Source organism: Sciurus vulgaris (genome assembly GCF_902686455.1).
Source record: "Sciurus vulgaris genome assembly, chromosome: 10".
Lineage (NCBI taxonomy): Eukaryota > Metazoa > Chordata > Mammalia > Rodentia > Sciuridae > Sciurus > Sciurus vulgaris.
The window spans coordinates 125156666-125385232 of NC_136470.1; the positions used below are offsets into that span (position 1 = coordinate 125156666).

At 38.7% G+C, this 228567-nt stretch overlaps 5 protein-coding genes across 16 annotated transcripts; 2 read left to right on the forward strand and 3 right to left on the reverse strand.

The window, feature by feature from the left end:
- Window positions 1-1600: 1600 nt before the first annotated feature.
- Window positions 1601-8324, reverse strand: A4GNT (alpha-1,4-N-acetylglucosaminyltransferase; the record flags this gene model as incomplete). The annotated part of the gene is made up of 3 exons (XM_079155828.1): window positions 8262-8324; window positions 6999-7446; window positions 1601-2167 (listed from the first exon to the last, which is right to left on the reverse strand). The coding sequence occupies exons 1-3, from the start codon at window positions 8276-8278 to the stop codon at window positions 1601-1603; spliced, it is 1032 nt and encodes a 343-aa protein (XP_079011954.1). The 5' UTR covers window positions 8279-8324.
- Window positions 8325-34954: 26630 nt separating this feature from the next.
- On the forward strand, window positions 34955-35833 carry LOC306671016 (superoxide dismutase [Mn], mitochondrial). The gene is made up of 2 exons (XM_079156080.1): window positions 34955-35050; window positions 35180-35833. The coding sequence occupies exons 1-2, from the start codon at window positions 35028-35030 to the stop codon at window positions 35823-35825; spliced, it is 669 nt and encodes a 222-aa protein (XP_079012206.1). The 5' UTR covers window positions 34955-35027; the 3' UTR covers window positions 35826-35833.
- Window positions 35834-41301: 5468 nt separating this feature from the next.
- Window positions 41302-51621, reverse strand: DBR1 (debranching RNA lariats 1). Its single transcript, XM_079155810.1, has 8 exons — window positions 51277-51621; window positions 50594-50718; window positions 48720-48800; window positions 47784-47869; window positions 45983-46207; window positions 43628-43708; window positions 43018-43163; window positions 41302-42186 (listed from the first exon to the last, which is right to left on the reverse strand). The coding sequence occupies exons 1-8, from the start codon at window positions 51471-51473 to the stop codon at window positions 41484-41486; spliced, it is 1644 nt and encodes a 547-aa protein (XP_079011936.1). The 5' UTR covers window positions 51474-51621; the 3' UTR covers window positions 41302-41483.
- A 12732-nt stretch (window positions 51622-64353) lies between these two features.
- Window positions 64354-173428, forward strand: ARMC8 (armadillo repeat containing 8). Of its 5 annotated transcripts, none has more exons than XM_079155015.1 (22): window positions 64354-64644; window positions 93276-93352; window positions 104463-104534; window positions 107303-107445; window positions 107547-107644; window positions 111087-111179; window positions 116576-116656; window positions 118496-118571; window positions 118664-118754; window positions 120110-120170; window positions 122357-122557; window positions 129782-129877; window positions 145777-145859; window positions 146168-146249; window positions 148848-148934; window positions 152600-152692; window positions 155352-155501; window positions 156470-156565; window positions 163877-163972; window positions 167227-167299; window positions 168592-168685; window positions 172747-173428. In XM_079155015.1, exons 1-22 carry the CDS (start codon window positions 64600-64602, stop codon window positions 172778-172780), a joined length of 2022 nt encoding a protein of 673 aa, XP_079011141.1. In that variant the 5' UTR covers window positions 64354-64599; the 3' UTR covers window positions 172781-173428. The 5 variants fall into 5 exon arrangements, with proteins under 5 accessions (XP_079011141.1, XP_079011142.1, XP_079011143.1 ...); XM_079155018.1 differs by lacking the exon at window positions 64354-64644 and adding an exon at window positions 99520-99564 and having other exon boundaries at window positions 93280-93352; XM_079155016.1 differs by lacking the exon at window positions 111087-111179.
- Window positions 156574-197686, reverse strand: NME9 (NME/NM23 family member 9). Of its 8 annotated transcripts, none has more exons than XM_079155026.1 (12): window positions 197178-197686; window positions 194669-194726; window positions 189624-189727; window positions 188607-188678; window positions 186555-186671; window positions 185007-185082; window positions 182365-182447; window positions 181985-182077; window positions 180949-181103; window positions 179794-179930; window positions 168376-168470; window positions 156574-156738 (listed from the first exon to the last, which is right to left on the reverse strand). In XM_079155026.1, the coding sequence occupies exons 1-11, from the start codon at window positions 197208-197210 to the stop codon at window positions 168445-168447; spliced, it is 954 nt and encodes a 317-aa protein (XP_079011152.1). In that variant the 5' UTR covers window positions 197211-197686; the 3' UTR covers window positions 156574-156738; window positions 168376-168444. The 8 variants fall into 8 exon arrangements, with proteins under 8 accessions (XP_079011152.1, XP_079011153.1, XP_079011154.1 ...); XM_079155028.1 differs by lacking the exons at window positions 156574-156738; window positions 168376-168470 and adding exons at window positions 177262-178005; window positions 178094-178146 and having other exon boundaries at window positions 197178-197685; XM_079155024.1 differs by lacking the exons at window positions 156574-156738; window positions 168376-168470 and adding exons at window positions 177262-178005; window positions 178094-178146 and having other exon boundaries at window positions 178710-179930; window positions 197178-197685.
- Between the last annotated feature and the right edge of the window lie 30881 nt (window positions 197687-228567).

Consider the following 228567-nt stretch of genomic DNA (forward strand, 5'->3'; position numbering starts at 1 on the left):
CTTGATTCTGGGTTTGTTATCTTCTGCCCCTGAATTAGTGTTTGGTGCACAGAAAGGACTCAATCAATATTTCTTGACGATATTCATTAATGAGTGTCATGGTGGTTTGAATATTTTCGAGTGTGTCTTCCAAAGTTTCATGTGCTGGAAAAGCTTGGTCCCCACTGTGGCAATGTTGAAAGTTGACAGAATCTAAGAAGTGGGGCCTGGAGGACAGTGGTTAGGTTATTGGGGGTCATTATGTCTTAGATTGGAGGTGTCCTCCAAAAGCGCCTGTGTTCATGCACAGGTGAAATGATTGGAATTTGAGGGCTGTAACCCAATCAGTCCACTCTAGTTTGAATGGACTGACTGGTGGGTAACTGGGGCACGGCTGGAGGAGATGGGTCACTGAGGGCATGCCGTGGAAGGGTGTGTCTTTCCTGCTGTCCCTTTCCCGTTCCCTTCTTGGCTTTTTTACTGCCATGAATGGAGCAGCTTCCCTCTGCCATAGCATTCCACCGGGATATTCTATCTCACCTTGAGCCCAGAGCAATGGACTCAGCCAACTGTGGACTGAGACCTCTGAAATCATGAGCCAAAATAAACTTTCCCTCCTCTAAGTTGTCCTGGTCAAGTATTCTGGTCATAGCAATGAAAAGTTGACTAAAACATGGGTAGTACCCTGGCAGAGATTAATACAGTTCTCATGGGACCCTGGTTAGTTCCTGCAAGAACGAATTGTTATGAAAAGAGGAAGCCTGACTCCCGAGTCTCTCTGGCTTCCTGTATCACCACACGATTGCTTCTGAAAGTGCTATTACTGCTATTGTAAGGCCATTCTCCATTAGGCCCTCAGATGGGGCAACCAGATCTTGGACTTTCAGCTTCAAAAACTGTGAGCTAAGCAAGTCTCTCATTTCTCTATAAGTGGTCCAGTTTCAGGTATTTTGTTACAGTAACAGACAATGGACTAATACACCAATGTTAAAATCAGGACCAGAAATCAAGTCTCTTTTTCCCCTCGTCAAGGGTCTAACAGGTCCTAGAATTAATTTTACAGTATTAACTAGAACATGTGGCAAAACTATTAGCTGCCTACCCCAGAACTCAGACTCTCTTGCAGCTATATTCTTGCCAGGGAGATGCAAGGGGAAGTGGTGATTGCACTCAATGGTATTTGCAGGAAGTCTTCCTAAAATAGATAAGTACACCTCTTTTCCTTCATCTACTGCCTGAAGTGCAGACATGATGGGATGGAGGCCCAGCAGGCACATGGGCCATGGTCTACAGTCCCTGAGGATGACAAGCAAAGAGACGTAAACTGACTCCCTGACAACCACCATCAGCATCATTCTTGCCCTGGATTGCCTGACTCCAGACTTCATTTCATGAGAGAAAAATGAATTTCTATGTCTCATAGCCACTGTTCTGTGGATTGTTTTAGTATAGAACAGAGGAAGCTAATCCTGAGATGTGGCTAAGACCCACCCCTGGAGAAAGTAGAAATCAAGTGAAAGTGTAGCAGTCAGGTAGTGTCCAGTTTCATGTAGCCACAGCAACTCGTTTTTGGCTGTTTGTTACCCGGCCCCAGCTCCCTGCTCACTGACCCTCCTGGGCCTTAGACCAGTTCCCTGTAGGTCCTGGGACAGTACTTACGATAGAGATTTTCCACCAGGGTGTTGCTTTCTCTAACCACGGTTTTCCCCTCATGGTTCATGAAGTTCCACAAATGCAGGGCATAAGAGTTATTGAAGTTCGGGTCTATGTCCCAGACGTCATAGTAGCGTCTCCACTCTGGATAAGAGATTGGGTAAAATCTCTGGGGATGTAGGAAGGACAAGTTCAGACACCTGAGGTCATTCAACCCTTGGAAGTCTTCGAGTTTGCACCATAATCTCAACATCCTCGTCATCAAATTAGGACCTTGGTGGCCCCAAATGTATGAGTTGTAGTGTTCAACAAAATTTTCCATGCATCCCCACAAGAAGGGGTGGTGGGGCAGGAACCCAAACACTCCATTACTAGAGTACCGAGAGGACTGAGCAGCCAGAAAGTTCTCCTCGGGGATAGGCCTGATGGAGATGACATCAGTGTCCATGTAGACACCACCGTATTTCCAGATGATGGCCAGACGGGATGCATCTGAGCTGACGTGGAGCCAATGCCTCTCTGCACTGGAGTTGATCTGTGGGAGCAGGTGCAAATCAGTCCCAAGCAGAGAAAAGAGGGAGGGGTGCACAGTAGGAAGCTGAGCCCAGAGTAGCTGGGGAGGGGTGCAGTAAGCCACCTTCCCCAAATTGGATTTGGTCACAAGCTAAATTTCACAACTCTTCTAAATTTACCTCCACACCTCTAGATTTTCCTTTAAGTAAAAATTTGCAGCAATTACTATCAATGAAAAGATTTTTAGCAGCTTTTAAAGATTTTGTGAAAAAAAATTAAAGCAGTGGAAAGAGAAGGAAAAGATCCAGCAGTCATTTCACAGTGAAATATGAGTCATTCTTCAGCGTGGGTGTACATTAACCACATATATGAAGCAGTGAAGGAAGAATCAAAAAAAGCTCTCGGAATGCTCATTGGTTCGACAAAGGGGAATGAAGGGGGAAGGGGGATGAGAATAGGAAAGACAGTAGAATGAATCGGACACGACTTTCCTATGCTCGTATATGAATGCACGACTAGTGTAACTCCACATCATGTACGACCCAAGAATGGGAAGTTATACTCCATGTATGTATGATATATCAAAACATACTCTACTGTCAAGTATATCTAAAAAGTACATATAAATTTTTTTAAAAGAATGCTACAAATTAATAAAGAAGAAAATAAACTAGGAAACTAGGGGAAAAGTCAATATGTATGCTTGATGTGAACTTGGTAAAAGAATCTTCAAATGTGTACATTTGTTTGCTTCTTAATTGCTTTAATAATATTCATGGAGGGTCTGTTTATTTTGTGCCCACTTCTGTTAGAACTGCTAAGGATATAGCAGGGAACAGACAGGCAAACATTCCTACTGGGAGGCGAGGGACAATAAACAAATAAATATATACTCTGTTGGGTGTTGATAAGAACTATGAAGAGAAAAAAGCTGGGTGAAGGAGCTTTGAAAGAGACGGAGTGGAGCACAGTATATCAGATCCCAACAAAACATGAATGATGTGGTGGTGAACCATCACCATATCTGGAAGAAGAGGGTTCTGGGTGGCGGGGACCGCAAGGGCCCCGATGCAGGTACACCCTGGCCCTGTGGCAGAAGCAGAGTAGAGAAGGGAACCCGGCAGGTGATAAGAATAGAAAGGGTAGGAACAGAGAGCAGATTTGGAAGTGACTAAGAAGGTTTGGAAGACAGGAGAGATATGATCTGAATTAGTTGTCAAGGGGTCACTTTGGCTGCTATATAGAAAAGACCCTGATAAATGGGTGAGAGATGATGAGGGAAAATTTGGAGGCCATTGAAATGATGCAGGCAAGAGATGATAGTGGCGGCATGGGCCTAGGTGATAATCTGGTTGAGGGCGAGAGAAGTGGTGGGGTTCTGGACACACGTTGCAGATAAAACTGCTCAGGTTTCTCACCAACGAATTGGATGTGGGGTGGCACAGAGAGGAACCACAGATGACTGCAAATGTGAAAATGTGAACAAAACAGAAAAACAACTTGAAAAGAAGAACAAACAAATCAGCATAAATAGTAGTGTTCCCACATGGAATGCTAAGATTTTGAATACCAAAAACAATATATACTTTTTTTTTTTTTTTTTTTTTTTTTTTTTTGGTACCAGGGATTGAACCCAGGGTGCTTAACCACTTAGCCATATCCCCAGTCTTTTAAAAAATATTTTACTTAGAGACAGGGTCTTATACATTTTTTTCTAAACAAATATGTTAACTAAAAGATGAAATAACCACCTTGACTTTTGTTAAAAATAAACATTCTTTAAAATTCTGTCATCAAATCAAATCCAAGCAGGCCAACTAAAACTGCAGAAATCTTCACAAGTTGCTAGAAATCATCACCTTGTTTACAATTGCTGAAGACCTCTTAAATAATAATAGATAACACTTGACAATTATTGGCCAAAATCTAGACAAATCCTCAAAGATAAGGTTCTAGCATCATTCTTATTTAAAAAATAAAAAATTAGAAGGATCAGAAAGTTTAGTCATCTGTGCAAAGAGGAAAAGGGTGTATTTCAACCAAGACAGTCTGACTTTAGACATCTACTCATTCAGAAGAAACAAAGTTTTGATAAAAATAAGGATGTATAATTTTTGGTAAATTGTGATTGTTAGTGAACAGACAATGAGATATAAGATATTAAAAACTGTACAGAACCAGAAGAAGAGAAAATCTGCCTTTATATGAGTATTAGAGTAGTGTCACCCGAAGCATAAGAGCCCCAACAGAGGTTTCAGAAAGAGGTTTGAGGTCTGGCTGCTTAGATGACAGTTGCCCACCCTGATCCTATGCCTACAGTACTCATTCCTAGGCATCCTCAAGGGCTAAGAATGCCCAGAACAGTGTAGCACACCCAGTGGTCACTAGTAAGTGATAGAAAATTGAGTCCTCTCAACAGGTGGCCCCCAGTTATCCTGTGATGGACTATCTGGGGCAGAACATGCCATAGCACACACCCTATGGGAATCACAGTATGAATGCTTTAGATAACACAGCCAACTGTAGCACCCTGCAGGCTCAAGGGGAGCAGATACTTGAGGGTTTTGAATCTCAGGGTCCACCTTGCTTCTAAAACCCAACACACAGGTACAGCTCAGAGAATCCAAGCTCTGCTCCACGTGATCAGAGATTTCTTTTTCCAAGGAGCAAAACACAATTTAGGTTGTGTTAGTCTAGCCCTGGTGTGGGAGCACCCTCTAGCAGGCCAGCTCTGACAGCTGCAGGGAACAAGCCTGCTGTCCCCTCCACTCTCAGTGCCTGCCTCCTGGCTTGCTGCATGCCTGGCAGCTGCCCAGAGTAGAACCAGCTACTTGCCAGGAACCCTGCTGTTGTCAACTGCCAGGACCAATGTGACATTTCTGGGCTCTTCAGGAGGAGAGATGGGGACTTTGGAAACTAGAAGTCACTAGGGCTAAGGATGGAACTGATCCCAGGGGCTGTTCCAGCCCTATCCCCTACCTGCCTGGCCCACCAGACCCCTCCCCCTCAGGCCTAGGACACCGTCCAGAGTGCCTCCTGTTGACAGCAACAAAACACATGCACACCTACCATCCATGACAGCCCACCCAGAGCAGAAGCTAACGTGGAAGAGTGGGGCAAGGTTTTTCTCTTTTTATATAGAGAATGTAGTAGGCTGAATAATGGCCACCCAAAGATATAGATCCTAATTTATGGAAACTGTAGATATTGCCTCATATGGGGAAAGTATCAGATGTGATTAAGCTAAGGACCTTGAGATGGAGAGATTTTTCTGCATTATCCTGATGAGGTCTAAAAAATTACCAACATGCTTTAATAGAGGAATAGAGGGAGGTTTTACACCCAGAGAGGAAAGGGGAATTTGAAGATGCAGACAGAGCTTGGAATAATGGGCGCCAGGCCAATGGATGCTGGCAGCCATCAGGCGCTGGTAAGAAATGAAGAACAATTCTTCCCCAAGTCTCCACAGGGAATGTGGCCCTGCCAATGTCTTGATATTAGCCCAGTGAAGCTGATTCAGGACTTCTGCCTCCAAAGTAAGAAAATTAATTTCTGTTGTTTTATGTCACCACACTTGTGATAATTTGTTAGAGCACCCACTGGAAAATAACTCAAGAATATAATATCCTCAATATTTCTGCTTGGCCCATTAAGCCTAAAATATTTACTGTCTTGCCATTTGTAGAAAAAAGTTTGCTGATATTTGGTCAAGGACTTTGCGCAGCAAGCAAATAGTATTCTTTTGATGTCAATTTTTAAATCACCTTTTGTTTTTTTAAAATAATTGAATTTATAAAACCAACATTTCTTAGTACTAAATTCACTTCTAATCAAATCATATTCAAGCAACTACTATAATTGTGTGTCCCTTGGTTTCTTTGGAACTTTTCTTTTTCCAATAGATGGGGGGGATGATTGCAAAGCCAAAATCATTATAATCACATTAGAACATAAAGGAATTTCACTCCATATGTTCATAGTCTTCAGAAAACATCAGTTTTTAAAAAATCATAGTTAAAACAGAATCATTGAGTGGCTGTATTATCATTTCTTTAAGTATTACCTGACCTTTGGCCCTCTGTAAGAGAAACATTAAATTGAAATATTAATTCCTTATTATGTTATGCTGCTAAGATATGGTTATAAAATTCCTAAGAGCTCTGGGAGTTTCTCAATCAGATTTTTTCCCCTCAGTGTTGATGGGAAATTTTATTGTTTCCAATTTGTTTTGTTGCTGGTGGTGGGGTTTTGTTGTTGTTGTTGTTGTTGTTACTATTTTATCAGTGATTAAGAAAATGGGACATGATTGTTATCAATCCAATCTTAATACAGCTCAACCTCATACAGCAGCATTCCACTGATCCTTCGTGAATTTTCTACTTACATCATTCTCACGTTAAATATTGCCTAGTCTCTGCCTCGGGTGCATAAAAGATTTAACATGTAGGTTTTAAACTAGGATTAAAAATAAGTGTTTCATATGCATAGAAAAGATACAAAGATTTCACTCAGATAAGAATAGCCTCCAAAGTTAACTATATCCTCAAAGAAATAAGGGCAGAAACAAAAGACACCAGTCCAAATGTAAACTTGACTTAAGACTCTCTTGAGAGAAACAACATGTATAAAAAAAAAAAAAAAAAAAAAAAAGACTCTCTTGTTTAGTTGAACTGGTTCTTAATGCAGTAGAAAAAGGACCAGCAATACTCAAAGGATCTGGTTGCTAGTCCCCTCTGGCCCTGATTCCTTACTCAGTTGACCCTTCTATATAGTGAGAAGGTTGCACTCATTTTCTGTGAGTTTTCTGTTGGTCCCTCCCAACACTTATTTTCTAAGTTTCCCCAAACACTTACTCGAGTGTACCATGAATACAAGGGTGTGTCTTCAAACAGCTTTTTCATATCCAAAGGGAGGAGGAAAACATTGTCCATGGCTGAGAGGAGGGAAAAGGCTGGGTAACTGGAGTTTAAGGGCAGCTGAGCGGAAGTGTTGAGACCTTTCATAAAGAAGACCACGGGCTGCTCAGGGTAAATCTTGGCAGCAGACTCCACCGCACAGCACACCAGTGAGGGTGGCTCCATTCGCTCCGAGGTCTCTACAAATATAATGCCACGTCTATGGCTCAGAAGGGCTTCAGGGTCCTGCTGGAACTTAAAGGAAGACAGGCAGGAGAAGAGGCAGCGGGGCCTCAGGGTGAGCTGGTAGAGGAATCCACAGGAAAACAGCAGGATGACGGACAGGGAGAACTGGAACTCCTTCAGCATGTCCACTGTTCTCTCCGGATCTGTTCCTTTAACAACACTGTTCATTAAAAATTGCATTTGCAACTGAATAGAGATAGCACACAAGAACACACTATGAGGGCTGGGAGATAGTTCAGTTGGTAGAGTGCTTGCCTCACAGGCACAAGGCCCTGAGTTCAATCCCCGGCACCGCAAAAAAAAAAAAAAAAAAAAAAAAAAAAAAAAAACACTATTAGAATCTCTCTTATAAACCTACATGAAAGAAATATGTTCAAGGCATGTCAGGAATAAAAAGAAAAATTTGACATAACCAGTTTGGGTTGTTATAGATTTAAGGATGATTCTGCATAGAAGAATAATTAGTTAATAGAAAAACTATTAATGAATGCATTATCTTAAGAGAGTAAAGAAGAAAAGTCATATAATCATTTCAGCTCAATAGATGTCAAGATTGTGATAAAATTGGACATTCATTCATGAATTTTTAAGAAGCATAAAAACTTTCTTAACTGAATAATTATGTCTATCATAACTTATAGAAATTAACATATTTAATATGAAACATTTGAAACATCCTGTTAATATCAGGAAAGTGATATAGATATAGCCACTGTTGCTGTTGCTATTCAACATCATTCTGATCATTCTAACCAACACAATAAAGTGAAAGAAACATTCTCTACTATGAATGTTAGAAGAAGCAAAAGTATCACCAGTTTTAGAAAATATGACTGCAGACCTAGAAAACCCAAGCTCATTTACCAAAAAATGAATCAAACTAAGAAGGAAATTATCCAAGGAAGAAAATTGAAAGAGAGATAAATAAGTTGCCAAGATCACACAGTTTGCAAGTAATGAAATTGCAACTCCCACCTGGGTCTGTCCAGCATGAAAGCCCAGGCTCTGAACTGTCAAGGTAGTATCTACCCCTCTGTAGATGTTAGCTCCAACTCCAGGGAACAGAGATCTCAATTCTTGGGAGGTCTATTTTCACATACTATATAACTCTTGGACAGAATGCAAAACCAGTAAGTTGGAGCTTATCTTCTAGCCAGAAACTTGCAGTTAGCCAGTATTTGAAGTCTTAGAAATGAGGACAAGTTTTTTCCTGGTATGCTTTCTGATAAATCGCCACCCAATCTTCCAATCAACTACCCACAGTTAAGTAAATCATTGGCAGAGAATTAAGGCTAAACACAGGCTAAGTTCCCTGGAAACTCCTCCCTTTACTAAATGGCCCCCCAAAACAGAGACCTGAGATAATAGGGGCTTCAGAGGATTTTTCAGGTGACCCACACACTAATCCAGTCTGACTGTGGATCTGTCATGAGAGCTTTAATGGGTTCATTTCAGGTAGAAGAAACTACTGTATCATAACATAAGCCTGAAGCCAACAGATCCTACGCCTGATCAGATTAGCTTGAATCAAATTCACAGAGACTAGGGAAAGCTTCTTTGCCAGACAATCCTATAAGTTGATCTAAACTGCTTCTTTGCAAACATAGGCTTGATTAAAAGAAAAGGAAGCCCATCACCACAAAACAGCAATAGACTAACCCCAGTAGTCCAAAGGCCTGGTGGTCTTTAATGAGAATGGATTCCCCAGTATAAATTACAGTACAGAAAGGCTACTTTTGCCATTGTCCCCCTTGTGGAATATGAACCTCTTCTTACTCTCACAAAGTCAGCTTTGTCACCTGACAGCTTTGTCAACTGATGTGGCAATCCCCACGTCCCAAAGCATTTTCACTCTCCTGTGGTCTATTCCCATCACTCCTGAAATGAGCACTGAATATGCTCTTTGGAGCTATCCTCTGCTCAGAGAATTACCTGTTCTCATTCCAGAGCCTTCTCTCAGCTATGAACATGTGTCCATAATTTCCCTTGGATGCTCTGGTATGAACAGCGAGATCCCCTCCTGAGAAGACTGTGGATTCAAACATAGCATATACTGAACAAGTTAAATCTGTTCCAATTGTTGATGGCTCTGAGTTTTTTTCTGTGTCAATGAGGCCCCAAAACAGTTCTTGGATCTCCTTGTGACTCTTCCTTTTGAAGCCGAATTTCTTCTCTGAATCTCCTCAGTTCTGAACTCAGTGTGTTTTGGCATCTTTCCAAAGTTCTCTGGAAAGAGAACTGAAAATAGATTGAGAGAATACATTGAATAGATTGGTTGCTCTTTACCACAAAGAGGAAGAGAGATAAGTGTTCCTGCTCCCTGTCTGGGGGTAATCAGAGATCTCCATTTCTGGAAACGATGCACTCCTTGTGCCTGAGTCTCAGAAAGGTCACATATCTTAGTGCCTTCCAAATGTTTGCACAATGGCCCAGACCAATGAATACATTTTCAGAAAGCAGTGAACTGGTTAGTGGTCCTGGTCAGGAAGGGGTGATGAGAGCAGAAGTGACAGTGAAAACCTGAACACAACAGATAGGTCCTGTCTGAGCAAGAACCGCCCAGAAAGCACCATGGAAATAGCAGTGGGCTTGGAGTTGTGCCTGTCTGTCACAGGCTGAGGACCCAGGACACATTTCAGGTCCCTTGTAAAGAGCAGAAGTTAACCACACTCAGGCTCATTGGCAGGATGAAAGGACTCTGAAAACCAAAGCAGCAACTCTCACTTTCCACTAGGGAAGAGGGGAGAGAAGGAGAAGAATACTAATGAAGTTGGTATTTGTGCTCTTGATAAAAACATGAAGTTATGTTGCTTTATGTTTTCAGATTAATGAATGTCCTAATTAATGGAAATCCTCAATCCCAAGTGAGAGTTGATGTGATGTGTTCAGAAGCCAGGTCACAAGTACCCGGGGCCTCTTGTCCTTCCCAAGTCTTTATTGAGGAAGCCTCCTGTCATTTCAACCACTCCACTCAGAACATCCAGGGGCCCTCAGACACATCCATCAACCTTCCCTCTAGTGAGAAGAGCCGGGCAGCCTTTCCTTCCTGCCATATCTGGTCTGTTCCACACTAACTTTATGTCTATTCAGTCAGGTACCTAACAGCAGCTCTTAATTTGATCTTCACAGATCCCCTTAGAGGCTTCATGGATGGACTTCAGGAAACCCTGAACCCTAGAGCCATTTCAGGTAGAAGAAAATATCTTAAACCTGGATGCCAGTTACCCACAGCTTCTCCTTCGTATTGACTTTCTATGACGCTCTGCTCAGATTCCTTTGAATTTCTTTACCAAATCTCAGGCCTTCTCCAACCGGTCAAGCAACTCCCAGGAACCCTGACATAGGTACCTGAGTAGAGATATACAAAAAACTCCTTGCCTTTGAGCAATGGATAGGGCTGAATAATCTGGTAGGAGTCACATCTGCTTCTAGGTATTGTGTATTTTCCTAGGAATTTTTGCTTTGTGTGAGAATTCTTTCTCCAACATAATCCTGACTTGGTCAATCCAAAAGATTGCAGAGTCTGGGTAATTATCACTGACCGATGAGACCTTAGGAAATGTGAATTGGTGTAGCACCCCAAAACTAAACAGGACAAGAAAAAAAATCCAAAGTTATTTCTATTTTACAATGTTGGTCTTTGGATGTTTAGAGATAGTGAAAATAAAAGGCAGACCGGAGAGGAAAACGACAGAACTGTAGAAGAAATTTCTTCAACTCTGAAATCCTATACATAACCTCTGATAACCTCAATTCCAAATAGTTCAGTGTTTGAGCTTAGCTCCCTCTTCTATAAAGGACCCACTGTATCAGGCAGGAAAAGTTAATTTTTATCAATAAATGTTTGTTAAATTGAACCGCACATGAAAAGTACACCTTGCAATTCTGTAGCTTCTTTGGACTCAGATTTACTGCAAGAAGGAAATGTTCCAGCAACTTGTCCTATTTGCTTTGGAGCCTTTGGAACCATAGTTCCGGTTTTTAACATTTGTTAAGCAAGTGGGACTGATAAATTTGTTAAAGCATTCAGCTATTAACAGGGAAAAAACTATACAAGAAGTGATACCTTATCAGCATTGCCAATTCGTTTCCCCTGCTGTCCTGCAGTTGGAACAAAGACTGAGGGGTTGGATTTTCATGAATGGAGGGGAGATGGTTGGATGGAGGCATTTTACTGCAGAGTAAGAAACAATCCATAGCATAGCACTTGGAAACCCATGGAGGAATAATATAATCAATTCACCCTGAGGAATGACATTATCTACGTTAAATCCTAAAAAATATAAAATAAAATAAAAACATCGATTTACTAAAATCAGTGACTCAATGCCAGAGTAAAATCTCCTTGCCTTGTAGAAATATATTAAATTATTTTACATTCCACATAAAACAGTCATAACCTTGTGTTTCTGACTTTTTTTTTTCTCCACTCAGCCATACCAGTCACACATGCCCCTGTTAACAAACCTTACATAGCTATCAAGAATATGTTCCTCGGTTTGTTCTGGAAATTATTGTATTCACACATGTAATCCCCCCCCCTTTTTAAATTTACTTGCAGATAAAAGTGTTGGTGGGGGATAAGGGCAGGGAGATAAGGAAAAGTAATTATTCTCAGTGAACATGACACCATTTTCTAAGGCTGAAGCACAGTGTCTGCAAATAGCCTACAGAAAACAGTGGCACCTTTTTGAGAGTGGAGGACTGAAGGGACTTTGTTGTTAAGCTCTATGGGACATAATGTAGCTTCTTCTTCTTGTAAGGAATTGGGGACATCTTAAAGCCACCTACACTAAATGTCCACATGGCACAGGACCTTTATAAAAACTGTAAGAGAGAGCGCGTCTCAATATGGAGGAAAGAAACCATTATAGACTGAATATTTCCCCCAAAATTCATATCTTAAAGCCCTAAACATCAATATAATGATATTTGGAGGCAGTGCCCTTGATTATGTTTAGATTAGGTTCCTTATAGGAACATCTCTCTCTCCACACACATTTACACCAAAGAAAGACCATGTAAGCACACAGTGAGAAAGTGACTGTCTAACTGGGCACAGTGGCACATGCCTGTAATCCCAGCAGCTCAGGAGGCTGAGGCAGGAGGATCCAGAGTTCAAAGCCAGCCTTAGCAAAGGCGAGATGCTAAGCAACTCAGCAAGACCCTGTATCTAAATAAAATACAAAACAGGACTGGGGATGTGGCTCAGTGGTCAAGTGCCCCTGAGTTCAATTCCTGGTACCCCTCCGGCCAAAAAAAAGAAAAGAAAGTGGCTATCTATGAGTCATAAGTTGAATCTACTAGCACCTTGATCTTGAACTTGTAGCCTCTAAAACTGTAAGAAATAAACAGTTAAGCAGCCCAGTCTGTGGTGTTTTGTTATAGCAACTTGGGCTGACCAAGACAGAAACTCCATGGCAAGCTTACACATGTTTTCACAAAACCTGTTTTTGAGCCATACGTAATGTTGAAGCTACTCTTAACAACTGGGGCCAGACCTCAGTGGGGAAGGGGCAACCAGCGACAACATAAACCTGTAGGGGGTAGAACTCCTCTCCTTACCTGAGGCCCCTTGACCTTCTTTCCTTTTGTCCTTCCATACCACTCCCCCTGCCCGCCCCCACACACTGTCCTCTTGTGTCTTTTCTTCAAATGGAGATCTCTGGTCTCTCTTATCTCAACATCACCATGCACCCAATTACCTAAACCAGAAACCACTGAGTCATTTCTAACTCTTCTCTCTCTTTACCCCTCACATGCAAGCTATGTGAGTTCAGATCCTCTGAGAAGCAGACACGGAGGTTAACTGTGTAAGAACTTTATTAGGGGAAATGCTTGTGGTAAATAGGAAAGAAGCTGTGTACGGCTAGAACAGTGTTCAGATCACAATGGAAGTCTTAAAGAATCTTGGGGAAAATCCTGAGCCGCCTTACCTTGTCTAAGGCTGTCCTTGTCTAAGGAAGTTTCAGCCAAGTCTTCATGCAGTCCTCAAGCCAAACTCAAGTCTTTAGAGAAGAACTGCATCTCCCAGGAATGGGTCCACCTCAGTATTCTTGCTACACAGGTCACTGCTGTGAGCAGCCTGTTGGAAGTATGTCATCAGCACAAACTCAGAGCTGTTTCATAGGCAGCCGCTGGGGCTTTGGGTCAGTCATGCTCTCTAGTGGGAGTCCTAGAAAGGGACACATTCTCATCCCTGCCACATTGCACCATTCTGGGCTGCACTGATCTACTTCCCCACAGAAGTTCAAGGAGCAGCGATTCTGTGGTTCCCACTGGTCTTTTTTTCTAAGGGGAAACTAACAAGAAGGGGTGAGTGGATGAACCACAGCAACTCATCTCTGTAGTTGTCCTCAGGGCTCCAACTCATCCTCTCCCTCCTCCAGTACCCATTCTAAATCCCTCACCCTCAGCGGTCCCGCTAACAGGTGTCAGTAGTTTAGATGATTGTGCCACTCACTTCCTTGAGGTGCCTGAAAGCTTGACAGTTGCACCTTTCTCATTCAGGGTTGCTGCACCAGGAGATGCCAAAACGGATATCCTAGGTTCCACACATATTCCTTTTTATTGCTATTATGGGAAAGCAGCCTCTCACCTCCTCCTGCTGATCAAGGTTAATCACTTTCACCAATGTAACTGCTCTTTCTACTTGCTGTTCCACAAGCCCAAGAAAACCAAGATGCTCTGTAGTTGTTTGTAATTCATTGGGACTCTTGCAGAATCACCTGGCAAGAGTTTTCTCTATTTGGGACTAGAACTTCCAACAGTGAAGAGCTCAGGTTTGCTGTGACAAGAATCCCAAAATCCCCCAATAAATCAGTGGGGCAGCTCCTATTTATAGCTGCTAATTTCCTGGATCCTTCTTATCAGGAACAGAGCATCAAATACAGACCGCTGAATCAACGTATGTTGTGTGCTGAAGGATGGCACCCCATCCTTCAGTTTCCTCCAAGCTAACACTTCAGCTGTACCTTTATAAAGCCATTACAGAAAGTTGCCTCTGTGTGGTGTGATTTGTGATACAACCAGCAGATCCCATGGTCATGGGCCACTCCCTTACCTCCATCACTGTAAAGTGATGGACACAGGCCTTGGAATCAGTAGAGTGAGCCAGGAAGATCTGCCCTCACCAATGTGGTGGGCATCATCCTCTCTGCTGAGGGCCTGAGTATAACAAAATACCTGAGAAAGGGTAAAACATATGACAGGATGGAACATATTCTCAGAAGCAATAAAGAAAAAGGAAGAAGAGGAAGGGAAGGAGAAGGAGATTCAAGAAATGAGCATCAGCAGCAACTTTGTTGGAAAAGAATTTGAAGAATTTTAAATTATTTAGGAGGACATAAGACAAATATCTGTGAAAACAATAGTCCAAGACAAGTACATGATGTGATACAGGTACAGATTTTTATATTGAGAGATGGCAGCAGGATTTAGGGGAAATGGCAACAGCAGCAGTATGATTTTTTTTTAATCTCTCCAAGTTATCATATAAAAACAGGCCAGGGGCTGGGGTTGTGGCTCAGTGGTAGAGTACTTGCCTAGCATGTGTGAGGCACTGAGTTTGATTCTCAGCACCACATATGAATGAATGAATAAAATAAAGGTCTATCAACATCTGAAAAAATATTTTAAAAAATAAACAGGCCATACCACCATATTGTAAGTCAAAATCCAAGAGGCAATATTTTTGACAAAAACTAGGGGACAAATTATCCCCATAAATTCTAAAATACAAGCAGGTGGCAACTAACCACCAATATCCCCAAGAACTCCATGATAATAGCTCTGTACTGGAAAGGGAAGAGAGGGGACCAGATGGTGGAGAGAGAAGTCAAGAGCTATTCATGGGAAAGTGTAGCAAGGTAATGGGAGAGGAGCTACAAGGGCAAAGGGCCTGTAGTAAATTCTGAAGGGGTAGATGATCCTGAACCTCATCAGATTCTGAAGATTGAATAGCCAGGCCTCCTCCCCAATACAGAGCCCCAGGCCAAGGAGAAATGTATAGAAACAGAACCAAACTGTATAAGGTAAGGAATTTTATTCCAGAAGGAGAGTAGAGACCAGGTATTTTTTCACCTGAAACAAATATTTGTTCTGATTCTGTTATTTTATTTTATAATTTCAGTTTATAAAAAGACATAAACATTCAGTGATTAAAAACTCCTCAAGAATAAATTAGAGGGTTGAGGTGTAACTCAGTAGTAGAGTATTTGCCTAGCATGTGTGAAGCACTGGGTTTGATTCTCAGTACCATATATAAATAAGTAAAATAAAGGTCCATTGACTACTAAAAAAATTTTTTTTAAAAAAAGAGTAAATAAGAGACTGTGAAAGAGTAAAATTTTGCTGGGTGTGGTGGTGCAGGACTATAGTCCCAACTTCTTGAGAGGCAAAGACGGGAGGGTCACTTGAGCTCACAAGTTCCAACTGAGCCTGGGCAACATCATGAGATTCACAATTAAAAAAAAAAAAAAAGTGAAAGTTACAGTCTCTTTTATAAGATAGTATAAATTAGTAAGAAACTAAACTACAGTCCAATAAAAAACTAGGCAAAATTATGACTTTATCAAAATTATAAAGCCACATAGCCTGTGACCAGCAATTCTATTATCAGAAATTTATCCTAGAAACCTACTTATGCATGAGCAAAATTAAATATATATAACATACACATATATATGTTCATTTTCATTGTTTTTGTTATCAAAGGATTAGAAACAACCTAATGTCTATTACTAAGGACTAGTTGAATAGGTTAAGACACACCCATACAATGGAATAATGTGCATCTGTAAAAAAAAAGGAAAGCTTTCATATTTGGACATGGAATCATCTCCAAGACATATTTCTAAGAGAGAAAAAAACAAAGTAAAGAAGAGAATGTAATGCTATTTTTCTTAAAAGGGAGGATAAAAAGAGAAAACCAAGAGGAAATGTTGGATGTTTCTTGAACAGGAAGTGGGAGAATAGGAGACAGAAATGAGAAATTTTTATGGTACATATCCTGCACTACCAGAATTCTGAATTGTATGAATATATAAGCAAAAATTTAAAACAAAATTTAAGGAGAAACAATTGAGTATCCCAACAATGACTGATGAACATAGACTTAAAAAGAGAATTCAGAGATTTGATACAACTTCTAATGAAAATTCAGAAAATCACCAGGACTTTTCCATTTTGGTTTCAACAAGTCGATTGATAGAGAAGCCCAAATTGAACAGGAAGAACTGAAATGCTTTGGAATCCTTTGATAATCTCCCCCAGCCTTCCTTCTGTACATTTTAATTATTAATAAAGATAGTAGTTACATCAATATTTCAGTGTTCTTTCTCGTACCAATACTTTTACATACTTTTAAGATTTTGCTTTGAATCTTGGTCATCTCACTTCTATAATTTATATTAATATGTTAGCATTCCATATGCCTGAAGCCCTGGATTCAACTCCCAATACCAAAAAAAAAAAAAAAATTCCAGATTTGTTAAGTGACCAGAATGGGTCAGTGCTTTCTCCTATGTGGTTTAGGATAATAGGTAGTAGTTACTTTGGCAAAAATTGTCAATTTTTACATTGTTAAGCTACTGAATTAGGAATTATTGACTATTTTCTAATTTAATCCTTTAAGACAATTTCTTTTTTTTGGTTTATTACAGTCTTACACATTTTTGATCTATTAATTTCCAGAAGTGCCATCCTTATTGTCACTTTGTCATTCTCTGCCATCCTTTCTTACTAGTTATTGCTGTTGTAGAAAAGTGTTATTAATTTATAAAGTTATCTTTGTTCTGGCAAACTTGTTGACATTTTTATTTGTACGAATCTTTGTTTTTGGCCTTTCTATATAGAAGTTCTGCAAATAGTGATGTTTCTGTTCCAGCTCTTAAATCTCTTATTTCCTTTTTTTACATTATAGCTTTAACTAAGACCTTTAATTAGTATTACATTAAACAATACCTGTGAATCAAATGCCCTTTGATTTTCCCTTACGGTATTTTATTTCTCTGATTTGTCACACTATTATAGTTGGAATTTCATAATTTACCATGTGATCATTTTGTTAATATTAATTTCCCTCATTGTACCATGAAGTCAGGAGTAACCTAGTATTTCACATTGTATCTGTGGTAAAGTGCCTGGGACATACTCAACAAATATTTCTTGAAGGAATAAATGAGGGAGCTAGAGCAACAAGTGAGAATAGAAGGAAATCATAATAGGCAAGGGCATCATTTTTTTATCTTGCTTTTTTTCTCTCTATTCCAATGACAAGATCATTAGCACTCAGGAATATATGTATGAATTGGAGTATTTTGGATGTGAACACCAATACTTGGCAATAACTAAATTAAACAAGAGGATAATTTACTGGCAAAAGATAAGGAGATGTTGAAAGAGTAAGTTGAAGACTAAGATGAAAGAAAATCTGGAAACAGGTCTGAGAAAAGAGCAACTCTGAAGGTATAGACTAGATAGTAAAACTATTCAACAGTGTTGTGGGGGTACTGCCTCTGGAACCAATGAGCACCCACCATTTTCATCTTTTTCTCTCAATGATTAAAATACAAGGAAAGGAGCATATAACTGGTACAACTTGAGTCACATGACTGCCCGTGAACAGGTGAGAACTGGTGTCCAGTCTGGACACCAGTGCAATAGAGGTGATTTTCACACACACACACACACACACACACAAATGACAATAACAATAATAAGAAGAAGGACAACAGCATCAACAACAAGAACTCCTAGCAGAAAGAGACATGGAGGCTTGTAGTCCACCCAAAATCAATGCCCTCTACAACTTCTTAGTTTTGGGTTTCCACCACTTTAAAAGTTCACCTTAGATATTATCATTTCAAATATAGTATAAACTGGAAATGAGTGAAAGTGATGTAGTGTGATTAAAAGGATGAAGTGTTCAAAATGGAACCAAGATATCTCTTGAGTATACTTTTATATAGTATAGGTTTGACTTTAAAACATGTAAATGTGTTATAAATTCAAAACCATAAATAAAAGCAAGATAAAGAGATGAAATCTTCTTTCTTACACAGAAAATATACACTCCTCTTAACCTTCCTTTTTTTTTCACTTAATATGACTTAGCAGTCACTCCATATCAGTTCATGGGACTCTCCCACCTACATATATATTTTATATATGGAGTATAATGTCTCATTTTTTCTCATTGTACGTGATGTCAAGTGTACAATTCAATGGTTATTAGTATATTCACAGAGTTGTGTAACCATCACCATACTCTAAGTTTAAAACATTTCATCACTCCAAAAAGAAACTTTGTATCAATTAGCAATCACTCCTTCTTATCTCCCATTCCTTTCCCCAGCTCTAAGCAACCAAAAATCTACTTTCTTTCTCAATGAATTTGCTTATTTTGAACATTTCATATAAATGGAATTATACAATATGGGTTTGTGGTGTGTGTGTGTGTGTGTGTGTATGTGTCTGTGTGTGTTCCCCAGACTCCTTTAATTAAGCATGTTTTCAAAGTTCTTCCACATTGTAGTATTTATTCACTCTTCTTTCCTTTTTAACAGAATAAATAATAGTCTGATGTATGGATATGCCACATTATATTTACCTATCAGGAGACATTCAAAATGGTGAATTAGAGGAAGGCTGTATTTCCAGTTCTGTGGCTTGGGATTCAAGCAGTAGGAGCTCTCAGTGAGATTCTGGGAATCTACTGGGCACTAAACATTAATAGGGCAGAGACACTGCTGCTGAGCTAAACCCAACCAAGACATAGAGAAATTTGCTCCACACACAAATTTCAGTGATGCATCAATATATAAAATAAATGAGACAATAATTTCAACTAAGTAAAAAGCCCCTTGTGGGAATAGCTAGGTGTTCCCACAGATTCCATTCTTGAACATCCACTTCTACTGCAAATGGAAAATTAACACAAAGATTGGGGGTACCACATCTATGAGGATCTCAACCTAGTCACTCTTCTATCCCATTAGAATACATAGAATAGTTAAGTGAAAAGAGTAATCATAAACGGTGTACCCCACGTGCTCTGTTGTACATAAAGCAATTGCCAGATCTAAAAGGAGGACTCCAAGCTTTTGACACCTACAGTAAAAGTGGAATCCTCAAGTTCTAGCACAATAGACACTGTCTTAAAATACAGTAATTATCACTGGAGAACTAGCATGGAAAATGTACCAAACCCACTTGGGGATATATTTAAAAATTCACAATGAAATGATATCCCAGAACATTCTGACAAGAGAAGGTTGTGCTCTAAAATGGTCCACATATGAGCAGAAGAGAAATCCACAACAACACATGCATAAAACTTACCACAAGAATGCAAGAAATTTAAAATAATAAGGTAATATGACACCTCCTAAAATTTATAATTCACCAGTAACTGACTCCAAAGATAATGAAGTGAAATATCAGATGAAGAATAAAGAATGTTTATTTTCAAATCAAATAATTCCAAGAGAGCACATAAAAACAACAGAATGAATTCAGAAAGTCAGCATAGAATATAAATTTTAAATTCAATAAGGAGACAGAAAAAGACCCAAATGTAAATCTTAGCAATGAAAGACACAATAAGTCAAACAAAATATTCAGACCACACTGAAGACCAAACAAGAACTCAGGAATAATATTAACCAAAATTTTAAAATCACTAGAATTGAAGAGGGTTGTGAGATTAAGGCTAATGCCATGGATAAACTCTTCAGGGAAATAATAACAGAAAAATTTCAAAACTTTGAGAATGGGATAGACATCCAGTTACAGGAGGAATTCAGAATAAAAAATAGAAAAATCAAAAAAGAATCTCTCCATGATGCATTGTAATTAAAATGCCTAACATACAGAACAAGGATTGAATTTTAAAAGCCTCAAGAGAATAACATCAGATCACATCTAAAGGCAAGCAATCACAATTACTTTGAATTTATCAGCACAAATTCTAAGATCCAGGAAGCCTTGGAATGATATGTTCCAAGTCCTGAAAGAAAATAACTATTATAACAAAATAACAAAATAACTATTAATAAGGATTGTTATAACCAGCAAAACTACCCTTCAGAATAGAAGTAAAAACGAAAACCATCTAAAATAAGCACAAAGTCATGACTTTTAAGCCAGCACTACAGAAAATAGTTAAAGAAATACTACACATAGGAGAACTCGAAAACAAACTCAGGCTCACAAATAGACAAATCTCATTTGAGGAGGAGCTAAACAAATGAGAAGTAGGACCAACTTAAACATTATAAATAAATCAAAATGTCAGAAATCAATAAACATCTCTTTATAATGACATTGAATGTAAACAGTCTCAACTCTTCAAGTGAGATAAGGCTGGCAGAATGGACTGAAGAACAAGACCTAACTACTTGTTGCTTTCAAGAAATTTGCCTTGCAGGCAAAGATGGTCACAGGCAGAAAGTGAAAGGATGGAAATGTACATACCATGCAAATGGAGCCCCACAACATGCAGGAGTAGCTACTGTTATATCCAACAAAGTAGATACCAACTCAAAATTAATCAAGAGATAAAGAATGTCACTTCATACTGGCAAAGCGGACAAGCCAACAAGAAGATATAAGAATAATAAATATACCCAAATGCTGGAATACCTAATTACATAAAAAGACACTACTCAGATTAAAGGCTTAGATAGACCTCAGTACAATGATATTGGGAGATTTCAAAACATTTCTCTCACCAACAGATAGGTCATCCAGACATAAACACAGTAAAAATTCTTCAGACCTAAAAAATATTATAAATCAAAAGAACTTAACATTTATATAATATTCATTCAACAACAGCTGAATTCACTTTCTTCTCAGCTGCTCATAAACCTCCATATTACACCATTTTTAGAACACAAAGCAACCTTAGAAAATATAAAAAAGAAAAATTGATATATTTCCTTGCATTTTATCTGATCATAATGGAATGTAATTAGAAGTTAGCACAAAAAAACTTCAGAAACTATATAAATATATGGAGATTAAACAATATACTTTTTGAATGATGAATGACTGATAGATGTAATCAGGGGAGGAATTTTAAAATTTTTAGAATAAAACAAGAATAGTGATACAACATACTAGAATCTCTGTTACACCATTAAAATGTTTCTAAGAGAAAGACATAGCTATGAGTGCCTACAGAAGAAAACCAAAAAGATCCCCAATGAAAAACCTAGTGATGCATTTCAAGGCCCTTAAAAAACAAGAAAAAAAATTCCAATGCCAGAAGAAAGAAGTAATTAAAACCAGAGCCAAAGTCAATGAAATAGAGAAAAAAGTAATACAAAGGGTTGATGAAATAGTTAGTTCTTTGAAAAGATAAATAAGATCGATAAAGCCTTAGTCAAATTAGCCAAAATAAAAAAAAAAGAGAAGATCCAAATTAGTAAGATTAAAGATAAAAAGAGAAATCACCACAAGCATCACAGAAATCCAAAGGATCACTAAGGGACTATTTTGAAAATTTATACTCCAATAAATTGTAAAACCTAGAAAAAAGTTATAGATTTCTAGACACATGTAACCTGCCAAAACTGAAGTAAGAGGACATGAAAAATCTAAGTAGACCAATAACTTGCAATGAGATTGAAGCAGTAGTAAAAAGCCTTCCAAAAAATGAAAAGCCCAGGAACAGATGGATTCTCAGCTAAATTCTAACAGAACTTTAATGAAGAACTAATGCCAATGCTCTTCAAATTGTTCCATGAAATAGAAAAGGATGGAACACTTCTGAATTCATTATATGAAGCCAATATCACTCTCATACCAAAAACAGATAATGACACATTAAGGAAAGAAAACTATAGACCAATATCTCTGATGAACATAGATGAAAAAAACTTCATATTCATCAACATAGTAATATATTCAACAACATATTAAGCAGTTGTACATTATGACCAAGTTGGTTTTATTCCAGGGTTGCAAGTGATTTAATATACAGAAATCAACAAATGCAATTCACCACATAAATGGAATTAAGAGGAAAATTTGCAGTCATCTCAATAGATGCCTTTGGACAAAATTAAGCACCCATTCATGATAAAAACACTGAAGAAACTAGGGATGGAAGGAACTTACCTTAATATCATAAAGGCTATATATGACAACCCAATGCCAACATCATAGTGAATGGGGGAAAACTTATAGCATTTCCTTTAAAAACTAGAACAAGAGAAGGATATTCGCTCTCACCAGTCCTATTCAATATAGTACAAGAAATTCTAGCCAGACAATTAGACAATAGAAGGAACTATAAAGGATTTGAAATAAAAAAGGAAGAAGTTAAATTATCACTGTTTTCAGATGATATTAAAGCTCCAAAAATTCCACAAGAAGACTGCTCAAGATAATAAATTCAGCAAAGTAGCAAGTTTACAAAATCAACATACAAAAATCAGCTGCTTTCCTATAAGCCAATCATGAATCTGCTGCAAAAGAAATCAGGAAGACAATCTCATTCAAAATAGCCTTTTTTAAAAAAATCTAGGAATAAGTCTAACCAGGGAGGTGAAATACATCTACAATGAAAACTACAGAATACTGAAGAAAGAAATTGCAAAAGATTTTGAAAGATGGAAAGACCTTCTAAGTTCATGGATAGGTAGAATTCATATTGTTAATAAGGCCATATTACCAAAAGCATTACATAGATTAAATTCAATCCCCCGTCAAACTACCAATAATATTCTTCATAGAACTATGGAAATAGTATTAAAATTCATTTGGCAAAATAAAAGATCCAGAATAGCCAAAGCAATTCTGTGTCAAAAAAGCAATGCTGGCTGGGCAGGGTGATGTATGCCTGTACTTCCAATGGCTTGGGAGGCTAAAGCAGGAGGATCACAAGTTCAAAGTCAGCCTCAGCAATTTAGCAAGGCCCTAATCAACTTAGTGAGTCACTGAGGGCTGAGGATGTGGCTCAGTGTTAAACATACCTGGGTTCAATTCCCAGTACCCAAAAAAACAAAAAAGCAATGTTGGAGGGATCACAACACTACAACATTATAACAAAAACGGCACGGTACTGGCATAAAAACAGACACATAGACCATCAGGACAGGAGAGAAGACAAAGAGACAAACTCACAGAGACATCGTCATCTGATCCCTAACAAAGGTGCCAAAACACTGGAGAAAAGATAGTCTTTTTAATAAATGGTGCTGGAAAAACTGGCTATCCAGATAGAAGAATGAAACTAGATCCTTATCTCTCACCTACACAAAAGTGATCACAGACCTAAGAATTAGACCAGAAACTATGCAACTCCTAGGAGAAAAAGTAGGGACATCACACCAACATGTAGGCACAGGCAATAACTTTCTCAATAGGACCCCTGCAGCTTAGGAAAGAATATCAAGAATTAATAAATGGGATGCATCAAATTTAAATCTTCTGAATAGCAAAACATGTTAAAAATGTGAAGAGAGAACCCACAGAATGTAGGAAATCTTTGCTAGCTACTCTTTTGGCAGAAGATTACTATTCAGAATAAATAAATAATTTTCTTAAAAATACCACCACCAGGTGCTGCAAATTAGTGCAGCCACTCTGGAAAGCAGTGTGGAGATTCCTCAGAAAACTTGGAATGGACCCATCATTTGATCCAGCTATCCCACTCCTCGGCCTATACCCAAAGGACTTAAAATCAGCATACTACAGAGATACAGCCACATCAATGTTCATAGCTGCTCAACTCACAATATCCAGACTGTGGAACCAACCGAGATGTCCTTCAATTGATGAATGGATAAAGAAACTGTGGTATATACATACAATGGAATATTACTCAGCTATAAAGAATAATAAAATTATGGCATTTGCAGGCAAATGGATGAAATTGGAGAATATAATGCTAAGTGAGATAAGCCAATCTCAAAAAACCAGAGGACAAATGATCTTGCTGATAAGCAGATGATGACACATAATGGGGGATAGGAGGGGGGCAAGAATGGAGGAAGGAGGGACTGTATAGAGGGAAAAGAGAGGTGGGAGGGGTGGGGGGGATGTAAAAAATAACAGAATGAATCAAACATCATTACCCTATGTAAATGTATGATTACGCAAATGGTATGCTGTTACTCCATGTACAAACAGAACAACATAAATAAATAAAATAAAATTTAAAAATTAAATAAGTTTAATAAATTTGAATAAATTAAAATTTAAATTTAAAAAAATACCACCACCAAAAAAATTATTAAAATTATTAAATGTTCAAATGAACTAAACAGACACTTCTCAAAAGAAATACATATAGCCAAAATATATATGAAAAATATTCAACATCTTTAGCAATTAGTGAAATGCAAATCAAAACTACAGACTTAATTTCACTCTAGTAAGAATTAAAATAACACTAAATGTTACCAAGGATGTGGAGAAAAAGGAACTTTTACATTGTTGGTAGGATTATAAATGAGGACAACCACTATAGAAATTAGTATAGATGTTCCTCAAAAGATTAGACATGGAACTACTGTACAATCCAGGTATTCCATTCCATAGCATTTATCCTAAGAATTAGTCATCATACTATGGTGATATATTCATATTCAAGTTTATAGCAGCACAATTCACAATAGCCAAACTATGGAACCAGTCTAGATTTCCATCAATAGATGAATGGAAAAAGAAAATGTGACATATATGCCCAATCGAGTTTTATTCAGCTGTAAATAAAGATAAAAATATATCAGCTGCAGGAAAATGGATAGAGTTCAATACTATTTAAATGAAATAAGATAAACTCAGAGGATCAAGCATCATATGTTTTCCTCCCATATGTGGAAGCTAAAGAGGAACAAGGAAAAGAAATATGTGAGGGATCTCATGAAAATCAAAGGAATAGTGTACAGTAGAGGAAAGGGTTCATGGAGAAGAAGGAGAAGAGGGAAAGGGAAAATACTGAGGACATTGACCAAATTGTATCATTATATTGTATGCATGTATAAATATGTAACAATGAATCCCTCCATTATCTATAATTACAAAGTATCAATAAAAGAATGGAAAAAATATTTAGCTATCAGTTCATCAGGTGAACATTTGCATTTTTCCTACTCTTTGGCTATCATGAATAATGGTACTATGAAAGTTTATGTGTCCCATATTCTTTTTAAAAAGGTTTTATATTATAGTGCACCATGATCAAGTGGGTTTCATCCCAGGGATGCAAGGTTGGTTCAACATCAGGAAATCAATAAACGTAATTCACCATATTAATAGACTTAAAGTCAAGAATCACATGATTATTTCAATAGATGCAGAAAAAGCATTTGATAAAATACAGCACCCCTTCATGCTCAAAACACTAGAAAAAATAGGGATAGTGGGAACATTCCTTAATATTGTAAAGGCCATTTATGCTAAGCCCATGGCTAATATCATTCTAAATGGTGAAAAACTGAAAGCATTCCCCCTAAAAACTGGAACAAGGCAGGGATGCCCTCTTTCACCACTTCTATTCAACATCGTTCTTGAGACTCTGGCCAGAGCAATTAGACAAACCAAAGAGATTAAAGGGATACGAATTGGGAAAGAAGAACTCAAACTATCCCTGTTCGCTGATGACATGATTATATATTTAGAGGAACCTGGAAATTCCACCAGAAAACTCTTAGAACTCATAAGTGATTTCAGTAAAGTAGCAGGTTACAAGATCAATGCCCATAAATCCAACGCATTTTTATACATAAGTGATGAATCTTCAGAAAGAGAAATTAGGAAAACTACCCCATTCACAATAGCCTCGAAAAAAATAAAATACTTGGGAATCAATCTCACAAAAGAGGTGAAAGACCTCTACAATGAGAACTATACAACACTAAAGAAAGAAATTAAAGAACACCTTAGAAGATGGAAAGATCTCCCATGTTCTTGGATAGGAAGAATTAATATTGTCAAAATGGCCATACTACCTAAAGTGCTATACAAATTCAATGCAATTCCAATTAAAATCCCAATGACGTACCTTACAGAAATAGAGCAGGCAATTATGAAATTCATCTGGAAGAATAAGAAACCCAGAATAGCTAAAGCAATCCTTAGCAGGAAGAGTGAAACAGGGGGTATTGCAATACCAGATCTTCAACTCTACTACAAAGCAATAGTAACAAAAACGGCATGGTATTGGTACCAAAATAGAAAGGTAGATCAATGGTACAGAATAGAGGACACGGACACAAACCCAAATAAATACAATTTTCTCATACTAGACAAAGGGGCCAAAAATATGCAATGGAGAAAAGATAGCCTCTTTAACAAATGGTGCTGGGAGAATTGGAAATCCATATGCAACAGAATGAAACTAAACCCATATCTCTCACCATGCACGAAACTAAACTCAAAATGGATTAAGGACCTCGGAATCAGACCAGAGACCCTGCAGATTATAGAAGAAAAAGTAGGTCCAAATCTTCACCTTGTTGGTCTAGGACCAGACTTCCTTAACAGGACTCCCATAGCACAAGAAATAAAAGCTAGAATCAACCACTGGGATAGATTCAAACTAAAAAGCTTTCTCTCAGCAAAGGAAACTATCAGCAATGCGAAGAAAGAGCCTACAGAGTGGGAGAATATCTTTGCCAATCATACTTCAGATAGAGCACTAATCTCCAGAATCTATAAAGAACTCAAAAAACTCTACTCCAAGAATTCAAACAGTCCAGTCAACAAATGGGCTAAGGAAATGAATAGACACTTCACAGAAGAAGATCTACAAGCAATCAACAAACATATGGAAAAATGTTCAACATCTCTAGTAATAAGAGAAATGCAAATCAAAACCACCCTAAGATTCCATCTCACCCCAATTAGAATGGCGATTATCAAGAATACGAGCAACAACAGGTGTTGGCGAGGATGTGGGGAGAAAGGTACACTCATACACTGCTGGTGGGGCTGCAAATTAGTGCAGCCACTCTGGAAAGCAGTGTGGAGATTCCTTAGAAAACTTGGAATGGAACCACCATTTGACCCAGCTATCCCACTCCTTGGCCTATACCCAAAGGACTTAAAATCTGCATACTACAGAAATACAGCCACATCAATGTTCATAGCTGCTCAATTCACAATAGCCAGACTGTGGAACCAACCTAGATGCCCTTCAATTGATGAGTGGATAAAGAAACTGTGGTATATATATACTATGGAATATTACTCAGCCATAAAGAATGATAAAATTATGACATTTGCAGGCAAATGGATGAAATTGGAGAATATCATGCTAAGTGAGATAAGCCAATCTCAAAAAGCCAAAGGACGAATGATATCGCTAATAAGTGGAGGTTGACACGTAATGGGGGGGAGGGAAGGGTTAGAGTTAGGGTTAGGGAGGGGGGCAAGTATGGAGGAAGGAACTACTCTATAGAGGGTAAAGAGGGGTGGGAGGGGTGGGGGGAAGGGAAAAAATAACAGAATGAATCAAACAACATTGCTCTATGTAAATTTATGATTACACAAATGGTATGCCTTTACGCCATGTACAAACAGAGAAACAACATGTATCCCATTTGTTTACAATAAAAAAAAAAAAAAAGAAACACAGAATCCATTAAAATAAAAGGATTTCTAAAAAAAAAAAAAAAAAAAAAAAAAAAAAAGGTTTTATATTATTCTTTGGTTTGTCCAATCCTTTTCTTGGTGAACATTTAGATTGTTTCCAGTCTTTTGCTATTACACAGAATGCTACAATAAATAATTTTTTTGAGTATGTGAAGAGTTGTTTGGTTTGTGTGTGTGTGTGTGTGTGTATGTGGGCGTGATTTTTTGGACTGGGTATTGAACCCAGGAGGGTTCGACCACTCACATCAGCAGCCTTTTTCAAAAATTTGAGACAGTGTTTTGATAAATTACTAGTCTGGCCTTGAACTTGGGCCTTCCTACCTCAGCCTTCTAAGTAACTGGGATTATAGGAGTGAGCTACTGCACCTAACTCATAGAGATGTACCTATAGGGCCTATTACAAGTGCAATAATACAGTTCAAACTAAAAGTTTGTATTTTGCAAAAATGAGCTTTAGTCCGTCATGTAAGTTGCAAATATATTCTTCCAGTTTATCGTTTATCTTTGTTCATGGTGTTTTATTTGCCAGTCAAAGGTTATCTACTTTATATAATGAAAATTTATTGGTTTTTTTTTTTTTTTTTTACTCTGTTTGGAATATAGTTTCAATGATATTCCTCAGTCCCAGGTTAGAAGGAAATACAGCCATATTTTCATCTGGTATTTCTTCAAACTTAGAACCCCAATCTATTTGGAGTTTACTTAGAAATATAAAGTACAAGCTGAAGTTTTTCTTTCCAAATGGATAGATAGATAGACATCCAACCCTGTATACTTAAAAGGTCATCTTTTTCTGAGTAATTCAAGATGCCATTACTTCTGATCTTTTTATTCTATTGATAATGTTCATTCACATACAAACATTACCTTGTTTTAACTATAGAGGCTTTATAGTTTCTTTTGATATCTAACATGTCCAATATGCCTCCATTTTTCCCCTGTGCCTTCTTCTCTACACAAACACTAAGATCAACTTATCTACCTACAGAAAAGCAAACCAACCATGTATTGGTAAATTGATTTAGATCATGTTAAAATTATTTGCTAATTTGGGATGATGTCTTTAGAATTTGGGGTCTATTTGTACAGGAACAGAAGATGTTTTTCCATAGTCTACTTTTATATTTTTCAGGTGTGTTCAAAGGCTTTCTCCAGGATAGCTTTTGCATGTGTATTGTTAAGTATTTTTTGTTGAGTTTTTCAAGGTGGTAGAATAGAGAAGGTCACTCTCCTGACTGTTTCATGGCATGAAACATGAAAGCAGATAGGAAGCTTCTCAGCAAGTGTGGTGCGGGGGGGGGGGACTTTACTGGGAATTAATACTAGACGTTCAAAGCAGATCAGGGACTCAGGAAGTTGGATATAATAAAATAAGAAAGAATTCCCCAGCGCTACTCCTGCTGCTGCTGCCACCAGTAGTACCAACCAGAGAGGTCCCCCCATGAGCAAAATGGAGGGATAAGGGAATTCAAGGAACTCGCATTTTTAGGAGGCCCATGGCATGTCTGGGTTTGGAAATATCAAAGATCAAGACACTGCTGGACTAATTTTAAAGGTGTGCTACACAATATATTTACATTGGAAAGAAGCTGGATCTCTCCCAGATGCCCATGGAGGACAGAAGAAGAAGGCATTTTTTCAGCTGTGGTAGAGGTTGGCAGCTGGGGGTAGCTGATTCCTGGCAATCCAAAGCTGGGCCTAAAATACAGGCCTGGCAAACATACACCACATGACACTGAGTGCCTAAGTGACCAGAAGAAAACCAAACATGGAGAGGGGCTTACACAGGAGAACACAGGTCATAGAAATCCACCCAGTGCCCACTTTCCCCTTGATTCCAGTGGCTTGCAGTCCTGGCTGGGTGAGATATGCCCAGCTGGGAATTTGAAAGGGCAGAGGTGGGAGTGATTGAGTTTGGAGACTGAACACAAGAGACCAGGAAACATGGGATCCATGGGTGATGGAGGGGACTAGGGATTGGCTCCTCTGCCACACAAGGGAGATCTCTGGGGTACATTCTCCCAGCATGGACCATGGAAGTGCACTGATTTAAAAGTTTCAGACTAATTGCCATTCAATGAAAACCATGGACCCTACCTAAGCCTAAACCTTCCAGGAGCTATGCCTATGGGATCTCCTCACACATTCCAATGACTCCACACTGAAGGTGGAACAGATGCCACACTCCAGGACACAACTAACACTGCTGAGAAGGGAAACCAAGAATTTTTTTAACTCCCATGGAAACAATTCTTTAAATTTTCAAGGAGATCTTTTTTTCTTTTGTCTTTTTTCTGCTTCAATGTGACCTAAATGGTTAATGGACACTTCTATATACACATATGAGTTTCTTTTTCTCATTTCTAGCAATTTTGAAGGCAGTTTTTAATGACTCACTATTTTGAGGACTTATATGTTTGGCTAGTATATTATGGTTTGGCTTTGTATTCTTCTACTTTTACTTTTTACATTTTTTATTTTCTATTATGTTCTCTCACTTATGGTTCCCTTGATTTTCTTTCTCATTTTTCTTCTGCTAGCAGCCAAACTTTATTGTTCTCTCTTTCACTCTTTGTAATTTTTTACTTCTAATTTCTCTCCTCCTCTCCCATAACAATCACATCCTACATCATTTCCATTCTCTCCTTATCCACCATTTGAAATTGTAAACCCTTTTGCAAACTTTTTGGTTTTACTGTGGGCAATAACTGATCACATAATTTCTGTTTATTGGGACAAGTAACATTGTAGATATCGTAGCAGAAACTTATTTAGTTTAATCCTGTGTATTGTTTGCCTTGGTTGTGGTTATTATTTTTCTCCCCCTAAATAGTGAGGTACTGGAAACCTTCATGGACACTATCAGTCAACAAGATAGAAACTCTACTGCCTTAGATTCATACTGTTAGGTGGGCAGACAAACAAACAACAGGAAAAAGCAAGGAAACACATCACTCCAAACAAACCAAAATACTTCTATAACAGAATCCATCAACACCACAGTGGAAGAAGTGTCAGAGAAGGACTTTAGAATGTTCATAGTTAAACTGATTGGTGAGGTAAAAGACAATATAAGGAGCAATATCAGAGAGAAAATACAGGAAGTGAAAGATCACTTCAATAAAGGATAGAGATTCTGGGGGGGAAATCAAGCAGAAAATCCCAAAATGAAGGAATCAATAAATCAAATTTAAAAATTCAATGGAAAGAATTACCAACAGAATAAACCACTTGGAAGACAGAGTTTCAGTCAATGAAGAGCAAAATTAAGACTTTGTTTTGTTTGAAAACAAAGTAGACTGTGGAGAAAAGATGTTAAGAGACCATGAACAGAACTTGCAAGAAATTTGGGATAAAATGAAAATTTAAGATTTATCAGGATGGATGAAGGCTTGGAGATACAAACCAAAAAACGCAGAATATTTTCAATGAAATATTATCAATACAGAGGCTTACAGCAACTGAAATATACAAAATTACATCGAACACCGAAGCACATTATTATGAAAGTGCCTAACATACAGAATAAGGATAGAATTTTTAAAACTGCCAGAGAAAAGCAACAAGTCATATTTAGAGGGAAACCAACCCAGATCTCAACTGATTTCTCAACCCAGACCCTCAAAGTTCGCAGGTCTTAGAATAATATATACCAAGCTCTTAAAAAAAATGGATGCCTCCCAGAATACTATACCCAGCAAAATTAAGCTTTAGAATTGAAAATGAAATAAAACCCTCCTATGATAAACAAAAGTTAAAGAATTCACAAATAGAAAGCCTGCATTACAAAAGATACTGAATAAAATATTTCATTAAGGAGAAATACAAATTAAAATTTAAAACCAGCAAAGGGACAAACTACACAAGATGAATAGTCAATTGAATAAGAAACTAATTCAAATTAAAATCCAGAAATAAATCAAAATGACAGGAAATAAAAATCATTTCTCAATAGTAACATGGAATATAAATGGCCTAAACTCATCAATCAAAAGACATAGACATGCAGATTGGAATAAAAACCAAGACCCAATAAAAACTCTTGCTGTCTTCAAGAGACTCGCAGCATAGGCAAAGACATCCACAGACTGACAGTGAAGTGATGGGAAAAAACATAACATTCACGTGGATCTCATAAACAAGCCGGAGTTTCCATCCTCAGATAAAGTGGATGTCAAGCCAAGGTTAATCAGAAGGGACAAAGAAGGTAATTTCATACTGCTAAAGGGAATTATACACCAATAAAACATAAAATTTAAATATTTATGCCCCCCAAACAGTGGAGCATCTATGTACATCAAACAAACCCTTTTCAATTTCAAGAATCAAATAGACCACAACACAATAATACTGTGTGACTTTAACATGCCTCTCTACTCACTGGATAGATCTTCCAAACAAAAAGTAAATAAAGAAGCTATAGAACTAAAAAATATAATTAATAATTTAGACTTAATAGACATATATAGAATATTTCATCCATGAATACACTTTCTTCTCAGCAGCACATGAATCCTTCTCTAAAATAGACCATATCTAAGGCCAGAAAGCAACTCTTACAAAATACAAAAAAAAAAAAAAAAAAAAAAAGGAGAGAGAGATAATACCTTGTATTTGATCAGATCATATAATGGGATGAAATTAGAAATCAATGATAAAATAAAAAATGGAAGCTACACTAACACCTCAGACTAAATATATGCTACTGAATGACCAAAGGATAGTAGAAGAAAATTGTATGAAATAAAAAATATTTAGAGGTAAATGAGAATATGACACAACATATCAAAATCTTTGGGAGGCTATGAAGGCAATTCTAAGAAGTAAGTTCATTGCATTGAACTCATTCATTAAAAGAATAGAAAGTCACCAAACAAATACCCTAACATTACATCTCAGAACCCTAGAAAAAGAACAAATCAACACCAAAAGCAGTAGAAGACAGGAAAGAAGACATATGACCTACCCAAATTGAATCAGGAGGACATAGAAAATTTAAACAGATCAATTTCAAGCAATGAAATAGAAGACACTAACCATCAAAAGCCTACCAACTAAGAAAATCCCAAGACTACAAAGATTCTCAGCTGAGTTCTACCAGACTTTTGAAGAAGAACTAACACCAATACTTCTCAAATTATTCCATGAAATAGAAAAGAAGGGAACCCTTCCAAACTTGTTCTATGAAACTAGTATCACGCTGATGCCAAAACCAAATAAAGACACATCAATGAAAGAAGACTTCACACCAGTATCCCTGATGAATATAGATGTGAGAATTCTTAATAAAATACTGGCAAATTGCATACAAAAACATATTAAAAACATACTGCACTATGGTCAAGTGGGGTTCATCCCAGGAATGTAAGGTTGGTTCAATATATAGAAACCAATAAACCTAATTGAACATATAAATAGACTTAAAGATAAAAACCACATGATTATCTCAATAGATAGAGAAAAAGCATTTGACAAAATATAGCACCCATTCATATTCAAAACACTAGAAAAATCAGAGATAGTAGGGACATTTTAACCACTATGTATATTAAACTCCAAACCCAATTTCATTCTAAACAGAAAAAAAAATTGAAAGCATTCCCTTTAAAAACTGTAACAAAACAGGGATACCCTCTTTTACCTTTTTTTTTTCTTTTTGTGGGGCTGGGGATTTGAACCCTGGGCCTTGTGCTTGCAAGGGAAGCACTCTACCAACTGAGCTATATCCCCAGCCCCTCTTTCACCTTTTCTATTCAATGCAATCCTTGAAACTCTAGTCAGAGCAATTAGAAGAAAGAAATTAAATGGATACAAATAGAAAAACAAGAGCTCAAACTATCCCTGTTTCATGATTCCATAATTAGAAGACCCAAAAAGCTTCACCACAAAACTTCTAGATCTCATAAACCAATTTAGCAAAGTACTAGGATATAAAATTAACATCTATAAATCAATTGCATTCCTATAAACCAAGGATGAACCAGCTGAAAGAAAATTTAAGAAAACTATTCTATACACAATAGCCTCAAAAAGATAAAATAAAATACTTAGGAATCAATCTAACAAAAGAGGTGAAAGACCTCTATAATGAAAACTACAGAAACTAAAGAAAGGTCTTCCATGATTTTGGATAGGCAGAATTAATATTGTCAAAATGACCATACAACCAAAAGTGATATACAGATTTAATGCAATTCCTATTAAAATTCCAATGACATTCTTCCTAGAAATAGAAAAAGCAGTCATGAAATTCATTTGGAAAAATAAGAGAGCCAGAATAGCCAAAGAATTGCTTTGAGAAAAGCAAAGCAGGAGCCATCGTGATACCAGACGTTAAATTATACTACAGAGCTATAGTAACAAAAATAGCATGATATTGACATCAAAATTGACATGAAAACTGATGGAATGGAATAGAGAGAAACCCACATAAATACTGTTATCTCATACTAGAAGGTGCCAAAAGCTTACATTGGAGAAAAAAATTGTCTCTTCAACAAATCCATATGTAGCAGAATAAAATTTAATCCCTACCTCTCATCCTTCATAAAACTCAACTCAAGTGGATCAAGGACATAAGCATTAGGTCAGAGACCTCATGCCTAGTAGAAGAAAATCTAGGTTCATCTGTCCATCATGCCATTTCAGGAATGGATTCCTCAAAAAGCCTCTTAAAGCGTTTAAGAAGTAAAATCAAGAGTCAATAAGCAGAATGGTATCCAACTAAAAAGCTTCTTCACAGCAAAGAAAACAATCAAGAACATGAAGAGAGAGCCTACAGAATGGGAGAAAATCTGCCACCTGCACCTCAAATAGAGCATTAAACTCCAGGATATAAAAAGAACTCAAAAACCTTAACACCAAAAAAAAAACCCACAAATAACTGAATCAATAAATGGGCCAAGGAACTGAACAGATACTTCACTGAAAAGAAATAGTCAACAAATATATGAAAAAATGTTCAACATCTCTAGCAATTAGATAAATGCAAATCAAAACTATACCAAGATTCCATCTCATAATAGTCTGAATGGCAATCATCAAGAATGCAAGTAACGGCAGACGCTTGCTCGCCGGGGTCTGCGCCGGGATTGAGAGGCTCTGAGGCCGCGGTCGCGGGTAGCGAGCGCTATGTTGTGCCGGGCTGTGTGCAGGTGAGGCGCGGGCGCCGGTGCCCCGGGCGAGCACCGCAGGGGGCGGCAGGCGTCCGGTGCGTGCGTCCGGACGCGGGCGGGCGGGCGCAGGCGGGCTGCGCGTGACCGGCGGTGCCCTCTGCCTTCCAGCGCGGGTGCGAGGCTGGCCCCGGCCCTGGGGGCTCTGGGCTGCCGGCAGAAGCACAGCCTCCCCGACCTGCCCTACGACTACGGCGCCCTGGAGCCGCACATCAACGCCCAGATCATGCAGCTGCACCACAGCAAGCACCACGCGGCCTACGTGAACAACCTGAACGCCACCGAGGAGCAGTACCGCGAGGCGCTGGCCAAGGGAGATGTTACAACTCAGGTAGCCCTTCAGCCTGCCCTGAAGTTCAATGGAGGAGGTCACATCAATCACACCATTTTCTGGACAAATTTGAGTCCTAATGGTGGTGGAGAACCCAAAGGAGAGTTGCTGGAAGCCATCAAACGTGACTTTGGTTCCTTCGACAAGTTTAAGGAGAAACTGACAGCTGTCTCTGTTGGTGTCCAGGGCTCAGGTTGGGGTTGGCTCGGTTTCAATAAGGAGCAGCGACGCTTGCAAATAGCTGCCTGTTCTAATCAGGATCCATTGCAAGGAACAACAGGTCTTATTCCACTGCTGGGGATTGATGTATGGGAGCATGCTTATTACCTTCAGTATAAAAATGTCAGACCTGATTATCTAAAAGCTATTTGGAATGTAATCAACTGGGACAATGTAACTGAAAGATACATGGCCTGCAAAAAGTAAAACATTATCTTTATGTTGAGTATGTTAAACTTTGACTATTTTTCTAGTAGAGTACTGCATTATTAATAAGCCACTTGATTACAGCACTTACTGATGTTAATATATGACATATGATGGTATACTGATGTTCACATATTTGATAACAATTAGTGTCGTGAATAATTTCCGACTTTAGAATTTTGTTATTAGGGAGGATCATTATGTTGGAGGATCATCACTGCTCTGTGATTCAGTCTTAATTTCTTCAGACAGCTGAACCTGCTAGTTTATAATTGTCATCATAAAACAATAAAAAATATTCTATCCCTGTTTAAAAAAAAAAAAAGAATGCAAGTAACAATAATTTTTGGCAAGGATCTGAGAAAGAAAGATTGCTGAGGCTGGCTTTGTACTTGTGATCCTCTGGCCTCAGCCTCCCAAATTGCTGGGATTATATGTTTGTGCCACCACACCCAGCACTTGTCTGGTACTTGACTGCACCTCTTTCATTGCAGTTTACCATGAGTTCTTGAGGATAAGAATTACTTCTTACCTTCCTCCTCTCCTGGAGTCTCATATCCAACAGAGAATAAGAAATAAGTATTCATGTTTCAGAAGAGTGAACTTGGTGAAATGGAAAGGAAGCTAATGTCTTGGCACACACTAAAGACACCTTGCTTGACCAGACTCAAACTTGCTTGCTGCTTTTCTGAGTGCTCTTCAGCCTGAGTTTTAATGCCCTTCATGTTCTGTCCCCAAACCACCAATCTGTGTTTCCCGGGCGTTCTTCAATCTGACAGAGCTGTTTTCCATGCTCTTAGCTCCTACAGGTGCTTATGAATTCTGTTCCAGGTCCAGCAATGCCTTTCTTTTTACCTGACGATGAAACTTGCACAAAATTCAAGGTCATATTGGTTCTAGAGTCCATGTGGGTTTTCACCTTCTTCACTATGTTCCATTCTCTCAACTTTTATACCACTTGTATAGATAGCACCTTACTATTTTCAGCAGTCTTCTCCCATAACTGATGTTTATTCAGCTAATTTTGATACTTGAAGTTCAGATGCAAGATCCTATATTTATGCATCTGGTTATATTTATTCAACTACTGTTTATAGAAACTCACTATGGCAATCTACTCTAATGGTTACTGGAGATGTAGCCATAATTAAGACAGAGTCTTAATTTATCCTTTTTTTTTTTTTTTTTTTTTTGAAGTGTCCCCACACAAGGCTAGTTAGAACCTTAAAGCTTGGCTGACTCTTGGAAGTTGATTCTCCCTTTAGATCTTCTTCATATTTGTCAAGCATTCATAGAACCACAGAGATGCTGGCTCACGATTGTGTATTCAGTTTTATTTTATACTCTATCAATCTTGCTCAAAAGAAACTGACTGTAGAGAAACCTAGCTTCAGCTCTTGGCTATTACGATCGTCGCTAATAAGTTTTGATTATTTGGGGTAAGAAAAACAGTGACAAGAAGATGCAACTAAATTGACCTAAAATATAAAAGACTTTATGAGACTTTGCTGGCAGGTATGAGGAGGAGAGAGGTGGAAAGGACAGGGGCAGTAAGCAGGACAAGCAAAGACTGAGTTGACTTCAAGTAAAGTGGCTAAGTGTCCATGGCAATTGTCCATGGGCTGGGTGGGGTGGGGAGGGCGTCAGCATTCTTCAGCAAGCAGTGATGGTCCACAGGGCTGCTTTTTTGTTTTTTGGGGTTTTGTTTTGTTTTGTTTTGTTTTTTGTTACCAGCAATTGAACCCAGGGGTGCTCCACCACTGAGCCATATCCCCAACCCTATTTTGTATTTTATTTAGAGACAGGGTCTCACTGAATTGCTTAGGGCCTTGCTAAGTTGCTGAGGCTGGCTTCCAACTTGTGATCCTCCTGCCTCAGTCTCTCTAGCTGCCGGGATTACAGGCATGTGCTACAGTGCCCGGCTGCACAGGGCTGTTTTGTAGGCGTCTTTAGGTGGTGGAAATCCTTGAAGTAAATAGATGGTTGGAACAGAGCTCCCGGGTCTGTCTTCTGTGAGACAGTGTCTGATACTACAGATGCAGATTCTGACCCCTGAGGGAACAGGATCGGCAAAGGCGGGAGGAGGGCTGCTGGGTTCATTGCTGGCAATCTGCCCACGTGAGAGAGTGATCAAAGGAGATGAGATCCTCCAGAGAAGACAGAGTACTATCAGGAAGAGAAGGCACAGTCACATTCTTCAGAAGAAATCAAGGTGGAGGGAACGGAGGACGTGCTCATTTGCAGGCTGTGGGACCAGGAGCAGGCTGCACTGTCACCACAGGCACAGGCAGGTGTGGCAAAATCAGCTCCACCCTGAGTGGGGCAGGGGTAGAGCTGTGGGTCAGAGGTTTTTCATAGCAAGGGGCGAGCGGGAGGTGACTGGCAGAACCCAGATCCACTGGAGTTGACATTCAGAGCAACGGTTTAATGCTTTACCATTTCCCCCCCTTTGACGCAACCAGAACAGCTTACATTATTTTTTCGTTCTTCTCACTTGGAGGGTAGAGAAATTAATTAGCTGTGAAATGACTCAAGGCAGAAAGAAAGATCAAATATGATGGAAAATCAAGGAGAATAAATACAAATGCATTGGGTAGCCAATTCCTGAATCTTCATAGCAGAAACAAACCACAGGAGTAATTCTGAAAATGAGAGTGCATTCCGACGGAAGGCCAGGTGGTTTTCCAGAATTTGGATTAGGCTTCCTGTGACTGTCTCCCTCCCCCAATTTATAAATGGAGTGTTTAATTTGTAGAAAAATAATACACAGAGAAGACCAACATGCAATCATTGAAGCAGAAATTATTGGAGGAAAATAGTGCAAATTGGAAAATTCGAAAGAAAATCTGTGTTACAGTTCCTTTATCATTGTATATGAGCCTATTAAAACACAATTTACAACTTTCATCTTTCTCTCATAAACAGGTATTGGATCAACTCAGACACATTTTTTAAAAAAGATAAATGAATAAAGATAATGTATATCTACACAATGGAATATTATTCAGTCATAAAAAAGAATGACTTTATGACTTTTGCTGGTAAATGAATGGATCTGGAGACAACCATGCTAAGTGAAATAAGATAATCCCTAAAAAACAAACGTTGAATATTCTCTCTGATATGCAGATGCTTACATGCAATGGGGGTTGGAAGAGAGAGGATTAGACAAAAGGGAATGAAGGGAAGGGAGGGATGATGGGAATAAGACAATTTATTGGTCATAACTTTCCTATGTTCATATATGAATACACCACCAGTGAAACTCCACATCATGTACAACCACAAGAATGGGATCCTAATAAGTTACAGTCCATGTATGTATGTCAAAATATACTCTACTGTCATGTATACCTATAGTATATTAATTTTATATTACTGCTTGTCTGAGGTATTGCTTTTCATTGGTTTTGATTTCATGGTTTTCTGAAATATCAGGTCATCTGCATTTGAATGCCTTGCCCTTTTTAAGTTTGATTTTCTTCATTGTGTTCTTCTATCTGATTGTTCGGCTCTTCCAAAGACAGTGTTAAAACATAATGGAGATAGTGGGTATTGTTTTCTTGTTCCTTGGTTTTCAAAGAAATGTTTAGCTTAAGATTAAGATGTTGGATTTTGTTTGGATTTCTTTCCACCCACGAAACCAGAAATGAAACGCCTGAATTTTGTTGAAGGTATTTTCATCATTTGTAGGGATTATCATTGTCTGTCCTTAGTGCTATTAATATGTCCATTCTATGAACAGATTTCCTAATATTAAACTCACCATTTTATTAGTCAGATCAAATCATCTTAAAATTTACTATTGATTATTTACTAATTTTTTTTTTTTTTTTTTTTTTTTGCGGTGCTGGGGATTGAACCTGTGGCCCTGCAAGCACTCTACCAACTGAACTATCTCTCCAGCCTATTTACTAATTTTTAAAGAACTTTTTCATCAATACTCTCAAGATTGATTTGTGGCTTTTTTACATAATCTTTTGGATTTGGCATTAATGGCATATTTGCCTCATAAAAATAAATTGTAAAACTTTCATTTTTTATATTTGCCAACAGCTCATATAACATTAGGGATTATTTGAACTTTTAAAGATTTAGTAATTTCCTCCTGAGACCTTCTATACCAGGTGTTTTTTAATGGGGGTATTATCTAATAGCTTTCTGTGTCTTCTATGGAGATTTTGTTTCCCTCCACTTCTACTACGGTAAATATCTGTAAACTCCATTTTCCTTGGAATTAATCATTCATTTATCAAATTTATAACATTATACAGAATAATATTATTCATTCTGATAGTTTGAGTATTTCTTTTCTTGCTTTTTTCATATTTGCATTTACTTGCTTTCCTGATTGGGTAAGCTAGAGGATTACTATTTTTTTTTTGTTTTTTTATTTTTAGAACTAACATTTACTAATTCTAACGTCTGTTTTATATCTAGCTACCTTTTGCTTTTAAGAATTTCTGGGGGAGTCTAGTATTCCCAATGCATTGGGCATGTAATAAATTTTGGGTTTTCTTGCTAAAAAATGTTTTCTGGGAAAACCCACTAAGTATCAGTGTAACAGGATTAAATCAGTGACTGAGGGAAATTTAAACCTTAAAATACTTTATATAAATAAGAATCAAAACATGGGAATTAATAGTCAACTCTGGTGGGGGACGGTGGCAAAGGAAATAAAGATAAAATCCCCAAAGTCCCAGACCTTTATCAAATCAAATGCTGACAAGATCAAAGTCAAATGCTGCATTATTCTCTCAAGTATTCTCCTGGATTTGGACTGCAGGAGAACAATGAGATCCTGCAACGATTTTTGTATCCCAAGATTCTTTATCCAAAGGCTAGGGTGACAATCTCCTCATATGGCCCAGGCATTATATCCAGAGAGGTGTAGATTTTCCACATGGATCTTCAAAAAATACTTTAACACTAGCAATCTGTCACACAGCATGAAGGGCAGCATTTGTGAACTTAGCTCTTATTTATAATCAACACTAAGCTGAACTATGCCAAAAATGACCATAGAGTTACTATAGTTACATGAAAATTAAAGCTAAAGATAAAATATAAGCATCAATAGGATATTAATTTCAGCAATTACGTGTAATATTTTGTTTACCAATGTTCAGTATTTATGATTTATTTTCTGAAATCTTACCTACCATCTTCAATTTCAATTTATATTTAATAGACACTAAGAGCTGACCATGAGGGAAAATTATAATAATTGAAAAGCATATATAATCATATATACAATAATGACATAACTTTGTAAAACAAAATATCAATACATATGCCACAATTTACACACCAAAACATTTATAGTATTAACTCCTTGAAGGCCAAAATTCCTATATTATTCATCTTAATAGCTCCATCTTGTAGAAGAATATTTGGCACAAAGTACATGTATAATAAGTGTTTGATAGAAAAATGGAAGTGAATGACATGTCTTCAAAATAAGGTAGTCAATCAAGTGAATATATGAAACTTTAATATGTTTATATTTGAAACATACAAAGGCCTTAAGACAAAGTCGATATCTAACTAAAATTCTCTTATGTAACTTCATTATTACAAAGTCTTGAGTCAAAAATCCAACTCTAAAAATAGGGTCTCAAAAATTACATATCTACATGTAATACTAAGTAAACTGTCTTATGCCACATCATCATCATCATCATCATCTACTGCAGCATAGATTGCTTGATTCCTCCTCTTAATTTTCTTTCTTTGTTCAGGTTCATGTTCATCACTCAGTCTCTTCGATGGCACCTCAGTTAAGTCCTTCTCATTCTCCACCTCCACAGCCTCACCAAGTTTCCCTTCTCTACTAGTTGGTGAACCTGATGTATCATCAGAAGATACAATCATGGAACCCGGCAAGATCCTGACATCAGAGAAGCTTGCAGAAAAGTCAGAAGCTTGATTCAAAGAGGGTTCTATGGATGGTGTGTTCGTGTCACTATGTGCAGTTACAATATTATCTTCATCCTCCTCCTCTTCATCTAACATTATTTCATCTGGATTGATAGACGATAGAGCAGATGTGTCTGTATTGTATTCACTCCGGTCCTCTCCAGAGTTATTACTCTCCACATCGTCCTGTTCTTCATATTCACCGCACAAATGATGCTCTTCCTTGGACTTCTGAAGGCTGACATTAATGTCTGTGATGCCAAGCTGCGCACAAAACTCAGTAGTCTGAGGGTTGATCCTATGAACCAGCTGCATTTGAGTCTGTGGCTTGGTAGGGTCATAACAAGCAGCTGTTACACTAAAGTTACATGGAACTCTGAGGTCATGATTCAGTTTTTCCAATACTTCCTTCATAGCTTCTTCTGTTGCACTATAATCCCACCTATAAAAGTCAGAACAACAGACTTTTATATTTTATCAACTTCACTCAACAAATGATGAACCTAACTATGGACTTCAACTACAAGAATAAAAAGTGAAAATCTATCAAATTCCATGTAGTAAAATTATAGTTTAGTTAGCAAAGGACCACTTAGAAATAACAAACAGCTCACAGCTCCTAGGGGAAAAAAATCCTTAATTTGTACTTCAAAAGTTATTATTTTAATGTGTGAACCAAATTTTCACTTCATTATAGTTCTATCCACACTTTCCACTTACAAATTTACTTGGATTGATGTTCAATGGTTCATTTGCTCGTCTTCCTTTTCTTTTTTTTTTTTTTTTTTTTTTTTTTGTGGTACTGGGGATCGAACTCAAGGCCTTGTGCTTGCAAGGCAAGCATTCTACCAGCTGAGCTATCTCCCCAGCCCTGCTCGTCTTCCTTAGATGGAAAACTTGTAGTTTTCTAGACTATAACAGTCAGTCGTCAATCTTGGATTGTTTTTACACTCAATCAACAAAAATTCCCTTGACTAAAAACAAAGGTGGGGCCTCATCACCAGTGTCTGCTGGAGCCAAAGGCTGCAGTCATCCAGTCAGTCCCAAGTTGGGAACCTCGGGCAAGTGTTGTGCCCGAAAAGATGTGTCAAGTCACTGGGCAGGCAATTGATAGGTTTGCCAAATGCCCAGATTATAGGAAACACTCTTACCCTGCCCCCCTCCTTCTTTCTATAGACCAAACTCACTCCCCGAAACACTAAACAAAAAAACAGAGTTGGGAGAGACAAAATTGTACACACGGGGAAGAAAGTCCTAAAGAGGTTAGACTTACTTTGTATGCAAGCCATTATTCTCAGGCATATTCCACAGGCTCCCAGTCACGTTAATAAGATCATTAGTAGCCTTGAGAATAGTGAGCCATTCAATATCATACTCCAAGTAATCAGGAGCACTGGGGTCATGTTCTATTTCTAATACCTACAGGAAGAAATTGATAACTTTAGGTAATATCATATATTTCTAATAGTCTTAAGAATTTATTATTACTTAAGAAAATTAAAAGGGAATTTAAAACAATTGTAAATCAATCATTTAAATTTAAAACATCAATGTAACTTAAATAGCCTCAAAGATTCTTAGAATATGCCAGGGTTGGTGGTGCACAATTGGGATGCTGAGGCAGAGTACTACAAGTTTGAGGCCAGCCTGTGCATCTTAGGCATACCCTTCTCGAAATTTTAAAAAGATGGGATGGGGGAAAGTGCTGGGGATGTAGTTCAGTGGTAAAGCACCCCTGGGTTCAATCCCTAATACTATTAAGAATTCTCTGATTCTCTAAATTACAAAGAGCACAAATAAATCCTGAAAGGAAAATTAAAAATATGTTTTTAACTACTCGAAGAGTAAAATTATATCGTAAAGTTATTTCATTTTCTTTTTACCTGAAGAAAGTCTCTGTGTGGTAAGCATTTGTCCAAGGCTAAAAATTTGGTTGCTTTGGCTGTCTGTCCTTTATCCGCAGCCTAGACAATATGAACCATGATTTAAGAAAAAATGTCAAAACATCACAAGTCATTCATACATTGAACAGAAGAAATAATCTTTATTGCACAGGCCACATGCCTTAGTTGTATGTCAAAAGAATGACTGTTACTTTTCCAAAAAAAGTTCTATATCTACTTGTGCAAAGGCACCTTGCCCAAGGTGCTTAATTCTCTGGGATTTACTTTCCTTACAAATTTCAAAGCAAAAATTGATGATGATATTCATGTCAAATGAAAGCTTACAAGACATAAATCAAAGATAAACTACAAAGATAAAAGATAACTGAAGAGTGTGAAGTAAATTGGCAGAACTAAAACTACCAAAGGTAGATGTAATATATCCACAAAATAAAATACTGAGCACTAAAAAGGAATTCAATATTAATACATGCTACGTGAATGACTCAAAAAAACAAGCCAGGGGGAAAAGCAGATGCTGAAGTGTATTTATTCTAGGTTTCATTTATTTGAACAGTCTAGAAGAGGCAATTGAATTGGTGGTTGCCTGGGGCTGAGGATAAGAATAAGGATTGACTACAAATAGGCACAGAGTCTTTGGGGGCAATGGACAGGTTCTAAAACTTTGTTATATGATATCTGCAGAACTCTGGAAATTTACTTAAAATCACTAAATTATGCATTTAAAAGTGTTACTATTTCATATGTAAATTATACTCCAATAAAGCTATTATTTTCAAAAGTGAACTAATAAAAGGAAACGGGACAGAAACCACAATCATGAATGTCATACTGGAAGCAGTACAGAAGTGACTCACTGAAACAAGGGACTTGGAGGTTAAAAAAAAGGAAAAAAGAAAGTAAGTTATTGTATATCCTGCTGAGGACCAAGTACCAATTCTTTTCTAAGGAGGTACTGAAAAGGGTGGAGAAGCAGAGATTACAGGCAGATCTTGGCCGTAAAGAAGTTCTAAGGAAAAGCAATCTTTGGTGTTGGTGAAGGGACTAAAACAGAAAAGCAAAGTCAGAGGAGGCTGAGGAACAAATAAAAAGGGATCTAACGTAGCATTAATGCAGAGATGTACATCCTGAAGCAGACAACAGAAGATGGAGTGGGGAAAGCAGCACATCAGATGCTTCAATAAAAATCCAAGAGCCAAGAGTGCTGCGAGCCCTAAGAGGCAGAAGAGAGTAGCACAATGTGGAAAAGGAAAGAGACATAAATGGGTGACTTGAACTTTAAATAACTGTGATCACTGAGAGGCAGTGGCACAAATGAAAGTGGAAGAATTAACCTTTGCCCTTCTCCCAGTGAAATCGGGAGGTAATATTATATATTTCTAGAAGTCTAAGAATTTTAGTATTACTTAAGAAAATTATTGTGAGAACAGTAAGTCCACAAGAGAAGCGGCCTTACAAATGTTTTCAGACGAAACCACATTTTAGGAACATTGTGAAAGTATACTTCTAACACAAAAAAGTGTTTGACAAAGTAAGTTTGGGAACCACTACACATCGCATTCCACTCTTGAGAAAGGCAATGCCCATTAGTGCATTAAAGATTCCTGAAAATTCCATACTAGACTTAAAAGACTAATTGTAAGTATTCATTCTCTACTTTCCATCAAACATCATCTATGTAATTACCCAAAGAGAACTCAAGGAATCATCTTAGACTCTCTCCTCTCTGTCACCATACCCTGGTGATTCTGCTTCCAAAGTCTCTCTAGACCCTGCTTCAATCTCTGTACTCTCTGTCTTTAGGCAGAACCCTCTCTTTTGCTATAAGAGACTACTGTACTTCCCATTTCATATGACTCCAATCCATATACAAAACTGCTGCCAAAGAAATCTGTCTAAAACGCATGCGGTTTCATTGCTTCCACATCAACTTCTGCTTTAAACCCCAACTCAGGAGCCTGGCCCAGAAGGCAGTTAAGATTTTTTTGTTCCAGTTTCATCTGTCCCTATGCCTCAGCCACAGGGGCTAGCTGCAGTTCCCCAAATGCCATACCCTTAGAACTTCCAAGACTCAGCTCAGCCTTTGGAAACCTTCTCTCTCTTCAGCTCTGCCACGTCCCCATACCATCACTCCCACAGCATGTTAGCACTCTGTAACCAAACTTACACTGTTTTGTAATTGCTTGCTTTTCTCTTCCCCACATTTTGTATTGAGCTACTCCCGAGAGATGAATTACCTTTCATTTCTTTGTCTAACGACAATTGTGCCAACAGTGCCTATTTCATATTCAATAAGTATTTGCTAAAGGAAGGAATACATATTTGGATTTCTACCTGATGCTGCATCAAGGCTGCAAATTTCACATGAAGGTGTGCAGAAAACCAGTAAGTAGGTTTCAGGTGCTCTAAAAGCTCCGAAGCAGCAGGACTTCCTAATGTGTTATTTTCCACTTCTTGTCGAAAAAAAGATTTCATCTTAAGAAGTTGCTTCTTATTTCCATAATGATAAATACTTCTTGGCCAGTCATGAGATAAGAATATATCTATAGGCTGCTTCAGCTTTAAAAACAGAAAGAAAAAAAGAAAACTCTTAAAGACAGATTAACTAAAAATAATCTCCTCCTCCCTTCTCTCCAGCAGCACACAACCACTCATGCACTTAAATATCTAGAGTTCTGTGTAATTCATTCTAGAGACAGTTTATTTAAGGAAATAAAAAAAAAAAAAAATGAGGCTCCTCATTCATCTAGGCAAAGTGGAGCAGTTTTTTCTCTGCCTCTGAAATTACCCTATTTTCTGTGGTAAGGCAGAGCAACAGAGACACACTTTGATTAGACTGTCAATCAGCTGAAGTCTGCGTCTAAAATATATAATAACCATAGTTCTTTTCTCCTTGGTAAAGAAATGATGATTCTGAAGACCCAGAACACACTAACATAACTGATATAGCAAACCCAAAGATTTACCAGAAGCAGGAATATGGAAGTAGCTCAGTAGTAGAGCACTTCTCTAGCATGCAGGATCCCAGGATCACAGAGGGCGGGGGGATCTAATGAGTTCATATAGCATCACAAAAACTCTCTATTGACTATATAAATTAATATTTAATATACAAAGTGGCCAGCTGGTATCTTCATGAGGAGGACACAAAACACAATGCATACTTAACTTATCCCAGCACCTTCAAGTAATCTGTAACAAATTCTTGGAAAACTAAATTAAAACAACCTAAATAACGGGCCAAAACAATATAAAATGTAAGCCAGACATGACTACCCACTGAATAACTAGTATGGACAAGAGGCACAGTGAAACTTCAGAGAAGGGTAATGACTCTAAACTACAAGTCACAATTGGGAAATGATATCTAAGTTGAGTCTTAAAGGACTGATAGGTTTTGGACAGGTGGAAGGGAAAAGCCACCCAAGGGAACTGTATTGAATACCTCATAAAAGAAAGGCCAGCAAGCGATCTTATGACCCTGTGGAGGCTCTAGGAAAGGGGAAGGGGCCTGAGCAGTCAGGCAGGTGCTTCCACTGGACCACCTGGGAGGTTCTGGCAGGTACTCACCTTTCTGAGCCCTGGCTTCTCATCCTTAAAGTGAGGGAGTTACAATAAGATCTGCCTCACAGGATTTGAGCTGAGATTACACAAAATACCATATATGAAAACTGCTCAGCCCAGCCTCAACCACATAGTAGGTTCTCAAACAAAAACCTAGTTTCATGCACTTTCCCATTAAACCAATGTTTTGATACATCTTCACAACTTCCCCATATTCTCATCATTTTTCCCATTATTTTCTCTTTGATACCATTATTTAATTACTAGCATATAAAATGTTTTAACTTTTTCTTCAAAGTATCACTTGAGTTCAATATATATTCTTAGGGTTATCCTAAGTATAACATCTGAAATCAGGAATTAAATGTTTTATAACATTTACCTACCAAAATAAATTCTAAAGCATTATAAAAAACTGTTCATCTATGAACCTCCTGAAAGCAATTTGAAAATCACATTTTTAAAATGTGATTGTTCTCAGAAGCAGTATACCAATATAATCAAAATACATTTTGGAACAAAATTACTTTAAATTTTTTTCAATCTTTTCAATGTTATACTTCCGACATACCTGTTTTAATTTATAGACTTCAATATTTCTCACGTGATATATACTTCTTATTGTAGATGGGTTGTAAGGGGGGTACTCAAAATGACCTTGAAGTAAAGAGAAATAAGTTTTATTACAGTTGTATTCCCAAAACTGGTTTCAATTCATGCTCGAATGTGCCACAAGCAGACCAGCCTATTTCTGTACATCCATACCAATGGTTCAGAATCATGGATAAGAGAGGGGTAGGGAACAGATTTGTGATTTGACATCTACACCAAGGATATAAGTTTTAACTGACAACTGAATTCAAGAAATTTGTGAAATCAATATGAATCCAAGCTATTTCTCTAACTTTAAAAATCAAGGTCTAACTCATTCAAACACAGTGGAATGAGTGGTAACTTGTGGTATATTTACACAATGAGATATAATATACCAATGAACAGATTAGTTACATGTATCAATATGGACTTCAAAAACTTGTTAAACAAAGAACGCTGCAGAAGTTACTAGCAATAAGATACATTTATACAAAGTTTAAAACACACTATATAATTCATTGTTTAAAATTCTTATATGTGCAGCAATGATATAAAAGGATAAAGTGAATGATAAATTACCAAATTGAGAATAGTAACTTACTGGCAAGGAGAGGAAGGAAGGAAAGGAGTAAAAACAGAGGATGGGAAAACAATGAACTTTAGTTCTATCTGTACTGTTTTATTTTTAAAAAATCAAAGTTAAAAATGGCAAATACATGTCAAACTAGATGGTGGATACACAGATATGCTAGGGTTGTCTATATCTTCATGTGTATAAAACATTTTATAATAAAAAGAATAAAGTCACTCACAGAAAAAATTGTTATGAATAAGTCAAACTATATATTTTGCTTGTTACTCTGGGGCACGTGAGTTTTAAAACTTAAAAATAATTTCCCCAAAACAGCAATACCTTTTCGATAGTCATGAGATTTAAATATACCGGAGATTCCACCAATCCTTACACCTCGGTATTTTACCACGCCAGCCAAACCTGAAAAATGACACAATTAAAAAGTTACTATAGACAAAAACAATCTCTTTACTAAGAATAAATAAGTTAGAGGCCTGGAATTCCACACAGTCCTAAAATTATTTGATATAAAGTGCCATGATGAGGTTACTTTTCTTACATGGTCAACAATATATAAGGTAAAACTAGGGTGAGAAGGCCTAGAAGTAAAGTAGCCAAGAGACTAAGTTGATTCTGGACAGGATAAACGTAGAGTGTTAAAAGGAAACTGACATAATTTGGTATCTAACTGAACATAAGTGTGAGGTGGTGGGGAAACATAAGGAAAAATGTTGTATAATGGATTTATACATTATACATCTGCAAGTCAACAGGTAAAAGAACCTGCAGTTTTACATTTCATTTCTGATTGATCATCATCTAACAATTTCACCTTTTTGCAATATTGCAGTTGTCAAAAGACAGTCAATCAGTAATGATGTAGAGAAATTAAATTTCTGAAGTTCTTAATTTATCATTGGAAAACCAGTAAACAGTACTAGGAAAAAACATGCACTTAAAGAGAAGAAAAGACTGAAAAGTTTAAAGGAACTAAAACTGAAACTGAATCTAATCAAGTCGATAAATCTAAATGCGGATTACAGAAAACACAGGGTTATCGAAAAAATTTAAATGATATCACAAGGAATCCAGTCAGCTGAATCTAGAATGCAGGAAATGCTATAAAACAAATGTGCCCTTTTATTCAACAAATAAATGGCTTCATGAAAAGGGGGGGATAGGGAGAGAAAGAAAGGAGGAACATCATAGTCTAACAGACTTCTGAGTTAAGAAAACCAAATGAAATGTGTGGAACTTGTTTGGATCCTGCTTGAACAAACCAATGGTAAAGCAGACCTCTTTGAGATATGCAAGGAGATCTGAGCGTGAACAAGGGAATAATAAGGAATTAGTGTTACTTTAGTTACGTAAAATAATGGACCTAGTTGTGGTGTTTTTTAAAAATCCTTATATATCAAGAATATAATATGTACTTAAGTATTTACATATGAAATAATCTAATAGCTGCAATTTGCTCTAAAATATTCCAATCTTACTGCACAAAAAATTTTAGAGAAATGCAGGTTGAAGACAAGGATAGCAGCATAATAGTGTGTGGTTTTTTTGGGGGGGCGGTGCTGGGGATTGAACCCAGGGCCTTGTGCTTGCAAGGCAAGCACTCTATCCACTGAGCTATATGCCCAGCTCCATAGTAGTTGTTGAAGATGATTAACAAGAACAGAGATCAATATACTACTCTCTATTTTTGTGTATGTTTAACAACTTCCATTACAAAAAGTTTATGATTTTTTAAACATTTAATAAGAAGAGTAAGCCTGGCATGGTGGCATATGCCTGTAATCTCAGCTACTCAGGAAGCTGAGGCATGAGGACTGTTAGCTCAAGGCCAGGCTAGGCAACTTGTGGAGACCCTGTGTTAAAATAAAAAATAAAATGGGCTGGGATTTAGCTCAGTGGTAGAGCACCACTGGCTGGGTTCAATCCCCAGTTCTACAAACAGTAATAATAATAATAATAATAACAACAACAAGGATATTAATAGTGTAAGGTATCTGCAGTCTTATTAACTATCTCTTAAAACATTAGATGAAGCAAGGGCATATTTTTATGATGTAACCATTTAGTAATTATTTTAATTGAATTTTCATGATTAACTATTTAAATTCACAATATACCCCCAAACACTATACACCTCAAAATCCTGACAGGGTCTTCCAATTCATCAAACTAAAAACTTATACACGAACACATACCTAAATAATAAATGTTTGGTGCCACCCAGCCACCATAGGGTAACTCTTGCAAATGATTTGAGGCTTCATGGTTTCCCCCAATGAAGACTGTAAGAACTGGGGCCTTTTTCTCTCCAGAGTAATACCTAGAACAGAAAAGTAGAGCTGTCAATTACCAAAGCAGGCATAACAGAAAAGCAAAATAGCGTTGGAAGGAAAAAGTTGAGCTCATCAAAAAAAGTCCTTCGTAAAGGACCCCAGATATCCATCCTTGTCCTTAGGAATGAAGAGCGAATTTCAAGCCAGCGCAGAACCAATGAGGTCAAGAACTAGGTCGGGTTCATGACTATAACTCAAGCTTCTAAAACCGGTACTAGCACATAGCAGCGTACAGTAAAAACTCCTGGATCATTAAACGAACTTATTCCAGAGTCCTATCAAGTACAAGATATCTAAACCTGTTGACTTCTTCCTCCAGGTTTCCCCCTCAAGCACGATCCCTGTGAAACAGATCAGACAGATGTGTAGAAAAAAGGAAAGTGACATTTCCTAAGCGCCAAGTCCTGCGGTGAACAAAGATGGGTACGACAGGAGACAGCTAGTCACGACCGCAGGGGATTCGAACCCAGTCCTGGTCTCTGCCCACTGCAGGCGGGTCACGCGCTCCGCCCCGCGGGGTCGGAGGCCCGGGCCGCGCCCCTCACCTGTAGAAGGTCTGCATGTGGCGGTACTTGGGCGGCACAGCCATGCAGCGCAGATCGGCCTCGTTGCGCACCGCCTGGAAGTCGCCACAGCACAGAAGAAGGTCCACGGGCCCCGGGCCACGCCGCTCGGCCAGCGCCAGCGTCTCATAGATCTTGTCCAGCTCGCCGTGGCAGCAGCCGGCCACGGCCACCCGCATCCTGCCGGCCAGGGACGCTGAGCACCGGGGACACAGTCCGAGACCACCTGCGGCCCGCGTCGGACTGCGCGCAACTCCGAGCCGCGCTCCGCTCCCGCCAACAAGAACAGAGCCGCCGCCGCGTTTGACTCTGGCAGTAAGATCAGCTTCCGGTTCCCAGGTCTCGCGAGAGCGGGATCGGGACGGGGCAGGGCTGACAGCAGGATCCCGGGCAACTTCCAAGTCCAATGGGGCTTTGACAGTTTTCGCGGGTCCTTGAGTCCCAGCAATTTGACCAATGACACAATTCAAAAACTAGAAGAGTCGATATAATCCTTTGAGGTAGGAATTTAGTTTGGTAAAATTAAACCCAAGGCAAACGAGCAGAAGCGACTGGCGAATTCTCTAGGACGAAACCTCTCCCAGCAATGACAGTTTTCTGATGGTGAATTAGAAATTAAACAAGAGATTTTAAAAGGACATTCAAAAAATGATAATTTGAAGTGAAATTTTAAAACTGAAGATTTAAAAATTACCCCCAAAGAATTTCTAAAATTATGGGGTAGTTGGGTGTATAAGAGGACTGAGAATTTTGCCTTTTGCTTCCAAATAGTTGTTTGCCTAACTAGGATGCAAGCTCAATGAAAGCAAATCAACGTCTTGAAAACTTGAGGAGAGAAAAGGACCAAACTGGTCAATGAAAAATGAGTGGCCAAGATAGAAACAAGGGAGACACCTCTGGAAAGCTTACTCAAGAAAATGTAATCTTTTCAAGGAAATACAGGGAATGATAAGACCATCTCTGATCGACTTTATAAACAAAATTCTAGGAACAAAGATACCAAAGTTGATTCAAAATGAAGTAGGACAACCAGGCTCAGTGGCATACACCTAATATTCCAGAGACTGGGAAGGCTGTGGCAGGAGAATTCTAAATTCCAGGCCAGCCTATCTCCAAGTAAAAACTAGAATAAGTAATTAGAAAATAAAAGGATGGGGAATGTAGCTCAGTGGTATAGTGGCACCAAGTTCAATCCCTAGCACTTCAAAATTAAAAATAAATAAAAAACAGAACATGTAAATATAATGACAATAGAGGACACTGGAAAAATTATCAAAGATGAACTATAAAGGCATAGTTCCAGAGTGATTTGAGGCCAATTGAAATTTACAGGAAAGATATAATTTTGTGATATTTAAATTAATATTTCTGATTAATTTTTAACATTTTATATTCCTTCTGTATACATGCTTTGTACAATACTGTTAAATTAACTTTTTTTTTTTTTTTTTTTTTTGAGATGAGGGCTTCACTCTATTGCCCAGGCTGGCCTCAAACTTCTGGGTTTAAACTGTCTTAACCTCACAAATGGCTCAAACTTCAGGTGTACATTTATGGAGCCCAGCTTATCTCATTTCTTATTTACCAGACTCGTTTTCTTCCAGATTTTTTCTTCATGTAAAAAAACCTTTTTTTCATCTTATGTATATGCTTGATCTACTGTAGTACAGCCTATACCTTTAAAGATATTAATTATCATTTAAAAATGAAAATTTGCATAATTTATATCAGTGTATCTTGAAAAAGTTGAACTGGCAATAACAGACTTATTAAAAGCTAAGACACATATGTAACCTGTAAGGCTTATATTTTTATGCCATGGTCATGTGACTACTGGAAAAAAATATTGGATTACTAGAATTCATCTCGGCAAAGTTTTCCAATACAAATTAGAAGAACTTTGATTTCTAAATCTTTTGAAAGGACACTATTAAAGCAATTCAAATCAGAACATCTAATTAAATAGAAGTAACAAACCAAGGCAATTTTGTAACCTAAATTAACACACTTACCATTGGCTAGTACTCAAATGCACTCAAATGGTGCAGTTTCTACAGGTCTTTCAATCCCTTCATTATTAAAAAAATAAAAAAAAAAAAACTTTTTTGGACTAAGGATTGAACCCAGCGTGCTCTAGTACTGAGCTACATCCCTAGACCTATTTATTTATTTATTTATTTATTTAAATAGTTTTTAGATGTTGATAGATCTTTATTTTTTTTTTCTTTTATTTATATGTGGTGCTGAGAATCGAACCCAGTGCCTCACACATGCTAGGCAAGCGCTCTACTCCAGCCCCCTTTTTATTTTTTATTTTATTTATTTATTTATTTATTTATTTATTTATTTATTTATTTATTTATTTATTGGTGCTGGGGATTGAACCCTGGCCTTGTGCATGTGAGGCAAGGACTCTACCAACTGAACCATATCCCCAGCCCCTCAATGCCGTCATTTTTGTTGGCAAACTTGTCTGTGATGGTGGCAGTGAGGTTGTAGGTCCAGGCACCACTAGCTATACTTTCCATGCAGCAACCACAGTGCCAGATCCCCATAGCTCCTCTCTTCTCTTTGACAGGGAAGTAGTGAGTGTATTTGGTGGGTTGACTGATTTCAATTTTCTTCGTCGTTTTCTGGAGGGAGGCACCACAGTGGCTCCAGGATTTACCTGTAATTCCAACCTACAATTAGCCACGTTGTACCTCTTGGGCAGAGAAGACTCCATGTTAAAAAAAATTGAGATATAACTTACTTAGAGTACATATATCAAAACTTAAGTGTACAGTCTGATTAATTTTCACATAGACAATCACCCAAAATACTACCAGCCATATTAAGGTACATTAATATACATCATGCTCCTAAAAGATTCCCTTGTGCTTCCTCCCAAGTCCCTTCTTTCAGAAGCACCATAGATCTATCATAGATCTGTCACCACAGATCAGCTTGAAGAAAAGCACTATTCTGACCTCTGTCGCCATAGATCATCAGTTCTGCCGATTTCTTTTATAGAATACTTCTATTTTATTTATTTTTATGTGTTGCTGCTGCTGAACAAACCCAATGCTTCACATGTGCAGGCAAGCTCTCTGCCACAAGCTCTCTGAGCTACAGCCCTAGTCCCCTTGCCCATTTTTAAATTTCAGATAATTATCAGTTTGTATTATTCACTATTTTATGTCTGACTTCTTTATTCCATGTAATGTCTTGAGATTAATCCATGAATCTGTACTACAGATAGATAAAGCCATACTATGATTTTTCTTATTGCTGTATAGTATTCCATTGTGTTGAATATATCACAGTTTATCTATTTCACTCATGAAGAACAGTTAGATTGTTTCCAATTTATAGCTGCTATGAATAAAGCTGCCATTCACATTCTTGTAAAATCTTCTGGCGGACATAGTTACTCATTTCATTGGATTATGCCCAGGAGTAAATCTCTTCATGAGGGAGTAGGTATTTGTTTAACTTTAGCAGTTAATGCTATTTCAAAAACGAGTGTGCTTATTTACACTTTCTTAACGTAAGAGAGTTCTGATTATTCCACATGATCAGCAGCACTTGGTATTGTCTATTAAATTTTAGTCATTTTTTTGGTTGGGTAATGGAATCTTCTTATGTTACCATGTAAATTTTGCAACAAAATTTTGACATATCAAGCAATTTGAATTTTTGTGACCAATTGTAAACAATAACTTCATGCTATAAGATTTAAAAAATTAATGATTAAAGAAGGAAATAGATTATAAATAAGAATGAAGGAGTACCTCATGACTCAGTTCCTAATTCTATTCCCAACCCAAATACCAATTCCAGAGGCCATACTGATGAGTCAACAAACTTGAGAATTTTTACTGATTTTTCTAAAATCAGCCAAAAGAAAGTCAAATGAAATAGGAATCCTCACCTGCTTCCCATTATGAATGAGGACAAGCAGGAGGGTTGTTGGAGAAACACTGTTATGGTTTGGATATGAGGTGTCCCCAAAAGCTCGTGTGTGAGACAATGCAAGAAGGTTTAGAGGAGAAATGATTGAATTATGAGAGTTTTAACCCAATCAGTGAATCAGGGATCACTGACGGGATTAACTGAGTAGTAACCGAAAGTGGGTAGGGTGTGGCTGAAGGAGGATCATTGGGGGCATGCCTTTTGGGTATGTACTTTTAATCTGGTGAGCCAACTGTCTCTGCTTCCTGTTTCCCTCTGCCACACTCTTCCACCATGTTGTTGTGCCCTACCTTGAGCCCCAAAGAATGGAGTAAGCCTTCTATGGACTGAGACCTCTGAAACCGTGAGCCCCTAAATAAACTTTTCATCCCTAAAATTATTCTTGCCTGATCTTTTAGTCATAGCAGCGAAAAAGCTAAAACAAAAATGAATTGAGCAAACAATGAAGATAACTCTTTGACGTGTGAAAGGATGCCCAGTGAACATGCAGGTGCTCTCAAACTGTGAGGAAAACAAACAAGTCTCATGAATGGGGGGAAAGAAGTTCCTTGATTCTATCAGAAGAAAGACAGTGTCTATAGAGATGCACCTAACAATGAGTAATATGAAAAAAGAAACACTTATCAACCATGGAAATATGCTATTAGGAGTACTACCCAGAATGAAGCTAACAGAAGTGCTTTTAAAACTTCTTAGGGGCCTGTGGCTCAGTTGCAGGGGACATGCTTAGCATGTGCAAGGCTCTGGGTTCAGTCCTATTAAGGTTTGGGTCTTAAAAGCCCCATAGGCAGTAGCCCACAGTACCACTGGGAGGTGGTGGAACCTTTAGAAGGTAGAGCCTGGTAGAAGTAGGTTGGGTCACTGGGGAATGTGGCCTTGAAGGGGATATTGGGACCATGGTTCCTTCTCTCTCTTTGCTTCCAAACTGCCTTCTCTGTCATGAACTCCCACCACGATTATCTGCCTCACCACAGGCCCAAAGGGATAGAGTCAAACAACCATTGTCAGAAACTTCTGGAATCATAAGCCAAAATAAACCTTTTCTCTTTTAAATTAATTTCTTAGGCATTTATTTTGTATAATTTGCCAGGCACAGTGGTACACACCTCTAGTCCCAGCTGCTCAGGAGACTGAAGCAGGAGGCCAGCTTGACACTGGGAGTTCAGGGCCTAAGTGAGCAAATAAGAAGATTCGGTCTCTTTTTTAAAAAAAAAGAAACCCAAAACTTTCTTAGGCACACACCAGACATTGATGTCTGAATACAATTCCAAAAGAAATCAGGTCAGCCTGTTGAGACAGTTGATTCTAGGGCAAGTAAATTACAAAATGAGCCTGAATCATCTTCTTGAGCTTGAAATTAAGGAAGTGCTTAAAGAATTTGGGAACTTCAAAAAGATGCCAGATTGAAAGTGTTTCCACTGGCCAGATCTGAAACAACTTCAGTATCAAAATATATATGTCATAGTAACAACCTACAGCTCATTGAATAAAGTAGGAATCTACTACAAATGTTCCTTGACTCATGATAGTTTGACCCAAAATTTTTTTATTTTAAAATGGCACAAAATCAATATGCATTCAGTAGACCTGTATTTAAACTAATTTTGTATTTATATCCTTTTCCAGGCTAGCAATATACAGTATGATGATACTCTCTCATGATGCTGGGCAGCACAACAAACTACAGCTCCCAGTCAGCGAGGCAATCATGAGGGTAAACAACACAGGCTAAGTTATAATAGGTTAGGTGTATTAAATGTACAACAAGCCAATTTATGATAGGTTTGTTGGGAAAAATCCCATTATAAGTTGAGAAACATCTTATTTCATACTGGTATAAATAAAATAAAATACAGGGGTGAAGGGAGATCTCTTATTTACACAAAAAGACTGACTGATAAAAATAGAAAAAAAAATGGAATTAGAAATTACCATACAGCAATCATTGTCGTTATTAGCATCATCATTTCAGGTAAGAATCTTCAATGATAGCTAAAACTGGAGGGTAAACTTGGAAGAGTAACAGGTTCCTTACATAGTCTTAACTTATCGATTATTTGAGATTACTTATGAAATCTTAAAGTATCTTTCCAAAGGATACTTTAATAAATAACAGAGATAATATGAATTTTTACATTAGAGAAATTGCCAGAGTGATCAAAGTTAAACCTCACTAGAATTGATAAATTCACATCATGAGCCTCTCATATGACACAACATCACTTCTGTGGTACTCCTGCCAAAAGTGTTCAAAATAAAATTTATAGGACGTCATTGGTTTGGACTGAACTTCTGGACTAGGCTCAATAGGTCAAACCAAAATGGAGTCACTCATGCTAAAGTTTCATGTCAACAAGCCAGAACTAAGTTGTTTATCTGACCTTGCAAGAAACAAGGAGAGTAAAATATAATAGCCAAATCCCCAATTTTAGTTTCCATTTTGAGTCATTTTAGTTTCGATTAGGATTCAAAGAAATTCCTCTGTTTTAACCTTAACAGAGAAACAACTTTGACTTCCTGCTTTTCATTCTGTTTCTGCTTTCCTCAGCCCTCTTCTGTCTATCAAGCATACTTTCTCTTCCAGCCCATCAGAGTACTTATCCTACTTAATAGAATGGAGTGTTGCCCAAGACTAGAATCACCCATTAGATAACTAAGATCTTTTTACAAATTGTATCGTAATTTTGTTTTTGACATCTGAATCTAATCTTGGGAAAACAGTAGACAAATTGAAATTGAGAAAGATTTTGCAAAATAAGTAGCACATATTTAAGATGTGTGTATATGCATATATACATATATATGGATACTTATATAGTACAGTCTTGAAATACAAAGACATAGAAAGATGAAAAATTAAAGAAAACTAAAGATTCATGACGATTGTGGTATCATAAAAGACATTATTAGAGCAATTGGAAAAATCTGGGGAAAGTCTATAAATTAGATAATATTGTATCAGCATTAATTTCCCAATTTTGATCATTGTAGTGCTGTTATATAATTCCTTGTTTTCAGGGAATACTGAAATGTTTAGGGTAAAAGGCATAATTTCTGCAACTTACTCTCAAATTATATACATCATTAGTTCTCTATGTCTGTTTTGTGGAACTAGAAGCTAAGAAACTACATTTCTTGCACTCCCTTGTCAATCAGGGTCTGGATTAGGTTTGACAACCTATTCTGGGTTGTATGAGAATAGAAGATAATAGAAAGATAAAAGCTACTTCTCTTTTCTTCTGGCTCTGGCAATTATGGTGGTAGCAGACAAGTCTGACACTCTACAGTGGCAAATCCTCAGTGGTGATGGACCCTGGAATGTTCTGGTCTCAAGCAAAACACCCACTCCTGGTTTTCGGCATTAGTTCTTCCAATAATTTGTAATGTTTTACCCTAAATTACCCAATGTGAGCTTGGTTTTTCTATATGATGCACCAGCTGTCATTCCTGTAAAAGGCAACGAGCAGATGCTTTCAAACATGGAAAGAATTCCAGGGAGACAACACCCATGGGCCCTTCTTGGAGGAAAAGTGATGTGATAATGAAATCCAGTCAAAACAGAGTTGAATAGAACTAAAGAACTTAGGAAGGAAAAAAAAAACACGTTTAAACAATGAATAATTAAAATCATAGCAGATGAGGAGAGAGGGATTGTTGTGGAACACTTAAGACACAGTTGTTCAGGAAGATCTTAGGATGACATTGGGCAGAAACTTCATGGAGGAGAGGAGTGAGCTCTTGGGACACCTGGGAAAGTCAGTTTTATAAAAAAAAGTGTTGCAAACATCAGGAAAAGCAGTCATCTGCTGTGTCTTAAAATTGAATTACTGATTCTGACACTTACCACTACCTACTGGCACCTAACTCTATAGCAAAACTAGGGAGAGAGCATGTCGGGTGCTAAAACTCTAAACTACAGTTGTAATGAGAGGCAAATAGTCACAGATAGCAAAAAGAGTTCTGCGGTGTCTCTGATCTCTCAATCTCAACTGGTCAAACATCTTGTATGACATTCTGATTTCAGCAGGATAAAAAGCATACAGCATCTCTTGTTTAGTGTTTTGATGACTTCTAAATTCTATTCCTGTGTTGTAAATGGTGAAAAGATCAGACTTACTTTGCCTAGCTTATTACCTTTGCTTCTCCATTTTGAACATCCCCCTAAAGTGATCACCTTGTGGGAGGAGGATGGGGGAATCTCCCCATTATCTGTGAAATCCAGAAGATGTTATAGCTCTCAGAAAACCAACTGATTCTGGAGTGTCTCTTTATTCCCCCAAGAAATACTTACAGTTCTTGTCCTGGTGATGTTTTTTTGGAGGATCCACCAGTGTATCCACTACTAAATTCAGAGAAGCAGTATCTTAATTCTACAATTAGAGAATGTTTCTGGACAAGTCAGGCTCTGTGAGGAGTAACACACAGGGCTCTGCTTGGTCCATTTCTGGTTATACTTCAGGCCAGAACTTGGGTACCAGCTCCACCAGAAGGGCTTCCTATGACCTTGGTCCTGGTGAAGTTTCCTTTCTATATGCCCCCTGAATTCCACCCTCTCACTTAGCACCTACATTTTTTTTAATTTTTAAAAATTTATTTATTTTGATTCATTGTAAACAAATAGGGTACAACTTGTTTCCCATACCATTTGTGTAATCATACATACCTTTTGTTTAATCATACATTTACATAGGGTAATGATGTTTGTCTCATTCTGTTGTTTTTCCTCCTCCCACCCCTCCCACCCTTTTTCCTCTGTATAATCCATCCTTCCTCCATTCTTGCCTCCCTCCTACCCCCCATTATGTATCATTATCCACTTATCAGAGAGATCATTCGTTCTTTGTTTTTTTGGGATTGGCTTATCTCACTTAGCATGATATTCTCCAACTTCATTCATTTGCCTGAAAATGCCATAATTTTATTCTTCTTTATGGTAACACCCTACATTCTGACCTTGTGTGCCCTTATCTCTCTTTAGCTCTTGCCCGAAAAGTCTGTGAGAACAGGGAATATATCAGCCTTGATCATAATTGTATTCTCACTCCTGGGCATAGTGCCTGGAATATAATAGATATTTAGTATATATGTACATATGAATGTATGTATCTTATCTATCCTAATAAACAACTTTACAGGATACTTGGCTAAATCCTACAGATTTTAAAAATTATTATTTTCTAAATGAGTTACTTTTTCATTAAGAAAAAAAATGGTTTTCCTTGTTCGAGGGTCAATTCTAGCTCACAAGCTGCCTTATTTGTTATATCACTTTATTGTCCTTTAATCTGGAACACTTTCTGTCTTTCTTTGTCTTTTATAACATTTTTGAAAGGCGTAGGTATGTTATTTTGTTGAATGCCCCTCAGGGTTTATCAGATGCTTCCTTGTTGATCACACACATGCATTTTTAGCAGAAATACCATATGGAAGTGATGCATCCTTCTGAGTGCATATCATGGTGTCCTTCCCATTACTGGTGATTATATTGATAGCCACTTGAATAAAGGAATTCACTACCATTAGCATCTTGGGACAAGATACTTTGAGACTGTGTAAGTATCCTGTTTCTCATCATGTTTTCACCAGTGACTTCTAGTACTCATGGATGATTGTTGCCTGGGACAATATAGTTGTCAAGTGGTGATTTTCTAACTCCATCATTTCTTCTACATTTGTAAGCTAGAGTTTTGCCATAGCAGTAATTCATTTTTTAAAAGAGAAATTTATTCTTTATTTTTTTTTTATTTTACTGTGGTACGTAAAAAGATGTTTTAAAAACATCTCACTACTTATGTTAAAGCACACACACACACACACACACACACACACACACACACACACAACTCTCCATGCACCTGATGAATTCCCGAGGTATCATTTCCTGTTGCAAAGCCCTTGCAGACTTACCTTAATTGACTGGTTCTTAGATGCTTACTCTGTTGTCCTATTTGGGAGAATCCTGTCAGGTCCCAAACAACTGAGGGAACTCTAAAAAGGACTTGGGAACCAGAGAAACTTATGCCCAGATTGATTTTGCCTCTCACTCCCAAAGTAACCCTCTGCAAATTATTGAACCTTTCCCAGTCTCACTTCTATTCCTCTCTGCTGAGTACAGAAAACACATCTTTATTCCACTTTGAAATCCCAGTTTAGTGTGTACACAAGTAAACTTGCAGTCCATGTCTGTTAAACTGCACTGTATGTCCTGTGTATCATAATTAATCCATTCTCTCTTCCTTATTTATTTAAAGAATATCCTGTTTTCAAATCTTTAAAAGATTCTTCTAAATCCGTTTTGGGACCATTAACTTTTTGGTTTATATCTACCTTTCTATACTTTAAGCTTTTCTATTTTTACATAGGTATGTTTCTACTTTTAAATATATAGTTCGTTATGCATCTTGGGAAGTTCTATGTAACTATTTTTAAATACTTTCCAGAATTTTTTCCTGACAACCAAACTTCTTGTTCTGTGTTCTATTTTCATCATTAAACTCCCATTCTTGTCTTATTTTTTCAGAAATTAATACTGCTCTGAGAGAGAGAGAGAGAGAGAGAGAGAGAGAGAGAGAGAGAGAGAAGTTTTATTCCCCTTAGCAAGGAAATAGGCGTGGGTGTTTCCCTCTCCTCAGTGCAGTGCCAAAATTAACTGTTCCATTGTTATGTGAAGGCGGAATCGAATTTCTTGTTACCCCTCAATTTTTACTCTTGCTTATATTCAAAGTGTACCTAAAGTTATTTAGCAGCAAAAGTTGAACTAAAAACAAGATTTCTGAACCCCCCAGGCTTAGAGGTTTGCTATTCAATGCTTCCTTCTTATAAAATAGCCATGTTGGTCTCCTGGAATAAAACAGGGAAGCCTGGATAACAGAGGTGTTGGATGCCTCAAGTCACAGTTCCTAACTACCCCTATCCCCCATTTCAGCCACAGCTGTAGTGACAATTCTGGGTGATCTCAGATGTATATTGACTGTATTCTACCACAAGAGCAAATCTTCAGACTCTGCCTTTGTACACCTGCTTAAGGAAGCCCTCTCTGTTCCATGCACAAATGCAGGCCAAGGGTGCAGGAGTTAGCATCCCTGGGGGAAATCCTCAACCAATACAGGATGGGGTGAGTGATAGGCAATGCCCCAGCCTCAAGATGGACAATCCAAGGTGGAAAGTATGTTTACCAGAGGTGCTCAAGGAATAAACAGTGACCTCAATAATGGACTTTTATATTGACTTTTTCTTTTTTCTCACTCTCTATAACCAATCAATTCTGTACCCAGGAAACACTTCCCAAATAAACTACCTGCACCTACATCTTTGTTCCCATCTCAAACTAAGCCAAAAGTTTAGCAAACATTTTGTAAATGACTATGTTAAGTATTGTGATAAAAGCCCTAGGAGATAAAATCCCTATTGCCTGATGAGGAGACAAACCAGTAAATAATTAAGAAAAAAATTCCCTACAATTACAATACATTGTAAGAGCTAAAATATATTGGTAGCTGCAAGAACAAAATGATGCATGAAGACATAGGGGAGGGATCACCTAAGGCATATTTGGGGTAGGGCTTCCAGGAGTACATGTAGCTCGAGTGAATTGATGGAGTATAGATTGCATAAAGCTTTAATGACTGCATCATACAATTGTTAGCTGAAAATTAAATTAATACTTTTGTATGCTATGTGTAAGAGTTATGCTCTGTCCGGTTGTGGTTTGCAGTATATGACATAATTTTAAGTGTTATAGGAGGGGCATTTAAATTTTTTTTGTAGTTATAGATGTTAATGTACAATAGAATTAAAATAAAGAGCGTTATAAACTTGATTTTTTATGGTTTAGGATGAGGCCAAAATTTTTTAATGTGTTAAGATTAGCTTTAAAGAAAGATATTGAATAAATAATAATTCCTGGGTGCAAATTGGCAAAGATAATGTAGGTACTATGCTGTACCCGGTTGTGGTTTGTAGATTTGTGAAGCTTGGGAAATAGTTGTAAGAAGAAGGATTTGCTAAAATATAATTCCTGCCTTCTGGGAACTCAATATTTTTAAAGGCAAACAGACCTATAAACAAGTGTGATAAATGTTACAATGAATTTAGAAGCCAAGTACAGAGGAAGATAGGACAGCGGTGAACGCAGAGTGAAAGGAAAGCTGTCCTCTGCAAGACCAGTTGGAAGGCTATTGCTTTGGTCCAAGAGGTAATAGCACGATTTAGGGAGTGGCTAAAGAAATGGAAGGAAGACAAGTAATGTAACAGGCTCATTGCACCCACCCTGTGAAAACCCTACTGGTTGCAAGCAGCAGGAAAGTGAAACCGGTCCAACAGAGTCAAGAGCAGTGCTGCACCTGCACGCGCCCGCGCTCACATTCCCACGAAGGAATAGGAGATTTGAATTAATCAGAAAATATGATAAAGGGCATGTTTTTGTTTGGCGTCAGTTATCGGGAGTGTTCTAGTAGGAAATATCCAGATAGTTGACCCATTTTTCCCTCACTCGACATAAAGGGTGGAGATATGCTAGCATGTATACTGTGTAATGATTTCTCCGTTTCCAGACATGTTCTAAGTGCTTTATGTTTATTGGTTCCTCTATTCTTATAAACTTGATTTTACGGACCAGGAAACTGAAACCTAAGGAGGGTAAGTAACCTGTGCATGGTAATGCGGTTAGTAAGTGAAGTAGCGAGGGTTAAACCCTTGCTCTAGAGTGTCTATTCTTAACACCATGCCAGAATAAATAGGTCGGGCACACGTCGCTAAAGCAGGTCACACTTAAGCGCTAGATGGTGAAATAATCACTCTTGTTGGCGGCAGGAACCCTGGTTTTGAGATCATATTTCCCTCCCTCTAAAATGGAGATGATAATGACGCTAGGAGTTTGGTGCAAATGGAGAGATAACGAATGTGAAAATGAACTTTAAACTATGTAGGTGGCTCCACGTACTAGTTTTCCGGAATATGAATACGTGAAGGTATAAACTGCAATTTATCCGTCTGGACAGTTCGCAGCGCCAGAGCGAGACTCCGCCCCCGAGGCTCCACCCACCGCGAGCGGCAGGTGGGGCCGGCAGAGTTTTGCGCATGCGGAAACCGCTGCCCGCGCCCACCTCTGACCCAGGCTGACAGTAGCTGCCGTTTCCGAGAGGACGATTCGTGAGGAGGCTCTTGGCGCGGGTTCCCTTTGCTTGCCCTTCCGCGGGCCCTTCCCACACTTGAGCGGCATCCAGAGGGTGGTCGGTTGTTGGCTACCTGCCTGACTTTCTGCAGAGGTTCCTGCCGTTGGCCCAGTAGTCGGCTGTCGAAAGTGCCGGCCCCCGCGCCGGCGCCGGCAGCAGCCGGGTGGGAAGGCTCAAGATGGCGTGCCTGTTGGAGACCCCAATCCGCATGAGCGTCCTCTCGGTGAGTGACCCTCCGCGGCCGCCTCCCTGCCGGGGAGCCCGGGACCCGCCCGCCGCATTCCCCCGAGCGCGGTGCGTCTCCTGGGCACCACCCCCTGCGGTGTCCTCTGGTTGCGGCTTGGGCCGGGAGTGAGGGAGGGTGGACGGCTGATAGACGGGACCCCGGTGGAGCCAACTCCGGCAGCTCCCACCAGTGCGGCTTCCCTGCGCGGCGTCCGGCAGGCGCGGGGATTGGGCCACAGGCAGCCGCCCCGCCGCGCGGCTGGGGTCCGGCCAGGCGTTTCACTGAGCCTTCCCGGCGATGCCGCTTCTCCCGGGCCGAGCGCGCTGCCCTGTGAGGCTTGCCGCCGGCCTGGGAACCAGCGCCCACTCAGCTCCCCTGGGCTTCGGCAAGAAGAGGTGCAGGCGCATTGGCCCCCGCGGCCTCAGAGCTGCCAGGCAGGTCCGTGTGTCTTTTATCGCATCCCAGCACCTGGGCACCGGCTCGAGCTTGCCTCTTGGCAATGGGGATTTCATATCAGCTGCAACTCTTCTGTGTGTGAGGTTATTTAAACCCCCTGCCTGTGCTCTGCTCCGGAGGTCACGGCTTAAGAGCCGAATAAATGGACTTTCTGTTCCCTGTGCCTGATATTCCTTTTTTCTTGAAGGGGAATGGTTAGATGTCCTCATTATTAAGAGAAAGAACGTACTGATATGTTAAGAAGCAACACCTCGTTTTTGTTTTTAAGTTAAAAAACAGGACGACAACGTTCATCCTTCCCTGCGTTGCCCATGATAGAATAGGACCAACAGTGAAAGTTACTGGGAGATGACTTCTTAGGGTTTACAACCAATTTTAGCTGTCTGACTCTGAGACTGGTCAGTTTACCAGTGGTTCATTTGCTATTGTTGGAAACAAGGAGACAAAGAATGACCACGTCTTAAACTTGTGGAAGCCAGTCTGATGCTGAGAGGGTAGTTGAATTATAGATGACTCGTCAGGTTCTTGGAGTTTCTTTTCCCTGACTTCTCTCACGGACAGGCCTGTCTGAAAACACGGAGGACATTGCTTGATTCAGGGTTAGAGTTACGTGGCAGACTGCAACCTTGAAAGGGCTTAATTTGACAATACAGTGGTAATTTAATTTTGGGAGACTATCAACAAATTTGTCTCCCAATCCATTTTGTTAGCTTTTCTTATTTTTAAACTGCAACTAGAAGAATACTGTTCACTCAAGTATTGAAGCAGATTAGTACATCAGTCCACCTTGAATGTAATGCTCATGTTTTGTGGGAGAGCAGGCCAATGATGTCTCCCTCATTTGTAAAAAATTGTATATATGTATTTTGACTATCCTCAGTTCTCTTTTGTCATTTAGATTCATTATCCTTCAGTTCACCTTTACTTTTTGTATGTTACCAACACCTATAGTGTATACAGTTGAAAATTTTCATTTGTTTCATTTTCTTATTCATTTTAAATGAATTTAGACAGTTTAAATCATTTATCCAAAGCTCTGATTTCCCAAAGCCCTGGATAATTGATTTAAACTCTGTTCACTGATTTTACTAATTGAAAGAGAAGCTTCAACCTTTCAGACTACTACCTAAGGCAGCAATCAGAAAATTGAATGGTTGATTCCTTTAAAAGCTACTTGTTGTGTACCAGATTAAGTACAAAGTTGTGTATTGTGTGCTTCAGGGAAGGCAAGGAGGATATCAGAAATACTGTCAAGCAGCTGATTATCTGGATTACACTTGAGTTAGATAAATGCATACATTGACCAAGGGAGAATCAAATTGTTTTAAATGATTTCTATCTAAGACCCATTCTACCTTCTTCCTCAGAAACTTCATTCATTCTGCTAACCTTAACTCTTCAATTTGCGCATCTACATTGCCAACCTTGACTTTTCTCTAACATCAGATATCATATCTTAAATTGTGTGGATGCCTCCATCACATCCAACAAAGCACATTCGTTTTCCTAAGAGAACTTAGTCATCACTTCAACTTCTGTTAATGGTACTATCTTTCACTGTTGAATCTCCTGAATTCTCTTTGACTCTTCCCCTTTTCATTCCTCCTTATTTAATCTCTATTGTTCTTTATTCTAAGTGTTTCTCACATCTTTCTATTTCCCTGGCCTCTCTCATTCAGGATCTTATTGTTTTGTGACCAGTATCCCAGTATCCTTTTAATTCCATAGTGTCATTTTAGTTAAGTAATTATTTTGAGATGAAGGTCTCAATGTTACTGGTCTCAGGCTCATGAATTCAAGTGATTCACCAACCTTAGCCTTCTAAGTAGCTGGGGCTATAGGCGTGCCCCAACACAGTTGGCTTTAATTATTTTTATTGCCTCTAGTGTCTTTTTCAGTTCAAGTCCGTTTTTATGTTAATTCTTCTAAAGTACACATTGAAGGGGTTGGGGTTGTAGCTCAGTAGTAAAGCGCTTGCCTTGCACTCATGAGGCACTGGGTTCAATCCTCAGCACCACAAAAAAATAAATAAATAAAATAAAGGTGTTGTGTCCATCTACAACTAAAATAAGATTCTTAAAATTCTTTATTATCTGCATGAACCTTCTATTCCATATAAACTGGCTTCTCAGGCTGAATAATTGGTTTCTTCCAAATTCCAGTAACTTATTGTACATATGAACTATAGCTTTGCATGGATTTATTATCTAATGTTTTGAGCTTCTGTCATTTGCCAAGCATGGCATTGGATTTGGGAATACATTGATGAGACACATTGATCTATGTCCCTTTAGAGATTTTAGCCCAGAGAGGAAAATATTATCAAATAATCACACAGTTTTTCATGATTGGTGATTAGTATTATGAATGAAACATATAGGGTGCTGTTCAAACATGTAATAGAAGAAACTGATCTTATATGGTGGGCAATGAGAAGATCTAGGAGGTTTTTCCTGAAGAAGTGACACTGAACTGAGAGTTCAAGGATGAGTAAGAACTAACTAGAAAGAAAAAAAAAAAAAAGGAGAACAGCATTCCAGATGAAGGAAGCTGCTTTTGTGGAGGCTCTTGTCTTGGAGAGGAAATTCATTCAGACCTAAGTGCTCAATTTTTTCTTTTAACCCCATTATTGCTTAAAACACTGTGTCTTGTGTCTTGCAAATACAAGGTAGTCAGTAAATGCTTGATTGAACTGCTTTGGGAGTTGAATAAACTGTCCAGCTCTTTTTACATGGCACCATGGCCTCTATTCGTCTTTGGTTTGCATTGACCATTATGACCTCACTCTTTCCAACAAAGTTGCAAATTCCTTCCATGTTTTCCACACTTTTGGATTGTTTTATGTTGATTGCGTTTTTAACAACTTTTTATTTTGAAATATATAGATTCACAGGCAGTTGCAAAGTACAGAGAGGCCCCTGCATATACTTGGCTCAGGTTCTTTCATTGGTTACATCGTATAAGTATAGTACAATGTCAGAACCAGAAAATTGGTATACGAATGTATATATTTCTGTATCATTTTAATCTTGAGTATATTCATGTAACCACCACTACTGAAATACAGAACTGTCCCATCACCACAAGGATCTCCTTCCTTCAACCTCTTGACAGTCACACCTGCCAGATATTCCAGCCCAACCCCGCCACCATCCTTAACTGCTGACAATTACTAATCTGTTCTCCATCTCTGTAATTTGGGGGAACGGTACTGGGGATTAAACCCAGGGACACTTAACTGCTGAGTTCACTGAGTCACATCCCCATCCCTTTTTATATAAATTTAGAGACATGGTCTCACTAAATTGCTCATGGCCTCGCTAAATTGCTGAAGCTGGCTTTGAACTCTCAATCCTCCTGCCTCAGCCTCCCAATTCTCCCTGGCGTGCACCACTGCCCAACTCCATCTGTATAATTTTGTTGACATAAATGGAGTCAAACAATATGTAACTTTTTGAGATTGGCATTGTCACTAAGCATAATGTTTTTGAGATCCATCCTAGTTGTTGCATGTATCAATAGTTTTTTCCTTGTCCTGGGCTGAGTAGCATCCCTTGGTATAGGTGTATCGGTATTTAATTATTTACCTAGTGGACAGTTTGGTTGTTTACAGTTTCTGGTTATTATAACCTGCCCTGAATAGTGGTGTACAGGTCTTTGTGTAGACTTGACTTGAGGTGTCTGAGATAAATGCCTAGAAGTGAAGTTATTACCTCATATGGTAAATGTGTGTTTATCTTGATGAACTTTCCCAGAGTTGATGTACCATTTTATATTCCTACCAGTAGTGTATGAGAGATCCAGTTTCTCTGCATACTTATCAGCATTTAATATTGTTGTTATTTTTCTATTTTAGCTGTTCTAGATGTGCAGTGATATCATGGTCTTAATTTGCATTATTTCCCTAATGATTTGTAATGTTGAAAATCTTTGCGTATGTGTCATCCATTTATCCTGATGAAATATTTCTTCTTTTGCCAATTTTCTCACTTGACTGTTCTTTTTGGGTGAATTTTGAAAACTCTTTATGTATTTTAGATATGAGTTCTTCATGGGTGTTACATGGGTGTTTTTAAGTATTTTCTCAGGGTCTGCATTTGTCTTTTCATTCCCTTAACTGTAGGTTAAAAAACGACCCTTGAGGATAGGGGCATAGTTTAGTGGTAGAGCAAAGCCCTGGGTTCAATCCCTAGCACACCTTCCCTCCCCCCAGAAAAATTGGTCTCAACCTCATACCTTATTACCAAAAGTAGCTCAAAGTGGATCGTAGATTTTATTGTGAAGCATGAAATAAAACTTTTAGAATATAATAGGAAAAAGTCCACAGAATCTTGGACCACTGAAGGATTCTTAAACCTCATTTTAAAAAAATCAATAAATTAGATTTAAGGAAATGAGATTTAACACCCGGAAAGACCTTGTTAGGAGATAGTTGCATTTTACTTTGGTCACTTTGTAATGGGTTGAATGATACAATGTAGGCTGATGTAGACATCTAAGGCACTTGTCGATTTTAATTGCTTTTTACAGTCTTTTCCCAATGCCATTATACTTTTTCTGACAAGCAGCTGTTGGGCCTCCATAGGGTATTTGAAGTTAGATATTCTTTGATTTTATTCTCTCTTGACAGGTGTTAGCATTTGTTGGCCTTGCCTATCACTACATATTGATTTATTCTCTTAAGTGGGCAATTGACAATAATTAGAAAAAAAATTTCTGTGAAGTTAAACCTAATTATACTCAGGGCATAGATTTGGCCTCTCCTAGTTTTTCATAATAAATGCAAAATGAAATTGTTTCAGCATATCTTCAAGTTTGCTAATAGTTTATTCTACAAAGCACAGGAGGTGGTCCTAAACAAAATGAATCAAGGGACTGGGGCTGTAGCTCAGTGGTAGAGTGCTTTCCTAGCACGCGTGAGGCACTGGGTTCAATCCTCAGCCACAGCACATAAAATTAAATAAATAAATAAAAGTATATTAAAACTTTGTGTAGAGGGAAATGGGGCAGGAGTGGGTGGGGGAAGGAAAGATAGTGAACTGAGACAGACATCATTACCCTGTGTACACATATGATTACATGAATGGTGTGAATCTACATTGTGTCCAACCATAGAAATGAAAAGTTGTACCCTATTTGTGTATGATGAATCAAAATGCAGTCTGTAAAAATAAAAAAGAAAATAATTTAAAAAAGAAGAAACCAAAACAAAACAAAAAAAAGTATATTAAAAAAAGAACTTGATCAATATGAACTTCCTGATCTTTAGTGATGATGTGTGAAAAATAGGGGTGCTCATGTATATTTAACACATCTGGCTGTGTCTTTAAGGAAAGATCATCACCTGAATTTGGATACTTTGTGCTCAGGAAGTTCTTGAAACTGTCAAGAATCAGAAATACCTTGAAGTAGAGTCTTCAGATTTTACCTGAAGAGCTAGCCTTCCTATTGCCTCTCATTCTCATTACATTTTAAAATACTTAATGTGAGGGGCTAGGAATTGCAGTAATTTTGACTTGTGTCTTTTTTATTTCTGATTTGACAATTGTTTTGCAGAACCATCTGCCATTTTGAGTTCTGGGTACAGATGTGGTATTATTTGACAAAATAAAATTCCTGTTATCCTCTGGAAGTTGGTGAACAGCTGCCTTCACTGAATGGTGGTGCTGTGATGCCTGGGACTATTTAGATAGGGATTAAAGTTATTTCAATTGAGAACAGTTTTGCAGGACAATCCCCCTCCACCCCCACTCCATCATTTTGGTGAAGGAAAACTATTTTGACCCATTCCATAAATGAGAAGAATAAAGAGTTAGTTTCATTCTCTGGCATATTCATAATATAGGTATTAAGGGAGGAGGAATAATGAGGCAGTATTAAACTTCATATTAAAAATAAAAAATCATGATCTAATAGAATTTCCAGCCCATAGGCTCTATTAATAGTTGGAGAGCTGTACCACCTGGATATGATTATAAGACACATTCTTTTGCCTCCATGGGGGCAAGGGGTTAAAATATTTTAGGCTTTCAAAACACTCTGAGTGGTGATTGATAGGATAAGAGGAACACAGAAAAGGAAAGAGTCTTGATGATCATTATGATCAAACATGGCTCATAGAATTTTTTACCTTTTCGTCCAAGTAGTATCATCTACCAAGATGGCAATGCTCAGGAGAGGAATGTGTTGGAGGAATAAGGAGGAAAAATAAGTTTCATTTTGGGTATGCTGAGTTTGAAGTGTTTTCCAGATGCCTATTTAGAAGTGTCAAATAGGCAGTTGGATATAAAGGTTAAGGGCTTAAACTTGGGGTAATGATCATTATTTGAGAGTTACCAACATGTTGATCATTGATTCTTAGCCCTTCCAGGATAAGCATTTCTACACCCTCTTTCTCAGAAGAACATGCATATACCTGAAGAGTCGCATAATTTCAAGGGGTTTGTAGATTCTCTTAAACCCATATTAACTCCTTTGCTTGTCCAAAGCAATGTCAGTCACCAAAACTTAAAAGTTATTTTAAAGCATTTCAGAATGGTAAAAATTATAACAGTAAGGTTTTAAAACTCAAGTAAGGTATCATGAGTAGGGGACTTGGTTCTAAAGTTTTATTTTTTTGTCTAGTGTATGCTGGTGATCTCCCCCAAGGTGTACTGTGTCTGCAGAAAGGAGTTTGTGTAAGCAGATGGCATCACGGGTCTAGGATGAAGCTGAGTTAGCTGGAGATCCAAGCTAGGATAAAGTAAGGTGTTTGGGAACAGAACAGTCAAACTGGAATAGGCACAGCTCAGATGTCAGTCATAACATTGCCATGATTGTCACAGGCCACAGTATGGATGAGAGGTCAGATAGATCCTGAGGGGTTTTATGATAAGAAAACTAATGCATTAACTGTTATAGGAGACAGCTGAGTACGAGTCAAGCACCATGGATAGCTCCAAGGCAAGGATATTACTGCCTCTAAGCATCTGAAGCAAATAAGGCCCTTTATTGTCATGCAGTAGCTGGCCTGACTAGACAATACTAGTGCTGAGGTGTACCATATAAAATGGTACCCAGGATCTCTTAAGTCATTACATGGTTGCAATCTTGAATTATAATTTAAATCATTGTTGTATGATTTAATCTTGTGTCAAGACTGAGAAATAAGTATTTGAATGCATCTCAGTGGATTTCTTGACCATCTTGTCTTTGGAGGCATCTAAATGAACTTCATCTAATATAGAGAATATCTTAGACTTTGTAAAACTCCTATGAAGCCTGTTGCTCTAGATATGCTGTCCAGAGATGGTTCTTGTTCGCTTGGACTTTCATATTATTGTATTTTGCACCGTAGGTCCTTAGCTCATTCACTATATCTAGGGTGATCTCTTCTTGGTCTTCATTTCAGGCTTTCTCATCTACGTTGAAGAGTTAATGAACACAATTTTTAATAGGGAGAAGCTTTAAAGACCATTTAGACCCAGGTAGCTGTTTGTGATTTGCACCACACTTGAAAAGGATAAATATCATAGTACTTGATGCATGAATGCTAAATTACTTTGTTTTTGTGACCATAAAAGCATTAACAAATAGTACTTGTTAATAGTGTACAGGGCTAGAAGAATGTGCTATCACACTGGAAATTCCAGAAAAAATAAAGGCTCCACTTTATATCCCTTTTAATCTAGCTTTGTTCTGACATTTCTGTTATGAAAAAAAAAAATACTCCTCTTTCTGTGAATATAAAATTATGGATTCTTTGCCTGGAAAAACCTGCAAATTATCTTTAGTTCATCCTTGTCATTTGTTATTGGGGAAAACAGAACTGGACATAACTGACCTGCTTGGTGCCATATGCTGTGTGTCAAGGTCAGATCTACAAATTACCTGTTTTTAAAAACAAAATTGTATGCTCATCCTTATATTTTAGAATTTCATGTTCAAATTTTATTAGCACTGATTAAACTTATGTTTAATAAATTCTTTTGACATTCAAGGTGTTTCAGCCTATTGAGAGGTCAGAGTTCCTCTTATACAAGTACACTAAGTAAAAATTATATATTTTAGTATTTGATATTAAATCCAACTACATTCTAGAATTCTTAATTGCTCTGAGTATGTTACATTCCACACTGATGGGGCCCAGCTGAACTGTGAAGTGACATTTTAGAAACTTTTCGCAGTTGCTTGAGGCTACAGAAAAGCAAAGCTTTGATTAATCTGGAGAGAGAGGATGTTGTGAAACTCTAGAAATACCAGTTAGTCCCATGAGAAAAAAAAGTAAGGATAAAAATAGTTGCAAAAATGCTCTGTGAGATATATAAAACAAATTAAATGTTTTAGATCTGATTGGTTTTTAATGGGACCAGAAGTTTACCAGAATAGAAAGAGCAAAACAAAGCAAATGACAGCAACAACAAAAACAAATAACAAAATCCTGTGCCAAAATCTTGGATTTTTAAATAGTGCTTGGACATTTTCTTCTATTTTTTTTCTTGGTTTGTAGGCAAGTAAGAATTTTGGAATACATAGGAAGGGCATTGTAGCTGCCTGCAAGTAAAAGGTCTGTCTTTGTGATATTATTATCCTTTTTTTGTATTGTTCCAAATGGAGGGTTTTTTCCTCTCAACACAAGGAAAGAATTGTCTAGCAATTTGAAATTAATCCTATGTCAGAGAGAAGCACTTTACATTACCAGAACTCTTCAAGTGACAGATTTTGTATCTTTTATGAGCTTACATGCATGTAACCAGAACAGAGGGAAATGTGAAATTTGAAATTAAGGCATAGTTTAGTAATATGCCACTCTAAAGTATTAGTTTCTGATATTCTGGATTGTGGCAGCTGTAATCTCTAGGGATAAGTATGAACTGATAAGTGTCCCCAGGTTTTAAAATAAATAATTGTGAATTTGTAGCTGATCCAAGCAGTGCATTTATTTGGCATTTTAGAAAATTATAGTGATGAAATTTTTTTGGATTGAGGGTTTTGTAAGCATTAGAAACTCAAATTTTGCCTGTCATCCCAGTGTCTGTGGAAGGAGATCAAGGAAGACTGCAGCAGGAGATCAAGAATTCAAAGCCAGCCTCAGCAACTTAGCAAGGTCCTAAGCAACTCAGTGAGATCCTGTCTCTAAATAAAATATTAAAAAGGCCTGAGCTCAGTGATTAAGCACCCCTGGGTTTAACCCCTAGTACCAAAAGCCCCCCTCAAATTTTAGTTTTATGCTATTTGGGGATAGGTTTTGGGGCTCTCAGTTGACTGGCTCATTAAAAGCTGTTTTAGTGAGTGACTCCCAACCTTATCAATCATACTCTTTTATAAATATTTTGTAGTGACTCCTTGACTATCCTGAAATGAAATTCATAGATAACTATTGTTGCACGTAACTTAAAAAGTTGGCATAATATTCCAGCTGCACTAAGGAAGAAAGACAGCAAACTAATTTATAACGTAACTAAGTGTGCTCAGGTACTGCTATACCAGAAGGTAATAAAGTAGTGACATTTTTGCAAATGTATATTGCCTGTGAATGTGACAGCACACTGCAGACTGATAAAGGCATGCAATTATTTACATACAATAAAGAGTAATTTTTATATGACTTTCTGAAATGGCTGAATGTTTGGTAAAGTTCCTAATAAGATAAAGTACAGCCTCTTTTAATCCATGTAGGAATTGCATTCATGGAAAATCATACATTAACATGGTACACAATTTATTTTGTGTTTGTGTGTAGAATGGAATTAGATTCTAGACTCAGATAATTATAAGTTTTTTTCCCCCGCATAACTGGATAATTGCAAAGTTGTGGGATGTAGGCCTGTTGCCCCAGGACATAGTATCCTTAGTCCTTGCTCACTAAATATTAGTAGCACCTTGTCATTGTGACATCCAAAATCACTTCCACAGAGATACAGGGTATATCCTGTCTTACAGTAGTACTGCAACTGTTTAGAATTACTAGGGGCATGGGGCTTTCTGAGTGGTTTGTATATCTTAGTAAACCTCTTTCTCTCCTCCACTTTCCCTTGTTCCCAGCTGGTGACAGTGTAGTTGTAGTATGAGGACTTGGAAATAAAATATTCTGAACATTTTCCTCTTACTGTACATCTTCTCATATACTGTACATCTTCTAATATACTGTCACCTTTTTAAAAATTATGTTTATCACTTTTTTAGATCTTTCTCCCTTAGCTCCTTTTGCTCTTGCAAAAGTAGACTTTTTTTTTTTTTTTGCCTTTGCTGATTTCCTAGAACATTGCCTGTATACTGTTAAAATCTTTATTGACTGGATTATGAAATACTACTTCAGGGCTGGAGATGTAGTTCAGTTGTAGAGGTCATGCTTAGCATGCAGGATGAGGTGCTGGATTCAATCCCCAGTATGGCAAAACAAACAACAACAAAACTAATTCAGCATTGTTTTGTATTCCCAAGTGTGTGCAATGTGACTATAATACTAAATTGCATTTTCTTTCTCAAATATACCTTATTGCTTCAGAATTCTCTTTTGTATTGTGTGTGTTATGCTGTCTTCCTGGAGTACTTACCTTTTTTTCCTCTTTCCCTTTTTTACCTGGAAAACTAGTACTAATCTTTTAGATTAACCATCCTAATTGCTTAGACATTACCTTCCATCCCAACCCTAGTGTTGGTTAATTGTATCTTCAACTTTTTATTTAGTGTTCACTTTTATGCATGTGTTACATGTTATACTTATAACTTTCTTGCTTACGTGTCTGTTTCTTTTGGTGCTATGAGCCCCTTAAGGGACTCTTATGTCCCTATTCTTAGCACCTACCATATTACCCCATAAATTAAAGATACACAATAAATTTCAGCCTGAAATAGGTTTAAAACTAAGTTGTGTGTGTGTGTGTGTGTGTGTGTCACAGCTGCCTTTTTTATATACTTGTCCCAGGGTGAGACTCCACAACTTTCTTGTTTACACCTTACAACAGGAGCACATCTACTAACAAGTGTTAAATTTAGAAGCTGAATATTAGAAAAGAATGACTAAATTCTTCCTATAAGCAAGAACACTTTAAAATTCCTTACTGGCATCCCATTCAACTCAAGAGACTGTAGTTGTCGGACATGGGATGATTTGGATGTCCAGATTTACTTGTTCTTCTCTGTAGTCTATGTGTTAGTTTAGGCTGCTATAAACATAGTACCATAGTCTGGGTAACTTATAAATAACAGAAAAATTGACTTCTTGTGGTGGTGCCCTTATGACTTTACTACCTCCCAAGCACCCCACCTCCAACAGTAGAGGTTAGGATTTCAACCAAAAAATTTCAGGTGGGAAATAAGCATTCAGTCTATAGAGGTCTGTTTCAGTAGTTCACAGATGTTGGTGGAATAAAACTTCCTATGTAGGACTGTATACGTAAGTCATGCATCTTACACTTGATTAGCAATTTAAGGAAATTTCAAGGATAATTTAGTTGTTTTTTTTTTTTTTTTTTTTTTTTTTTGCCTTGTTTGTTTTACAACCTAAATCTTTATGGGTTTTTGGAATATAGCACAATCTGGGACTCTAATTCTCCCATATTTTTTATTGGTACCTTATGGTTGTACATAATGGTGGGACTTGTTATGTATTTGTACATGCACACAATTTAACAATATACTTTGGCCAATATCATTCCCCTGTGTTTACTCCTCCCCTTCCCTGTTCCTTCTTCCTCCCACTTCTCCTGGTCCCTTTCCTTACTCTACTGATCTCACTTGGATTTTCATGAGACGTCCCCCCCACACCTTTCTTTCCCTTTTTCCTCTGTAGCTTCCATGTATGAGAGAAAACATAACGACACTAAATCTTCTGAGTTTGGCTTTTTTTGCTTAACATAATGTTCTCAAGTTCCATCCATTTTCCAAATGACATAATTTCATTTGCCTTATGGCAGAATAAAACTCCATTGTGTATATATATCCTATTTTCCTTATCCATTCATCCATTGATGGACACCTAGGTTGGTTACATAGTTTGACAGTTGTGAACTGTGCTACTTTAAACATGGGTATGCATGTATCACTGTAGTATAATGATTTTATTTTTTTAGGATAAATACAGAGCAGTGGTACAGCTGGGTCATATGGTGGTTGCATTCCTAGTCTTTTGAGGAACCTCCATACTAATTTCCATAGTGATTATACTAATTTGTGATCCCATCAACAGTACAAAACTGTTCCTGTTTCTCCACATCCTCCCCAGTATTTATAATTGTTTGTATTATTGATGGTTGCCATTTTGACTGGAGCGAGGTGAAATCTCATTGTAGTTTTAATTTGCATTTTTCTAATTGTTAAGGATGTTGCACATTTTTCATGGATTTGTTGGAAATTTGTACTTCTTTTGAAAAGTGTCTATTTAGTTCTGTTGTTCATTTGACCATTCATTTACTGGGTTATTTGCTTTTGGGGGTTCTTTATATATTCTGAATATTAATCCTCCATCAGAAGAGTACCTAGCAAAGATTTTCTCGCATTCTATAGGTTCTCCCTTCACATGATTGTTTCTTAATTGTTCTTTGCTGTGCTTTAGGGGTCCTATTGAGAAAGTCATTGTCTGTGCCTGTATGTTGGGTGTTGACCCCATTTTTCTTCTAGGAGTTGTATAGTTTCTAATTGTTAGGTCTTTGATCCTTTTTGAGTTGACTTTTGTGCAGGGTGAAAGATAATGATCTAGCTCATTCTTCTATATTTGGGTAAGTAAGTTTTCATAGCACCATTTGTTTAAAGGACTGCCTTTCCACCAATGTGGAAAGCTTTTGGCACCTTAGTCAAGTATCAGGTGACTATTTGAGTGGGTTTGTCTGTGTCTTCTGTTCTGTACTGTTGATCTCTGTGTCTGTTTTAATACCAGTACCATTCAATTTTTGTTACTGTAGTATAATTTGAAGTCAGATATTGTGATGCCTCCAGAATTGCTTTTTTGACTTAGAATTGCTTGGGCTATTCTGGGTCTTTTACTTTTCCAAATGTATTTTAGAACTATAAAACTGAACCCTTGTAGAGATAAAACATCCTGTTTTTATATTTATATTTTTATTCCATCTTCACAAAACCAGGATTTTCTCTGGTAGTGCTGAATGATGAACATTATGAATAATACTCTTAATAGTTTTTGAACTGGTAGACATTACATTTTTAATTATCAATCATTGGCTTAAAAAAGTAAATGAGCCAAGTAGGCTTCACTGACCACATTGAAATCATATGTACTTTTTATTTTATTTTATTTTTGTGGTTCTGGAGATTGAACCCAGGACCTTGTACATGCTAAGTAAGTGCTCTGTCATTGAGCTACACTCCCAACCCCAAACATTAATTTCTTATGGGATCAGAATTCTCCATTGGCTCTTGTAATATTTTAGACATTTTAATATATTAATATATGAATTAAATGAGAAATTAGCTATGAAAATGCTTTGTTAACTGTAAAACATAAACAAGTGTATTTCTTGCGAAATATTTTGTCAGAGTGTGGCTGCTGTTAAGTAGAGGTAGGTATCTTTGTCTGAATAATTTAGCTTTACCTATGAATATGAACAACTGAGAGGGGCATAAGTAACTTGTTAAAGGAATTACCTTTTTGTACAAAGTCAATTCTCCTGAAATCATTAGGGTACTTTTACTGTTTACAAGGGATTTTCCTATATGTTATCTCATATGAGCCACACTCTGAGCTCTATGATAACATCACCATCTTATCATTGAAGAAATAGCCTCAAAATTTGAGTTTTCCCCATAATTACAAAATCTGCAAATGCAGATCATTTGTTCTTTTACTACATGATGTCTGAGTTGGAAACAGAGAACAGTGTATGTTAATGAAATACACATAGCAAGTCATTTTTTATTGGTGTATTATTGTTGGCATAATGATGGGATCTGTTGTTACATATTCATACATGCACATAATATAACAATATATTCTGGCCTACATAGAGCTGGACTTTAGTGAAATCAAGTAAGTTTGATATTTTCATTTTAACCTTTGAACATTCTTCATTGTCTAACAAACTCAGTTTCACCCCCAAATTTGAGTCGCACACTTATTTCTCCTCATTTTGGAGTTAAATCCATGGCAAGTCTGGGACTTAGCAAGTTGTCACAGATACCCTTGAAGATTTTTTTTTTCTTTTTTCTCAAGGGTAGGGGCTTAAATTTGACCTAGTCATGGGTCGTTTATTCAGAAGGACAACAAGAACCTGTTCTGGTTTGCCTTTTCAGGACATCTGACCAGTGTTCTGAGATGACCAAGTATTTCCTCTTTTTTCTGGTACTACTAAGGGTGAATGAAAGCCCAATTCGTCTTCATTACTCTTGGTTTATGTATATTATTCTGTAATAATTATTCAAGTTTGGTTGGTAAATTCAAAGACCTAATGATCATCTATTGCTGTGTAAAAATTGTTCTAAAACTTAACTACTTAAAACAACATTTATTATTTCACAGTTTCTGTAGGTCAGAAATGTAGGTGTGAACTAGCTGGGACTTTTGGCTTAAGGTCTCTGATGAGGTTGCAGGCAGTGGGTCAGCTGGAGCTGCAGCATCTGAAGGCTGTGGAGGAGAATACAATTTGTTGCTCACAACTGTTGTTGTCAGGCAGAGTTTTAGTTCCATGCCAGGTGAACTCTCCCATAAGTGAACTTATAATCAGACAATAAGCTTCCATCAGAGAGAAAAAGGGGTCATGGTGGGGAGAACTCAGAAATTTCTAAAATAGCATCTCATTGCCTCTGTTGCATTGTGTTTGCTAGAACCAAGCTATAGGGTCCAGTCCTCACTCAAGGGAAGGTACTGCACAAAGGAATACCAGGATTGGTAGCCATCTTAGTGGCTACCAATCACTAATGAGAGGTAAATTGCTTCCACATAATACTCCCTACAGTACAGTGCAAGTCATTATTTGCTGCTGTTTTTGTTTTTCTGAAAGAAGAAAATTGCTTCAGCTGCCCTTCTCCCCACCTCTTCTCTGTACCTGTTTAGCACACACTGTAGAATTTACAGTCAACTTTTTTTTTAATTATTAAAATTCTTTTTATTTTTACAGACTGCATTTTGAGTCATTGTACACAAATGGGGTACAACTTTTCTTTTCTATGGTTGTACACAATGTAGATTCACACCATTCATGTAATGATACATGTACATAGGGTAATACTGTCTGTCTCAGTCTACTATCTTTCTGTCCTCCACCCCCTTCCACCCCATTTTCCTCTACACCTTTCAAAGTTCCTTCATTCTTCTCTTCCCCCCAGTAAGCCTCCCCCCAATTATATATTGTCATGTACTTATCAGAGAAAATATTCGGCCTTTGGTTTTTTTGGGCTTGGCCTATTTCACTTAGCATGATATTTTCCAACTTCATCCATTTATCAGCAAATGCCATAATTTTATTCTTCTTTATGGCTGACTAATATTCCATTGTGTATATATTCCACCGTTTCTTTATCCATTTGTCAGTTGAAGGGGATCTAGGTTGGTTCCACAATCTAGCTATTGTGAATTGTGCTGCTGTGAACATTGATGTGAATGCATCACTGTAGTATACTGATTTTTAGTCCTTTGGGTATAAATCGGGGAGTGGGATAACTGGGTCAAATGGTGGGTCCATTCCAAGCTTTCTGAGGAATCTCCACACTGCTTTCCAGAGTGGCTGCACCAATTTGCAACTCCATCAGCAATGTATGAGTGTGCCTTTTCCCCCCACATCTACGCCAGCACTTATTATTGCTTGTGTTCTTGATAATAGTTATTCTCATTGGAGTTAGATGAAATCTTAGGGTGGTTTTAATTTGCATTTCTCTAATTACTAGGGATGATGAGCACTTTTCATATATTTGTTGATCACCTGTATATCTTCTTCTGGAAGTGTCTGCCCAGTTCCTTAGCCCATTTATTGATTGGGTTCTTTATATTTTGGGTGTAAAGCTTTCTAAATTCTTTATAAACTTTGGAGATGAGTGTGGAAAAGATTTTCTCCCACTCTGTAGGCTCTTTTTTCACATTATTGATTGTTTTCTGTGCTGAGAAAAAACTTTTTAGTTTGAATCTATCCCATTTATTGATTCTTGCTTTTATTTCTTGCGCTATGGAGGTCTTGTTAAGGAAGTCTGGTCCTAAGCCAACATGATGGAGATTTGGGCTACTTTTTCTTCTGTTTGGTGAAGGGTCTCGGGTCTAATTCCTAGATCCTTGATCCATTTTGAGTTGAGTTTTGTACAGGGTGAGAGATAGGGGTTTAATTTCATTTTACTGCATGTGGATTTCCAGTTTTGCCAGCACCATTTGTTGAAGAGGCCATCTGTTCTCCATTGTAAGTTTTTGGTACCTTTGTCTAGTATGAGATAACTGTACTTATGTGGGTATGTCTTAGTGTCTGATATCCTGTACCATTGGTCTACGTGTCTATTTTGGTGCCAATACCATGCTGTTTTTGTTACTATTGCTCTATAGTAGAGTTTAAGGTCAGGTATTGTGATACCTCCTGCATCACTTTTTTCTGCCCAGGATTGCTTTGGCTATTCTGGATCTTTTGTTCTTCCAGATGAATTTCATGATTGCTTTTTCTTTTTGTATAAGAAATGTCATTGGGATTTTAATTGGAATTACGTTAAATCTGTATAGCGCCTTTGGAAGTATGGCCATTTTGATAATATTAATTCTTCCTATCCAAGAACATGGGAGATCTTTCCATCCTCTAAGGTCTTCTTCAATTTCTTTCTTTAATGTTTTTTAGTTTTCATTGTAGAAATCTTTCACCTCTTCGGTTAGATTGATTCTCAAGTATTTTATTTTTTTGAGGCTGCTGTGAACGGAGTTGTTCTCCTCATTTCCCTTTCAGATGTTTCATTGCTTATGTATAAAAATGCTTTAGATTTATGCGTGTTGATTTTATATCCTGCTATTTTGCGGAATTCATTTATGAGGTCTAGAAGTTTTCTGGAGGAGTTTTTTGGATCCTCTAAATATAGAATAATGTCATCAGCAAATAGTTACAGCTTGAGTTCCTCTTTTCCTATTCATATCCCTTTAATTTCTTTTGTCTGTCTAATTGCTCTGGCTAGTATTTTAAGGATGATGTTGAATAGAAGTGGTGAAAGAGGGCATCCCAGGTTTGTTCCAGTTTTTAAAGGGAATGCTTTCAGTTTTTCTCCATTAAGAATGATGTTGGCAGTGGGCTTAGCATAAATAACCTTTACAATGTTGAAGTATGCTCCCCCTATCCCTATTTTTTCTAGTGTTTTGAGCATGAAGGGGTCTTGTATTTTGTCGAATGCTTTTTCTGCATCAATTGAAATAACCATATGATTCTTATCCTTAAGTCTATTGATATGATGTATTACATTTACTGATTTACGAATGTTGAACCAACCTTGCATTCCTGGGACCCCACTTGATCATGGTGCACTATCTTCTAAATATGTTTTTGGATATGGTTTGCCAGGATTTTGTTAAGGATTTGTGTGTCTATATTTATCAAGGATATTGGTCTAAAGTTTTCTTTCCTTGATATGTCTTTGTCTAGTTTGGGTATGAGGGTGATATTAGCTTCATAGAATGAGTTTGGTAGGGTTCCTTCCTTTTCTATTTCCTGGAATACTTTGAGAAGTATTGGAATGAGTTCTTTGAAGGTCTTGTAGAACTCGGCTAAGAATCCATCAGGTCCTGGGCTTTTCTTGGTTGGTAAACTTTTGATGACTTCTTCTATTTTATTGCTTGATATTGATCTGTTTAAATTGTGTATGTCCTCCTGGTTCAGTTTGGGAGGATCATATGTCTCTAGAAATTTGTCGATGTCTTCGGTATTTTATATTTTGTTGGAATATAGATTTTTAAAGTAGCTTCTCATTATGTTATGTATTTCATTGGTGTCTGTCATGATATTTCCTTTTTCATCACGAATTTTAGTAATTTGAGTTTTCTCTCTCCTTCTCTTTGTTAGTGTGGCTAAGGATTTGTCTATTTTGTTTACTTTTTCAAAGAACCAACTTTTTGTTTTGTCAATTTTTGAATTTTTCTTTTGTTTCAATTTCATTGGTTTCAACTCTGATTTTAATTATTTCTTGTCTTCTACTATTTTTGTTGTTGCTTTGTTCTTTTTCTAGGGCTTTGAGCTGTAATGTTAGGTCATTTAGTTGTTGACTTTTCATTCTTTTCTAGAATGCACTGCATGCAATGAATTTTCCTCTTAGTACTGCTTTCATAGTGTCCCAGAAATTTTGATATGTTTTATCGTCGTTCTCATTGACCTCTAAGAATTTATCTCCTCCCTGATGTTTTCTGTTATTCATGCTTCATTCAATAGCAATTATTTAGTCTCCAGGTGTTGGAGAAATTTCTGTTTTTTATTTTGTCATTGATTTCTAATTTCATTCCAGTATGATCTGATAGAACACAAGGCAGTATCTCTGTTTTTTTTAACATCTACTAAGGGCTTCTTTGTGGCATAACATATGGTCTATTTTCAAGAAGGTTCCATGTACTGCTGAGAAGAAAGTGTATTCGCTTGTTGATGGATGGAATATTCTATATATGTCTGTTAAGTCTAAGTTATTGATGGTGTTATTGAGTTCTGTGGTTTCTTTGTTTAGTTTTTGTTTGGAAAATCTATTCAGTGGTGACAGTGGCGTGTTAAAGTCACCCAGAATGACAGTGGTGTGTTAAAGTCGCCCAGAATTATTTTGTTGTGGTCTGTTTGATTCCTGGCATTGAGAAGGATTTGTTTAATGTACATGGGTGCACCATTGTTTGGGGCATAAATATTTACGATCATTATGTCTTCCTGATTTATGGTTCCCTTAAGCAGTATGAAATGTCCTTCTTTATCCCTTCTGACTAACTTTGGCTTGAAGTCCACTTTATCTGATACAAGGATGGAAACCCCGCTTTTTTACTGAGTCCATGTGCATGGTAGGTTTTTTCCCATCCTTTCACCTTTAGTCTGTGGATGTCTTTTTCTGTGAGTCTCTTGCAGGCAGCATCTTGTTGGGTCTTTCTTTTTGATCCATTCTGCCAGTCTACGTCTTTTGATTGATGAGTTTAGGCTATTAACATTCAGGGTTATTATTGAGATATGATTTGTATTCCCAGTCATTTGGGCTTATTTTTGGTTTTTAAGTTGGCTTAGTTTCTTTGAGTGGTTTTTCTCTAAGGTAGTTCCTCCCTTTGCTGACCTCCATTGTTGTTTTTCATTTCCTCTTCATGGAATTTTTTATTGAGAATATTCTGTAGTGCAGGCTTTCTATTTGTAAATTCTTTTAACTTTTGTTTATCATGGAAGGATTTTATTTCATCTTCAAATCTGAAGGTTAGTTTTGCTGGATATAGGATTCTTCTTGGCAACCATGTTCTTCCAGAGCTTGAAATATGTTGGTCCAGGCCCTTCTGGCTTTTAGAGTCTGTGTTGAGAAGTCTGCTGCTATCTGTATTGGTTTCCCCCTATATGTAATCTGATGCTTTTCTCTCTCAGCCTTCAACATCCTATCTTTAATTTGAATGTTAGGCATTTTCATTATAATGTGCCTCGGTGTGGATCTGTTGTGGTTTTGTGCATTTGGTGTTCTGTAAGCCTCTTGTATTTGATTTTCCATTTCATTCTTAAGATTTGGGAAATTTTCTGATAGTTTTTCATTGAATAGGTTGTTCATTCCTTTGGTTTGTATCTCTGTGCCTTCCTCAATCCTGATAATTCTTAAATTTGGTCTTTTCATGATGTCCCATAGTTCTTGGAGATTCTGTTCATGATTTCTTACCATCTTCTCTGTTTGGTCAACATTATTTTCAAGATTAAATATTTTGTCTTCATTGTCAGAGGTTCTGTCTTCCAAGTGGTCTAGTCTGTTGGTCATGCTTTCCATTGAGTTTTTTATTTGGTTCATTGTTTCCTTCATTTCAGTGATTTCCGGTTTTTTTTTTTTTTTTTTTTTTTTTTTTTTGAGAATATCTGTTTGTTGAAGTGATCTTTGGCTTCCTGCAGTTGCTGTTTCAACTGCTTATTTGTGTGATCATTCATTGCCTGCATTTGCTCTCTTATCTCATCCTTTGCTTCACGGATCACTTTAATCATGTATAATCTGAAGTCCTTTCTGACATTTCTATCATATTGTCACTGGATTCTATTAATATAGAATCTAGGTTTATTTGGATCATTTTCTTTCCTTATTTTTTCATGTTGTTCATGTATCTTCCCCTCTAGCCGTGTAGATCTAGGGTATTACAGTTTCCCCTTTATAGGTTTATAGTGACTCTATAGGTTTCCAATACCTTTTCTTTAAGGGGGAGATCAATATTAGCAGTGCCCAGTTCAGACAATATGCAATCCTAAATCAAATAGCCTCTATGAGGATGTTAACAATATTGTCATAATAAACAGAATGAGTTCAATTATTGTCTTCAGTATAACAAATAGATTTGCAATATGATCTGCAGTTTCTAATGGAGGACAAAGAGGATGGGGAAGGGTGTAGGATGTAGTCGTTAAGAGGATAAGAAAAGAATATATAGGAGTTCTAGATCATAGAAAGAGAGTGTAATCAAAAGAAGTTGTGGTTAGCATGCAAAAAGGTAGAAAGAGACTCTGAGGGAACAGGTAAACAAAAGGAAAATAGAGCAAGAAAAGTAAAGAAATAAAAACTTAAAAATTTTCAATAAGGAGAAAAAAATTTAAAAAATTAAAAATCTAGACTATAAGAGTCATATAGTATTCAAATCTCCCAGTCTTCAGTAGCCTGATGTATGAGAGGTACTTGACAGTGAGCTTCCAGTCTCCAGCAAGCATCTCAGGATGAGATTTGACCCACCTAAAGATGGGAGATAAGACTTCCAGTATTATCCAAGATGGCTGCTCTGTCTTCCAAATGTGTTAGCATATGGGGAGCTGCAGCACAGGGTGTGGGCATGGTTGACTGGAGGCCGGGTGGGTTGGTCGGGCAGGGGTCCTGGAGGCTGGGTGTGGTTGGTCTGGTTGCAGGATCCTAGAGGTGGGGTGGAGTCAGTCGGTCTGGGGGTCCTCCTGGTAGGGCGCAGCCATCGGTCTGGAGTTCCTGGCAGCAGGGAGTAGTCAGTCGGTCTGAGGGCCTTGGAGGCAGGGAGTGGTCACTCAGGCTGAGGGATCCTGGAGACGGGGCTCAGTCAGTCTGGCCAGGGGCCCTACAGGTCCTGGCTATTGTCTCAAAATGGCAGCAGCCATGTGTAACCAAACCTGCAGGTACTGTGACAGTGAGCTTCCAGGCAACAGCAGGCAGCTGGTGCTCCACTGGCGGTCTGCCTTCAGTCTGCTGTCTGCTGTCAGACAACTGGCAGGTGAACCTGTGGTGGGTGATGATGGGTAGGTGAAAGGCAAGCGATGAACAGGCAAGAGGGAGGCAAATGGTGGATGGCAGGCACCAGACAGTGAGCAATCTGCACTCAAAAAGTAGTCAATAGGCTGGCAAACTGCAGATGATCACAGTAGACAAAGTGGGTAAACAGCAGGGGATCAATAAGCAGCAAAAACTGCCTCACCAAGAAACAGATATCCTCTGCTTGAAACTTGAATTATGGAGCGACAAGGAACGCAGCCTTTCTCTAGTCCGCCATCTTGGATCTCCCCCTCTATACTCAACTTCTTAGAATTAACTCTAATTCACAGATATGATGTCCACAGATTTTCTGTTGAGGGCTCCATGTACAAATTGCACATAATATAATTTTGGGGCAGTGCTATTAATCATAAAATGCAACAGGTTTTTAATATATGCATTGCGATGGCTTTATTCTAGCTTTGAATATGTAGAGTGAGTTCAGAGCCAGGTTGAGAGCTTGCTGGCTCAAGTATTTGAAGCCCTAGGCCAAAAGGCTACAGAATTACAAGTATGACTCTCGTTAATTTTGCTGTTCATCCCCGGCATAGAGTGTGCCCTGAGCTTTAGCTGGCTGCTTGGCACATTCACTCTTTCATTGGGAGGATGGAGGTATCACCATGTGGACCAATCCCTGCTTTTATTTTGTTTCTTTCTCTGGGCTTCCCTTATGCTCAGCCTCTTCTCCGAACATTTCCTTCATCTTTTTGTTGACAATAAACCAAGCTTTTTTGTCTGTTGACACTCTGACTAGCCTCACAGGTAATCTTCTTAGTTCTTTTTCTTCCTATATTCTTCATAGTACTTTGACAAAAGATAGTTTAGAAGTCCTCCTAGTTCCTCATTGGTGCTTTCAAATCCTGCTCTTTCCCTCTTTTCTAAAATCCTATCTTTAAATCTCATCATATTCTACGTTGTATTCATTTATAGACCTCCAAATCATTCCCTCATTTTTTAAGGATTATAGCTTCTGCTTGTGGTTAATTTTCTAGCACTACTTCTGTGATGATTTGTGGAAATTTCATTGTCTACACAGTTGTCTAAAATTCTAGACTTCTCCAAAGATCAGATCCTCAATATTACCTTGAAGTACTTGATCCCATGGTCATTTCCTAGACCTTGACTTTACCAGTGACTAAAATTTCTTCATAGACTCAATTTCTACCATCTTGGCCAGCACCTTCTCTCAAATCACTCCTAGTACTCCAGTGCAAGCAGTTCTTCATTGCCTGTTACCTACAGTCTCTTAATTCTACCTTTTTTGCATTGACTTTTAGTAGGTCCATTATTGTTATCACACCTTTGCGTACACCTTCATTCAGTTGACCCTTCCTGTAGCCTTTCCATCCTTGCCTGGTAAAATTCCAATCCTAGTTAAATCCAGCTCTCCTATTCATGTCCGCTTCTGTGCATTTAAATGTAACTGAAGAAAAATAGCCATGTTTACTGTTCTCACTTTAAATTCACAATCACAAACTTCAAGAGGATTCTTAGTACTCCCTTGTAGTCTTGGTAAACTTTCCTAGCTCATTCAGTCTGTGTCTTATTCCTTCATTTCTATCTTCAAACAACTTAACACTTCTTTCTTTTATTCTTAGCACATAGAAGTACTCAGTAGAGAAATTCCACTAGCTCTCACATCATAACTACTTAGTTAATTCTCTCTGGGTGTTGCTATCTTTGATCAATAAACCACATTCCCTTTCCAGTATTCATGAACATTCTAGAAGTTCTCCCCCTCCTCGTGCAGCATCAATTTTTCTTCTCTGTTAAGAATTTCCATCTGTGAATAAACATGTACTAATTTATTCCATCTTAAAAAATAAAATCTTAAAAAAACCCAAAATAAAATGAAATAAAATCTCCCTTGACTCTCCTTTTCCCCTCCAGCTACTACCTTACTTCTTCATTTCCTTTTACCATGAAACTCCTTGAAAAAATTGTACTTAACATTCTCTAGTTTCTCTTTTCCCATTCTCTCTTATACCCACTCTAAAGAGGCGTCACCCCTCTATACTGCTGTTGTTAAGGTCATGATGCCCTGCATATTCCTAAATCCAGTGGTCAGGTCTTGTCATTACCATATACTGCACATTGCAAGGATTTGTCAGGGTGATTATTCCTCGTTCTCTGATTTGACTTCCTAGAATTCTACCTACCACCCTTGTTGTGGAGCACAGACTTTGGGCCTTGCTCTATCCATGGTCACTCCTTTAGCAAGCTCATCTGTTTATAAGCTGACAACTTTCTGATTTGTATCTCTAGCTCACAACTTTTTCCTAAACTCTAGACTTACATATTCACAGCCAGCTTGACAGCCTCTCTTGGATGTCTGATAGGATTCTCAATCCTGACATGTCCAAAGCTGAACTTTTGCTCTTCCCACTCAAATCTGCACCTCCCACAGTCTTCCTTATCTCATTAACTGGCAGCTCAATCTTTCTAGATGCTCAGGCAAAACCTTTAAGTGTTGCCCTTGGCTCTTATCTTCTCTTATACCCTACATCCTGTCTGTCTGACAGCATATCCAGTTTGACAGTCACTTCAGACTGCCCTGTTTATCTGGATTCTGAGTGAATCTTAACTACCTCTCTAACGTTTGCCCTAACCCAGGCTATCATTGTTTCTGAAATATGAGCATTTCTGATGATAGCCTCCTACCTGGCCTCTCTGTTTCTGTCTTGTGGCCCCTCATCCTTCTCTTCACATTTGTCTGTTCCTAAAATTGGAACTAAAATGATATGAAAACAAGTCAAATTATGTCTCTATTTAACATTTTGTAGTAGTGATGCTATCAAAGTAAAAAAACATGAAATCCATTTAATGTATGTATGTATGTGTTTATTTTTGTGGTACTGGGGATCACACTCAGGGCCACAGGGATGCTAGGCAATTGCTCTACCACTAAGCTGTATCCCCAACCTGAAATTAATTTTAATATTATTTGAACTAATATGTCAAAATATCACTTCAGCCTATAATCTGTGTAAGAAGTTACTAATGGAATTATTTTACTTTTTGTATCAATTCTTCAAAATCTATACTTTGTACAGTTTGGATGCTAAATTTTTATTGGAAATACTCAATTACTATTCAGATTTCATAAAATATATAATTAAAAAAGTAGATTCACATGCCCAGGTAACTCCAAGTAGCCTTAAAAGTTTTCTAATCACTGAGTCCACTACTGGTTTTTAAAATTTTTATTGTAATTAATGTTTTAAAAATTAACAAAATTCAGTTCCTAGCCATATTTCAAATGCTAAAAAAAAGCCATTTGATACTAGTGACTATTGTATTGGACAGTGAAGTTCTTTACCCTCTGACTCTGTTCTTGGACCTCTCCTCCTACTGCTTTTTCCTTTGGTTATTCTCCAGCTCTAATGGCCTCCCTTGCTTTGATTATGTCAGATGAAGCCCATCTTAGAACCTTTGCATTTGTTGTTTTCTTTGCCTGAAAAGTTCTTCCCCTCAGATAGCTGCACAGTGTGCTCCTTCACTTTCCTTGGGTCTTTGTTTCAGTGTACCTTTTAGAAGTGTTTTCCTTTGCCAACCTATTTAGTATCTGTACGGATTGTCTTCTGTACCTAGCTCTTCCATTTGCAAGGTACCTTCTGAAAGTAAAAAGAGGTAGAGGAGAGAAGTAACCTGTTCTACAAAGGAAAGCAATAAAATGCAAGAATTTTCCTATATAGATATACAAATGAATGAGTGTGTTAGGCAAAAGCACAGAGTAAAATAAAATTGAATAAGGGATCACATCCCCTGAGCTTGCTTGCTACCTTAAGTGACATTTTTGTATGCATGCAGACCCCTTACAGATTGTAAGCTTCTTAAATGCAGCACTCTGCCTTAATGTCCTCTTGTCCCTCCTTTGCTACTTAGTATAACTCTGAACAAAAGGCAGTCTGGAATCTCCAGTGTGGGCCTTTTATGTTATATATTCTATGGTGGCCTGTCTACCCTTTGTTGTTTTTCAGTGCCACCAACTGGTATACTTGCTGATGGTTTAAGTGTGTTGGCTTCACATGTCCTGTGGCTGTAATTATAAATTATAACTGACCCATTCTTTCTTTCTTTGTCCATTGTGGTATACTCTTAGTCATTTTCTAAAACCAATTTTTTACGTTCTTAGTAGGAACACAATTACAACAGGATATAAGTTTTTGAGGACAGGGACTGTGCTTTACAAAATTTTTCATCTTTAATGTTTTCCTCACTGCCTTGCTATAGATACCCAGTCAGTGCTTGTTGTATTGTATGAACCAGGCCACAGAGGAGCAATCAGAATTGCTATTGATGGAGAAAATTTGTGTTAAGATATATGTCTTGAACCCAAGTATAGTACCTCTTTTGTTACTTCGTTTTTTTTTTTAATTGGTTCTTTTTAGCTATCCATGACAGTAGAATTCATTTTGATATAATTATATAAGCATGAAATATATCTTATTCTAACTAGGACCCCATTCTACGGATACACATGATGGTGGGACGTACCCTATGATGTAGTCATATATGTTCATAGGAAATTTATTTCAGATTAATTCCACTGTCTGTCCTTTTCCTATTCCTCTACCCTTCCCTTCATTCCTCTTTGTTTGTTGATATTTTAACCACATTGGGAGACAAAAGATGTAGAGTGGTGGGTATAAATGTGGGGAACAGTAAAATCAAAGATCAGTCCCTAAATAGGAAAGAGGCTAAGGATCTGCAATGCTCAGATGAGCTTATTGTGTTAGAAAGTCAAGAAAACAAATATACTGCCAGGTACAGTGGCACACTTGTGTAATTCCAGTGGCTTTGGAGGCCAAGGCAGGAGAATCACAAGTTCAGAGCCAGCCTCAGCAACTTAACAAGGCTGTGAGCAATTTAGCAAGACCCTGTCTCAAAATTTTAAATACAGAAAGGCCTGGGGCTAGAGCTCAGTGGTTAAGTGCCCCTTGGTTCAATCACCAGTACCCCCCTAAAACAAACAAACAAAACAAACATACACAGTGACAAGACATACCTGTTCATATTACAGATATGCTTTTTTTCTCTTTTACACTAGCTTTGCCCTTATTTAACATTTGATGATCTGACTTTGGGTGAAGAGCATAAGAAACCTTATTTGTGAACCAAGGGATTAGGACAGATAATTAATGATCATTCTTCTAACTCTGATTTTGTTTATTTTGTGGAAAAGATATTATATTAGAAGTGCTTTAATGATACCCTGGTGGGCACAGTACTTTTTGTAACTTCTCTTTGTTTGCTTCTGCTGTTTGGTCTTTATAGATGGAGTTCATACTAAAAGCAATAAACTGTTTTGAGTTGCCTGTGAGGATATTGGGTTAGCAAGTTCAGAGTATGAAAATGTATATTAATTTTAAAAAAATTTTAGTTGTAGATGAACACAATTAATTAATTAATTAATTAATTTATGTGGTGCTGAGGATCAAACCCAGTGCCTCATACATGCTAGGAAAATGCTCTACCACTGAGCTACACCTGCAGCCCTAATTTTGATGACTTTATTATCAGAACACTAGAGTTTGTGTAGTTCTCCAGAATTAATTTTGGTGACTTAGAAGTTAAAACCAGCACCCTACCTTGGCAATGAGCTCTTTTACTGAATTGGGATTCTGAGTAAACTGAAAATGTTCCTTCTTCCTATAATAATTTATTGCTAATGGGTGGTAGCAGTGTGTAAGCATATTCTAGGAGGCATCAGAAAGAGCAAAGGGACAAAAATCTTTTCTCCCCTTATTCTTCAATGTAAATTCTTCGTTTTAAATAATGTTAAGTATTGAAAATTAATATAAGAAAGTATTACTGACCAAAATAGATATTCAAGAAATAACATAGTAGGGCAAATGCCACATACAAGTTAAATGAGGTAAGTCTCTGTCCTTTATTCTTTATATTTGTAACTTTTCACGCTCACGCAGCTTTACCCAGTTCAAATAGATTACTCTGTTGGACCCATAGATCACCCTACTTCTGAACTGTTTTCCTTCAGAGAAGGTATGTCAAGTTCATTATTGCAGTTACTGTTTTTGCTTATATCTGCCTCCTAGCATTGAAGCCTCTGCCTCTGTTTTAAGGGACTTCCACTTGTACTTGCTTGCTTACGGTGAAGCCTGCACCCTTTTCTTGGCCCAGAGCCAGGTTTTCTCCCCTTCATTGTATACTGAACAAAAGTAATACTCCTATCTATTGCTCACATATGTGACATCCAACAGTTATGAAGAAACTTAACTGGTTTCATAGCACATATGACCAGTTGTTCTATTGACAGTTTGCGGGCTTGCCACAGTGGTCCCACTGTTCAGTTGTTTTTAGTGAGGACTGGATGTCTTCTTTCTTCTCCAACTTATTATTTTTGATATTGTCACATTTTTCTCAGAATAATGAAGTATTTACAAAATACGTTTACTATTTTCCCTCTAATTCTAACCTTAAAATGAACAAAGTTATTGTGTACTCTGTAATTATATTAATTTCCCAGACTCTTCTGCAGTTTCATTTCCAAAATTTGTAGTTTTCCATTGACTTTCAAGTTTTGAAATCGAATCTGCTTTAAAAAAACAAAAAACAAAACAAAACAAAACAAAAAAAACCTTTGGCATCTTGAACTAAACACTGCAGTTTCCAATTATTTTGCTACCTGAGAGAGAAAAGTCACCTGCTTAAGTATCCCACATAGTAAGGAGGCAAATGATACTTTATAGAAATCTTGCTGCATCTTCCTTAAGTTAGATTATATAGCTATTTGATGTTGTGGGTGATAACTATGAATTTGTGATTTGCATGGCTTCAGATGTCATAATTTTTCCCCCACTTTCTAGGAAGTAACAGCTAGCAGTCGCCACTATGTTGACAGGCTATTTGACCCTGATCCCCAGAAAGTTCTACAAGGTGTCATGTAAGTAGTATGTATTTAAGAGTCTATCAAAAAGTCTTGTTTGTTTTCATGTTTTAATCTGCCAAATTTTATAATTCTGAAAATGCAGGGTTATAATATTTTCCTTCCATTTGGCTTCTTTTTAAAAAGACTGCTTGACATTCATGACTTTTAACATTTTACTATAAATAATTATCTGTTAGATAATTATATCTTCATTTTTTGTAGAATACTTGTTTTATACTTAAAAATTTTCCTTTGGAGAATATTTTTGCTACTTTAGTATCCACAGAAACCAGAAAATAAAATTGATCTTTTGTAATTGGAAAGCAGTGGGAGAATAGGTTAGTAGGTTTTGTTGTGCTTTGTTTTTTGATTAACTCACCAACTGCCTCTGGGTCTCCCAGTGACATTTTATATATCAGAATTTAAAAAACAGGCATCAGAAAATTTAAATACACTCTTGATAAGATAAATGCCCTTCTTTTCTCCAAAATTTCATCATGTTTAATGAAAAGAAACACTTTTAAGCAATATCCTGGAGGTGATTATATTTTTAAAAATTGAAGTAGGAAAAATGGGGTAAAACTTCAAATGACTGAAAGGTATATTCTCTTTCCTTTTGAGCTTTAGCACAGTATGTTTTTAACACATTAGTTTTAAGGGAAAAGGTCTAACCTAAATTCTCCTAAGGGATGAGAAACACACAGAACCCACAGGCCTGAACTGTGTTTGAAGAAAGAAGGATGCAAAATAGGGTGAAGATGAGATGCATTTGTGGTAGCAGTGAGACAGAAATGTGTGAACCCCTTTTTTCTTCTCTTACTCTTTATGTTGTCAGCCAAATAATACCTTAAGTTTAACTCTTGCTCAATCATGCAAGGCTAGGATGCCTTATTTGTAGAAATTTCTTCTGATTGAAATTTGTATTCAAAGCTTCCCAGTGCCCCAAAGGCAAAATGGAGGGATGTTTGGGAGATGTGAATTTGTAAAAGGAGGCAAAATAAGTGTATATGGTTATTCAAGTTGAGCTGGAAGAGAAGGTGAGGAGCTGCCTGGGACCACCTAAGATATCTGACACTTTATAAAGATGTATCTTTATGTCTTCTGTTTACAGAAACAATAAGAGATATGTCTTGTTTTTTTATTGTGTTATTATTTGCTTTTGTCTCCTTAACTGGGAGATTTTGTGATGATTAAGTCTGCTGTTTTTAAGACATATTTGATTATTACCAGGAAAAGTGGTATTAAACCCTTCTATTTAATTAAATCAGTTTGGACTGTACCTACTTGAGCAAGTTAGTTGAGAAGGTAGATTTAATTTAACATTTCTCCTGAGACCAGACAGGCATTCCCCACATACAGCCAGACAGCTTTGTATATTGATAATCCTAAATAACTACCAGTAGTTAAAACTTTGAGAACATTAGAATCATTACGTGTTCAATAAATGGTATTCAATAAATGGCGATGTACTATTACTAGTATAGTTGTTTAGGAGGAAGCTACTTATTAATCAAAGATTTTTCATGATAAGTCTGTATACTGAGTTGTATCTGATATGAGTAGATTGTCACTTTGAGAAATTTTTAATTTACCAAAGAACACTATAACTTTTAAAAAGTTGATAAAATATCAAATAAGAGACAAAAGAACATTGAGAAAGATTAAATTATAATGAAGCAACCAAAGTGTGGCCTCCGTGACTCTTAAATAATTATGAAGTCTCAGACACAATTAACTGTCAGTTAGACAGACAAAGAAAGGCTGTTCATGTTAAGGGATGTTGGAATGGAAAGAACATGGACTTGGCGTTGGACAACAGTGGGTTGAATCCCTGGTTAATGGCATTTCCTACTGGGGTCCTTTCCTTGCTGTGGGCTTGAGCAAATTGCTTAATTTTCTTGACCCTTCATTTTATCATCTGTAAAGCGTTGTTTTGCCAGGTGTTTGTGAGAATTAAATCAGAAATAAAAAATTCAGTACTAAATGTGTTGTGGATACCCACCAGCTGACACTTAGTTAGTTGTTCTTAGCTCCAAGATAAAATAACTTCAAAAGTAAGATAATTCTCTGCACAGAATTAAAAGGAAAATTCAAATTAAAGAATCAAACATAAAACAATTTGAACTGAAGAAGAGGAAAGAGAGGGACTTAGATTCTTGACTTAGATAAGAGAATAAAATAATAAGAGAATAAAATTCTTGACTTAGATAAGAGAATAAAAACCATAATACATTCTAGTAAATGTGATTGCTACATACAATACTAAAATCTGTTTATAGTTTGAAAAGTACAGATTACCCAGCATTTTTTTCCTTTATGTCAGAGTATGGCTGGCCTTATGGAGGTTTATTTGGTATGATTTTACAAAGCTTCCTTTTCTCTAGGTAGAAATACTTACTCTTTCTGACAATTTTTTCTTAAGTTAACATCATTATCCAAAAATTAATTTTAGGATGAAAAATAAATTATATTTTAAACATTTTATTTATTTTTAAGTAATTTTAATGCAATATTGATAGAAGGAAAATGGAACCAAAATGATACTTAGGAAAAGAAAGTTGACCAATTTTTCTCCTTTTTATGTATCTTATGCATCTATTGAGTCACACAGAGACCATTACTAGAACAAAATAGGTAGGCAAGAGAGGTAAGCGCAGAATGTGAACAACTAAGGTAGTTGCTAATTTTAGGCAAGGAAAAGACAGACTGAGGTAATCTTATTTAAGTCCAAAATATCCAACTGGAAGGACATAAAAGAATTGACAAGAATTATAGCTTAAAGAATTAAAACTAAAGTTTTGTCATTTTTCTAGCTACATTCAATTTTATTTTTATCAGTAAAGATCAAAAACATATAACATATTAACAGAAAAAAACAAAATTGAAGAAATCAAGGGTAAATAATGTGTTTTCATCCATTTATAATTACTCAACTGAATTACAGCCATAGCCACACCCATAAACATAGGGAATGTTTTTGTAGATAACCCATATCGCCCAGGAGTGTTTTACCCAATCAGTCAAGAAGAATATTCAACATCAGAACTGCTTATTTTTCAGTTGTTGAAGAATGGGAGTTATCAAAAAGTAACCTTTTTGGTACAGTAGTTAGCATAAACTTCAATGATCCTACTGTATCAAAGGTTTGAATACAAAATCAGGTCTTTTTCTCTGTTTTTTAATGAAGTGCTTCATGAATTTGCATGTCTTCCTTGCAGAGGGACCATGCTAATCTTCTGTCATTCCAATTTTAGTATATATGCTGAAGTGAGTACAGGTTCTTTTCTCTAAAGAGCAAAATTTTATATGCATAACTGAATAGATTATTAAGTGTGGTGTGATATATGAATAGAGAGAAAAGGGAGGTCACTTGTGTAAGTCATGATCTATATAGCCTTTGTAACTGCATGAAAGAATATGTGTGTATATTGGATGAACTACCCTGCATTGCAGATTCTGGGCTTCCTCTCATGTAGAGATCTGCATGTGACTGTAAAAAACAATTGTAGGACAGTTTATGGTAAGGTTATTATGGTATTGGTTCAGCCATGTTAAATCTCATAATTGAAGAACAATGCTTTTCAAATGCTTTTGTAGATCATGAGTCAGAGTTATTTAAATACTGTGCAGTGTATGTGTCTTTCAAAACATACTAGAGCTCTTGATCTGGTTCTTCCTTTACTGATTCATAATGAAAAGATTGACAGATATTCTTATGTGGCCCTCTGTAAATATTCCCATGATAAAAGGCAAAAGACTGATAGAAGCATATGTGACCAGATTTGTCCTTTCAAATCAATAAATAGAATAAACTAGAAAAAACAGAATCAACCAGACTCTCTTTGATTTAATTTACAGGCAGTTGCAGATACTTTGGAATTGTGTGGTTTTTACCAAGAATCCATTTCTAAAGTGTCTTCTCTAGTATTTTAGTGTACTGATGAAACGAGTTTATTTTGGTAATGATTTTCTGGTCCCAGAAATGATCCAACTCTGGTTTCAGTATAAACAGGTTCCATTTTCTTACATGAGCTAAAGATATAAATTTCTATAAAATGAAATATTAGGGTTTTGAGAACTTTTAAGTTAAAAGATTAAGTTTTATGATAATTCTAAATTAATATCCTGAAAAAGAAATATCTTTAAAAGGCTTATCCCCTAATACATTTAATCTGTAATTCTAAAAAGTGTTTTGAGTAGCCAGGCATGCCACCTGTGATCCCAGTAACTTGGGAGTCTTAGGCACTAGGATTGCATGTTTGAGGGCAGCCAGTACAATTTAGTGAGTCCTTGTCTCAAAAACAAAAAATAAAAAGGACTGGGAATGTAACTTAATTGTAAAGTTTCCCTGGGTTCAATCACCAGCCCCCCCCCCCCCAAATAGTTGTTAAAGTAAATGTCTACAAAGTCAATGATAATATCAGATGTAATAGAGTAATCTTGAGTCTTATTTGTTTATAACTATATATTCTGAAACAATTTAGTCAGAATTATGGTTAAAAGGGTGGCAGGATTTTCCAGAATGTTAGATCATATTGATAGTCCTGCATACAGATGAGCTGTTTGTTTTTGTGTATGTGTGATATTAACTTTGAACATAGAATAGCTATATATTTATATGCCTATGTGTATATATCTTTCCATGTATATAAATCACTTATTTGCTGCCACAATATTCTTTAACATTTAACACATTTTTATGATCTTTGGAATGATTGTTTAAATATTAATATGCTACAAAAATATTTGGGCATGACTAATGCACTTATTTTAAATTTCTTCATTTTTGGAGAATGTGATTTATATTCATATATTGATAAAGAATTAAATACAATAAATATCCTAATTTCAGAGTCAGTATTTAATTTTAAAATTTATGCATTCACTTTTTAGGAGCCATAAGATGCTGTAGAAGAAAGGTTAAATATTTACAGTAGTTTTTTGATGGTTTTATGCAAGTCAGAACTGTATCTGAAACTACATGTATTCCAAAAATTTGCATCATGGAAGAATTTATAAGAATGAGCTGGACACAGTAATCCCAGCTGCTTGGGAGGCTGAGGAAGGAGGACTACAAGATCAAAGCCAGCCTCAGCAATTTAGCAAGGCCCTAAGCAACTCAACAAGACAAATAAAATACAAAAAAGGGCTGGGGATGTGGCTTAGTGGTTGAGTGCTCCTGGGTTCAATATTCCCAGTACAAAAAAAAAAAAAAAAAAAAGAATGAAACTGAATTGCTGTCAATTCACAGGTCTTTTTGGTTTCTACATCTAGTAAGTAGATATGCAATAAATACCAAAGTTAACTTGAGTTTTCTGTAAAATGTTTGCTTCCTGAATTGAAGCCTTCTGCAAAAATAACTTTTGTTTGAATAATAGATCATCATTATCAAATTCTTTTTAAATTGGCAATTTACATACGGCCAGTTATTAGTTTGGAATATTAGTATGAATATAAATATTCTTTAATTGGAATTGAGTATATATACCTCATTCCCAACCAAGCTTGGTAACAGAGAGCTTGTTGTACTGGGTATTTTGATACTACATTCTCCAAAAAGAGCTTTATAATAATTGCAGGGGCAGAACCTGAGTACATTTGTAATTTTCAAAGTTCAGATCATTTTTATAGGTTGTTTTCTATGTAACCTTATTACTTACCCACAAGTATGGTTTTTCCTCCTATTTTATGGACAAATATTGTATGAACAGTGTGTTCACTGTTTACTTATCAAATTGTAGTTTTCAGTTTCCAGTATAATGTTTGGTTACTTTATATCAATTAGACTAAACATGATTATAGAACAGTGTTCTAAACAAGAGCTTCAGGTAAGTGGAAGGTAATACTGTTTCAAAATGAAAATAATATTACTGATCTTTAGCTTGGGGCTCCAGCCTTCAATACTTTTAAAGATAATTTTGTTTTTAGAGGATAATAGGTTTTCAGTTAAAATTTATGCTATTTTTTACTGTTATGAAATAAATATGCTTATACCTGACTGCAACTTTCTCTTGGAGATTTCAGTTTTCTTTAGCTTTTGCTACTATTTTAATGCCATAGTTTAGTGTTTACTTTCTCTCAGCATTGATCAACTTTATAATTCTCTAATTTAGACATAACTGTGGTAGACTTTGTGTATGTTTTAATATTTGAGACTTTTTTCTCTAATTAATCTCTTTCAGAGCAAAGAAAGGAAATGAAGTAGAAAGTTTAACCTGCATGTAAAAGTGGGTGCCTCATAAGTCCATTTATTAGTGTGCAAATTTAAGATTCTGTCTAGATTTTAGCTGAAGTTGTTACTTGACATATGCGTGTTTGGAACCTCTTAATATTGACTCCTCTTATTTCATCCCCACAAAATGGGATATCCTGAATACTTTTTTTTTTTTTTTTTTTGCCTTTCTACCTGGATATTCTTATCTTACCTCAAGATAATTTAATGTGTCTCAAGTCAAGAAAGAGCCTTGTCTCTAAGCTTCCTAGTGTTTTCTGTGTCTAGACATGAAGTAGTCATTCAAGATATGCCACAAAAAATTTCCTGTACCTATTGAGTCATCTTATTAACTCCTTCCTCAAAATGTCCTATGTATTAATGATTCCAGTGGCTATTAACCTAATTTTTCTCACATAATCAGATCCCCAGGGGGAGTTGGTTAATTCCTTCAACAAACATTATTAAGTGTCTGCCAAGTGCCAAGCATTGTGCTAGTATGGGGGTATTTAAGAATGAATAATGTAGTCTCTGGGCTGGAGAATTTAAACGTCTAATGAAGAAGTCAAATAACTCAAGAGGCAGTCCACATATAGTTTGGTGACTACTATGATGGTAATAAAGCGTAGTCTCCTTGGGACCATAAAGGGAAGCATTACCCTCTTAGGTCCCTCTCTTGACTCTATTCTTATCAGCATGCCAATACATTCCACATTCAGCTTATCTTAGGCACTGCTTCCTTCACGTCACTTCAGTGTTCAGAAACGTAATCATTCTTTAATCCATCTCCCTTTAGTTTGTCCCTTCTCCCTGTTACTTTCCTAGTAACTCCCTGAAGTTAACCTTCCTTTCAGATCAGGTTCCTTGTCCTGCCCAAGAAACAAGCAGGATTATGTTCCTTTCTAATATAATTGTCGGTGAAAGGCTTTTCCTTTTCCCTCTCCATCCACTTATCCAAGTCCTGACCATTTTTAATCATTGTTTTAGTTCCTCCCATTGCCTCAAAAATCTGTTAACCATCAAATTTTCCTGTCTGTATAAACACTCAGTTTATAACATAATACTGCCTTACATTGCTAGTGTTATTTTTGTCATTACAAGGAGATTGTAAACTCGTCAGGTCAGGCATCCCTTCGTGTGATGTTTTTGTATCCTTCATACAGCCCTCTATAGTCCCATGCTCAAAAACTAATAGTTGAGTTTCAGTGGAATATAAGTAGGACATCTCCTTTCTACATCAAAAGTTGATAGGCAGGAGGTTATATTCCATTCATCTCCTGGGAAAAGGATGCCTGAGTAAAGCTTAGATACACTTTTATTTTGTATAAAAATGTAAAAAGTGAAGAAGGAAATGAATTTACCAAATTCCTTTTCCATGAGTTTGTTATAAATGCCTGATGTGCTAGAGGTCATGCAAAAATCATGTGACTGAAAAGACATGGGTTGAGATGATTGACTTTGTCATTTAGTATGGGGTTCTGAAAGAAAAAATCTCTTAAGCATGAGTTGTAGCTTCCTCATCTGTAAAATGGGGTTGATATTATAAAAAATTATAAGGAAGGGGAAATAAAAGTGGTTATAGCATATTTTATAAGCTTTAAGGAATATAGAACTGAGTTTTGCATTTTAAAAAAAATACATATTTCTGGGCTGGAAACGTAGCTCAGTGTCATTCGTGAGGCCCTGCATTCAATCCCCACAGTGTGGCAAAAAGAAAAAAATTACATATTTCTATGATGGTACATTTTCTTAAATCATAATAATTAATGATCCATTGATAGTAACTTCCCTGATATTTCCAGACCAGATTTACTTTAATGCTGCTAAAGATGAACAGATTTCTATCCTAACAAGTGATGAGTGTGTTCTGATGGAGGGACACCTAGTCTAGACCTTGAGGTCTTGGGTCATGTTTCCTGGAGGAAGTAATGTTGGCACCTAAGTTTATACTGGAAGGATGAATAAAGTTAGCCAGAGGATCATATGAAGAAGGGGATAAGGAATGATGAGAGAGACAGACAGACTACATTGTACTTAGATCTGCTAAAGGGGGAAATGTGGTGATTATTGTCTCTTTTGGTTTTAACTTTTTCATAGAAATGACCTACTAGCATTGCTTTATAATAACAACTGAATTGAATTTATTTGCTGGGCATTAACTTCTTTCCCCACTAATGAGCATAGTTATATTTTCTTACCAGAGCCAAAACAAGAATTCCTTTTTCCTTAGACATTTATTCATTTTACTAATAAGTGTTCTCTTCAGCTTGCATTTAGTCTATAGCCACTGGCTGCCTCTTCATGTCCCTTTTGTGAATTATTAAGAGAACTGGAAAATTGGTTTTGTTTGCTTTTTTCTATAAAATTGTTCACTTTAGCACAGTTGCAGATGTTTGGAATGGGTTCATAGGGAATATGGAGACAGATACCTCATTTCTGCTTAGTTTGAGAAGAATGGGAAAATATTAAGGTGGGGAGTTCTGTAATAGGGTACCCAGAATGGCGCCTGGCACAAAATACTCCTTTAAAAATGTTTTTATTTTTTAGTTGTAGGTGGACACAATACCTTTATTTTATTTTTACGTGGTGCTGAGGATTGAACTCAGGGCCTGACATGTACTAGGTGAGCACTCTACCACTGAACCACAACCCAGCCCCAAAATAGTCTTAAGTAGATAGCTGCTGGATAGATGAATGCACTGCATTTAGTAAAGATGGAATGCAGTATGAGAAGGAAGATGATGAAAGTAAATGAATAGCTGTGGGGTTAAGATCTTTAAGCTGATGAATTGGAACTAAGCCTGGTAAGAAGGAAACAGAGGCATCCATAGGAGCCAGGAACCTGGACATGTAACCCATCACTAACTACGCTTTTCCTGAGACTTTGCTATCTTAACCTTCTATAATCATGCGTCAGAACATGGTAAAAGCTTCAATAAACTTCATTTGGTTTAGTCCCATGATGAAAAAATTATTGTTACTTATCTCTTGTAAACCATATAGAAGCCTGAAGGATAATTTACAGAGAGGATATCTCAAGCTGTGTAAGACCTATCTGCAGATGCTGAGCTAATGGAAGAAAAGAACAGGCAATTTCAGTATTTGACTCAAGGCTTGTAAAAGTGCCATTCAGAAACGTGTGGGGAGAATCTGCTTTCAGCACTTCCCTTATCATAGCAGTAGTTTCTATAATAATTGTGAAGGATTGTTATTTCCTCCGCTCCCCTGCTTCCCAGTTGGGGATTGAACCCAGGGTGTTGCTTCACCCCTGAGCTGTATTCCCAGCCCATCACCAGAGTTTTAAATGTCAGTGAATGTGTTTGGTGTTGTAAATACGTATGTAGTTTTTTAAAGTAACGTTTCCCCCCGTTTTTCTACAAGATTATGTTTTACAAACAGTGCAACTTTTTGAGATTTTAACTTTCACGGTTGTCAAAAAATTCCTACGTATTATAGAGCTCTACTAGCTAAAAGAGGGAAAGTAAAAAGGGACGTTGAATCAGCATTTGGGAACTTATTGGGTTGTAAAAGAAATGGTTGAGCTCCAAACTGCAGTGCTACCAATGATCTTAATACTTCCATACCTGACTTCCCCTTATTAAATAAATATTTTGTAGTGTCTCTTGTTGTATTTTAAATTAAATTCCTAGAAATATAACCTGCTTATACACATAATTCTGAAATAATATAATGTCTCATCTGCTTATAATATAAAAATATAAATAAAAAGATATAATTTATTACGTTGCAATATGTAAATGCTTAGGTCTAACTGAAATAGGAAACTCAGTGAGGATAGTATGAATGCAAGAATTGCAAATGTAGACTGATGATAGATATGTGGTATTGACTGTTAAAAACGCCACCAAACTGGTTTTTCCGTAGTGATTAACTTTTGATATAAAGTATATCTCCCTCTTTTTGTCAGGAGAAGCACAATACTGAAAAATTCAGTTTTCTTTTGAACTATGCAAAAGATGCTGTCTTTTTGTAAAACCATCACCAGAAATTTCCTGCCTTTCTTGTAAACTTCTAAAATGCCTGTTGGGGCCATAATGCCCTCCTGCTCACTTTGAGAACTCCTGCTATTTAGGAGTCCATGGGTATTCTATATTAAAATAGCGCTGACTAATCAGGGAAGTATTTTTAAAACATTAGTAGTTGTGGGTTTGTTTTAAGCTGTGCATTTTTTCTCAACACGTCCTTTGTAACCAATCATGAATTGCTGAACCAATTGATAGAGGTCCTCTTATTGTGAAATAGAGTTTTACTTCTGGTGAAGTAAACAGCTCTTTATAGCTAGAACAAAAAATACTGGTGAATATATAAGAAATATTACAGTGGTTCTTAAAATATTTTAACCTTCTTACAAGATAGTTGGCTACTTAAGCAAAATGGTAACAAAGTACTATGTTGGTTCCATCCAATTTTAAAATCAAAGTGTGTGACAATAGTAGCAGAAAGAATAGGAAATGGAAGTACACGTGCAAGGCTCTTAACACATGAAAATATCACTTTAAGTTTGTCATAAATTAAATGATGAATTGGAAATTCTAAAACAACCATTAAAAAGCAATAAAACAGGACCGCGAGCCATGTATGCTGAAGGTGTCCAGTGTTCCTTTATATGCAAAGGGTTGGGGTCGTCTTTAGAACTCAACTCTGCCTGTATTGGAAGTCTTAGCCACATTCCACACTAGTTTTCTGTCAGCTCCTAGTCACTTAGCACCTCTCAGTCCCTTCTCTCTAGTACTCCAGGTGAAAAAGGGCCGATGCTTTGACTTTGTCACTAATTTCTGTATTTGCCAACCCAGCTTGTTGCATGATAAAGTGGAATGAATTGATCTTTGATACTTATATTTTTCTGTGATGTCTCAACATACTTCATACCTTTTTCTCTTCCCCTGAATTCAGAGACATGAAAAATGCTGTAATTGGAAACAACAAACAGAAAGCCAACCTCATCGTTTTAGGAGCTGTTCCAAGGTATGTTTGCTGTCTATGCCCTTTCTGCCATTTTTGCTAAGTTCTTAATGTATTTCTTATTCTCAGGCACAATACCCCTTTTTTCTATATTGTTTTATCTGTATTTTAAAAAATAAATACTTTGACATATGTGAACCATCTCTAAGAACCATCTCCAGAGAATGGACTAAGAAGTGAGTATATTAATACTCTTTGGAAATTCAGGAAGATCATTAACCTTGCAGTGTTAGAGTTTGTTAGATACATAGGACTATATACCTGCCTGATGATTTCTTCTCCATCTCTTTAGAGCCCTGGAAGTTTTTATGTGAGTGGATAATTTATTAGAATTCTCAAGACATTTTTGAAAGAGGGAAAAAAAAAACTCTGCTTATTTTTTTAATTTATTTTTTGTTTGTGCATTATGTGTAATAATGGGATTCATTAAGCCATATTCATATACATGCACATAACATAATTTGGTCAGTCTCATTCTCCAGTACCTTCCCTTTCCCTCCTCTCCAGACTTATTCCAGCTTGTTCTACCCTGCTGATCTTATATTACTGTTGTTTCAATTAGCACATTATTATTGTATATATAAACAGAATTCATTGTGGTATATTCATACATGGGCATAGCATTATTTGGTAGATTTTTGTTCCCCAGTACTTTCCACGCCCTCTCCTCCTCCTTTCTCTATCCCCTTCCTCTACTCTATTGGTCTCCCTCTTATTTTCTTCAGATCCCCGTTTTTATTATGCAACCCAACCACCAGCTTCCATATATGAGAGAAAAATTCAACCCTTGACTTTCTGATCTGACTTGTTTTATTTAGCACGGTATTCTCCATTTCCATCCATTTAGCAGCAAATGACAAAATTTCATTCTTATGGCTCAGTGAAACTCCATTGTGTGTATACACCACATTGTCTTTATCCATAAGTCTAAGTATTCGTCAATTTGGCTACTGTGAATTATGCTGCTATAAACATTAGTTTGCATGTATCACTATAGTACACTGACTTTAATACTTCTGGATAAATACCAAGGAGTGGTATTGCTGGATCATATAATGGTTCCACGCCTAGTCTTTTGATTATATTAATTTATAATCCCACAAATAATGTGTAAGTGTATCATTTTCCTCACATCCTTGCCAGCATTTATTATTATTTTTATTCTAACTGGAGTGAGATAAAATCTCAATGTAGTTTTGATATGCATTTCTCTAATAGCTAAAGATGTTGAACATTTTTTCATACATTTTTAGCCATTTGTATTTGTTCATTTATTCATTTGCCTATTTATTAGTTGAGTTATTGGGTTTTTTTCTGTTAAGTATTTTGAGTTATATTTATATAGTAGATATTAACTATCTGTTGGAAGAGTAGTTGGCAAAAGATTTTCTCCCATTCTATAGATTGTCTCTTCACACTCTTGTTTCTTTTGCTCTGCATAAGTTGTTTAACTTGATGCCATTCACTTATTCTTGGTTTTATTTCTTGAGCTTTAGGAGTTTTATTAAGGAAATCAGTGCCTGTGTCAATATGTCACAGTGTTGACCCTGTGTTTTCTTCCAGAAGTTTCAGAACACAGTCTGATTCTTAGGTCTTTGATTCTTGAGTTGACTTTTGTGCAGGGTGAGAGATAGAGATCTAGTTTTGTTCTTCTATATATGAATATCCCCTTTTCCTAGCACCATTTGTTAAAAAGGCTATCTGTTCTTTAATATGTTTTTGGCAGCTTCATCAAGGATCAGATGACTCTATTTATGTAGAATTGTCCCTGCTTGGTTTTTAATCCTTCTTTAAAAAAAAAAAAATCTGATTTTGAAAATTTGTTGTTTCTTGAGTTATCATAGAACATTTGGTTTCTTCTTCTGATGACCTATCAGCTTCCTTTTGGCAGACAATAACAGTTTATGACTTTCTTTATGCCTTTGCTACTTAGAACCAAGGTTTGTTTTTTGGTTTTTTTTTTTTTTGCAAAATTGTTATAAGTTTTTAAAAATATTTTTATTTTTCTCATTCCTATTTTCTATTTTTTAAATACAGGACTAATGGTTTTAATGTTTTTAACATCACTGACCTCAGATGTATACGTTAGTAACCATAAAGCTCACAGCATCCATTCTTAGGGTTTGTGTGCAGTATATCTAAATAGTGCTTTAGGGAGCATGAAATTAGAATGCAAAAGAGAGGGTCATAAGAAATGGAGCATTAGAATTTGGAGATTAGTTACTTTGCAAACTGGGCTACAGTGGAATTGGGAGGATTTCCTCAGTCCCCAAATGGGAAAGTTGAAGAGAAGAAAGGTTTCCTGGTTTGAAAAACTCCACAAAGACTATTCCCTCTATGCTAGACTTCTGCCACCTAAACATTGAAGCTCTGGATTTCTAGTTTGAGTCTGTGATCCAGCAATACTTGGCAAGTTTTGAAAAGACCCACCAAGAAGTAGCAGGTAACATGGACTATAGTGCTTGTTCTGCAGATACCACTTGTACACAACCCTCAGATTTACAGTTTGATAAACTCTGAGATCACATGATAGTCCTGTTCAAAATGAAAAATATCTCTTCTAGATTTTTTCAGATGTTTCTTTATTGAATTGGCAGATAATATAAATAAATAACCATTACCCAGAGAAATTCAAATAAGCTCAACCAAATATAATTTTAGTATGTGGAACGCATTGGTAGCCTTTTTTTTTTATCACATTCCTTTGTCACAATATTTTAATTTACTTTTGTTCTTTTAGTCTCTTTGTTTATCAAGTTCCTTCTTTTTAGATTGTTGTATTTGCTTCAGCAAGAAACATCAAGCACGGAGCTGAAAACGGAATGTGCAGTGGTATTGGGAAGTCTTGCTATGGGTACTGAAAACAATGTCAAGTCTCTGCTGGACTGCCATATTATCCCTGCCTTACTACAAGGTATGCAGGGAGGACATTTCACACATGAAAAGATTAGTGAGCTTGCAGTGTTGTAAGTACTGGTTGAGAAGATGAATCTCACATATAGTTTCTGTTAATAGGACTACTGTCCCCTGACCTGAAGTTCATTGAAGCTTGCCTTCGATGCCTGCGTACCATCTTCACCAGTCCTGTCACTCCAGAGGAGCTACTATATACAGTGAGTTTGGATGTTTTGGGGTCATTGGTTTTATTTCACTAAAAGCTTATTTGCTTATTATCTTCAGACTCACAGCTGTGATATGTAAAAAGTCTCAAGAAGTATTTGAGTTCCTGCTTATTTACAAGTATTAAATGTTCTAGGCTTTGTTTAAAAATGAACAGTGGTAGAGCATTTGCCTATAATATGCAAGGCTTTGGGTTCAATCCCCAGCACCACAAAACAAATGAATAAAAAAAGAAGATAGTCTCAGATCCTTGAGGAATTTACAAGCTGTTAAAAATTTTAAAAAGACCCATTTTTATCTCTTTGTATAATTAAGGGATTTTTTATTATGTTAAATGAGTGATAGGGAGTTCTGCTCACTTTAGCTTCAAGTCCAGGAAAGTAGGCTTTGTAGAGTAGCTAAAATTTGACCTAGGTCTTGAATAATAGATAAGATGTAGAGAATTGGAGAGGTGGGAGACCATTCTGGGAAGGATCTGTGTGAGGCAGTTGCAAAACAGTCTGATGTGGGGAGGGTGTCGTTAGTGTTAGCCAGAGAGGTAAACCAAAACCAGCTTGCAGGAGAGTAGGCTGACAGGCTAGAAGTAGTACATACCTGGAAGAGAATCCAAAGATGTTTGAAGTCAGTTAGTGGTTTTCAAAAGTCTCAGCGACTATGAAGGGGTTTTGATGGGACTTTCGTAGTGAAAATTACCTAGACTAATGTTGTTAAAACACTTATCTAAAATATAATTTTTACTACCTCAGTATACATATGTATAACTTTGTGTATGTGAATCCTGAGACAACTATCGCAACACAGTTCCACAAATGTGATGTCCTCTGGTTTCTATTTTGTTATTTCTCATTAAAAACAAATAATGCCTTTTATGCTTCTCTGAGCTCATATAAAGAATCACTTGTTTGATTGGATACACAGAATCAGAAATCTTACTCATAATCAAGGGTTATAAGTATTTCAAGAACATAAACAAGAGGCACAGGGAAAACACGCATGGAGAAGATATGGCACATGACTCCATAGTCCATCCTGCCTACATCAGACACGTAATTCTCTGGCCTCAATGATACATAAGGTCTCCAAGTGAGCTTTGTGGGTCACTTCACAAACTAGGAACTGAGTTATGAAGCATCTCAATTTTATACCTCAGGGTTTTATGTGACATTCTTGAGGGATTTGTGCCTCTTAAGTCTAGACTGTTTACTACAATAGTTCTCAAATGTGACCATGTTCCAGAATTACTTGGAGGATTTGTTAAACAGATTGCTGGACCCCACCTGCACAGTTTTTGAATAATAAGACTGGGGTAGGGCCTGAGGATTTGCCCTGCCTACAAGTTTCCAGGTAATTCAAATGCTGCTGCTTCTTGGACTGATCTTTGTAGTAAGTGTCAGAGTGTTTTTCTGGATGTCATATTGTCATGTTTCCAAAGAGATTAAACCAATCATCTGTCTTCTCTACCCTAGAAATTTCTCACCCACCCTAGCCCTAGGGTAAGAGAGGGAGAAAGTAATCCTAATCAGCTAATTTGACTCCTTCCTCGCTCTCTAAACTGATTTATGTCCCACTAATGGATCATGGTACAGTTTGGAAAACTCTTGTCTAGGTCAACTTAACTTTTTTACAGAACAGTTAAGACCCAGGTAAGTTAAATTTAGAGGGTGAAATCATCAAAATTATGAAACATCTTAGTTTTATGCCTCAGAGATTTTATACTTCAGAGTCTGATGGGAATCTGTTAGAGGTGTCAGGGGAACCAACAGAGAGCAGTGCTTAAGTGTAGACTCAGCTGCTGCAGCAGCGTAGGTACTGAATAGGATAGTCTAGTTAGAAGAGAGCAGGGTTTCTAGTTTGAAATCCTGTTTATCAATGGGTAACTTTGGGAAGTTATGTAACTGTTCTTTTCCTTGTTTAATCATCTGTATACTGCAGATATATGAACACAATTGACAGAAAGGGAGCAGGTGAAAAGAAATAGAATGGAGGCTGTTGAAATGGATGAATGAGAGAGCAGTGAAGGAAAGGATGAAGGCAAAAATAGCTTTAGGAGTCTGATAGTCGTCTTTATCTCCTGTTGACTTGCTGTTCTAGCTTGGCTGCTTCTGCTTCCCTGTGTTCTGCCAGTGGAACTACTGTCTCCCCTCACCCTATTTGAAACTCATCTTCTCTCTTACTTTTCTTTCTATGTATTTAGTACCTAACTTTCTCTGAGGTTTTCAGGTTTTTTGTTGTGTTTTTAAACTGCTTTGTTTGTATAACACACAGGTTATAACAAGTAGGGGAAGACATTTCACTTTTTAGGGAATCAACAGCCTGCTATTTTTCTACTTACCTTTTATGTATCTTTTTGGGGGTTGGGGGGTACCAGGGATTGAACACAGGAGCGCTCTACTACTGAGCCACATCTCCAGCTCTATTTTGTATTTTATTTAGAGACAGAGTCTCACTGAGTTTCTTAGTGCCTCGACGTTGCTGAGGCTGGCTTTGAACTCCTGATCTTCTTGCTTCAGCCTCCAGAGCCACTGGGATTACAGGTGTGCGCCACCATGCCCAGCTTCTTTTATGTATCTTGGCATTCTTTTCTTTGATGCCCTCTGTGTGAGGGTCTTCAAAGTGTGGTCTGTTGATCAGCAGTATCAGCCTCTTTGGGGAGCTAGTTAAAATGCAGACTCTTAGATCCCAGTCTAACACACAAAATCAGAATCTGAACATGAAGAACATTCCCTGGAAATTTGCAGGCACATTTGTACTTGAGAAGCATAGCTTGAGGACTTGTGACAGCTTTGACTAGGAGACTTGAGCTAAGTCCATCTATGTTTAAGGCCAGATTCCCTTTCAACTTGTAATTTCTTTTGTATTAAAAAGAAATACTTGAAGAACCTGCAGGAGGGTTGTTTGATTTTTCTCTTTTCCTATGTCACCATTTAAGTGTCAGCGAAGGCAATAGCCAGTGGGTTTTACGTGACAAATTGCTAATCATATAAATTGTACAGATTGCAAGTGGCTAACTGCAGTCATTATGAGAGATTAGTTACTGATGCTCACCATATATCTTAGAGATCAAAATGGTCAAATTCTTTCTATACTTCCTTATACTGTATATCTTATTAATCACCTCACATTTTGAGTTCAGAAACTCAGTAAAACTATTAGTCTTACTGATGTGATATTATTTTATTATGAGGACACATAAGAGGGCTGTTGAGAATTCCTGTCCTTATATTTTGTTTTCGAGGATGGATATTGAAGCCCCTTTTCTTGTCCTTGGCCTCAACTGTTTTGAAGGCCATGATGTTTTTCTTTTGCTTTATTCCTTCAAGAAACTTGATTGACTGCCTTTAAGATAAGAGGCTTCACTATGTGCCTGCACTCTGTCAAATGTGCGTACAGTGCCTAAGTTCCTTGTTGCTGTGCTCTCATTCCCCTACGCTCCAGGATGCCACAGTGATACCGCACCTCATGGCGCTGCTGAGCAGGTCCCGCTACACCCAGGAGTATATCTGTCAGATCTTCTCACACTGCTGTAAAGTAAGAACCAGAATAAATACTTTCTATAATATAAAATCTTACTTGCCCTTAAGAGATGTGCCTTATTTGTGTGTCCTCTCAAAGATTTTATGTGTATATTTTTCCGTTATTTTTTAACACAAGCAGCAGCATGTAGTGTATACCATTCTACATCTTGCATTTTTCACTTAACATATCTTGAAGGCTATTCCATATCAGTATACGAGGGGTTTCTCTGCTTTTTTTTTTTTAATAGCTACGTAGCATTTTACTGTATAAATGTACAGTAATTGATTTAACTAGTCCTCTGTTGTTAAACATTTAGTTTGTTTCCAGTCTAAAGTACAAAAAAGTTCTCCAACAAGTACCTTGTATAGAAGACATTTTATAAGAAATGGAATTGCATCAAAGAATATGTACAATTGTAGTTTTACCCATATTGTCCTGCCTGGAGGTTGTCCTATTTTCTGTTACCAACAGCATGAGATCATGTCTGTTTCCTTACAATCTCAGTTTCCTATGTTGTTGGAAATGGCTTCTTGTGATCTCATATAAGAAATGGGTGTGATTCTTTGCTCATTGTTGAGTGTGTTCTCTCTCTCTCTCCCCTTCTTTCTCTCTCTTTTTATAGACATACTCAGGTAGGTATTTATTGCAAGTATGTGGAGGTAAATGAGTACAACTGAGATAATTTGATATAATTAGAAGAGCTTGTACATTGAAGTCATTAACACCCAGTTTTAAATTCCAGTTCTATTTGTGATGACTGAGGGACAATGAGTGTGTTTTCTGACATCTCTGAGCATTAGTTTGCTCGTCATTGATTTTAGTAACTTCAGCTTACAATTTTTGTTTTTCCATGTTAAGTTGAGAACTTTTACCTTTTCACCTGAAAAAAGAAACACTTTATGATTTCTCTTTGGCATTTCTGAATTGCCAGCCTCACTATTCTTGTAGGATAAGAGACGCATAGGGAAAGGTATGAGAGAAGGGGCTCAGAACTTCCATGCCCATAACCCTCCAGGTGCATCACCCTTATGTCCCATATCTAGAAGCTCTAGTTTCTCTGTTTAGGTTCCAAACCCAAATTGCAGAGTGCTATGAAGTAGCTACTTATTTTGCTTCATAGATTGTATTTTGAGTGTACTTATTTTGGTAGCCATGGTGATGACTTCAGATCTTTCTTAATTTTTAAGCAGTTTCTAATTCTTACCAAATAATTGGTTATCTTCTGAGAATTCTGTTAAGTATTTCAGGATGGCATTAGCTGCCTTCCTATTGTATAATACAGATACCAAGTGAGGTAAGAAGGGCTAAGAGAAGTGAACATACATTCCAAAGTGGAAAGGTCACATTTGATTTCAGAACATCTCCCCCAAATATATGAAAATTAGATCACTTGGTCCTGGAAAAAGTGCCTACATTAAAATCTAATCATTTAAACCCCTTCCAACCCTAGCTGATTATCACAGCCTCTTTACTCTGTTTAAGGCACAGGAATTAAGATTTTTGCCAAAAATCCTTGAGTTTTCTCTTCTTGATTCTTTTGACAATGTGTAGGTTAGCTCATAAAACCAGGAATAGCAAACAATGCCTTTATCTTTTTTGTTCGTTTGTTTTATACCAGAGATTGAACACAGGGTCATTTAACTGAGCTACATCCCCAGCCCCCTTTTTGTGTTTTGTTTTGAGACAGGATCTCCTTAAGTCCTTAGGCCTTGCTAAGTTGCTGAGGTTGGTCTCGAACTTGTAATCCTCCTACCTCAGCCTCCGAGTCGCTAGGATTACAGGTGTGTGCACCATCATGCCCAACTACATTCATCTTTTGAGGTGGGCAAGAAAACGTTCTAAGAAAATGAAATTTTGTTGCAATTCATTTGCTAAAAAGGAGTTAAAACGAATGAGATACAGAATTTTCTGACAATAAAATGAAGTCTTATAGCCAGCCCTGGCAGGTGAGTAGAAGATGATATTTTAGAACTCAATGCCTCATAACCATCCTTTCAGCATCTATTCCTGAGTGCTCAAGAGAGCATGACATCTACTAGTCATAACCACAGTGATTCCAGAAAATTGGACCTGGAAAAATAACTACATATCAGATTATTTTGTTAAATTATAAGAAGTTTGAATAATACCATACCCAAAGCCAAAACTCAGTTAGCCTTCAGGGCTACTCATCAGGAATATCTCAACACTTTTGGATTTGCTCATCCAAAATTTCTCAGTGTTGTCTTAGCTGAAATCATAGATAAAGGAGTACAATTAAATCACTAGACCTTTTACTGGACAGAAACTTTTGCTGAGAATAATAATTTACAGCCACCCTGATGCCACTGACAGCATTGAAGATGTTATCAGAGAAATTTGCCTCACTAAGCTTTCTTTTAACCTAATAATTATCATTTTCTGCTGTAATTACCAAATTTAAGTGTTCTGAGATATAACTAGACTTCAAAAATCATTATACTGTTTATAAACCCAGTAATAATAGTAATGGGTTAAATTCCAACATTAACTTTCTCCCTGATATACTAACAAGTCTTTGAAAACAACTGATCTGATGATTTGTGTATTATCATTAATTATAGAAACCTCGTATTTTCACATTCTTTTTTTTTGTACCTAGATGCAAAATAAACAAACTTTGTAATAGAACATATTCAAAGGAGCCTACTTAGCTACAATTAAATGGGATAAGACATTACTAATTTGCATAGACTGGTATTATATCAATATAGTTTGTGGAGGGAAAACAAAAAGAGAGATTATGAAAGCTTTTATTGTATGAACTAATAATAATTGTATCTTTGAAACTCTTTCCCTGATGTATTAAGGATCACAAAAGGCTAGGGATAATATTTATTAGAATTATAACTTATAAATTGTTGCCACTTCCTAAGCAGTTACTCAGATTTCTGAGTCCTGTCTTTTGGAAGTTAAGACTGCAAGGGCTTGTGATTTCTGTCCAGGTGAATGCTGCCATCTTAACCACCACCTGCAGGCATGTGCAGGTTGATTTGGAGAAAAACAAGAGAGAGACTTGATAAGAACCAAAGAATAGCTTCTCCTCCCCAGTTGGTTCAGCCACTTGAAAGAAAGAAAGAAAGAAAGAGAGAGAGAGAGAGAGAGAGATTCTTTCCTTGCCATTATTTTTACCCAGTCCTATATACAGCCTCAGAGAGGAGGAAGACCTTTGATGATAGACATTTGTTGCCATATTTGAGGCAAAGTATTTGAGGGCTAAAAAGTAAGGTATCTTAGCAGCAGGGAATAATTATGTAGAGTGAGAATTGCGATCTGCTTGACCTTTTCACCATCATTTGTAAATACAACTCTATCAGTAGGGATATTTCAGAAATGATTCAGATCTTAGAAAAAAGATACATGCACATGGGTATACTTGAAGTGATGTTGTAATAGTGAAAGACTGAAATTCTAAATGTCCAACTATAGGGTACTCGTTAAATAAAGATGAGACTTTCATGTGATGAATAAAATGAGAAAACTGGTACATATGGTGTGAATGATCTCTGCGATATTTAGTAAAGGAAATGAAAGATTTAGAGTAGTATGTATAGTATTTTACCATTTGTATTAAAATGGGAGAAAGAATATACTTGTATGTTTGTAGAATGACTTTAAGAATATAAAATAAGCAACTCAGGAGGCTGAGGCAGGAAGATTGTGAGTTCGAAGCCAGCCTTGGGCTAGGGATGTGGCTCAGTGGTCAAGTGCCCCTGAGTTCAATCCCGGAAACCCCCACGCCCCAAAAAAGAGAATGTAAAATAATACACTTAGATCACTACCAAACATAGGAATCAGTTGACTGCAGTGGTGGAAGAACAGTGAGGTACAAGGGTGCAAGAGGCCAAGGCAGCACCCTGCCTTCTTAGCCACTCTGATAAGCTCTGCCAGTGTGGAAACTAGGAAGTCAAAATGGATGTGTAGAGACAGACAAAACTTGACCATGCTGACATGTAAGCTGAGGCTAATTTAGGGTCTTAGGAGATGCTTCTTTTACTTGACTCCCCCATAACAGTCACATCACTATTTTTATACTGAATAAGCCAGGGACCCTTTTATTTCAATTGCGAGAATGCTAGTAAAGCATTTAGAGCATTGCCCAGTCCATAGCACCCCTTAAGTAGGACCTGTTACAACCGCAGATCAGGATGTGGTGGGAGAAAAGGGAGCACATTTAAAGTATATGCCCTGAGAATGGGATTTGCATATGTAAACTATGAAATACTCAGTAATGATTTAAAATAAATTAAAAGTTAGAATATATAGAGAAATTAAGAGAGATTGCTGAAGTTTTTTTTTTTTTTTAAAGGACCCTTTTAATAGTGTATGAAATGGTTAGGATATTGTTACCTATAAAGTAGAATGTGGTTCTTGTGTTATTTAGAAGTATAAATATTAATCCCACTTCAAATGTTGTACTTTTTGACCCAAGAAAGAGTAAACCAACTACAAGATAGTTCTTAGTTGGCTTAGTATCGGGTTAGAGAAACTGTTTTGAGAACTCTTGTCTGAACCAGTAACTGATTGCTGAACCCAGACAGATTCCCTACTTTTGGTGATATGGTCTTCTCTTCTGAATAAGGCAAAAGTAGGAATAAGGATAAGCTTGCAGTACCAGCTCTGTCTTGACTTTAATTGACTTTTCATTAATTGTTTGGGTGAGGTTGGACATAAAATGATTGAATAAGAGTCATAGCAATATTAAAGCTTTGCATTAACCTTTATCTTCTGCCCCTTTGAAGATCTTTAGTACATAGTTTAGTAGAAATCAGTGGATGAAAAACACAATACCCCTTTTTCCTATTTCTTCACCTTACTCTAAGAAGTAATCATTTTCAAAAAAGAAATGAGAAACATAGAAACCAAAACATGTTCACTTCTTAACACTTCTATGGAGTGTTGTGTTTGTTCTCATTATAGCATCACTGAAATCTCCCTAATGTATTATGGTAGGTTAGGTTCTCTTGCAATTAGTTTTAGAGTTTCCCCTGACTAGTTCCTCAGCCCTAATTTGTAAGAATGGCTGTGCCTTTGTCTCCTGTGGGCATAGGGTAAGGGTGTATACATGAAATGTAGAATTCAGAGTGGCTCTGTGGTGATATGCTATTTAATCATTGTGAAGGACCTCTGCAAGGATGGCTTCTCTGTCCCTTCCTTATTTCAGGAAGTTAAGAAAGCAGCATTTCTCAAACTGGAGTGAGGTAAGATGTGGTAGCCCCTTGCAGAAATAAAAACTGTCTACCTTTCTTTTTGTGTTTGAGTTTGCAAGCAAAGGGTAACTGAGAAATCTATACTGTTGTGAATGTGGTTTTCAACACTTAATAAATGTGATTTTATTGGAATGAATCACTATTCTTCTTAATTTATTATTGTATTCTCTTTTCTTACAGGGTCCAGATCATCAAACAATTTTATTTAACCATGGTGCAGTTCAGAATATTGCTCACCTACTAACCTCACTCTCCTACAAAGTAAGATGTTAAAAACTGTGACCAGATTTTTATCTTGTTTTTGGTTAATAGAAATAGACCCACATATTTTTTTGTTTCTTTGATCCTGTGATCAGGAGGAGTATTTTGTCAGTAAAATGTTATAGGGCATTATGATACCTCTAGAATGTTCTTTCATTGTAGGGAGAAAAATGTTGCCCTTGCATCTCAATGTTTCCAGGCTGTGGTTGTGCCATGAGTCACTGTTGATTTTTGCCTGTTCAGTAGTATTTCAAGTCTTTCCTGGGCAGCTTCTATGCTAAAGCTGCTGCTTAAGGTGCTGCTTCAAAATGTATAAAAACAATGGCTGGCTAGCTCAGGAAAAGCTTAAGAATTCACAGTTGAAACCCTCAGTGACTCAAACTTATAGCCTCTACTCACATATATATCGGCATGTACAATGTGTTTTGTTTTATATTTTAGAAAATCAAGAACTTTCAGACATTAATTAAATTTTCCTTACCATCTTTTGTATACAGCTAAGCAGCCACACAGTATATTATCGGTCATTGAGTTAAAACTTAGGCCATTTGTTGTCCAGTTAGCAAACTGTGGCAAATATTGTGATATTGTTGGTGTTGTATCACATTAGAGCTAGGTACGGCAGAAGAGGGCAGCAGTCCTTTTGTCTTGTGTCTACTTGTGACCCTAGTCTGCTTTTTTGGTTCTTAGCTTTATTTCAGGTAGGGCCTGCTAATGGGTCTGTTTTCCCTACCCCAAACATCCAAGTTTGGTCTTGGTGAAGAGCTCAGAAGGATAGGAATGGGGAATGGAGCCAACCTGAAACCGGCCGAGGCAGGAGAAGCTGCTGTGCCATGTGGAAGCTGAATCCCATTAGCACTTGTACATCAATAAACTGTTGTTGGGGCCACTAGTTATTGTCTCTTTACTTTGTTATCCTCTAGTTTCATTAATTCCCCAGCTCTTCCTCCATTTCTTGTGTTTTCAGCATTAGATTTGCCTATTATATCAAATTTTAGAAGGTTGTAGAAGGGCAAAGTGGTAACATTACTCTTTTGCTAATGTTTGCTCCATTGTCAAGAATGTCATGAACATCTTCTAGGTTCCACCTGTGGGGACGTGCTAGTGGTGCAGAGCCTTGCCCATGAAGGACACTCCTTCACACTCCACCTATGTGTCATGTGGGTGCCTTCAACCTCATAAGAAGGTCATGTGTAGACTCAGGCTCAGAAGTAAGATGACATCTCCTGGTGAAAACTAAATGGAAACAGTGAAAAGGAACAGCTGTCATAGCAACCCTTTCAGATTGTAAAACAACAGACTGAGCTCTTGCTATCCTCTGCTTTTGAGGAAGAATAGCACAATTCTTAGGTATTTTAAAGTGGAATTAGTCCTTCTCAAACTTTTTATTATAACACTCTTTCTCTCCTTCTGTTCTCTTGCCCCCATATGCATCCTATACATTTACAAGAGGACTCTTCCTTTTTTACCTTCCCTTCAGTTCTCTGGTTTTTAGTCAGAGAAGAAATGTCCCACGTGTTGATTACATTCCCCTTGTCTTAACCAGCAGTATATTTTGTACAGTATTCTTTTAGATTTGATTAGGAATCTGTCTTGTTCACTTTTGATTGCTGCTGCTTCTTCACTATTTTTCTATTACTTCAAAGTTAATTTTAACTTTTTATAACAAAGTTAAACTTTTATTGTACTCTTCAGATAGGTATTGCTGTTATTCTCTTGAAGCCTTCTTTTAGTATTTTAAGCAGAATTGAATGGTTATTTCTTCATAGATTCTGAGACATTCAAATAATATTTGCAAAATTAAAATAAATGCATTTTCTTGTCTGTTTAATTTTATAGGTTCGAATGCAAGCACTGAAATGCTTCTCAGTTTTAGCTTTTGAAAACCCCCAGGTATCGATGACCCTGGTAAATGGTAGGCTGGAACTTTCAGTGGCACCTACATGATTTAATTTATCATTTTGTAGTTTTAAAGAATTTCCTTAACAATTTTTTTTTTATTTCTAGTTTTGGTTGATGGAGAATTGTTACCACAGATATTTGTGAAGATGTTACAGAGAGATAAGCCTATTGAGATGCAGCTCACATCAGCAAAATGGTAAAGGTCAAAACAATGTGGGAAGGAAGATAGCGCATTTATCAATATCTTAGAGAATTTTTGAATGACCTAATTTGCTCACTTCCAGCCCCCATCTTGTTTTGGGATCTTGAAATTAGATAGTCACTGGGCTACCTCACATTTTCTTAAATGGATATAAGTTTTTCTACTTGGTTTATCACCAGTAGTTTGCAGAACAGGAACTCTTGTGTCTAAGACTATACAGAATTACTTTGTTATTCCTAAACTTAACATTCCTTGTATGCCAGCTGAAATAATACAGAATTATGTCAAAATTAATCAACACATATTACAATAAGTATGAAACTAGAAAAATAGAAATATGGAGGGAGAAGTTGAATACTAGTACGTTAACTGATCTGTCAAGCACCTGCTGTGCACGGTTTACCTCAAAGAATTACTCATGCATCATGAATTGTGTTTATTTATATTGTGCTCTTGTTTGCTTGCTTTTTGTCTTAACTGCAAAACTGAGCATTTGCCTCTTTGTTAATAAGGTATTATTCTCCTATAAATAGTTTTTAAAAAATGATCTGGTAACAAACCTCATGGTAATAACAGCTATAGGGATTTTAGACTTCCACAGTGGAAAAGAATTTACTCATTTGTTTATAGCTTTTTGTAAAAGCCAAACATGGAATGTTTTCAGTTCCCCCCACCCACCAGCTTACTAAAGGAATCTAACTCAAGAAGGAAATTCATTAATATAAATTTCTAAAGTAATTTTCAGTACCTACCTAGGGAATACAAATTAATTTTTATTTTTATTCAAAACCAGATATAATTATGAAGGTACATTGTTTTTCAGTAGAACCATTTGTGAATACTGAACTATTGCTCGTAACCTCTAAAACCTCTAAATAGTTCACTTCTGATGAATAGCAGTATTACAATTTAAATGCCTCTTCTGTGATATTTCTACCGCTTTGGCAGTTGGAATATCCCAACTTAACTTTATCTAAATTAAGATACTTTGTTAATCTTATATTTTATTAACATTTTTCAAGTGTAAAAAGTATGGAGAAAATCATAAGGAATCTATATGTGCCCAGCTATCTTCAAAATGTATCCACCCATTAGACTGTTTATTTTAAAAACAATTTTGTAGTGTTTTTATTTTTCTAAATATCTGGCTGACTGTATATGTATCTGTTAGTTTTCTTTTATTACTAAATTGAACTAAAGATAAAAGAATGTCAGTCTTCTTTCTCAAAATAAATGAAAGTATTTGTTTACTTGTGTGTTTTTGCTCATAAAATCTTAAAGGCAAATAATTTTTTTCTTTTAAGCTTTTAAATCAAGCAAAAACCTCACTTTTGGTCATTTTATTCCAGTTTAACTTATATGTGTAGAGCTGGAGCAATTCGGACAGATGACAACTGTATTGTATTAAAGGTAAGCTAACTAATTCTTTCTAAAACTGTTTGAATATTGTAGTTCTATAAGTATTAATATGAATATTGGCATTTGTTTCTTTTTACACATTTATCATTGTGGTATGTATATATAGCATAAAATAATATTAAAATGCCATGTTTTCTGTGGGAAGCCATGTAGCTTTTAAAAATTGGTTTAGAGAAATTTTGAACATCAAAGTGAAATAATTCTTTCCTTGGCACAACTTTTTTTATCTTATGGTAATTAAGAGCGTGTGGAAATTTTAAAAAAGAGGTAAAATTCAGGTGAAATAGGGAATGTATTTTAATCCTTGGGTTTCATTAAATTTGCAGTATAGTTTTATAGGCAGGCAGTTTGCCATTCCTATAAATACAGACTTTCTGTCACTCTAGTAGCCAGTAACCAATGGCATCATGAGAAAATAAATAAGTAGCACATGAAAACAATCATTGTTGTTTGTTTGTTTTGCTACTGGAGATTGAACATAGATATACTTTACCACTGAGTCACTTCTGCAGTCTTTTTTTTATTATTTTATTTTGAAACAAGGTCTCACTAAGTTGCTTAGGGCCTTGCTGAGTTGCTGAGGCTGAACTTGAATCGCTATCCTTCTATCTCAGCCTGTCCAGTTGCTGGGATTATAGGTGTGCGCCACCGTGCCTGACTGTGGTTATTTTCAACAATGTATGTCAAATACAACCTGAACTTAGGAAAACCTGGATAAGAGATCAGCCCTGAAAGTCCTAATTAAGACCTGAATTCTGGTTTTAGCACCCCCACCACTGACTGGCTTGATGTCCCTTATTCTTTTGTTGCCTCAGATTCTCAATCATAAAAATGGAGATGATAATTCCTGCTCATTTGTCTCAAAGTATTGTGAGGATAACAATATATTAAATACAGTAAATGTCTTATTTGCCATGAAGTACAAAACTGGGCATAAACAGATTAATCATAGTGTCATTTTGAAAGTGGCATCTCTTATTATCATTATCCAAAAGGTGAACCCAAGGATAAAGGAGCATTAAGAAGGCTAATGTCTTCTGAGAGAGTCAGCTAATTTTATGAGTGCTGAGGCTTTCTGTACAAGTGACTTTTTTTTTTTTTTAAACTTCTCTTACCCTTATTTTCTTTCTATTGGTAAGATAGTTTTAGTAGCATTACCTTCATGTAGTAATTGGAAACATTAAATAGGATAAACTATGATTTTTGTTACAGATAAATAGTAGCTAGTAATGTTGGGAAGAGAAGAATGGGACCTTCTCCTCAGAAGCCTAGTTTGAGTTGTAAAGCCAGAAGCAGACAAATAGGAAATCAATAGTGAACAATAAAGCGCTAAATTCTGTGGTGAAAATGTGATAGGATTGTAGAAAACAGTGAACCACAGTTGACTGTAGTCATCGAGGAAGACTTCTATCCTTACGACATTTCCATTTCTACTTCCACATTATCCTTCAAACTGGATGCATCCGCCTTAGGAATACAAAGCACAGAACATTTCTGTTGAGAACCTAAAGTAGATAAATTACTAAGACCAGTGTCAAGATTTTGAAGGACCTCAGGAGTATACTTGAACTAGTTAATACCACAGTTATTCCAGCAAGTTCTTGGGGAAACCTAATGATTGTGATTGATGCTTTTCACTCACTTTTTAGGAGAACTGGTGGAAACTGAGAAAGTTAAGATCACTGAATTTTTAAAGCTGTATTTTGTTTTTGCAGCTATAGATATTAATCCTCAAAGCAAAACTAAAAGCCATTCCAGCCATGTTACTCACTAAGGAAAGGATTGCAAACTTTTTCTAAGGCAAAAGTCATTCCTGATTAAACTGCTGCATTTCTTTTTAGTAAATAAATACATACATGGGACAGAACCCTCAGACATGATTTGTTAGTGGTTCTTAAATATTTTTATAATAAAGTTTCAATCTTGTCATAAAAGCAAATTAGAGCTTCTAATAAGTTGCATTGTATTAGAGTTTAGTGTGCCAGCACAAATGATTAATCTGCACTCAATTTTGTTTGTTTTTGCATTTTGAAAAATCTTTTATTTTCTGAAAGTCAGTGGAAGAAGTACTTGAGCACAAATATGACTCCCAGTGAAAACCTTTGAGTTAATTCCTACCTACTCTTCATCTAGCTTGCCTTTACCAGAAAGCAAATAATAATGTCCCTACCTTTCAGACGTTGCCTTGTTTGGTTCGAATGTGCAGTAAGGAAAGATTACTAGAGGAGAGAGTTGAAGGAGCTGAAACACTCGCCTATCTGATTGAGCCAGATGTTGAGCTGCAGAGAATCGCTAGCATAACTGATCACCTCATTGCCATGCTTGCTGACTACTTCAAGTATCCCAGCTCAGTGAGTGCCATCACTGATATTAAAAGGGTATGTTCTCTTTTCTTTTTTTTAGCAGCCCAGGAGTTTGAGGTTTTTTTTTTTTTTTTTAATTGCTTACAACTTTCAACCAGTTGGTAATTAGAGCTCAAAGCCCTTTTAAAATAAAATAATATTTTATCTTGGGTAACAGGTGATATTGCTGTGTGTGTTTTTAATCCAGTGTATTTCATGTTTATTGTCAGGAAAGTTTTACTAAGCATTTATGCAGGAAATAAGAAAATTGCATCCCAGGCCCCAACTAAACCCCCTAAATAGTGAGTTTCTAAGCTAGGTATTGACATCATATCAACATCATCTAATTATATTCAAGATCATGCAGTCATCTCTGTTGCTATATTCTTGTTCTTTAGGTTAAGTGTGATCTTTGTACAAGTAACTGAGTGTCCTCATTTTATTCTTCCCTCAGTCTTTGTTTTTTGATACCTTTTACCATCTTCTTTTTCCATTTTTCAGTTTTATACTGTACTTTCAACTGACTACAGAGAGCTAAAGATTATTTAACCTCTGGTTTGGGACCATCAAGGACCAAATTGGGCTTTTTCTGAAAATTTAATTTCCTTAGCATTGGTAGATATTCCTTTGACTTGTTGCTTCTCAGCCTGTTTGCCATGTCTATTTCTCTTAGCATAAGAGATTCTATTAGAGGAAGTTCATTATAGGAAGTCATGGTAGAGAGACCGTAATTAGTAGCTGGTACCATTGCATGAATGTGACCATGGTCCCAATTTTAACTGTTCCTTAAACCTGAGTTTCAAAAAAAATACCCATCCTGTAGACAGTAGGTTACTTGGCATTAAAGGTGTACCTTTTCTCTGTCTTAGGAAGGGCCTAGAGTACCTTCAATGATAATTGCATTAGTAATGTGCACTGCCCTCTGTAACATCCCGTGGATGTTCTTCCTTCAGGAATAGTGTCTTCTTAGGAGAGGCGATGGGATACATTGAACCAGTGCCTCCTTTGTTACTCTTTGACCATTTGTTCACACCAACATAGTATCTCACCAGCACAGAGATACATAAGCAAGACTTAATCATGGCCTGATAAACACCCTGAATTGAATGATTGCCCCAGCTAGGCAAAGAGAATGCCCTACTGGGCTTGGGAGTGAGGAAATATAATTTTAAGAACTTCTAGCATAAACTGTACAACTCATCCAACTATTATGTAGAGAATTATCCCTGCTATTAGAGTTTTTCCATTTCATTTCCATCACAGTAGAATTGAAATGGTAATCTTTTAAATGGCTCCCTAATGCCAAACTTAAATAATAGATCGTTTCATCATCTTGAATTTTGGTGGTGGATTATGCAGTGGTTTCTGGCTATAGAAGTACCCATAGAGAGAAATTACCACATGTTAATAAATGTTTGTGATTTTTCTTGGCATGTAGGTCCAAGTCAGTATTAGAATGTGTAGATTATGGCTAGAATGTAGTTAGGACTTTAAGGGCAGATACTTTGCATACTTTGGAACAAAAAATAAGTATTGTATATTGCAGAGCTCCTCTCATAATCTGTCTGTGCCTGCTGTGGATCGAAACATTTTTGATCAACTCAGACCTTCAAAGCCAGGAAGTCATGGAACAACATATTTTTCAAGCTCTAAAAGAAAATGGATGCCATCCAAGAATTTTATATCCAGCAAGATTAAGTTTCAGATTTGAAGAAGAAATAAAAACCTTCCATGATAAATAAAATTTAAAAGAATTCAAAACCAGAAAGCCTGCACTACAGAATATTCCCAACAAAATATTCCATGAGGATGAAGTGGGAAAAAAAAAAAATGAAAACCAGCAAAAGGGAGAAACTACACTGAAGGAATAGTCAATCAAAGGAGAAACTAAGTCAAATTAAAAACCAGAAATAAATCAAAATGACAGGGAATACAAATCATATCTCAATAATAACCTTGAATGTTAATGGCCTAAACTCATCGATCAAAAGACATAGACTGGCAGATTGGATTACAAAGCAAGACCCAACAATATGCTGTCTCCAAGAGGCTCACCTCATAGGCAAAGACATCCATGGACTGAAGGTGAAAGGATGGGAAAAAAAATATCACTCTTATAGATTATGTAAACAAGCAAGGGTTTCCATCCTCATTTCAGATAAAGTAGACTTCAAGCCATAGTTAATCAGAAGGAGCAAAGAAGGACATTTCATTCTACCTAAGTGTATTAATACATATTATGTCAGCAAGACATAACAATTGCAAATATTTATGCCCCAAACAGTGGAGCATCTATGTATATCAAACAATCCCTTCTCAATTTCAAGAATCAAATAGACTACAACACAATAATACTGGGTGACTTTAACACACTTCTCTCACTACTTGACAGATCTAAAGAAATTATAGAACTAAATAATCAATAATTTAGACATAACAGACATATAGAATATTTCATCCATCCACAAGCAAATAAACTTTCTTCTCAGCAACACATGGATCCTTCTCTAAAATAGACCATATCTTATGTCACAAAGCAACTCTTAGTGTACAAAAAAAAGATAATAATGTGCATTCTGTCAGATCATAATGGAATTAAAATTAGAAATCAACGATAAAATTAAAATTAGAAGCCACTCTAACACTGGAGACTAAATAATACACTATTTAATGATGAACGAATAGTAGAAAAAATCAAGGATGAAATAAAAAAATACTTAGAGATAAAATGAGAATATCGATACAACATATCAAAATCTCTGGGCCACTATGAAAACAACTTTTCGTTTCTATGGTAAGTGCATTTATTAAAAGAATAAAAAAGTCAACAAATAAATGACTTAACATTACATCTCAGAGCCCTAGAAAAAGAACAAATCAACACCAACAACAATAAAGACAGAAAATAATTAAAATCAGCCGAAATCAGTGGAATTGAAACAAAAGAAACAATTGAAAAATTGACAAAACAAGTTCATTCTTTGAAAAAAATAAAAATAGATAAACCCCTAGCCATGCTAATGAGGAGAGAGAAAACTCAAATTATTAAAATACATGATGAAAAAGAAAATATCACAGCAGACACAACTGAAATACAGAAGATAATTAGAAACTATTTTGAAAATTTATACTACAATAAAATAGAAAATATAGAAGACATTGACAAATTCCTAGAGACAAAACCTACCCAAACTGAATCAGAAGGTCATACACAATTTAAACACAATTTAAACAATTTCAATCAATGAAATAGAAAATGCCATCAAATGCCTACCAACCGAGAAAAACCCAGGACAAATGGATTCTCAGCTGAATCCACAAGACTTTCAAAGAAGAATTAACACCAGTACTCCTCAGTGTATTCCATGAAATAGAAAAGGAGGGAACCCTTCTTTTCTAAACTCATTCTATGAGGCTAATATCACCTGATAACGAAAACCAAAGACACATCAAGGAAAGAAAAGTTTAGACCAATATCCCTGATGAACATAGATGAAAAAAATTCTCAATAAAATTCTGGCAAAGCACATACAAAACCATATTTAAAAAATAATGCACTTCAATTAAGTGGGGTTCATCCCAGAAATGCAGGGTTGGTTCAACATTTGGAAATAAATGCAATTCATCATATCAGTAAACTTAAAAACAAGAATCATATGATTATCTCAATGGATGCAGAAAAACCATTTGACAAAATACAGCACCCCTTCCTGTTCAAAACACTAGAAAAACTAGGGCTAATAGGAACATACCTCAACATCATAAATCTGTGGGAAACCCAAGACCAGCATAATTCTAGGTAGAGACATTCTAAAAAGAGGCTTGCTTAGAGCATTCCTTCTAAGAACTGGAACAGACAGGATGCCCTCTTCACCACTTTTATTCAACATCATCCTTGAAACTAGCCAGAGCAATTAGAAGAAAGAAATTAAAGGTGTACAAATAGATAAAGAAGAACACAGACTATCACTATTTGCCAATGACATGATTCTGTATTTAGAAGAGCCAAAAAATTCCACCAGAAAACTTCTAGAACTAATAAATGAATTCAGCAAAGTAGCAGGATATAAATCAACACCCATTTCTGCACATTTCTATTCATCAGCAATGAATCCACTGAAAGAGAAATTAGGAAAACTACCCTATTCATAATAGCCTCAAAAACAAACAAACAAACTTGGGAATCAGTCTAACAAAATCTACAGTGAAAACTCTCAGAATACTAAAGAAAGAAATTGAAGAAGACCTTAGAAGATGGAATGACCTCCTATGCTCCTGGATAGGCAGAATTGTCAAAACGGCCATACTACCAAAAGTGTTATACGGATTTAATGCAATTCCTATTAAAATCCCAATGACATTCTTCATAGAAATGGAAAAAGCAGTCATGAAATTCTTTTGGAAAAATAAGAGACTCAGAATAGCCAAAGCAATCCTTAGCAAGAAAAGTGAAGCAGGAGGCATAACAATATCAGACTTTATACTATAGAGCTGTAGTAATAAAAACAGCATGGTATTGGCACGAAACAGACACATAGACCAATGGTACAGAATAGAAGACAGAGACAAACCCATATAAGTACAGTTATCTCAATACTAGACAAAGGTGCCCAAAACATTCACTGGAGAAAAGATAGCCTTTTCAACAAATGGTGCTGGAAAAAATGGAAAGTCACATGTAACAAAATGAAATTAAACCTCTCTCTCTGTATGAAACTCAACTCAAAGTGGATCAGAGACAGGCATTAAAACAGAGACCCTGTGCCTAACAGAAGAAAAAGTAGGCCCAAATCTTTACCATATCAGCATAGGATCTGACATCTTTAGAAGACCCCTAAAGTGTAAGAAGGGAAATCAAGAATCAATAAATGGGACGCATTCAAACTAAAAAACTTCTTCTCAGCCAAAAAAACAATCAATAATATGAAGAGAGAGCCTACAGATTGGGAGAAAATCTTTACCATATTCATCTCAGATAAAGCATTAATCTCTAGGGTATATAGAGAGCTCAGAAAACACCAAAAAGACAAATAACTCAATCAGTAAATGGGCTGAGGAACTGAACAGACACTTCACAGAAGAAGAAATACAATCAATCAACAAATATATGAAAAAAATGTTCAGCATCTCTAGCAATTAGAGAAATGCAAATCAAAACTAAGGTTTCATCTCACTTGAGTCAGAATGGCAATCATCAAGAATACAGGCAACAATAAATGTCAGTGAGGATGTGGAGGAAAAGGCACACTCATACATTGCTGGTGGGACTGCAAATTGGTGCAATCACTCTAGAAAGCAGTATGGAAATTCCTCAGAAAACTTGGAATTGGACCCACCATTTGACCCAGCTATCCCACTCCTTGGTTTATACCCAAAGGTCTTAAAATCAGCACACTACAGTGTCGCAGCCAAATCGGTGTTTATAGCAGCTCAACTCACAGTAGCTAAACTATGGAACCAACCTAGGTGTCCTTCAACAGATAAATGGATAAAGAAAATATAGTCGATGGAATATTACTCAGCAGTAATGAAAAATGAAATTATGGCATTTGCCAGTAAATGGATGAATTTGGAGAATATCATGCTAAGCAAAATAAGCCAATTCCAAAAAACCAAAAGACTAATGTTTTCTTTGATATGCAGATGTTAATTCACAAAAATGGTGGGAGGGCACTAAGGAAGAAAAGTGTTTAGATTAGGTAGAGGGGAGTGAAGGGAGGGGAGGGGACGTGGGTAGGAAGGGAAATGGAATGAAACAGACATTGTTACCTCATGCACACACGTGACTGCACGACCGACGTGATTCTAAAACATGTACAATTAGAAAAATGAGAAATACCCCCTTTACATATGATATATCAAAGTACATAAATGCATTCTACTGTCATTTATAACTAATTAGAACAAATTTAAAATGCACAAACTTTTAGGAAATTTCATTACCTTGAAATTAAAAAAAAATTTTAATATGCACTAAAAAAAAAAAAATGGGGGACTATTTTTAAGTCCTACCTGCAGAACTGCCCTAAATGAGTTATTATTCATTACTTTGTATTTAGTGGAGTTATTCTAAATTATATTACTCATCTGGATTTACCCATCTTCATATACCACAGTGACCGTTAACTTAAAACTCGTAGTTGACGAAGCTGTCCCTTTCAGGATTTTGTAGCTATTTATTTATTTAGTGAATTTCAAAAGAGGTTCTCGAAATGTTTTGAACAACATCTTTATCATTGGATAAGAGTTAACTTTGCCAAGAAAGGGTTTTCCTTTGGGGAAAGTGGATTTCGTTTGGATGAGGAACTTAGGGCTTTTAGTTTAAACTATAATATGCCTTTTTTAGTTACTGATTCATGGTCATTGGAAGTATTCTGAGAGCATGTTTTTGTTTTTATGATAGTTTGTTGATAAGTCAGTTTTATGGAAGAAATGATAACTTAAGTCATTTAAAGATAGCATTAATTGCTTGATACCAATAAATAATTTTAATTTTTTAAAATTAAAAGATACACCCTGAATATAAATCTCAGGTAACTTATGGTAGTAGTGATTACCGTGGTATATTGTTTATTAGGCATTTTCACAAAGAGTTCCCTGTTTGTAAAGTTTTTTAAAATGTTAAAATTAGGCTGGCACTATTCTTAATGTTTACGAAAATCTAAAGACATTGATGAAATAGCATTCAATTTATCAGGTACAATCTTGGGCTAGAAAGACTGAGGTACGCCTTTTTTTTTTTTTTTTTTTTTTTTTTTGAGGAAAACATTTCAAAGAGCTGCTGCTGCAAGCAAGCAAGCAAGCATCAGAGCCCCTTAAAGTACCATCTGTCAGCACTGAATTTTTAGGGATCAAATATTCACAAAAGCTTTTTGTTTATCAGTGTCAAATGCTGTGTTTTCATTCTTAGAAGCAGACTGCATTTAAGTCTCATTGATATAAAGTCAGCATGGTCTCAGTCATGTGAATAGAACTCCCAAAAACTAGGGAATTGAATGACAACACTAATGTTAATAGTCATTAACAGATTTAAAAAAAATTTTTTAAGATGTTAATAGACCTTTATTTTATTCATTTATTTATATGTGGTGCTAAGAATTGAACCCAGTGCCTCACACATGCTAGGCAAGCACTCTGCCACTGAGCCACAACCCCAGCCCCAATGCATTCTTTTTTTTTAATCTTCAAACTCTACTCTGTTATTTTTATTAAAATTTTAACTTATGAACTGAATTGGAATGTATCTTTTTTTCCTTCTAGCTTGATCATGACTTAAAACATGCTCATGAACTCCGCCAGGCTGCATTCAAGCTGTATGCCTCTCTTGGAGCAAATGATGAAGACATCCGGAAGAAGGTGAGTCTGGGAGAGGGGCGTCCCCCAGTCCTGACAGCCAGCAGGCAGGGAGTGACATCAACCTGAAAGTCGTGGTGAAGAGCACTAACAGTGACTGTTTGAATATAATAAAGCAGAGTGACAAAAGGCAGAATTGAAGAATGAATGGGACCTGGATTTGGGGGTTGTTTGTTTATAGATCATAGAGTGGCATGGCCATACTGGAATGACAAATAACTGGCCTGCTTTTTTTGTGTCATTAATATGGATTATTATGTTGCACATTTTTGCATGTGTTCTGATAAAAATCAATTCTAGCACTGTGAAGCTTCAGACACCTTGAAAGACCTAACACTAGAATTGTAAATGTTATTTATGGAAATACCTTCCAATGCCATTAATAAGTTCACATCTATATTGTATATTGTTCTTTGATATGTGGCTTAGTTTTATGTTTTGATTTTTTTTTATTTTTTTATTTTATTTTCTTTTGCTACTGTGCAAGTTTAATGTGAATAAAATCTTTGTGGAATGATGATTTTATGTTTAGTGAGTGGTCATCTGAATTTTCCAGCTCCCAAAAAGTGTGTCTCTGGTGTAGCACCTGTATGTTACTAGAGTATAGTCTAACACTGAATTTACATTATGAGAGTAGTTCTAGGTAAGAGGTAAAGTGTAGTGGTAAGTTCTGACCTGGCTCCCTCCACAACCAAAAGGTTGGAGCTTCCCACTCAAAATTGTATGTAATTTAGTAAGTGCCACACAAGACTTTTAAAACCATCAGTGAGCAAAATGACATCTGCCTTGAGGAGCAATAGTAGAAGGCGCAAGTGGCATTATTTACTGAATTTGACAATTTACTGACTGTCCACATCCGTGTTGGTATTTTAAGGAGAACTGAGGAGAGAAATCACAAAGTATTGGATTGACATTTACGTGATTCAGAGAAGTACTGCAGGCCTGTAGAAAGAGAAATATGAAACAACCTTAAGTTTGTTGAAATAAACTGAAAAACATTCTTAGAGAAATTGAAGTAATAGCAATAAGATTAGACGTGTGAGTAGCTTTGATTTAAAATCAGCACAAAAAGCACAAGAAGTTTCTTGTTTTCCATGTAATCTCAGACTAGTTCAGTTAATGAGCTTTTTGATCTCTTTTGAAGTGTTTTTAGTACATACTTATAATTTTTGATACCTCTAGCTTTCACTTGTAAAATGTTACTTCAAGGCACACATACTGGTGATAATATTATTTCCTGTGTCTAAACCTAATTTATGGATATTGACACTGATGTATTTCATTCACTATAGGTATGTGGTACATTATAAGGGAAGAGGTCTTGCTGGTAACTCATAGATGAAATTAGAGAAGACATGGACTATATGATTTAAATACATAATGATTTAGCATTGTGATTAGGGTCTGCTGAAAACAGAAGAAGTATTTTACCCATTCTAAGACCTCCACAAGACCATGTCTTGGAATGAAAGGAAGATAGATTAATAGGTAGACAGACAGACAGATGGATCATAATGGGGGAAATAGGATGTGTATTTGTACTTCTTTGTACTTTTTTGTTAATAAACTATTGCTTTGCAATTAATGACTTAATTTGTGATGTCATGTTCTAGAAAAACTTGCAACAACAGTCTAATTAGTAGTCTACTAAAATTTGTATTTATAACATGTATAATTTGCTGGTAAGGCTAACTCCTGATTATTTCTGTAGAAAGACAACAAATAAAGAATAACTTATAATTATTAATCATAATTTTCTTGTGTGCTGAAGAAGATACTATGACATTATTATGTGATTGGGATCATGTAGTGTTTTTAGGAAGATATTTAATTTCTAAGAAATTAAGTGTTTGAATAATTTATATAGTTCATAATATTTACTTTGAAGAGAGAAATTGTAAAATGGAAAATATAAAGTAATTTTGTGATAAAATCTACTTGAAGCCTGGTCTTAGGAGTAGAAAATCCTTATTTTTGGTGTATAAACATGATAAATAACTCTTTTCCTTTTAATGCATTTGTTTCTATTCCGTTTTTTTTTATGTTGAAATAATTATTTGGATAGATTTTAATTTACTTTCTCCATGAAATATTTATTTCTCTTTTATGCTTATGCCTTATAAACATTGATTGTATTCCCTTTTTATATGTAGATTCTTAAAGTTCAGTGTTTATTGTTTTATTTTTCATGTAGTATTTATACTTACAAAGATGGAATTTCAGTTAGCTGAGTTATCAAGTGAATAACCATAAAAGAAATGCCAAGGACTATAGATAGACCTTCTCCCCTGTTCTCACCATCCCCCCCAAAAAAAAGCAAAAATCAAAAACAAAAAATGAAGTTTTTTGTTTGTATTATCAGAAAAAGATGAAATATTCAGTTGGTCTGCTTTTCAAACTGAAAATGGGAACATAATTCAGTAATTACAATCAACAATATGTGCCCTGCTACAGCCAATTAAGGAAAGGAAGCAGAATAAAGAAAACAAGAGCAAAGAAGTAGAGACAATGAGAAATATACACTGCATGCAGTAAAGGAGAAGGCCGGTGTCATCCTCTCTTCATAGAATTATATCTCCCTCTTAGTGCTTCTAAAGACTTCTGAAAGTGTGCTGTTTTCATTTCTTGATACCATCTCTTTTGGCCAGATTTAAGCTGAAGACTGATTATGACTTTGAAGTCAGAGGTTAACCAACCTTTCTTTGGAGCAATGTTGGCATATTCCCATTAAAAGAAGTTAATTGTTCCTGGAGCCTCATAAGCACTCAGTTAATATTTGTTAAATAAATATAGAAATGAGAGTGTAGTAATCATATGCAGAGTGACATTTCCTTTAATCTGCCTGGATCTTTCTGTATCCTGTGCAGAACAAAGTTGGAATCCTAATTCCTAACTTTGTATCCTTTATCACTCTGGTGGTTACAAGTGTGTGGCAGCACACACCTCTAATCCCAACTGTTCAGAAAGCTGAGACAGGAAGATTATGACAAGTTTGAGGCCAATTTGGGCAACTTAGTGAGACTCCAAAGTAAAAAATAAGAAGGACTAGGGATATAGCTCTGTGGTAGAGTGCCCCAGTACTAAGGTGGGGAGGGGAGAATTGACCCTGATTCTGAGTGGATTATGGTTAGGGAGAGTCAAGGCATAACTAGGAATTGAGAGCTCAGTGGAAGACAGGTCCAGAGCACATTAGTAGTGACTACTGACACCTCTGCCATTAGCTCTAATCTCTGCCAAGAGAAATCTAGTTTCTAATGGTAGCCTTTACCAAATATTAATGCTGACTAGGAGTTAGAAGTCCAGTTTATGGGGCAGTGAAAACAAGAGAAGTTAAGATATTAAACAAATAGATCAGGAAATTGTTTCAGATACTAGCATCATTAATAAATGGTTAAGTAATAGGCAGCAATAGCAAACAATCCTGTAATTTTTAAGCCAATTCCTTTATAAGAAGGAATTGTTTTTATGAAAACCATCACTTGTTTGATAATCGATTAAACATCAGATTGGAATTTTTTAAGTATTATCTCTCTTTTAATCTCTTAAAATGAAATAATGATATTTATCAGAAATGCTAACAGAAATTGAAGAAAATTAGCAGTAGGAAAGTGTGCATTAAAATTAAAATGCAAGGGAATTAAACTAAGCAGGATGCTGTTTTTATTTTTAATAAACAGATTACAAATGTTAAATAAAGTATTTGTAGACTTTGCTCCTCTAGGATATCTGACCATAGAGATGTTCAGAAGACTGTTCTCTTATATTTGAATACTTATATTCTAGCTGGAGATGCCTTTTGAGGACTTAGAGTGTAAGCTCCATGAGGGCAGGGATTTTTTTATGTTTTGTTCATCGCTGTGTTCCCAGCATCTACAATACTATGCATAGCTGACAAAAAACATTTGAAGAATGAATAAGTGAATGAAAGGATAGTGAACAATGAATGCAGAATTATGTTACTCCATACTCATTATCAAATTATATACAGTCCTCTGTACGTTAGGAACTTTGCTAATCATGCTAGCAGTTCTTGTGTATATAAAAAGAAGAAATGTAAAATGGGGGAAATACATATGTGGGCATAGGGTCAAGGGGTTTCCCTGTACCTACTGTAGAGACTAGATGCAGGAATTCCCATTTTTCAAGAGGCAAGTAATTCCAAGGGCAGGTACTCTTCTACTCACTTGGATATAAGTCAAAGAGTGCACATTTTATTTCAAAATAATTTTGACCATTTTTTCTTAAATTAAAAATATAGGGTTTTTCCCTCTCTAAATATATGATCTAAAGCAGTTTATAGAATTCACAAGTGTGAATATGCACATTTTCTACGAATAAAAATGTGATTTGGTTTATAGAAATGAACCTGACTTTTTAGGAACAAATCTACCCTGTAAAATGATATTATATATAAAATATTATCTTCCCACTTATAGGTCATTAATTTAAGTCAATTCTACATAGATTGAACTTCCTCCATTGTACAGGTTGTCCACTGAGTAAGGGATAGGGGAGGTAAACAACAATTAGACAGCCCTAAAACTCAGCATGTGTAATAGAACCTCAGTACCAGAGAAAAACAAGAAATGACTAGTGAGAATTTGCTAAGAGCTCAAAGAATTATTTGGAACCAATTAAAGTGCAGACTGATATTTGTGGAGCTATCCTTGAATCAATTTGGAATTTAATAGTTTTAATAGTCTTTTTTAATGCTTTCTAAATGATTTTTAATTTACATTTTTCAAGAACTAAAAATATGAACCAAGTTTTTGCTCCTTGTGCAGAGAAAAGTTATCCAATCACAGTAGTTTTACATGACATGAAGAAAGTAACTGACAGTGGATGTTTTCTCCTCTTCCCTCCCTTCCCCTTTCCTTCCTTGCTCTTCTCATTTCTCTTTTTTTTTTTGAGTCAGGGTCTCTGTATGTTACCCTGCCAGTCTCCTACTCCTGGGTTCAAGAGATCCTCCTGTCTGAGCTTTCTAAGTAACTGGGCTATAAGCACTGCCACTGCACCTGACTTATATGTTCTTTTTTTTATTGAACATTAAAAAAAAAAAAAGTATAGGCAGAGTAATATTCCATTGTGTATATATACCACATTCATCTGTTGAAGAACACCTAGGTTGGTTCCATAGTTTAGCTATTGTGAGTTGCGCTGCTATAAACATTGATGTGGCTGTGTCACTGTAAGATGCTGACTTTAAGTTCTTTGGGTATAAACCAAGGAGTGGGATAGCTGGGTCCATTCCAAGTTTTCTGAGGAATCCCCATACTGCTTTCTAGAGTGGTTGCGCCAATTTGCAGTTCCACAAGCAATGTGTGAGTGTGGCTTTTTTTCCACATCCTCACCAACAATTATTGTTGCCTATTTTCTTGATGATTGCCATTCTGACTACAGTGAGATGGAGCTGGAGAATATCATGCTAAGAGAAATAAGCTAATCCTAAAAAACTAAAGACCTAATGTTTTCTCTCTTGTGTGGATACTAATTCACAATGGGGATTGGGAGGCTAGGGACGAATAGAGTTAGTTTGGATTAGGCAGAGGGGAGTAAAGGGAAGGGAGGGGGTATGGGGGTAGGAAGGTCAGTAGAATGAATCTACATTAATACCTTATGTGCATATATGACTACATGACTGGTATGATTCTACATCATGTACAACCAGAAGAATGAGAAGTTGTACTCCATTTATGTATGATGTGTCAAAGTACACTCTACTGTCATGTATAACTAATTAGAACAAATAAAAAAAGAAAAATAAGTATAGGCAGAGAAAAATAAGAAAAGGAAAACAAAATAGGAGGATTTTCTTTACCTTCATAACTGTAAAGTAAGTCATTGTGAAGATTAGACATATTTACAATATTTAGCATGATATCTGCCACATAACAAGTATTTAATTAGTGGAAGAATTTATTAGAATATCTTAAATGACTGTTGGAAGAATCAAAATACTTTATTTTTAGTATATTAGGAGAAAAAGTGAACAACATTGGAGGTGTAAATAAGAAAGGTTTATAATGAAGAAAGTGATTTTATGCTATAAATTCACACAATTGTTAATTCATTCCAGTAAAAGAATATTTATATTCAGAAACGTACTTTCTTTAGAATATCTCTTATTAATAACAAGGTGTTTTCTTTGTCTTATAATTTTATTTTTAAATAGATTTAAAATATGGATTTTTAAGAACTTTCTGTTGTCATAAAATGTCCTCCAAAGCACCAAAATAATTTTGTTTGTTTTTCTTGGTGCTAAATATAATATGTAGTGCAAATCAATAGTTGGTTAAAAATCACAGATAATAGATGTCTTGAGAAAAGTCAGGAAGCTGAATTCTATCTAACTTTTTGGAGTTCTAAGTGTTACTGTCCATGGTTGTCAGAAGTGTCATTTCTCCTAAGGGCCATCATTCTTATGAAACCAAATCCCCAAATATGTTCATATTTTGAACACATGTAAAGTTTTTCTGTATTTTTAATGGTATAAGATTTAAAGATATATTTGTAAGTTTAGGCCAGTTTTTCTTAACATCTTTTTGTTGTATCAAAACTTTGCTAAAAAAAATTCTTGCTAAACATTCACTTGGAATGTTTGTTTGTTTGTTTGTTTTTTAAGCTATAGATGGACACAGTGCCTTTATTTTGTTTATTTTTTATGTGGTGCTGAGGATCAAACCCAGTACTTCACACGTACTAAGCAAGTGCTTTACCACTGAGCTACAACTCCAGCCCTGGATGTTTTTATCCTTTGTTATAGCTTGATATTATTACTAGTTTGTTTTCTGATTAACAGTATAAATGTACCATAAATTTATGTTTTTAGAAACTAAGCAATGTTTTTTGATTCCAAATGACCATTTAAAGGGTACAACATCAAAATTCTGTATTTGTCTCTGTCACGGAATCAAGCAGATGTAAGGAATTGTTTCCGAGTCATAGCCTGCAAAACACCTTGAACATCTTAAAGGTTTTTCCATGGTACCACTTAACTAGCACCCTTTAGAACTTGGCTTTGCTATTATATAGCAACAGATTAATTCAGAATTCCTTCCCTTAAGTTGTGGTAAATTGTTGGCTATCTTCTTAAAGCTGACCTACCAAAGAATTTTTAATGAGCCCTGCAACATTCATTCACGATGGTAAGTATTTTAAAGGAGATAACAGTAACAGGGCCAGGTTTTGCCCCTTGCACAGTGTTAAGACCCTCAGCTTTCAGTATGCCAAACCTGGGAGTGATAATGCTATATATGTAAAAGAGGTATTTATAAGATGAAGTAAGACTTTTATCTCAGTTTCATTAAATGGAGACATAAAATTTAAGTGTTACATGCTATTTGTGGTATGTAGATGTTTAACCATTGACTTACAGTTCTGTTTTTAATGCATGAAGTGCAAGTTGGTTGTTTATTAGTTGTTTATAATCTAGTTAAAAGCCACAGATATCTTATAAACCAAGTAATGAGCTAAAATATGATCTTTATTACATCTGTAAAGCTAAAATGAGTGACTTCTTTGGCTTTTCAAGAACATTTTATCTGGAAATGAATGGAATGTTTGGGATAATTAAATATTTTAGAATAATAGACTTTGAAAACATTGTGTTTGTGGTAAAAAAGCAGGACTATTGCTGCACTGTTCTTGTATGTTTAAAATGCTAGCACAGGGTCAGAGGATGCCACCCTGTAAATACCTGTTACCCATGTAATTCTGTCATTATGTAGCCTGTGAGAAAAGAATGGTTTTTGCATTTTTAAATGATTAGGGGGAATAAAAATCAAAGGAAGAATAGTATTTCCTGACATGCAAAAAGTAAATTAAATTCAAATTTATGTCCATAAAGTTCTTTTCCAGTGCAGTCATGTCCATTTGTTTATGTGTTGCCTGTGACTGTTTTGTATTGCCAGGGCAACTTGAGCAGTTACAACAGAATCATGTGACCCCCAAAGCCTGAAGTTTTTCCTGTCTCGCCTTTATATGAAAATAATTTGCCATCTTATACTAATATTTCATAGCTAAATAGAAACTGTCATAAGCTAGTTTGGTGAAAAACTACACTTCCCATTTGCCTCTCTGTCCTGGATTATAGAAAGAATTGGGACCCCACCAAAGCCAGTAGAGGGAAAAGTGGTTGTCTGACATTCTGAAGACAGTATGACATTGTCACTTGGTATTTCCCTACATGCTGATTCCCTTGTTTGAATGATTATGGCATGTGACAGACCCTGGATGAACTGGCTTTTAGTTATGATAGGAAATGTTACTGAATTCTGTATAGTGGTTTACATAGTTGCTTGACTAAGATGCCATGTCCAGGAGAAAAATAAAGGTACAGTATACTTAGTAAGCTTTGCCAAATATAAAGCATTACGTTAGGTGGCATAGGGACATGTGACAATGATTTAATTCAGAAACTTATGTCAAGATATTCTCTTTGAGAGCCAGATGTGGTAGCACATGCCTATAATTTTAGCAACTCAAGAGGCTGAGGCACAAGGATCCCAAGTTCAAAGCTAGCCTCAGCAACCCTGTGAGACCCTGTCTCAAAATAAAAAAATAAAAAGGTCTGGGGATGTGGTTCAGTGGTCAGGCACCCCTGGGTTCAATCCCTGGTACCAAAAACAAGCTATAATCTATTTGAACCTGAATTCAACATTAATATAACAACTGCTCTTTATTGAACGCATACCATGTGCTGGGCCCTGTGGTAAGCATTAGCACATTATCTTTCTTAAATCTTATTACCATCCTGTGAGACAGCCACTGCAGACCAGGAAACAAGGCCATGGAGTTAGAGAAATTAAGTATGAATATGATAGCAATAGAAAAGTGAAAACAGGGAAGAAATACTTTGCAAAATGTTTACTAGAACTCCAGAATATGTATATTAATCAGTGATATAAGAGAAACTGAGTAACTTCTTATTCTCTTCAAGAAAAAGAGCGCTTGGTTTTTTAAAAAGGAGCTACCCTTTCTTTTCAAAATAATTACTAGAGGAAAGTGTTAGAAAAATCTTATATTGGAGCATTGACAAATGTTACATAGGCTATAGCTGGGAAATCCTACAGCCTCCACAACAAAGAGAGGGCATTTAATGCCCGAGGGCAGGGGAGTGCTGGTTCCCTTTGGCTTATATCTGAGAAGGTTTGATTCTAGAATGGAAAAAGATCAAAAGGGAATGGAATTGAAACGGCAGTGAAACTCTACCTTGTGTTTTCTTCCCAGTTTTTTGTTGCCTTATCTCTGCATTAGCTGTATTCTCGCTGACCTTTTCTTTTTTCTTCTTCTTCTTTTTTCTTTTTTTGGTACTGGGGACTGAACCCAGGGGGTGCTTCACCACTGAGCTATATACCCAGTGCACACCGCCCCCCCACCCCCGCCCGCCCACACACACCTTTTTTTTGAGATAGGGTCTTGTTAAGTTGCTTAGGGCCTCACTAAGTTGTTGAGGCTGACCTTGAACTTGTGATCTTTCTGCCTCAGCCTCCCATGTAGCTGGGTTTGCAGGGGTGTGCCACTGTACCCAGCCCTCTCAGACTTTTGCCATTTGTACTCCAAATCATAGCTGAATCATTGATTCGTCACATTTTTCTTGTAGGCTCTGTGGAATGTCTTTTTTTACCTTTTTCCCATATCAGTACAGTTTGTTCATGAAGACCTCTGTTGCCTCCTTATTGGCCTGAGATGTCAGCGTATGGTCTGATTCCTATCGCACTGATAGCTTTTCAGACTTCTTTCCGATTTTCAAAGTCAGATTTCAATTTAGGTACTAAGACTAGGTGAAAAAACATCTCATCCCTACAGCACACTGAATAGAAAGGACTCCACACTATAGGTAAGAAAATGCAGGAGCACCCTGCTCAAAAGTTAACAGGCCTGATGAGTTCTTTCAGATGGTCTGTTGCCATTAAAGCCATGTGAAAGAATGCAAGCACCATGGCTGCCCACATTTTCTTTACCATTCTTCTTTTGATGGACGCCTAGGCTTATTCCACAACTTGTCTATTATGTTCATAGTGCTTATCTCCTAAAAAGAGAAAGAAAGGCGGGGGGCATTAAACCTCAACTATGTGTTCCCTGGCATGAGAGGCCCATCTGTATTGACACTTAAGAAACAAAGCACTGCCATCCACACCCAGTCTCTAGTAGAGAGCTTTCTTCCTTACCTCCTTATACTGCACTGCTTGACTGCTTAGTTCCTCCTGCTTTACAACTAGACTTTCTGGATTTGATAATGTATGCACTTATATCTTAGGAGGAGACAGCCTCATCTAACTTTCAAAGTTCAGTTCCAGGTCTTTACTCTTTCAAACCAGTTCTGTCTTGTTATCATTCATACTTCATTAGAACATCTTCTGGATACCTTTTACATGAGCCCATTTGGAATTAAATTGTATTTGCCTGGCTATTAGTACATTAGTATAAACAATTGATGTTAAGATAATGACCACTTTGCCATCCCCCACCCCCTTAACCCCAAGCACTTTGAGTTGTCTGAGAAGTTCACTGATACCACCAGGGATCAGCCTGGATTCCATTTGTACAAATTTTGCTTGACCTTGTTTGAATATAGTCCAAGTCCCAGCTGAAGTTTTTTTAATACCTAGAGAATGCTTCATGCTGAGTTGTGCCAAACAAATAATTGGATATGGGTTTTACAAAGACTATATCTCTGACTTTTCAAGTTCTTCATATGCTCTGAGGAAGAGATGATTTATGTCCTGGATATACCTAAGTTATGGGTCTACTAGTGCTCATGGAGAGCTGGAAAATTTCCATATACCTAAAGGCTATCTTCAAAGTATTGACATTCCCATGTGTGTGGTGAACATTGCCATGTTGTTTGGATTCTGCATATTCCCCATAACCCTGTGTGCTGATTGCTTCTGTCTCATAGTCCATAGGGATTTCTTGCCCTGCTGACAGGGAGCTCCAGTCTTGTTCTAGTAGATCCTTGTCCATCCTGCAAGAGCTGTAACACCAGTGACAAAAAGCTTAGCAAAGCATGAAGTCACGAAGACTAAAAACACCTACACAACACCCAATCCATTGACCTAAAACTTGATCAGTTTGGTATGCAGTGATTTAATTCTGTACTTAGATTTATAGCCCAGGCCCCTAGGAGAAGAAAAGAAAAGAGGTGGCCTCCTCCACTCTGAGGCCTCGGTGCATCACTGATCCCTTCTGATCAGGATCTACAACTTGCACCCTCCATCTTATAAGACTTTGGAGCACAGTCCTGGGGCCATTAAAAGGCACCATAGAGAGCAAGTTTTGTTGTTCCTGGCTTTCCAGCCACAGGTCTCAAAAGCTATCTGGTACTCTGTTAAGACTATTGAGTCAAAGGACTGTGACCATGACCACCACCAGCTCCTCGCCTGCTCATTTAAAAATTTTTTATGTGGATTTCCAAACCTCTCCTTGTCTCATAATCACATTTTAATCCTGATTTGGGTGCATGTGTTCACTATAATCTCCCTTTATCCATGCACAAATGACCTCACTGTTCTCAGGGTTGTAAAACTTTGGTTACATTGTGTTACTCACTTACATGGCTTCTCTGGATACCTTTTGGATTGTAACCTAGGTTCACATTCTAATTTTGTATTGTTTTCATTCTCTCACTTATGATCTTGATGGAGGTCAGTCGGACATTCTGGTAATATGCTTTCTGAAACCCTTGAGCAGGGTTACTGAAGTCCTTTCCTAACCAGTTCAGTTACAAATCCAGGCCTCCTGCTATAGACATTTTAATAGACTCATATAAGCAAGGTCAGCTTGTGTCCACAGGTAAGATACCTCTAGATAACCCTATTGTTTAATATCCTGACTCAAGGAGAAAGTTCGACAGCTACCTAATAGCTATACTCCATCCCCAAAGGATCAGGCACTACCTGCCTATAGAAAACTCAAAAAGTAAGTACAAAGGTCCACTCTATTAATGTTACAGTGATTGGGCGATAATAGTTTACTGTCCTCTGATCTGAGCCTGGATATTATCTAGAAAGGTCATTAAAAAACATTTCCCAATGGATAGTAAAACCTCTATTCTTGACACTGATTGTCTTTCCTCCGTTCTCTTTGTGGCTGCCTTAAGCCCATGGCCCTCATCACTCCCATGCTCTTGCTGCCATAGACTCAGTTGCCATAACTCAAATGTTAACTGTATGTGCTTATTCAACAGAGTTTGGTGGTGGCAAGAGTTTTCTTTCCCTCACTGTTCTTGTGAGTTTTAAAATGCTTGATACTCTGCTGAATAAATAACTTATTTATTCAGGTAAAAAGTATTTTCAGGAATACAAATAGGAGCTCTGCCCTGTTTGCTCTTGCCTTCTCCCTAATTTTGACACCCAGTTAGATCTTGCTATATCTAACCTCTCCTCACCTACCTTGTTTCCCATCTTCTAACAGCATGATAGCTTTATCCAGATTTTGTTTCCCTGCTGATTGCAAAGGATTGGAAGTGAAGTAACCATTGCTATGTCCCTTTATTTTACTGAAGGCCCAGAGAGGTAAAATGAGTGAGTTGCTCAAGATTAATACAATAAATCCACTCCACAACATTCATCTTACTGCTTCATTCACTGAGTTGGCTACCCACTCATTTTATCTCTGCTCACACCCTGTTCCTCTCTCTAGTTTCTTTGATTATCAGCCTTATTATCTTTGGGGAGGATCACAGTCTGGACTTAAGCCCATATTAAGCTTGTAGAATCATCTGGCCCATCTCATGTATAGAATTAGGATTTTTCATGGTGCCAAACAATTTCAAGAATCTATGATCCGTGGCCCAAACTTTACTAGGATAAACTTTATAAAATACTTAAACGATTGCTATCCCTTGGTAGATTTACATCTGTGGTTAAATTTGGCTAGTAAATGTTCTCCAGAAGCCTCTTTTAAGTCTTGGCGGGGCTTAGGTTCTAAGCACATGGAGCCGGTGCTGATGGTATTTCTTAGTTCTTCTTGGAGAGTAATCCCTTGTCCCATCTGCTCAATCTGATAGCCCTCTCCCACTTACTTTCTGATGATGTAACTATCCAACACAGGCAACTGTTTCTTCCCAGTTGCTACTCCTCATCCTAAGTGAAAATAATTTCCTAAGGCACCAGGAGATTCCAGGCCTCACCACCCAGCCCTCCAGCGCCTGAAATTTTGCCTCCACCTTGTAGTTTTTTCCTCTAAGGGAGGGTCCCAGTTTAGTTTTGCCTCTTTCAAGAACAGTGACTAGTGTTTGACTGAAGTAACTAATCAACCAATCTTCTGTGGTTTCTATAGCAATAAAAGATGAAGCAATTTGAAAAACACATTACTGTCACCCCAAGGAAATAGTAATGAGGTCCTAACTATTTTAATGGAATTAGAATGGTGATGGGACAACCGTGAGATATAGTACAAAGGAAATTGGTTAGGCCTTAAGGGAGAGAGTTGAAGTAAAAATAAATTCAGATTTAGTGCCTGGATAGCTGGCTTACACCAGAAGCAAAGATAGACAAAAAGATATAAGGTTGAGCCAAGACTGGGAACAAGCAGGTAGGCAGTAAACATGGCATAGGACATGAACAATCAGAAATTCCACTGAACATTCATATTATTGGAAATATGGAACTAGATATCAGGACGAAATTCTAGGAACAAACTTTAGATTAGGAAATTACTCATACCAAGCTGGTTCTGAAGCCACAATATGGTCATATGTAGAGCGAGAGTTGGACAGAACCTTCAGAACACGGTTAGTTCCCTTTAAGGATGAGAAGCAGAGAGAAGACAGGAGCTTCAAGAGGTTGAAGTGTGGGCTCTTTTGACTTTTAAATATGGGTGGAAGTGGAGGGTGAGGCAGCCTGAGGGAGGATCAGGTGGGGTAGGCAACATACTTGTGCAGGAAAGGAATGAGGAGGTGGTTTTGGGGTGAAGATAGAAGGACTTTGAGCTTAAAGTATTCAACTTGAGCATAGCAAAGATAAAGAAAAAACTGAGCGAATGGAGACATTTCTTTCAGTAAGAAGTGGAAAGTTGAGCCAGGCACACCCTTGTCATCCCAGCAGACCCAAGTGGGAGGATCACTTGAGTGCAGGAGTTTGAGACCAGCCTGGGAACCATAGTAAGATCCTGTCTCTAAATTCATTAATTAAAACAATAAAATGTTGAGGTAGTCTGTGTCCCCAAAAGAGAGCATATCCCCCTACAAATTTGAGGTGGGCACAGAGGGACTGAGAGGATGAGTAAGGTCAGAAGAATTTGAAGGGGCAGGTGGGAATATGGGGGTCTCTTGCAGGTGAGTACAAAGCTGGCAGGCCAGAAGTGAGGATCTGGCCCAGGTGCTATAGTGTTTGCTGAGAGAGCAATCAGGCATCCATTTTAGGGGTGGGGTAGGGCTGAAAAGTGGATGAACTGAGAAAGGGAGTTGTACAGGAGCTGGAGGTGGGAGAACAGAGTGGGTATAAAAGTGAGCAAAGGATTAGATTTGGTCTAGGATAAGGTAAGTAGACCAATGTATACATACACTTTGGGAACATTATATGAAAATTATCATTCTGAATGTACAGCTAGAGTGTGGGTCCTATTCTGAGTAGTAGATATTCTTCTTCCTGGTCAGTGTTAATTTCATTTCTATTTCCTGCAGTCTTCCTATTTGGCTTGGAAGGTCCTGAGGTTTCCCACCCTTGCCTATTCTGAAGTCAAGCTTCAGAATCCTCTCATTTTACTCTAGATCAGTGATCTTCAACCTTGGTTCCACCAGACTCAATGAGGAGCTTTTTAAAAAATACATACAGGTTCCTGGGCCTCACCCCAGAGAATAGGATTAAATTGGTATGACCTGAATATAAGGATTTTTTTTTTTTTTTCCATTTTCTTTTTAAAGCTCCTTAGGAGGTTTTTCTGTGTGACCAGGGTTAAGGTCTTTGGTATTCTGCCAGGCAGGATAATGACTCCCATTAATGGAAGTTTCATACTGGGAATGCCTGAGAGTTTAGCTTAGTGTGGCTGAACATATGGACTCTGGAGTTAGATACCTAGGTACAGCTCTTTGATCCCAGGAAAACTGTATTACCTAGGATTCTCAATTTCCTAATGTGTGAATGGGAACAATCAAAATAACGCTCACAAAAGGCTGAGGGTTAAATCAGATGATGTAACATGTTTAGCACAATGCCTGGCACATAGTAGTACTCAAAAAATATTCATTGTTTTTGTTAATATTTTTGTGATTGCATTAACACTTTATTCTTTTTCCATGGGCCCACACAAGTTAGACTTAATTTCCTCTGAATACTTTATTTCAAATCTGTACATTACTTGAAGGAAAATTGTAGGCCATCTTGTTTTAAAGTTAAATAGTATAAAGCTTCATGATTGTAGCTTGACTTGCTACCTGATTGATGTAGCAGGAGTTGGTGCTATAGTGAAAGATGACAGATGTTGCTTTTCCAGATATTTAACTTCGTTTCAGTGGTCATGGTAAGAAAGTAACCACAGGATGACTCTGTCAAGCTGATAAATTTCACTTCTTGAAGACTGGGTGTGGACTATGATTTTTCTAGAATCTTTCTCTGGCAGAAATTTGCCTAATAGGAGTTTAGTTATACTCTTTCCGCCCCGCCCCCCAGGATTATTTATGTAACACCTCTGCAATATTTATGCCATTTAATTTTTTTAATTGTCTTTAAAAATAAAGAAACATAACCTGTCCCTTACGCCTGTCATTCATCCTCGCTTGTCCTTAGTGAGCTAGCCCTACCTTCTGATGATCTGTCTTCCCTTACTGCAAAATGATTAAGAGGTAAAACTTTTACCAAAAACATTAACTGTTTAATGGACATTAACATACTTGCATTTACAAGCAGTGAAGTTTGTCACCTTCATGTTGTTATTTATGCAGCATTAACCTTTTTCTCCAGATCATTGAGACTGAAAATATGATGGACCGAATTGTGACTGGCTTGTCTGAGTCTAGTGTCAAGGTGCGGTTAGCTGCCGTCAGGTATGAGCTTTAAATGGTCTGAATAAACATCCTTTGCTATGTGTTTAATTTGTTTCCTCTCTGGTCCTTCACTACGTAAGCACAGAATCCAAATGTAACTGGAAAGTTTGCTCGGGTGAATTCATACAGTGTGTAACATCACCTAACAGAAAACCCAGCCTCCAAAGCCCATGACGTGTCCTGACATAGTTGACTTACTCTCTATGGATGTACTTGAAGCGTGCGCTAGTGATAGTGAAAAGTCATGCAGTTTATTTGAGAAGTAAGTTTTGGCTTCTTAGAAAGCTAATTTTGATTATTCTTTATAGATGTTTGCACAGTTTATCCAGATCTGTACAGCAACTTCGAACCAGTTTCCAGGATCATGCTGTGTGGAAACCTTTAATGAAGGTAAGAAGAAAGGGTCATCAAGTGACCCATTCACACAGAGGCTTTATGAGCTGAATGAGCCAGTAGCACTCCCAGGGTTCGGGAGTGTGTCTGATTTGGGTAAGGGCATTTTGAACATCTGTCTCTTGAATCTGATATTTTGAACATCTACAAATCCACAGAATGTGTTTCTGAGATTGACATCTTGTGTGTAAGGGGAAAGTCCAAACCTGGTTTTCTTTTATTAATGCTGTAGCTACTCATCTGATGTTCCTTTGTGTTGAGTATTACTCTTTAAACTTATACTGAGTTATCCTTGTAATTTTTAGTTGTAAAATAGAAAAGAATTAGCCATTTGCAGATATAACAGGTTGTTCTTAGTCCTTTGGCTATCCCTGGATTTTTTTCCTCATTTTTTTTATTGGTGCATTATAGTTATATATATTGATGGGATTCATTGTTACACATTGGTAGATGCCACAATATAACTACGGTTTAGCCAGTATCACTCCCCAGCATTTCCACCTCCCACTGTACCTCCCAACTCTTGGTCCCTTTCCTCTTTTGATCTCCCTTTGATTTTTAAGAGATCACTCCTACCTTTGTTTTCCTTTTTCCTCTCTAGTTTCCACATGTGAGAGAAAACATTGACCCTTAACCATCTGAATTTGACTTATTTCACTTAACATGATGGACTTTAGTTCCACCTGGATATTTTTCTTAACAGTAACTTTTTTTGGCATCAAATCTGCTCTTGAGGGCTCCCACCCAATTTTTTAAAAAGGCACGTTTCAGGGCAAATGGATATGAATTAAGAGAGTAGCAGGTTGCTGCTAATAGTGTTATCCCTGATATATCATGGAACCACAGGTCTCCTTGATCTTTCATCTTTTTTCCCCTTTAAATAACCATATACAAACCTTGCATTTAGTTTAAAGGATTTTCCCTTTATTAAGTGTTTTTTGTTTTAAGTAAGTACTCAAAAGCCTCCAGGTACACAGGGCTACTAAAAATTTTTACTACAGAGCTCTTGCCCTAGCTTACACTTCAAGTTAGAATAGGGATATCAGTGTGGCAGAAATAGTCAGGAAAGACTTCAGACAGAAATATGTGATGTGACTTTGAAGGGAAAAGAACCAGGAGAATTTTCCAGGGAGAGGAATAGCAAGAACAGAAACATTGTGTATGGTATGTGTAGGAAATAGCAAAGATCCCGTTATGACCCTAATAGAGGACTCGGGTATGATGAGACAGACATACCAGTGAACAGATAAGCACCAGGTAGGAGAGGTGAATCAGTGCCGTAGGCTTTGGGAATTGACATGCCGAGCCTTTATTTTGTGGAGGTACATGATTTATGTGTTGAGGTCCTGGAATAAGGATAACGTGTGAACCCTGAAGGTATTTAAGTGGAAGGAATGACAGGTTTGGGTGTATAACCACCCAATTAGGAACTGTCAGGGGGACACCAAGAGGCTCTAAAAAAATGTCACAATATGACCCTGTGAGGCTTATCAGAATTTCTTCTTCCCAGTTGGCACACCTAAGCTAACTGTCTATGACAACCTAAGCAATCTATGACATTGAACTTGACCCATGTCCTTCCACTGGCACTTCTCCCTAGTTTCACCCTGTTGCATACTATTGGACATATGTCAGCCCTTCTAAATATTGTTCACTCACTGCTCTTCTTTTACTACCTGAACCTAATTAAAAACCCCAAACTCAGAAAGGCAATTTGACCAATCCCCATTCTCCAGACTACAACATCAGTGCCTTTCTATACTGAGCAGACACTTGCTATGGGACATGTTGGCTCCCACCAACAAAAATCCATTTCAGATCCACAATCCCTTATCTAAAACCGCTGGAACCAGGTTTGGCATTCCTGGATTTTCAAAGGTTCTCCTCAGTTTAAGTGATATTTTCTTTTACCATTCCCACTTTTTCTTGTTCTCAGATTGTGCCTTTTTCATAGCAACTTGATCTTGATTTAATGATTATACATTCAGGATTTTTTTAAACTGCTCTTCTGCTTCCCAGAATAACTCCCTTTGCATCTGGAGTTGTTATCTCTGATTGCACAGTTCAGAACTCCTCTGTCATACAAATCAGAAATGGAACACCATGTGATTTCTGCCTAGTTCTCCCAGGGAAAAGGTCTGATGAGCAATCTAGAAGGGTTTTGTGCACTTGGGTACATGTGGGTATGATTACTTTCAAACTGTGACTTTGTAGCACATTTAAATTATTAAAATATTAACAACTTGAAAGAAAACAAATGATTTGCTTCAGATATTTTTTGGTTCCTCATGTTTCAGAAGCTGACATCATATCTGCTAATATTTTGCTTTTGTTTTTTTCCATTTTTTAAACTGTTGGTTAGCAATCTCAAGAGAATAAGCTTTTGATTTAATTGAAAATTTTATGATTATTTTTTGTCTTTTTGGTGAAATTCGGTATTGGATGTCAACTTCTGAATTTCATGTGTTGTATTTTAAACATTTGTCTCTTCAATGTGAGAAATCAAGTTTAGAGATAATTGTTTTTATTTAGTCTTCTGTGATCTCACTTCCATGATTTTAAACCATTAATGATATCCCTTTTGTTTATCCAAAGGTTTTACAAAATGCACCAGATGAAATACTAGTAGTAGCATCTTCCATGTTATGTAATCTCCTTCTTGAATTTTCTCCAAGCAAAGAGGTTAGTATTGATGTTCTTTCCTAGTTGTTGCGTGGTCCAGCTAGTGCTTAGTCAAATAACTTTTTACAGTTGTTGACATTGAAATACATGGATTGGTTATAAAAACAACTTCTGAATTATTTGATGGAGACATCATTTTTTAATATGACTCTTATTTCCCAGTGTTCCTTCTATTCTACCTGGCATATTCAGCTTCTTTAAAACACATTACAAAGTTGGATAGAGTGACAAATGCCTATAGTTTCAGTTCTTCAGGAGGCTGAGATAGGAGGACTCCTTGAGCCCAGGAGTTCAAGACCAGCCTGGGCAACATAACAAGACCCCATCTCAGAGGTTAACTAATTAATTAATAAGATATTACAATTCGTAGCCAATCTAAACTGCAAGTGTAAAAAATAATTACACAAGCAGTAGACTATTTTCAAACTATATCTACACTAAAGAATAAATTGACTCACTTTTGTAAACCAGGGTTTAGGATTCATTTCAAGGAGATAAATTGCTTCTAATGTAAGTTTTAGTTTTTTAGTTTCTAATGTTGATGGTAGTTTGGGGAGGGAGAAAATGTGGGTGTGTCCCCCCCCCCCCCCCCCCGTGTTGTGCATTTCATAAATTCTCAAAACTTGTATTTTTTTAAAATAGGAAAAGCTGGAATTGGTAGAAGGGTAAACCTTAAGAAATCAATTTAACTGTGTTATGTTTTCTGGTTTGGTGCTGGTCATGCCTGTGCTTAGTATGCATGAGGCTCTGTGTTTACTTCCCAACACCAAAACAAAACAAAAATCTGCCTGCGTGGTTGCGCACACCTGTAATCCGAGCAGCTTGAGAGACTGAGGCAGGAGGATTGAGAGTTCAGCAAAAGCGAGGTGCTAAACAACTCAGTGAGACCCTGTCTCCAAATAAAATACAAAATAGGGCTGGGGATGTGGCTTAGTGTTTGAGTACCCCTGAGTTCAATCCATGGTACCCAACAACAACAACAAAAACAAAAATGTGGTCTGCCAAATCATGAAATGAAATGAATTGGGCATTTAATAGTACCATTTTTATTTAGGGTGTTTTTTTTTTGTTTTGTTTTGTTTTATTACTTAATTTTTTAAATTGTAGATGGACACAGTACCTTTGTTTTATTGATTTATTTTTATATGGTGCTGATGATCAAACCCAGTGCCTCACACATGCCAGGTGAGCGCTTTACCATTAAGCTACAACCCTAGTCCCTGTTTTTTGTTTTTGTTTTTCCATGTATCATAAACCCCATTTATTTATTTGTTCTTTTAATTTTTAAAAATTTTTATTTGTTCTTTTTAGATATACATGAGAGTGTATTTTGATATCTTGTATACATACATAAAGTATAACTTCCCATTCTTCTGGTTGTACATGATCTGGAGTTACGCTGGTCATGTGTTCATATATGAACACGGGAAAGTTATGTACGATTCATTCTGTTTCCCATTCCCATGCCTCCTCCCTTTCTTTCATTCCCCTTGTTTAATTCAATGAACTTCTGTTCTTCCCTCCCTCACCTTTATTGAGCGTTAGCATCCACATATCAGAGAGAGTATTTGGCCTTTGGTTTTTTGGGATTGGCTTATTTCACTTAGCATGATATTCTCTGGTTTCATCCATTTACCAGGAAATGCCATAATTTCATTCTTCATTAAAGCTGAGTAATATTTCATTGTGTATTTATACCACATTTCCTTTATCCATTCATTATTGAAGGGCACTTAAGTTAGTTCTATAGCTTGGCTATTGTGAATTGAGCTGCTGTAAACATTGATGTGGCTGTGTCAATGTAGTATGCTGATTTTAAGTCCTTTGGGTATAAACCAAGGAATGGGGTAACTGGGTCAAATGATGGTTCCATTCCCAGTTTTCTGAGGAATCTCCATACTGCTTTCCAGAGTGGTTGTACCAATTTGTATTCCTACCAACAGTGTGCTAGGGAACCTTTTTCCCCACATCCTCACCAACATTTATTGTTACTTGTATTCCTTATAATTGCCATTCTGACTGGAGTAAGATGAAATCTCACTGTAGTTTTATTTTGCATTTCTCTGATTGCTAGAGATGTTGAACATTTTTCCATATGTGTTGACCATTCATATTTACTCTGTGAAGTGCCTTTTCACTTCCTTTAAATAGTCCCATTTTTGTTGAATTTATTTTCTTCAGTCTTTGACTGAAATCAGGAAGGCAGAATTGACAGTTCAAGATAGTAATTTTTAAAAATCTTATAACAGGACTAGGGATGTAGCTCAGTTGGCCGAGTGCTTGCCTTGCACACACAAGGCCCTGGGTGCAATCCCCAGCCCCACCAAAAAAAAAAAAAAAAAAAAAATCTTAGAACAAAATGGGACAGAATATGGCAGAACCTCCATCATGTTCTCTGCCCTGTTGTGGGGTCTTGGCTGGGTTATGATTAATCTACCTTCAGAATATTTAGTGTCCATTATTTAGGGAAAAAAGGTGGAAGAGCTCAGGAAAAGGATCATTAATAATGGATCGATTTTTTTATATTAAAAATTAACTTGATCCTATTCTGGAAGGCAGGGAAATGCTATAAGAGCATTGTTGGGCCATTGATAGAATTGGAATAGAGACTATAGATTGATAAAAGTATTGTGTTAATTTAATGTTAACTTATCTGAACTTGTACCTATACTGTGATTATGTAAGGGAATAAACTTCTTAGGAAATACATACTAAGGGTAAAGTGCATGATATATGTACTCCGATTTCAAGTGGTGGTATAAAATAATGTGAATATAAATAGGTGAACAAAATGAGAGATGATAAAGCAACTATTGCAAATATTAAAAATACCACAATTTGTACAAATAGAGGAATATGTAACTCTTTCAAAAAATATCATCTTGAAAGGCACAGCACTTTTTAAGTGTAGAATTGCTTAAGACATTTCTAGAATTCACTTGACATATGGCCTTTAAACGTTATTGGTGGTAATAAATTTTAATCCTCTAAGTTTTGAATTTTCCATAAATTTCCAGATACTCATTTTCATCCTAGTATCATAACTACAGTAAGTGATCAGACTAAAGCATACTATTTTAGGTGTAAAATGTGGCATGACTGTAAAAATACAAATCCGTTTTGCTTACATAATTGAAAAGTAGTTCTGAAAATAGTCCTCAAAAATGAATTCCATAGCATTTTGAAATAAAATTGACTATTTGGAAGGAAGATGATGTGGTTATCTAAGTTCAGTTATATTTCTTTCCTAAACCAACCGTTGCTTTATAATCATAGGTGGTAAGCAGCACACAAGGTCCATGCATAAACCGGCCAGCAGGGACGGTTTCAGAGGGTGGCGAGAGTGAGAGTGGGGAACTAGATGATGGGGTCGCATAGGGTATGTGTGAAAAGTACAGATGATCAGAGTCTCCAGAGTGTCAGTACTACAAAGAAAAAAGAAGTGACCTCATGATGATGATGACGATGATTAGATTTGTGGGAGAAGAATTGTCCTTGCCTTCTTCAAGGTGATTTTTATGGCTGTATCACTCCTGCTTTTTGAAGGCTGCTTGGAACTGAGTAAGAATGGGAAAGAAATTATAGAATATCAGGTATATACAAATTTAGTTTGTAAATCTGACTATAAAGTTGTATTTTTTTGTTTTTAAATTTTGCAATCACAGCCAATTTTAGAATCAGGAGCTGTAGAGCTACTTTGTGGATTAACCCAGAGTGAAAATCCTGCTTTACGAGTGAATGGAATTTGGGCTTTAATGGTATGTTTTACCTTTTTTATTACTTCATAATTTATATAATTATCAAAGTTAGAACTAAAGAAAGTATTATGTGAAATGTCTGGAATTGTCTATTTTAAAAACCTAGCTATTGTGGCCCAGTTTTCTAATAACCAAGAACTTAGAAGATATGGTATTCAGCTTTCAGGTCAATAGTAAGCAAGTTGCTTGGCCACAGTATGCCTAGTTTCCTATTATTTCAAAGAGTGAACAGGTGTTGAAACTTCATTTTCTTAATTTTGGGGGGAAAAAAAAAAATATATATATATATATACACACACACTATGGATATAGTGACATATACAGAGAGCTGCCTACTTTTTACGAAGCACTTTATTCTCCCCTTTGCTCTTAAGAACATTATGAAATAGGCTAAGTATTCTTATAACACGACAGATGATTTTTTTTAATTGACAAAAATTGCATATGGTTAAGGTATACAACATGTTTTAACATATATACTCATTGTAGAATTCCTGGATTAAGCTAATTAACATAGATTGCCTCATATGCTTTTCATAGCGATTAAATAACTTGCCAAGATAATAGGATTGGCATGAAAATGCTTCATAATTTAACAGTTCCTAGTAAATAATTTATAATAATGGATTCAAAAATTATGATGTTCACTGGACACTGTGGTACATACCCATAATCATGGCTCAGAAGGCTGAGGCACAGGATTAAGGGCCAGTCTTGGCAACTTAGTGAGGACCCTATCTCAAAATATAATAAAAAGGACTTAGGTAGCTCAGTGGTAGAGTACTTGCCTAACATGAGCTGAGTTCAGTCTCTAGTACAGCAATAAATGAATGAATTTATGTATGAATAAAAGAAATATGTATATACACACACATATATGGAGTCAGAGAACCCTTTTTCCTTAAGATTATCAAAGTAAGTTTTATTGAAATTGGAAGTAATCCTACATGAATATTTCAGAAACATAATTATGGTAGCTATAATTTAATTGCTGTATACCAGACATTAAATTAAGAGTTTTATATTTGCTTCCTCTAATTCTTATTTTAAGTTATATTGGTGTATATCTACCTTACAAATGGGGAAATAGGATTCCAGGAATTTAAATGAATTGTGAGGGAGAAGGCCTCACAGCTAGTAAGTATGGAAATGGATTCTGAAGGTGTCCCAGGCCTGTACTCCTCTCCCTTTTCCATGTCTGCTGTGTTTTCACATGAACTTTGGAATAGAAATAACCGTCTTCTAAGAAAGCACCAAATCCAGTGGTTTCATAGTTATTTTTCCTCTTAACTTCACACTGCTTTTAAAACTCTTTTCTCCCTGGGGGCTGGGGATATAGCTCAGTTGGTAGAGTGCTTGCCTTGCAAGCACAAAGGCCCTGGGTTCAAATCCCCAGCACTGCCAAAAAAACAAAAGAACTCTTTTCTCCTTGAAACTGTACTGGAACTTTTTTTTTTTTTTTCCTCAACCTTCTTTTCAGGGAACATTCCCCAGAGTTTCATTGTACATTTCAGTTTCAGGAACTCCCCCTAATGGAAGAGGTTACTTCAAAACCTACATATCCAAATATGGCTGTTACCTGTTCCCCAGATCTATTACTTGAACAACTTGTGGGACTTATAAGAGCTCCCTGGCATAGCAACTTGAATATGAGAAACTGAACTTACATCCCACTCTAAGAGTCCAGACAGACTATCTTATTTTCAACAGTCTCCATATTACCAGTTGCCATGTTCTCCAGCTACAAAATATAAAAACCTTGGACTTCTCTTTGGTCTGGGTCTCTTCACTTGATCTTAATAAAAAGACTGAGAAGTAATGGCCTGAGTTTCTTGACACCCAGCCACTACTCTTTTTTGCTCTACCATGTTGACTTGCATCATTGGTAACTTTACCTCTCATCTCCTTAATTAAAATAAGTTCCTAGGAGGCAATAGCTACATATTACTTAAGTCTTTGGTTTACAAGAGATTTTTATATCAAAAGTTGATAGAGGAGTTGTTATTTGGAATTTGCCATGGTTTTGTATTGGGTGGGTGGATTGTTTGTTTTTAATTCAGACATATTATTATAATTTAAAGTTAAGCTGGGCTAATCCATAATGGGAATAACAAAAAAGGAACAAAGTAGCTACTGCTTGCTGATAGCCTTTCCCCTGGAAGGCTTCCTGTGCGATAGGGCCCAGTCATCCAACACCTACCATAGTATTAGGAACCCAGTCAGTGTTTCCATGCTGGCAGAATTAGCACACCACTGCTTATTTTCATCTTTAATAAGTGAGTACTTTGAAATCATTTTCAAAGTGCATGGCACAGTATAGTTATTAATAGTCATATTGTTAATAAAAGACATAGAAGGCAACTTGATAACCATAAAGGTCTTCTCAAAATAATAAATACATTTTGTATTTACCTGAGAAAGCTTAAGACATTCACATGCCCATGCCAGAAAGTAGTCATGTTCATCATGTAGGTGTATGCCTAAGAGTAGCAGTTATACCTAGAAATCTAGGTGATTAGCAAGAATCAGAAAAATGTGTGACCCATACCTAAGGATTCTTACAGATTGTACTTTGAAAATTATCAGAATTACTGCAAAAATAAAAAATATAATAAAGTAAATGTAGAAATGATTCTTGCAACTTCTTTAATCTTTTCAGAATATGGCATTTCAGGCTGAACAAAAAATAAAAGCAGATATTTTACGAAGCTTGAGTACTGAACAGCTCTTCCGATTATTATCAGATTCAGATTTGAACGTGCTGATGAAGACATTGGGACTTCTTAGAAATCTCCTCTCTACTCGGCCTGTGAGTAAGATCACCCAAGTTTCCAAATTAGCCAGCCCTCCGTGTGCATAACCCAACACTGCTGTCTCTACTCCCCTCGACATCTCTTATGAGTATGACTCAAATGTTGCCCCTTTCCAGAGAAGCAAGAAGTTGATATCCAGGCCTGCCACCTTCATAGGTGTTCTGGGAGCACCCCTGCCCACCATCCCTGCACTGCCCATCCTGTCTCTCTCTCCTCCCTTGACACCAAATATGTGCCTGTCTTGATTTGTTACTTTACTCTTGCCTAGTTTGCTGGCCATGTTTCTCATTTGCCTGAATCATTTATCTCTGAGGCTTCTGCTTATTTGGATTTAGAGAATTCTTCTCAGTGCCATTCCATAGACACCCGCCATACCCCCACCTCCCACATTTCTAGAATTAACCTCTGGAGATGTCATTGTGAAGAGTACTGGGTAGTCAATAGAAGAGGCACAGCTTTGCTGTTGGGGTCATGCTCAATGTTGTTCTCTGATATTCCCTGACCAATGATGTCAATGGCCTTTGGGTTGACGAAGAAACATGGGTGGTCCCCTTCTCTGTTCCTTACTTGTCTTTTGAGTCATCTTTATGCATTTGTGCCCCAAGACAGAATTAATACTTACACTGTATTTTTCATGTCTGGCTCTCCCCACCAATCCATATTTTTGTGCTTTCTTTTAAATCTTTGATATCTGTGGGCTTGAGGACCCCCCACTGATTTTATTCTATATTCTATCAGACCAACTCTGTTCTCTTCATAGTAAAATCATTCAAAAACATATTTGAAGGCAAATTGCAGCTTTACAATATAACAAACACTATACTTTGGCATCTAGTTCTATAGGCTGTGGTGTTCTACTTGAAGCAACTGTGTATCATAGTAATTAACGTTTAGAAGCTTTATGTTCTTTCTGTGATCTTTTTGTTTCCCAGATGATAATTGTGGCTTTCCCATTGTTTTACAGCATATAGATAAAATAATGAGTACTCATGGAAAGCAAATTATGCAAGCCGTCACCCTTATTCTGGAAGGGGAGCATAACATTGAGGTCAAAGAGCAGGTATGTGTCCTTTCTCCTGGGGAGTATTTTCTGAATATGAGTACGAAGGCAGATCTTAGGTAGGAACCTTCTAAAATGTTCAGATCTGCAGAGGACAGGGTGCTGCTGATGTGGAGGATCCAGAGACAAGAGAGCTGCTCCGTCAACCTTGAACTATTCAATATTTCTTCTCCCTGGAATAAAAGAAAACATGTCCAGAGTCTGTAGTTTTCCCCTGGCTCACACTGTATACACTGTCCCTGTCTATAAAGTAGCAGCTGCCTTTGGTAATCCTAGAATTACTCCTTTCTCCAGAATTCACTATTTCTAACCCTTTCTACCACCATACTGTGAATCCAAATTCCTATAGTTCCCTGGTAAGAGAAGTTCTTATCCTGCTGATGGTTTTGGTTTCTTTACCCTTAGGCATCTTCTATTCTTAGTCAATATCCGAACACCTACTTTCTGTTGGCTTTCAGTAGGGCAAGATTGTGGTAGGCATAAAAGTATAGACACTGCATTTATGAGTTAACCAGGTGGGAATCGCTGGGAGACATCAAGGCAACTTTAATGTTGTATATATTTTATTTTACCATAAAAACGAAGGTCACTGCAAATTTAAGATTTTAACACAGAATCTGAGGTGTTAGTAATGTTATAGTTTCCTGCTATAAGGTGTTGGCTACATAAGTTTAAATTCCTTGAGTTGTACACATGTATGTATGCCTATATTTATGCCAGAAACTTGTCAAAATCATTAGAGGAGAGTTGGGCACAGTCTAAGTACAGGGCTCAAACTCTTCATCCTCTGTGTTCCCAAGCTGGAGTAGTTCAGCAAGCTTCTGAAGAGCAGTCCCAGAGGTAAAAGCAGTAGGACTTAGTAGTTGTGATGGAATTTATGAGCAAAAAACATGATAGATTTGACAGAATGGTTTCACAATAGATATTTTAGGTGATTTTTCTTAAAATTAATCTTAAAGCATCACTGAAGTGAAATGAGATAAAATTCATTACTGGGACTAAACAATGAAGAAATACATTGTTCAAAAGAAACTATTCTACTTGGAGACCAGTGGAATGAATTTTGTCTGTGAAGACAGCTCACCTGGATAGAATTGCTCTAATGTGAAAAGTGAAGCAAGGCAGGAAGACCAGGCGAGACTTGGATGAAGACAAACGAAAAGACCAACAACAGTGTTTTTTGTTTTTTTGTTTTTTGTTTTTTTTTTTTTGTAGGAAACAGATGATACTATCATACAGATTTTGGAGATGATCCAGAAGTAGACAAGTATCAAATGCTTAAACTACCTAGCTAGAAGTTTAATGCTTCTCAGAAACATCTAATAAATAATTTTTTTATCTAGTCCTAATTGATGTACAATAAGTTGCAGTGTGATAAGTTTGTACATGTGTATATACCCATGAAACAATCACCATAATCAAGATAGTGAACATATCTACCACTGTTTTTAAAAGAGGAACAAGATAAGAATGTCCATGTATCCCACTCCAGTTCAACATTATCCTGGAATTTCTACCAAGTGCAGTAAGGCAAGAAAATAAATAAAAGATATACAAACTGGAAAGGAAAAAGCAAAACTACTTCCAGACAACATAAATGTCTTTATAGAAAATGCCATGGATTCATCAAAAAATCTAGAACTAATAAGTTAATAAGCAGGTCACAAAGGAGAAAAATTGATTTTATTTTTATATATGAGCAGGGAACAATTAGAAGTGGAAGTATTTTATAACAGTGCTATTTATAATAGCTCAGAAAAAAATGAAATGCTTTGATATAAATCTTAGAAGGATCTATGTACTGAATGACAAAACACTGAAAAAGAAATCCAAGACCTAAATAAACGGAGAGAGAATACTATGTTAAAATATCATTCAATATTGTAGCCATTTAGAGAATACTATGTTAAAATTCTTCCCAAGGGGATTTACAGATTTAGTATAATCCCAATCAAAATCCTAGCAGAACTTTATAAACATTAATATAAATGTAAATACTAGAATCTCTACCTACTATGAAATAACATAATCAAGACCACATACCATTAGCAAAAAGATAGCACATGTGGACTATTACATGTGCTAGAAATAGGCCCACACGTATGGCAGTTGCTTACTGACAAACATGTAAAAGCAGGTCAAAGGAAAAAGAATGGTCTTTTCAACAAATGGTGCTGTAACAATTTTTGCCAAAATATTTTGCCAAAAAAAAAATAACTTGTACTGTATCTTACAGCTTAGATAAAAATTTACTCATAGGTATAACATAAAAGGTAAAATTATAAAATTGCAGAGAAAATCTTTGAAAGATTGGGCACAGGGTTCTTAGATATGATAGTGTAAACATCAGAAAAGGAAAACTGGTCTTCATCAGAATGTAAAACTTCTATTTCTGAAATACACTGTAAGAGAATGAAATGACCAAGCATCCACTTGAAGGAAATATTTGTGAATCATACATCTTATGGACACATTGGACATGGTGACTTTTGTCCAGAATATATAAAGAGCTCTCAAAATAATAAAAAATAAAAATAAAAAACTGAACAATATTAATAGATACTCCATAATAAATATCAGTACACTCTTTTAGAATGACTAAAAATGTTTTGAAATTGATAGTAAGTCAGTGGGAATGCAGATGATACACTTGGGTTTTGCAGTGCCTTAAGGTTGAAGGTATACAGTCGTCCCTCATTGTCTGTGGGAGTTTGGTTCCAGAATGCCCATGTATACCAAAATCCACAGATGCTCCAGACCAGTATATAAAATAGCTTAGTATTTGCATATAACTTAGGCATATCCTCCTGTATACTTGAGATCATCTCTAGACTACATATAATGTAAATGATGTATGAATAATTTTTTTTTAATAATGCCCCCCCAAAAAAAAATCTGTACATGTTCAGTATGGACAGATTTTTTTTTTTTAAAATGTTTTCCATCCATGGTTGGTTAGATCAATGGATGTTGAATCCATAGAGATGGAGTGCCAACTGTACTTAGCATAAGCCCAACAATCCCATTCCTAAGCATGTGTTCACATAACACAAAAACCTATATTCACACAAAACCTGCATATGAATAACAAAGTTTATAACAAATATATTGGTAATCACCAAAAACTAGAAATAAGCTAAATGTTCCTTAACTGAACAATAAATACACTGGAATACCAGTTAGCATTCAAGAAAGACAACTGTTGATACATTCAACAACATGGATGAATCTTAAGTGCCTTATACTACATGAAAGAAGACAATTTCAAAAAGCAGCATGCTGTACACTTCTGTTTATATTCTGATTTTGCAGAAGACAAAATCATAGAAATGGAGAACAAACATACAAGATTTAAGGGAGGAGTAAGGGACTGGAAAAGGATAGCATACAAGTTGGGAGGGAGACGGTGAGAAGACTGTTCTGCATCTGATTGTTGATTGTGGTGAGAGTTACAAGATTCTATACATTTATCAAGTAGGAGTCACACCAAAAAAAGTGAATTTTACTGTATTTAATAATTGTGCTCTTATATTTAACCCCAAAAAGCTAATTTGGATTTTGTTTGGGGTGATATCATTTAAGTTCCCATCTTTGAATATGCACTCTCCACAATTATTTAGGTTTTCTTTGATTCTTCATAACAGTGTTTTATAGATTTTAGTATACAGATCATACTTTCTGTATTCTGAGAGATGTCAACAGATAGTTTTCTTGTAATGTCTATCTGGTTTTGGTATTTGGATAATGCTAGCTCTAGGGAGCAGGGTGGGTTGTTCTCCAATCTTCTGTGAGAATTTGTGGAGAATTGGTATTACTTGTTTCTTAAATGTTGGTGGAAAGTTCCAGTGAAGCTATGTAGACATTGTGTTTCTTTTGTGGAAAGGTGTTTCTTTAATAGGAATAGGACTGTTTAAGTTCTTTGGTCTTGAGTGAGCTTTGGTATTATGAGTTTGAAGGAATTTCTTCATATCATCAAACTTTTCAAATTATTGACATAAAAGTATTTGTAATATTGTCTTATCTTTTTAAAGCATGTAGTATCTTTTACAATGTGTCCTGTCTTGTTCTGTATATTGCTAGTTTGTTTTTTCTTGCTCAGTCTAACTAGAGGTTTAGTAAGTCCATTGGTCTTCTCAAAGAATCCACTTTGAAATTAATAATGTCTGTTTCATTCTACTATCCTTCCTCCCCCCATACCTGTTTCCCTCCCTTCACTCGCGTCTACCTAATATAAAGTAGCTCCATTCTTCCCTATTCCCTCACCCACTTATTGTGAATTAGTATCCACATATCAGACAAAACATTCAACCTTCGGTTTTGTGGGTTTTAAAAAAAAAATTTTTTTAATCCATTTTGAGTTTCATCTCACCACCCCTCCCACCCCCCATTATTTTTCTGTTCTCTTTTTCAGGGGTTGGCCAACTGTTTCTGTAGTACTGTACAATCTCTATAGTAACCACTTACCCATGCTGTTCTAGGCTGAAAGTAGCTGTAGATGATATGTAAGTGAGTATTCATGGCTCCTTCCTAAAACTTTATTTGCCAGAACAGGCAGTGGGTTGGATTTAGCCCACAGGCTATGGTTTGCCAAACTCTGCTCTGTTTCATTGATTTCCAGTTGTTCATTCTAGTGGAAATATGTGTATATATTTTTTATCTCTACTTTATCTGCTTTGTATATTGAATTGATTTGGCCCTAGAACTAATTGGTCTCTTGGATTTGGTTGTATCTCCATTGAAATGTTTACAGTATGGTTTGCATGGGTCTATTCTAGCTCTTCAAAAAAGGGGAATCAGTCACCTATCTTGTTGCCCTTGTCTGTTCTGAGGAATCTTCCTATAAATCTCATTTTTCCCAGTGAGTCTGAATGTATTCTCATTTCCCCAGGAGCACCTTGGTCATGAAGCCTTTTAAAATTCTTTTCTGTGGTCAGAGTCATTTCCATTATTTCTTCTTCTGCTGCTTTAGCCAATTCATAGGACTGAAATGGGAAGAAAATTGAGAACAAGAGAGAAAGAATATGATTCTTCCATGACCCCTTCACAACCCCCAGCCAGGCTCCAGTTCTGTCCCTGTTGCTAGCCTCATTCTTTTCCTGTTGGTTTTAGCCTGGCAGAGCCTCCTTGGTGAGGACTGGATCACACCATTGATGACTGTGATCTCGCTGACTTGTTCTTGGAATGGTGGGTTATTGTAAAGTTGGCTAAGTCTTCCCATAATCACATGAAGGAGGAACACAATAGAAGGAATGTGGTATTTCTGCACATAATTCAATTTTGCCTGCATTAGTGAGTCTGATATTGCCAGACTTGGATTGCAAGGATGTCAAGACATAGAGTAGGAAGAGGGAAAGAAAGGATTGGTACTCAGGTATTCACTGACCCTATTGGATAGGTTCAAGTGGGACTAGAATGTGGCTGGAACAACCATCCCTTACATGATTCTGATGTCATCTTGAACTTGAATCCCCAAAAGCCAGCTCCTTCCCAGACTAATTAACCTCTGTTGACTACACTTGTCATGCTCATGTCTGTCCCCTTATAGTTTCTTTCCTACAAATTCTAAACACAAAATAATGCAGACCCATATTGTTAATTTTCCTAGGGTGTTGTGCCTGCCAAACTTAAAACAGGCTCACCATATACCAAAACTACAGAGCATTTTCAAATCTGACATCTTCCTTAGATCTTTAACTTCTGGGAAGGTTCAGGGTTTGTTTCCTCATCATGACCTAACTGCCATGGAATAAATAATCCCCCAGTGCCCACTTAGGAATATATATATTTCCTTATTTTATATATATGTGTGTGTGTGTGTGTGTGTGTGTGTGTGTGTGTGTATGTATACACACATGTATATATATATAATACACACATATTCACATGTTTGTGTATATATATCGATATATATATATACACATATATATATGAGAATGATTATAAATTGTATTTCCTCTGTCTCTTGTTTCCTGGAAGCAGCCTTTTTCTAGTTCACACCTTACAGCTCACTCCCTAAAAATCTAGTTACTACATTATGTTAATCTAACTGACTAAAATTACATACCTGACATTTGAGGGTTTGGGCCTAAGTAAGAAAAAAAAAATCTCAATGGTGTAATTAACTGAAGTCTTGCAAAGAAAAAAGTTAAAATTGGAGAAAATTATTCAAGTCTCTCCCCAACATCACCGCTTGACTGACCATTTCTTGAAGCAGTTGCTGACTGTACTGCAGGAGGGCTCAGTGTCACTTCCTCCAAGGAGCTTCCCTGGCCCTTGCAGGATTCGGCAAGTGCTTGCTCTTCGTGCTTTCTTGGTTCTCTGTTCTACTTCAGTCATACCACAGTGAAGTGTAATTGCTCATGTAACAGCTTTTGAGTCAAGGAGTGTATCTTTTTTTTTTTTTTTTTTTTTTGGGGGGGGGGGGGTTGCTGGGAAGGCATGTATCTTATTCCTGTCTTAGCCTGACGCCTTACAGAGAGCAGGTCCATGATAGGCACTCAGTAAATGTTGAGTTGTTAAGTCTGGCACCAGCTTGGTTTCCTTACCATAGCCCTTTCCCCTTTACCTTAACCCTTGCCATCTGCTGGTTTATCTGTAAAAATGGAGCAGCTGACAAGAGCAATCTCTTCCTCTGAGAAGAAACTCCGGTCAGTGCAGTGGTTGTACTCTAGGTGTAGTACTGTAATATGTAATATCCAGTCTGCACAGCAGGCCAATCTGGACTTCGCTCCTTCACACATTTTGCTTCCTTTTCTGTCTTCTAACAAGATTCAAAATGAGTCAAGAGGTTCTCATTGCCCATGGTCGATGTAGCTGATGGACAGGGTCTAGGCCTTCACCCAGAAGGTTGTTAGCTTGGGAGCAAGTGGAAGGTGGAGGCCTGGGGAAGTAGGGGGACAGTGCCATCCACCAAACAGGCTGCACTTGAAGAAATCTGTAGGTTAATCACCAGAGCTTCTCTCAGAAATGAGCTAAGACAAAAAATAATAAATTACATTCTGTTTTATTTTTGTGGTAGTATATACATATGTGTATCCATATATATATATGACATGACTTCCTTTACCCAGCTATGGCCTAATGCTCAGCAAGAAACCACAGGAGTGTTTGGGGTGTTTTTGCCGAAAGTGAACTCAGCTTGGGGGTGGTTACTGTTGTTGACAGTGTCAGGAGTTGAGAAATCAGGGCATTGATAACGGAACCTGTGAGAATACATGTACCTGCCGGTGAGAAACTGCCCAGACTCTTGAGAGAGTTTGACTCTGGGAACCTCACAGTTTTCTTGATTGTTGGATCTTTGTTCTTTTCCAGACTCTCTGCATCCTAGCCAACATAGCAGATGGGACAACAGCAAAAGAACTTATTATGACTAATGATGACATCCTGCAGAAAATCAAATATTACATGGTAAGCAAGCCTTTGACCCCTTCACTGCTGCATTAGAAAGCAAGGACTGTACATTGTTGCAGAAATTTTTTAAGAAGGATAAACTACTGTGTCAGATTCGGAATCTTCCATCCTGAACGGAGAAGAACACTAACTCCTTAAAGCTTGTGCCATTGGTGATATTAACATCTACCACCCCAATCCCCATCCCACTCATCTTGATTGCCTCCTTGGGCTCTTGGCTTTCTCTCAGTCTCCCCTCTCAAGGCTTCAGTCCCGTAGAACTCAGGTGCTCCCCTGACACCTTAATTCCTTAACCTGTTTGCTTCCAAACAGCCTGCTACCTACTGCTGTGGCCAGGCCCTGCATCACCCATGGCAAAAGTCTGTCTCCTCTTTTCATTTTCAGCATATCCTATCCGAACTCTAACCCTGGAGGAACCTGTCTTCTCTTTTGCCAGCCACCACACGTTAACAACCGCAGAGGAGGGATAGAACAAGCTGAGCGTTCACTTTACGAAACCCACGTGGGCGCTCAGCCCCACTGGGTATCCTTCATTGATTCTGTAGTAGGTTGGTGCCCCCGTTCTCCACAAACAAGAGTAGGTTCTTACCCTCTCCTCATTCTTTAAACCTCACCTCTTCCCTTGCCTTGTTACTCTCAGTGATGGCCTCTGTTTTTTTGTTTTATTAAGAGAGTAGAAGCTGAGCCTTGAATCAAATCAATACTCCCTCCTGAAGGCCTGTCATGTACTGCATGGCCTAACCCCTCCATATCTCCAACTCATCGCCTGGCTTTCTTCCTCATTCATTACACCGGCTTCTTTCAGTTCCTCAATATGGCCATGCTCTTGCCTACCTGAGGACCATCACACCTGGAACACTTTTTTCCCCACTCCTTCTCACTCTTCAGATCTAAGCTGAACTGACCTTTCCTCTCTGGACTCTTAATCTTTGTTCCTGCATCCTGTTTCTTGTCTTCAGAGCACTCAGCTCAGTTATAGTGAGTGTGCCTCCTGAGCCTCTCCTCTACTGGGTGTAAACTCCATGACACTAAGGACATGTCAGTTTGTTCACAGTTCTGAATCCAGCACTTGTGGAACCTGGCCTCTTGTATGTGCTCAGGAAACTTCATTAAGTGAAAACCTCCTGCTTCAACTAGGAATTCCCTGATGTTTCCACATAGTAGCTTTCATCTCTTGACAGTCTCTCCATCAGTGGAGGAGTGCTTGCCTAGCATGTAAGAATCCCTGGGTTCAATTTCCAGCACCACACAAACAACAAGCAAAGAAAGTTTCCCTTAACCTTGCATACTCACTGAATACACCTACATCTCTGCCGTTTGAAGTCAGCTCTCTTAAGAGCATCTTCTGCACATCCCATCTCCTTCCTTCCCTCAAAGTTCATTCTCTGACCTCCTTCATCTGGCCTCCATCCCCGTCAACTGAAACTGCTCTAGCCAGGGTCACTGTGACCTCTGTGATGCCAAATCCAAACAGTGCTTTCTCTCCACTTCTTACCCCACTTGCAGAAGACCTCAGTACAACTGTTTCTTCCTCCAGAACGTCTTTTTCTCTTAGCTTCCATGACCTTCTTTTGACCCCCTTGTTGGGCCCTCTTCTCCTACAAGCTTTCCTGGATCACTAATTCACAACCTTGGCTATACAATATAATTGTCTAGGGAGCCTCTTCTGAGATTCTTAAATAGAAGGTCTGAGGTGTAGCTTGACCATCAGGATTTTTAAAAGTTCCCTGGGTGGTTCTTACATAGAGTTGAGAACCATTGGCTTAGGGGACTCTTGTCCACCCTATATCTTGTACTATCATTTCTATGCTGATGATTTCCAGGTATCTGCTCCCAACCTAGACCTGTCTTCAGAACTCCAGACTCATATCCTCCTGTCTATGCAGCATCTTTACGTGATTGTCTAATAGTCTCTCAAGTTTGGTGTTTAAAAATGAATTCTTAGCTATCTCTCTTAGATTTAAGTGTTTCCCCTCCTGGTCTTTATCATTTAGTTTAATGGCTTTGCTATCTACCCCACTGCCAAAATCTGGGGGTCTGTCTTAATTTTTGTAGCTCTGTTCCCTTGTTATCCAGTTTATTGCCAAGTCCTGGGAGTTCTTCGTCCTAAAGTAATCTTGCATGTATTCACATTTTTCCATCACCACTGACCCTTTCTGATCCCAGCCATAGTATGTTATGACTGATTGACTACATAATCATAACAGCCTCCAGGTTCTTCTGCTTTTGTCACTTTAGTCTTATCAGGCAAAGTGATTTTCTAAAACTGTAAATCAGACCTTGTCCCTTCATTGTACAAATCCTATAGGAGCTTCCTCTGAACTCAGAATGAAATCCAGAGTCCCTGCTCTGGTCTTCAAATTAGCCATGCCACAATTTAGCCATGCCACCTTCTGTAAACATACATCTTCTTACCTCAGATCTTTTCAGTAACTCTTCCTTCTTCTTGGAAGCCCTAACCTCTTGATTTTTGCACATTTGGCACCTTCCTTTTTAAAATTGCTGTTAAAATGCTGCCTCTTTCAAAGAGATGTTATCTGTGCACCTAATATAAATTAAATTCCCATCCTCTGCCCTTCAGTTTTAGTGAATGAATGGTAGGTGAACTTATACATAGTAAATGCTTTTTATAGTATATGCAAGTTCATTTATTCAGTTTACTAATTGATGGTCTGAGGCTGTTTGATCTTACTGGAGCTCAAACTGGACATCTATTTAAAACTGTTGGCAGGTAGAAAAAGAATCACTAAAGAATTCTAACAGAGGAAGCCACATCCATTTCTTTTTCTTGGTAGAGGTGTAGTCCTACTTAGAAGATAAGTCTGTCTTGATCTCCAAAAAACATTAAGGATATCATGTCACTGTATTCCATTGGTTGTGGATGAATTATTTAAATATGCTAGCTTTTTTTTTTTTAATTGACCACTAGAGAAATCACCTATAAAGATTGTTTTGCTATTGAGTCCTCTTTCATTTAGAAGAAAGCACTCTATATGGATAAATGATCTAACTTAACCAGAAATAGTTATACTTTTAGCATATAAAGAAAAATAAAACAAGAATTATATTATAAAAGATAGAAGGCTGCTCAATGATAGTTGACACATTTGATAAATCACGCAGAGATTGTATGCAGTCTTTTGGTCTACTCCTATAGAAATAAAAGTAATTTAATTGTTACTTATTATATGTTACTCAAATGATTGGAAATGAGATTACCTCCATTTTTTAATCGTTTTCTCTATCACTAGGGTCATTCACACATCAAACTTCAGCTTGCCGCTATGTTTTGTATATCAAACCTCATATGGAATGAAGAGGAAGGTAAGAATCTGGTGAGATTTGTGCTGGAGCAAAGTGTGGCACAGAGAAGGCAGGAAGTTCCCCTGGGATTTTAGGCAGGGGCTCCCCTCATTGGCCTTGCTGACCCCCACCACCCTACAGAGTCACCCTGGTAGGAGAATTAGTGGGACTAGCCTGAGTCGACTGGACTGAGCCCCCACCCTTGGAGCCAACACTATACCAGATTACTGGGGTTAAGGGTGAGAAGTGAGTGACAGTCCCTGCCCCTGGGAGAGCTGACGAGGAGGCTGTAAGGGGTACTTGAAGAAAGTGAGAGAAGAGAGTGGGTGGAAGGGTAGCCTTTGTGAGTATTGGAAGCACATTTAAGGACTACTGGCAGATTCACATGACAGAGAAGAGGGTGTACTGGTGAGATAGTCTTTTGGTGAAGTGGCCAGTCTGTAATGATCAAAGGTTCTCTACGTGGCCTGTATATTAGAATCACCTGGGATTTTTGCAACAGACCAGTTCCTTTGGAATCTCTGGGGGTGGGTCTAAGCACAAAGTTCTTAAAGCTCCCAGGTTTTTCTTGTATACAGCCAAGGTATGCATAAGAGCACTGGATCTCAGTGCTAGACTGACTGCATTAGAATCACCCGAGAAACTAAAAGGCAAGTCTGGGATCTGGCCATAGAGATTCTGGTTCATTGGGTCTAGAGGGGATGGTGCCTCAATGTACTTCAGTAGGGAAGAAAGATTCTAGGGGGATTACTATGCTCAGCACAGAATGGGTAGGAGGCAAAACTGGATTCATCCCACAGGCTTAAATGCTATATAGCATCTGTATTCCAGGGAGACAAAGCCAGGCTTCAAGGTCTTGGTCTAGTTGGAAGGTAGAAAAGAGTGGTATGAAATTGGAACTTCCAGGTGTGCTAACCAAGAGGCAAGAAGTGCGGGGAGGAAGGAGGAGGGCAGAAGGTGATAGAAGGAGAGGAAAACAACGCCTCTTAGGAGTAGGAAGAGCCCATCCTCGACAGGGCTAAGGAAATGTCCTAGAAGAAGCAACAGAGCTGGGGGCCGGTGACAGAGGGCCTTGTACCAGACTGAAAGAATCTGACCTTGATCTTAGTAGTCCATGGGGAAATTAGTCCAGCAGCAGAACCCAGGGTGGACTGCAGGAAGGAGAGTCAGGAGGCACAGTTAGGGGATCCAGCTGCATTGGAGGGTGGCAGACAAGGGGAAAACAGGGTGAGGAGTGAAGGATCCCAGTGAGGCTGAAGGAGAGCAGCTGTCTGCATCACATTCCTAGTAACCTGGTAGCTTTAATCTTTTAGGTTCACAAGAACGCCAGGATAAATTACGAGACATGGGCATTGTAGATATTCTACACAAACTGAGCCAGTCACCAGATTCCAACCTTTGTGACAAGTGAGTATCAACATGAAAAGGGCCTCACTTTGGGCTAGATTGGAGTCTTTTATGAAATGGTTTGAATTACTTAGTAATTCACATGGCCAAACTTTTAAAATCTTTCAGATTCTCAGAATTTCTTTTTAATTTTCTGTGAGTCACCTGTGACATTTGAGTGAGGTATAAAGACTCTCACTTATTCTGAATAAATGTTGAGTGTGGGTCCTCTTAGTTGGTGTCTGGAGAAGATCCATAGGTCATTCCTTACCTTCCCTTGATCATTAGCATAGAAATGCACGTAGCCTTCTGGAAAGCAGGAAGACCACTATTGAAGAAATTGATTAGTTCAAAATTTTACTGAGCCTTGTGCTAACCTAGCCTTGCTGCTGGGAATTCATCAGTGGCCACTTAGTCCCTGTTCTTATAGAGAAGGGTCAGGAGTTACAACCAGACACCCAGCTGACCTCAAGATAGTCGGAAATACTCTTCCTAGCCGTGTGCGTTCCCTGGTAGCAGACATCATGTTCCAGCTCACTTCTGTGTGTAGCAGCAGCAAGGAACATCAGCTGTCATACTCCAGACACTTGAGTGAAGCTCACAAGCCCTTCAGCTCTTCATGAACAGGTTCTGCCTATCTGCTGCCCTACACTCCAGTCTTACCTGCCCACTATAGCATCACACTTCAGGCCTTTACAAACTCTGTTCCAATTGTCCCTTCCCTCCAAGTCCCCATTCATTCTACATTTTTTTTTTTTTTTTTTTAATTCACCCTGCACCCACTCCCCTCACTGTTTCAGGCATTAGAGATGTCTGGTAAATAACTTGGTGAAATCCTTGCTCGTGGAACTTATGTTCTACTATAAAACAATCAGCAAATGAATGTATAGATAGTGGGTAATGACAGGTACCATGAAGAAGAACAAAGGTAAAGTAAGGGAAAGGAGATGAGAGAAAGTTGGTTATCATATAGGTTAATCAGTAAATGCCTCCCAGAGGATGTGATATTTGACCAGAGAACTGGATGAAATGAGGGTATCTGCTAGACAGATGTGTAGAGGGAGAACATTCCAGGCAGAGGGCATGGTGGGTTCAAAGCCCTAAGGCAGAAGTGAACTTGGCATTTCCAAAGAGCAGCAAGAAGATCAGAGGGGTGAGAGGAAAATAGCAAGGGAGGACCATGAAAATGGGTAGAAGGAGCCAGATCATGAAGAGCCTTACAGACTATGTTAAGAATTTTTACTTTTTATTCAGAATTTAATAGGAAGTCATTGGAAAGTGTTGAGCAAGAGGCATTATCTGATTTGGATTTTGAAAGATCACTCTGGTGGCTATGTACAGAATCATCTGTAATAGGTGGGAAGGGAAGGAGGGAGACCAGTTGAAGTCTGTTGCAATAACCCGAGTGAGAAATGAAGAGGTCCTGGTGAAGTATTGAGAAGTCGTTGGATTCAGAAATTAATCTGAAGATAGAGCCAACTGGACTTGATGGAAGATGATAATGAAAAAGAGGATAGGAAAATGCCAGTAGCCTGAGCAACTCGATTGAGGGTGTTGCTGTTTACGACGATGGTGGGAACCTAGGAGTGGGTTGGGGTAGGGAGAGCAAGAATTTTTGTTTGGATGTGCCAACTTTAAGAAGCCCATTAGATATCTGAGGTACTCAGGGATATAAATTCAGATGGTGTCTAAAGGGAGCTGGGTGAGTCACCTAACTAGAGTAAAAGAGTGAGAGGAGAAAAGAGTGCTAAGGACAAAGATCTGGGACCCTCCAACATTTAGGGGAAGATGAGAAACTTCCAGTAAAAAAGCAGAGGAAAAACCAATGGGGTAGACTTGAGACCTGGGCATATAATGGACAGGGCCATTTGTCCTTCAAAACTGGATCAGCTTGTCACCTCTCCAAAAAGTCTTGTCTGACCCACTCTCCTCCCTTGCCCTCGGCTATGCTAGGAACCCCTCCTGCGCTCCATTGTACCTGCAAAACACATCACACTGTGTTTCTGCTGTCAGCCTGTCTTCTCTGCCGAAGGGAGGAGGGACTTAGTAACTGCTCTGCCAGTGAATGGCTGTTCCTGATTTTGGAGCACAAGAACAGGCTAGGCTTCTGTCTCCCCGGAGCTTACTGTCATATAAGTCAAAGAGGGCAAGACTCTAAATAACCACAGTCGCAGCTGCTGGTCAAATAAGTGTAACACCAAAGGCAAGTCCAGGCCACCCACATGCCACAAGCTGGATTTGAACTTGTGCTTGAGGGGTTGGCACCCCTGCTCCGCTCCATAGCTGCCAGCTTAAATGGAGGGCTGTCAGCCCACCTCTTCTGCCTGACAGCTGGGTCATATGCTGGGGGTTCTCTACTTAACATTGTCTCTAGGATGATCTAGAATGCTGAGAGAGGCCTTACCAACATGTAATGGGGTGTGTGTGAGTCCTGCCTGCATTGCTATAGATAACTCAGGTGCTTTCTCCCCCAAATTTGTGGAGCATATAAGTTTTCAGCACTTCTTATACTTCCTCCCCCATTAAAAGAAAGTAGGTGTGAGTTACCAGCCTAAGTCCATCTAAGGAAAGATGATCACACCTCCAAAACCATCCATCTGAAAAACTCCTTAGCCTAGAAAGGACAGCAGAAAGATAAGGGTACAGAATAATCAAACATATCCAACCTTTTTATAAGATCCAGAAGGAATCTGAATTAAGAGTTTTTTTAAAGAGCAACACAGGATTTCAATTAAGACCCCCAGATGGACATTCCCATAATGGCATAGTAAAGTCTTTCATCTACAGAAGACCTCTCCCAGGTACCTTTGGTGTTTAAGTCTTTGTGATCCTTTGACTCTGAAGCACTCGACAGTGGAGCTGCTGCTCAGCAGCACTTCCAGCCTGGGCTCAGGGCTCAGGGTGCAAGGCCCTGCCATTCTCACCTCACACCGCTCCTCTCAGCTTCCTTATGGATTTGGGGGGGCAGATGAATGGTCATTAAGGGGTACCTGCGGCATCATCTGTAAACTTGTTTCAAATGTCCTTTTAGAAGAACCCATCTTGCCCATAGTTCAGGACAGTCTTTCTAGAGCTTTCTATTCTGATGCTTTGGACTATTCACAACTCTCGTCCCTGTAGAGTCTTACATAATTGTAAGAACATTCCTTAGTGTACCATTTTAAACACTGTAGATGATATTTATTACTTGACTATAAAAATGACACTAAATCCAGCTTATCGCATGCCTGGTCTCCTTGGCATGACTTTCATCAGCTAATAGAAACTGGAAATTTTAGACTTTTCTTTCTGTAATTTAGAAGGGGAAACTGTTGCTAAAATCTTACTTCCTAGCTCCACAATTGCATCCTCTGTAGAAACTACCAAGCTGTGGTGAGAGTGGTAAAGGAGGCCTGCTGGGCCAGCTCAGAGGAGTGGGAGGGGTTAGAGCACTGTTGACATGACACCTCTTCCTCTCCACCTGACCCGCTTCTTCCCAGTACCTTAACAACCCACATGTCCCACAATGTTGGTATATCAGGCATAATGAGAACAAGAAGTTGTAGCCTTTTTCCTTGGTTCTGAGGCATTTGAACCATGAGATGCCGCATCCCACAACTAACACCATTCCCTGGGTCAGATTTCCTTCCCCTTAGCTTCCCAGAATCCTAAGGGTCCTCCCCTAGTGTTGTGCATTGCTACGTAAAACCTGCATGGCAATAGGAGAAAGTAAAGAATTCCAGATCCATCACTACTATGGACTAGTGACCAAGGAAAACTACAGAATGTGAGCACATACAAGGGAATGTAGAGTGTCACTAAGCTATGGCATGTTTAAGGGCAAGGATGGCTATCCAGGAGAACCACGGGAAAAAGAATATAGCCAGTGTGGGTTTCAAGGGTTTCTGAGTACAGCTCTTTGCTCCTTAAGTTAGGTGCACAGCTGGTCACCCCAGTTCACTCTGGGGATCTACTTTTTTTTAGGTCAAATCACCCGCAACTACCATCGCTGAGCCACAGGGTGGTGGTGGTGGTGGTGGTGGTGGTTGTCTTCCTCAATTATAATTCTGAGATGATGGCTGACAGGAACATTGTGATTTCAGGGCAAAGACGGCACTGCAGCAGTACCTGGCATGATGGGAGCGCCGGACACCTGTGAGCATCCACGTCCTTGTTTAAGGAAGTACAGGAACTAGCCTCAATTGATTCCTTCTATTTGCACAAGTCACCTTGGACTGCAGGGAGCTGTTTTGCAAAAGCAATTTAGTAGGCTTAGATCTCAAATTCATCTTGAGAACATTTTTTTGAGGTAGTAATTTCCTCAGAGGACTATTGTGTTTTGTTTTGGTTTTTTTCTGAGCTACCTGAACTCTTTATTAGAACAATCAATCATTTTTCCTTTGGACCTACAATTTTTTGCCTATGCTGCAGCCACTTTGTGAGTGAGAATGAGTGTGTGTGTGTGTGTGTGTGTGTGTATGTGCGCACATGTGCACTCGCGTGCTCGTGTGTGGGTCAGAATGAGTGGATGTGTGGGTGAGGGATACCTCAGATTTTTCTTTTCTTATTTTGTGTGAAAATCTCTTTTCTACAGATTTTCCAGGGTTTAAGCATTGCTTGCTGTATAAAACAAAAAACAAAAAAAACTTTACTGAATTATATACAGTTTGAATGAAATGTTATTTTAAAAACAAAACAATTGTTTAGTGTTCCATAAAGGTTATGTTGAATTTTGGTCAGATGAATATTTGTAAGTAAAAAAATATATGCATTTCTGAACCTCAACTTACATAGACTTTCTTTATAAAAACAAAAACAAAAAAAGAAAAAAGTTGGCTATAATTGGCCTGAATAACAGGCACTATACATGGTGCTCTGCAAATGAGTAAGCTAGCGTCTTACTGCCATCAATGTTAGCAGGTCCCAAGCCGCCTTTCAGCCTAATTTATAAGTTCTCAGGCTTCCAAGTCAGAAGGACAGAGCAGAGTGGAGTGAAGTAAGTGACAGATTCATGGTAGGGTTTTTAAAACATCAAAGGGAAATAGAACTACTGATCATGAAAGCCAGTGGCCTCCCTTGATAGGGGATGAAGAGCCTCCCAACTGCCCTAAATTCTGTCATTGGTGTGGCAGTATCTGGCAGGACTTAGCACCAGATGTAGAACCTTATTCTCAAGCTAAAAGTAGGTCGTCACTTCTTGGAAACAAAGTCAGATCACTTTGTGCTTCCTGAAACAGCATATATCACTGTGAAAACTAAAGAGTGTTCTATAGACACTTCTGTGGAAAGGAACAAGAACAGACTAGTCCAGAAAGCAGTCTTCTCTTAGCTGTCACACTAGTAGCTCAGGGTTGCTAGTTGGTGTGCTTTTGTAAAATGAGACCTGAGATCTTCTCCTGCAGGAAGCTAAGAGCACTCGGGTTGAGAGACGAGAAGGGAATCTGCCCAGGATGACTGAGGATGACATCTTTTTACAGCGAGTACTACTTAGTCCTTCTGCAGCCCTTAGCTCAGCACCAGCTCCGACTTCTGGGTCAGCTTCAAGGTGAATTCAACAGAGGTTGCTCTTGACTGAAGGTAGAACCAGCCTTTTCCCTTTGCTAGAAGGAGGTCAAAGGCATCGCGGCCAGGATGTGAGGTCTGCGGTCCAGAAGCTTGCGGGTGAGTGTGTGCCACTGATGGGGGCCCCACGCCCACCCACCAGCCACTCCCTGTGGGGCTGCTCACATCACAGCTGCCCTGTCACCAACCTGCACCTTCCTTGGAAGATTTCAATATGATTGATTGCAAATGAATGTTTTTTAGATGTATTTAATGCAGTGTTTCTTGTTCTCCACATGGCCACTCAAGACTCAAACACACGAGATTTCTAAGTTGTTACTTTTTTCAGAACATCACTGATTTCCTGTCACAACAGGAACTTGGGTTTTGTGCAGATATCAAAGTGCTAATGCAAGAGACCAATTTAAAGAAAACCTAATTTATTGGGAATAAAGCCTTATTTAGGGCCCATTTGTTGTCATTTTTAGTACAAGGAGAAAATATCCTTGGTTGGCATTTGTAACACAAAACACTATAGTGTTGGTATTAAAATGTACCAGGTAAATATGAGGAAACCAATAATGAATTGCTGAGACAATCTTGAACCCAGATAGCATAGAGAGCTGAAGGCCCGAGGAAGTGACATTCTCACACTCCAACTCTGCAGTCTTGCCTGTGGGTATACACAATGGTTAAATAAAAAGTGCTTTACAATAAGTAACTTTTCTGATTTGGAATGAAGGGAAATGTATTTATTAAAACAAAGCTATTTGCTGCTTTACGCAGGTGCAGTGTTCAGTCAGCAAGGAAGTGGGAAGAATGGGACATGGTCTTGTGTCTACACCCAAGTTCTTAACTAAGCTTCTCGCTCTCTTTAATACTGCATTCTGTTCTTCTTTTTGTGCCCTGATTGTAACCCAAAATTTATGAACTAGAAAAGAATGTCCAATTTAATAAGTTGCATTTTTTTTTCCTTAAGCACTTTATTCAGAACAATACATGTTCTTCTGGTAGTGTTTGGATAATATGATTTTAACACATGCTAATAAAAGCCAAGAAAAATCATAGCAACTTCTAAAAAGGAGTCTGTTTTCCAAATGTCTGGACATTAGGAAACATTAGAAGATGATGTGGACCGACTTTTGGAACCTGTGATTCTTGGTGAGTAAAGGGCTGGGAAGCGCCTTTGCATTTCAGGGCGGAAGCCAGTGCCTCGGGCGGTTACACGCCCACAGACATGTGCAGCAGTCTGGAGACCCCACTCTACCTGGTCTCCTGATGGCCAGCAGACTCTTATAAGTGACCACTCCCAACCATGAAGACACCCTCCCTGCCAGTGTTGGATCCTCCACTGCCACCACCTGCTGGACACACGCCCAAAGTTTGGCAGTTTACCAGCTGCATGGTGCCCGGCAGCCACCAGGCATGGGGTGGGAGAACAGTGAGGTGGCTGTGTAGGAAGGAATCCTAGTGGAGAAGAACTGTGTGGGAACCCAAGGAGAGACCAGGAAAGTAGGAGGAAAGCCAGGCAGGCCCCCTTTTCTATAATTGCCATGGGACACTGGAAGTGAGGGCTAGAAAGGAAGAGAGCAAAGGGACATCCCACCCCAGTTCCTGATGGAAGGCTGACAGAAAGGGTTCTAAACACCTTGTCACCTGGAGTAGGGACTGGTGCTGCCCCAGTCTGTCCCGTGCACTGACCTTCCCTGATCATTGAACAGGGAGGCACATGTTTCCTGCATGAGGGAAGTTTCTGTCCAGTACCTGACCTCAGGGAAACCTGTGGGAAGCCTCCAAGGGCTGCGGAGTCGACTACTGAACCATTTCTGCAGCTCCCAGCACTGGCCTTGTTGGGCAGCCAGCTCTCTCCCTGGAGGATGGGCCAGAGCCAGTGCTTAGAGTTGAGTCCACCTTGGACTTAGTATGGTTGGGCCTGCCCTCCTCTCCTCAAGCACTTGCGGCGAGGGGATGAGGCCAAAAAGCCCAAATACACCTGTTCAAAAGCAGCTTCTGGCAGGAAGCCAGGCCCAGCCAGCATCTCCACCAAGAAGTACTGTCCCCTTGAGAGTAGAATGGTCTTATGGCCACTCTCAGGAGCTCCCACCCTGTCCCCCTTTCTTATGAACTCTTAGAAAAGGCATGTCCTACAATGCTGAAGCCACAGCACCCCTGTGCCCCCAGCAATGGGAGAAAGGAACTGGTCACCACCTTTCCCACTCTGATTATCTCACCTAGTGCTTCTCCTGCTTTTCCCCTGCCTGGCCCTGACCTTCCTAGCTGTTTTCTGGGAATGTTTAAAGATCCCTCTCACTGACACCAGCACTTCTCACCCTGAGTCTCTGTTCCCTCACCTACTCTTCCCGTCTCCCCTGCTTTTCAGAGGCCCTGATTGCTGCTTCTCTCATTTCACCAGTGATGAGAGATTCTTGACTTCCTGGCTTCTCTGGGGAGATCAGATAGCTATCAGCTCATTCTGAGCCACATTGATACCCGTGTTATGGAAGCCGGGATGTAGGGCTCTCGTACTCCAAGTCCTTTGTCAGCTCTGACATGGCCCAGACCTGAGCCTATGCACAAGGGAGGAGCACAGCCCCATAGTGAGCTGTGTGCCCAGGGCCCTGGAACAGTGGATCCCCTTCCCTGACAGCTCTGCCGGGCACGTTGTTTCATGCAGGGGCCCAGTCCAGTTGCTGATTTGCACTGGGGGCTTGCACATCTCCATTCAGAGGCAGCACAAGGTCATGGGAAACGCAGTGGCTTTCAACACTAGGGCCCATCCAGTGTCACAGGCCTTAGTTCTTCAGGCCAGACTCATCCTTTTCTCCCCAGAACCAGCACAGACTCAGCACTTAGGTGACAGAAAATGTAATGCCCCCATGAAGAGCCATCTTCTGACAGCCAACTGCCCATGTAAAGGACTTCTTCCAGTCGTAAGAGTGGACTCCTCTGGAGAAAACCCACAAATGAGGAGATTGCTGGCATTTTCCTCCTGGTTTGAAAGGACAGAGTAGCCTGGGCTTGGTGAACTTAAAATAGTGCGAGAACAAAATGGTAAGAGGGAGTGACTGTGCCAAAGGAAGAGCCCTGCAGAGAGCAAAACCAGGCAATTCAGTGGACACTGAGGCAACCTGGCCCCCAAATCAGAAGCCAAAGAAATGGGGGAGAGGGGTATCGAGAAATTTGGATGAACCCTGGTTCCACATGTACTTCCAAGTATTGCTGTGCGAATGTGCCCTGGTGCAGGGAGAGCCTTGAGCGGGCAGATCTGGCAGCACTGAGTGGCTGGGCATGACATGGGCATGACGTGGGCAGGCAGCAGGAGGCCACACTGAAAGCCAGTTGCCACCTGACCTCGTGTTGGGATGCTGCCTTTGTCACACCCAGTCTTTTAAATTCATAGTTACCAAGTTAGGATCTAAAATGGTTTGACCATAAAGTAGGTTTATGGTTGGGAAGACACTGCCCCTCCCGTGGCTCAGTATCCTCTGAGATGACAGTGGAGTACAATAACGGATGCCTGTTTTTTGTTTTTTGTTTTTAAACCTGATGACTGGGGATGTGGGGAGTGTTCTGTACACTGTTTAATAAAGAGAAAGTACATGGTGTTGTTTTTATTTTCCACAAAGACAGGTAAACCAAGGAAGTACTGGTGCTATTCTGAGTTTCCTTCCAGGCAGGCTCCAGTGCACTGACATCTCATCTTGTGACCCTGTGGCCTTGCCCTTGGTCACGTGCTCAGAAGAGCAGCACAGCATCTCAGTCCATGTCCTCAGGGACTCAGAGCACCTCCATGGGGCCTGCCGCTCCTTGGGTTTCAGTGCCTGTGGGATGACAGATGTTCTGCAGGACTTGGGAACCCAGTCCTGCCCCACCCACCATCCACAAAGAAACAGAAAAAGGAATAACTACCACATCACTGGGGATCAAGCTAGGTGTCAGCTGAGAGGGTCAGCAAAGGGGTCCTAATATGTGTAAAAATTAAAAGAATTAGGAGAATGAGTAACATCTGTTGAGTACTTACGCTATGTTTACCAAGCTAAGCTTTACATCCTGTCTCCACCATAGATCTGTGGAGGGTACTATGAAGTTATTGGTTTGGGGTTATAATGGGCGAATCATTATCTCTCCATATCACAGATGAAGAAACTGCGGCCCAGAAAAGGTAAGGAACTTTCCAGAAGTTATTTAGCTGGTGAATAGTAGAGCCAGGATTTAACCACAGTATCATCGTGTCCTGAACTTTTGTCCCCTGCTCCCATGCTTTCTTAGCAGAAGTGCTGGGTAGGCTCCCCAGAACTGAGGTGTGACACATCAATACAAATGGGCAGAGCAGCAGCACTCCAATCAGGCCACTTCTGGAATTGACCCCTTTGTTCATTATCACTGGACCAGAGTGAGACTTGATATCTTCCAACATTCTCCCGAGCACCCCAGTGAGTTCACCCTCCTCTTGGTCCTGAGTGACACCTGCATGCCTTCAGCCATCCCCCAGATGGATGAAGATGTCCCATGACCGTGGACTCACAGGCCATCCCAGGCCAGGTCCTCAGGAAAGCTGGCCCCAGCAGGGAATGACTGGAGAACAACATGGCACTTGGATGTGGCTTGGGTCTTTGATCCACACACAGCCACACTTCCCAGGATGACCAGACTCTCTAGACTCCAAGGTGCATTCAGCATGTTCCTTGGCTGCCAGTGGAAATAGCCACTTCATAGGTCAGCGGCAAAGACTCAACAAGGGCCAGTGCAGGTAAGCACCTGCCCACCTTACCTTGCCCTGTCCACCTGTTCTGATGTGGCTGGATTTGAGATCTTGAGACCATGAGCAGAGCAAACATTTAGGCAAATACCTTGGTTCACCCCCAAACATTTGGACACACAAAGGTTATTGCACATAAGATCTGTGTGCAGCCTACTCCCAAGAATGACCCTCATGTCCTTTGGTTTTCCCCAGAATATTATTCTGGATATTCCCAGCTCCTTCCATCTCACCCAGGCCCAATGCAGACTTGTAACTCTGGAGTGAGAACAGTGCTGGTCGATCCCTCCACTGGTGGTGTGGGCTGTCACGGGCACTCTGGACCCCGTGGGGTTCTCACCCAGATTTGGAGGTGGTGGTGACCCAGGCCACATTTCCCAGAGGCTGAGTTCTCCTCCTGGAGGAGATGATCAGAGCTCTCACCACAACCGGCTCCAGAAAGAGGGCCCATCCCTGCAGCTCCTGCTTCTCAGTCCACTAGGGGATTCAGGAAGGAGGGTACAGAGCACAGAGGACAGAGAGAGCAACACTGGGCTCTGCAGGAGATTTCACCAAGTTAATAAAACTTTCCCAGTGGTTTTCACAGAGAAATACAAGATGCCTTCACAGTGAAAACAGAACTCCAAAATAAACCAAATATGTAGTGAGGTATAAAAAGGCAACACTGTTTCTCTATGAAAACATAAAAGTTTAATATTGATACCCAAGTTACCTGGTGACCCATATTATCAGAACAGAACATTTTTGGATTCATTACCAAATGATTATCAGTCCCGCACACACTCAAGCACTTAGTCACAAACTCCCATTCACCTCCGACAGAAAGACCAAGTCTGCCTTGATGACTTACCCTGAGAGGCCTCCAGGTCTCCGTGTGAGAACTTGACACTGGGGAAGAGCAGTGCCAGCTCTCTGCTGGCATCTTCTCGGTCCCGGCTCCCGTGGACAGCATTGAAGGGCACTTCTGTGCCATACAGAGCCCGGAGACTGGGAACATTGGCAAAAAGCAAAAGAAACATTTGCTTCACTGGAAAAGAAATGTCTTGCTTTCTGGCAACATGATTACCAGCTCCCAATCGGCACTCTGCACTTCTGTGAAATTGCTTTCTTTGTGGGAATACCAAGAACAATAGCAAAGGCAGCAGGAGCCGGCAACCACCTGGTCATAGCAGTGGTCCGGGCCCAGGACCCGGTGTTTTACGTACAGAATCTCCTCGCATTTCCCCACAGCCCTCAGAGGGACACCCTGGGACTTCCATCGTAGACAGGTGTGCGTAATGGTGTAAGCACTGGAGCCACCATGTTGTCAGGACTACCACCAAGGGGCAGGGTCTTAAGTGCTTGAAACTATTCAGCCGGGACTTCCTATGTGTCAAGCAGTGCTCTAAATGCCTCTGTTCCCTAGTGATGGTTATGTTACATATGAGAGAACTGAGGCTCAGAAACGACTTGCTTGAGTGACATCCTTGGCTTCTTGCCAAGCTCCTTCCTGTTGTCTGGTTCTCTCAGCTTCAATGGCTAAGATGTGGATTCGGCATTTGTGACACACAGGGCCAAGGAGACTACCAAGCAAACTCAGGGCAGTGTGCTGGACAGGGCACTCAACTCCAGGGGACCTCAGGACACACTGGGTGGACAGTGGGGTGGAAGGGGCTGTGCCTATAATGCAGTTTCTCAAGCCACACTGCAGTCTCTGGCTTGACAGGCCCCAGAATCTATTATTCTGGAAGCACATTGTGGGACCCTCTGGCTGAAGAAAGACTAGTGACCCAGGACCAAATCTAGCCGTAAACTTCAGAAGAGGGTAGAGGAGGGGAGGAGGCAGCTCGCAGTGGGTGCTCAGCAAAGATGGGGCACTGGCAGAAGGGGCGGGCATGGAGGTCCCCCCAAATATATAACTTATGGGGTGTCCTGGCCAACAGCCTCGATTACCCACAGTTTTGCACTGAATACCAAGTGGGGTAGAGATTTGAGATGGATGGAAGGACACAGCTGGTGACATCACCTTTCAGGCTGCTCTCTCCTGGCCACATTGGGGTCACAGGGCCCCATGAGGTTTCGCCAGGCAGTGATCACATCCTCGCCGCCCTTGGTCCTGGTGAGGATCAGGAGATGGCTTGGTCCACTGCACATGTGATGTACCAGCTTTTCAAATGCCTCCTGGGCACAGAGAAGAAAACTGTGACCTGGGGCAGGGGCTACTGGGGCCTGAAGAGGGGCAGCAAACCCATCCTGCCCCACAGGATGAGGGAGTCAGTGAGCAGCCTTGCCACCCCACTGTGTGCCTGTGCACACTCAGCCACTGCCTGGCCACCTCTGCCCGCTGTGGAGGGGCCCAGGGGAGGATGGTGGTGTGACCTCCCACCCCCAGAGAACCCAGAAAGGTGAGACTTGAAGTCTGTATATATGGAAATCATGTGTGGATGCTGCAGAGCCAAGGGGTGGGATATAGTAAGTTTTTTGTTGTTGTTTTGAGATGCTTCAAACCCTCTTCAAATAACAAAACTCTGGCTTTTCGTTGGGGAATAGCTTTTTTCCATTTCATTGGGTCCTAGTTTGACAAACATGTTGCTTAGCACCCCCAGCACACCTCTAACCTGAGAGGTGGGGCTGTGACCCCTACTAGTGCAACCAGACTCCCAGTGGCAAGTCCTAAAGAAGCAAATGGCAAGCAGACGGATCTGGGTTGTCTTAAATGGCACATGTAAGGCTTGGCCTCTGAGCTCCCTTGGTTTCTCTTCTCTCCAAGCACTTCTTGTTAAACACTTCCTTCAATATTCTTTCTAACTCTGCGAGTTACAGAGTCCCTTCTAGTAAATTCTTTATTTCATTACTTAGTGTCAAAATCTTTTCCTTGCAGCCCTTGAACTTTATCCGATAGAGGCTATGACCATGATTCTGAGAGCAAATTTGTGACCCACTTGCTGTTCATATTCTTGTTCTTCATAATATTCTATCTTCTCCCAAACTACCATCGATCTGTAAGCATAATGTTGGAGGAAGAGAGAGAGTGGTAAGCACATGGAAGCATATGAGCTGACCTCTCCTGCTTTGCGTTGGTAGAAAAGCCGCATTTCTGCCTCTGTCATGGTTCTTGCTTCATTTATTAGAATGTCAAACCCGGCTTCTTGGATCTATAGAATATATGTAAGTATTCTCGAAGGGTAAATCAAGTCCAAATGTGCATTTAAATTACTTGAAATGTAAAAGATAAAGACAGGCAACATCAAAAGCAGTGGGGACCCTCATTCCCCCAGCATCTGTCCCAAGCAGATTTAATATTTTCATTTGCTTGAATAGAGTTTGGGTTCCAACCCTATAGAAGCCTCCTTTGCACGGCAGGATGCCACTGCCTGCTGCCCCACCCATACACATCCAGCAGAGGAAGGGAGGACGCGCGTGCACACCGTTTCTCTTCTACCTTCATGATGATCTCCTCAGTCTTCCCGTGGCCCACTGCGTCTGGTTTGATGATCGCCAAGGTGCACGCCTCCTGTGGTGACACTGGAACGAGCCAGGGGACGGTGCTGTCAGATTTTGGTGCGGAGGCCACTTGAAGGGACAGTGCAGCCTCTACACAAGGTTCCGCTGCGCCCCATGCCAGGCCAAGGCGTGAGCTCCTGGGTTCTCTGCCTGGCCTCTTAGCCTGCCCTGCAGACCCAGACTCTAGTGGACACACTCGACTGGCTCCAAAATTCAATGCAGCCAGGCTGTGAGGGACAGTACTTGGTCCCTGGGTCAGGAGACACACAGGTAAGAAGCTGCTGGGAAATCGGGAACAGAAAGGAAGGCAGAGACAAGTCCGTGACGTGGACTGGGAGCAGGGTTGGGCACGGTTGCTGGAGCAGAGGCAACACAGGCCCAGAAATCCTCGTCCCTTCCCATCACCTCCTTATGATTCGTAGCCTCTAACTCTGTCTGCCATGTTCTTCTCCCACTCTGCTGGCTCCTCTGTCTCTGCTTCCTTTCACCTTTCCTGCCATGTGGCCAATATGGCTGCCCCAAGTCCTGAATCAACATGACTTTTCAACTCCAGCACAGGCTGTCACACTGCAGCTTCAGTCCTCTCCTCATTCACGTTCTCCTGAGAGAAGGCCAGCGCTCCAGAAGGAGCTCGTTCTGAACCAAATCACCACCCAGAGCTCACCGGCCAGTCCATGGGTTGCCTGCCCTTGGGTCAGTGTCCACCTGTCCAAACAGCTGTGGCCATGAGGGAGAAGAGAGTCCACTGCTTAGGCCCAGGCTCTGGGCAGGTCTGTAAGGAAACCAGATGTCCAGGAGCCCATCTCCATCGCACTTCTGCTTACATGAACTTGGCCTTGGTGTATTACCTGCACACGCCACAGAATCGGCATTCTCCCATCATCTTTTTTCTGTTTCTCAGCTTTTTTATTGGTTGTGTTGCAGTGAAACAAAACAGTATCTACATACGAGGAGGATTCTGTGTTCTGAAAATCTGAATGAGAGGCTGAAAAGGTATATGCTATGGTTTGGGTGAGTGTCCCCTGTGGGCCCAGTGTTAAAGGCTTGGTCCCAGCCTGTGACAGTTGGTCAATGGTAGAACCTTCATGAGGGGGTCACTGGAGGCATGACCTTGAATGGTGTACCCAGCCCCTCCCACCCTGTGCTGTCACCACAGGCCCACAGGCAATAGGCCAACCAGTCATGAACTGAAACCTCAAAACTGTGAGCAAAATAAATGTTTCACCTTTATAAATTGATTATTTCAGGTATTTGTTATAGTGACAGAAATCTGACTAACAATAGCAATCATTTTAAGCAATCAAACCTGTCAGTCTTCCTGGGATTACCAATATGCTATGAGCACTTAAGACTCTTGTAATAAGTTCCATTGTAAATTGGCTGATTCACAAGACCACTGGAGGGTAGAGAAGAGGCCCAAGCAGGGGCCTGGAGAGCTCAATGAAGGAGACGCTGAGGAGAGGCCTGGGAGGCAAAGGAGAAGAGGAGTCATGATAACTCAGAACCCAAGAGGAGGAAGGTTTTGAGAAGATGATGCTTTGAACATCATCCTGTTCGGCAGGGAGATCCCACAGAATACGGAGGTCACAGTGCCCCCTGCAGGCATCCTTGCAGGAAGCAGTGGGTACAGACCCAGACTGAGCAGGTCTGGCACAGGTGGAGAGTCAGGGTGGCGCCAAGCTTGTGGATGAGGTTCAGGAAGCTTGGCTGTAAAGGAGAGAAGGCTCGGGACACGGGCAAGGTTTTGTGTGGTTTTCTAGGTGGGAGAGACTTGAGTAGGGAGGAAATCATGGAGGAAGAAAGAAAGAGGAGACAATGCAAAAAGGAGCGATGAACGTGTCTCACAGGAGTCAAATGGCTGACTTCCTTTTTTCACTTGAAGTCTTCTTGCTTTCCTAAGCCACAACTCCTTCCCTGTTGGAACCCAACTCAAACAGCCTTATTTTTAAAACAAACAAAAAAACACTTAAAAACAGCCTCTCTACTTCTTGCAATAATAATTTTAAAACCTGCTTCTGTTATCATCTCAGTTCCTGAACTTAATCCTGGTTCCCCTGGTGACTCAGTTGCCACCAAGAGATGGCTTCCCAGCAGCGGTCCCACTCCCAGCTGTCTGCACTGGCAGGTCAGTTATCCTCTCTTAGTAGGCTCAGGAAGAGCGGCAATGCCCATGGCAATGAGGGAAGGGGCATAGAGCTGAGCAGAGAGAAGATTTTCTGGTGTTTGAGAAAGAGTGATAAAGGAACTTGAACTTTCCAGCTCAGATAAGGACTAAGGAAATATCAGCATTGTCACTTTGCATGACCAATTCTTCTACCCCCACACAGAGCTTAATAGAGGCCCAGTGATTGCCATGAAATTTATGCTCATTATATTTGAACATGATCAGAAAGCTGTGAAATGTAGCCAAGATACTTTTATAGGGCAGAAAGGGGATTTGACTACAGTACATTTAAAGTCAGGTGACAGGAGACACTTCATGGTCAATCTTGTCAGAGTTCACATTGCTCAATGACCTGATGACTCACATCAATCTGAACCTGCTTTGCCTTTTGCCTGGCTCATTGGTTCTGCACTCACCCACGTCCTCATCTTCACCAACGTCTTTGTCACGGGGAAAACATTCATCTTCATCAGAAAGAGACTCATCTTTAATCTAGTACAAATTGGTCAGGAACAGAAGTAGTTAGCCAATTTAAATTACCCCTAAGACTTTCAAAACCCTGCAGAAACAACAAAAAGTAAAAATACAAAACGTGGAACCAACGGCAAGGGCAAGATGATGAAAGTCCTGGCGACTCGACAAGATCCCTTGTAGTCGCTGGGTGATGGGACACAAGAGAGGAAAGAGAAATTCAAGCTGATCTTAAATTTTAGAGTCTGCCTCTTTTCACAAGCATTAAGTAGAAACTAAGGAAAAATAGAGAGTTGGCAAGAAGACAGACAAGGAACTAAAATGCAAGTAAATAATAAGTGATAGACGACACAGTGCAGAGAAGTAAAGGGATAGACCATTTTTCCCCAGAGGCATGTACAAATGGAAGCATTTGCAGCTTTCTTTCTTAAAGAAAACTTTTTGGAGAAGAAATACGACTTGATTTCTAATCCATTCTATTTAAAAGGGCTTTGCTAATTGGAATTAAATATGAAAACCTGAGCAGTTAACAGGGTTGAGGTGTGTCTGACAGATGTGCCAGAAATACCTCTCTCTGCCTACAGTGTGTTGGTTTTCAAAGGCAGACAATTATTTGTGAAGAACTTGCAGTCAATGTTCTTACAGAAATAACCAAAATCACTAGCTATGCTGATTCTATTTCTTATAGTAATGACAGAGCTTGGTTTCTTAATTAATAAACTCTCTGCGATCACAAATAAAACCTTCATGAACATGAGTTTATGGGTCACCCAGAGAGACTTTGCCCTGAGGCTGAGGGGAGACTCTTCCTTGTTATCATTTGGATAGGTGAATCCCAAAGGCCCATGAGTTGAAGGCTTGGTCCTCAGCTTGGTGCTATTGGAAGCTGGTGGAACCTAGAGGTGGAGGGGCCTAGTGCGAGGTCTTAGGTCATTGGAGTATGCCTAGAAGGAGACTATGAGACAATATGGTCTCTTCTCTGCTTCCTGGTCTCCATGAAGTAAACAGTCTCCTCCATTGCACGTTTCCACCATAATATGCTACCTTACCACAGGTCCAAAGCAACAGGCCCAACTAACTGACCATGGACTCTAAAACTGTGAGCCAAAATAGACCTTTTCACTTTTTAAGTTGATTATCTCAGGTATCTTGTTACAGTAACAGAAAGCTGACTAACACACCACTACTCAATTCTATAAAATTACTTTCCTTTCTGAATTAATTGTTAAGTGGAGGGTGAAAGGAAAATGAATAAAAGAAGTTAGAGGGTTTGGTGGAAGGGAACAACATTTAAAAGGCTTCAAAATGCAGATATATCACAGTGAGCATTGTGCACTCTCCTGGACCCTCAGGAACAGATCTAATATGGGACATTCATGAAACTTTACTTTCCCAGCACCAAGAAAATCAGGTGCAGGTGTGGGTGGGAGACTGCTGGCTTCCCCATACAAGCACACTTAAGTTTGTTGTTTGTGGAAGTGACCTCTGCTTACCACTTTTCGTTCTCTGCCTTCAGCTAGCACCTTCTTTTCAGCCTCCAGTTGATCCAGGATGGTCTTCTGCAGCAGAGGGGCATTTGCTCCCCTGACGACAGCCACCAGTTCTCCTCCCTATAGTAAACCACACACCTCATGAAATCCTCTTCAACATGTTACTAACTTTCAACAGCAGGAGTGCTTAAGAGTATGCTCCCTATCAAAGTCCATCAACCCCAGGCCCACTGCCTCTACCATCCATTTCCAGAATGGTATATTCACTTCTGCTGCCACCTTCTGGGGCTCTTCCCACTAGGGTGCCCTCAGATCTGCTCTTAGTTCTAAGATGATGTCTCTCTAATCACCACCTTCTACCTTGTGACTCTCCTTTCAAAGCTTCCTTCAGGGCAACTGAGAGTTAAAGGAGGAACAGTATAAAGAAGTTTGGGGTGACTTACACATAGCTTATTCTTTAACCTTACTTATTGAGCACTTACTAAGCCATGCACCCAGGCAGAGGCAAAGAATAGAAGTACTAAACTTGACAAGACATAGTCACTGAATGAATGAAGAGAGGAGTGATCATTCCAAATAGACAATTAGGATACAATAAGATAATTACTTTAATAGGGGAACTTATAAGGTGTTTGGAACTTGGGGCAAGAATTCCCAACACTGGTGGCTGGAGTTGTGGCTCAGTGGTAGAGCACTTGCCTAGCACACGTGAGGCACTGGGTTTGATCCCCAGCACCACATAAAAAAACTAAATAAACAAAGGTATTGTGTCCCTCTACAACTAAGAACATTTCAGATTTTTTTCCACTAAAAAAAAAAAAAAGGCTCAACACTGGCTGAGGTAGTCAGGGAAGACTTCACGGTGGAGGTGGTGTTTAGAGTGAACCTGAATTTTCTACTTTCACTTTTCCAAGAGTCTCTATATGTAGTACCCAAAAGGATTGAATCTGGAGAGAGAGAAGTTCATGTAAAGTGGGTCCCCCTTACACTTGCAGCCACCCCGTAGTGGCCCACCATAGGGCTGGAGACTGGCCTGTGTCCCGGTTATGGTTGATGCTTTCATCATCACAAGCCACTGTGATAATGATCCTGCTGCACTTGAGCTCCCATGTCTGCTGCGGTCACAGTGAGTCCCTCTGAGCTCCCGCCAGTCCCTCCCTTCCCCCGTCACGGTCCATGCTATCACTTCAGTCCCACCAAAAGCTGAAGCTCAAATGTCTCATTACACATTTCCAACTTGGAGTCCTTGCAATGCTGAGGCCAGGAGGCTCAAGTTTCCCAAACTAACACACCTGGCCTGGCTGTCAGAAGCCCTGGGAGAGGAGTACCCACTCTCTCTGAATGTGCAGCGAGGCGCTGGACCGGGGTAGGAGCAGCCTGTCATCCCATTTCCTCCAGGTATGGCAGGTGGTCTCAACCTGGGAAGCCAGCTCTGCGACGCCGGCCCTAGGGGCATGGAGCTGGACCATGGATGTCACATTGACACCCCCAAATTAGCTCTTCAGAACATGGTGCCATCTGATTTTCCTCAATGGTCTCTAACATTTCTGACTTTGTGTAAACATATCGTCACATTTTATGATTGAAAAGATGACTGCAGAGCGTGTCTGCCCCATAAGGAAGTATTCAGTTTTGCTAAAAGTTCCCCTTATGAACAGAGGACAGAACTCTTGAAACCCTGTGCTCTGAGAGTGAATCCACAGTCTAAAGGAGCTGAGGAGTGACTCGTTCTTTCCCAAGCACAGCTGGTCAGGATGGCTACCCAGCCAACAGTGACCACCAGAGAGCTGTGGCCTGTCTCCTGGGGAGCAGGACCTGAAGGCCACTATCCTAAACAGGGTCAGGATGGTGTGCATTTCCAGGCCTTAGAGAGGGATAAATGTGGCCAACATAACAGGAACAGTCTAGGGGACACACCCAACAGCAGCATCACTTGTTTGGATCAGGGAGGCTACTTGTTGGCCTCCAGAGGGAATTAATGCCATTGAGATGCATCTATTTGAAAGCTAATGATCTGCAACCATCAAATAGTTCTGATTCTACAAATGTACTTACTGCATAAAACAGAAAGGTTGGCTCACACTTCCCTCGGTATTTTTCGAGGACATCAAGACAATCTGCCTCTGCCTAAAGAAAACAAACTGTCAGCAGGCACCCAGGTGCAGTGGGCGCAGGACCGTGGGAGCTCCACACCCCAGGATCAACCTCCCCAGGTGAAGCACAACTTGCGCTCCTGCTGTTCCTTCTAGTCAGAACTGTCTGTCAACATACAGTAATTGTGGAAGCATACTTCCTTGAAAAGTCTAGTGAGGAGGAAATAAGACTTTCTCCTCCTCCCACCCAGCTACTCCACAAGTCCAAGGAAACTCCACCATCTGACGTCCTTCTGCAGCCATGACTGGCAACAGCAGACATGAAAAATCCTCAGACGTTGCCTCTGATGCCTCATGAACCCACTGTATGAGTGGCGACAGATTCCTCAGGGGAGCCAATCAGCAACACCCTTGTTACAGAAGCACCAAGTCTGAGTCCCAAGGGAGGAAGTGGAGAGTCCAGGAAGTCCAACTTCCTGAGAGATCAATGTAAGTTCTATTATCTCCTGTCTTCACCGTCTGTGAACCTTGAACCCATGCAGCATGTGAATTGTCTCCTGCACACTTCTCTGAAATTTATTTCCATTTCCACATAGGAAACAAAGCGAACATTTGCTACAAGTTACCCTTTGTGAAGCAAAGGTTGGAAATCTTGAAATGGGGTGCTCTGAAAGTGACATTTCAGTCAACCGTGTTCAGGAGACCAGGAGCATATGCATGAAGAGGAGGGACACGTACTCCTTGCTTTCACACAGCATGAAGAGACTGCCTGAGCCAAAGGGATGGCAGGGGTGGAGGGTAGGGATCTCTACATCTGGAGAACTCACAAGGCATCATGACTATGTCCACAAAAAATCCACAGCTGAATATCTTTCAGATCACTGAGAGAAACTGTTCATGCTTCCTGTTCCTTACTCTTTTAAATCTTCTAAAAAAAAAATTAGTGTTTTTATGGCTTTTTGTTGGGAGAGTGTCTTACTAATGCGAAGTGCAGAAGGTCCAGACCGACCTCGATCCTCAGCTTCTGGAAGAGGCTCGCCACAGGCTTGCAGGGGCCACACCAAGCTTGGTAGACGTCGACAACTGCGTGGAGCCCAGAAGCAGGGTCAGCAGGCACCGCCACCCTCCAGGCAGGCCCAGCCATTCCCATACATTCCAGCGCCCTCAAATCACGTGTTTGCAGGGACGGTTACTGGTGAAAGGGATTTTTTTATCCCAGCAAACTGAGCATGCATGGAAACACAGCTGACCCTCGTTATGCACTCGGTATTCTGAATTCCAGGTATAATGAAACAAGTATGGCAGAAGGTGATGTTCTTAACGTGGCACTTTTATCTTACGGGTTTTTCAGGCCACTTTCAGGGTCAGACCTGGCACAGAGTGACTCTCAGTGGGTCACGATTTTGAACTGGACTGAAACCATGTATTCTAAAAGGAGAGCTATGAAGGTTACTGGGGGTGACCAGCCAGCATACAATTGACTGCACCTACTTGATAGGAAACACAGTTTTAAACTTTTCCCTAATTAATAAAAGCCACTTGCTTTGAGTAAAACAGTGTTTCATTTATTTTACAAGATCAATACTTTTCTCCTGGAAAATGAACCTGTTGAAGAGTGAGATGGGAACTTGGATGCCCTTATCTTTTCCTTGGATTTCCCTTGTTCCTGATCTATAGAGGGTGTCAGGGCTGGGTGTGGGGAACCCTTCTGATTGTTGCAAATCATGAGGCTTGGAGGGAAAGTGAGCAGGCTAAACCAACTTGTGTGTACCAGATACAAGTAGAACCTGCCCAATCAGGAGGCAGCAGCAAGTTCTACACTGTCACTTACAGGAGGCCACATTGTAGAGAAGTGTTTGCCAGAAGCCTCACCACTTAGAGTCTGTGCCTAATCCACACAGGTGGGCCCCACTGAACAGCTACCATAGGGTCACAGGCAAATAGTCTAAAAATTGCTTATAATTTGTTAGGCCTGCCAGTTTTAATAGCATGCAATTTTTTATTTTACTTTATGTAGATTCACACTTCCATACTTTCACATCAAGTGAGTACTATTACTGCAGCAATGTAAGTTATCATGACTAAAATTAAGCAGAGACTCTGATAGCACTGTATTAACCCCATTCTGTACTAGTCAGGGAAGGCAGGCTTTCCAGGGGTGGGAGTGGGTACACCGGGCATTGTAGAAATGCTGGGCATGGATGGGTATAGAGGTATGCATACTGCAAAGCATGGGCAGTCAGGCACGGGTAAAAGTTCAGGGGCCCTGGGCCACCTGCCCCGCCAGACCTGCCTGGGCCTGTGTGGTGGGAAATGGTGGCAGGGATCATTGGAGAAGTCTGAGATGTGACCTTGAGGAACGGAACTCCATCCTGATTTTCTTGGCAATAAGGAAGGACTCACAATCAGTTTTAGAGAGGAAAGGGAGCTAACTTTTCTTGAACCAAATCAAACATCTATACTTTTTCTTTCAAAAAAGCCCAGTGAGCTGAAAATCATCCCAAGATGGTAAGAAGGAGACTGAAGGTCACAGAGGTGAAGGAGCTGGCCTAAGGCAGGAGTTGCACACGGGGTGGTTTGTAAACAACAGACAACTGTCTCTCACAGTTCCGGAGTCTAATACGACCACGACCAAGCCTGGCAGCTTCAGTTGTCTACTGAAAGCTGGTTCCTCTGGAAGAGAGGAACACTGTGTCCACATGTGTTGGAAGGTGAAGCACAAGGGGGACGAACCCCCTCCATCAAACCCTAATCCCATCTCGTGGACCCACCTCTTAATACCACCACACTGGCCAACATCGGAATTTTGGAAAAGACATGTTTGAACCATAGCCTAGCAGAAACAAGTACTGCGCCGGTCTGTCTGAGGCCACAGCCCATGCTCTTGCAGCTGCTCCTGGAAAGGAGTAAGACACACCAATTCGGGAGCATGGGTTGGTTCAGCCAGGCAGCAGTATTTTGCAGAAAGTGAGACCCAGGCTGGGTGGGAGGGATGAGGCAGCCAGACACAGGAGCTGCCGTGGGGACATAAGTGAAAGAAGGACAATCCTCAACACCTGCAAAAGGAAGTGGAGACACTGGATGAAAGCCAAGTGGGCGAGAAAAGGACTCCACCCTTGAGCCTGGCAGAAAAAGAACTGGGTGGAGCCAGGCAGAATCAATCTCTAGACAGGCTGGTTTCCTGGTAACTAACCGGAAAAATCTAAGACTAGAGATCACACAGGCAAACAGACGTCCAGAAGAAGAGCAGGGGCAGAGAGGGATTTGGCCTCCTTGGTCCAGGTGGAGGGATCGACTCTAGGCTTGGGAACAGGACTGGCACAGTTGACTGGATTTCAACACGCTACAGTCATGTGGGTGGAGGCCAAGAAAGCATTTGGGTCAAGCTATGAGGGCAGGTTCAACCCCAAAGGAAAGATGGTGGCCTGGTGGCTTAAAATCCCCATGCAGTATTGCAGGGATAGTTCACCTGCCATTTCCACCAGCTTCCAGTCCCCTCTCCTCCTAGGCGCTGGCAGGAGCCCTGGGAACAAAGGAGCACTCCACCTACTTAGGAGAGAGTAGGGAGGGGTCTGAGAGGCTGGAGAGGAAGCGGTATTAAGAGGTCGACTATGAAAGGTAGGAAGCAAAACAGAGAAGACACCTGGAAGAAAGGACAGGAGTGACAGCATGTGAGCCCAGGTGACCAGGTGACCCGACGAGACTTGCACCATTTGAAGGCAGGGGAGAAGGAGCCAGCAGAGGAAGACTCTCAAGACAGTTGTCAACCTTGGAAGCAAGTTTCTGCCAGCTCCAGGGAGAAGGAACATCCGTACTGTGTGTGTGTGTGTGTGTGTCCGTGTGTTCCTCAAGCTGCCTGGTGACCAGGAACCAGGAGGAGCCCGGCTGCCTTCAGGGCAAAGGCCTAGATCTGTTAGAGCAGGCTTGGCAGAGTCAGTGTCTGGTGTCGTGTGGGCACTTAGCAGGGGAGCTGGCACATGGAAAGTTCTCAGAAAATCAGAGAAGTAGTGGCTGTTTTACCCTGGAGCTGTGTTCTAGTTGCCCAGACAAGACACCTGGACACAACAGTGAAGGCCTGGCACCATGGAAGGCTTTATAATTCCTCAAATAGGAGTGTGTGGCAATACTCACACCCACACAAATGTACCAATGCCACTGGCATTTATTTAGCATCCACCTGGCCCCAGGTCTGGGCAAGTCGGCTACAGATGTGAGATAAGAGAGCCAATCCTGTTGTGTTGGAGTCTAGGAGAGAAGTGGTGGCACCCACTCAGACAGGAGTGGGGGGTTTGACAGAGTCCCAGGCACTCCTGAACCACACAGAGGTGCAGCAAAGATTTCACCCAGGGAGGCTCCTTTTGTGCTGGGTCTGGGGATGAGAAAGGTCTCTACAGGCTGTGATGGATCATGATATGCTAGGAAGTAGGGACAAGGGCAAAATGAGGAAGTAAGGAAAAGTAGCAGGTTCTGGAAAAATGTCAGCATGCAGGACCCAGCTCAGGAAGCAGTGGGGAAGGGCCTGGACAGAAGGATCAAGTCACAAGAGAGCGAGAGTTCTCAAATGCTGAAGAGTCATCCAATGGGATGCAGAGACACGGGAAAGAACAGATATGAGCAGACATATTTATAAAGAGAATTGAGCAGACATGCAGAGAATAACAGAGCCCAGAGATAATCTGGAGGAAGATATCAAGAGGAAGAGAAAGGAATAATAGGTGCGATGGGGATGGTAACCTCTAAGATGGCTCCAAAGATCCCAGCCTCCTGGTACTCCCTGGTAAGCCCCGGCCCTTGAGAGTAGGCTGGACCTAGTGGGTTTCTAAAGGTCAGAACAGGGCAGGAGGATATCACCTTCAAGATTAGGTTAACAAAGGGCTGACTTCCCCCTCGTGCTATCTCAGAGCCCAGCTCTCGAGGAAGCAAGTTGCCATGTCATAAGCCTCATGGAGAAACCAACAGCAAGAAATCAGTATCTCTGGCCAACAACCAGTGAGGATTTGAATCCTGCCAACAGCCATGTGAGGGGACCTGGAAGTGGATCTTCTGAATTTGGTCAAAAGCTTAGAAGCAAATCTGCCCCAAATTGAGCTTTAAAACCCTCCATCTGACAACTGCACTCCTGAACCAGAGGCACCCAGCTAAGCTGCATCTGGATCTCTGACTCTCAGAAACTGTGGGATAATAAATGTTTGCTATTTTAAACCACTAGTTTTGGGGTAAACTGTTAAACAGCAATAAATGACAGATAAGAGAAGGATGAGAACAGGGAGACCCCTGGACAGTGGCTATGCTCTTCCTAGTGACTGTGCAGTTCCTGATTCCAGTCCCTGATGATGCCTGGCTCTCCCTCCTTCCTGAGCCTTCCAAGGGATACCCCATTTTCCTTCTGATGCATTTTCTTTTTGTGCCTCAGGTACATAGAAGTTGTTTCTGTAACTGGACACAAAACAACCCTGAGAATAACAATCAGCTCTAAAATAAGGAAACCCTGTTATCTGACAGTACAGACTCATTACCTGAACCAAATTTATGATGTTCAAGCCAGATATAAATACAGTTCCCCACCCCTGCCACTTATCCTCAGGGATCTGTTCCAAGACCCCTAGAGGATGACTGATACTTCAGATAGTACCAAACTTTATACAAGCACTTTGATACCATGGCAAGTGACTGGCTAACTAAGCAGGCTACTTAAGATACTAACGGGCAGGTAGGATGATATAAGGTTTCATCATGCTACTCAGAATGGTGTGCAATTTAAAACTTATGAAATGGTTATTTCTGGGATTTTCCATTTAATATTTCTGGATTGTGGTTGACTGCAGGTAACTGAAATTGGGAAGCAAAATCACAGGTAAGAGGGAACTTCTGTACACACAGACATGAAGAAGGCACCTGGCTGATTGTGAAGCTCAAGGTTATAGGGAAAGGAACTTATTGCAGACTTCTCTTCATGCCTCAACACTTCGGTTAACAATCGTGAAAAGAATGGACCTGAAAAAAATATATTTTATTTTGAATTACCAGTTAGTCCTTTGGAACTCAGCATTTCCTCCCAAAGCTCCTGGGTGCTGATGTTGACCTAAAGTCAAAGAGAATCAAATGCTGTAACACTGAGGGCACAAATGGAGAAACAATTTCATGAATTTTCTTTCTCTAAAATACATAGAAATATAGTTCAAATTTTGCTCTCTCCCCAACCTTCTTTTGTCCTTTCCTTTCTTCCTGCTTCTTTCCCCAGGAAACACCATTAAATTAAGAGTGATACATATTATTCTCAGCATTTTAAAAAATGTTACGTGTTATTTCTCCAGAAACAGTATATAAAATTTCTTGGTGTCTTTAAAATGTACATGAACAGTATCATACTGTAGGCTTCCTTTTGCAATTTATATTTTCACTCAATATCAGAAATAATTAAGAGGTGAACTTATTGCCATTCATTCTCTTCTTTTTCTTTTATCTAAAAAGAGTTCTGGTTTCCATTAGACATGGGATTCAAGGAGAAATGCGTATGATCTCTCTCCATTAATAGTAGACATTTGTATAATGTACACAAAATATATTTTTACATTGAAACAATTTCAAACTTTCAGAAATTTTACAAGTACATTATAAAGAATGCTTAGGGGTACTTTTTTGTTATTTGAAAGTAAATTGTTAGCCTGATATTCCGTCACTCCCATGTACATTATCCTACATAGCTACAATACAATCATCAGCATCGGGGGAAAACACAGATGCATGGTTACATTTAATCCTTACATGCCATTCAAGTTTTACCAATTGTCCCAACAACAGCCTGATAGGAAAGGAGATAGTAAGAATCCCACACTAGTCAAATCTCTTAGCCTCATTCATCTAGAATAATTCTTAAGTCTTTTATTTTCAAAATCTCAACACTTTACCAAACTATATGCCAGTTGTTTTGTAGAATGGTGTGTCTGGTGTTTCCTGCTGATTAGGTTCAGATGGTACATCTTTGGATTGGGTGGAGTGTTAGAGAAGCTGAAGAGACTGTAAGTCACTTGTAACTCTCTGAGGCCACCCCTGTCATGGAGTGAGCTACACCAGCTCTGGGGCCAGGACTCTGGGTAGCTGAAGAATCTCACCCTTAGAAGCAGGGCAGGAGCAGAAGGATATGGAAAACATCTGACCTTCACTAAGCCCTACATTTGGTAGGGAAATAATGCAAAATGTGCAGCGTCTTTTGACCAGATTGCCTCTTGATGTCCTGTGATTTCTGTCTCTCGGTCACAAATGGAACCCCAGAGAGAGGACAGGGTTCCTAGGTTGGCAGACCCTAGGTGCTGCTTTCAAGGGGTTTACTTTACAGAGAGGTGACACGAATCCTTGGTGTAAGTAGAGAGGGGCTAGTGCTCCCCCTCCTCCCCCAGCAAATGGAGAACTTGCTTTGAGTATTGCATGCTACTCTGAGCTCTGAGAAATACACAAGAAAAAAATAATAACATTGCTAACAAATGTCACCCCCAATGGGGATACAGGACACAAACCTATGAAATGATACTTATATGGGCCAATAATATCAGAGACAATATAGAAAGCATTCAGACCAGTCCAGAAATGTCCAAAAGAATCTCATTACAACAACTCCAGCATCCTAGAATATCAAAGCCGGAAAGCCCTTAGAGATACCTCACACACCCTTATTCCACAGATGGCAAACCAGAACCCAGAGATGTATTTAAAATCATAGAATCAGCTTAGCTTAGAGAAAACTTCAAGAACTATATCTGGTTTTTGCAGCCTGAGCATGTATCTTATTGGGTTCAATCGACTATGAGACATTCTGAAGTTTGTTTTTTAAATGTACCCATATTACAGATCATTCAGTGATCTTATGACAAAGCCCTCTCCCCCAATTCCAAGGCCCAGGCATGCATGTTTTTACCATGACTTTAAAATCACCCACTACTTACTGTCCAGGACCAAGAAGAAAACAAAAGATAACGAAGGCTTACAGATCACTTGTGCAAATGAAGTTAGGCATTCTGTATAACAAATGCTCACGACGTAATACATCTCAAAACATATTCTAATAAGTGAAGAGAACAGTGATGGGGAAACTGTCTACACGGAGCACAAAGGTACAGGCATGCCCAAACTCAAAATTATCGATATCAGATTCTCCAGAGCAAGTTGCAATTATGTTTCAACAAAAAAGTTCAACCATCGCATGGGAATTATGCTGGATCATTTTTCCTTGGTTTTGTAGTTTCGATTTGTGATAATGCATGTTGGGGTCTATATGTTTGGTTGTATATGCACTATATGCAAAAGAGCTTCTGCCCAATTTTGTTTATATTTATGCATAAAAAATCTGTGATCACGAGGGGTCCGAGTTTTTTTTTTTAACTTTTAACACGTAAGGGTAGACACTCAAGTTCTAGAACACTGTTACTGCTAGCATAGAGAACATCACTGTCACAGCACCCTCCCCTCCTCTCCACACCACGTTCCTGACCCTCCGTCCCTAACCAAGTGCTGGAAGCTAGCGCCCCTTGAGGCTTACCTGCAAAGCAATTTCCTTCTTCTTGCTGCCCATGGTTCTGCAAAGACGAAGCCCTGTTACCGCGGGTTTGGGCCCTTCTGGCCGCAGCCTCCCTATAACCGCTGTGCGAAACCAGCAAGGGCAGAGCCTTCTTCAGAGTCCACCCGCCCCCTTTGTAAGGTGCTTCTCAGTGGCAATCAAGTCACTGATAGAAAATGAACGCCGTCTGAAGCGAGCGGAGCCTGCAGGCCACGGCCGCTGGCCCGCCAGGCGGTTGTCTGGGGCTCGGGGAAGCCCCTTGGCCACCCCGGGTCCGCGCTCAGCTGGAGCGGTCCCCGCACACCACGGCGCCCGCTGAGGACTGGGGGCGCGGAGGCAAGGATCCTGGCGTCCGTGCTCTTCCCTCCCGGGAAGCGGCCCCTGCGAACGACCTCGCCACCCGCACACCGTCCTCTAGGCGCCGGGCGTCTCCAAATGACTCTGCGCTCACCCGCTACAGTCGTCCTGGCAACCCGGCACCCCGCCCAGTCGCTCGGGAAGCCGCGGGCACATAAGCCACGCCTCCTGGGGCTGCGCAATCTCCTGGCGAGACTCCGGGCACAGAGGGCAAGGGAGTCCCGCCCCTTGAGGGGACAGGGGCGCCCCCAGTGGCTGGAGCGTTGTCATGTCTGCAGGATTTGAAGGCAAAGACCTGAGCCTTGTGTGCACCGTGCAATTGCGTTTCTGAATCCCGGCGTCCTTTCTCCCCGGCCTACCAGACCGAGCAGGTGTGCAGCTTTTCCTCCATTACATGCTTGCATGATGCATCCCAGGCAGGAGAAGGCTTTGAGGGGATTGAAAGGGTTCTCTTTAAGACAAAAAAAAAAATACAAAATTATGAATTTTAAATTAACTACGAACGTCAAGTATAATAAATACAAACATGAAGCAGTTACAAACATGGTAGTTATTAACCCAAGTGTTTTTAAAAAATCACTTTAAATGTGAATAGTCTAAATTACACCAATTAGAATATTGTCAAAAAAAAAAAAACCCAATGCTGAATTGTGTCTTGCCTATAAGAAACCCACTTTATGTTGTTGTTCCAAAGTTGTATTTTTTGTCCGTATTTTTATTAACACATTACAATTGCACATAACAATGGATTTGTTGTTACATTTTCATACTTTCACACAATATAACAATATAATTTGGTCAATATCATTCCCCAGTATTTCCCCTTTCCCCCTTCTCCTCCCTCCTCTTTGTCCGTTTTTTCTCCTCTAGTGCTCTTCCTCCAATTTTCATGAGATCCACCCTCTTAACCTTTCCCTTTTCTTTCTTCAGTGCATGAAAGAGAACACAAATCTTAACTTTCTGAGTTTGGTTTATTTTACTTAACATAATGTTATCAGGTTCCATCCATTTCCCTACAAATGAAATAATTTCATTCATCTTTATGGCTGGATAAAACTCCATTGTGTATATCTACCACATTTTCTTTATTCATTCATCTCTTAATGGATATCTAAACAGGTTCCATAGTATGACTATTGTGAGTTGTGCTGCTATAAACATAGGCATACATTTATCGCTATAGTATACTGACTAATTCTTTAGGATAAATACCGAGGAGTGGTAAGCTGGGTCATATGGTGATTCCATTCCTCATCTTTTGAGAAACCGCCAGACCGATTTCTGTAGTGGTTGTAATAATTCGCAGTCCCACCAACAGAGTAAAAATGTTCCTTTCTCTCCACATCCTCTCCAGCATTTCGTATTGTTTTTATTCTCAATGGCTGCCATTCTACCAGGAGTGAGAAGAAATCTTAGTATAGCTTTGATTTGCATTTCACTAACTGGTAAAGATGTTGAACATTTTTTCATGTATATGCTGGCCACTCGTATGTCTTCTCTGGAGAAGTGTCTGCTTACTTCATTTGCCCACTTATTAATTAGGTTAGCTTATTTTTGTGTGTGACAAGTTTGAGTTCTTTATATATTCTGGATATTAATCCTCTGTCACGAGAGCAGTTAACAAAATTTTCTTCTATTCTGTAGGTTCTCTCCTCACATCATTGTTTTCTTTGCTGTGCAGAGGATTTTTAATTTGATGCCATCCCATTTGTTAATTATCGATATCATTTCCTGAACTTTAGGAGTTCTCTTGAGAAACTCATTGCCTGTGCCTATATGTTGGAGCGTTGACCCTACATTTTCTTCTAGGAGTTGCAGTTCCTGGTCTGATGCCTAGGTCCTGATCCATTTTGAGTTGATTTTTATGCAGGGTGAGAGATAAGGATCTAGTCTCATTCTTCTACATTTAGAGAAGCAGTTTTCCAGCACCATTTGTCTAAAAGAATGTCTTTCCTCCATTGTATGCTTTTGGTGTCTTTGTCAAGGATCAGATGACAGTATTTGTGTGGGTTTGTCTGCGTGTCTTTTATTCTGTACCTTTGGTCTATGTGTCTGTTTTTATGCCATGCAGTTTTTGTTACTATAGCTCTGTAGTATGATTTGAAACCAGGTATTCTGACACCTCAACATTGCTTTTCTGACTTAGAATTTGTCTATTCTGAGTCTTTCTTTCTTCCAAATAACTCTTAGCGTTGGGACTAATGACACGTTAACTAACTCAGGCTGACTCCTTACTTCCTGGCGGGTGAGCAAGATCAAGGCCTCAAAGGTGGTTTCAAAAGCTAATAACGATAAATCCGACCACCATCAGGGATTGGTTAACAACACTTCCCCAAACATGATCAGCTTGTGCTTGCCATATAGTCCTATGGGACTCCTCTCGACTACGTGAACCTGCCCCCCATGCCTTGCTGACCTTTAAGCTAATTGGTTCTCGCCTAGCCTTCGCCCTACATAAAAGCTGTGTGACTTCCTCAATAAACGAGTTCCTGCTGTGACTGGTCTCCCTGACGCGTCTGATTGTCCTCCACCCAGAGGGCTAGGTGCAGGCGGTCAATCGGCCCTAGCTTTCCCCGTCTGGCCTTGTTGGGGAGTGCTCCCTTCCCTTGTTGCTGGTCGAGAAGAGCAAGGGGGCTAAAGACCCCAACACTTAGGAATGTTTTTTCTAGTTCTGTGAACAATGTTATTGGTATTTTGATGAGTGTTGCATTGAATCTGTCTATCATTTTGGTAATAATAATTCTGCCTATCCATGAACATGGGAGGTATTTCCATCTTCTGAGGTCTTGTTCAATTTTTCTTCAGTGTTCCTCTTTCTTTCTTTCTTTCTTTTTTTTTTTTTTTTATTGTACACAAATGGGATACATGTTGTTTCTCTGTACATGGCGTAAAGGCATACCATTTGTGTAATCATAAATTTACATAGAGTAATGTTGTTTGATTCATTCTGTTATTTTTTCCCTTCCCCCCACCCCTCCCGCCCCTCTTTACCCTCTATACAGTACTTCCTTTCACCATACTTGCCCCCCTCCCTAACCCTAACTCTAACCCTAACACTAATCCTTCCCTCCCCCCCATTATGTGTCATCCTCCACTTATTAGCGATATCATTCGTCCTTTGGCTTTTTGAGATTGGCTTATCTCACTTAGCATGATATTCTCCAATTTCATCCATTTGCCTGCAAATGCCATCATTTTATCATTCTTTATGGCTGAGTAATATTCCATTGTATATATATATATACCACAGTTTCTTTATCCACTCATCAATTGAAGGGCATCTAGGTTGGTTCCACAGTCTGGCTATTGTGAATTGAGCAGCTATGAACATTGATGTGGCTGTGTCTCTGTAGTATGCTGATTTTAAGTCCTTTGGGTATAGGCCAAGGAGTGGGATAGCTGGGTCAAATGGCGGGTCCATTCCAAGTTTTCTAAGGAATCTCCACACTGCTTTCCAGAGTGGCTGCACTAATTTGCAGCCCCACCAGCAATGTATGAGTGTACCTTTCTCCCCACATCCTCGCCAACACCTGTTGTTGCTCGTATTCTTGATAATCGCCATTCTAATTGGGGTGAGATGGAATCTTAGGGTGGTTTTGATTTGCATTTCTCTTATTACTAGAGATGTTGAACATTTTTCCATATGTTTGTTGATTGCTTGTAGATCTTCTTCTGTGAAGTGTCTATTCATTTCCTTAGCCCATTTGTCGACTGGATTATTTGAATTCTTGGAGTAAAGTTTTTTGAGTTCTTTATAGATTCTGGAGATTAGTGCTCTATCTGAAGTATGATTGGCAAAGACATTCTCCCATTCTGTAGGCTCTTTCTTCGCATTGCTGATAGTTTCCTTTGCTGAGAGAAAGCTTTATAGTTTGAATCTATCCCAGTGGTTGATTCTAGCTTTTATTTCTTGTGCTATGGGAGTCCTGTTAAGGAAGTCTGATCCTAGACCAACAAGGTGAAGATTTGGACCTACTTTTTCTTCTATAATCTGCAGGGTCTCTGGTCTGATTCCGAGGTCCTTAATCCATTTTGAGTTTAGTTTCGTGCATGGTGAGAGATATGGGTTTACTTTCATTCTGTTGCATATGGATTTCCAATTCTCCCAGCACCATTTGTTGAAGAGGCTATCTTTTCTCCATTGCATATTTTTGGCACCTTTGTCTAGTATGAGAAAATTGTATTTATTTGGGTTTGTGTCCGTGTCCTCTATTCTATACCATTGATCTACCTTTCTATTTTGGTACCAATACCATGCTGTTTTTGTTACTATTGCTTTGTAGCAGAGTTGAAGATCTGGTATTGCAATACCCCCTGTTTCACTCTTCCTGCTAAGTATTGCTTTAGCTATTCTGGGTTTCTTATTCTTCCAGATGAATTTCATAATTGCTTGCTCTATTTCTGTAAGGTACATCATTGGGATTTTAATTGGAATTGCATTGAATTTGTATAGCACTTTAGGTAGTATGGCCATTTTGACAATATTAATTCTTCCTATCCAAGAACATGGAAGATCTTTCCATCTTCTAAGGTGTTCTTTAATTTCTTTCTTTAGTGTTGTATAGTTCTCATTGTAGAGGTCTTTCACCTCTTTTGTGAGATTGATTCCCAAGTATTTTATTTTTTTCGAGGCTGTTGTGAATGGGGTAGTTTTCCTAATTTCTCTTTCTGAAGATTCATCACTTATGTATAAAAATGCATTGGATTTATGGGCATTGATCTTGTAACCTGCTACTTTACTGAATTCACTTATGAGTTCTAAGAGTTTTCTGGTGGAATTTCCAGGTTCCTCTAAATATATAATCATGTCATCAGCGAACAGGGATAATTTGAGTTCTTCTTTCCCAATTCGTATCCCTTTAATCTCTTTGGTTTGTCTAATTGCTCTGGCCAGAGTCTCAAGAACGATGTTGAATAGAAGTGGTGAAAGAGGGCATCCCTGCCTTGTTCCAGTTTTTAGGGGGAATGCTTTCAGTTTTTCACCATTTAGAATGATATTAGCCATGGGCTTAGCATAAATGGCCTTTACAATGTTAAGGAATGTTCCCACTATCCCTATTTTTTCTAGTGTTTTGAGCATGAAGGGGTGCTGTATTTTATCAAATGCTTTTTCTGCATCTATTGAAATAATCATGTGATTCTTGACTTTAAGTCTATTAATGTAGTGAATTACGTTTATTGATTTCCGGATGTTGAACCAACCTTGCATCCCTGGGATGAAACCAACTTGATCATGGTGCACTATCTTTTTAATATGTTTTTGTATGTGATTTGCTAAAATTTTGTTGAGAATTTTTGCATCGATGTTCATTAAGGATATTGGTCTGAAATTTTCTTTCCTTGATGAGTCTCTGTCTGGTTTAGGTATCAGGGTGATATTGGCTTCATAGAACGAGTTTGGGAGGGTTCCCTCCTCTTCTATTTTATGGAATACTTTGAGAAGTATTGGAATGAGCTCTTCTTTAAAGGTTTTGTAGAACTCGGCTGAGAACCCATCTGGTCCCGGACTTTTCTTTGTTGGTAGGCTTTTGATGACTTCTTCTATTTCAGTACTTGAAATTGGTCTATTTAAATTGTTTATGTCCTCCTCGTTCAGTTTAGGCAATTCATATGTCTCTAGAAACCTGTTGATGCCTTCAAAATTTTCTATTTTGTTGGAGTATAGATTTTCAAAATAGCTTCTAATTATGTTTTGTATTTCAATCCTGTCTGTTGTGATATTTCCTTGTTCATTCCGAATTTTAGTGATTTGGGTTTTCTCTCGTCTTCTCTTTGTTAGTGTGGCTAAAGGTTTATCAATTTTGTTTATTTTTTCGAAGAACCAACTATTTATTTTGTCAATTTTTTGTATTGTTTCTTTTGTTTCAATTTCATTGATTTCAGCTCTGAGTTTAACTATTTCCTGTCTTCTACTACTTTTGGTGCTGTTCTGTTCTTCTTTTTCTAGGGCTTTGAGCTGTAGTGTTAGGTCGTTTATTTGTTGAGTTTTACTTCTTTTATTGAATGCGCTCCATGAAATAAATTTCCCTCTAAGTACTGCTTTCATAGTGTCCCAGAGATTTTGATATGATGTTTCTTTGTTCTCATTTACCTCTAAGAATTTTTTAATTTCCTTCCTAATATCTTCTGTTATCCATTCATCATATAATAGCATATTGTTTGATCTCCAGATGTTGGAATAGTTTCTGTGTTTTACTCTTTCATTTATTTCTAACTTCAATCCATTATGATCTGATAGAATACATGCTAGAGTCTCTATCTTCTTGTATTTGCTAACATTAGCTTTGTGGCATAATATATGGTTTATTTTAGAGAAGAATCCATGTGCTGCTGAGAAGAAAGTGTATTTGCTCTTGGTTGGATGGTATATTCTATAAATGTCCGTTAAGTCTAAATTATTGATTGTGTTATTGAGATCTATGGTTTCTTTGTTCAATTTTTGTCTGGAAGATCTGTCCAGTGGTGAGAGAGGCGTGTTAAAATCACCTCGTATTATTGTGTTATGGTCTATTTGGTTTCTGAAATTGAGAAGGATTTGTTTGACATACATGGATGAGCCACTGTTTGGGGCATAGATGTTTATGATTGTTATATCTTGCTGATTTATGCTTCCCTTAAGCAGTATGAAATGTCCTTCTTTATCCCTTCTAACTTTGGCTTGAAGTCCACATTATCTGAAATGAGGATGGATACTCCAGCTTTTTTGCTGAGTCCATGTGCATGGTATGTTTTTCCCCATCCTTTCACCTTTAGTCTATGGATATCTTTTTCTATGAGGTGAGTCTCTTGCAGGCAACATATTGTTGGATCTTTCTTTTTAATCCAATCTGCCAGTCTATGTCTTTTGATTGATGAATTCAGGCCATTAACATTCAGGGTTATTATAGAGATATGATTTGGTTTCCTGGTCATTTGGTTCATTTTTAAAATTTTATTTATTTATTTGTTTGACACAACTTGTTTCCTCCTTTATTTGACAATTCCTTTAGGATATTTCCTCCCTTTGCTGATTTGCTTCTTTGTTTTTCATCTCTTCCTCATGGAATATTTTGCTGAGAATGTTCTGTAATGCTGGCTTTCTTTTTGTAAATTCTTTTAGCTTTTGTTTATCATGGAAGGATTTTATTTCATCGTCAAATTTGAAGGTAAGTTTTGCTGGGTATAAGATTCTTGGTTGGCATCCATTTTCTTTCAGGGCTTGAAAAATGTTGTTCCAGGCCCTTCTAGCTTTTAGGGTCTGGATTGAAAAATCTGCTGATATCCGTATTGGTTTCCCCCTGAATGTAATTTGGTTCTTTTCTCTCACAGCCTTTAAAATTCTGTCTTTATTTTGTATGTTCGGTATTTTCATTATAATGTGCCTTGGTGTGGGTCTGTTGTAATTTTGTGTATTTGGAGTCCTATAAGCCTCTTGAACTTGATTTTCCATTTCATTCTTCAGATTTGGGAAATTTTCTGATATTATTTCATTGAATAGGTTGTTCATTCCTTTGGCTTGTTTCTCTAGGCCTTCCTCAATCCCAATAATTCTTAAATTTGGCCTTTTCATGATATCCCATAGTTCTTGTAGATTCTGTTCATGATTTCTTACCATCTTCTCTGTTTGTTCAACTTTGTTTTCAAGGTTAAATATTTTGTCTTCAATGTCTGAGGTTCTGTCTTCCAGGTGTTCTATCCTATTGGATATGCTTTCTATGGAGTTCTTAATTTGGTTTATTGTTTCCTTCATGTCAAGGATTTCTGTTTGGTTTTTTTTCAATATCTCTAACTCTTTATTGAGATGATCTTTTGCTTCCTGTATTTGCTCTTTTAACTGTCGATTGGTGCGATCAATCAGTGCTTGCATTTGCTCTTTCATCTCATCATTCAGTGCGTGCATTTGCTCTTTCATCTCATCGTTTGCTTCTCTGATCATTTTAATTATGTACATTCTGAACTCCTTTTCTGTCATTTCTTCTGCCATGCTGTCACTGGGTTTTATTGATGTAACATCTAGATTTGTTTGCAGCATTTTATTTTCTTGTTTTCTCATATTGTTCAGGTATCAGAGGACCGCTGAGATATTGCAGATTTCCTCTATTGACTTACAATGTCCCTGAAGATTTCTATATATATCCCCCCTTAGCCTTCAGTAGGCTGAAGTCTTGGAGGAAGTTGATAATGCGGTGCTCCACAAGGAAGCTGCCTCTCTAGGAGTGGTGGCCTTCAGGTGGGGTATAATCCCTGCTAGTGGGCAGAGGTGCCTCCACTTGTTGACCAATGGTCATCCAAAGGGGACCTAGGCTGTGGGCTGAGGCAAGGCCTGTTTGGGCCTGAGTCTCTGGTTTTACCGACCTTGTGGGGAAACCTCACCCAGCAGGGAAGACTCACCCGGTGGGGAGGTCTCGCTGGTCAGTTCCCTCCTAGAGGTTCCCCTCAATTTACAGCTACCGCCTGGGCTGGGCTGCCTTCCTCTGCAAAGTTCCCAGGGGCCCAGCCCTACCTCCTGGGCCTGGGAGCCTCACCCTTTGCAGATGACTCTCCTTAGGCTGCCCTTCCTCAGAGAATCTGCCCGCAGGCCTGGAACCTTCGCTCCGCCCTAAGCCTGTCTCTGTGCAGCTCTTCCACCAAGAAGCCTCCTAGATCCTGGGACCCTGCTCTGCACCTAATCGCCTGGCTATGCGGCCCCTCCTCTGAGCAGCCACCTGGGGCCCCGTACAATCTCTCTGAATCCCAGAGACCCGCCACACGCCTCTTCCTCCAGACAGCCGCCCAGTATTCTGGTGCGGTCACTAGGAGTCCAAGAAACTCACTGTGTGCCTCCACCTCCACCAAGCACCCGTAGCCCTGGGCAATCAATCACTCCGAGTCGAAGTGACCCTCCCTGTTCCTCCTCCTTCTCCAGATAACCCCCCGGGTGTTCAGGAGCGGTCGCTCTGAGTGGCTCTGAGTCCACGTGACCCGCAGCACAGGTCCTCTGGGCAACCGCCCGGAGCTCTGGTGCGGCCACTCAAGACCAAGCGTCCCACCACGCTTCTCCTCCAGGCAGCCCCCCTGTGTTCAGGAGCTGTCACTTTAAGACCAAACAACTCACCACTCGCCTTCTCCTCTGAGCAGCCGCCTGGAGCGCTAATGCAGTCACTGCGAGTCCAAAGGACCCGCCGCGCTCCTCCTCCTCCTCCTCCTACTCCTCTGGGCAGGTCCCGGGGTTCAGAAGTGGTCTGAGTCCAAACAGCTCGCCACGCAGCCACTTCTCTGGCAACCGCCTGTAGCTCTGGTGCAGTCACCCGAATCCAAGTGGCCACGCTCCTCCTCCTCCTCCTCAGGGCAGGCCCCGGTGTCCTGAGTCCTCACAGCTCTCCTCGCCACTCCTCCCCTGGGCAGCCGCCAGAGCCCCAGTGGTTGCTCCGAGTCCCAGCGCTGTGCCGAGCGGCCTCCTTTACGGCGCTCCCAGCTGACCGAGTTCACTGCTCCAGCGGAGGGGCGTCTCGCCGGCAGCTCTACTTCACAAAGTTTCCTGCGTTCCGGGACCCCCGTCCCATCCGGGATGCCCCCCCAGGGGGTGAGAGTCACCCGGCTGCTTTGAGTTGGTCCCAAGCGTCTCAATATCTCCTCTTTTGAATCCTGAGTCCTTCATGTCGGGACATCCTAGTTCAGACGGTGGCGGCGCAGACTCTCCCGGGCTCCGGCTGCAGTGTCCCCTGCGGGGTCCCGGCGCTGCCCGCGCCGGCCAGCCGACTCCCACTCGACTCCCGGGCTCGGCCGCGGGGGTCGGGTGGGCAGGGGAGCGCTCCCGAGGCGGCAGCGGCGAGGCGGCCTCTTTCTTTCTTTTTAATCAAAGGAAGTTTTTTATTTCTACAGAGTACATTTTGATTCATTGTACACAAATGGGGTACAACTTTTCATTTCTATGGCTGTACACAATGTAAATTCACACCATCATGTAATCATACATGTACATAGGGTAATAATGTCTGTCTCAGTTCACTATCTTTCCTTCCCTCACCCACTCCCACCCCATTTCCCTTTACACAATCCAAAGTTCCTCCATTCTCTTACTCCCCACCACTTCACCCCCCCATTATGCATCATAGTCCACTTATCAGAGAAACATTCAGTCCTTGTTTTTTGTGAATTTACTTATTTCACTTAGCATGATATTCTCCAACTCCATCCATTTACCAGCAAATGCCATAATTTTATTCTTCTTTATAGCTGAGTAGTATTCCATCGTGTATACATACCGCAGTTTCTTTTTCCATTCATCAATTAAAAGGCATCTAGGTTGGTTCCACAATCTAGCTATTGTGAATTGAGCAGCTATAAACATTGATGTGGCTGCTTTACTGTAGTATGCTGATTTTGAGTCCTTTGGGTATAAACCAAGGAGTGGGATAGCTGGGTCAAATGGTGGGTCCAATTCCAAGTTTTCTGAGGAATCGCGAAACTACTTTCCAGAGTGGCTGCACCAATTTGCAACTCCCTCAGCAATGTGAGTGTACCTTTTTCCCCACATCCACACCAACACTTACCAACACTTATTGTTACTTGTTTTCTTGATAATTGGAGTTAGATGAAATCTTAGGGTGGTTTTGATTTGCATTTCTCTAATTACTAGAGATGATGAGCACTTTTTCATATATTTGTCAATCAACTGTATATCTTCTGGAAGTGTCTGCCCAGTTCCTTAGCCTATTTATCAATTGGGTTCTTTGTTTTTTTTTTTTTTTTTGTGTGTGTGTGTGTGTGTGTGGTGCTGGGGATTTGAACCCAGGGCTTTGTACTTGCGAGGCAAACACTCTACCAACCGAGCTATATCCCCATCCCCTTGATTGAGTTCTTTGTATTTTTGGTGTAAAGTTTTTTAAGCTCTTTATAAATTTTGGAGATTAGTGCTCTGTCAGAAGTGCGTGTGGCAAAGATTTTCTCCCACTCAGTAGGCTCTCTTTTCCCATTATTGATAGTTTCCTTTGCTGAGAAAAAGCTTTTTAGTTTGAATCCATCCCATTTATTGATTCTTGCTTATATTTCTTGCGCTCTGGGAGTTTCTTGTTAAGGAAGTCTCGTCCTAAGCCAACGTGATTAAGATTCAGGCCTACTTTTTCTTCTGTTTGGTGAAGGGTCTCAGGTCTAATTCCTAGGTCCTTGATCCATTTTGAGTTGAGTTTTGTACAGGGTGAGAGATAGGGATTTAATTTCATTTTACTGCACATGGACTTCCAGTTTTGCCAGCACCATTTGTTGAAGAGGCTATCTTTTCTCCATTATATGTTTTTCGCACCTTTGTCTAGTATAAGATAACCATACTTATGTGGGTTTGTCTCTGGGTCCTTTATTCTGTACCATTGGTCTACCTGTCTGTTTTGGTGCCAATACCATGCTGTTTTTGTTACTCTTACCCTATAGTAGAGTTTAAAGTCTGGTATTGTGATACCTCCTGCATCACTCTTCCTGCTCAGGATTGCTTTGGCTATTCTGGGTCTTTTATTCTTCCAGATGGATTTCATGATTGCTTTCTTTATTTCTATGAGGAACATCATTGGAATATTAATTGGAATTGTGTTAAATCTGTATAATACCTTTGGAAGCATGGCCATTTTGACAATATCAATTCTGCCTATCCAGGAACATGGGAGATCTTTCCATCTTCTAAGGTTTTCGTCAATTTCTTTCTTTAGTGTTCTGCACTTTTCATTGTAGAGGTCTTTCATCTCTTTTGTTAGATTGATGCCCAAGTATTTTTTTTTTGAGGCTATTATGAATGGACTTGTTTTCCTAATTTCTCTTTCAGAGAATTCATCACTTATGAATAAAAATGCATTAGATTCATGCATGTTGATTTTATATTCAACTACTTTGCTGAATTCATTGATTAGTTCTTGAAGTTTTCTGGTGAAGTTTTTTGGATCCTCTAATTATAGAATCATGTAGTCAGCAATAGTGATAGTTCGGGTTCTTCTTTTCCTATTCAAATTCCCTTAATTTCTTTGGTCTGTCTAATTGCTCTGGCTAGTATTTCAAGGACGATGTTGAATAGAAGTGGTGAAAGAGGGCATCCCTGTCTTGTTCCAGTTTTTAGAGGGAATGCTTTCCATTTTTCTCCATTTAGAATGATGTTGGCCATGGGCTTAATTAACAAAGATAGCCTTTACAATGTTGAGGTATGTTCCTACTATCCCTATTTTTTCTAGTGTTTTGAGCATGAAGGGGTATTGTATTTTATCATATTGTATTTTCGTATTTTATTGTATTTTCTCCACATCTATTGAAATAATCATATGATTCTTAACATTCAGTCCTTTGATGTGATGAGTTACATTTATTGGTTTCCGGATGTTGAAGCAACCTTGCATCCCCAGGATGAATCCCACTTAATTGTGGTGCACTATCTTTTTAATATGTTTTTATGTGATTTGCCAGAATTTTGTTAAGGATTTTTGTGTCTATGTTCATCAGAGGCGTTGGTCTAAAATTTTCTTTGTCTGATTTTGGTATCAGGGTGAAACTGACTTTATGGATTCCCTCCTTCTCTATTTCATGGAATACTTTGAGGAGTATTGGTATAAGTTCTTCCATTCTTGTAGAATCCATCGGGTTCTGGACTTTTCTTAGTTGTTAGGCTTTTGATGGCTTCTTCTATTTCATTGCTTGAAATTGATCTGTTTAAATTGTGTATGTCCTCCTGATTCAGTTTGGGTGGATCATATGTCTCTAGAAATTTTTCTATTGTTTTATCTATTGTTTTGGAGTATGGGATTTTCAAAGAGCTTCTAATTATGTTTTGTATTTTAATGGTGTCTGTTGTGATATTTCCTTTTCCATCATGAATTTTAATAATTTGAGTTTTCTCTCTCTTCATTAGTGTGGTTAAGGATTTATCTAGTTTGTTTACTTTTACAAAGAACGAATTTTTTGTTTTGTCAATTTTTTTCAATTGTTTTTTTTGTTTCAATTTTATTGATTTCAGCTCTGATTTTAATTATTTCCTGTCTTCTACTACTTTTGGTGTTGTTCTGTTCTTCATTTTCTAGGACTTTGAGATGTAATGTTAGGTCTTTAGTTGTTAACTTTTTATTCTTTTCTTGAATGTGCTCATGCAATGAATTTTCCTCATAGTACTGCTTTCATGGTGTCCCAGAGATTTCGATATGTTGTATTGTTCTCATTTACCTCTAAGAATTTCTTTATCTCCTCCATGATGTCTTCTGTTATCCATGCATCATTCAATCGTGTATTATTTAGCCTCCAGGTATTGGAGTACTTTCTGTTTTTTATTTTATCAACAATTTCTAATTTCATTTCATTATGATCTGATAGAATACAAGGTGGTATGTCTATTTTTTGTATTCACCAAGGGCTGCTTTGTGGCATAACATATAGTCTATTTTAGAGAAGGTTCCATGTGCTGCTGAGAAGAAAGTGTATTCGCTCATTGATGGATGGAATATTCTATATATGTCTGTTAAGTCAAAGTTATTGATTGTCTTATTGAGTTCTGTGGTTTCTTTGTTCAGTTTTTGTTTGGAAGATCTATCCAGTGGTGAGAGCAGTATGTTAAAGTCACCCAGAATTATTGTGTTGTGGTCTATTTGGTTCCTGGAATTAAGAAGGATTTGTTTGACATAAATTGGTGTGCCATTGTTTGGGGCATAAATATTTATGATCATTATGTCTTTCTGATTTATGGTTCCCTTAAGCAATATGAAATTTCCTTATTTATCCCTACTGACTAACTTTGGCTTGAAGTTCACTTTATCTGATATAAGGATGAAAACCCCCACTTTTTTACTGAGTCTGTGTGCATGGTAGGTTTTTTCCCATCCTTTCACCTTTTGTCTGTGGATGTTTTTTTCTAAGAGATAAGTCTATTGAAGGCAGCATATCATTGAGTCTTTCTTTTTAATCCAATATGCCAGTCTGTGTCTTTTGATTAATGAGTTCAGGCCATTAACATTCAGGGTTATTATAGAGATATGATTTATATTCCTGGTCACTCTGCCTTATTTTCTGTTTTGAGCTTGGCTTGGTTTCTCCTTTGATTGGCTTTACCTTTAGGGTACTTCCTCCCTTTGCTGACTTATTTTGTTGTTTTTCATTTCCTCCTCATGGAATATTTTGCTGAGAATGTTCTGTAGTACAGGCTTTCTATTTGTACCTTCTTTTAACTTTTGCTTATCATACAAGGATTTTATTTTATCCTCAAATCTGGAGGTTAGTTTTGCTGAATATAAGATTCTTGGTTGGCAATCACATTCTTTCAGAGCTTGAAATATGTCCTTCTAGATTTTAGGGTTTGGGCTGAGAAACCTGCTGATGTCTGCATTGGTTTCCCCCTATATGTAATCTGTTGCTTTTCTCTTGTGGCCTTTAAAATTCCATCTTTATTTTGGATGTTAGGCATTTTCATTAAAATGTGCCTTGGTGTGGATCTGTTGTGAGTTTGTGCATTTGGTGTTCTGTAAGCCTCTTATATTTGATTTTCCATTTCATTCTTCAGGTTTGGGAAATTTTCTGATATTATTTCATTGAATAGGTTGTTCATTATTTTGGTTTGTATCTCTGTGCCTTCCTCAATCCAGATAATTCTTAAATTTGGTCTTTTCATGATATCCCATAGTGTTTGGAGGTTCCATTCATGATTTCTTACTATCTTCTCTGTTTGGTCAACTTTATTTTCAAGATTAAATATTTTGTCCTCATTGTCTGAGGTTCTGTCTTCCAGTGATCTAGTCAATTGGTGATGCTTTATATTGAGTTTTTTATTTGGTTCATTATTTCCTTCATTTCAAGGATTTCTTTTGGTTTTATTTTTCAGAATCTCTATCTCTTTATTGAAATGATCTTTTGCTTCACACAGTTGCTCTTTTAATTGTTTATTGGGGTGACCATTCATTACCTGCATGTGCTCTCTTATCTCACACTTTGCTTCATGGATCATTTTAATTATGTATATTCTGAACACCTTTTCTGACAATTCTTCTACCATGCTCTCATTGGATTATCTTGGTTTATTTGGAACACTTTCTTCCCTTGTTTTTTCATGTTGTTCACATACATTCCCCTCTAGCACTGCAGATCTGAGATATTGCAGTTTCCCCCCATAGGCTTTTAGTGACCCTGCAGGTTTCCAAAACTTCTCTGTTAAGAGGGAGATCAATAATAGCAGCACCCAGTACACACAATATGCAACCCTAAACCAAATAGCTCCTACGAAGACGTTAACGTATTTTCATAGTAAACAGAAGATAAGTTCGATTATCATCTACAGTATAACCAATAGATTTGCAATGAGGTCCATAGTTTCTAATGGTGGACAAAGAGGATGGGGAACAGTGTAGGATGTAACTGTTAAGGGGATAAGAAAAGAGCATATAGAGATACTAGGTTGAAGGAAAAGTGAAAGTGGAATCAAGAGAATTTGGTTGTTAACTGAGAAAAGAGAGACAGAGACTCTGATGAAAGAGGTACACAAAAGGAAAATAGAGTGAGCAAAATAAAGAAATAAAAACTTAAAAATTTCATAAAGAGAAAATAAATCTACAGTATAACAGTCATATACTATTCAAACATCCCAGTCTTCAGTAACCTGATGCATGAGAGGTACCTGATAATGAGCTTCCAGTCTTCAGCAGGAGTTGCCCCACCAGAAGATAGCAGCTTCCACTTCCAGGATAATCCAAGATGGCTGCAAATGTTGGCAAATGGCAAGTCAGAGCACAGGGGCAAATGGCAAGTCACAGCACAGCCGAGTCCATGTGGGGTATGAGTGGGTCAGGGGCTGTGCTGAGTCCACGTGGGGTGTGAGTGGGTCAGGGGCCCTGAAGGTGTGGGGCAGTCAGTTAGTCCAGGGGTCCTTCAGGTCCTGGCTGTTGTCCCAAAATGGCAGCAGCCATGTGTAACCAAACCTACAGGTGCTGTGACAATGGACTTCCAGGCAACGGCAGGCAGCAGGCAATCTGCTGGCACTCTGTGTGGGATCTGCAGGCTAACAGTAGATGATCGGCAGGTGGATCTTGGGTGGTGGGTAAGGTGTAGGTGAAAAGCAGGCAATGGGCAGGCAAGAGGCAGGCAAACAGACAAATGGCAGATGATAGGCAGTAATCAGTGAGCAATCTGCATTCAAAAAGTAGGCAATATGCTGGCAGACAGCGGGTGATCATGGTGGATGAATGGGGTAAACAGTAGGGGATCAATGAGCAGCAAAGACTGTCTCACAGAGAAACAGATTTTCCTCTGCTTAAAACCAGAGTTACGTAGTGTAGTGACAAGGAACATAGCCTCCCTCTAGTCTGCCCTCTTGGATCATTGTATCACTATTCTTATTTGATTTTTCTATTCCCATTTGAGTCTAAGAATTTTTTTATTTCTTCTATCACCAATTCATCATTCAAAATGTGTTGCTAGTATTAAAAATATGTTGTTCAATCTCCATGTATTTATATAGTTACTGTATGGTTTGTTTTTGTGTTGATTTCTAATTTTATTCCATTATAATCAATAAGATGCAAGAAATTATACTTTTTTTTTTTTTGTATTTCCTAAGACTTGCTTTGTGTCCTTAAAGATGGTCTATTTTGGAGAAGTTTTCATGAGCAACTAAACAAAATTAATTCAGCTGCTTTTGGATGAAATATTCTATAGGTGTCTGTTAAGTCCATTTGATTTATAGTACTTTTTAGATCTGAAGAGTCTTTACTGAGTTGTCTGGAATCCTATCTATTGGTAAGTGATATGTTTTGAAATCACTCAGTACTATTGTACTGGTTTATCTGAGTCTTTAATCTAACTAGTGTGTTTTGTGCAATTACATGCACCAACATTTAAGGTATAAATATTTATTATTGTTATATCTTCTTGTTGGATGATTCCCTTTACCAGTATAAAGTGACCTTCTTGTTTCTTCTGATTAATTTTGGCTTGCAGTCTGACAGTAGCTACTCTTGCTTGTTTTGGGTTTCCATTTAATAGTATATCAATTTCCATTCTTTGACCTTCAGTCTGTAGCTGTCTTTGCCTATGAGTCTTTTGCAAACAACATATAGTTGGAAGAAACCCACTTTAAATATAAAGTCACAACTTGGCTGTGATACACACCTATAATCCCAGCAATTTGGGAGGCTGAGGCAAAAGGGTCACAAGTTCAAGGCCATCAAAAAACAAAAACAAAAACAAACACCTGAGGTTGTTGCTCTCTAGTAGAATGACCCTAGGTTCAATCCCTAGTAGGAGATGGGTGAGACACAGCTAAGTTAAAGGCAAAGGGAGTTAGGGCAGAGGAGACTTCAGAAAAGGAAATCTGTCATGAATAAACAGTGTCATTACTTAGAGTTAAAAATCAGCTCTCTTGGAAGATATAACAATATTTCATGTGTATACACTTAATAAAGCATCAAAATGCTAAGGCAAAAACTGATTGAACTGTCAGGAAAAACCAATAAACCCATTATTTTTATTGAAGATTTAAACACAAGTTTTAAAATAATTGATAGACTCAGCAGGCAGAATATAAGCAAGGATATAATTGAATTAAACAACATTAATCAACTTGACTTAGCATTTATACAGCACTTCACTAACAACAGTAGAATATAAATTCTTCTCAAGCTCATATGAGATATTCACCCAGATAGGCCATATTCCAGGACATAAAGCATACCTTAACTAATTTAAAAGAATGGAAATCATGCAAAGTATGTTCTCAAAACACAATGGAATTAAACTAGAAATCGACAACAGCTGATGAATGTAATCTATAAGATTTAAATAAATGGAAAGATATTCCATGCTCATGAATAGTAAAAAAAGACATTATTATGAAATAAATCCTTCCCAACATGATTTGTAGATTAAACCCAATTCCAATCAAAACCCCAGCAAATATTTTGTGTATATTAAAAAACTAATTTTGGAGTTTATATGAGAAAGCAAAAGACCCAGAATAGCCAACATAATACTAAAGAAGAAAGAACAAAGTCAGAGAACTGACACCACTCAACCATGTATTTCCTTTCTTTGTCAGCTAAGATCAGTGGAAATAATACCCAAGTAGCGCTGAGGATATCTAGCACAGAGATTTAAGTTTCTAATACCATTTTTTGAGATCCTTAAAGAAGTACCTGATTCTAGGTCTATGGTAGAAATTATTCAAAATGAGCCTGGGATATTTTGTGGAGTCAGAAAGGAAAGAAGTGCAAATAAGTAATAAATAAATCCCACATTGATGAACTATATCAAAGGGACATAAGATAAAAGAAGTCTCAGTGGCCAAATTTGAGCAAGAAGTGGAATGAGCAAGAAAATAGTGGGGTACTGGAATATAATCCAAATTATAAATAAATATCTAGCAATTCAATTAGTAAAAATAAATTATTGAAAAAAATTAATAAATGGGAGCAAAGAGACACATCTCCTCTCTAGAAGATATTCAGATAATTTATGTAAATATTCTTCCCTAAAGGACGGGAAGCTTAATTTCGCACTCCTTAAGTATGAATTGTGCATAGCAGCTTCCTTCTAAAGAGTGCAGTATGGAAAGGGTCAATGGGAGAGTGACCAATAGTGGGAAAACATGACAAATACTACCTCAGCTAGGTGATCAAGATCAACCACAGTGATAAATTGTACCGATAGATAGAATGTACCATTGATAGGATATGATGAAAGTGCATTTTTGCCTCTGTGATCTTCCTCCCCACAAATAAAGCCCTTGATACAGTTATGAGAAAAAATATCAGATGAATTCCATTAGATGAACATCCTGCAGTATAACTGACTACTACTCTTAAAAAGTGAGTAGGTCATAAAAATTGAAAAAAGTCTGAAAATTTCTCACAGCTAAAAGAAGCCTAAAGGAAATGTGATGACTAAATATAACATGGTATCTTGGATGGGATCCTGTAACAGAAAAGGGACATTGGGTAAAAATTAAGGAAATCTGAATCAACTGTGGATTCCAGTTCATAATAATGTATCAGTATTCATTCATCATTGTAACAAATATCTTAATATAAGATGTTAATAATAGGAGAAGCTGTGAGGAGAGAATTCTGTATTTTCAATTTTTTCAGAAATCTAGATCTGTTCTAAAGAAATAAAGTGAGGATTTGGTCTTAGACTTTGTTAGAGATGGTGTGGGATATTGAATTAATAATTTTATTTCCACATTTCAATTTTTTATTTTGTCTTGACTTACTCCTCCTGAAAAACCACAATGTAGAAATAAACCCTGGAATTTTTCTTTGTTTGCTTATTGTAACTCCTCATTCAGTATTGAGCAACCTTCCAATATGGCTGCATGAAAGCATTATAGCCAGACATACCTCTATACCTTTCTCCCCAGTTTTATAATTTCTTGCCTTTGACCAAGATCTCTAGGAACATTCTTCTTAGTAAGCAACACTCTAGGTTCTTTAGGAAATGAAAAGATACAAAACAAGCCTTTTGCATAAGGAGGGCTCAAGACTGGCAAAGGAAATAGATGTTTACAAACCATTACAACACAGTGAGGGGCTACATGGAGGGCAGATCTTTCAGGAATATCAAGCCTTAGAGATATTGGGAAAAAGCCTCCTGCTAAGATAACCAAGAAGGCCCCACTGTAGAAAAGGTAAAAAGAAACAAACTGATGAGAGGGCTCCAAAGAGAGGGTAGTAAACTATTGCAATAAAGGTTAAGTAGGTTGAGGGCTGAAATGCATACATTGACTTTATTGATTTGAAGGCCAGTAGTGATTGAGTCGAGGGTAGTTCAGTGACATAATGGGGGAAGGAGGCTGGAAACTTCTATACTGAAGAGTTAATGAGCACTGGAGAATTGGAGACTGTGGACAGAATGTGGTATTAAAACATACACCAGATAATCTCCATCCAGGAGCCCTGGTACTGCCAGCAATCCTCCGTGAAATCCAGGGTGATGGAGATAGTGAAGACTGAGCTCCTAGCTCTGATCCCACCAAGATTCTGCCTTCACCACTTCTACTCTAAAGCCAATGGCTTTTTTTTTTTTTTTTTTTTTTTGCATTCAGTTCCATGATAATACTGAGTCCCATGACACCATTCCCCAGAGCCACAGAGTCACTCCGTAAGACTGCACTTCAAACCGAATCAACCCAATGTAAGTCACGTTCATGGCTTCCAGATGGAGGCTATCCAAGCGCTTGCACTGTTTGGCACCTCTCAAACTTAGTTCCCCAAATAAAATTAAAATCAGATGCCAAATTTCTCCTGCCAGTACACTGAAAGAATTTCATTCCTTCTGAATGTGTTTAATTTCTTAGCACGTGGTCTCTACTACAAAACCTATTCACATCTTTTCCAGGCTGAACCCCAGAAACAAATTTAGGGGAAATACATTTCCCTGTTTGCCTGGAATCCCACTTTATTCCTGTAATCCCACACAATTATTAATATTGTGGACAATATGTAACTCCATTAACTTTTCCCCAAATGGGTCATCTTGGGCCACCCCTGCTTTTTACATCTTGAGTTAATGAGACTTCTGTCTTTTACTTGTTTGATAAGTGTCTGTGATTTGATGGCTTTTTCCAAAAGCCAGATGTCTTTCTCAGAGACATCTGTTTTTAATTAAGCCTAGCATAAGTGATGTACTTTTTCTCATTTGTTTATTTAATTTGCTTTGTTTTAGTGCAAAACTGTCTAACTTTAAGTTACTGAAATGTTTTAGAGTCTAAAATCAAAAATAAATTCTTTCTCATGCAAGGCATGCTCTTTGCCACAAGGTGGTGGGTTACTCAAAGGAATCTCTTCTGAGAGTCAAAACAGCAGAAGCATTTTCTTTATCAAAATACTTCAGAACTGATGTGACTGTAAAAGAGAGTGAGGCTACTCACTTTAAGAGGAAACCATAGGTGATAATAATGAGTGAATAAGCACATCTTTGTCTGATCTGACTCTTCTCTGCTTCCACATAGATTTTCTTTCTTCCACAAATACCAGCCTGTCTCTACAGTGACATGCTTTGAGGAAGGCAACCTGAAGCTGAGAGTCGGGCAGATTGGAACTGGATCCTAGATCCACCAACTACCTATATACCTCAGGTAAGTTACATCAACTTCCTTAGTCTGTTCCCTTATCTTCTTCCACCTTTGGGGAATGTTGTAGAGATAGACACTATATCGTTCACAGTTTCTTGATCCTGTAGTCAGTGTTGTTGTTGAGTCCCCCTTTCCAGTATGGAATCTTGCTGGCTAACAGCTCCCCAGTCAAGGATCACAAAGGCAGTGCCCTCCACCCCTGGCATCCAGCTGGAGACAGCTAATTCATTTTCCTCAGTCAGCAGAAGTGACTTGTGTCAATTCTGGACTTAAGTGGTTAAGTGTCGGATGTCGAACCCTCCATACTCTGCCTCCATCTGGCAACTTGATATCACCAGAGTGACTAACCACCAAAACTTTAAAATTTTTAATAAAGTATAATTTTGATTGTATGCTTATTGCTTTCTTTGTGCCAAGAAATCTTTGCCTACCTCCAGGTCATGAATCTATTCCCTTATTTTCTTCTGGGAATTATAAAAAATAACTTTTTTTTTGAGACAAGTTCTCACTATGTTGCCCAGGCTGATCTGGAACTCATGGGTGCAAGCGATTCTCCTAACTCAACCTCCCAAGAAGTGGGGACTACGGGTGCACACCATTGCTCTTGACTGAAATTCATTTTTCAACTGAAAGTTTTACTGAGATCATCATAAATTCATACAGGTGCAAGAAAGAGCACAGATAATCCTGTGCACGCCCCACCCAGTTTCTCTTAATGGCAACATTTTGTGGAACTACCTAGTACAATATCACAGCCAGGATACTGATGTTGATAAAGTTGCTCATCTTGGGCAAATTTCCCCTGTGCTAGTTGCACTCATTCATGTATGTGTGTGTGTTAAGTTCTATAAGGTTTGCTTACCTGTGCAGGTTGGAGCATCAGCTACCTTGGTTACCACTCTGGGCACAGGATCCCATGTTGCCCTCTGTAACCATACCCATCTGCCTCTTGTATATCTCCCCTGATGTCCGTTAACTGCGTTTCTCTCCTCCATTTCCAAAATGTTGTCACTTAAAAATGTTATTTAAAAAGTTATGCAACTGAGGTCTGGGGATATAGCTCAGTTGATAGAGTGCTTACCTCGTAAGCACGAGGCCCTGGGTTCAATCCCCAGCATCAGAAAAAATAAAAAATAAAAAAATAAAAGCCGCTCAAATGATATGCTACAGGAAGTAACCTCTTGGATTAGGTTTTTTTTTTTTTTTCCTCACTCAGCACAACTCCCTCAGAATTTATAATTTCCCTGAACATTCATCCAATTCATGCTTGCATCCATACTTTAATTCCTCTCTCTTGCTTCAAATTCCATAGTCTCAGCATACCACAGTTTGTTCCAAATTAATTTTTTTGTGTGAGATATGCGGTAGAGGACAAGGTTCACTTTTTTGTGTGTTTTTGGCTGTGCAAGCACCAGTTGTTGAAAAGATCCATCTTTACTTCCTTGGATTGCTTTGGTCCCTTTGCCAAAAATCATTTTTCCATGCAAGTGTTTCTTTCAGGACTCTTTAGTCTATTCCACATGATTACTAGTTGTATTGAAATCAAGATTACCTTAAAATCAGGTAAGCTAAGTCCTCCAACTTTGTTTTTCTTTTTCAAAATCTATTTGGCTATTCCAATTTCTTTGATTTTCATATAAATTTCAGAGTTGATCTGTTAACATTTTTAAAAAATGCGGTTGAAAATTTGATGAGTATTGCATTGATTCTAAAGATGACTTGAGGAGAGTTGACATGTTAACAATATTGAATCTTCCAATCTGTAAATATGGTGTATCTTTCCATTTTTTTTAAAATTTTCAACATTTATATTGTCAAACAATCTTGGAAGTCATTTGTATTTGGTCTTTATCCATGCTCGGGAGGCTGAGGCAGGAGGATCAAGAATTCAAAGCCAGCCTTAGCAAAAAGCAACGTGATAAGCAACTCAGTGAGACCCTGTCTCTAAATAAAACACACACAAAAAAAATAGGGCTGGATGCCTGCTGCTGCCTGGAAGTTCACTGTTACAGTACCTGCAGGTTTGATTACACATGGCTGCCGCCATTTTGAGACAACAGCCAGGCCCTGTAGGACTCCTGGCCGGACTGACTGAGTCCCATCTCCAGGATCCCTCAGCCCAACCGATCACTCCCGGCCTCTGGGGCCCTCACAGCAACTGACTGCTCCCTGCCGCCAGGACCCCCAGACCAACTGACTGTGCCCTATGACCGGGAACCCAGACCAACTGATTGCACCTGGCCTCCTGGATCCCACAACCACACCAAACACACCCGACCTCCAGGACCACTGCCGGACCAACTGCATCCTGTCTCCAGGACCTCCAGCTGACCACGTCCACCCCTGAGCTGCAGCTCCCCATTTGCCAACACATTTGGAAGCCAGAGCAGCCATCTTGGATAATCCTGGAAGCCGTAGCTCTGATCTTTGGGTGGGGCAAATCCCATCCTGAGACGCCTGCTGGAGGCTTGAAGCTCATTGTCAGGTACCTCTCATACATCAGGCTACTGAACACTGGGAGGTTTCATTACTATATGACTGTTACACTGTAGACTTTCTTTTTTCTCCTTTTTTAAAAAAAATATTTAAGTTTTTATTTCTTTACGTTTCTTGCTTTCTTTTCCTTCTGTTTACCTGTTCCCTCAGAGTCGCTTTCTCCCTTATTTACATGATGTTATTGTCCCCATAGGGGCTATTTGGTCTAGGATTGCATAGTGTCTGATTTGGGCACTGCTAATATTGATCTCCCCTTAAAGAAAGGGTTTTGGACACCTATAGGGCCACTATAAGCCTATAGGGGGAAATCTGCAATACTCCAGATCTGCAGCACTAGAGGGGAAGATACATGAACAACATGAAAAAACAAGGGAAGAAAATGATCCAAACAAATCTCGATTCTATAGTAATAGAATCCAATGACAGTATGTTAGAAGAAATGTCAGAAAAGGACTTCAGATTATACATGATTAAGATGATTTGCGAAGCAAAGGATGAGATAAGAGAGCAAATGCAGGCAATGAATGATAATACTAATAAGCTGAAAGAGCAACTGCAGGAAGCAAAAGATCATTTCAACAAAGAGATAGAGATTCTCAAAAAAAAAAAAAAAAAACACAAACGGAAATCTTTGAAATGAAGGAGACAATAAACCAAATAAAAAACTCAATGGAAAGCATCACCAACAGTCTAGACCACTTGGAAGACAGAACCTCAGACAATGAAGACAAAATATTTAATCTTGAAAATAAAGTTGCCCAAACAGAGAAGATGGTTAGAAATCATGAACAGAATCTCCAAGAACTATGGGACATCATGAAAAGACCAAATTTAAGAATTATTGGTATCGAGGAAGGCACGGAGATACAAACCAAAGGAATGAAAAATAGGGCTGGGGATGTGGCTCAGTGGTTGAGTGGCCCTGAGTTCAAACCCCAGTACTAAAACAAAACAAAAAAATGCTAGTATTAATAAAATTGATTTCTAATTATTTGTTGCCAAAAACATAGAAATACAACTTCTTTTTTAATATTGACCATGTTTTCTGAAATCTTGCTAGACTCACTAGTGCTAGTATTAGTATTTTTCATCAATTGTGTGGGTTACTGAAAACACAAACTGGCAAGCTGTGAAACGGAAGCAAAACTTGTCTTTCTGAGCCTACCAACCTGCATTAACTGTGTGGCGTTCTCCACAGCTGTGGTCAGGAAGGCGACCATCCGCCTGCAGATCTATACTGTGAGCCCCCGGAGGGCAGATTGTCCCGGTGACTTCCTATCGAACCTCTTATCACAGAGCTTCAGGTCTCCATCATAACCAACACCAATGAGCCCTCTGCTGCCCACTGTTCTTGAGGAGTTAGAGCAGGTGGTAAGGGGCCACTCTTCAGTCTGATCAAAGGTCCCTCCTGGTGGCAGGGTTTTCTCCTCAGGCTCTCGTGTTTCTGCACGTTTTGCAGACTGTCTTTATTCCTGACTATATTTTCAGGAATGTTTATAACGTGAATGGCCTTGAAAAATAGAGATAAAGTCTTCTTCTAAAGGAAAGGGAAGGTTTGCCTTGGAAGATAGAAATAACGTTTCCCTCTCTAGAAAGCATACTTACTTCCCAGTGTAAAAGCTTTGATTTCTTGAAGGTAGGATTCTCCTGTAACACAACCCACTGCAAGGGCAGGTGTCACCTGGAAAATTGAGGTTCAGTAAACCTGTGCAAAAATTCTAATAATCTGGCTGCTGCTTTTGCTTTGAGTAGTAAACTGTCCTTTATCTCTGACCCAGAACTTTCAAGTATTCTTTGAGCATCCATGAAACTTTGGGAGGATAACTTGTTATCTTGCAAGATAAAAATCTCAGACATGTCACAATTTCTTGTTTTGTTTTCTTTGAAATGGGGTCTCACTTTGGTGCCTGGGCTGACCCAGCATTCTGGGCTTAAGAATCCTCCTGCCTCAGTCTCTCAAGTGCTGGGACTACAGGCACACACCACTGCACCAGACTCCCACTTCGTATTTCCTGACAACTCCACAGAGGTAGTGAGATTTCCCCCTTGATTATTTAGGCTCCTCTGGGAGATTGGAGAGCATGAGCTTCTAACTGCCTATAGAACCCTTTGCCCATCCATTTGGGCCAATAATAAGCTTTTGAGGCCTAGCTCTACCTCAGTTGCCACAAAGTCCTCATTACCCAGAACTGCACTCTTCCAGTGTTTACCCAGAAACTTCCAAAAGGTCCTGGGACTCTATGGCTGGTTGGTACTCCATGAAAGCCTTCCCCTTTTCTTCCCACCCCTCTCTCAGTGATGGACATCAAGACTCTTTCCAAGAGTTGAAGGCTTAATGCTAAATGACCTTCTGGGGCCTCTAAACTTCATTGATATTTATCTCAAAGATTTGTGTGTGTGTATATTGGAATGCCACGCACCATATTTATATTTGTTTTGATATGAAAATAATGTTTGGAATTCTAAACATTGGGGAATTAAAAGCAGCTTCCTGACTTGTTTGTCAACAGGAGTGATGCTATTGGATTTCAGAAAACTGGGCTAAAGGGAAATGAGAAAGTCCAGCATTTCAAGTTCAGCATCTAAGCAATTTTTTTTTTCTCTGTCTCGGCATTACAATATCTTAAATATTAGGTCACAAAACCATGTAGCAACAAATGATGACCATTTTCCACTGCTTTACGTGCTGGGGCTGGGAAATTATGAGAAGAGGAGAAAAAGTGAGCCCTAGTCATGGGTTGAATCTGGACAAGGACTGGGACCAGCACACATGCAGGCTTAGTCTGTGGCATCAGGGGAATGAGCATACCAGCCTGGAAGTCTGTCCTGACCCCTTGGTCCTTGGGCAGAATTATGTAGGAAATCTGTACAAAGGCATTGTATCAGACCCAATGTATTGGCCCACCTGCTCCCCAGGCCCTCAGCCCCTTACCCCATTGAGAGCCCAGCTGCCACCACCACCAGCTCATCTCCTCCACCACCAGCTGTTCCAGCCTTCGCTTGGGTGAAGGCCAAGCCCTGGCGGGGTTTCCTTTGCACTTACCACAGCCACAGCCACAGCAGTTCCAGCAGCAGCCTTGCTGACCAGATCCCCCAACCCCTCTTTCCCACCTCTCGAGCCAGGTGAAGCGCAGGATCTGGGTCCTCCAGTGGCTGCCTGCAGAAGGCAAATAATACAACCTAGAAATGGAAATATATCCAGGAGGATCTTTGACCCATGGGAGATGGAGACAGGCAGGAGATGAATTCCTCTTCTCTCCTTTCCCTAACGGTTTCCTCTGCGTCTTAGTGGTTTCAGATACCCTGCATCACCGACCAAAAGGACATTTTCTTATGAATTCATGGTCAGCCTGGTTAGTGGGCCACCTTTTATCTACTTCTGCTTCCCTGCATCACTTCCCTCTTCCTCTCACTTTTGGCCCTGGGATTGTACCCTCCTTCAATGGAGTGTCCTTATATATGCTCTGCTCTGACCCTGTTTTCTGGGTAACTTAGGTTAGGAGGATCCCCGTCCCCACTCCCGTTCTCCACCACACTCCCACAGAAAACATTCCAAGGTTCTAATATGTATCTCTTTGTGTATGTAATTGTCAACTGTATGTGCAAATATATTCAGTTATATAGGGGTTATTGTATTCTGCGTTTCACTCCTCATTCTATTTCTGACGTTTTCGATCATCTCTGTTTTTAAGGTCCATATGTGTTGGCGTGTGAACCTGTGGCCCTGGTGTTCCATGCACGCTTTCACCTTTTCTTCCCAACCCTCTCTGCACTGATGGTCATCAGGACTCTTTCCAGTCTCCCCATCTCAATGCAATGCTATGCTAGGCAGATTTTTTTTTAAACCCAAGTACTGGGAATAGAACCCAGGGGCACTTTACCACTAAGCTACATCCTCAGTTTGTTTTCGTTTTTTTTAAATTTTGAGACAGGGTCTTGCTGAATTGTTGAGGGTCTCACTGAGTTGCTGATTTTCCCGTATCAACCTCCCACAACGCTGGGGTTACAGGCCTGTGCTTCCACACCCAGTTGCTACTCAGCTCATTTTTATTTAAAACTCTCATTTCACCTGGTGTCAGAATTAAGTCTTGGCCGGTTCCTTTCCATACCAGTAAATTCAGGTTTTTCCGTTACTGTTTCTCTGTACTCACCCCCAACATGCATCCTTTTGTTGGAGTTACCTTACAGTTAGAAAAGACTTACCTGATGCCACTGCACAGTGGGGACATGCAGTTGGTAGTTATTACCTGCCTGTTCTGGCATCTGCAAGTACCTACTCATCTGCTGGGGTCAGGTTGTTAGTCCACACAGATGGCCACTGCATTCTCCCATGTTAACTGCTAGGTTTGTAGAGTTTTCTGGTCTTTTCTTTTTTCTTTCTTTATTTTTTGGTATCAGGGATTGTTTAAACATTGAACCACATTCCCAGACCTTTTAATATTTTATTTAGAGACAGAGTCTCACTGAGTTACTTAGGGCCTTTCTAAGTTGCTGAGGCTGGCTTTGATCCCATGATCCTCCTGCCTCAGTCTCCCAAACTGCTGAGATTACAGGTGTGCACCACTGTGTCCAGCTTTTCTTTTTTAAAAAAAGATTTTATACTGTTAGACCCATTTTAAGTTCATAGGAAAATTGAAAAGAAGGTTGAAATTTTCTATATACTCCTTGCCTACACACATATATAGCCTCCCCAGTTACCAACATCCTTCACTACTGTTAAGTTTTACAGTTGGTGAACTTAAATTGACACATCAGTCACCCGAAGTCTATAGTTTACATTAGAGCTCACTCCTGGTGTACATTCTCTGGATTTTGACAAATGTGTAATGACATGTGTCTATCATTATGGTGTCATTATAGTTTGACTGCCCTAAAAATCCTCTGTGCTCCACTTACTTACTCATACCTCCCACCCCCAACCCCCAGAAACTACCAATCTTTTTACTGACTCTTTCAAGAATGCTATGTAATTGGAATCATACAGCCTTTTTAGATTGGCTTCTTTCACTCATTAGTGTGTCTAAAGTTCTTCCATGTCTTTTTTATGGTTCGAGAAGATCATTTCTTTTTAGTACTGAATAGTATTCCATTGTCTGGATGTACCATGGTGTATTTATCCACCCAACTGCTGAAGGACATTTTGGTTGCTTCTGAGCTTTGGCAATTGTGAATAAAGCTGCTATAAACATCCACATGCAGGCTTTTGTGTGGACCTAAGTTTTCAACTCCTTGAAGTAACACAGGTAATACCAAGGAGCACAATTGCGGGCTCCCATGGTGAGAGCATGTTTCGTTTTATAAGAGACTACCAAACAACTGTTTTCCAAGTGGCTGTTCCATTTTCCATTCTAATCAGCAGGGAGTGAGAGGGCCCCATGTTCCACATCCTTAAGTGGCTTTTGGTGGTGTCAGCTGTCTGGGTTTTGGCCATTTTAATAGGTGAGCTGTATATCATATCATAGTTTACTCTGCATTCCCCTGGTGACATATGATGTGGAGGATTCTTTGGCTTTAGAGCCACCTCTAATGATGCTCCTGCTGCAGACTTGTCCTGTCCATTACCTCACTAGGGATACCAGGAAGGGCCTTGCTGCAAACTTTGTTTTCTCCTCTCCCTTTGCTTTGTGACTTGAGGGTCTCTGAGAAAACTCTGCTAGAGAGGCACAGCGTCCTCTCTACTGGGGTCCTCCAACCTGCCTGGGACCTTTCCTTTCCTCTGCCCCATAGACTTCACTTTTACTTTTTATTGATCCTTCAGGAGTCCTTAATTTCCTTCTTCAATTCTGTGTCTCTGCCTGAGGTCATTTTCTTCTGGTGGGAAATTATTTCCTTAACTGCCTGTTGGTGATGAATTTCCTTCTTTTGAGCCATCTGAATTTTTGCTTTAACTTCATCATGGAAGGCTGTTGTCACCAGTTGTAGAACTCAAAACTGGTGGTTCTATTCCTTCTGCACTATAAATAAGTCATTCCATTGTTTTCTGGCTTCCATCTTTTCTAATTTTTTTTTTTTTTTTGCGGTGCTGGGGATCAAACCCAGGGTGTTGTGCTTGCAAGGCAAGCACTCTACCAACTGAGCTATCTCCCCAGCCCCCTATCATTTCTATTGAACTATCAGTTTTTGAAGGTTGGTGTCTTTTCTCTCCCCTTCGTCTGCTTTTATTTTTTCTTTGTCTTGGGTATTCAGCAGCTGACCTACAGTGTGCCTGTGTGTGCTTTCCTTTGTGCTTATCCTTTTTGGAGTTCACCAATCTCCTTGACTCTATGAATTAGGGTCTTTTATAAATTTTGGAAAATCCTCTGCAATTATCTATATGATCAACAGAGACATTCTGTTCCGTTCTGTCTTTCTCTTCTAGGATTCTACTGGTGTGGATTTAGATATTTCAATATGCCCATATCACTTCTGTGCTACTCTCTTTTTTGCTGCCCTTTCAATATCTTTTTTTGATTTGTCTTTTAGTTCACTAAATCTATTCTCAGCTATGTTCAATCTGCTATTAAACTTATTTAAGGGGCTCTTGATTTCAGTTATTATAACTTAAAATTTTATATTGCCCATTTTATTTTTTATTTTTTATCTATCACTTACCTGCTGATATTCTCCTTTCATCCATGTCATCTATTTTTTCCTTCAAGTCATTCAATATATTAACCATAAGTAGGGATATTTTGAGTTTTTAAAGTATAACACACACAGAGAGGAAATGTGTCAAAGTGCAATAATCACTAACACAAGCTTGATGAATTTTGCATTTGCACACATCTATGTAACCACTACCCAGATCAAGATACACAGTGTTTCCAACACTTCTTTCCCACTCAGTTACCACTCTCCTACCCCAAGACATAGCCATTATTCTATTGCCTATCACTACTAATTAGTCTTACTTTTTACTGGGCTTCATAGATGTTGTCCTTTGTATTTGACTCCTTTCACTTAATATCATATCTATGAGTTTCATTCATCTTTGTTTTAATACTTCATTCTTCTTGATTGTGATAGAATATTCTATTGCATCAATTAATCACAATTTTTAAATTCATTATCCAGTTGAGAATTGGAGTTGTCTCTAGTTTGGGTCTCTATGAGTTAAATTGCTATAAGAATTCTTATACTTGTTTCTTAACAAACATATTTACTCATCTTTCTTAGGTATAATCTAGGAGTAGAAATGTTGAATCAGAAGATAGGAGTGTGTTACAGTTTTAGTGGAGACTACAAGTTTTCAAAGATGATTGTGCCAGTTATCAATTTATTGCCTATCAGTTTCAAATCCACTCTTAATTGCCTGCTCAGTAATAATGGATACAGACCCAGTAAACATTTATCATTTGTCAGCTGGCACAATATTAAGCCTTGTCAGTAAAGAGTAGTGGCCGCCACTGTAGGAGAATGGGCTTCTCTTCTTGGTTCTCATGTGCTCCCTTGGAAGGTTCTTGGAACATGACAGTCAGAAGCACACAGCCCATTTCAAGGGGCAGCCCT

What these genes read in the sequence shown, in the direction of transcription:
- LOC306671016 (XM_079156080.1), top strand. Translation starts at nt 35,028, where the DNA reads ATGTTGTGCCGGGCTGTGTGCAG. An exon ending in TTGTGCCGGGCTGTGTGCAG is followed by an intron (nt 35,051 to 35,179) that starts GTGAGGCGCGGG and finishes TCTGCCTTCCAG; the next exon opens with CGCGGGTGCGAGGCTGGCCC.
- DBR1 (XM_079155810.1), bottom strand. Translation starts at nt 51,473, where the DNA reads ATGCGGGTGGCCGTGGCCGGCTGCTGCCACGGCGAGCTGGACAAGATC. An exon ending in CACATGCAGACCTTCTACAG is followed by an intron (nt 50,719 to 51,276) that starts GTGAGGGGCGCG and finishes TTTCTGTTCTAG; the next exon opens with GTATTACTCTGGAGAGAAAA. An exon ending in ATCTCATGACTATCGAAAAG is followed by an intron (nt 47,870 to 48,719) that starts GTATTGCTGTTT and finishes CTTTACTTCAAG; the next exon opens with GTCATTTTGAGTACCCCCCT.
- ARMC8 (XM_079155015.1), top strand. Translation starts at nt 64,600, where the DNA reads ATGGCGTGCCTGTTGGAGACCCCAATCCGCATGAGCGTCCTCTCG. An exon ending in TATCCCTGCCTTACTACAAG is followed by an intron (nt 107,446 to 107,546) that starts GTATGCAGGGAG and finishes TTCTGTTAATAG; the next exon opens with GACTACTGTCCCCTGACCTG. An exon ending in GTGCGGTTAGCTGCCGTCAG is followed by an intron (nt 145,860 to 146,167) that starts GTATGAGCTTTA and finishes TATTCTTTATAG; the next exon opens with ATGTTTGCACAGTTTATCCA.
- NME9 (XM_079155022.1), bottom strand. Translation starts at nt 197,210, where the DNA reads ATGGGCAGCAAGAAGAAGGAAATTGCTTTGCAG. An exon ending in AGAAGGAAATTGCTTTGCAG is followed by an intron (nt 194,727 to 197,177) that starts GTAAGCCTCAAG and finishes CTTTGACTTTAG; the next exon opens with GTCAACATCAGCACCCAGGA. An exon ending in TGGTGAAGATGAGGACGTGG is followed by an intron (nt 182,448 to 185,006) that starts GTGAGTGCAGAA and finishes GGCTCGTTCCAG; the next exon opens with TGTCACCACAGGAGGCGTGC.